The sequence below is a fragment of the Neovison vison genome, chromosome 3 (genome assembly GCF_020171115.1).
Source record: "Neovison vison isolate M4711 chromosome 3, ASM_NN_V1, whole genome shotgun sequence".
Taxonomy (NCBI): Eukaryota; Metazoa; Chordata; class Mammalia; order Carnivora; family Mustelidae; genus Neogale; species Neogale vison.
Genome location: NC_058093.1, coordinates 112,057,687 through 112,303,748, shown reverse-complemented (window position 1 = coordinate 112,303,748; position 246,062 = coordinate 112,057,687). Strand labels below are relative to the sequence as shown.

General features: G+C 45.7%; 5 protein-coding genes, 1 long non-coding RNA gene and 1 pseudogene across 14 annotated transcripts; 4 read left to right on the top strand and 3 right to left on the bottom strand.

Annotated features, from left to right (window-relative positions):
* The first annotated feature begins 7,631 nt into the window (after positions 1-7,631).
* Positions 7,632-13,863, top strand: LOC122902767. Its single transcript, XR_006383862.1, has 3 exons — positions 7,632-7,861; positions 11,813-12,000; positions 13,604-13,863. It is a non-coding gene; the product is annotated as an uncharacterized LOC122902767 (long non-coding RNA).
* Positions 13,864-31,043: 17,180 nt separating this feature from the next.
* On the top strand, positions 31,044-68,445 carry LIMS2 (LIM zinc finger domain containing 2). 2 transcript variants are annotated; one of them, XM_044242707.1, is made up of 10 exons: positions 31,044-31,148; positions 51,304-51,463; positions 53,544-53,610; positions 53,859-53,979; positions 63,934-64,083; positions 64,742-64,892; positions 65,839-65,931; positions 66,478-66,526; positions 66,666-66,741; positions 67,331-68,445. In XM_044242707.1, exons 1-10 carry the CDS (start codon positions 31,138-31,140, stop codon positions 67,476-67,478), a joined length of 1,026 nt encoding a protein of 341 aa, XP_044098642.1. In that variant the 5' UTR covers positions 31,044-31,137; the 3' UTR covers positions 67,479-68,445. The 2 variants fall into 2 exon arrangements, with proteins under 2 accessions (XP_044098642.1, XP_044098643.1); XM_044242708.1 differs by lacking the exon at positions 31,044-31,148 and adding an exon at positions 43,880-43,929.
* GPR17 (G protein-coupled receptor 17) lies at positions 56,219-60,597 on the bottom strand. Its single transcript, XM_044242709.1, has 2 exons — positions 60,512-60,597; positions 56,219-57,753 (listed from the first exon to the last, which is right to left on the bottom strand). Exon 2 carries the CDS (start codon positions 57,681-57,683, stop codon positions 56,664-56,666), a length of 1,020 nt encoding a protein of 339 aa, XP_044098644.1. The 5' UTR covers positions 57,684-57,753; positions 60,512-60,597; the 3' UTR covers positions 56,219-56,663.
* A 642-nt stretch (positions 68,446-69,087) lies between the features above and the next one.
* Positions 69,088-171,143, bottom strand: MYO7B (myosin VIIB). Of its 4 annotated transcripts, XM_044242702.1 has the most exons (48): positions 171,008-171,143; positions 145,454-145,495; positions 137,200-137,313; positions 135,952-136,104; positions 134,251-134,435; positions 131,040-131,161; positions 127,097-127,239; positions 126,287-126,400; positions 124,559-124,712; positions 121,868-121,944; positions 120,563-120,682; positions 120,116-120,258; positions 117,665-117,875; positions 116,847-116,982; positions 112,194-112,357; positions 109,805-109,942; positions 107,736-107,888; positions 106,940-107,038; positions 104,987-105,081; positions 99,724-99,808; positions 97,970-98,188; positions 96,659-96,829; positions 95,610-95,819; positions 95,319-95,486; positions 92,419-92,496; positions 92,137-92,264; positions 87,241-87,367; positions 85,874-85,993; positions 84,842-85,015; positions 83,973-84,200; positions 82,488-82,655; positions 79,662-79,779; positions 79,448-79,574; positions 78,255-78,421; positions 77,161-77,342; positions 76,216-76,346; positions 75,797-75,954; positions 75,456-75,609; positions 74,848-75,003; positions 73,814-73,919; positions 72,586-72,699; positions 72,205-72,292; positions 71,520-71,626; positions 70,839-71,024; positions 70,433-70,549; positions 70,175-70,258; positions 69,846-69,965; positions 69,088-69,466 (listed from the first exon to the last, which is right to left on the bottom strand). In XM_044242702.1, the coding sequence occupies exons 2-48, from the start codon at positions 145,469-145,471 to the stop codon at positions 69,365-69,367; spliced, it is 6,432 nt and encodes a 2,143-aa protein (XP_044098637.1). In that variant the 5' UTR covers positions 145,472-145,495; positions 171,008-171,143; the 3' UTR covers positions 69,088-69,364. The 4 variants fall into 4 exon arrangements, with proteins under 4 accessions (XP_044098637.1, XP_044098638.1, XP_044098639.1 ...); XM_044242703.1 differs by lacking the exon at positions 137,200-137,313; XM_044242704.1 differs by lacking the exons at positions 145,454-145,495; positions 171,008-171,143 and adding an exon at positions 144,412-144,643.
* LOC122902761 (uncharacterized protein C4orf19-like) lies at positions 161,626-162,665 on the top strand. The gene has a single exon (XM_044242706.1). It carries the CDS (start codon positions 161,718-161,720, stop codon positions 162,663-162,665), a length of 948 nt encoding a protein of 315 aa, XP_044098641.1. The 5' UTR covers positions 161,626-161,717.
* Positions 171,144-186,113: 14,970 nt separating the features above from the next.
* IWS1 (interacts with SUPT6H, CTD assembly factor 1) lies at positions 186,114-236,770 on the top strand. Of its 5 annotated transcripts, XM_044242700.1 has the most exons (15): positions 186,114-186,238; positions 188,271-188,389; positions 203,220-204,366; positions 205,631-205,823; positions 206,368-206,425; positions 211,174-211,271; positions 212,484-212,634; positions 213,192-213,274; positions 214,368-214,497; positions 215,375-215,492; positions 217,430-217,541; positions 218,112-218,168; positions 221,137-221,248; positions 233,930-233,997; positions 236,144-236,770. In XM_044242700.1, the coding sequence occupies exons 1-14, from the start codon at positions 186,205-186,207 to the stop codon at positions 233,966-233,968; spliced, it is 2,451 nt and encodes an 816-aa protein (XP_044098635.1). In that variant the 5' UTR covers positions 186,114-186,204; the 3' UTR covers positions 233,969-233,997; positions 236,144-236,770. The 5 variants fall into 5 exon arrangements, with proteins under 5 accessions (XP_044098635.1, XP_044098632.1, XP_044098633.1 ...); XM_044242697.1 differs by lacking the exons at positions 233,930-233,997; positions 236,144-236,770 and adding an exon at positions 225,852-226,818 and having other exon boundaries at positions 188,274-188,389; XM_044242698.1 differs by lacking the exons at positions 233,930-233,997; positions 236,144-236,770 and adding an exon at positions 225,852-226,818 and having other exon boundaries at positions 205,634-205,823.
* On the bottom strand, positions 229,860-230,242 carry LOC122902759 (annotated as a pseudogene).
* Positions 236,771-246,062: the final 9,292 nt, after the last annotated feature.

Sequence of the window (246,062 nt, the reverse complement as noted above, 5' to 3'; positions counted from 1 at the left end):
GTGGATTGAGATAGGAAGCAGCAAGAGACTCTGACAAGCACAAGAGATCCCTGGAAATTGTTACTTTGTTTTTAAACCAAATCCTTGTTCTGAAGCCCTAATCTGTGTTCTCTGTGGTGGCAGATAACCTTGCTTCACATGGTCAGAGGCCAGACAGGGACTGACGTCAACCTCTTGGAGGTATCAGACCCAGAAGTACTGGGAAGGGACCTATTGTCCAGTGTTGGTCAGGTGCCTGTCACACATCCAGTAGGTGGGCGGTCTCTCTTTTTTAAAAGATTTTATGTATGTATGTATGTTTGTGAGAGAGAGAGCAGGGGAAGGGGCAGAGGGGGAGGGTAAGGGAGAGGGAGAGAATCCCAAGCAGACTCTGCACTGAGTGGTGGAGCCTGATGACACAGGCCTAGATCTCATGTCTGTGAGACCATGACCCAAGCCAAAACCAACAATCTGATGCTTAACTGCTGAAATTATTGAGCTACCCAGGCAACCCTCGGGGTGTGGGGGAGGGGTCCCTCAATGGCTGCTCTTCCCTTCCCACTGTAGTTGATCTTAGTACAATATCAGGTGGTTCCCAGCTCCCACCACCCAGAGGGGGAAGGGGATAGAGCAAGCCTTTTGCTTTGTTTTATTTTATTTTATTATTTTTTGTGGAGACGTGGGGGATGGAAAGCCCAGCATGGAGCCCATTGAGGGGCTTGATCTCATGACTCCGAGATCATGACCTGAGCCAAAATCAAGAGTCAGGTGCCTGTCTGAGCCATGCAAGTACCTTTTCCTCCAGAACCAGGCAGTTGCAAGTGTTAATCCATGGCTCCTTCTAGGTGTTTTCAAGGTGGCATCTCCCTTCCTTCTCTGTTTTGGCCATCCCTGCTCAGCAAGGTCTTGCTTGACATGGAACTTGATCCCATAACCCTGAGATCATGACCAGAGCTGAAATCAAGGTTGGATGCTCAGCCAACTGGGCCATCTAGGCACCCCTAAAAATTAAATTTCAAATTCCTTATCTGGCATTCTAGGCCTGCCCCTAGGCCCCAGCAGCTCTCACCCTGCCCTGTGGAGCTCTCTTTGGGGCCACTGGGCCCTAGCAACAGAGTGACTCTGCTCTTCTGTGGCTTTGCTAATGTAGGCCCTTCCCTTAGGCTGACCTCCTCCCCCACCTGCACACATCCGCCCTTCTCTTCCCTCCTGAGTTCCCCCTGTTTCGGGGTCACCCCTTCACAGTCCATATAGCACAGTGGTCCCTTGTGCACCAACTGTGACACTTCCAAGGCCTTGAGTTTCCTTTTTCATTTATTAAAAGTAATACTGTCTAGATGCTTATCTTCTCAAGTCTTATTTCTTCACATCCTGCTCCTTGGCCCCCAATACTCTGTCTAGCTTGTGTTGGATTTTCTGGGGACCTTGCGTTGGTTAGACACAAGGCTGTGTGACACAAGAGGTGCGTTGCACATCGTCACTGGGCCATACCACCATCTGCAGGTCACTGTTCAGAGCCGAGGGCCTGGCCCTGCTCACATCCCCCAGGCAGCGGGGCAGGGGACTTGCTGATCCATCCTGGTGACCCGCAGCTGGGGGCAGCAGAGCCTCTAGGGGCATAGACCTCATGCTGTAATTGTGGAAATGCTCCAGACCTGTGCTGTCCAGTTCAGAGCTGCTGAAACACCACGTGTAGCTCTGAGTGCCTGGAAATCTGCTGGTGAGACTGGGAAACTGAATTTTTAATCTTAATTCATTATTCATAATATGTTATGATTTACACATATTTTTGTGGTAATACATAAAATATAGTATTACTTCATAATATACTTTAATTTCTATCTCCTTACATAAATATGATCATACTATATTTATAGTAGCTGCAAGTGGCCGACAGCTGCTGTTTTGGATGGGGCAGCTTGGGCGTGCTGGAAACACTTGGGGGCATTTTGGTTGTCATGACCTGGTAAGGCTACAGACATTGGTGGGTATTGGGGAAAGGCTGAATGTCTGGCTTGCGGCTTGCTCCCCCCACAAGGGGGCTCTAGCTGAGCATCCCATCTGAGGGTGCTGTGCACTTAGCTCTGCAGACGCTGCTGCCTGCCCCCAGCGCAGGGGCTGTTTTAATAGGGACCTTGCCTTTGGTTTGTCTCCTTAAGCTTCTTCGGGGAAGCCAAGGAAATAGGCCATCTCACACAGGCATTCCCTTGGTCAGGGCATAACTGAAGGACCTCACATGGGATTTCTCACTGTTGAGCAAGGCCTTGTGGTGTTTGGCCTCCTTAACCTAAGGGTGTCTGCGCTGTTGCCTGTGGGGTCGGGGCGGGGGTGGGGGTTGCCTGGGGCACTGACACCCTTGTGGGGGGACCTGGGAGCAGTGAGGTGGGCACTGGCTGAGTGGAAACACACAAGCTAAACTGGGGAGGCCTTTCTATTGGCCAGACAGTGAACATAGCAGATCTTATGTATTGAACTTGCTGTTTTTAGAAGTATACATTGTCTGGATGCCTGGATGGCTCAGTCGATTAAGTGTCTGCCTTCAGCTTAGGGTCTTGGGATCCAGTCCTGGGATCAAATCCCATGTCAGGCTCCTTGCTCAGTGCGGAGCCTGCATCTGTCTCTCTCTCTCTCTCTCTCTCTCTGACAAATAAGTAAATTAAAAAAAAAAAGTATACATTGTCTTCTTATTTGGCAATATTATTATTTTTTTCAGAAACTTATACATTTTACATTTTTTATATACAACAAATCTGTCCAGCAGAAAATTCATCAGTTCATCTACAAAATGGTTTATGACACTGTCCATCTCTCTAAAACCTCAGCAACACAAGGTAGTATCATTCTATTAAGTTTTGACAGTCTGATACTCAGTCAAAAAATATTTACCGAGGCGCGCCTGGGTGACTCAGTGGGTTAAAGCCCCTGCCTTCGGCTCAGGTCATGATCCCAGGGTCTGGGATTGAGCCCCACATGGGGCTCTCTGTTCAGTGGGGAGCCTGCTTCCCCCCCTCCACTGCCTGCCTCTCTGCTTACTTGTGATCTCTGTCTGTCAAATAAATATGTTTTTAAAAATGTCAAATAAAAATTTTTTAAAAAAATTTACTGAGAGTCTACTGTAGTGCAGTGTCAGTCTAAGTTCTGAGAATTATCAGTCATCATAATCTCTGCCTTCAAGGAATTTACATTCTAGTAGAGAGAAGCTCATAATAAACAAATAGAAACTAGAAAATTTATAATATGTTAAATAATACATATAGTATATTGGAAGTTGGTTTCACTATGAAGAAAAATGAAATGAAATAGACAGTAGGGAGTGCGGTCTTAGTGGTGGGACTTTTCCGTAAAAATGATATCCCAGGGACGCCTGGGCGGCTCAGTTGGTTAAGCAGCTGCCTCCGGCTCAGGTCATGATCCCAGCGTCCTGGGATTGAGTCCCACATCGGGCTCCTTGCTTGGCGGAAAGCCTGCTTCTCCCTCTGCCTCTGCTGCTACTCTGCCTGCCTGTGCTCGCTTGCTCTCTCTCTCTCTCTCTGGCAAATAAATAAATAAAATCTTTTAAAAAAAATGGTATCTCACACACTTCTTTTTTTTCCCTAGTGATTTATTTATTTTATAGAGAGAAGAGAGAGTGCATGAGCTGGGGGAGGGGCAGAAGGAGAGAGGGGAACCAAATTCCCCGCTGAGCATGGGGCCTGATCCAGGACTTGATTCCAGGATCTTGAGATCATGACCTGAGCAGAAATCAAGAGTTGGATGCTTAACCCACTGAGCCACCCCGACACCCTCCCCCCGCACACTTATTTATATACATTCCTTTTATTGCTTATTAGGTCTATATTCCCTATGTTGTACTTTTCATCTCCACAACTTCGTTATTTTATAACTTGAAAGTTTATACCTTTTAATCCCCTTTATCTATTTCATCAGTTCTCTCATCCACCTCCCGTCTGGCAACCATCAGTTTGTTCTCTGTATTTTAAGAGTGTGTGTGTTGGTTGGTTTTCTTTTCTAGATTACATATACAAGTGAAATCATATATTTGTCTTTCTCTGATTTATTTTACTTACCATAATACCCTCTGGGTCCATCCATGTGTTGCAAAAGGCAAGATTTCATTCTTTTGATGTCTGAGTAATGTTCCATTGTCTATATACCACATCTTTTTTTTTTTAAAGATTTTATTTATTTATTTGTCAGAGAGAGAGATCACAAGCAGGCAGAGAGGCAGGCAGAGGCAGAGAGAGAAGTAGGCTCCCCACTGAGCAAGGAGCCTGATGCAGGACTCCATCCAAGACCCTGGGATCATGACCTGGGCTGAAGGCAGCAGCTTAACCAACTGAGCCACCCAGGCGTCCCTATATATTACATCTTCTTTATCCATTCATCTGTTGGTAGACACTTGGGTTGCTTCCATATTCTGGCTATTGTACATGATCCTGAAGTAAACATAGGGGTGCATATTGCTTTTCAAGTTAGTGTTTTTGTTTTCTTTGGATAAATACTTGTTAGTGGCATTACTGGATCACATGGTATTTCTATTCTTAATTTTTTGAGGAACCTCCATACTGTTTTCCACAGCAGCTGCAACTCTACATTCCTAACAACAGTGCGCAAAAGTTCCCTTTTTCCACATCCTTGCCAACATTTGTTATTTCCTGGGTTTGTTTGTTTGTTTGTTTTAATATTAGCCATTCTGGCAGGTGTGAGGTAGTATCTCATTGTGGTTTCCCGGCTGCTTAGAGACATTGTGCATCTCTTTATGTGTCTGTTGGCCAGCTGTGTGTCGTCTTTGGAATATGGCTATTCAGGTCCTCTGCCTATTTTTTTTTAAAGATTTATTTAAGAGAGAGTGAACAGTGGGAACAGGAGAGGAAGAAAGAGAAAGAGTCTCAAGCAGATTCTGTGCTGAGTGGGGAACCGATGTGGAGCTTGATCTCAGGACCCTAAGACCAGACCCGAACAGAGATCAAGAGTCAGACGCTTAACTGACTGCACCACCCAGGTGCCCCCTCTGCTTCTTTTTAAATGAGATTGTTTGTGTTTATGGTGTTGAGTCATATAAATTCTTTATATATTAAATATTTTGGATATTAGCCACTCACCAACGTATGATTTGCAAATGCCTTCTCCCATTCAGTAGTTTTGCCTTTTCATTTTGTTCGTGGTTTCCTTCACTGTGCAAAAGCTTTTTATTTTGTTGTAGTTTGAATAGTTTATTTTTTCTTTTATTTCCCTTGCTTGAGGACACATATCCATAAATATGTTGCTAAGGTTGATGTCCAAGAGATTACTGCCTATGTTTTCTTCTAGGAGTTTTATGGTCTCACATTTCAGTCTTTTTTTTTTTTTTAGATCACATTTCAGTCTTTAATCCAGTTTGGGTTTACTTTTGTGCATGGTGTAGGGAAATGGTCTGGGTTCATTTTTTTGCTTGTAGCTGTCCAGTTTTCCCAACACCATTTATTGAAAAGACTGACATCACCCCATTGTATATTCTTGCCTCCTTTGTTATAGAGTAATTGACCATATAAACATGGGTTTATTTCTGGACACTGTTTGGTTCCATTGATTTATGTGTGTGTATTTTTGTGCCAGTACCATGCTTGTTTGATTATTGTAACTTTGTAGTATCTCTTGAAGTCTGGGATTGTGATACCTCTAGTTTTATCTTTCTCAAGATTGCTTTCACTATTTGGGGTCTTTTGTGGTTCCATATCAATTTTAGGATTTTTTGTTCTATTTCTGTTAAAAATGCTATTGATATTTTGGTAGGGATTACACTGGATCTGTAGATTGCTTTGGGCAGTATGGACATTTTAACAACATTTGTTCTTCCAGTCCATGAACATGGAATGTCTTTCCATTTATTTATGTCATCTTCAATTTCTTTCATCGATGTCTTACAAATTTTCAAAGGAGAGGTCTTTCACATTCTTGGTTAAATTTATTCCTGGTGTGGGGAGGTGCCTGGGTGGCTCAGTGGGTTAAGCCTCTGCTTCGGCTCAGGTCATGATCCCAGGGTCCTGCTATTGAGCCCCAAGTCGGGCTCTCTGCTTGGTGGGGGGCCTGCTTCTCTCTTTCCCTCTGTTTGCCACTCTTCCTGCTTGTGCGCTCTCTCTGTCTTTCAAATAAATAAATAAATAAAATCTTAAAAAAAATTATTCCCTCGTGCTCGCTTCGGCAGCACATATACTAAAAAAAAATTATTCCCAGGTATTTTATTTATTTTTTTAGGTGTTTTATTCTTTTGGGTACAATTGTAAATGTGATTGTTTTCTTAATTTCTCTTTCTGCTACTTCATTATGAGTGTATAGAAATGCAATAGATTTCTATATATATTACTTTTGTATCCTGCAACCTTATTGAATTCATTTGTCAGTTCTAATAGTTTTTTTTTGGTGGAGTCTTTAGAGTTTTCTATATACAGTATCATGTTATCTACAAATAGTGATAGTTTTGGTTCCTTCTTGCCAATTTTGATGCCTTTGATATGTTTTTCTTCTCTGATCACTGCAACTAGGTCTACATCTACTTTTTTTTAAAATCTCAAACTGTTACTATTTTAGCATTTAACATTTTATTCTAAGGTAAATAAAATTTATTTATATTAATTTTTATTTATTTATTTTAAAGATTTATTTATTTATTTATTTGACAGAGATCACAAGTAGGCAGAGAGGCAGACAGAGAGAGGAGGAAGCAGGTTCCCTGCTGAGCAGAGAGCCCAATTCGGGGCTCAATCCCAGGACCCTGAGATCATGACCTGAGCCGAAGGCAGAGGCTTTAACCCACTGAGCCATCCAGGTGCCCCTCTTATTTTTAATATATATATGTTTGTTTTTAAAGATTTTATTTATTTGATAGAGAGCGCATGCACCCATGCGAGTGCACAAGTTGGGGAGTGGCAGAGAGAGAGGGAGAAGTGGGACTCCATCCCAGGATCCTCAAATCATGACCTGAGCCCAAGGCAGATGTTCAACCAACTGAGCCACCCAGGCACCTATGTTTTTTAATATTTTAAGATGGATTTTCGGCTTAAAAATAGATTAGAAGACTTGCTTCCTCAACCCACAGTTATACCATCTACATTTAAAGAGGCTGAAAAAGAGGAAACTGACATGTCACAGAGTTTTTGGACTCGTGAAAGTGAGGGATTGCTCCATAGAACTGGGCAAAACTATAACTTAGCAATGAAAATATGACAAGAGTGGAAGATATGAAACTGACCTAGATACATACCACACTGAACTTGATCTGTGCCCTGTGCTCCCGGAAAGCAGTGACAGTTGAGAAATTCCCCTGACTTCATGTTCTGGTAAGAGACCACGCTATCTTCACATACTCTGAGATAGGGCTCACCTCCACCTTCATCCCTCATGACCCTTTGTCTGCCTGCCTGTATAAAATGCCAGACTCCTTCCTTTTTGAGATATTCTTCATTAATGAGCATTCTCCCTACTGCAATATTCTGTGTAACACCATTTCCTTAATTGTTGGTGCATTTTATCTTTTTTTTTTTTTTTAGATTTGTATTTATTTGTTGGAGAGAGAGCATAAGCAGGGAAGCTGCAAGCAGAGGCAGAGGGAGAAGCAGGCTCCCCGCTGAACAAGGAGCTCATTGTGGGACTCCATCCCAGGATGCTGGGATCATGACCTGAGCTGAAGGCAGACACTTAACCAAGTGAGCCACTCAGATGTCCCTTGTGCATTTTATCTTTGATAGTTTTGATGCTGTGACTTGTATAGGAGCAAAGCTTGTGGTGGGATCCCTAATTACCTCACCCATGTGATGAGCCTCTCTGTTCCTGGCTGGTGATCTGAAATCAATGCTATGTCCGACTTCTGATCCTGCGCCCTGAAGTTGTATAACTCAATAGCATGGTAAGGATTCCGTTTTGATTCTTTTTGAGTGCTCACTTGATTTCTGGAGCTGGCTTCTTTTGGTTTCATGGTCTGACCATTTATGTTATAGAGATGTTATCTTTGTTGTGTAAAAGATGACTGAATCTTGTTTGTTACTGTTTTCTGTTTGTCTGCTTTGAGCTGAAATCAGTTAAGGATTCAAAGCCACTGGGAAGAGAACAGTTCTTGACATGGAGCAGTAAATTCCATAACCTGTATTTACTGTTGACCAGGGCTGAAATGTTATTTAATTTATTTATTTTTAAAGATTTTATTTATTTGGCAGAGAGAGACAGCAAGAGAAGGAACACAAGCAAGGGGAGTGGGAGTGGGAGAAGCAGCTAAGCAGGGAGCCTGACACGGGGCTCGATCCTAGGACCCTGAGATCATGACCTGAGCTGAAGGCAGATGTTTAACCAACTGAGCCACCCGGGTGCCCCCAGGGCTGAAATTTTAGAAATGGAGCTATGAGAAATCTGTCTGTGTCTGTCTGCCTATTGATATATGTCTCTGCAATTCAGAAAGGCCTTTACTTCTCACTGTGTGAATGTGTGATATTTTTCTATCTCTGGATGGTATTGCCAATTGAGATTATAAAATCACCTAAATTAAAGGAGCTCTGTTCTGATTGGTTTAGATATTGACAGGCACCTTATATGAATGGAATATTGTTAAAGATTCCAAGAAATTAAGGAAACTGAATTCTTAGTACTTTAAAACAGCAAAAAGTGAGAAAAAAATTATAGAAATTAACTCAGAAATATTTTAAGAACAAGTTCACACTATTTATGCAAATGAGACTAATATTTTCAAACTAATTTAGTATTTTTGGTTTAATAAAGACATTTGTGTCTTCTCTGAGCATTAAGTGTTATACAAGCTTATATTTTTATCTATTTGGCTATATTCTTCCAAAGTTTATGCATATTTGGTGATCAAATAAGCTAGCATTATTTATACTACCTGTTTAAGATTATGAGACATATATATTTGTATTTAACCAAGTCATATTATCATTCTGACAAACTTGATTTTAGCAGTAATTATGTTTCCTGGTCGGTCCACTTGAAGATAATTGCTGAGATGTTTGTGTAATTTAAACCCCTGGAATTATACTACACTGGGTTAATTAATGGCCATTCACTAGATAGAACCTGGATCATTTCCCAAGTCAGAGAATGCTGAATCATTGGCTACTGAGCATAATTTAAAATTTACATTCTTTTGGTTCTTACTTGTATTTGCTCCAGAGGGCTGTGTCTGTGGGCCTGTAACAAACATGCTCATTTTGGTGGCTTTGAGAAGTGTGTAAGGGACGGGTGAGGCTGGACAGAGCTGCACTGCCTGTGTTTGTGAGTTCTGCTAGTCTGTCTGTGGCAAAGTGCTGGTGTGTAACAGTGCAGTGATCCCCCCTCGACTATCTCTGCGAATCGGAAGTTAGCCACTTTGGTTAAAATGACCACTAGTATGTGGTTTTCATTACACATGAGAGAAAGAGTTTTGGAGAAACACAACTGACTGTGAATTTCTGTTTCTCAAGGAGAACAGTAGTTTTGTCCCAAAGAAGAGGTGTGGTTCCCTTTCTTCACTCTTCAGGTTACTGAGGACCCCAAAAGCTTTCTCTGAGGTTCTAACTATTGATATTTACTATATTGGCAATTTAAACCAAGAAAACCTTTAAGTGCTTACTTACTGATTCATCTGGCAATGGCAACCACGAACACACTTCATGTTAAGAACGTCTCAGAAGGGGCACCTGGGTGGCTCAGTGGGTTAAGCTTCTGCTTTTGGCTTGAGTCATGATTTCAGGGTCCTGAGATCCAGCCCTACATCGGGCTCTCTGCTCGGTGGGGAACCTGCTTTCCTTCCTCTCTCTCTACCTGCCTCTCTGCCTACTTGTGATCTCTGTCTGTCAAATAAATAAATAAAGTCTTTAAAAAACAACAACAACAACAAACCAAAAACATCTCAGTAATACCATGAGATTAATTCTGACCACATGGACCCACTGTGGTCTGGTCTGTGTCCCCCCAACCCCCAACATTCTTACACTGAAATCCTAAAATCCTTCAAAAATGGTCAGGACATTAGGATGTAGGGCTTTGGGAGGTGCTTAAGTCATGAATGGGGTTAGTGCTCTTATAAGAGACTCCAGTTTTTTATTCTCTTTTAAAATTTATTTATTTCTTAGAAAGAGAGAGAGAGCAGGGGAAGGGGTAGAGGGAGAGGGAGAGAATCCTCAGGGAGACTCCCCACTGAGTGTGGCGCCTGACGCTGGGCTCCATCCCAGGGCCCTGAGATCATGACCTGAGCTGAAACCAAGAGCCGGACCCTGGACTAACAAGCCACCCAGGTGCCCCTTCCTTCCTTTCTTAAACTTAGAGTATTATATATTAGTTTCAGGTGTCCCATATGTGATTCAACAATTCTGTATATTACAGTGCTGATCATGGTATGTGTACTCTTAGTCCCCTTCCCCTGTTTTACACATCCCTCCCATCATATTCACATATATACATATGTAGTTGAGGACTGAAAAGACACTAAAATAAAAGTTTCCTCTTAGTGTCATGACTTTAAAAAATAAACAAAATAAAATAGGCTCCGGGGAGATTCCTAGCCACTGGCACCCTGTGAGGATAGGAGAATTCTGACCCAGTGGGGGTCCCCCACCATACTGTGCTGGCACCCTGATCTCAGACTTCCCGTCTCCAGAACTGTGAAAAATAGATGTCTGTTGCTTATAAGTCACTCAGCCCATGGGATTTTGTTATAGCACCCTGAACAGATAGCCTGAGGTTCGTCTAAAACATCTGTTTGTCCCAGAATATAGAAGAATGAAATGAAAGGCAAAATTTGGAAATGAATTGTACCTATTTTTATAATACTCAAGTTTGAAAAATTAAAATCTTAACAAAGTTTTTTCACTCTGATGGGCTTGTTGCCTTGGTTTACTGCTGATGCCCTCACCTATAAGATACAAGATTACTTATTCTGCTATTTAATGTACCTAGGCAACAAAAAGGATTTATCTCACCAGGATAGCCTTCTCTGGTTTATATTGATTAATATATCTTTGATTATTTAGGAAAAAAAAGTTTCTCATTTGGGAATGTGGGCCAAGGTTCTCTGCAATCATATTATCTTTTTTTTTTTTTAAGATTTTATTTATTTATTTGACAGAGAGAGAGATCACAAGTAGGCAGAGAGGCAGGCAGAGAGAGACAGAGAGAGAGAGAGGAGGGTAAGCAGGCTCCCTGCTGAGCAGAGAGCCCGATGCGGGGTTCGATCCCAGGACTGTGGGCTCATGACCTGAGCCGAAGGCAGAGGCTTAACCCACTGAGCCACCCAGGTGCCCCTGCAATCATATTATCTTGAAGGTTTATTTCTAAAAATGCTTTAATGTTTTATCATCACTTTAAAATGAATAGCAAAATATTGTTTCTCAGGCACCCCATGATTTGATTCCTATCTTAAGTATTTAGATCTGGTAACTCTGATTTTTGCCTTCCCAAGATTGAATCCTAAGGATAAAAATAAATAAGATAAAATTTCCAAGAGCTAACCTGGAATGTTCTGTCTGAGAATGTTGCTCCATCAGGGTATCTTCTGTGCCTGAACTTGTCTTTGAATTTTCCAGAGGATACCTAGAAAACCACAAAACATTTGTTCTTTGAAAATAGGGTTAATTATGTATAGAATTATTTTGTCTGTATAATGAGCTCATTTCTCTTTTCTTTTAAGTTATCTGCTACTTGAAACAATTTAGTAGACTATGATTTTACAAACAGAAATCTTCCATTTATAAATGACATCCTTTTATTTTCCTACCTAACCCCTCCAGATTCAGAACTCTTACTGAGCACTCTAATTTTCTTAGCAATGTAAGTTATTGTCATAAAGTCAGTAAGAATCTGTCCTCATTAACAGGATGTAATTGGAAATAGCGGCTATGGATCCGAAGTGTTGTCTGGAATGCCATATTTGAAAACGATGAGCATCTAATCAGACATGACAAGACACTTTTAAGAAGCTAAGGTTGACATCGTGGAGCCAGTGCTGACAAAACTCTGGAACACTGGTCTGGTTCCCGGCTTACAGGTCTCCTGGCTTTGCAGGTGAGTAGGGAAGGTCACCTCTTGGCAGGCCCAAGAGCTTTAGGATATTTTGCAAGCCTTGAAAAGAGAAGATTCCTCCAAGTCTGTAGGTACTGTAGATGAAATCTGGTGGCAGGTTCTTTTCTTGGTTTCTTAGCTCCTAGAAGCTCTTTTTTTTTTTTTTTTTAAGATTTTATTCATTTATTTGACAGAGATCACAAGTAGGCAGAGAGGCAGACAGAGAGAAAGGGGGAAGCAGGCTCACCACTGAGCAGAGAGCCCGATGTGGGGCTCGATCCCAGGACCCTGGGATCATGACCTGAGCCGAAGGCAGAGGCTTTAACCCACTGAGCCACCCAGGCGCCCCACTTCTAGAAGCTTTTATTTTATTTTAAAATTTTTATTCTTTTTTTTTTTTTTAAGTAGGTGCCCCATCCAGCATGGAGCCCACGTAGGGCTTGAACTCATGACTCAGTTCAAGACCTGAGCTGAGATCAAGAGTCGGTCACTTAACTGACTGAAACACCCAGGCAATCTCTTTATTTTTATTTTTTTTTAAATATTTTATTTACTTATTTGAGAGATAGTGACAGAGTTATTGAGAGAGAGCACAAGTAAGGGGGAGAGGGAGAAGCAGGGAACCCAAAATGGGGCTCAATCCCAGGACCCTGGGATCATGACTGAGCTGAAGGCCCACACTTAACCAACTGTGCCACCCAGGCTTCCACCTCTATTTTTATTCTTTTTTTTGTTTTTTTTTTTAAAGTTTATTTAAACAAGACACTTGGGGCACCTGGGTGGCTCAGTGGTTAAGCCTCTGCCTTTGGCTCAGGGTCCTGGGATTGAGCCCCACATCGGGCTCTCTGCTCAGTGGGGAGCCTGCTTCCTCCTCTCTCTCTGCCTGCTTCTCTGCCTACTTGTGATCTCACTCTCTGTCAAATAAATAAATAAAATCTTTAAAAAAAAAAAATGGATGTCATTTAACCAGTTATGGTTAACTCTGTCTTGTCTGGTAGACATTGAGTTGACTTCCCAGACAGGGTAGAAGAATCGATTTTGATACCTACTTGCACTTTGGCCTGGATCCTGCTACCTATCCCAAATTGTCAGTCCTTACTAAATTTTTAATTCCTCCAGTTTCCATCAATATGTGACCCCAACTCCCCGATGAATGTTTCCAGTTTCTCTCTCTCCCACCTGACTTGGGATCACCAAGAGCAAAGCTTGACACCCAGATCTGTTTTGGGTTTATAGGTCATCTGGCCATTTCCCAAGGCTCCGGAGAACCCCTGTGAGCTGAAGTCTGGTGGCTTGTTATAAACCTGGAAGGACTCCCCACTACAGCAGACCCTTTGTGAGCTATATTTGCCTGGACAAGTGGGCAGAAGGCTTGGGTCACACATGCCTGCTTTGGGTGGCAACCAAGGCTAGGAGCAACATCACTAGGAGCATTGAGATGTAGTGTGGGAGTTCTCAGAAACTCAGTAAGCAGTGCTGCTGCATAACTGAAAGATTTCCCTCCACCAGCTTCTTGGAGTTTATTGGATTGGATGTTTTTAGGGTTCAACTCTTGGTATGTTACTTACAAAAAGCTTTTATATTAATATTTCCCTTTCCTATTTAGGCATCCCTCTTTTAAGATGTCTGATCTCCAGAATCCTGCCACCAGACCTTTGCTACCACCTTCCAAGAGATGGTTCAACTGGTTTTATAAGAACCACACCAACAAGGATCCATGGGATACAAGTTTTCTTTTTCATTATCTTTTTTTTAATTGGAGTATAATTGGCAAATGATATAATATTAGTTCCATTTTTCAAAATATTTATTTATTTATTTGAGAGAGAGAGAGAGAGAGAGAGAGAGAGAGAGACAGTGAGTGCGCAAGCCTGGGCAGGGGCAGAGGGAGTCTCCAGCAGACTGTCTGCTGAGTGTGGAGCCTGACAGGGCGCTCTGTCTCATGACCCATGAGATCACAACCTGAGCTGAAACCAAGAGTCGGATGCTTAACTGACTCTACCACCCAGGCGCCCCTGTTGCATTATCACTTTAAGACTATTAGTCCAGAATTTAAAGAAAAAGGAATTGAATGATTTAAATAATTTAAGAATTTAAATAATTTGAAAGACAAAATTTGTTTCTCAGTGCTTTAATATTAGATATGAAAAAACTGTTAGACCATCTGTAAAGGGTAAGTTATCAGCAACCTTAATGAAAGAGGTGCATCTAATGGCTGAGGAATCAGTAAAACTTATGCATTTGACACTGCTAGATGAAAAGTCAGTAAAAGGTATCACAGAGGTGGCTCTATTTCTGGAATATTGGAGTAAAAGGCAAGGTGGATTCAATCCACAACAAAACAACCATTTAATGGGAGAAAATTATTAAAAACAATAATTTAAAGTCCTGGAAATTATACTAAGTGCATATAGCAAGCGGGGAAACAGTTATTCAGGAAAATCTCTAAATATCAATAAGAAATCTGTAGCAACTGAGTCATAGCCTATTCTTCCCCTGCCAGTTCCAGCTTATAGAAACAGTATTCCAGGTACTCTATTTGGGACACCCAAGAAAAGGAGAGCTTCCCTTTTCCAGACTTGACCTGTAGAGTAGAAGTTCTACTGCAGGTAGAAGTTCTACTACAGCTGAGTGAGCCTGGGACCTCAGTCCCTACCTTGCTGGATTGTAGGGGGAGGCTCTACAGCAGGAGGGGCAAGCCAAGAAGACAGGAACACCATCACCCTAGAGATCGCTTTTATAGAAGTGTTATTCTGAGATAAGTGGTTTGCTGTCCACATGTCTAGATCCTGTGCAGGGTACAGAGAGTCTCTCCAAGGGAGAGTCAGGCTATAAGGATTAAGAACTCCCAGCTCTTGGAGAAAGAACAAGAAAGAAACCCTAAGCCCAGCAGGAGAAGAGAAATCATAAAGATCAGAGCAGAAATCAATGAAATAGAAACCAAAAAAACAATAGAACAAATCAACGAAACTAGGAGCTGGTTCTTTGAAAGAATTAATAAAATTGATAAACCCCTGGCCAGACTTATCAAAAAGAAAAGAGAAAGGACCCAAATAAATAAAATCATGAATGAAAGAGGAGAGATCACAACTAACACCAAAGAAATACAAACTATTATAAGAACATACTATGAGCAACTCTACACCAACAAATTTGACAATCTGGAAGAAATGGATGCATTCCTAGAAACATATAAACTACCAAAATTGAACCAGGAAGAAATAGAAAGCCTGAACAGACCCATAACCAGTAAGGAGATTGAAACAGTCATTAAAAATCTCCAAACAAACAAAAGCCCAGGGCCAGACGGCTTCCCCGGTGAATTCTACCAAACATTTAAAGAAGAACTAATTCCTATTATCCTGAAACTGTTCCAAAAAATAGAAATGGAAGGAAAACTTCCAAACTCATTTTATGAGGCCAACATCACCTTGATCCCAAAACCAGACAAGGATCCCATCAAAAAAGAGAGCTATAGACCAATATCCTTGATGAACACAGATGCGAAAATTCTCACCAAAATACTAGCCAATAGGATTCAACAGTACATTAAAAGGATTATTCACCACGACCAAGTGGGATTTATCCCAGGGCTGCAAGGTTGGTTCAACATCCGCAAATCAATCAATGTGATACAACACATCAATAAAAGAAAGAACAAGAACCATATGATACTCTCAATAGATGCTGAAAAAGCATTTGACAAAGTACAGCATCCCTTCCTGATCAAAACCCTTCAAAGTGTAGGGATAGAGGGCACATACCTCAATATCATCAAAGCCATCTATGAAAAACCCACCGCAAATATCATTCTCAATGGAGAAAAACTGAAAGCTTTTCCACTAAGGTCAGGAACACGGCAGGGATGTCCATTATCATCACTGCTATTCAACATAGTACTAGAAGTCCTAGCCTCAGCAATCAGACAACAAAAGGAAATTAAAGGCATCCAAATCGGCAAAGAAGAAGTCAAATTATCACTCTTCACAGATGATATGATACTCTATGTGGAAAACCCGAAAGACTCCACTCCAAAACTGCTAGAACTTGTACAGGAATTCAGTAAAGTGTCAGGATATAAGATCAATGCACAGAAATCAGTTGCATTTCTCTACACTAACAACAAGACAGAAGAAAGAGAAATTAAGGAGTCAATCCCATTTGCAATTGCACCCCAAACCATAAGATACCTAGGAATAAACCTAACCAAAGAGGCACAGAATCTATACTCAGAAAACTATAAAGTACTCATGAAAGAAATTGAGGAAGACACAAAGAAATGGAAAAATGTTCCATGCTCCTGGATTGGAAGAATAAATATCGTGAAAATGTCTATGCTACCTAAAGCAATCTACACATTTAATGCAATTCCTATCAAAGTACCATCCATCTTTTTCAAAGAAATGGAACAAATAATTTAAAAATTTATATGGAACCAGAAAAGACCTCGAATAGCCAAAGGGATATTGACAAAGAAAGCCAAAGTTGGTGGCATCACAATTCCGGACTTCAAGCTCTATTACAAAGCTGACATCATCAAGACAGCATGGTACTGGCACAAAAACAGACATATAGATCAATGGAACAGAATAGAGAGCCCAGAAATAGACCCTCAACTCTATGGTCAACTAATCTTTGACAAAGCAGGAAAGAATGTCCAATGGAATAAAGACAGCCTCTTCAATAAATGGTGTTGGAAAAATTGGACAGCCACGTGCAGAAAAATGAAACTGGACCATTTCCTTACACCACACACAAAAATAAACTCAAAATGGATTAAGGACCTCAATGTGAGAAAGGAATCCATCAAAATCCTTGAGGAGAACACAGGCAGCAACCTCTTCGACCTCAGCCGCAGCAACATCTTCCTAGGAACATCGCCAAAAGCAAGGGAAGCAAAGGCAAAAATGAACTGTTGGGATTTCATCAAGATCAAAAGCTTTTGCACAGCAAAGGAAACAGTTAACAAAATCAAAAGACAATTGACAGAATGGGAGAAGATATTTGCAAACGACATATCAGATAAAGGACTAGTGTCCAAAATCTATAAAGAACTTAACAAACTCAACACCCAAAGAACAAATAATCCAATCAAGAAATGGGCAGAGGACATGAACAGACATTTCTGCAAAGAAGACATCCAGATGGCCAACAGACACATGAAAAAGTGCTCCATATCACTCGGCATCAGGGAAATACAAATCAAAACCACAATGAGATATCACCTCACACCAGTCAGAATGGCTAAAATCAACAAGTCAGGAAATGATAGATGCTAGCGAGGATGCGGAGAAGGGGGAACCCTCCTACACTGTTGGTGGGAATGCAAACTGGTGCAACCACTCTGGAAAACAGCATGGAGGTTCCTCAAAATGTTGAAAATAGAACTGCCCTATGACCCAGCAATTGCACTACTGGGTATTTACCCTAAAGATACAAACGTAGTGATCCGAAGGGGCACGTGCACCCGAATGTTTATAGCAGCAATGTCCACGATAGCCAAACTATGGAAAGAACCTAGATGTCCATCAACAGATGAATGGATAAAGAAGATGTGGTATATATACACAATGGAATATTATGCTGCCATCAAAAGAAACGAAATCTTGCCATTTGCGACAACATGGATGGAACTAGAGCGTATCATGCTTAGCGAAATAAGTCAAGCGGAGAAAGACAACTATCATATGATCTCCCTGATATGAGGAAGTAGTGATGCAACATGGGGGCTTAAGTGGGTAGGAGAAGAATCCATGAAACAGATGGGATAGGGAGGGAGACAAACCATAAGTGACTCTTAATCTCACGAAACAAACTGGGTTGCTGGGGGGAGGGGGGTTGGGAGAAGGGGGGTAGGGATATGGACATTGGGGAGGGTATGTGCTTTTGGGTAAATTGGAAGGGGTGGTGAACCATGAGAGACTATGGACTCTGAAAAACAATCTGAGGGGAGTGAAGTGGCGGGGGGGTGGGAGGTTGGGGTACCAGGTGGTGGGTATTATAGAGGGCACGGCTTGCATGGAGCACTGGGTGTGGTGAAAAAATAATGAATACTGTTTTTCTGAAAATAAATAAATTGGAAAAAAAATTAAAAAAAAAAAAAAAAAAAAAAAGAACTCCCAGCTCTGAGGGAGACTGACTATTTTGAAATACACGGTGGGAAATTCTGGTTAAGGGTGTTGTTGAGAACTGTGGAGATTTTGGTGAAGAGCAATTAAGACAGTGCCTATAGCTCCATTATAATAGTGGCAACAAGCAAAATGACAGCAACCAGAAGTTTAACAGAGAGAACCAGAGAAGGAGATACCAAGATGATTGCTCCTCAGATTGCTGTCAGGAAGTGACTGGGTGTCAGGAAGTTTGTATAGAGAACATTCACCCACTGAGAAGAAATCACAGCAGGACATGGAGTCGACTTGGAAACATTCCCCAGGCTGCACAAAGACCCATCAACACAGGGAAGAAGCCTTGCTGATACAAGGGCCTTAAGTGCAACCTCTGACCAAACGCTGGTTGAACGATAAGCTACTCTGATGCAGGAAGCTGGGCTTTAACATAAAATCACAAAAATCCTTTGGAGTCTGGAAGACTGTGTGCCTGGCCAAGGTTGACCATTTTGGGGAATAATTGGAGGGGGAAAATCCAAGCCCCTGGTCTCTGGCTGAACATGGGCAAAAACCAATTAGCCAAGCAACCAACCTACAAATAAAACAATTCCTTTAACTGTGATAGCAGAATCTAAGACACACACACACACACACACACACACACTTTTCTTTGACCAAAATGGCTTACATTAACTACATTAATTTGGGGATGACCAGTAGGAAGCTAGGCTAAGAGATCAAAGCAAGACAAAATCTACCAGTAGGGAGCCAGGCTAAGAGATCAAAGCAAGACAAAATCTACCAGTAGGGAGCCAGGCTAAGAGATCAAAGCAAGACAAAATCTATCAGAAGGGGAAATTGGCTTTACAGAGTTAGTTCAGCAAGTCACTAAAGAAATAAATAAATGACCAAGCAAGCAACAGCATCAAACTCTGGGGGATGTAGGGAATTTGTATCCAGAGTTTCTATAGTATAATATCTAAAATGTCAGTTTTCAACCAAAACAAATTTTTTAAAAAGATTTTATTTATTTGAGAGAGAGAGAGCGCGTGCACCAGATAGTGACAGAGATAGTGAAAGAGAGCACAAGCATGGAGGAGAGAGGGAGAAGCAAGCTCCCACTGAGGAGGGAGCCTGATGCAGGGCTCAAGCCTAGGACCCTGGGATCATGAACTGAGCTGAAGGCAGCTGCTTAACTGACTGAGCCAACCAGGTGCCCCTCAACCCAAACAATTTTGAGACATGCAATAAAAGAGGAAATTGTGATACGTACACAAGAAAACAACCAAACCAAACTGCTTTTAAAGGAGCTCAGATGTTGGACTTAGTAGACACATACTTCAAAGCAGCCATTGTAACTATTCTTGAAGAACTAATGGAAACCATACTTAAAGGAAGAATTGATGACAATATCTTGTGAGATAGAGAATATCAACAAAGAGATAGAAATTATAAAGAAAAACCAAATAAAAATTCTGGAGATGAGAAGTACAATAATTAAAATGAAAAAGTTATTGGGAGTTTCAACAGATTTGAGTTGGCAGAAGAAAGAATCTGTGAGTTTGAAGGCAGAGTAATGATGTAATCTGTAAAATGGTGGGGGGAAAGAAGAAAAATGATCAGAGCTTCAGAGAAATCAGAAACACCATTAAATGTATCAACATATGCATAATGGATAGAAGAGAGAGGGGGCATAACAATTATTAGAAGTTGTGGCTAAAAATTTCCCAAATTTGATGAAAAGCACTAATCTCTACATCCAAGAAGAATGAACTTCAACTAGGACAAACACAAAGAGATCCTTGCCCAGGCATATCATAGTCACAAGGTTTGGAACCCAAAGATAAAATCAGCGGAGATAAAAGTAGCAAGAAAAAAACAATGCATCACATATCAGGAAAGTGCATTAAGAGTGAGAGCTGATGCTCATCAGAAACAATGGAGGTCAGGGGCACCTGGGTGGTTCAGTGGGTTAAATGTCTGATTCTTGATTTCAGCTCCTGTCAAGATCTCAGGGTTGTGAGATCAAGCCCTGCATCAGGCTCCATGCTGGGCATGCAGCCTGCTTAAGATTCTCTCTCCCTCTGCCCCTGTCCCCACTCCCCTCTCTCACTCCCTCTCTAAAAATAACTAACTAACTAACTAACTAACTAACTAAATGCTTTAGAAACAATGGAGGCCCAAAAGACAGTGGTATGACATATTCAAAGTGCTTAAACTAAAAACCTATCAACCAATCATTCTATATCCAGCAAAACTATCTTTTAAGAAATAAAGAGAAAATTAAGGGAAGCTGAAAGAACTTATTGCTGGCAGGTCTGACTTATAAGAAACACTAAAACTTCCTCAGACTGAAAGCAGATGACACCAGATAATAACTCAAATCCACATGAAGAACAATGTCAGTTAATTACAAAAGACAGTAAAATTGCTTATTTTTTCTCCTCTTAACAGATTTAAAAAGTAATTACCTAAGAAATATGAATATACTTATATAGCTAGGCTTTTTACATATAGAAACATACTATGTGTCAACATTTTATGCAAATGTTATTTGACAATAATAGCACAAAGGATACCTCCTTTGGGAACACAGCAGTTTTTGGAGTAAAGTAATGACACCAAGTGGTAACTCAAATCTATAGGAAATAGAATCAGAAATGCCAAATAAGAAGGTTAATATAATAAACTCTGTAAATGTATAATTGATTCAGTTTCATCTCAGATATTTAAAAAGACATAAGTAATGTATATGTATATGTATAGTAATAATTAAAACAATGTATTTTGGGGTTTACAATGTAGATGGATATAGTACATATCAAAATAACACAGGAAAGGGAAGGAGACCTTTCTAGACCAATCCACCCAACAAGTGCAGAATGTGCAATCCTTCTCATGCACACATGAAACATTGTCCAGGATAGATCATATGCTAGACCATTAAAACAGACCTCAATAAACTGAAGATGATTGATATTACACAAAGTTCTCTGATCAATAATTAGAAATCAGAAACTCTTGATTACAGAAATCAGAAACTCTGAAATCAATAACGAAGTAAATTTGGGAAATTTGTAAAATATGTAGAAATTAAGTAACACATTCCCAAAGAACAAATGGGTCAAAAAGTAAAAAAAAAATTAGAAAATATGTTGAAATGAATGAAAATTAAGACAAACATACAGGAGCTTACAGGATGCAGCAAAAGCAGTGCTGAGAGGGCAATTTATACCTATGAAAGTCTACACTGAAGAAGAAGAAAGATCTCAAATCAGTAACCTAACTTTTTACCTTAGGAAATTAGAAACAGATAAACTAAGTCTAAAGCAAGCAGAAGAAAGCAAACAATATAGGTTAGAGTAGAAATGAATAGAGAAGAGGAAAAAAATAGAAAAATATCAATGAAACCAAAGGTTGGTTCTTTGAAAAATCCACAAAACTAACAAATCTTTAGCTGAACTGACAAAAAAAGAGAACACTCAAATAAATAAAATCAGAAATGAAAGAAAGGACATTCCTTTCAATCTTATAGAAGGAAAACAAGACTGTAAGAGAATGCTATGAACAATTCTATACTGGCAAACTAGATAATCTAGACAAAATGGACAAATTCATAGAAACAATAAACTACCCAAACAAATTCAAGAACAAACAGAAAACCTGAACAGACCTGTTACAAATAAAGAGATTAAATTCGTAATGGAAAAACTACCCACAAAGGGAAAACCAGGACCAGAGGCTTCAGTAGATAATTCTGCCAAATTTTTAAAGAACTGACACCAGTCCTTCACAAACTTTTCCAAAAATGGAAGAAGAGGAAACACCTCATACTATGAGATCAAGGACTTGATTCTAAAACAAAAGAAGAACATCACAAAGAAGAAAACTACAGACCAACATCTCTAGTGAATATACACAAAAATCCTCAACTAAATATTAGCAAACCAAATCCAGCAACAGACACAAAAGTTTATATACATCATGACCAAGTGGGGTTTATTGCAGAAATGCAAGGTTGGAATAATATATAAACATCAATCATTAAAGAAATTGACAAAGGTGATATGATCTTTCGATCTTTCTGATTTAGGGAAAGCATTTGACAAAATCTAACACCCTTTCACAGTAAAACATGTGAACAACCAAGAATGGAAGGGAAATTCCTCAACATGGTAAAGGGACTTATGAAAAACCCTCAGCTAGTATACTTAATGAAGAAAGACTACTTTCAGCCTAAGATTAGGAACAAGACTTCTATTTAGCAGTGAATTGGCTGTTCTAGTCAGAAAAAATAGACTGAAAAATAAATAGAAGTCCTCAAGATTGGAAGGGAAGAAGTAAAACTCTATTTGTAGGTGACATCTGGTATGTAGGAAAATTTAAGAAATCCCTTATGAAACTGCTAGAAACAATAAACAAGTTCAACAGAGTTGTAGGACACAAGATTAATATATAAACTTTCAATATATTTCTGTACATTAACTATGAGAAATCTCAAAAGGAAATTAAGAAAACAACTCCTCTTAGAATCACATAAAAAATACTAAAATACTTAGGAATAAACTGTCTAAAGGAGTGTAAGTATAAGACTTGTATGCTTAAAACTACAAACATTTATTCGATGAAATTAAAATCTAAATAAATGGAAAGAAAGCCCACGTTCTTGAATCAGAAAACTCTTTTATAGTCACACTTACTATCTGTCCCAGTCATTCCAGTTCCTGGCAACAACTCACCTGTTTTCATTCTCTGTACTTTTGTTCTTTCAAGGATATTGTATGAATGGAATCTGTTACAGTATATAATCTTTTAAGATTGGCTTTTTTCAGTAGACATAATGACCTTGAGTTATGTCCAGGTTGTGTGTATTGATAGATCATTTGTTTTTATCCTGCCTCCTTATGTAATTCTCGAACACTTTTAGAATTCCAGTTTGGTTTATCTGTAGTATTTTTTTTTTGTATACCTCTTTACATAGATTTTTTTTTTTAGTGGTTGCTCTAAAAAATCATATTATACATAGCATAAACAATTGCTACCGTTGACATTTTACTCTTTTGAGATATTGTTACAGGTCCCTGAGATTTTCTTCACTTTTTTCAGTCTCTTGCTCTGTATTCAATTTGGGTAGTTCATAATCTATGCTGGTATTTCTGAATATAGTGGAAATAGGCATTATTCTTTGCCTTATGTGAGTGCCAGGCACTATTCCCCTGGATTCTTCCAGGTGTCTCTTTCCGTCCAGGAGCACACGCATGTGCTTATCAGTACTCAGTTGAAGACTGGAGGGGGATCCCCTAGAGATCTTTGGAGACCTCTCTTTGTGTAGCCTTCTCCTTTCCAGTACCAGTCCTGCAAAGTCTAGCTGCTCTGGTCCCCTGGACTCTCAGCTTCATTTCTTTGACTAAGGGAGTCCACTCACCTCCACCTGGCTTCCTCTTCTGTGGACGAAGGCCTGGAAGTGCCCTTGAAGCACTGAGCTGGGACAATCGCAGGTTCAGTTGCTTGTTTCCTGTATCTTATGATCATTGTCCTTGGCTGCCTGATGTTCAGTATCTTGAACACATTAGTTTTATGTATTTTTGTTTCATATATTTTGTCTGGTTCCTGTTGCTTTATTGTGGTTGGGTACAGATGTCTCCATAATTATTTTTTGTTTTGGAAAATTGTTTCTCTAAAGATACATCATTATGTTAATATGTCATAATTTTCTTACTGATTTTTAAATGAATTATAGCTAATTAAAAAAAATGTTTCATTTTCACTTCCAGTGTGGTAAATATTGATAGATGTAAATAAAATCTCTTTGGTATCCTCAGTACTTTTTATGAATGTAAAACAAAGTCCAACATGTTTTGAGAACTGCTTGCAGAGATGAGTTCATTTAGTCCCCACAAATCTTTATGAAGGAGGTACCATTATTATCTACTCTAATTTATAGATAAGGAGACTGAGGCCCAGAGCAGTGAGGCAACTGCCCAAGATGATACGGTTAGTAAATGGGAGACTGTCTTTGAACCTGAGTGGTTGATGCCACGGTGTGTGCTCTTCAAACCCGCATGCCACCCTGCCTTTAACTGTGGGGTTTTCAACTTCTTTCATGTCTAAGATTCTCAGACTAATGTTAACCAGAGGCCCCTGTTCTCCCACGAGTCTCTTCCACCTGTTTCCTACCCAGCAGAATGCTTGGGCTCCGAGTATGTTCATGTTGCCAATTTGGAGTGTCCCCAGGGAAAAAGACGTGTGGTTGATCTCTACTGTGCCCGCAGGCTTGGACTTCACACTAACGGACCAGAGCCTGATAGATGTGACAGAGGAGCTGTGGCTTATCTGGGTAGGGCTTGTCAGAGGCCCCCAGCCTCCCTTTGCACATTTATTTATTTATTTTTAACGATTTTGTTTATTTATTTGACAGACAGAGATCACAAGTAGGCAGAGAGGCAGGCAGAGAGAAAGAAGGAAGCAGGCTCCCCGCTGAGCAGAGAGCCCGATGCGATGCAATGTGGGCCTCAATCCCAGGACTCTGGGATCATGACCTGAGCCGAAGGCAGAGGCTTTAACCCACTGAGCACCCAGGTGCCCCTGCACATGCACATTTAATGGAACAATGTCTATGCTGCTCAAAGTCACTCTGCCTCTGGGGCCCCCAGACCTGTCCCTCCGGGGGCCAGCCGTGGACTAGCGTACAACTACAAAAGTCTGGAAATGTAAGATGAGTTTGAGCACTAGTTGCCTTTTCCAACAGATTCTCTTGTTGTTTTTTAAAGATTTTATTAGTTTCTGAGAGAGAGAGCGCGCACATGAAGGGGGAAGGGGCAGAGGGGGAAGGAGAAGCAGACTCCTCAGTGAGCAGGGAGTCCAATGCAGGACCCGATACCAGGACCCCGGGATCATGACCTGAGCTGAAGGCGGCAGCTTAACTGACTGAGCCACCCAGGTACTCCCATCTTCTGTTTTTAAAATAATTCTTTCCATCAAGATTTCTTCATATTATAGATTTCTTAGGTGTAAATAAACTTTTTTATTTATACCAGTTCAGTTCAGAACTAGCTGTGATGAACAAAAAGATATCTGAGATGCTTGAGCAACAGAAGTGATATGCACTGTACATTCAGGCAGCTCATAGGAGTATGAAACTTAGAAGAAAATGACGTTCATCGAACAAACATTTACTGAGCTCTGTGTAGAGCCCTGTTCTTGGTCCAGCAGATAGAGCAGTGACCAAGGCAAGAGTCTGTCTCAGAGAGTTTACATTCTGGTGTATAGCATATTTATAACATGGAAGCAGGTTATTTTAAACAACATGGCAATCTAGCATAACATCACTGGTTCCAACAAAGAGTTGAGTGCTTTTGTACATCTAGCCAGGCTTCTGTCGGGAGCTGTGTTGCATCAAGTAAACAGTTTCAACCCTAAGGGGTATAAAATTTGACTGAAAAACAAAACCAGGGATGCCTCGGTGGCTCAGGCAGTTGAGTGTTCCCCTTTGGCTCAGGTCATGATCCTGGGGTCCTGGGATGGAGCCCCAAGACTCCCCCTCTCTGACAAATGACTAAATAAAAATATTTTAAAAAATAAATAAAAAGAAAGAAAAACATAGCCAGTTATCCTCAAAAGTTGAATCTACACCCTGTGAATGCCAGCACCCTCCTCGCCAAGTAGCACAGGTTGGAGGAGACCTAGGGATAGTGTTTATGTCCAGCACAGTGTGAGTGATGCCCCGGAGCTGGACGGGCAGGCAGCTCTGGTAGTAGCAGCAGGGGCATCTACTGTGAAGAAACAATGTGAAATTGCCAACACAAAAGGACCACAACTGTGTACACAGTAACTGCGCACAACAACAACAGGTGTTGTTGGCACCTGTCTTCGGTGGTGAAATTCAAAGCAATTTTCTTAATTCCTTCCTCCCTCCCTCCTATTCTTCCTCCCTCCCTTCTCCCTCTCTCTCTTTTTTAAAGATTTTATTTATTTGAGAGGGCATGCACAGCAGGGGGAGCAGCAGGCAGAGGGAGAAGCAGGCTCCCCACTGAGCAAGGACCATCATGATGGTGGGTCTCAATCCCGGGAACCTGAGTTCATGACCTGAGCCAAAGGCAGATGCTTAACCGACTGAGCCACCTAGGTGCCCAAGTTTCTTCTTTCTATTTTTGGGTATTTCTCAGTACAATGAAATTTTTATAGCAAAAGATTAGAAAATAACTTAAAATTGTATCAATAATCCTGAGATTTCTCTCCTCTCAGGGAAAATAACTGGCAAAAAGGTGTCTTAGTAACTATTCTTGGTCCTTCAAAGTAAATGCGAGTTTTCTTTTCTCTGTGCCCTTGTAGGGCTCAGTTTTGGCCCGTGTACATGCTGTAAACATCAGGTTTCCCCAGGGGCTTATGAGCTTAGGAGTTTAGTAAATGCTCATTTTAGCTGCTGCCAAATGGGCTCCCTCCCCCCAACCCACAGCGGCTCCCCCTTTGCTGGTCTCTCTGGATGCATGGGGCAGCTGTCGCTCCTTTGTTCTGTTCTCCTGGCTCCCTGGCCCGCAGGGGAATGGGCTTTCAGTGGTCCGCCCCACAGGCACCTCCCCAGGGAGGCCAGCCTTTCCTTCCTGGCTTCCTCCACCCTCTCCTGACCCCAAGGTGCCTCTGGCCCACCCTCCAGCTCCAGCCAAACCTCCTGCCCAGGGAGAGGTGAGGCTGGAATATCTGGGACCCGTGGCAGCTGGAGACTCCCAGCCGCTGCCCAGTCCTTCTTCAAGCGGCTGTGCCAAGCAGGCCCGGCAGTTGCTATTTCCCCCAGAGAAGTTGCTGGCAGCGCTCAGGGAAGGAAGCAGCAGAAGGAGGTGGAGTGGCGACTCAGCCCCCTGAGGTAGAGACTCTGTGTGGCATTGGAGTGCTGCTGCTTTTGCTCTCAAAATGTGCAGGGGGCCCAGTCCCTGGTTCTCCTTGCCATTCGCTTTATGTCCTCTAAGTGGTCATGCTAATGTTGGGGCAACGGAACAGCCGCAGGGTGGTCTGCCTCCCAGTTTAGCCTCACATATCTTTAGCTGGTCTGTGGGTGGGAGAAGCCCGCTCACCTTGCTAGGCCCTCTGCAGGTGAGGCCACAGTTGGACAGTTTGGGGTTGGGGAGCATGGTAGGGGGGCACAGCTGGTCTTTATTCTGCATAGAGGTTGGAGATGCTCTGATGGGAAGACTGGTGGGTTGGCTATTCTAGTGGGAAAGAGGAAGCAAAATAAACCCCAGCATGTGGAAGAGAAGTGTACCTAGGAGCAGAGAAGCTGGTGGCCCTGCAGGTAAAGAACTCTGTGGTCATGGTGCTCAGGTAATTCTTGTTGGATGACCCACATTGGGACGCTTTAAGGTGCAAGAATGTGGCATCCCTGAATACTCTCTGGGGTGCTCTAGGCTGCTGTTGTTCCAGACCCATGAGTTGCATCAAGGCTGTCCCAGAGCTAAGGTAAAAGAGAAATGGCATTTTCCTTTTCAAAGTCCAAGGCTAGGCAGCCTTTGTAAAACAGGTGTAAGCTCCGTGGCCCTGTTCTAACCCAGGGTAAACCAGACTCTCAAGAAGGGTTCTGTGTTCTCCACAGACTAAGAAAACCTCTGAGCCTCTTGTTGTTTGTTCTGCAAATGCTAAAAGAATTAGTGGATTATGATTCCACCATAATCGTAATCAGACTTCTTTCATCGAGCTCTGCTTAGGCCAGGAAGAAATAAGGTCATTTTGGGCTGGTCAGATGATGTGTATGGGTAGATCTCCATTCTGAGGACATGCTCACATTTTACAGTAGAAACATTTAGTTGTTAAAGTAGCAAATGCTCTGCTGTCTGGGATTATATAGAGGTGGGTGTGTTGTCCACCATTTATTTTTGGCCAGGCTCCAGCTAGAATGGTCCAGCTTCTCCTCTGGGTGGTCCAAGTGCTTCCCTGCCCTCCCTGGGGATTCTCACAAACCACTTCCAGAATTAAGTTTGGAGTTGAAGGAACTGGTTAATTCCAGTTATGCACTACTGCTTAACAGTGGCCCAGTTGGGCCATTTCCAGTGCCCTGAGAGGGAGGTGCCCAAGCATCTCTGGGGGAAGAGACCCTTTGGGAAGAACTGTGGGGGAGCCTTCGTGTCACATGGACCATCATTAAACAGGCATGACACTAGTCCTGCATACTGGAGAGGCACTCTGGCTTCTGCTGGGGGCTAGGCCATGGTGAGAGACCCTGAGATTTTCTCAGGGCTGCAAGGCCTTCTTGGTCCCCACTGTCACAATGAGGAGGGGATTTAGCTCTAGACACAAGAGTTGGCCACTTTAGGTAGTCTTCATGCTACTAATTAGGCCAGTCTGATCAAGGGAAGCCCAGACCCTCCCTTGGCCCCTATGAACCATCACCCCTGCCTTAGCACCCCAGGTCACTGGGCTGGTTCAGGTGTGGGTGTCAGCTGGAGGGGGTGGTGAGAGGTGGTGTGGGGTGACTATGCAAACACGCTGTGAATGGGGTGCTCATAGCTCCCTGAGCCCCAGGGGGTGTTGTGTCTTTTGTTGTTGTTGTTGTTGTTGTTGTTTTAATTTGAGAGAGAGCACGAGAGAGGGGAGGGTCTGAGTGAGAGGCAGACTCCCTGCTGGGCAGGGAGCCCCATGCTGACTCCATCCTGGGACTCCAGGATCATGACCTGAGCCAAAGGCAGCCACTTAATCAACCGAGCCACCCAGGTGTCCCCATCTCCCACCTTTCTAAGGGTGGAATCCAAATGCTAGTGTGGCCCTCATCCTCTGGCCCCCTGGCCCCTCTTCCTTACTTCCCATGCCCTCTGCCTACCTGTTCTCCGGATACACTGCCACCTTTCTGATCCTTGAGCTACCCAAGCCCATTCCCACCTCATGGCCAACTGCCCTTGCTGTTCCCCTTGCTGCTCTTTTCCTCATTCTCGTTTTAGCTCAGATGACACTCCTCAGAAGCCTTCCTTGCCCCTCTAATCAGCCCCTCATATTGTCCTTTTCCTTGCAGCACTGTCCCTGCCTAAAGTCACGTCTATGTTTTATTTCCTGTCCGTCCCCCACCCCGTGTCCTCTGGCTCACTGCTCTGCCCCTGTGCCCCAAATAGCATAATCTCCATTAAATGAATGGGTCTGGGTGAGTGAGTGTGTGAATGACCACTGCTGGGTAACTGCTGCTCTTTCCTGCTGATCTGACCTCTGGCTGCACTGTTGGAGGGTGGCCCATGGCTCCTTGGATCCTCCGTACCTCCAGGAGAGCTGAGCGATGCCCACAGACACCAGCGAGCTCTTGCTGAGCGTGTCCATGGCCCAAGGATGAGGCTTGCTGAGTGGTCAGGTGAGTGGCAGAAGGCTCTGGGACTTTCAGCCTTTCAGGTAGACATGGGGTCCCTTTGAGGCAGGGAACAGGTCCCTTTGGTATTCTCATTTCTACTTTTCATCCTTTTTGGTTCCTTTTGATCCTTTGTTTCCGTCCACCAGTATTTAGTGAACCATCCAACTGGGCAGTCTGTTTCTGGGGGCACAGTCTTGTACACCTGCTCCCTCTGCATCAGCAATTGGGAAAAGCATTTCTCCTTAAAGAGGCAGATGAACCAAGAAATCTTCCATATTTTAAGCTTAATCAGCCATTGAATTACAGTTAAACACTATCAGCTATGACACAGCTGCAAAAGAACAAGTGCAAACTGCACAGGTTTCAAGACACCAGCCTCTTAGGAACAGATGCCTTTTCCCAGCTCAGTTCTGCAGATGTAAGTGTGCATGGTGCTATCAACTCATTATTCTGAATTCCACTGCTTATCTGTGGGTTGCTACTTCGCACTGTCATTTCTAGATAGTCTTTATCTGTTGCCAAGCTAGAGGTAATATGATGTTCGGTAGGGTTAACGTATGAGGCTGCTCGGTCCTGGCCTCACAATGTGATATTTGGGCTGCTTGCAATCACAAGCTAAGCTCCACAGCCCAGCTCTAGAAATACCTGCCTGTAGGCAGAAAGGGTGAAGGGTTTTTGTTTGTTTGTTTTGTTTGCTTGTGTAATGATTTCCCCAGAAGAGATTCCCTAAATGGTTTTGTATCACACAGTCCCTTTAAACAGCTCTTCTCTAACTTGTCCATAGTCCTTCATTATAGAGAGGAGTACTTAGTTCTCCTCCCCAACTTGGGGGGTTGATTTTTTCATTGTAAAGTACCTTTTGCTAGGTGAGGGGTTGCTCACAAACCGTTATTTGCCCTCCCCGATCTGGCACCTCAGTATGCTGTTGGGCTCATGACTTGGAGGGGCGCTGACTTGGAGGGGCGCTGATTTGGAGGGGCGTCGTCGTTAGACCTTGGCCTCCCTAGGGGCAGGACTTCGCGGACTGGGGGTTCCCAGGCCCCTCCGCCCCACCCCCACCCCCCCACCCCCTGCTCAGGAGGGAGTCGGCGCCCAGAAACGTCACTTTGAGGAATGAAAGCGTGAAGGTGATCCCCTCTCTGGCCCGGGCCGCAGTGGGAATTCAGGGCTTGGAGCCAGCAGGGAGGTGGTCTCAGGATCTTCCCTCTATGTCCTCCAGTTCCTCGTCCCCCGCCGGTGTTCGCGTTCCTGGGCAGCCCGGGACAGCGGAGGAGAAGCGCCAGGCAGGGCGTCCCGGCGGGACTGGGGGGCTTGTTCGCGGTTATTATAACTTCACTCCCTTTAAAAGGAAAACTATGCCCGGAATCCGGGGAGGTGGCGAGCGAAGCCCTGGAAGGGAGGACGTGACCAGTGTTCGCCGCAGGCCAAGCTTGGGTATCCCCAGAGCTAGGACCGCGCGAGTGGCGGGGCCCACCCCTCCGCCCCCTCTTCACCCCCACAACCTCGCGGGCGGGGCGGATTCCACCCCCGCCTCCCCTCCGCCCACACCTCGCGGCCTGGGCTGGGCTGGGGCTGGGCGGCGGGCGGAGCCGCTCTTGGCCTTTTTTGGGCGTCTCCCTGCTCCTCGCCCCGGACCTGCTGGCTGGTGCTCGTCTGGTTGCTGAGGCGGCGGAGGGGGGTCCCGAGGCGACCTCGGGCTCAGCGTGCGCGGCTACCATGACGGGAAGGTAACAGCCCCCCACCCACGCCAAGGGCCGGGAGGGCTCCTGTCTGGGCGGGACTGCGGGACCGGACCCCCGCCCCGACCCCTACCCTCTGCTCCGGGGAAGGCGGCCCATCCACCTGCCGCGCCTCCGGCCTGGCCCTCGACCTCCGCTGGGTGTCAGGGTAGCCGCGCCTGTCAGTATCGGGATGCCCCTAACCCCTGCTGGTGACCGGCCGGCCGCCCCACCGCCTACCCCTCCAAGATGGACTCAGTTAACCCCTCACTAACGGAGAACCAGGGCTCAGAGGGGCCGGGACTCGCCCAAGGTCACACCAACTAAGCAAGGCTTTAAAAACCGGACTGTTAGCTTCTATCAGCTTCTTTGACTCCCAGCTGTGTGATCCTGCAGAGATCTCACCTTTGGAGCCTGGGTTTCCTCCTCTGTAAGCCAGGAATGGTAAACATTTAAAAATAGTAAAAGGTCTATGTGGGGGCCTGGCTGGAACTCTGTCCAAGCACAGGCTGTTTGGGGTGGGGTGGGGGCAGGGCCACGTGGCCCAGCCTGGGCTCTCCGGCCCTGTTGCCATTTCACAGATGAGGTAACTGAGGCCACAGAGGCTGAGTGACTCAGAAGGCTAGTCACATGTGCACTAGTGTCTGGCGAGTGTTGGCCTCTGCAGTCCTTTCTGGAACATGGCTGGGTACAAGTGCATGACTCACGACTAGGTGGGAGGGAATGGTCTCTGAGGCCCAGCAGCCCCCTTCCAGCCAAGTCCTGGCAGGAGGATGCTCTTCGACTTGTGTCTTGTGGACTAAGAAAATCCTGTGGTTTTGCTAGGGAAAAGGGCTCGGAGAGGCCGTGCCCAGGAATAGGGAGCAGCTACGGAGGGCAGGGTGGTGTCCCCAAACCTGGGTGGCATGTAAAGTGGTCACCAGGAGGGCAGAGGCACACTGGCCTGGAGCAGGAGGACAGCTAGGACACCCAAAATGGCACGTATCCTGTGATCCAGCAAGAACTGTGCCTCCGATGCACTAGGCTGCCTGCTCCCATTGTGGCCAGAATCTGCAGACACCATTGGCCTTCCAGAGCTCACCCTTTTTGTGTGCTTGGTAGCCCCCGGCTTTCCAGTCACCTGCAGGGCTTGACTGTCAGCGGCCTGGTTGCCCACCCAGAGAAGGGAGGGAGTGAAACTGGGACAGTGTCAGGAGTAGCACAGACCAGGGTCGAGGTGGGATGTGTGCTAGGCGGAGTCTCAGGCACAGCCAACACCCTAATAAGGCAGAGCCACATGCTGCCCGCTTTGGCAGCAGCTTCCACCCCTATAGCCTGCAGGATGTGAGGCAGAGCAGACACCTTGGCAGGGGTCCTGTTGCCCCTGAGTCTTCCAGGCAGATGGAGGCCATCAGGTCAAGCTGCCCGACAGCCCAGCAAGAGAAACGGGGAAGGCAGGCTGGTGGTGGGAGCCTTGGGACCAGAGTGCACCTTGCAAAACACTGGGCAGAGTTTTTCCTTGTGAAAGTAGCATTGCTCATCTCAGAGAGTTAGAAAAAACCCAGAAACAGAAAAGATGATGGGAACAGAAAAAGAAGGAAAGAAAGAAAACACCCACAGTTCCACTCCTTAGAGATGCCTTTGGGAATATTTTGGTGGCTTGCTTCTTTTCTCATGATGTCTTTTCCTGCTCATTTGCTTTTCGCAGCTGTGAGCTGTCTGGAAGCATTGTTTGACACCCTCCCTTGAAGTCTGCTCGCCACATGCAGCGCTCAGGCCAGGACTGGCTTGCCTCCCCCTCTGCCACAGGCGTGGGGCCAGGCCAGCTGAGAAATGGGTATCTAACCCAACCATTGGGGTGGGTGAGGGTTTTCCTGTCCCAGAAGCTATGGAGTTTCATTTTTGCTCTGTTGCGTGCCACCTTGACCTCTGCATGTCTGCTGCCCCCATGGGACGTCAGGATAGTGCTCACACCTGGATCCTGGTTCTCTCCACACCCACCCACACTGCCTAGAACCAGGCCGACCTTCGGAAACAACCCTCTCATCATACACCTCACATACCCCTGGGGCTCTCCCTGCCATCTGTGTAAAGTGCTAGCCCCTCACAGGACCAGAGTGGGCAAGGCCAGAGGGAGGGCAGTGGAGAGCCAGTGAGGAGACCTAGAGGGATGTACACAGCAGTGCACTTTGGAAACACCCCTCTGGGCGCTGCTGAGGTAGAGATGGGTTAGGAGGCCCCCAACAAGGGGGCTCCTCTTCAGCAGCCATGGGGATGGGGAAAAGGAGCCGGACTCAGGGGGTCTGGGAGGTGGAATTGGAGGACCTGACCAAGAGAATGGAATCCGGGGGGCGCCTGGGTGGCTCAGTGGGTTAAAGCCTCTGCCTTCGGCTCAGGTCATGATCCCAGCGTCCTGGGATCAAGTCCCGCATTGGGCTCTCTGCTCAGCAGGGAGCCTGCTTCCTCCTCTCTCTCTCTGCCTGCCTCTCTGCCTACTTGTGATCTCTGTCTGTCAAATAAATAAATAAAATCTTAAAAAAAAAAAGAGAGAGAGAATGGAATCCAGGAGGATGCCCAGTTGTGGTGGCGGGTGTGGGTGCCGTGCTAGTTTAGGCCATGAAGGACTTGAAGAGCTGTGACAAGTCTAAGAGGAAGCATGGGAGGCGACTGGACAAGAGGGTCCAACGCCTGGAAGAGGACTGAGCTGGGGCAGAAGGGTCAGTGAGGTCTTGAGCATGCGTGTAGTTAGGGAGGGGCCATGCTGTGGGATGGAAGCTCAGCCCTGGCCTGTGGCCAGAAGACTCTGGATCTTAAAAACACCCTAGTCTTTGTCCCAACTGAAGGGACATTTGATATCACCACTGATGTACAGGGAGGATGTTAGGACCCAGACAGGACACACCCCTGCTTGGGGATCCAGCCGGTTGGAGGCCCTCCTCCAAGTGCATCCTGGGACATTGCGCCCACAGTGGGTGAGCTCAGCAGCTTGGCCTGCTGTAGAGTGTGGTCCCACCCACCACGTGACCTGTTGTCCTCTGAGGCTTCCCTCTGCGGGACCCAAGCTGGGCCTGTGCCGGCTATGGTGCAGAGTGGGGCTGCTGGATCCCTGTCCCCACATCCACCTGCACCCCCGCCGTCCACAGTGCTCTCTGCTGCTCCCCAACTTCCCCAGGAGCATGCCCTGTGGCCCCCTTGACAGAAGGGTGGCAACCAGGATTCTCTGCACAGCACATGGAGCTGTGTGAAGCAGATGACAAGGGCCACACAGCTGGCCTCTGAACCCCAGGCCAGGCCTGGTACCACCCATGGCCCCTTAGCTCCTCCCTTTCCCTCTGCTTCCAAGGTTGACTCTGACCCTGCGAGGTCAGTGCCATGGGTACAGAGGGCCTGATTTGTAGTGTGTCTAATCCAAGGCTGAAAATACTCCCACCTCAGCTCACTTTGCACTATCAACATGACACTAACTGGTTCACAAACTCCTGAAAATTTAGCAGTCAGCACTTGGGACCCCCCTAGGGAGAGGGGCTGGGCTTTCCACGCACAGTGGCTGCCCTGCCTCTGGAAATACACTGCTTTGCTCTGCTCCATCTGCCATGTATGGACTCATACTTAAATGTTCCTCAGGTCTTCATCTCTGAATAGGGCGGACAGAGGGAGACACCTTAACTCTCCTTGTTCTGGTTATTCAAATCTTTTAAATTTCTGATGATGAATATTTGCTCAAGATGACATAATAAGGCGAATGTGTTAATGAGATACACAAGAGGACAATGGGTGACTAAGATGCCATGACTCATGTATGTTTGTATGTATGTAGCACCAAAGATGTGTCCACACTGATGCTGGGGTTTTATTTTATTTTATTTTTTAAAAGATTTTTTATTTATTTATGAGAGAGAGAGAGACAGACAGATAGACACATAGCATGAGCAGAGGGGAAGGGCAGAGGCAGAGAGAGAAGCAGACTCCCTGCTGAGCAGGGAACCCCATGTGGAACTTAATCCCAGGACCCCCTGAGATCATGACCTGAGCTAAAGGTAGTTGCTTAACCGACTGAGCCACCCTGGTGCCCCTGATGCTGGAGTTTTAAATGAAGAAAATAAAATTGTTCGAAATCAGATTTCACGTGGGTAAGAAGGTTGGAAAAGGCTATCCATCTGAGGCATATGGAAGGCCCTGGCCTCCCAGGGAGTCGAGGCGGGCAGTGTGGGTTGGCTGTGGTGAAGGGGTTGTTTGCGGTGGTGATGCTGGCTGCTCTAGGGATGGCACTCATGGCTTAGCCACAGGGTGTGACAGCCCTCCCTCACAACTTGCTGGTGGCCCTGGCCTCTGTCCCTGCCTCTAGTAAGCTATGTAGTATTCTTGTATTCTTCACTACACGTGTGCTTTTTAGACATTTGTGATATAATCCATACGTTGGATTACACCAATGACTTACACTTATGACTATATGACTTATACAATGACTATACTTATGACTTACCACCTACTATATCAGTGACATACCATAAAATACACTATTTCAGGGTGTATAAATAGTGGGTTTTTAATACAGCCACCAGTTGTGCAACCATCACCACTAATTCTAGAACATTTTCCTAACCCCCACAAGACACCCTATACCCACGTGCAGTCAATCCCCAGCTCCTGGCAGCCATTAATCCACTGTCTCTATAGATGTATCTGTTCTGGATATTTCCTATAAATGGAACTATATATATTGTGTGGCTTTTTTTTTTTGGCCTGGCTTTTTTCATTTAGCATAATATTTTCAAGGTGCATTTATGTTGTCGTATGAGTCAGTACTTCATTCCTCTTTTTGGGGTGTGTACAAATAATATTCCATTGCATGGCTATACTACATTTTGTCTATGTGTTCATTTGTGGTGGACATTTTAATTGCGTCTGCTTTTTGGCTTTTATGAATAATGCTGTGGTGAAAATTTCTATATATATTTTCTAGTCTCTTGAGCATATACTTTGGAGTGGACTGGCTGGATAACACGGTAATTCTATGTGAAAAAAAATTTTTTTTTAAAGATTTTATTTATTTATTTGACAGAGATCACAAGTAGGCAGAAAGGCAGGCCGAGAGAGAGGAGGAAGCAGGCTCCCTGCTGAGCAGAGAGCCTGATGCGGGGCTTGATCCCAGGACCCTGGGATCATGACCTGAGCCGAAGGCAGAGCCTTTAACCCACTGAGCCACCCAGGCGCCCCTCTATGTGAAATTTTTTGAGGAATTGCCAAGTTGTTTTCTGAATAACTGCGTACCTTATATTCCCACCAGGGAATGTATGAGGGTTCTAATTTTCTCCACACCCTCACTAACACTTATTGTTTGTTTCAGTGAGTGTGAAATGGTATCACATTGTGATGTGGTTTTTTTTAGATTTTATTTATTTATTTGAGAGAGAGGGAGACAGAAATAGCTACAGAGAAAGTGAGAGAGAGAGCACGAGTGGGGAGGAGAGGGAGAAGCAGGGTCCATGCTGAGCAGGGAGCTGGACTCAGAGCTTGAACCCAGGACCCTGGGATCATGGCCTGAACCAAAGACAGACTCTTAAGTGACTCTTTTTTTTTTTTTTTTTTTAGATTTTATTTATTTACTTGACAGAGAGAGATCACAAGTAGGCAGAGAGGCAAGCAGAGAGAGAGATGAGGAAGCAGGCTCCAGGCGAGCAGAGAGCCCGATGTGGGACTCGATCCCAGGACCCTGAGATCATGACCTGAGCCGAAGGCAGCGGCTTAACCCACTGAGCCACCCAGGCACCCTCTTAAGTGACTCTTAAGAGCCACCCTGGTGCCCCACATTGTGGTTTTGATTTTCATTTCCCTAACAACTTGTCGTGTTGGCCATCTTTTCATGTGCTTATTGGTTGCTGATATATCTTCTTTGGAGAAATGTTTATTCAGATTGGGTGCCCATTTTTAAATTGGGTTGTCTTTTTACTGTTGGATTTTAAGAGTTTTTTATGTGTTCTGGATACAAGACACTTATATGACTTGCAAATATTTTCTCCTATTCTGTGGGTCATCTTCTAATTTTCTTTTTTTTTTTTTAAAGATTTTATTTATTTATTTGATAGAGATCACAAGTAGGCAGAGAGGCAGGCAGAGGAGAGGAGGAAGCAAGCTCCCCGCTGAGCAGAGAGCCAGATGTGGGGCTTGATCCCAGGGCCCCAAGATCATGACCTGAGCCAAAGGCAGAGGCTCAACCCACTGTCTTCTAATTTTCTTGATAGTGTTCTTTAATGCACAAAAGTTTCAAATTTTGATGAAATCCAATTTATCTATTCTTTGATTGCTTGAATTTTTGGTGTCATACCTAGGGAAGTGTTACCTAATCCAAGGTCATGGAGATTTATACCTATGTTTTCTTCTAAGAGTTCATACTTTCAACTTAAATTTTGGATTTCGACCCATTGTGAGTCAGTTTTATACATGGCCTGAGGTAGGGGTTTAAAACCATTCTTTTGCATGTGGCCATCCAGAGGTCCTAGCATCATTTGTCAACAAAACTATTTTTCCTCATTGAATTGTCTTAGCAGTCTCATTGAAAATCAGTTGATTATGGATTATGGAATTATTTCTGGACTCTCAGTCCTATTCCATTTATATATGTGTCTGTCCTTGTGCCAGTACCAGACTCTTTGATTATTACTACTGTAAATCTGTAGTAAATTTTGAAATTGGGAAATATGGCTCTTCTGACTTTATTCTTTTTCAAGTTGTTTTGGTTATTCTGGGTCTTTTGCACTTCCATATGAATTTTAGAATCAGCTTGCCCATTTCTGTAAAAAAGGCAGTTAGAATTTTGATAGGCTTTGTATTGTATCTATAGGTCAGTTTTATGGGGGGAAGGAACTGTCTTTTAACAATATCAAGTTTTCCAATCCATGAACATGGATTGTCTTTCCATTTATTTAGGTCTTCTTTAGTTTCTTTCAACAATGTTGTATAGTTTTCAGTGTATAAGTCTTACCCTTTGCTGGTTAAATTTATTCCTAGGTATTGTATTTGTTATGATGCTAGTGTAAATGGAATTGTTTTATTAATTTCATATTCATATTGCTTATTGGTTGTGAGTTTTTTATATTGATTTTTTTCTATCCTGCAAACTTGCTGAACTTATTTACTAGCTGTAGTGGTTTTTCTTGGCGTTTAGGCTTTCTCTTTTTTTTTTTTTTTAAGATCTTATATATTTATTTGATAGAGAGAAATACAGTGACAGAGGGAACACAAGCAGGGGGAGTGGGAGAGGGAAAAGCAGGCTTCCCAATGAGCAGGGAGCCTGATGTGGGGCTTGATCCCAGGACCCTGAGATCATGACCTGAGCTGAAGGCAGACGCTTAATGACTGAGCCACCCTGGTGCTCTGGGTTTAGGCTTTTCTGTATATAAGAATATGTGGTATGGAAATGGAGATAGTTTTACTTCTTTTCCAAGCTGGATACGTTTTCTTTCCTTTATTTACTTTTATTTCTAATTGTCCTTGCTAGAACCTCCACTACTATGTTGAAAAGAAATGGCAATACTGGACATCTTGTCTTGTTCCTGACCTTAGGGGGAAAGCCCTCAGTCTTTTACCATTAAGTATGATGTTAGCTCTGGGTTTTTATCCGGCTTAGGAGTTACTCTTCTATTCCTCATTTGTTAAAGGTATTTTGTTATTGTTTCTAATCATGAGAGTGTGTTGGGCTTTGTCAAGTGCATTCTCAGCATTCATATAATGTAATCAATTACATTGATTTTTGGATGTTAAACCAACTTTATATCCTGGTTTAAATCTCATTTGGTCATGATATGTAATACTTTTTATAGGCTGCTAGATTCAGTTTTGTTGAGGACATTTGCATCTATATTCATAAACAATATTCATCTGCAGTTTTCTTGTGATATATTTTTCTGATTCAGGGCGGGGTAATGTTGATCTCATTGAGTGAGTTGGAAGCATTCCCTTCTGGTAGGTTTTTTGAGAGTTTGTGAAGGATTGGTGTTAATGCTACTTAAACATTTGGTAAAAATCACCAATAAAACCATTTGGTCCTGGGCTCATCTTTGCAGGAAGATTTTTTCTAAAGATTTATTATTTTTTTAAGAGTAATCTCTAGACCCAATGTGGGGTTCAACCTCCCAACCTCAAGATCAAGAGTTGCATGCTCCATTGACCTTGCTATCCAGGTGCCCTGGAAGATTTTGATTATGGATCCAGTCTCTTGTTGTTGGCCTATTTGGATCTTACATTTCTTGTTGATTCAGTTTTGGTAGTTTATGTCTTTCTAGGTATTTGTCCATTTCAGCTAGGTTATTTGGTTTGCTGTAATGTAGTTTGAATATAACTGTTCACAGCATTCCCTTACAGTCCTTTAGGTTTCTCTAACTTCAGTCCCTTCTTTCATTCCTCATTTTGGTCATTTGTGTGTTCTTTTTTTTTTCTTGGTCAGTCTAGCTAAAGGTTTCTTAGTTTTGTTGATCTTATCACAGAATCACTTTTGGTTTTGTTGGTTTTCTCTATCTTTTTTTTTCTAAACTCTTTTTCACTTACTTCTGCTCTGATCCTTATTATTTCCTTCCCTATGCTTACTTTGAGTTTAGTTTATTTTTCTGTTTCTGGTTTTTTAAAGTGAAAGGTTAAGTTATTGATTTGAGATCTTTTAAAACATATGACTATAAGGCTATTTTATACTATACAACTATTTAACTATTATACAACTATTTTTTTTAAATAGGCTCCGTGCCCAACATGGGCCTTAATCATGACCTCAAGATCCGGAGTCACGTGCTCTACTGACAGAGCCAGCCTGGCACCCCTATGATACAACTAGAAATAACTATAGTTAAAACCATACAACTATTTAGAAATATAAATTTCCCTCAAACACCACTTGAGCTACATCTCATAAATTTTGGTATGTTGTGTTTTCATTTCAAGGTCTTTTCCATATTCCCTTGTTTTTTTCTTTAACTCAGCAGTTCCTTAGGAGTGTGTTGTTTAATTTCCACATATTTGTGAATTTCCTAAGTTTCCTTCTCTTATTGATTTGCGATTTTATTCCATTATGATCTAAGACTGTGCTTCCTATGGTCTCAGTCCTTTTAAGTTTCCTGAGGCTCTTTTCATTGCCCGTCATATGGTCTATTCTGGAGAATGTTCCATGTACCCTTGAGAACACATGTTCTGCTATTAATGGGTAGAGTGTCTCATGGATGCCTTTTAGGTATAGTTGGTTTATAGTGTTGTTTATGTCTTCTATATCCTTGTTTAGCTTTTGTGTAATTTAGTCTGTCCATTAAGAAAGTTGAGTTTTGGGGCATCTGGGTGGCTTAGCATCAGCTGGCTTAAACATCTGCCTTTGGGTCAGGTCATGATCTCAGGGTCCTGTGATCTCAGGACACTGGGATCAAGCCCCACATTGGGCTCCCCGCTCAGCAAGGAGTCTGCATCTCCCTCTCCCTTTGTCCCTCTGCCCCTCCCCCTGCTTGTGCGTGCTCTCTCTTTCTCTTTCTCAAATAAATAAATAAAAATCTTTTAAAAAAGTGGAGTATTAGAGTATCTAGCTATTATTGCTAAATTATCTATTTTTCTCTCATTCTACCAATTTTTCTCTAAGTATTTTGAGTCTATTGTTAGGGTGCATATATATTTATACTTGTTATTTATTTTTGATGGATTGGTGCTTTTATCAGTATAAAAGATCCTTTATTGCTCTTGTAACAATTTTTGTCTTAAAATCTATTTTGTCTGATGTTAGTATAGATAGCCACTCCAGTTCTTTTTTAGTTGCTGTTGGCATGGTATATATTTTCCATACTTTTACTTTACAAATTTTACAAATTATTTGTGTTTTTGTCTGAAGTGAATATCTTATAGAAATCATATAAGTAGATCATGTTTTTTTAAAAAAATTCCATTTGCTAATTTCTGACTTTTAATTGGAAAGTTTAATCCATTTACATTTAATGTTATTATTTTACATTTACCATTTACTGTTTTTTACAATATAACTCTTACGTATTTTTTGTTTCTCAATTCCTACACTATTATTGCCTTCTTTTGTGTTATTTCATTATGCTGTTGTTTTAAAATCAGATGGGAAAAATAGGTTGATAAACAAAAGTACATTTATATATTGTCTTCTATTTTATATATAGTTACCTTTACTATGTTAAGGTTAAATATACTTTGCTGCCTTTTATTTCTTTGTGTAGATTAAAATTGTTGCCTAATGTCCTTTAATTTCATCCTGAAGGACTCTTTTTAGTATTTATTTTCAACTGCAGAATTTCTATTTTGTCTCATTTAATAATTTCTATCTCTTTATCAATATTCTCCACTTGGTGAGATATCATTCTCATACTTTCCTTTATTTTTTTTTAGACATGGTTTCCTTTAGTTTTTGAACATATTTAAAGTCTGTCTAGTAAATCTAATATTTGGGCTTCCTCAGGGACAGTTTCTGTTGATTGCTCTTTTTTTTCTGTGGAGGGGTCATACTTTTTGATTTCTTTGTGTGTCTCATAATTTTTTGCTGAGAACTGGACATTTCAAATAAAATGTGGCAATTCTGAGATCAGATTCTCCCTCACTCTTCAGAGTTCATTGTTGCTACTTGTTTAGTGACTTTTCTTTTTTTTTTACTTTAAAAACTTCTTAATTTCTATTTTTTTAAAAAATATTTTATTTATTTGAGAGAGTGAATAGGAGAGAGCACAGAGGGAGAGGGAGAAGTAGACTTGCTGCTGAGCAAGAGCCTGATGTGGGGCTTGATCCCAGGACCTTGAGATCATCACCTTAGCCAAAGGAGATACTTACCTGACTGAGCCACCCAGGTGCCCCTTTAATGATTTTTCTGATCTAATTCTCTAAAGTCTGTATCTCTCTCCTTTGTGACCACTGAAGTCTCTGCTTGGTTGGTTTAGTGGCCAGCTAATGACTGGACAAGGTTTTCCCTCAATGCCTGAAACCAGTAAGTCTTTCAGTCTTTGCTGAGAGCACATAATCCTATGTTGGGTCCCACCTTCAGCATTCAACTGGGCAGTTTACAACTCTGCCTTAGCCTTCACTCCTGCCTTACACAAGCCTGAAGGTCAGTCAGAAGTGAGAGCTTCGGACCTTAGTTCTTCCCTGAGCATACAAGCAGTCCTGGGCTTTTGCGTGAACTTCTAGAATCCCAGGAATATGTTGGTCCTTTTTGAAGCCCCTGAGGACATCCCATTCCTCAGTTTTTCCTTTTAAGCTTTTTGATTAGTTTATTGGCGCCCCTACAGTTATCCATTGCCTATGGCAATGACAGCTATGCTACCAGAGGCAGTTAAAATAGTAGTACGTTTGATAAATACCCCCCAAGAGAGGCTTTTAGCATTGGGTATGTATGAGTGAGGTCACATAAAGACAAGACTTTCACATGGAGTCTTCCAGGAAATGAAGGTTTAAAGGAGTCCCAGTCCTGTCTGCTTCTTAATAATTGGAAATGTGGGATGTTATTTTTCAAGGCAGCCATGGAATTAGGGTATAGGGGTCATGGGCTAGGATAAGTTGAAACACGATAAAGCTCACTGTTCTTACCAAAATTCTTGACCAAATGCCCCTGGGTTACTGCAAAACTGTGGTTAATTTACAGAGTTCTGAAAAAGTAGATTCTGACATTTTTTGCTAGTTTTTTCATTTTTTTTATGGAGGGACAAAATTTCAAAGGTTCTTACTCTGCCATTTATGCAGATATCATTCTTACTATGTTTTTGCAACTTTGTCCTCTAGGACCAGAGTGCTGGCTGGGGACACCCGCAATGCTCTGACACACATTTCTGCCAGACAGGTTGCAGAATTGGAGGGCTGGGGCACAAGGCTGTGTAGAGATTTGGGATTTGGGCTTAATCAGACTCTAATTTCTGTTCTCAATTTCTAGCCCCTGGTGCTTCCTTTTACAGAAAATATTTGTTGAATTGATTAGTGCTTGGTAACCTTGGACTTGAACTTCATTTACAAATTATGAGGCACAAAACACTTGTGGTTATGTCCTCCCTCTCTGGTCTATCTGTAATTGCAGAAACCCTAAATAAATGTTCCCTCCTTAAACGAAACAAACTGTGGCTCCGGGTGAATTCTGGTTTCCAGAGCTCAGAATATCCCCATGGGAAGGGTTTACTGGGGCTGGTAGGAGGGACCCAGGCCCCAGGGCATGGACTTCAAGGCGCTTTAACAGAACTTTCTAATAAGCTTTCTTAAGCTTTCAGCTATCCACATCAGAGAGGGGGAGGTCATCTTTGTACTCATTGGCTCCTGCAACCTCAGTCTTTCTATGCTCTTTTGCCTGTACAGCCACCTTTAAAAAAATATTTGTTGAATTGATCAGTGCTTGGTACTTTTGGCATCAAATGGCATTTACAAGTTATACTGCACCCAGTGCTTGTGATCATCTGCCTGTGTTTTGGAGCTGACCCCCAGGGTGGTTAATGAGTTGAGATTTGATGGATGAGGTATGCTTCTTGGTATGTGGGCTCGGCATCTGAGTGCCAATGGATCCTCTCCAAAGTTTCCCTCCACCCTAGCGTAGGAGGACCAGCACCCCGCTGTTCAGGAGAGCTACTGTTTTTTTTCTTTTGAAACGCAGAGGCAGATACTGCTCGTGCTTTCGAACTTTACTAGAAAGGTTCTTCAAGGAAATGGAATCAGTGTTAAAGATCTCCATGAGTGCTCTGGATCCTTATTTTATTGCTGACCATAGTGCTTGCTTAGCCAGCAATGGCCACTATTCAGAAGCTGACTGTGGGTGTTTGCACTTGGATCACAATAACCCTGCTGGTCTCTTAAGGTAAAAATGCATGGAAATAGTGCCTTCCTGGAGGTCTTCTCTCAGACTCTGCTCCTTCTGCTTTTCCTGACATGTTGAGGGATAACCTGTTCTCTGAGCTTTGACAGCATGGACTTCTTTTGGGTGCTTGGTCAATTTGTTGGTTGGATCCAAGGGACCAAGGCTGCCCTGGTCTGGGTCTCCAGGTGGCATTTGCAGCGTAGGCTCTCAGGGAAGGGAACAAGGCAGAAGGTGGGCATGTGTGGGACTTCCTCACTAGCTTCTTAACTGTTTTTTAGGATTCCTAAATTAGGTCAGTACCATACTGCCCTCCCCAGCCAAGAGTCTATCATCAGCATGTCAGGTGGCTTAGGGTTCTCTGTTAGGCTCCTCTCAGCCTGGGACCCCCAGACATCCTGTCCTGACACTATGGACCTTACCTCAGTGCTGTTTGGGACCTTCCCAGCGAGTCCTCCCCCCAGCCTGGACCCAGCCCCGCCAGCCTCTGCTTTCACTGTGCTGCCCCCGCCAAGTGAACAATATCCTTTCTATTTGGAGTTGACTCTGCTGCCCTTTGGAGATCGCAGTGTGTAACGTGAGCTCCTGTCCAGAGGGGGTGGGGGGAGAGGCGCCCCCTGCACGCTGGTCTGTCCCGTCGCCGCCGTCGCGGCGCTTGTCCGGAGGTGGCTGCCGGGCGGCCCTGCGGCTCTCGCCACCGCCTCTGACCCCCGAGGCCGGGGCTGTCGCGGTACGTCAGAGCAGGGCCGCCCCGCCACGCCAGGAAGAGGCCCGCACCATGGCAGCCCGGCTGGGCGCGCTCGCCGCGTCGGGGCTCTACCGGCGGCGCCAGCACCGGCAGAGCCCGCCGCCCGCCGCGCTGGGGTAGGTGGCCAGGGCTGGGAGGGGTCGGCAGGGACAATGGCCGGAAAGCCGTGGCTGCCGGCCTTTCCTCGGACACCCGGCTTGGCCCTTCCGATGGCAGGAGCCTGTCCGCCCAGGGCGTGGGGATAGCGCCTGGGCTGGGGATATGGTTGGGGGTAGGGCGGGATTCATGTAGTGGGTTTGATGTCATCCTGGATCAACGTTCTTGGGCGGTCCGCTGAGAATGGGGTGTTGGAGTTAGGTTGTCCTACGGAACTCCCATTACTGCTTTCAGACTGGGATCACTGTGTTGCCACTCTGAGATGAACAAACAGTGGCGGAGGAACCTGCTGGACATCACCCATCCAAAAATGACTAGGCTGTGATCTGAAGCCAGTTTGGACAGACCCTAAAATCTGAACTGCTTTATCCCATGGAGAATTGCCAGTGTAGGCAACTGATGAAAGCCTCTCTTGGGGCAGGAAGGGGAGCCTGTGGGGCTCAGGATGCAGCTCAGTGCATGGGAGGAGATGAGTTAACTGGGTGTGAGGCGATCCGAGGGGAGGGTCTGAAGGGGCATGGAGATGGTGGTAGCCACTGGTGTGGGTCTCAGGGGCTGGGGACTGGGCCTCAGGAGCCATCAGGGTGGAAACTTGTAGCAGAAAGTTGGGGAGAGATTGATGAGGGCTGTGAATGTGGAGTCATTAGCATGACAGTGCCAGTTACAGCCCCCAGAGGAGAAGGTGAGTGAGGAACAGTGGCAGAGGCCACTGAGGTTGGGAGGAAGGACTGGGGAGTCAGAGAAGAGACAGGGAGTCACAGAGACAGAGGTGAGGGGGATCTGGAGGACCCAGGGATTAAAGGAAGTTGGGGGAGGCGCTAATGCTATGCTGGGAAAATCCAGCCTGCTCTGAGCTCACTGTGTCTCTATGATCAGAACAGCCTTCCGGAGAGGTAATGAGGACTGAGCTACCAGAGACATCTGGGGTAAATGACAGAGCAAGGAGCAGAGCATTGGGTGGGAGCGGGGGGGGGGGGTGGTGGTGCAATACAGGCTGTAGAGCTGCCCCTGTTGCGCACCTGGGATGGCAATCTCCTTAGGCACCAGGACGGGGACTGGACAAGCCCATTGCTCAGGTGGGGAACGTGAAGCCAGGATGCCACGAAACTCACCTGAGTGTGACAGTGCTAGAAGGGGAACCCTTACCGGTAGGCCTCTGGATGTCCTCAGACATGCATGGAGTGAGGTGTGGTGCGGGGAATGGCTCCCAGGGTATTGAGAGGCCAGAGACCATGCTGGAGAGAGATTTCACGGTATAGACAAGGCCAAGATGCAAGGAGGGCACATGGGCGTGGTCATAAAAACCAGGCCTCAGGAAAGTCCTCTGCATGCAGGCACATACATTTATATGTACTTGTCTTTATTTTTCTGTGAGTTTCTGCCTCGTGCCCTCCCTCAGCCCTCTGTTATCAGTGGGACGGTTTTAAAGTGCACCTGCTTCTGAGTCAGAGAAGGCGCTGGAGTGAAGAGGTATGGCTAGGGCTGCAGGAAAAGCCATATAATCTCCCACAGGCTCCAACCAGCCTGGGAAAATGTTCCTGGTGGGGTCAGTGCATCGTTTGGAGCAGCCCAAGGCGGCATTTCATTTTCCAGCGTTCCCCAGGCTAAGGCTGGGACTGGCTTGGTGGAAATTCTTGCAGCCAGGTACCCTCATGAGGGAGGAGGCCTGGGTCCACTCGAGCTTCACAGGTCGTGCTGCCGTGAGATCCCCCTTTGCTCCCTGCGCCAGGAACAGTGCCTGAGCACAGAGGAGGTGCTCAGTAAAGAGGTGTCACCTGAAGGAGGGAAGGAATGGGACTGGCTGCTGTGATAGAGCCATTCTGGGCTATGCTTGCAGATGTCACCTCACTGAATCCTCCCAGCTACCTGTGAAGGTAGCTGTGGCTTCCTAGATGAGGAAGCCCTGGCTCAGGGCTCACTTTGAGCAGACAGCACAGCCAGGGAACACCTGAGCCACCTTGGCAGCCTAGTTTGCCTGACCGTACAGCACATACCTTGGACTTGTTGCCACTCAGCCCAATGTGGCCTCAGTAATACTGACTCATTCTCAAGTGTGAACGGACCCCTGTGGCCAGCCTCTGCTTATTCCCAGCCCTCATCTTGTCTTTCTAGGCTCAGATGGGTGGGAGGCTCATGTGGGGCGGGGTCTAGGGTTGTTATTCTCTTCTTTCTATTTTTTTTTTTTAAAGGTCTTATTTTTTCACTTGAGAAAGAGAGAGAAAGTGAGAGAGCGCACATAAGCAGGGGGAAGGACAGGGAGAGGGAGAAGGAGGCTCCTTGCTGCGCAGGAGCCTGGCACAGGACTTTATCCCAGGATCCCAGGATCATAACCTGAGCCGAAGGCAGGTGGCTTAACCCACTGAGCCACCCAGGTGCCCCAGGGTCTAGGGTTGTTATAAAACAAAATAAAACAAAATATAAAACAGAGTCTTGAATGGCTGTGCCTGTATAATGCTACCAGTCCAGTCCCGTGAGACCCTTAGCAGGTTACTGACCCTCTCTGTACTTCAGTTTCCTTATCTGGAACCAGCAACCTTTCCTCACAAGAAGTGGGCACAGAGAGGGCTCCCCCCACCCCAGCCATTGTAATGTTCAGTGCCATCTCATCATCCAGTGACATCTTTCACAAGCTTACAAACTGGCTTGTGTCAGGCTTTCAGGATTGAGAGCGTTTTGGGGTTGTTGGGAAGGGTTGGCGAAGAGCCACAGATGGTGTGCTCTTGTACATTCTCTGGGCACCAGCTCTGCCTTGGGCAGCATTGAGTGTCGTCCAACCGGGGCAGGATGGTGATGTCTCCTTGGGGGACACACTAGGCTGACTTGGTGCTCCCCGTTCTTGGTTGGAATGTGTGAAGGAGGACGTGGAATGTCCATGTCTCCCACCCTTTGCTCTCTGGCAGGGAGTGCAGGCAGGCTGCAGGCCTTCTCCAGCACTGGGCTGGGGAGGAGGTGCTCTGAAGGCTCCCAGAGTTGCAGGGAAACAACAGCTCTCTTCACACAGTGCTTAGCATGCCTGGCCCTGGGCTTAATGCCCTGTATGCTGTGAGCTCTTCACCTTGGCTCCGTGAGGAGGTAATTGCTACTCTGGCACAGCTCTTTGCAGGTGAGGCGCAGAGAAGCTGGTATCCTTTTCCAGGTCCCTCAGCTGATGGCGGGGGCTATTAAGATTCAAACACAGAAGGGTGAGCCTGGAACCCCCTCTTGTGTCATTGCCTCCTGCAGGAGATGGCTGGCCTTTCTCTCATGGTGACATGGTTTATTTGCTACGCACATTGGCCTCTCTGTCCATCCCTCTGTCTTAGGCCAGTGGGTTGGAGTGTTGTCTGTGGTCCTGAATAGGATGGCATGGGGATGCGGTCCCAGGAGTCCTTTTGGGGTGCTGCTGCCCCCCAGGACTTGGGCTGGAGCAGCCAGTGGGTGTGAAAGGTAGCTGGTCCCCTCCACACCCCACCTTCCACTGCCAGGGCTTGTGCAAGGCATGCAGGAGACAGACAGCAAAATCTTCAACCCGAGGCACCAGGGACCCAGCCAGGGAACTAGACTCAGACCAGTTAAGGATCAGCTGCTCTGGCTAGGGGACCAGGTGAAGATGAACAGGAAGGTAAGGTGTGGCCAGCTTCTGTGGGGGTGCTATCTGTTAGGGTCCTGGCCAGGAACACAGTCACCATGAGGTGGAATCACAGAGGAGAGTTTAACAGAGGGTCTACTTAACAAGGGTCGAATGTTGACGTTTGGTCAAGTGCCTGGGCTAGCAGCAAGCAAGTGACAGTGGCTGCCAGGTGGGTCACCTCTCAGGTGTGGCTTTGGCTGAGAAGGCAGCTTCTGGAAGTAGTGGCTGGAGGTGGGAGTTGGGTCTGCCCCACTGGAGGCTAGAGGGCAAGGGGCCTTGGGAGGCACTGGGGCTTTAAGCAATCCAAAAGCCTGGGGGCTGGACTTGAATCCTTGTTTTGGCTTCATTTTCTGGGTCCTTTGGGGAATTCCAAATCCAGGGTCACAGGATTTCCTGTTGATTTCTCACTTCTCCAAGACCAGTAAGGTCTTGTGCACAGCCGGGAGTTGGAACTTCCTCCCACCACTGTGGGTGTGTGCTGTAGGAGGGCAAGGCTACGAGGCTCCCAGTGTTCCCCAGTGGGAAACCATGCCTGTGGTGATGAGTCCAGCCCAGCCCTCCATGGCGGCTTAGGTTGTCACTCCTCTGCGTGTCTGGCTCACCTTGTGGAGACCTGCAGGGGGGTGCGGGTGTGTATTGGGTTGGGGGCTGGTTGCCACACACAGACGGTGCCTTGCATCTTGGGCTCTGCCTGACCCTGCCACCATCCTGCGTCCTTGCACTGGTGACGAATACGAGGACAAAGAAAGTGTCTTTGGTCCCCAAAACACAGCTGAGGGCAGGCTGAGACATGTAGAAGTGCCTGGCAAGACTTCTGAAGAGCCCCTTTCTGCCACACGGTTTCTAGGCTGAACAGAGAGGGAGTCCTGCCTGGGGCCCCCAGTCCAGCTTCAGCCTGTCTAGGTGCCAGCAGCTCCCCGTTAGTCCCACTGCCCCTAACCCACCCCCAGACCCCTGACCAGCAGAGCCCTCTCCCACCTCCTGCACTCATCCTGTTTAGGTAACCTTCCCTGTGATGGACACTTGAACACCCCAGCCAGAGCTTCACTCACTCAAGAATTCTTCTCATAATGCTGCATCAGCAAGGCAGGGATGGGATTCATACCCTAGAAGGCAGAACAGGCTGGAAAGATTCTCGGGAGCAGGCAGCTTGTGTCTAGTCACTCTGTATGTCTACCTGACGTTGCCGGCTTTTTGAATGTCTCCTTGCTGAACATGACTGTCCTGCTTTGCCCAGATATCCAGGCACTACCCCAGCCCCCTGCCCCACCCATCTTTCAGAGCTGACAATTGAGACAAAACCTATTTTCTGTCCTTATTGCAGAAGGCCTGGGCGTCAGTATTTTGGAAGGTCATAGAGGCTGTCAGTCTGAGACAGCTCTTCCAGGCCACATCTCAGGGCCTTTCAGCATGGGCTTGGCTCATTGTGGGCATTTCCCCCTTGTTTGGACTTTACTCCTCCCAGAAGGAAGTCTACCACTTACCCCAGGGGTGGTGTTGCCCACCCTGGATGAGGACATTTGCTCCCAGCCTGCTCCTATCCCAAAGATTCCCACTCTCACCTTCTCCATGGTAAGGTGGTTACATGTTTTTTGAGGCAGGTGGTTTGCAACTAGCTCCTGGTGCAGAGGAAAGCGCCACTGAAGTCTGAGCAATCTGGATTCAAATCTGGACTCTGTCATCTGCTGTGTGAGCTTGGGCAAGTTACTTAACCTCTCTGAGCCTTAGGTCTCTCATCTGGAGGGCAGGGTTGCCTCAGGGATTAAATGAGTGGATTACAGAGCTACCGATTTATGCCTGGGTGAAGCTCTATATCTGGGAGACTCTGGTTCCCTGAGAAGAGGCGATAGGAGGCATAAGAGGGAGCTGAGGTGACCACAGATACCCCAACACATGGGCCAGCATGATGAAGACCGAGCCTAGGAACCAAGCACAGATGTTGGCAACTACTGCACTGTCCTTTTGGGGGCTTACTGTGGGCCAGACATGCTGCTGAGTGCTGGCACATGGCCCTCATCTAACTGGCCTATAACCCATCTTCTGGTCTTTCCATGGCTGGGAGTCTAGACCCAGAGAGTGAGGTCAGCCAAGGCCACTGTGAGGGTGCTGGTCTTGAGCCCTTGCTGCTCTGACCGGAGTGTGCCTGGCTATGTCCTGGCCATGTCTGATGCTCCATAGATGTGTATGGGGACTCTAGGGCATCCAGAAAGATGGGGGCTTTAGAGTCTGGAGGGGTGCCGGTTTCTAATCCAGGCTTTGCCTCCACCCACTGTGGCCCTCAGGAAGAACACTAACTCTCTGCAGACCTTGGCTGGTCCATGTATAAAATGGGGATGCTGCATTGGCCTGGTAGGGTTGTGGTCTGGGAATACATACTATAGACTGGTGTGTGCTGGCACTTAGGATGCCCAGAGGACACAGAAGCTTCGATGCAAGCGTAGGCCAAGCCGCTGCCAGGCAGCTCAGCCCTGACTGCATGTTGCCGAGGCCCCACAGTGCCAAGACTGTCATCAGGGGGAGGACAGCGAGTTCCCTTACTCTGGAGAGCATTTTAACTTTTTTTTTTTTTTGGTAAGATTTTATTTATTTATTTGACAGACAGAGATCACAAGTAGGCAGAGAGGCAGGCAGAGAGGGGGAAGCAGGCTCCCTGCTGAGCAGAGAGCCCAATGTGGGGCTTGATCCCAGGACCCTGGGATCATGACCTGAGCCGAAGGCAGAGGCTTTAATCCACTGAGTCACCCAGGTGCCCAAGCATTTTAACTTTTTAAGGAGGGAGGTGTGCCCCTTGAGTGAAGCTCCCCAGGCTTGCTTGTCTTTGCCCCTCCCCAGGCCTGACCTGTCCACCCCTTTTCCCCCCCAGCAACATGTCCAACGCCTTGGCCAATGCAGTGTGCCAGCGCTGCCAGGCACGCTTCGCCCCTGCTGAGCGGATCGTCAACAGCAACGGAGAGCTGTACCATGAACACTGCTTCGTGTGTGCCCAGTGCTTCCGGCCATTCCCTGAGGGGCTCTTCTACGAGGTGAGCACCTGGCCGGGACCCTCGGCCGGACTACCGTATTGGAGCCTGAGCCCCCACCAGCTCAGAGCCTGCTTCCTAGGAGCTAACGGGCTGTGCCAGCCATGGTCCCAACCAGTGGCTGATGAACAGTCAGGCCAGGTCTGCCCTTTGTGGGCGTGTCTTCACTTGTGAAGCTGTGAAGGAGAGTCACTATCCATCCAGCCTCCTCTGGGTAGACTCTGGGAGGCCGTGGGACGCAAACACCCAGCTCTGGCAGCTCATACCCTCCTTTGAGAGCAGACGGTGAACACAATAAATATATGGTATATGAGATGGTGCTCAGTGCTCTGGGTACAGGGAATCGGGGTGCGGAGGGAGGTCAGGGAAGGTGATGTTTGAGAAGACCTGAAGGAGGTGAGGGAGCCAGCCTACATCTCCAAGAAGAGCATTCATCAGAGAGCACAATCAGGTGCAAAGGCCCTGAGGTCAGTGCATGCAGGATATTTGAGGGTTGCCAGAGGAAGTCTGTCTGACAGCTTGAAAAGGACCACTCTCCTTGCTGTGCTGGGGAGAGACAAATATGGGCAGGCACAGAAGCTGGAGAACAGGTGGGACCAGAAGCTGGATTACCAAAAAAACCCTGGTCAAGTGAACTGGATCACACTGGCTCATAAGAGCAGATTATTTAAGTTTTCAATAATCTTGCCAACTAGTGGTTAAACACAACTCTTACTAAAAATTAAGTACAGTGAGATAAAATTTTATTGGAAAGAAGGGTAACACATACTCAAAACTCACCACTTCCTAATTATTTTATTACATTTTCCTATCATCTGTGCCTTCGAAGTTATTTGTCTCTTATACATGGGTGGTGGAAATGTACCCTGATGGCTGCCACACGTATCTTAACTCCATGCTGATGTTGTGTTGGGAGCCTGACATTGTCCATGTCAGGAATTATCACACCATAGAAACTGGTAAATGCTACAGAGCAGACCCTGTTTTCCAAAGGGCTGGTTGGTCATCATTTACCAGTATGCCACTGGTGGTTGCAGTGGAGGTGGTGACCAGGTCTCAGAGACCAGAGAGGCTTCGAAGGTACAGCTGACAGGATGGACAGATGGACGGACGGCCATGCAGTGTGTGAGCTCCTATTGACAGCATTGGAGACTTCCAGCTTCTTGGGAAATGCTGGCCCACTGTAGAGGCAGGGGGAGGGGAGGCTGAGCTCTGTTTGTGGTGGCCACGTGCCTAAAACAAAGCCTGGCACACAGTAGGTGCTCAGGAAAGAGTCATTGCTGAATGAAGTTCATGCCCTGCTTCCTCTACAGGCCACTGTGTAGGGCCATATTCAGTTGCAGACTAATAAGATGCTCATTTCAGAGAAGAGGACAAACCAAACTTTTTTAAAAAGAAAATTGTCAAGGGAGAAGAAATCAGGGGCAGGGCTTGGCCACACTTGGGACCATGGCAAGGCCATCATTGTCCAGGCAGATGGGGACAGTGGCTGGTACCTGGAGTGGCTCCTGCTAGCTGCAGGACTTGGGGTTCTCCCTCAGGCCCCCATGTTTTTCCTGTGTCCCTCTTTCCTTCTCCCTCTCCGGGTATCTTGTGGCCTCTGAGGGAAATGGACTTCTCACACAGAGAAAATACACAGGAAATAGGGCCAAGCGACATTTATAAATCAGACTTGGTTCCAGCCCTCGGCTCGCTCCCAGGACCCGCAGAGCCAAGGTCTTGTGCAAACAGCAGTGGCTTTTGAGGGCTGGCCTTGCCCTGTTCCCGGCTTCTTGGAGACCCCTTACTTTGCACGCCCGCCCTGTGGTTAAGGCCCATTCCTGCGGATTCCCTCCCCTCGCCGGCCTTGGCCCTGCTGCTCTGGATTGCCCTCCTCTCAGCACTCAACCCCCTGTGGTCTTCCAGCTCCTCACCCCCTCCTCTAGGTTGGGTGCCGCACCCGGTTTCCTGTCACGGTAGCAATTGCACAAATTGGGGTGCCTTTCTAGCTTTCCTGAGGGTGGGTCCTGATCCAACAAAGACCAGCCAGCTGGAGGGGAATGATGGAGGTTTGCTTGAACATTCTCTGCTGGTCCATTTGCAGTTTGAAGGCCGGAAGTACTGCGAACATGACTTCCAAATGCTGTTTGCTCCATGCTGTGGATCCTGCGGTAAGGGCTGAATGTAGCACACTCCTCTGCATGCCTAGGGGGTTGGGCAGGTAGGCGGGAGCACAGGTGCTCTTCCCTGATCCCCTCTCTGAGCACCAGCTCTCTGGAGGCATCACCTCCCCAAGCTCTGGGAGGGGAGCCCTGGGATCAGGCTGAGCTCAGGCAAGTGCCAGTGTTGGCAGGGCTTCGGAGGGGGCTGGGAGGGGGGCACATGCCTGCCTCAGTGAGCTGGGACCCATGTCTTCCAGGTGAGTTCATCATTGGCCGTGTCATCAAGGCCATGAATAACAACTGGCACCCGGGGTGCTTCCGCTGTGAGCTATGTGACGTGGAGCTGGCTGACCTGGGCTTCGTGAAGAACGCAGGCAGGTGAGGTGGGCCGGATCCTGTCTAGGAGGTGGACCCCCAGCAAATGCACTGCTTAGTGCCTTAGTGCCAGGCCCTGCCAGGCCTGGGCCCATCTGCAAGGCAGCTGAGAGACCCTTGGTTTATAGGTGAGGGCTGGGGCCAGAGAGAGTATGGGGTGACTGCCTCAGGCCTGGGCTTGCTCCCAGAAGCAGGCTGACAGCAGGCAGTGAGGAGGTAGCTGGCCGGGGCAGGGGCCATCAGAGGCAGTGGATGGATAAAGAGCTTTGGGTCATCACTATTGTCTGGCCAGCCCTTGCTGCTGAGCGGAGCTGTCTGCCTCCTTCCCTGTGTCCCTGGCTTAATGCTCCTGGAAAGAAATCACTCAGCCAGGGGGCCCGAACTGACTCTGGCACTCTACAAAGTTTCCTTTGTAGACTGTGTTCCCTTCTTCCTGGAGGACTGGCTCTTTTCTCCCTGCACTGTCTCTTTCCCCTCCACCCTCCTAGAGTGAGGACCTCCCCACCACTTTCCCGAGGACAAGGCTCTCCTGCTCCCTGCCCTGGTGCTGCCCAGGCCTCAGTCACAGTGCCCCATGGAGGCCCTGTCCCTGCTCCTCCTTCTCCAGTGAGCTCTCCGCTGCAGTCTGCGCTGTTTCTCCCATAGCTGTCCTCCCATTGTGGCTGTCTGCGGCATGTTCCAGTGCCCTTGCTGGCTCCTCTCATGTGCCCCCCACTGCCAGTCAGGTCCATCCCCATGACTTCCCTCCTCATTGCCAGACCCACGGGTCACCATGGTCCTCTCTTGACCTCTCAGCAGGGTTCACGGCAGCTTTTTCTTCTTGTTGAAATGCCTCCTCTCCAGGCACCCAGGACCCTGTGTTCTCGTGGTTTCCTCCTGCTTTGTGGCTGTGCTCGGTCCTCTCCTCTTCTGACCTCCCTCCACCTGTCTCTCCATGTTTGCTTGCTGGGGGCTCAGCACCTGGGCCTCGTCTTGTCCAAAGTCCCAGAACCCCAACTGGCATGCATGTGCTGGATGACTCAGATGTCCACCTCCACTCCAGACCTTTCCCTCGGGTTCTCAACCACTTGGTGCCCTCTGGGCATCCCAAAGGCAACAGGCCCCAACCAAACCCTGGTCTCTCCTCTGCTGACCAGCAGGTCTCCTCACGCAGTGAAGGTGGCCGCCCACCCTAGCTGAGAGTCCCCCTCCCTCTCCTACCTGTCACCTCTCTGTTCTCTGCCACTGCACCATCTGCTCTGGGTGCAGCCTGCAGTGATCTCTCCCATTCTCCTGCTGTGTGTTGGCTGGTGTCGGTCTTGGTGTCTGTGGGCCACCGGGCAGGGTCCCCTGTCATTGTCTACAGGAGGGGCTGTAGAGGGCAGGTGGTGTCCTGGCGGTCCTGCGCCGATCGGGGGTTGCCCGCCAGGTGTGGGCCTGAGCGAGTCCTCTCTCCTGAGCTCCAGCTCACATGGAGCTGCCTGTGGCAGGAGAGGCTGGGAAAACCCGGGAGAGGCTGGAGGCACTCCGAAGTAAGGTGCTGCTATGAAGAAAGTGTGGCCACCCCACAGAGACCCTCCTTGCCCGGGGTCGCCCTCTGAGGCCTGTGGTGCAGAGTGTGAGTGTGCATGTGGGGCAGGCTGCGGGGGCTGTCTGATCCAGAGGCAAAAGCACGTGCTGCCTGGCCTCTCCAGTCTTCACCTCGGCTTTGCCACTCTTGGGTGGGAGGGAGGAGAAGTTCTGGGAAGGGAGTTATGTCAACTGAACACAATAACCTTCAGAATCTAAAAGTACAGTTACGTTTACAATCAGTGTGATCAGGTACAAAAGGGGACCTGGGCCCCGCCGTGGCAGGGAGAGCCTCTCAGGAGCCAAAGGACACCGCTGCTGGTCTTGGTTAGTGGGACACAGGGTCCCATGCCAGGCGTGGGCTTCCTGCTGGAGGTGTCCTGAGACGAGGACAAAGCCCGGCTCCCCAGTCTGTCCACCCCTGCCGGCTGCTCGGCTGACTCAGGAGGGATCAGGCTGCCGAGAAGCTGTGGGGATTGTCAGGCCTTGCGCAGTGAGCAAGGACCCAGCGCTGAGATGAGGAGCCCAAAGGCCGTGCTTGTTGGATGTCATTTGCGGGCCAACCTGAAATGTACGTACAACACTCAGTTACAAGTTACTGTCCATGTCCCCTGAACTCAGGGGTCATCTGGCAAAGGTGCCAGATGATGGGAAACCCATACTCCTTCCCCTCCATCAGGATTCCCACACTCCCCTTCTCTCAAGTCATTTGCAGCTGCCGTCTGGAGTTCTTTCTGCAGAGCTCTGCTGCTGTGTGTTTTTCGTGGTGGGAAGGAGGTTGGGAGTCTAGCAAGCAGCCCTTGGGGAAGAAAGACACTCATTGTTTGGGAACTGTTCCTCTGGCCCCCTTGCCCCCCCTGCCATGGGGTGAAGTCACTGAGTATCCAGTAACTGTAAGTGAGCAGGGCCGGCACAGTCTCTGCAGGGGGTGGGTGGCTGATTGGTCCCGTGGAGGGGTGTCCTCTTTTAGGGATTTGCACATGAGATAAGACAGAACCAGTTACTGGATGCTGAGTTCCGCCCTTGGAGAGACTGGGCTTCTCCATCATGAGTCTGGTGGCGTGCACCCTGGGGTGGGGTGGGGAGGTCCTTCTGAAGACAGTCTGTGGCACTGGGGGCCAGGGCTGGCGTCCGGGGGCTCACAGCTCTGACCTGGCGCTCAGTGAGCTCTCGTTGGTTTTCCCTTCAAAGCTGGGGGGCGGGCCGGAGAGCCTTTTGCCACAGACCAGGTTGCACAGGGCATCGCGGAACTTCTCGGCCACAAAGAAGTACATGACTGGGTCCAGCGCCCCATTGAGGCTGGTGAGGCAGGAGGTGACGCGGTTTCCCAGGGCCAGGACGCGCTGGGTGGCACATGAGGTCCCGCCGCCGTGGTAGCGCAGCACGTAGACGGAGCGGTGCACGTGGTAGGGCACGAAGCAGACCAGGAATATGGCGAGCACCACGGCGATCATGCGGACCGCCTTGTTCTTGAGGCGCTTCTCCACACGAGGGCCCTGCCGCAGGCTGCGGATGATCAGCAGGTAGCAGGTGACCGTGGTGACAAACGGGAAGGTGAAGGCCACGGCCAGGGACACGAGGGCGTGCTGGGAGGCCTTCTCCCGGTACAGCTGCAGGCAGATGACTGTGTGGTTGGTCTGCACGGTCTGCGGGCTCACCAGCAGCGGGGCCATGGCTACGGCCACCACTACCCAGAGGAAGGCGCAGGCCAGGTGTGCGTACAGGGGCCTGCGGAGCTTGAGGGACTTGACGGGGTGCACGATGGCCAGGAAGCGGTCAGCGCTGATACAAGTGAGGAAGTAGATGCTGGCGTACATGTTGAGGTAGAAGAGGAAGCCGGTGAGTCGGCACGGGATTTCCCCAAACGGCCAGTGGTTCCCAGAGAAGTGGTAGACGAGGCGGGTGGGCAGGACCAGCACACAGGACAAGTCGGCCACAGCCAGATGCATCAAGAATACGTTGGCGGGGGTGCCTGACTTGTGGTCCCTGACGAAAAGCCACAGGGCCAGGGCATTGCCAACAAAAGCCAGGATGAAATCCAGGAGGTAGAAGGAGGCGAAGAGGACGTTCTCCAGTGGCGTCTCCTGGCCACATTGCTCTGAGATGACCAGGGAGGAGTTGGCGGTCAGACCTGGGGAAGCCACCTCCAGGCCGTTCATGCTTCGGCCGGAAGCAGAGCCAGGGGACAAGCCTGGAGGGAACAAGCAGACAGGTTCCAGAGCCTGGGACCTGTGAAGCGTCTTAGTTTGTCATCGCTTTGGAGACTACTGACAGCAGTCTCTGTGTTCATCTGGGGTGGGTAAGTATCAGAGGCTTTCTGAAGCTCAGCAAAAAGCAAAAACAAAGCCAGGGCCTAGAGCTTGCTAGCCTGCTGCTGGGGCCGGCTTCCCACTGGCCACTGCATCCCTGTCAGATGCACAGGAGCCTGGGTCCCCCTGGGTGTTGTCCCATAAGTCCACTCTCTCAGACCATGGGGACAGTGGGGAGTGAATCCCATCTGTCTGGGCTCTGAGGTGGAGGGAAGGCCCCACATTTTTTGCCATGCTCCCCAGGTATGCCTTCTTTGAATGCTAGGGGGTGGTGCGAGGGGCCTTGGAGCTCCAGTCCCGATGGGCATGGGTAGATCGCCCCTTCCATCCCTTCCTCCCTCCCTCCCTTACTTCCTTCCAGATTGATTTACTATTTGAGAGAGGATAGAGAGCCCAAGTGGGGGGAGGGGCAGAGGAAGAAAGCCCTCAAGCACCTGCCCTGCTGAGCTCAGAGCCCAATGCAGGACTTGATCCCGGGACCCTGAGATCATGACTTGCCTGGGCAGTGTCTGCAGAGGGGGTGGATGCCTGGCAGACCCTCTCTTGCAGGGCAGCTTCTGGGGCTCCTCTGGAAGGCCCACCTGTGTGACTGCCATGCAGAGGGGCAGGAGAGGGGCTTGTGGGAGGGAAGCTGCAACCCAGCTGCTGGAGGAGGAGCACTGGCTGTGGCCATGGCTTGGTCAGGGCTGTTGTCCTGGCTGAGCCTGGCTCTATACTGAGCGCTCGGGGAGCCAGAGCAAGTTCTCTGCAAGCGTCCCCTGGCTTCTCTTCCCTCCGGAGGCCTGGTGGCAGCTCTGTCAGCAGAGCAGCCCCTCGAGGAGGAGGAGGCTAGGCATGGCTGAAGAGCAGACGCGTGTGGGAAGGGCCCGGCACACCCGCCTTTAGTGGACAGAGCAGGGCAGGTGGTTGAGACTGTGGGTGTGCTGGGCTGTCAGGCTGGGCAGCGGCTTGACCCTCCCCATCAGGCTTCATCAACCACCACTTGGGTCCTGCAGGGACCCCACCACCCCCGGCAGCATATACATGGAAGGGAGAGGGTGGTTGCCTGAGCAGGAGAGAGCCAGGGACAATGTGGGGGAGTGGCAGAGAGCCTCTGGCCTATAACCATCCTCAAGTAAAGGGGGTTACTTTCCTAGTATTGAAGGGACCCAGGAACTTCCCAAATGATCTCCCCTGCTCCAGAGTGGGTCAGGATGCCCGAGATCCAATACAGAGAAATTATTTTCCTGCGGTTTCGAAGTGGATGTGATCTGAGGGGTTGTTGCCAGGGAAGCCCTGGCTGCTGGGAGAGGGGATGGGGCCAAGCAAGGAAAGGGTGGTATGGAACCCGGGGCTGGGTTTGCTCTGCTCTGGGCTGCCCCTCACACCTGGACTCTGCCCCTCAGGGCAGTTGTCACCCAACCCCTCCCTGAGGGCTGCTCATGGGTATTGGCTATCCACTCCACCACTCCTAGGAGGCAGGCATTGGTAGCCTCCTTTTATAGATTAGGGATTAAGAAGTCAAGGCTTAAAGTCAGCTGACTTGACCCAAGTCATTTGGCCAGAGACAGTGGCCCTTGATTTGGAAGTAAGCTCAGGGACACCTAGCAGGGACACCCAGCACCTTCCAGAACACTGCCTTGCCTCTGTGGGTGGCTGGGTACCGGGTGCCAGAGCCGGGACTGTGGCTCGGCCTCAGGGCTCATGCTGGAATTGTCCCCCAGGCTCAGGGGCACCTCCTTGGAGTCTGGCCCCAGGACTGGTAATGTAATTTCTGGCACCCAGTGCAAAATGAAAACGTGGGGCCCCTTGTTTAAAAAGTAGGAGTTTCAAGATGGAGATAGCAGAGCATTACATCAATTGTGGGGCCTGCCTGGCTGCACTTGTTGGTGGCCGTGCCAGCCCCTGGCTGTTGGCCCCCTGCCCTCTGCCCTCAGCTTCCCACTAGCGCCGAACGCCACATGCATGGTGCTCTATCTGGGATTTAGACTCAATTTTAGAATGCTTTTAGGCTTGTTTCTGGTTTGTTGAGGTTTCTGTAGCTCTCCCATTTTGGGATTCTTGATACTGATTTTTGCAGCGTGGTCTGAAATGGGCCCCTCTCTGCATACCCCAGACCTGCAAGCTTCTGCCTGCCGCCGCTGGCTCCTCCTGTGGCGCTGCTCAAAACAGGGTGGTGTGGGCACGTGGAGCGTGCCTGGGCCTGGACATCGGGGGCTCTGGGGCTCTGGGACTATGGGAAAGCCAAGCTTCAGGGGACAGGTCTTGGGCCTCTATGAAGGGGAGGAGTGGGCAGGCGTGGCTTTAGGAAGGGGCCCAAGGTGGCTGTGGTAGGTGGGCATGGCTGTTTCCTCGCGTGGCCTGAGACCTCTTCTTCCCTACTTCTCCTTCCCCTGCTCCCTGTGCTATGGTAGGCTAGTGGAGGAGAGCATGGGTGCTGATTCCAGCTGACTGTCATCGCAGTTGCAATGCTGTGCACGAAGCACTTGCCCTCTCTGTGTACCTGACAGTGCAATGGGAGTACCACACAGAGGGACCACTGTGATTCAGACCAGGGCAGCCTTTGATAAATAGGTCATGCTATTATCCCAGAGAGTGTCTCAGGGACAGAGATACTGCCCATCCCTGCCCGCGCTCTGAGTTTGCCACTGCTTGGCTCCTGAACCCCCTGCCTGCCCGTACCAGACTCTGGTCCTTACCTCTCACAGCCGGGTCCAGGTGCAAAGGCAGGAGGGCTACGGGGTGGCAGGTGGGCTGCGGCCAGTGGCTGGGGGGTGCTGGCGGTGGGCTCCGTGCCGCTGTGGTGGAAGGCTGGCTATTTAAGGAGAGGAGGGGAGACTGCAGCCCCTCTTGGCCCTGAAAGGCCGCTTCATTCCGAGAGGTTCCTTGTGTGGTGGGCCACTCCTACGGCTATCTCTGCTGCCACTGGGTCGTGAATATTCCAGTGTGTCCCAGCCTGCAGTCACCCCGCCCCCCTCCGCCGACCAGCTTGGCCACTAAGCATCACAGAGGCTGAGTGTGTGACTATGTTCGAAGCTGTGGAGTGGGCGCGGGCTGGGCGGGGTGGGGGGGGACTGGCTGGGATGGACAGAGACAAGAGGACGTTTCAGCACAGGATAATTTCCTACCAGTGGGGGCCAGGGAGGGGCTGGCCGCCATGGCAACGGGCCTGGGCTCCCAAGCCTGCTGGGGGACAGTAGAAGGGGTCTTGTGAATGGGGAGGGTGGGAGGCTGAGGGGATTCTTTCAGGACACTTGCTGTAGGGTCCTTGTGTCTTGCCCTGTATAATTAGGCTCCGTTCGGACGTGGGGAATAAATCATGGCCTTTATCTTGAGCAGGGCACAGCTGCGATCCGCCTCATAATGGGGCGCTGTCTGTGCCCGTGGGACGCGGCTCAGCCTGTGAGGCCTGGCCCTTACCTGTGCGGGCTCCTCCTCTGTAGAGGAGGCCTGTGAGGAGGGCCACGGTGGCCCACTACCTAGGAATCCCCAGGTCTCCTCCTGGGGGTGGCTTGAGGCTGGGGGGGGCGGGTCGGGGTGTGGGCAGTGGCTACTCCTGACACCGAACAAGCAAAGCTCGTTTGTCTCCGTCTTCCCCCAAGTGATGTATCCGGTAACACGGGGAACCAAATCAGTATGCCTAACCTCAAAAGACCTGTACATTTTTTAGTTAAAAAAAATGTACTTAGCTATCATTGGGGAGTAACTATCATGTGTACTATCTTAAATTGGTTTTTCACACAGTCCCATGCAGTCGGGATTGCTGCCCATTTTACAGATGGGAAAATGGGCTCAGAGAGGTGAAGTCACTTGCCAGGAAGTGGCAGAGCCGGGATTTGAATCAAGTACATGCCACTCCAAAACTTACGATTTGTGCGGGTTAATGTTTTGGTTCATTCTGGTTTTCCTTTTGCACCTTGATGCTTGAATTCTTAGGTTCTGTCTTCATTCTACCTAGAAAAAAATTCTGCAGATTGTCCTTAGATCTGGTACGGGGATCTAGTCTGTTGGAAAGATGTTTCCCTGTGTGCCTGGGTGGCTCAGTCAGTTAAGCGTCTGGCTTTGGCTCAGGTCATGATCTCGAGGTCCTGGGATTGAGCCCCGCATTAGGCTCCCTGCTTAGCGGGGAGCCTACTTCTCCCTCTCCTCCCTCTCTCAAATAAATAAATAAAATCTTAAAAAAAAAAAAAAGATGTTTCCCAGCTAGGGTTCCTTGTGGCGCCCTGGGCTCCTCAGTTTGGTCTCGGCTGGGAGTCAATGACCAGGGCCTGGCCCCTCCCCTGCACTGCCTCACGTGGAGGTCCGGAAGGACTAGCTCACATCGATTTGACACGAGAGTGTCTGGCTTCTTCTGTTGTTGGGTGATTGCTGATGGTAGCTGTGAGGGCATCGATTGTTGCAGCAGAATTGTGGGGGGTTGGGCTAATTTCTATAGCTTTGGAACAGAAGTTATTCTGTATGGCTTGAGTGATGTCATAACGCTAATACTAGTTACCAAAATTGGGAGTGGGGTCGTAGGGCATAAATGCTGTCTGTGATAGAGGCACAAGCTGGTGGCAGGTGTGTGGAGAGCGTGAGCCACGGTAGTCTGGTGGCTGGAGGAGCATCTCTGCTCAGACCTGCTGTGGCAGCGTGTCAGGGGGTCTGGGGGAGGAGGTGGGGACAGGGATCTGGGGACCGAGGGGGCAAAACCTTAGGAAGATGAAGACTGCAGCGACAGGCCACATTTGTATCCCATGGGTAGGTGGAATCGGGCCCCTGGTGAGGGGGCCGGCTTCCAGTACTGGTCTGGCTGTACTGTCATGGGACATGGTACCCAATGACTGTCTCTCCCTTCCTCTCTTCTACAGTCATTCATTCACTCATGTACTGGAGACTCAGCCTGAGCTGCTAACCTGATTGGGCACAGCCTGGAGCCTGTCAGCAGTTTAACAAGTGGCTACCGGGCACTCATTTGGGCCCCTTGGCCTTCCCACCCACTAGGGAGATAAAACACAAACAAGGCAAGCAGGTAGCAGTGTTGTGCTGCAGGGAGTCCAGACCCCAGTGAGGTGGCAGACATTGGGGTCAAGGCCATGGGTAGTCAGTTGGCCTTCCTGGCATCTAGGATCTGCCCATCACACCTGGTTGGAGGATCCTGAGTCTGAGAGTTAGTCTCTTAACTAGAGTCCTTGATCTGCCCGTAAAAGAGGTTGACTGTGGGTGTCAGGTCCCTGTTGAGGCTGCTGAGGGATGGAAAACCTCCCTGTGGATGGATGCCTGCGAAGACAGGAAGGGAGGGCCCGGATGCATCAAGAAGGCTTACAGACTGGGGCGGCAGGTGGGGGAGGGGAGTAATGGATTGGGGCCTTTGTACATCTTTGCTTGGGGACCCTGAATCTAAATTCCCGCCACCTTTGAGGCACAAGGAAACAGAAACCATGTTGATTTCTCTCTCAGTAGAGATCACAGCTGTTGCCCAATGCAAGGAGTAGCATCAGAAATTACTCTGAGTTCTTTACAAAAAAGACTCTGTAATGATAGTTCCTGGATTTGGGGGCCTCTGTCTGACACAGCTGTGCTTGTCTTTGGAGACAGAAAGCCTGTAGAAGTACGGGTCCCTCTTTGTCTGACAGACCCCAAAGGAAGGGGTTGTGCAGGCCAGATGGACCTGGTCCTCCGTGTTCTTCTGCTGAGCACAGCAGGGTTTTCAAGCTAACAGTCACAATTCAGTTACACACCCACGTTCAAAGATATTCAAAAATAAAATTATATCTGCAGCAAATGGCAATGAAATGTCTACTCTATTCCATACAATGTCCTAGGCTCAGAAAAAGTGGGGAGAAGAAAACTATCACATTTGCTCTACCATCCAAAGTCAGCAAACACCAACATTCTGGTGTATTTTTGTTTTCTAGTGCCAGAGTCCTTTTTGGTGAGGGCACGGCTGTAGCCTTCATGGCTGCAGGATAAGATAGCTTGACTTTCTGGACCATTGGCTGAGCCTCTTGAGGCTTATGGGTACTGCTAAAGCCGCAGGCGGGAGCCCAGGGGCCTCTTCTCCCAGGAGGTGAACCATGCTATGTGGGGAGGAGAGGAGGAGTGGGCAGTCGGCCCCTAACACTTGCTTCACTTCCCACAGGCACCTGTGCCGGCCTTGCCACAACCGGGAGAAGGCCAAGGGTCTGGGAAAGTATGTCTGTCAGCGGTGCCATCTGGTCATAGATGAGCAGCCCCTTATGTTCAAGAATGATGCCTACCACCCAGACCACTTCAGCTGCACCCACTGCGGGTACGTCCACAGTGGAGTTCCTGTGCCAGGGACAGGTGGTGAGGTGGGCGGGACCCCCACCCAGGGCAGTGAGGGGACAAGAGGGGTGGACCAATCGGAGAGGAAGGTGAGGGGTAGACATAGAGGGCATCGCTGCAGGAAACGGCTCCCTCCGGGCCCCCATTCAGGGAGCCCCTTGCATGAAGTACTGCTGGACACAGGGTGAGGGAGGGCTGGGCCCCTGGAAGCTGGGAGGAAGGAATCAAAGGCTTAGAGGGCCAGGGCAAGGATGAGGGGTTGGTGCTGGTGCTGGAGAGGGGAGGAGAAAGGAAAGAAGCTGCGGAGGATTCCCTCGTTCCTGCCCCAGACACACAGTCTGGTGCGGAGGGGCCGAGAACAGATCTGCTTCTCAGAGGGCCCGACAATGCACAACACAGACTGCCTTCTGCGAGGCCCGTGCGGGAATCTTGTGCCCTGGGGCCTGTCTGGGGCACAGGAAGTCCCTGAAGAGACCAGAGATCAAAGAGCTTCCTGCCCTGGGCACTGTTTTGGACCAGAGTGGGTCCTCTTCGGAAGCTGCTCCCTGGGGCTGGAGGGGCTAGTGGGACCCCCCCCCAGTGCCAGGGCGGGCCCTGCAGCGGGGCGGCGATGTCACCTGCGGCTCTGCTCGGTCTCCCAGGAAGGAGCTGACTGCAGAAGCACGAGAGCTGAAGGGCGAGCTCTACTGCCTGCCGTGCCATGACAAGATGGGTGTCCCCATCTGCGGAGCCTGCCGTCGGCCCATCGAGGGCCGTGTGGTCAACGCGCTGGGCAAGCAGTGGCACGTGGAGGTGAGCAAGGCCAGGAGGTTGGGGGGTGCCCCAGGCTCACTGTTATAAGTGGAGTCTGGCCCTGCAGCCCTTCCACGCTCCCACCCGGGACCCTCCTCCTTGATGCTGCCCCTCCTCATGCCTGGCCCACCCTGGGACACAGGAGACCTGAGTGCCCAGACCACGGTCAGGCAGCTGCGCCCACCTACTTTCCTCCCCCTCTTGGTCTTCTAGAGGATTCCAAAGGCCAGAGAGAACCTCAGGGACAGTCTGCTCAAGACACCCTGTGGGGTTATGGTTGGCAAAACTGGCTGTGTCTGGCCGCATAGAGACATGGAAGCTGGGTACACCTGCTGGCTTAGCTCCTCGGGTGTTCTGCCTGGGTCACCTGGATCATTCACCTCTACCCTGCGGGCTCTCACGGTCTTACAGAATCTAGCTGGAAGGGAGGCTTCTGTTCCCTGATGCCCTGGCTAGGTCTGTGTCCCAGTAGCTGTCTTGGGTGGCCTCTTTGGAAAGGTTCTGATGCAGGCCCTGCCCTGGTCCCCAGCCCCCTGTGAGGAGGGCGAATCCCCACACACCACAGGAACTGGAAGATGCTGCTCAATGACCCGGGGCCTGCAGGGGATGCCCACGGGAGGCAGACACATGCGGTCTTCCGGGGAAGCACCCTGCGTATAACAGAGGAGCCCCCGTGGGGAGGTCCCACCACACCCCAGGCACCTCACCAATGCCTGACAACCTGGGCGGAGTTTGGTGGCCTGGGGGGCAGCCCTGGAGAGGATGACAATGCGTGTCACTGTGCACTGGGGAAAGAGTGGGGCCTGCTCTCTCATGGGAGGTCCATGGTGATATCAATCCCACTGCCCAGTGGGGAGCCCACTGAGACACTCCATCCCATGGGCCGCTGTCTCCCAGGGTGGCTGCTCCAACCTTAAGCTGCCCTGACTTCCCCCTGTCCTCTCAGCACTTCGTCTGCGCCAAGTGTGAGAAGCCGTTCCTAGGGCACCGGCACTATGAGAAGAAGGGTCTGGCCTACTGTGAGACCCACTACAACCAGGTAGGGCCCGGGAGCAGAGGGTGGATGGGTGGGGCCTGCGGAGGCCCAGGTGTGGACAGCAGCTGTGGGGCTGTGGGGAGCCCTCAGGGAGGTGATGTGGTGTGAGCGCCCGGAACACTGCATGCACCCATCTGGGCAGGAGAGGACCAGGGCAGCCCCTCCAGAGCCCATGGTGGGTGTGGAGGCTGGGCTGTGTGCTCGGTGTCATTTGAGACGCGGACCCAGACCTGCCATGGGAAGTGAATGAGAGGGCTCTGTGAGGTCCTGGGCTCATGGGGGTGACCTGTGCTGCCATCCTACTCCCTCTTGCCAGTCTGGCAGAGCTGCCCAGTGGCTGTGGTCCAGAAGTTGGGGGTACGGCCCTGGCCCAGCCTTCCCATGGACACCAGCAGGAGCAACGGGGCCACCCTGGCAGGAAGGGCCCAGGAGTCTTGGGAGGATGCCTGAGAGCAGCTGTTTGGGGTGGGATGGGGGCCAGGTGTCAGCCTTGGCCCCGAGCTGGGGCATGACTGCCTGCCACAAGTTTGACACCTGCTCTCTTCACAGCTCTTTGGGGACGTCTGCTATAACTGCAGCCATGTGATTGAGGGTGATGGTAAGGCTCCTCTGTCCCTGTGCCCCCTCCCCCCTGCACGTGCCTGCTCTCCCTCTGGCATGTTGGTCCTGCAGCTGCAGGCCCAGCTGGTCCTGGGCCAGCCTGGGCCTGCTCAGCCTGCTCGCCCCTGCCCCCACAGTGGTGTCGGCCCTCAACAAGGCATGGTGCGTGAATTGCTTCTCCTGTTCCACCTGCAACAGCAAGCTAACCCTGAAGTAAGTGGTGCCGGCCTCCTGGGAGTGCCAGGGCATGGTTGGCGGAGTGGGACCTGCCCAGCATCGGCCTCCTCCTGGAGCCTGTCATGGGGGCTCTGATTTGAGAGCACTTCCCCTAGTTTCTTCATCAGGCTTTCCCTGGATGCCTGCTGTGGTCAGGCCCTGGGGGTGCAGTGCCAGCAAGGGGCAACCCTAGCCTATGGAGGCAGATTGAGGGGCCCCTTGGGCAGGGTGGGAGGGGGAGCGATATGAGTCTCCAACACACCAGCAAAGACACAGGGAAGGGCATTCCAACTCAGGGAACAGCATGTTCAAAGGCAAAGGAGTCAGACCGCTGGCTCCTCCATGAACCACAGGAGGTACAGAAGGGCTGGAGCTGTGAGGTGAAGGGGAGTCCACGTTGCTGAGGACAGTAGGGAGTCGTGGACGGTTCCGGAGTATCAGAATCTCCTGAGAGGGAAAGGAGGCCTATAGGCCTGTTTCCTTGTCTACTGTGACCCCTGGCCAGAAGCTCACCCAGGGAGCTGGACTGCTGTGGGCTGAGTTGGTGGGGCCTGGGGCTCTCCTGACTGCTGGACCTCTTCCCCAGGAACAAGTTTGTGGAGTTTGACATGAAGCCTGTGTGTAAGAGATGCTATGAGAAGTTCCCACTGGAGCTGAAGAAGCGGCTGAAGAAGCTGTCGGAGCTGGCCGCCCGCAAGGCCCACCCCAAGTCCGTGGGCCTCAACTCCGCCTGAGCGGCCTCCTGCCTGCCCTCCGCCTTCACCTCCCCCTTCCTGCTGGTGCCCCCTTCCCTTTGCTGCCTCCAGTCCTCATCTCTGCTCCTTGTCTGTGGCCTCCCCCTCCTTCCTTCCCTCCTCCCCTCCTTCCCTCCAGTACGCTTCTCATCCCCTTCTTTCCCTCCCCCATCTCCTTCCCCTGCTCTCTTGGCTCACCACCCACTCTTTTTGCCCCTAGTCCCTCATCTCCGCCTCCTCCCCAGGCCTCTCTTTTCTCTCTTGCTGTGGGCTCCTCACTTTCCTTTTATGCAGGCATGGGGCAGAGCAGGGCCCTGGAGCCTGTGACACATGTGCCCACAGCGTTAGGTCAGGTCCTGCAGGGATATGAGCAAATCAGGGCCTGGGGTCACCTGGCTGTGGGGCCCTCCTCATCCTGACCTGTCCCATTCCTGCAGGGGCACCTGGCAGCTCACATCCTTCTGTGGGAGCTTGGCCAGCCTCCGCCCAGAGTGGTCCTACTGTGCACACATGGCTCTGGGGAGGCCACAGCCAGGCAGCTGCTCCAGCCCCGTGACCCTGGCCATGAAGATGGGGGCCTCTGGGAACCACCTTTAACCCTTGGACACGCACTCACTCAACCATGTAGGATCCTTGTGCATAAACTGCCACCACACCCCACAAATCATCAGGGGGGATACGGACCCCCTCCCATCATCACTCAGGAGGCCTCCTTCCTGAAATCCAGTCTGGGCCACGGGCCACTATGGTCCCCCAAGCTCCTCTGTGGTCCCCGTAGCAGCTCGGCCTCCCTGTGCCATCCTCCCCCCACAAGGGCACATGCTGATCCTCTGGGTGCAGCCAGCCAGGGGCTAGAAGGTAGTGGGGTTGGGTGGGTGGCTCACTCCGAACCTCCAGGGACCACACTTCCTCCGTGGCCAGCACAGGACCTGGTGCTTGCATAACAAATGAAGGCTTATTTACACGACCGCTTGGCCTGTGTGGTTTCTGTTGTGTGAGTGAGGAGGTAAGGCAGCCCCCGTGGGCAGACTGCTTTGGGGTTGTGGAATGCTTAGAGAGATGGACACCAAATAGGAAAGGTGAGAGAAATGTCCAATTAGGACCCAGTTCTTGTTGCCCTCAGGCTTTGGAGACCAGTCCAGCCGGAAACCCTCAGTCCATGAAGCCTGGCCAGTTGGGGAAGATGGGTAGGATGGCGCCTGCCAGCACGGTGGGGATGAACCCAGGCCACTAAGGCCCTGCGTCCAGCTCTGCTCCCACCTGGGCACAGGCTGGCCTTTGTGGGAAGCCAGCAGCCAGAGAGGGAGGCCTGGCTTGCACCCCCACCAGGCCCTCCCACAGCAGTTATATGCCCCAAGGCCCTGTGCGGGAAGGAGAAAGGTGTGCCAAGGGGCCTGAGGGCAGAGGCAGGAGGGAGGAGGAAAGCAGACAAAGGGAGGGGGAGAGATCAATGAAGCATTCCCAGAGAATGGAGTTGTCCTCCAGGCAGCCCTCAGAGGAGTTACCATGCCTTTTGCTTTCTCTGGGAGAGATCTTTTGCCTGCCAGTGCCTCCTAGGCCTCCTGCCCACCTGCCCACCCCTGTCCCCGCTTCTCTAGCACATTGCACAGTGCTTTAGGAATTTTTATTGAACATTCTAGAGGAAGTCCTTTCAAGCATCCACCCATCAGCCTGGAGGCCTGACATTCCAGGCTCCACACTTTGTCCTCCATGGTCAGCCCCTCAGGAAAGGAGGCCTGCCTGGCATGCTGAGGGTTGTGGGAGTGTGTTCTGGGAGAGGGCAGCATGAAAAGCTGCCTGCAGAGGGCAGGCCCTGGGCCAAGAAAGGGCATTTGGGAAGTGCCACCAGGGTAAGGGTAAGTGAGTGGACACACCAGTTCCCGGTGCTAAAGATCGGCCTGGGCTGGGGCCTGGGAGCCCTGCTGCTTGTTCATGGTGCTCAGGAGCTGCTGCACATACGAGGTCAGAAGGTCATCCATTTTGTAGCCCTGGATAGGGAAGGGTGGGGTTGGAGGCTGTGAGGGGACATGGTGGTGCCTTGCTTCTGCCTCAAGGACACACTGCTGAGAACATAGTCCTCCTTCTTCCTCAGAGCGGCCCAGGACCACAGGGGGCCTACACCAGGCCTTGCCACCACGGTCCCTGGATGACAGTCCCAGGCTTTTTCTTGCTGGTCCTCCTTCCTGGCTCTGCTGGCCCAGCCTGGCCTAGCCCACCCTGGGCACAGGAAGTCAGGCCCTCAGTGTAAGCCACTTGCCTGGTGGCAGTCTGGGGCCAGGGTTGGGGAAATGTACTCCCTGGTGCCTCTGTGTCCTGTGTGTCTGGGTTGGGGGAAGGGACCGGACGGCACCCAGGGCTGGGACTCACCAGAGAGGTCTCACACAGTAAGCGGCTACCCCGGGCCAGGCTCCCCAGTGCCATGTGGAAATAGGTGCTGCCACTGCTCCAGCTGGAGATCTTGGTGAAGGGGTAGGTGGTGAGCAGTTCCTGGGGGCAGAGTGGGCAGGGTGGGTAGGACCCAGCTCCAGCCTGGGGGCCTGGGGACCCTGAGCCTGAGCTGCTGCTCTGGGGTCCTCCAGAGTCCATGGGTCATGGGAGTGGGCATAGAAGGGCAGGGGGGTACCACCTGTGCAGGGGTGTGGGACCCTGGCAGCTTCCCCAGCCCTGCTGAAGCCCTGCTGGGGCCCTGCTGCTACCTTGGTCTTGGGGTGGATAAGTAGAACCCCGTGCCGGTTGATGGCGATGAGGATGATGTCCGGGTACGAGGTCTCCGAGGTTTGCTGGGGAGGAGGGCACAGTGGTCACAGTCACAGTCACAGGAGGCCAGGGGGCCACTTCCCTGAGGCACAACATGTGCACACATGCTCCTTCCAAACCAGCTGGCCAGGCCTGCCCCCAGCTGTGTGTTTAAGGAGGAGCTCAGGCTGCTGGGGCCAGAGCTGGGTGAGGCTTACCTTCACCTCAAAGAAGGCAGATCCAAACGTGGGCCACCGGCAGATCCGCTGGAGGAAGGCCACTTTGGCCTCCTCTACTGTCTTGTCCTTGTGTTTGTCATAGGCCAGAAGGATGTTCTAGGGGAGGTAAGGGCCAGTGAGGGCCTGAGCAGGCTGTCCACATAGGGTCCCCAAGGCCCCTGTCCAGAGCAGCACCTGTGTGCTTGCAGCCAGCCTGGAGGGCACTTAGAGTCAAATGTGTCCTCTGCTCACAGGGAACCCATCTCTGGGGTGCTGTGGACAGCATGGGGAAGGGGTGACAATCATAGACCCAGCCTATCCTCCATGCCCAGAAGGTGCTCATCTTGCCCAAGCGGGGCCCGGCGCCCGTGTACCCCAGGGTCCCCTCCCCAGCCCCATCAAGGACCTTTCTCCATTCCTCGGATGACATGAGGCGTGTGAGGTTCTCAGGCACAAGATCTCGCAGGATCTTGGGTATACTAGCCAGCTGGGACCGGTCGTTATTAAACTGGGCCTTATAGATGAGGCCGGCCAGGTGGATGGCATCCTCCCGCGAACACTTGTGGAACCCACGAAGGTACTTGGGCAGCTCCTGAGTGATGGACATGTTGGCTTTAGGCTGCTGCCCCAACCCTTCATGCTCAGGTGGCAGAAGTATTAGCTCTGGGGACAGCCAGGAGACAGAGTCAGCAAACCCCTAAGCCCTCAGGGAGGGTTTCTGGCAGGGGCAATGGCCATCAAGTCAGGGCACGGCTCCCTGACCTCTCACCATGGAGGTGGTGGCCTGCCCTACCCTTATGTAGTTGGGACCCTCTGTCCCTCCCCCTCCCAACAATTACTCTGCAGGGGCTGGTACAGTCAGTATCCCCAAAGGCTGCTGTCCCTCTGCTCCTGGCTGTGGAACCCTCAGGAGCTCAGCCCGCCCACCACATGGGGCCTCAAGGGCCTCCAGAAGCCCCTGGAAAGGCTAGGTGACCCAGAGCAAAGCCACAGCTGGCCTGCTGTCTCCTCTACCATCTCTCAAGGCAGGTGTGGGTGAAGTGATGGTGTGCCCAAACACCCACCAGGAGGGAGCCTGCCTGGGTACCTGGTGGTAATGAAGTATAGTGTCTGCATTTGTGTCCTTTCCTGGGGTCACGCTGAGCCACAGTTTCCGCATGAAGTACACCTGGTAGGGGAGCGTCACGGGGGCCCCTGGGCAGGGTGGGCAGTGAGTGCCAAGGCTGTCCGGTGGCCCAGCAGATGCCTGGACCTGTGCTTCCCACCCCCTCTAGTGGCCAGGGCATTGCCGCCCACCTCCTGGGAGCACATGGCCTACAGCACATGCACCCAGAGGCTCCCCCACCACCCCTGCCATCGCTGCTGTGGTTGCTCCTGACGCCTCTTCTGCTGAAAAGCCTCATCCCCTCTTCCTCCCTGACCCCCGACTCTTTCTTATCCCTCAGGAGTAGGGCAGAAGCTACCCTCTCCAGGGATCTTCCTGGACCTCTCTGTGGCGGTCAGGCCCCCACAAAGCCTTCACCACATTGCAGCCAGCCATCTGTTCTAGGCCTGACGCCATGTCTTTCCCCTGCACACCTGGCCCCAGCTGTAGCCATACCCATGACCCAGGGGATTTAAGGGAGAATGAATGAATGAATGAATGGGCAGGGGCCATGCAAGAAGTGCCAGGGGAATATTCTGTCCCTGGCCCCGGGAGGCAGACCGTCCCTTCCCCCGGACCCCTCCATCCCAAGCACATCCCTCCTTTGTCCCCACCCTGCTCCCCTTACCTTCTTTCTGGGGCTTGTTTTTCTTCACCCAATCAGACACTTGCCGCAAGGAGTCAAAGAAGAAGTCTCCCTCCTTCTGGCTGATGACCTGGGGTGGGTGGGGAGGAAGGGAGAGGGTAGAAGGGCTTCCAGGGGAGAGCCCACCCCGGGAGGCACTAAGGGCCTGGGTCTGGTCAGCCCATCCATGGCTGGGGAGGCTAGGCGCTGCTCAGAGCTGGCTCCCACTTGCTCCCACACTGTGCTGCTCCATAAGTCCACCTCCCTTCATCCTGACAGCCTGTGTGTAGTGAGGGACCTGGCCCAGTACGCAGGGGAGAATGCCACATACATCAGAGATCCACCCACCCTTCCCGCCACCCTGGCCTGGCCAGCTGAGCGCACCTTGTCTGCGATCTTGATGAAGAGGCTGCAGCCTTCCCAGGAGGCCAGCTGGAGCCTGGTGGCGATGCTCTGGCATACGTCCCGCACCCGGGTGTTGGTGCCCACCTCCAGCATCTGGGCACAGAAGCAGTGTGTGCACGTCTCAGGACAAGTCTCAGCCTGGGACCACCACGCACAGACTGGTACTCTTCTTCTTAAGACTGGTGGGAGGGCGCCTCAGTGGCTTACTCGCTGAGCGTCCACCTTGTGATGGCCGCTCAGGTCATGATCTCAGGGTCCTGAGATTGAGCCCCATGTGGACTCTGTGCTCAGCAGGGAGTCTGCTTGACATTCTCTCTCCCTCTCCCTGTTTCTCTGCCCCACGGCTGCTCCTGTGTGCTAACACATGAGCTCTCTCTCTCTAAAATAAGTAATTAAGTCTTAAAAAAAAAAAAGAAAGATTGGCTAGACGTGCTGTAGCCTGAGAAGGAGAAGCCTTCCCTTGTAGAAAACTAACCGGATGCTTACGTTGTTCGGTCAGAGGTCACAGTTTTGGGGGCCCAGGAGGCCTGGCCTTTGGAATTTGCTTTGAGAGCCCTGTGGACAGACTGTGGGAACTTCCCCTGTGGGACCCATAGTCTCCCAGACTGCAAAAGCCGCACTGCCCTGGGAAACACTGCAAGGCAGCATGATCCTTCGCCCCTCTGCTCCTCACTGCTGCCACTTGGCTGGGGGCCTCTCTGCAGGCTGGGGCCTCATGTTTTCCCTCCCACCTGTACTTAACCATCCCCAGCAGCCAACAAGGGCTCTGCCCACAGGTGCCCCTAGTGGCAGCACCTTTGCTCCCACGCCCCAGGGCAGGGTCAGAAGCCCGTAGGGGTCCCATGTTCTGGGACTCAGCTTAATTGACCACCCTCGTGGCTTCCTCGTGGCCACCCCCCCCCAGGTCTAGTGTGGTGGGAAGTCCTGAGGTGCAGGACTTCCCACCACACTAGACCTGGGGGGGGGGGGTGGCCACTCCCTGAGCTGGCCTTGAGCCCCTGAGAGTGGGGGTGGGGCACTCAGTTAACCTCTGATGGTCCAGGTAGGAGACTGAGAGGGTGAGAGGCTCCCTCTAACTCTGAAAACAGTGTCAGTCTGCTTGTTTTGGCTCTCCGTGGGTAACCATGCTGCAGAGGAGCTTTGTGGGGGTGGGGGGCTGCAGGCGAGGAGCCTGGGAGGCCAGTCCCTCAGGCGGGGTGGGGCTCACCTCACTTGTGTCGTTGGGGAAGTAGATCTTGTGGCAGATGCGGGAGATGTTCTGCTCCATGGCCTCTACCTCCACTGGGTGTGGGGGCTGCTTCCGGGGCCCCGTCCTAGAGCAGGACAGGGCTGAGCATGCCCCCCCTGCTACCCCCAGACCAGCCCAGGCCCCAGCTACCCCCTCCAAGCTAAACCTCGTGACAGACACAAACAAGTAACTCTGCACCCCCAGTGGAAGGTGTAGTACTCAGGGGCTGCCCCTGCCTGGGAAGCTCAGCACCAGGCCCAGAACCAGCCTGGACTCACCTCCCAGGTGCCCCCCTATTCTGAGGAGGTGGCAAAGGGAAGGGGCCCCGGGCTAACCAGAGCCTCCTGGGTGGGACACTGGTGGCCAGCAAGAGTTGGGTTCTCATTCTCACACAGCAGGGGCATTAGGTGGGAGTCAAGGACCCCCGCACCTTCTCTGAGGACCTTCTCTGAGGGCACCCACCTCCCCCTCCATGATCACGGCCAACCCACACTCTTCCACAGCCACAGGAGGCCGAGCCAGATAGGGCAGATGGTGCGGATGAGAATCAAGGCAGAGCCAAGGGAGAATTCCCCTACAGTGGGAGGGCTGGCTACAAGAATTGGCAGGGACTGGCCTCAGATCTTGGACACTCTTGCCTGGCTGGGTGGGACGATGGTGGCTTGAGGCACCAAGGTCATATTGTGGCCTCCAGCCATAGGGGCCAGGCTGTTGTTCCCTCTGTCCCTGGACAGGCAGCCATTGAGGTAGGGATACGACTAAGACCGAGTCTGCCAGCCGCCCTTACTGACCATCCAGGCCTGTCTGAGACCTTCAGAGCCTCCCTTTCCAGCCTCTGCCCAGCTTGCTGGGAGCCTGATCCTGCTTCCTTAAACAGACACCAGCTTCTGGAGAGGACACAGAATCTGGCTCCACTGACAGGTGTCCCCGCTGGACCATGAGCTCCGGAAGGGCGAGATGGGTCAGCACCCACATGCAGACACTTCTGGGGGTGTGGGAACAGGCAGGCTCACCTCAGGATCCTCTGGAGGCGGCGGCTGCAGTCAGGGGCCAACAGCTTCTTCCTCCGCGTGTCGATGAACTTCTGAGTGTGGGGCAGCAGTGCCTTGCCAGGTGGGAAGAGGCCAGAGCAGAGCCACAGCAGCTGCCAGCCCCTCTCCTCGCTGTATCTGGGGGTGGCAGCACCCATCAGCCCAGAAAGGGCCCCGTTAGAGGCTCGGGCCAGCTAGGCACCTTGGGGAGATGGGGACAAGGAAGCCTGCTGCCCAGTGTCCTGATGCCTCAAAAAGGTTTTACACACATAAAATGGGGGAGGGGTACCATTGTGCCCATTTCAGGGAGGAGTGCACTGGAGTTGGGAGAGTCCATGAACATAGGAAAAAGGGTGTGAGAAGGTAGGGGCCAGGGCAGGTCCATTTCCCTCCCTGCTCTCACCACCCCCAAGAGGTCGGCGGGACAGATGACGGTCCCTGCCTTCCCACAGCCGCTGTCAGCACCTGAGCAGGGTGGGGAGCCCCCATGTGCTGAACACTGGGCACAAGCCCTGGAGGCTAGGGTGAAGACCGAAGGGGCCTAGGCAGGGAGCCTGGTGCCCTCTGGCCCTGCCCCGTCCCCAGCAGACCTCTTGGTGTTGTGTGTCAGCTGCTTCAGGATCTGGCAGTAGACCTCATCCTGCAGGGCTGAGTCCTGGAGGGCCGGCGAGAAGATCTGGTCGGTGAGCTCCACAGAGGTCCAGGCCTGTCGTGAAGGATAGTCCCCCATGTACCTGAGGATAGGTGCTGCTGTCAAGGACAACGTGCCAGCGTGGCTGCCTGTCACTGCCAGCCCTGACCCCACATGGGCTCTTGACCCGCCCCGCGAGTTGCACGCTGCCTCGGCCCTGCCCTCCATGGGGCTGGTGCCCTTCATAGGGCAGCCATGGGGCCAGCACAGAGCTGGGCCAAGCTGGCTGGGGAAGGATATCGATGAAGATCTGACAGGCGAGGTCCCGGAGCTCGGCATTGGCATGGACACGCTTGAGCAGAGGCTGCCGCAGTGGCTCAGATGAGTGGGCCCAGAGGTGGCCCCGGGTCCGGGCCAGGGGGAACATGGCCCTGCTGACTGTCTCCTTTTCTGGAGCCCTGTCCGGGGATGGAGGCTTCTGTGAGGCCCTTCTCAAGCCCTCTTTGCCCATGCTTCTCCTTCCTCTCCCCACCCGCCTACCGTGTGTGCACTGTCGGGGGAGAGACCCAGGCTTACTCACCTTGCCCTCCAGGGGTAGCTGTGAGAGGGTCAAAGGGTTCCCTTTCCCCGTGGACATAGCACCTCCCTTCACGGCCTCCCTATAACCCTCAGGGATCACAGAAGGGTTGGCAGGGCCTTCTGGGGGCCTGAGTGGGCACCTAAAAAACTCGTAGGAGAAGTCCTCCAGGGTGTGTGGCTTATCCTTGGGCTGCTCCTCAGGCAGTGGCTCTGTGGGCCGCCCCTCCTGGGCTGCCAGCTTCCGCTTTTCTGGTGACATGGCCAGCAAGCTCTGTGGAGACACAGACCCATGGGTCCCACTGCCCACACGGCTCTCCCCACGGGCTCCTTCCTGACCCGGTTGCTTCAGGACCATGGGAGGGGCTGACCACAGGGCCTCCCGTGTCACCTTCTGTGTGACCCATGACCAGCGACTCAATGTCTCTGACCCGTTCCTTTTCCTTAGGAGGGCTTCTCAGACCCATGAGGGTCCTCTTGCCCAGGGCACCCCTCAGGGCCACCTCTCAGGGGACGCTGCCTGCTTCGTTCCCTACCTCCCTCAGGCCCCAGCACAATGTCGCTTCCTCAGGGATGCTTTCCGGACAGTGCATGCCCCTAGCCTACCATTGGCTCCTAGAATGACCAGTGCTTCTTCCTGGTGACACTCTGTGATTGGCAGTGTGCCACATGCTCCTTGAGGGGTGAGTGGCTGTTGTGCTCAGTGCTGTCCTGCACGGGGCACACAGCTGGCACTCAGTATGCGAATCCTAGAATGCCTGTCTGTCCTGCCTCTCTGTGGGGCTGGTTTTGGGGGCCAGGGTGGGTGGAGACCTGGGCCCCCTTGGGTCAGGTTTAAATGAAGCTGACAGCAGGGAAGGACAGGTTTGGTCCCAGGATGTGTTGAGGCGGGAGCATCTATAAGCACTGGGCAAGGCTGGGTACAGACGCTGTGTCAGCTTTGTGGTCAGCCCAGAGGGATGACAGGGCCGGCAGGGCATGCCTCCTGGCTCTCTGCAAGGTGGCGCATGGGCCCCTGAGCTAGCAGCTGGGCTGTTTCCTCCTGTGCCCATGGGCACCCGGGCTGAGGACAGACAAACGTGTGTTACCAGCAGCTGTGCTGAGGGCTTGGTGACCACTGGGATGGCATAGAGGCAGGTCGTGGGCACCAGCCCCGTCTTGCCCGTCCTGTCGTTCTGGCCCAAGGTCCAGTTCTCAGAAGCCAACAGCCCCTGCTTCTTTGTCAGGATCAGCAGGTCCCCCTTCTTGAAGGGCAGGAGGGTGGTGTCATCTGCAATTCCAAGTCACACAGAGGGGCAGAAAAGCCACCATTTATCAAGGGCCGGGCAGAGGCCAGAGACTGTGCTAGCACCGTGGTTTGGCTCCTTCGGCATGTGAGGAAAGCAAGAGACACGAGAGTGGTGGGCCCAAGGCCACAGCAAGGCTGAGTGGTGGCCCGATTCCCAGGCACACAGCTCCCGCAGGCAAGGCCGGGAAGCTATGGCTGCAGGCTGAGCCTCAGGGGATCTGCCCTCTGTGCTGTGAGGCCTCCTGAGCCTGTATCCTCCTCTGTGAGTAGACAATAATCCCTCCCTCTTGGGCAGTTTGCGGAGTGGAATGGGCAACAGGGATGACATTTCTTCCTGCTGTAAGACCGCACACATAGCCTCTCCTCTCGGTCCCTGGGAGCGCCCCCCACCCCCAGGCCCCTGCAGTAACTACACTGCCTGATACCCAGGAGTGCTCAGCTCATGCTGGAGTGCTGACCTGCAGGGACAGTGTGGCCAGCAGCTAGACCATCCTAGTGGTCCCCCATCCCTGAGATGTGTGACCCTAGACAAGCAGCTCCCTTTCTCAGGATCCCGGTTCCTTGTCTGTAAATGGGAGACAGGGTGGCTGTAGGGATGGCATTCCAAGCTCAGGCTGGCGGCCTGGCTGTTCTCTGCAGGGGTAGGGAGGGGTGCCCCAGAGCTTCCTCAACTAGCTTCACCTTGGGGGCTTTGAGACCATCTCCTTTAACCCCTCATTTTGTAGAAGGGAAGGCTTTGCCCAAAGCTGCCCCCCATGGTGCTTCATGGCCCTCTTTCCCTCTCTCTGCTCAGGTCCCTCCTGGAGTCCTGCTGCATGGCCACTGAGACATGGGGATGAGCCAGCCAACCTCCCACTGACCACACAATCTGCCCCTCCCCGCCTGGCTGGGCACCTGTGGCTTTCCTGTCCTGCAGGGCCATGGCGAACACAGACCTCTCCTTCAAGCCCTCCAGAAACATGGCTACCAGCTCAGCGATGGCCACACTGCTGGGTGACATGAATTCGTACTCCTCTGCGTGCAGCGTGGAGAGTACCAGCCTCTGCCCTCCCTGGGCCTCCCTGAGGGGACAAAAGATGCTATGTGACCAACGCCCTTTCCCCCCCTCCCTGTCCAGCCCCTTGACAGCCTCAGAAGGGGTGGTCCTCCTGAGTTACGGACAACTTGACTATGGGCACTGGTAGGCCAAGGTCTGAGCTTAGGTCAGCCCACCTCCCAGGCACTACTGTGTATGGTGGGCAAATGACAGCCAGAGCTCAGGGTTCCTTGGGCTTCAAAGGCAGTGGGTGGTGCCGAGCCCCAGGGTGTGGGCTCAGCTCTGGGTGGGTCATGAGGTGGTTGGTGTGCAGGGCCACCTCAGGGACATGGCAAAGAATGTTGGGAGTTGAGAGGAGGCACTGGTCTTGGCAAGCTTGGGTGAGCTACCTCCTGTCTTAGTTTGTTCCCCCCCATGCCGTGAGGACAAGTGCCCAGCATGGTCAGCCTGAGGAAATGGTGGCCACTGTGCAACCCCCCACCCATGCAATGGTAATGATTATCATGTCATGGCACCCTGAGGTCTGCTTTAACCAAGGGGGGCTCTGGCAGGGCACAGGTGGGCCTTCCCAAAGGGCTGGGAGGCACTCTCCGAAGACAAGAGGCCTGCAGAGCTATGGCGGTGGGGGTGTCCGAGACCCAGACTGGCCTGCAAGGCCACTCTGCCACACACCCAGCCTCCATCCCTTACGTCCTCTCTCAGATGGCCCACAATTTCCACATGACCACTTCTCACCCACGAGAAGGGAAGGGGCCTGTACCTGAATGCACACCCAAAAGGTGGCAAGCTTTCGTGGCCCCTTCCAGGTCGATTTGGGTTTCAAAGTGAAACCCGAGAGAAGGATGCCTCAAGCGTAGATGTAGTACTTAATGGGAAGTGCCAACTTAGTGGCCAGAGAGGGTAGGGTGCCAAGTTCAGCAGCCGTCACACCCCAGCCAAGGGCCAGGCACAATATGCCTCCCTCTTTCCCTGTTCCTCCCAGAGCCCCCAAGGACTAAGGTTGAGTGCAAAGCGAGATTCCCTTTGGGACATCTTCCCTTGGGACACCCACCTGTTGGTAATCAGACTCATGACCTCTGGGAAAGAGAGTTCTAGGAGCATCTTCTCCTTCTGGTCCAGGAAGTATATCCCCTTCCAGTTAACAGCCAAAATCAGCTGAGTCTTGGGCAGTCGGGGGCCTGGCCGGGGGAGACAGAGGTGTGAAGCTTAGGTTGGCCCCACAGGGAACCCTGCCTACACCCCCTCACCTCCATCAGATCCATTACCGGAGAGTGTGGTGACCTCAAAGAGCTGAGAGAAGAGCAGCGGCCACTGCAGGCGGGCAGCATCCACCACCTGCTCCTGCACGGCCAGCGGCTTTGCCTGCTTCTGGGTGTAATGTGCCTGTAGGGGAGGCACAGCGGGTCACTTCCATCACTCATCTCTCACTAGACCCCAGCTTCCCCATTAGCCCAATGCCCACGGTGCTCATTTGCTGGATCATTCTGTGAAGCTTCTACCTGAAGAGAGGTCTGTGCCAGTGAGGGCTAGGGGGGTAAGCTCTGGGGAGCTGGGCAGGCCTTTTTTACCCACCCTGGTGGGGGACCATGCATGGATGGTTTTGAGAGGGGAGGAAGGCTGGCCCCCTCTTTAGCATCAGGGGGCGAAAGGCTGTAGATCAGGCTGCGACTCACTGCCTCATGGAAAGCTACGGAAAGGTATGAGGTGGGCTTATCCATGTGGGCTTGGGGCTGCTCCTGCCAACACGTGTGTGCCTTATGGGCCTGTGTCTTGCTCTGATAGGATGCCTATCTTGCTGTGCGTTTGTGTCCTTGGTACCTCGGTCTGTCTTCTCTGGAGTTCTTCTGCCTATCTGCGGGCCACTCTCAGGGACCTTCATCTCAACCTGCCCCAGTCGACTTTCCTTCCTCCCTCTTTCTTGGCTTCTTCTCCACCTCCCCACCTCCTCCCCGTCTCCACTGCTCTAGGCCCATAGCTGGCTATAGTGTCCAACTGAACTTTCTTTTTACTGTTTGTTGAATAAAATGTTATTTCTCTTGCTGCCAGTTTAAAAAGTGGTTGGGAAACACTCATAGCCAGGATCCTGCAACGTAAAGTGATGCCTCCTCTCTGAGGGGTGATCTGGCAATGGGTATCACGTACCAGGAACTGTGGAAAGTTCTCATACTCTGAAATCTCCTTTCTAGGACTCTATCCTGGAGATATACTGCAGAGCATATAAAAGTTGGCATCTACTAAGGGGTTCACCTGTTGTCTTAATAGTGAAAAATGGAGAATGGCCTTACTGTTCATCGATAAGAAGCAGTAAATTATAATTCATTACTGCAGTACTATGCAGCCATTAAAAACGAACATAAAAAAAGAAGAAAAGAGGAAGAAAGGAAAGAGGGAAAAAATGAACACAAAGATTTGTATTTAGTGACATGGAAATACGGCCCCATGCTATGTGATTAAGTGAAGAAACAGGCTGGAAGTTGCAATATGATACAATCCTGTGTTTATTTTTTAGAAGGTGTATGATTTATCTCTATCCAGTCATATCTCAGTTGTGTAAGCATGAGTTTGGTCTTCTATATCACAATGTTAAGAACAGTGATCTCATTGATAGGAGATTATTGGTGATTTCACTTTTCTCTGTTTATATGTTCTGATGCAGTTGGTAATGTACATGTTTTAAGTGATTTAATTAAAAAATCTGTGTAACTATGTTCACTTTGGAAAAAAGTGGTTGAGTAACATTTCCTAGTTCTTTTACCCTCACCCCAACTCTCCCTTCCCAAATTACAAAGCCTCCTCTTACCCATGCTCATTTGGGTTCATGTGTGCCTCTGGTTCCTCCCTCCTATGAGCCCTAAAATCCCATGGTCTCTCTCCTGGGAGAGAGGAACACCCAAAATGACCAAGTGGGGTTTCCTTTCCCAAATTCCAATCACCAAGAGCTGTTTCCAAGAGATGCCAATGAGCATCTTGTGGAACAAAGCTTTGTTAGTCACTCTATCTGGGAAATGTTGGGTAAGACAATCAGGCTTCTCTACTGCAGGACTTGTCAGAACCTTTCACTAGCAGTTAGGCACTGTGACTCCCTAAGAGCAGGACATGGAAAGCTGCATTTTCCAAACAACAAGTGCACAGAACCCTTGTCCATGGCCCCTTTGGGGCATCCCCTTCTTGTGAGGCAGAATGGAGACTGTGTTGGTTGGCCGTCCTCACCACCTTTCTCTGAATTTGGATGGCCCCTGCTGCCTGAACCACTCACCTGGGGTTCATCTCCCCACCACTGGATTGTCAGCCCCTAACAAGTAGGCACAGTGCTACTTCTTCCCTGCTCCCCGTCCTGCCCTTTCTCAGTCCATGGTGTCACGGAGATAACTGAGGTGGGCGCAAGTATTAACCAAAGGGAAACCCCCATGCACAGCTCTCCTGCAGCAGTAGCAGCAGTGAACAGTGAGCTATGCCTAGAACCTCAGGCCATGCCGCTGAGCTCAGCACCCTGGGAGAAAGGAGGCTCTGTTGGGCAGCAGGTCTAGGGATGGCTGCCCCTGTGGCAGGGGAAGGGAGGCAGGAGGACTGTGACTCAGATGGTGCATCTTTGGAATCCCCTTGTGGGGTGACGTTCAGGGAGCAGTGGAAACCCCCACTAGTCTGGGTGTTCTTGAGGACATGGGTGTGTGCTGGTGGGGAGATGGAGGCAAAAGCCCCTGGGAGGACCATGCTCACATGGTACAGGCTGACCAAGCAGGAGCAGAGGATGGGCAGCCATCCCTGCTGTGCAGAGCCTGTGCTGAGGGCACAGTCGTGGTGTGCAGTTGGCAGCTGTGGATGCCCACTCCTGCCAAAAGGCTGAAGCCCAGACATGAGGTAGAGATGAGCACGGGGATGATGTGCCCTAACTCGCCTGAGATGCCAGCTGGAAGGGAGGAGGCATAGTAGAGTGGGCCTGTGATAGGGAGCTGGACTGAACGAGACTGTTTAAATCTCAAGAGATAGAGCTACGCTAACTGGCAAGTCAAAATCTCCCATTCCCCAGTGGGAGACCCCCTGCCCCAAAGGAGGCTGCAGAGCCCAAGTGCCCAGGCTCTGTGAAGGCTGACCTTGGTGTGGGCAGCAGTGACGAGGCTAGCCCACTGCTCTGGCGGCTTGGTCCTGTACAGCTTGGAGGGGATGCAGCTGGGCAGCAGTTCCTGGACAGCCTTGCTCCCCACCGAGGCGCCGAGCTGCACGTAGCAGTGCTGGGCCAGCAGCTGTACCAGCTCTTCCTCCTGTACAACCCGGAAACAAACATGGGGGTGAGGGGGGGCCCACCTCCTGAACGATGTCCTTGCCACATCCTAGCACAGTAGAGATGACCAGCCCTCAGACAAGAACCAGGAATATGAGCGGCAGCCACCTGTCCCGTCACCTCTGTTAGGCTGGATATGCCCCTTCCCCAACACCCTGGAACCACAGCGTGCCCAATGGGCCCCCTCGGCTGCTGTCCTGCTGAAAGGCTGGAACTTCCCAGCAGCCTTGGCTTGAGCCCTGCAGGTCTTCTGCCCAAAGCCAAGAGGTGATCCCCCATGCCACTCTCCCAACTCTCAGGGAGACAGTGAGTGTGGAGGAGGCAGCTCTGAGGCCTGGGTGGAACCCTAACATTGCTGTCTGAGTAGGGTAAGGCCTTTAAATAAAGTAAGGCCTTTACCCTGTCTTCCCTAGCACTCACTTGTCAAGGGTGACAGTGGTTACCCCTGTGCAGCTTCTGCAAGGATTCATTTGGGCAGGATCCTGTGTAAGGCACCAGCCTGGCCCAGCATGGGGCAGGGCTCCCTGCTCTAGGGGCCCCGTGGGTGCTGGGCAACCCTCTTCTCTCTGGAAGACCAAAGCCTGCAGAGTTACCTAGCTGCCTGCCTCTCTGGGGCCCGTCTCCTGCCTCCCCTTGCCCACTGCCCCATTTCAGGCAGGCCTCCAGGCTTGCTGCAGCTTGCTCCAAGCCTGAGAGCCATGTCCTGACTCAGGCCCGGGAAGTTCTGCAAACACAGGTGCAGTGCTGCTCCAAGGACCAGGAGCACGACGCCCTCCCTGGATGCTTGCAACCTTCCACAGAGCTCTGGCTCCTCTCTGTGCTTTCCAGGGGTCTGAGCCTCAGGGGTGACATAATGTTCCCAGGTCCCACTGCCAGGAAGAGACACAGGTAGGACTGGAAAGTGAGCACTAGGGCTCTAAGGCCACCTTACTGCTACCCCAAGAACAGCTGCCATGGTGAAGCCAGGTGGGCCTGGGGCTGATGGGAGGCTTCCCCTGCCTGCTGCTGGAGTGTCGGACCCTAGAGGCCTGAGCAAACCTGTAGTCCAAGGGAGGAAGAAATGGGGGCCAGGCTGGGAGGGGACAGCTTCACATCCAGCAGAGGGGGCTGGGGACCTGCACTCTGAGAACATGTTCCTGGCCTTTGACTCCTACCTCTCCCTTCTCCACATTCCTCACACCCCGTTCCGTGGGGTACTCCCTGATGGCCACAGCCCCGACCTGCCCTGAAACACGGTGCTCCCCCAGGTTGTCTGACGGGTCATCTTGGGGCCCTGGTGGCAATGGGGTCCCCTCACCTTCTCAAAGCTATACTCGCCAGACCAGACCCCGTGCAGCACTTGGCGGTAGATGAGCTGGGTACTGACGGAGTCCTCCTGGGAGTCATGCCAGGGCGTGAAGAACTCCTTCCGGAAGTAGATGCGCCAGGGTGCCTGGCGCTCATTCTCGCCCCTCGCCCGGGCCAGCTGCTCACACTGGGCGACTGCATCCATCACATGGTCGCGCCCGCTGCCCAGGGACCAGAACTGAGGCCAGAGTCAGGGGCAGCAGGGGTTAGTGACTGCTGTGTGCTGGACTCCACAGGGACACCCACCCTCAGAATGCACGGGTGGAAGGGTGTGCTCAGCCGGTCCTCTGCGAGCCTGACGGCTTTCCCCACATGATGGCATGGCCTGCCTATCATTCTAAACATGCTTCCCTGCAGACCCCTCCCCAAAGGGGCAGGTTGATGTCCAAGGCCGGCATGCGGGGATTGTGATACTTGGATGGGTTGGCCAGCATGAGCGTGTCTGGGTCGGAGGCTGTGGACATGGGGGTAAGAGCATCTGGCTGTGCTAGCGTGACCCTCTGATCTGGGCACAGGAGTCTGCAGCTCCCTGGCACAAGGGGGCTTTTAGCGAGATGTGTGAGTGCCTGGTCTACGTGTGGGCAGCTTAGGTGTGGCAAGGGACCTACAAGTTGTGTATGACACTGGGGCCAAGGTGTAGCCACCGGGCTGAGTATGTGGGGGTTCGGGCAGGAGGACAGGTTACCTTTGTGTGTGTGTGTGTGTGTGTGTGTGTGGTGTGGTGTCTGACAGGGGCAGTAGTGGCCAGGTTGGTAGGAGGGCTCGAGTTGGCCTGGGATTATGAGGGAGATGGGAGATGGACAGGCCACCTGGCGGTACCTTGTCATACACGGCCACCTGCAGAGAAAAGCCCAGGTAGTCGCTGAGGCCCTGCTTGTGGGCAATGTGCAGGCAGACTTCCCGAGATGTCGATGCAGAGTCAACCATGACAGTCAGGCTCTCTCCAGTCACCAAGATGACATGGATCGGGATGTGCTTCTTGGACTTGACGGCCTGGGGACAGATGAAGACTCAGGCCCTCTGTCCTGGAGGCCTACCCATCACCCACCACCAAGCTGATGGACCCAGTGGGGGTGAAGGCAATATTGCCTGCGGTGTGTGTTTGGTAGTTTTGTGCCTTTCCAAGTCGGCCTCTGTGGTCTGTGGACTGCAGGCCTGAGCTGTGGTGACGCTAAGTGTGTCAGAATCACAGGAGGTCAGAAGAGCTCTTGGAAATCTCCAAGTCCTGAACCCAGAGACAAGCTGGGTCCACGGAAACTACTGAGCACACCCACACAGCTGTGCAAAGTTCACATGCAACTCCAGGGCCCAGGTGCAGAGCAGGTAGAAAAGGGAGAAGGGGGGCCTGGACTTGGGTGGCAGGGCGAGAATGGGAAGAGGTGCAGCAGGAGGTGAGCCGCAGCATAGGGCACCATGGGGCACAGGAAGTGAGTGACTTCCAGGAGCTGTGGGTCCCCTCAACCCTGACTGTGTCTGAATGACCCTTCCCGAGAACACAGATGACACAAACAGCAAAGACACCAAGGATGTTCACTTTGGAATGGTCACTGCCTTCTTAATAAGAAGCAAATGTCCTTGGGGGAGTTAGCACTTTACCCAGTTAGCAGTCATTCACACCATAAGGCTAAGATTTATTGTTCCCTTTAGCCAGTAGGCCCTTAAAGATGTGGGGAGGGCACTTCTGAAGCCTGGGCCATGCACAGGGTGACCCATATGGAACACAGGCACAGAAGGCCCCAAGAGAGGTGGAGGGGCCCAGAGCACACGCTTCCTGCTGGCAGGTGCTGGAGGAGAGCCATGGGGGCTGGCAGCATCCCACACCATTTGTCTCCCAACCCTACTGGCCCCTACCTGCAGCTCCAGCCAGGTGGGGGGCTCCATGCGCACCCCGTTGGCATAGGTGCGTCTCAGGCGCTCTGCACAGAAGGGGCCATAGCCAGCCGGCCCTTGACCAATGAAGTTCATCAGATACTGGTGGGCGAAGGAGGGGAGAGAAGGGGAGGAAGACACTTAGAATGGAGGCCACTTTCCACTTCCTGCCCCAATTCTAAAAATCATAATAATCATGGTAATTAAGCAAGGTGATGAGTGTGTTAACTGACTTTATTGTGGTAATAATTTGGCAATATATACCTATAGAAAACCACTACAGTGTACACTTTAAATCTGGAAAAAATAAAAATAAAATAATAATATTCAGTGATGGCAAAAGTCTATTGAGATGGGCACTGTCTCACCAGCATTTCTGAGGACCAATTTGTCACTATGTTTTAAATAGTGCATAGTTGAAAAATGTGCACACTTTTGACCCAGTAATTCAGACCTGTCTTTACATATGGTGTTTAAGGTGGTGAACAACTGGAAGATGGGCCCTAAATGTCCATCAGCAAGTTAAATATTCCCTGGGATAATTATATATAGATGGCATTTGGGAAAAGTTTATACCTCAAGAAGACACTTACAGAGGTAAGTGAAACATGCAGGAGAGTCAATATTTAAAACATGCTTGACAAAATCTGTTGAAAATCTTTTTGTCTCACAGAGAGACTTTGTGAGGAGATGCAGCCTAGAAGAGTTTGCTGGTGTCAGAAGTGGCCTCTGGGGCCCAGGGCAGATGGCCCCATGACCACACCTCCCGCAGTCCCTCCTGCGGTCCCTGAAGGGACACAAGAGGAAGTGAGATTGTTTCTTGTCTGATCACAAGTGCGAACCAGAAAGGCCCGGAACAATAGAAGGTCCCTCTGGGTGTGGGGATGACTTTTGTTTTCTTTATAAACTGGCTGCATTTCCCACATATTACTCCTACAATCAGAACCAAAGCTCTATTCAAGGAGGGAGGCCTGGGGCTACTTGGGAGCACCTGTCAACACCCCACCTCCAGTTTTAGTTCTGAGGACTAGAGAGAGACATGGCAGGTAGTCCCCAGTAGGTGCCCACCCCTGGGACACTTCTGTCTTTTCAAAGCATATTTCACCAGCCACCTCACTGTCTCCTCAGAAGAGCTGTCTTGGGGCCTGAGCCCAGACCTGAATGGGGGTCGGAAGGAGCCAGGTCCAGAGTCTTCTTTTAAAGACAGGAAAACTGAGGCCTAGAAGGCACAGTTGCCACCCTGGCCTGCAGAAGAAGGGCTGGGATTTCTGGACCTGCTCCAGAGCCCTGAGCCAAGCTATGCTTGCTGTAACCCAACCCCTTCAGCCCCTGCCCTCGTTCCTCCCCACCTTCAAGAACCTCTCGGAGGGTGGGAAGCAGCCCAGGCAAAGGCTGAGCAGGATCCAGCCCCGGGCCAAGCTGCTTGTTTTGAAGTTCTCCGACAGCTGCTTGCAGATCTGGCAGTAAATCTCGTCCCTGAAAGACACACACCCCTGGAAGGCCAGGCTGGGGACTGGCTCCCAGTATGGAGACAGAGGTGCCTAGGCACACAGCTCCTTCAGTGCCCCTGGGTGGGGTCATGGACACATGGCGACCTCCAGTCTCCTCAACTCCAGCTGCCTTTGCTGGGCTCCACTGAAACATCCCCAGCCCACCCTGGACCCTGTCATCTCCTAGGACTGTGCCACCTCCAATGTTTTTCCTGGGCTCTATGCACCCACTCTCATTGGACCTCATTTTTTACCTCACCCCTCAGGCCTTTGCTCCCTCCCTCACCCACCCTGCTCACAACACCCTAGCCCTTGGAGGGGGGGTGGGGCGTGTCTGCATGGAGTGCCCAGGGGTCTCCAGTTATGCTCTGCCCCCAGTGGCCCCACCCAGCCAAATCTGCTCCTTTCCCCAACTTCCCTGTCATTTCCAACCTTCTCCTTCACCCTGAGACTCAGTCCCTCCCCCACCCCCAATGCAGCTATCCCTCCAATTTACAGAGAGAAGTGGAAATCCCATGGATAATCCCTTGACTCCTCCCCTCCTGACCAGTTCCCATTCGCACTGGCTCATGAGCCTCTCTACCTTCTCTTGCAGAGGGGGCTTTCCTGGTTCCTTCCTGCTGAACCAAGCTCTATCATCTCATACAAAGGTCCTGTTAGCCCCTTCAACCTCGACATATCCAGAGGCCATCTTTTTCCTAATTACTCAGTGATGTGATGATGGTAAATGTTTAACAACAAACTCTCCTAGGGAAAAAGCTCTGATTTATTGCACTTGCCAATTTCTATGGTGTAAATATTCCCACCAATGCCAATTTCAAGCCACTAACATGATGTCATTGAACACAGAGTTGAGAAAAGACGTTTACCGTCTGTTCTCATGGACCAGTATAGTCAGCTCTAGCCATCTCCTCTTTCTACAGTCACTACAGGTACCACCAGCAAAACACTTCACTCAAACTGGAAGTCTAGGAGGCCTCGTGACTCCTCCCATCAGCCAGCCACCTACCATCTGTCTCCTGGATATTTTCTCTGTCCCTGTTTCTCCACTCCTACTCCCTGGGCCATCCCTCATCAGCTTTCTTGGGACTTCTGCAGCAGTCCTCTCCTGGCCTCCCACTACCAGGCTCTATCCCTCCATGTCATTGCCAGGGAGACCTTTCTGGAATTCAGATATGATCATGGTCTTCTCTTTCTTAAAACTTTTCCTAGAATTGAATTCAAACTCCATACCCCAGCAGTGACAAATCACTTGGAATTCCAGACCCACAGTCTGTTTCAGGATTCTGTGACCCTGTTCACCTTCTCCCTTTGTCTGGTGAACCACTTCCTCCTTCCCACCCCTGCCTAGAAGGGCATTATGACTAGTCCTTGGTGTTCTCACTGGACCCCCATCTCAGCACAAGCAGCTATTGTGGGGCTCTGTCTTCTCCCATGCTCTCCACTAAAGAGTGAGCTCCCAGAGGACAGAGATCTGTTGCCCTCATCTCTGCATCCTCATCTCTCAGGCTAAGGCCTGGCCCTGAGCAGGTACGTAATAAATGCTTATTGCCATTTGTAACAACATGAATGGACCCAGAGAGTACTATGCTGAGCAAAATAAACTAGTCAAAGACAAATATCATATGATTTTACTCATATGTGGAATTTAAGAAACAAAACAGATGAAAAGAAGAAAAAGAAAGGCAAGCCAGAAAACAGACTCTTAACTAGAGAGAACAAATGGAATGTTGGTAGAGGGAAGGTGGTTGGGAGGAAGGGCTAAATGGGTGATAGGTATTAAAGAGGGTAGTTCTTGTGATGAGTACCTGGTGTTGTATACACATGAGGAATTGCTAAACTCTACCCCTGAAATTAATATTCCACTGTATGTTAACTAAAGGAATTTAAGTAAAAACTTGAAGAAAAAAAATTTATTGAATGCGCGGCTAGATGTGGAGTGGGCATTTGCTTTGTCTTGGAATTTGATTAAGAGCCCAGAGCCAAGGACAAACAGATGATAATACCCAACACCCTGAAGAAATACATTGTTGTAGAATTTATCAAAGATGGCAGAACCAGTCTAGCTACTGCCATCTCCTGCGTAAGAAAAGATGAAAAATTTGAAAGGTGTAGAAGTAGAGAGATCTTTGGCCTATGTCTATTCCCTCCGCAGGATGAGGTACTGGGAGGACCCCAGGAAAACAGTTACTAGAAATGGGGCTGTCTGCCAGAGAGGAGATTCATTTTGCTCCCTATCTGAGGCATGCTGAACCCCAGAATCCCATTGGTCTACCCCAGGGTACCGGAATGGGGCACAATGGCAGAGTTCTTAAGAGTACTTGACTTATGTATGCCACAGAGACACAAGCTGGGGGCCTCCATGAACAAGAACCTAGCATCTGCTTCTTTCTGGAGAATTCTAAGCTACCCCTGATGGGAGAGAGAACAGACAGGAGCTGGGAGTTATGTTTGGTGCAGGAAGCACGGACGGGCTTCCTATTAATAAGAAGGGCTTCCTTCTTATTTGAATAAGAGGATGCCATAGAAGAAGTTGGGGCTCAAGCATCTTGGTGGGATTCCACACAAGCAGGCAGCCCATCATTCTAGAAGATCCAAGCACTAAGAGGCTGTGGTATGTTCAATTAGGGGCTAGATTTGAGAGCAAGTGTCAATGATTCACTGAGAGTGTCAGCCCCAGCTAGAGGACAGCATGGTGTGGAAGTGCCTCTAGAGGTATCTTAAGAACCCACAGTGCATCACATTTGCACATAAGCACACAGTTTATACATGCCTGCCATCTTGGAGGGTATGGTTGCCAGTGAGGATTAACTATGAGAGAACTACCAATAGGACTAAGTTAGAAGGGTTGCTGAGTTGGTTTAGTTAGTTGCAGCTAAAATTGAGGTAGGAGCCCTATAACATTATTGGCTTGAACAACCAGAGGACAGAGTTTGGGGTACCCAAACCCAGCAGTTGAAAGTGAGAAGGGAAATCCTGGAATGAAGAAAACCAAAGAAGAAGAGTTCTCAATTTTGCATATAAAAATCTTCCTAAATCTCTGTCTGGCCCCTGATCTACACATATGTAGGGCAGGCTCCAGGAATCTCAGCAAAGACAAAAATAACTGACTAAGGATTCCATCTGCTACTCACTACGGGAGACAAAATTTGAATCCAGCCAAATTAATTGGCTGCCAAAACAAAAGTCAACACTCTTTGAAAGAATATAACAGATTCTGGAGTCTCTAAACATATCACCCTCAGTGTCTACGATACAACCTAAAAGTAATATGATAGGGAATAATAGTCCAGTACTAGATGTGTGAGGAAACAGAAAAATATGACCATTCCCAAGAGAAAAGGCAGTCAATGGAAACTGACCCCAAGATGACCCAGATATTGGATTTAGCAGAAGAGGTTTCAAAACTATTGTCACTCCTTGAGGACACAAAGGGTACTATGCTTATAGTGAATGAATGAACAGGAAATCTTGGCAGAGAAACAGAAACTATGTAAAGAACCAAGTGCAAACTCTAGAACTTAAAAAATATATAACATCTGAAATTTAAAAAATTTTTTTTTACCTGGGTATAACAACAGATGAGGTTAGATAATAGAAATATCAGTTAATCTGAAGATAGATCAGTAGAAATTATTCAATCTAAAGAACAAAGAGGAAAGAAAAGAAAAAGGAAAAGACCCCTAGGGACCTGAGGGATGATATCAAAGAGTCTTACATATGTTTAATTGGAATTCAAAAGAAAAGAGAGAGAGAGAGAGAGAGAATAAAACAGAAAAAAGTACCTGAAAAAATTTGGCTAAAATTTCCCAAATTTGGTAAAAAAAAAAAAACCAAAACCCAAAATATATAACCCCCTAAAATATAAGTCTGTATCTGAAAGCAGTATATGTATTTCTTAAAATTTATATGAAAAGACATTCTTATAGAGCAATATATATATATATATAGAGAGAGAGAGAGAGAGTGCAATATATATATATAGAGAGAGAGTGCAATATATATATATAGATAGATATATATATATCTATATATATAATATAAATGGGCAACTTATTTATTTACAGGGCCCTGCATTAAAGTCCATTATAAAATGAATCAGGGGCACCTGGGTGGCTCAGTGGGTTAAAGTCTCTGCCTTCAGCTCAGATTGTGATCTCAGGGTCCTGGGGTAGAGCCCCACACTGGGCTTTCTGCTTGGCGGGGAGCCTGCTTCCCCCTATCTCTCTCTCTCTGCCTGCCTCTGCCTACTTGTGATCTCTGTCAAATAAATAAATAAAATCTTAAAAAAAAAAAAATGAATCACTGGGCACCTGGGTGACTCAGTGGGTTAAAGCCTCTGCCTTCGATTCGGGTCATGATCCCAGGGTTCTGGAATCGAGCCCCGCATCAGGCTCTCTGTTCAGCATGGAGCCTGCTTCCTTCTCTCTCTGCCTGCCTCTCTGCCTACTTGTGATCTCTGCCTGTCAAGTGAATAAATAAAATATTTAAACATAAATAAATAAATAAATAAAATGAATCACTACCCCATGATAATTCTGTCCTCCTAAAATTTGCTTTTACTCATGAGTTTTAACACAGAGCAAGTAGAGAACCCTTAATGGTTATAATATCTATTGCACTCAGACCTAGGGTGCAGGCCCCAGGCCAGGGAGCAGGGAGAGGACAGGTGTCTTAGAAGGCAGGCAGAGGAGGAAGCTGCGGCCATGTGGGGTCTGGTGTTCTAAATGGGATGAGGTGGGAATGGGGACTGACCTGAGGTTGGGCCGCAGGATAGCATAGCCCACGATGAAGTGCACCTTCTCCAGGTTGGACATGGGTCTGTCTGAGATGGGGCCATCAGGCTCAAATGCCTCCTCTCCAATATTCAGCTGGCTGGTTACCTTGAAACCCAAAGGAGGCTGTCAGGAGAGCTGTGATGCTCCCCATTTGCAAAAGAGGAAACCAGGCACAAGGAGGGAATCCAAAGCTTGGGATCCTGTGGCAGGCCAACAGCAGGGCTGGAAGCAGACTAAGGCCCCATTACCCTGAACTCACCTGGCCTGTGATCCTGGAGGATCGTTTTAGCTTCATGGAGGAGATGTCCTTGCTCCCTCTGTCCCTGCGGCTGGGTCTCTGTGGAAGGAGACAGTTCCTGAGGGAAGGTGTGCCAGGCCAGCACTTTGATGCTGCTGCTAACCCCACCGTCACCTAGACAGAGTTAGTGTCCACCTTCCCAGCCATTTCCTGGTGCAGTTTACAAAACTGCATGCAGTCCTCTACATCTTGACTGAGCTTTGTAACACTTACAAAGATGCCCACCCTCTTCTTCATGTCTGGGTCAGGAAACAGAGGCAAGGGGAGGTGAGAGGCTACACAAACCTACTCACATAACTGGCCCTCAGGGAGGGCTCCGCACCATTCTGATTCCAAAGCTCATACCTCTTGCCAGTGAAGCCCTCCAAGGTAGGGCTGGGTTTGAGCCCAGGTGTCCAGGATGGCCCTAGGGCATGGTCATGCTCAGTGAAAATTTCATGGATGATTTGGAATATCCTCTGCCCATTGCAAGGTGGGGGCTCTGCCAGAGGATCAGGAGTCCCACCTTGTCCTGAGGGCATCATGGGAAGTTGCTGCCAAAATTAGAGCTCAGTGTGGGACTGGGCTTGGGTTGAGATCAGTGGGGGTTGGGGTAGAACTGCTTTGCTACACAGGGATGGGCAGCGAAACACACTAGCTGTCAGGTGAGGGTGGGCAAGGCTGGCTTGGCTCACTGCTCCTGTGGGAGGCACAGAACAGGTGCTTAATAAATGTGCATAGGAAGAAAAACTTGGTATGTCACTCCTGGGAGGTCCATTCTGCTTCCCACTGTGCTCATTGTCCAGAGGTGCAGAGTGGATGGACTACCACCCAGGGTCCCTTTCCTGAATGGCCCCCAGTGATTAACACCCCCTTGTAGTCCCACCTACCACAGTATGTGAATTATGAGATTAGGCACTGCAGTTTCCTCTCTTAGATCTCTTAGGCTGGGAAAGTCCTATCGTGAGAACACTGGGGCAGCCCTGTGGGCAGGCCCGTGTGACAAGGACCTGAGGCCTCCTGCCAGCAGTTGTGTTAGGAAGCCATCTTGGAAGTGGATGCTGGAGCTCCGGTCCAGCCTTGAATGACAGCAGTCCTGTCTGTGGCCTGATTGCAATCTCATGGCAGACCACTAGCTAAGATGAACCAGCTAAACTGCTCTTGACCCTCAGAAACTGTGTGAGATAATACATGTGTACTGTTTTAAGCTGCTAAATTTGGGGGGAGTTATTTGTTACCCAGCAATAGATAATTAACATGCTCTGCAAAGCCAATGCTTGTAGAGATCAGGGCTTAACTTGGGCAACTTCCCGTGTAACTCCTGGACCAGGTTTGGCCACGTGATCTCAAGCTGCAGACTCCCCTAGATTTCTGTGCACTTAGTCTGCACACAAGACCCTGCAGATGTCTGAGCAGAATCCCAGGCACTGGATGTATGGAGAGCTGTGATATCATGATTTACAGTAAGAAATAGGTATTTGGTCATCATCCCCATTCCTGGGTGGAGCTCCTGAAACCCTTGGTATTTCCTGCAACAAAGGCGTCTTTGTTATGTTAATGGACCAACTTTCCTAAACACCAAAGGATGGGGGTTGGTGGTCAGTTGAACCAACACTGTGATTGGGGGACTGGAACTTTCTGTCCCCTCCCTCCCACCTCCACCTTAGGGGAGTGCCGAGGAGCTGGTGATTGAGTTTGATCACCAGGAACCAATGATTTATTCTTCATGCCTCTTAGTAATAAAGCCTCCTTAAAAACCCAAAGGATGAATTCAGAGAGCTTTGGGTTGGTAAACGCGTGGGAATTTGGGGAGAGTGGAAAGCTGGGAGAGAGCATGCAAGCTCCACCCTCTGCCCAATCCTTGCCCTATTCATCTCTTCCATCTCGTTGTTCTTGGGTTATGTCCTTCTATAATAAACTGGTAATCTAGTAATTAAAGTATTTCCTTGAATTCTGTGAGTTGCTCTAACAGATTAATCAAACCCAAAAAGGGGGTCATGGGAACCCCTGACTTGTAGCGTGTGGGTCAGAAGCACAGATGGCAACCCAGACTTGCGACTGGTATCTGAAGATGGGGGTGGTCTTGCAGGACTGAACCCTTAATCCAGGATCTGACACTGCCTCAGGTCGATAGCATCCCAGTTGAGTGAAATTGGGGCACACCCAGCTGGGGCTGGAGAATTGCTTGGTGTGGGGAAAACCCACACACACTGGAACTGGTGTCAGAATTATAGGCCGTCCTGGGGCTCTTGCTGCTGGCGGGTCCCAGTGCTGTCACTGCTGTGTAATTCCTTTGAACTATTCTTGGTAAGTTCCATTAAGATTACATCATGCAACTGAGGCCTTGGGAAGGACTTCTGACCAAAAGTGGATGTGAATGACCCTTCCATCAGAGGGCAAGATAGACCACAGGTCAAGAACTTGGTCTTTGAATTCACTAAAATGGATTCAAAGCCCACTTCTGTCACACATACTCACTGTGATCTGGGCACAAGTCTCTTCACTTCTTTGTTTCTTTCGCTGTAATAAACACACTAATCCCTACATCATAGGGTTGGCTCCCCTGGGGATTAACTGAAGAGGAACAACTGGCAGACAGCACGCTGTCCATCAGTAACACCACCAGTTGTTACCACTGCTCTGTGTGTTTGAACTCTGTTCACATCAAACCCAAGACCCAGAGCCTGGATGGCCCTTTTCAGTACAGACTGTATCACTCAGGACTCCTGGGCGTCATGCTCAAGGTGGTCCTGAGCTCAAGTCAAGGGTTCAGTGGATGACGCTCACTCCATGTCTTGCCCACTTCCAGAGCAGCTTCCACGGGGCCTGGGGCCAGGGGGTCACCTGGGCTCTGCCCTGCCCCGCCCCCTTGCACCTCGCACCTGTGTGGATACGTGGAGCTGTGGAGACTGGGAGCTGTTCTCTTTGCCCAGGGTGTCATGGATCTGCCGCATCACTGAGCCCCCACGCAGGCTGTTCCTGGCGAAAAGCACTGGCTCCGGAAGGTCCCCCATGAACCTCAGGATGATGCTCCACACGGCCAGGGCGGCCTGCAGGAAGGGAGACCGAGGGCTCGGCTAGAATGAAGGGCCCACAGTGCCCCGTCCCCTTCCTCATTGCCTCCAAAGCAGGGGGTGGCCTGAGCCACTAGAAACTAGAGAGCCACTGGGTACCGAGCAGTCGGCATCATCCTCGTGGTAGAGCAGCGGGTATCGGAGGAGCCGCCGGATGTGTGTGTGGCTGGCTGATTTCTGGAAATAGGTTGCAGCAAACTTGGGAAAGGTGTATTCGGCCAGGCCGTCCGTATCGTCCTCCGGTTCCTCTACCATGGGGACTGCGTCCAGGTCAACCTCGGGCAGCTTCTGGGTCTCTGTCTCCAAGTCCTGTGTGCCAGTGAGAGGGAAGGCCAGAGGTCAGCTGTCCTTTCAGATGCTAGCTGGCAGGGTGTGCCTCTCTGGGGGCCAGGGAGCCCCAAGCTAGTTCTGTCTGAGTATAGGCTGGGTACAGCAGGAACCACTCCTCCCTTGTGTCTGAGACCTTTTCTACCACCTCATATCGTCAGTGGGCCCCTAGTGGGCTTCTCCTCCTGCAGAAGCGGTCTCAGCTGCCCCGACTGTGCAGCCTGGTCTATGTGTGTGTGTGTGTGTGTGTGTGTGTGTGTGTGTGTGTGTGTACATGCTTAGGGGAGGGGCACCTGGAGGGGCAGTGGTGGGGGTACCTAGTTCACTGGGTCTCAGAGCCCAGAGCTGAGTATGGCAAGAGCTCTGGGGACCTGCTCCCCTCCTGCCCTCCCCTCTCCCCTCCGCCCCTACCCTGCCCCACACACCGCTGTCAGTGCTCATTAGTTTTCAGTGTTCATCAGCCCCCAGATCACAGTCTGCAGAGTAGCAGCTGCTGGGTGCTCTGAGAGAGGGGGTCGAATACAGGGTGGGAGATGCTGCCTGGTTGAAAGCCCCAAAGCATTTGCATGTTAAAGGTTCTAGGAAGTCTCCTAGGTAAGAAACTTGCTTAGTTTGGAAGGGTCTTCACACAGAAACTCATGCTCCCCTTTTCTTTGCTTGGTCACCAGGCCTGCAGAACACACTTCACTGTGTCTTCTGCCAGTTCCCCTAGCTGAGTCTTGGCTTCTCCGTGAGCCTGAAGGCTGACCACAGTCAGGGACTGAGCAGCATCCTCGTATCCCCTGCCAGGCCGGACACCTGAATGACAGGGCCCATCTTACCTCAAAGCGCTGTGGGGCTGGGCCCTCCTGCCCACCAATCATGGAAGGGAGGAAACCGAACACTTGCTCCACCATCTCCGTGTCTGTGATGGTGTCATAGATTGACTTCCGCTTCCTGGTGGGGAGAGCACTTGGGCTCTTCTGCTCTTCAGCTGGGATGACCAGAGGCCCCTGTGCATACACCCCATGGAGCAAGGTCACCATAGGGCCAGCAGATGCAAGCACCTCACTGACCTCCTCCTGATGTCATTTGTTCAAATTAGTAAGTTTTCCTCTAAAATCCTAGAATTTAATAGCTAGTATGACTAGAGATGAACCACCCTGGACTTTTTGTTTCCCATGAGAATCAGAGGTCCAGAGAAGGAAGGCTACCTGAAATGGTCCCTGAGCTATTGCCTCAAGCCCTAGGGGCCCCTAGAACCTACCTTCCCACCTGGTCCCTTCATTCAAGGCTCCACTAGGACAGATCCCTGGGCCTGTACTAACTAACGCACAGGTGAGGCTGATCTGTGGTGTGTCTGGCACTACATGGGAGCAGAAGCCTGCTGTGCACACGTCTGAGGGTCTGCTGTCTTACTTGTCCTGACCACTGCATGCACTAGTAATGTGCTCAGCAGACCCAACTTTCATCTCTAGAGCAGGCGTAGACTTCATCCTAGCCTTTTCCTTATCACAGTTTCCAAATGAGCAAGTACTGAGGAAAGAGATTGACTCTCAGGTGCCCGTTGGAGGAAAGGGTATCTCAAGGGTGAAATTTCAAAAGGCAGGGATGTGTACCTTGTGCCGCTCCCCAGCTCCCTGCCCGTCAACCTCTCCTGCCCAGACACTCCAAGACCCCTCTTGGAATTTCTCTAACCAGACGTGTCATGCCATGGCCCAGTCACCCAGGGGCCTTTGCCCCCCTCCACGGAGCTGTGGTCACCTATAGCTCATCTGGCCTTGGTTTCCTGTGTCATTCAGGGAGGGACCAGTCCTGCTGAGAAACCGTCCCCAGGGCTAAAAGGAGGAGACCAAGGGTCTCAATTTCCAGGTTCCAGGTATATTATTATATGTGCTGCCGAAGCGAGCACCAGGTTCCAGGTATAAGACCATCCTGCTGACATGATGCCTTTCCTACGCCAATCCTACATGCTTCTGGGGATGACCTAGGTGTCCCAAATGGCGTGAGGACCTGCTGCGGCAATAACTCTAGACATGGAGGGGATAGGAGTGTCTGGTGAGTGCTCGATGTTGCTGTTCATCCCTCCTGACTGCCTCCTGCTATGGGCCCCAGTCAGCCCTCACCGGCCTAAGAGTGCCCCGATTACCTACATTGGCTTTCTGCTGCCGGAAGTTCCGCCGGGCAGCCATACCCCTGGCATGCGCCTGTATGATCACTACTGCCCTCCTCTTGGCCTGGACTTGCTGACGCACAAGGTAGCCCCTGCACAGTGCCTGCAGCTGGACCATCCTCTGCCGCATGGTCTGGTACTGCTTTGCCAGCAGCTGGCTCCGGGCAATGGCCTGCAGGCGCTCAAAACCCAGGAGGATCTGTGGACACAAGAGGGACAGATGCTCAAAAGGAGTCCTGGACCCAGCAGGGCAAAGAGCAGGGAGAAGGCCTTCCCAAAGGGACAGAGAGAAAGAGAGGCAAGTCATATGCCCCCGGAGACCTTACAAATAAACTTCACAGGTATCTGCTTTTTGGCAAAAGGCTAGTGCTAAAATTTTATGCACCTACAAGCATAAGCGTATTAAGTAAGTTATTACTTGCAAAGCACTTAGAACAGTCCTTGGCATGCAAATAAGTGTTAAATAAGTATTGTTAAACGGCATAGACAATAAAGTGCTCTTCTGGTGGTTAGTGATTACAGAATTGGTTTGGAGGTCACATGAGTAATGGGATTCCAAGGGGACTTGCTTATCACACCTAAAGCTAAGTCCAGCCAAATTGTCAGAAGCTAGGGTACCTGTGTGGAAGCCTATGGCTGGCTTCATTAAGCTAATCTCTGGGATCTTTAAAATTAAGAGGAAATAATAAATTGATAAACACCCATTTCTATGCTGCAAACATGCTTTGGTGCACAGTAGTCCCTGAGCCCCTGGAAGAGTCTTGCTGGCTTCTCAAAGACCAACCCAGTGGGTGCCGGGTGTGTGGGGTCATGCTTCATGCTCCAAGCTTGGAAGTTCTACAGACCTGCATCCAAACCCCAGCTCTACTGTTTACTAGCTGTGTGCTCCTGGGAAAATTATTTAATCTCTCTATGCCTCAGTTTCTTGACATATGGGGTTGGTTTAAAAATAAATAAAACGATGCATGCAAAGCAATGGTTCTAAGTAGCTTTTCCATCCATGTCAGCTGCCATTACTTGCTTTGTGAGCACAGTACATGGGCAGGCCTGGGGTCAAATTTCAAAATGCAAAGATGTGCATCTTGTTGCTGTTCCCCTGTTCCCTGTCCTCCAGCCTCTCCTGTCTGGACCCTCAGAGGCTCCTCTTGGTATTTCTCTGCCCCCAAAGCATCATTCCACAGTCCAGTGGGGTCTTCACTTTCCTCCACAGAATTCTAGCTTCTCATAGCTCATCTGGTCCTGGTTCCTTGAGCCTGGTTTCCTGGCCCTGGTTTGTTGATGTGACCACTGCATGTCCCAACCACAGTCATATCCTTGACAAAGTCACGCGGTCAGGTGAGGCCCAGTAGGGTGTGGTTAAGGTTGCTCTGGTTCTTTTGCTGAGCAGACACTCATTAGCAGTGACTGTGGCTAAGAAATTAGAAGAGCTCGAAACTAAGAATAATCCATCAACCTACTTTGCTGCCGGCAAATTGAGAAAAGACAATCATGATGTGATTTTAGAACAGGCTACCTCATTCTAGCTCTAGAGACACCCAAAATTCTTCAAGAGAACACACTGAAGCCCACAAACCATGTGACCTGAAATGATGCTGAACAGGGAGTGTGTGGAGCGCTGAGGAAACAATCTGAAGTCTGTTGTAATGAGTCAGTGATCGGATCCTCCCTGCCTGAGCTCTCATAGTCACATGAACAAACTTTCAGTGGAGCAGCCTCTCCAGTGAGTTCTCTCACCTGCTTGAAGTTCCGCCTGTTGTAGTGGGCTCTCCATCCAGCCTGGAGGGTCACAGCTGCCCGCCTCTGCCTCAGGAACTCCTTCCTAGAGGGAAAAATGCAGGAATATGTGTGCAACAACCTCGGACATTTCAAAGCCTTTAGGGGAAAAATGATTTGAAGGGAAGAGGGATAATGAAATGCCAAGGAAAATGAATACTTACATTATTTCTTTCCCAGAAGCCTTTATAAGCCAAAGACACACATGTTAAGAACTTAAAATATTGCCAACTACTCAAATTTGTGACTTAGGACAGTCTAGTTTTTTAGAGCAATCAGGAAATTTTTCCTCATTTTTTGCAAAGGTCTACGAAAGGATAAAACTCATTTCTAACTTTTTACTCATTGCCAGACTTCTCCTGATACTCTGGCCAGTAGCCCAGGTGTCTGCTGGGAACCAGGTCAGAATCCCAGGCCAGAACTCCTCTCTGGAGGCAGGTCAAAGCAGGAGGGCAACCCCGCGAGGCCCTGGTAGCCTGGGTACTCTTCTGTAGGGTGGAAAGTGGGCTGAATATGGAGAGAGTAACCTGAAACCTGACCTCTGGGGAAGTGAGCTTGGTGCATATAGATGTATCCTTTATCTCATACTTATCTGAGTTTCCTTAGCATTTTAATAATTTCTCAGGATATTTTCTTAGGCTTAAGACAGTAGATCTCAACCATATTAAAAGCCTTCTGGGAACTTCAATATTTATTGATGTCTAGGTCCTACCCAGTTTAATCAAGTCAGAATCTTTGCTGATGGGTCTGGAGAAGATCTATCTGTCTATCTATCTAATATATTTTGGTATACAGGCACATAGAGTATAACTATCTCCCTAGGTGATTCTAATATGAGGCTGAAGTAAATAATTATCTAAAATAAAGATAATCTGGGGGCGCCTGGGTGGATCAGTGGGTTAAGCCGCTGCCTTCAGCTCGGGTCATGATCTCAGGATCCTGGGATCGAGCCCCGCATCGGGCTTTCTGCTCAGCAGGGAGCCTGCTTCCTCCTCTCTCTCTCTGCCTGCCTCTATGCCTACTTGTGATTTCTGTCTGTCAAATAAATAAATAAAATCTTTAAAAAAAAATAAAATAAAATAAAGATAATCTGTTTCCTTTGTAATACTTATACTAGTGGTTCTCAAATGGGGGTGATTTTGGCCCCCCCCCCAGCTCATTTGGCAATGTCTAGAGATATTTTGGGTTGCTATGACTGGGGCTTGGGGGAGGAGGGTGCCCCTGGCATCTCCTGAGTAGAGGCCAGGAATGCTAAACATCCCATAATGCCCAGGACAGCCCTACAACAAAGATTTATCGAATCCAAAATGTCAACAGAGTTGAAGTTGAAAAACCCAAATTTTTTATCTTTTCTTTACTACTCTTATCTGATTGTATTGTCCAGAAGAACAAGAACACTATCAATTATCAATGATGATCACTTCTGGGAAGATGGAGTAGACATACTTTTTCCTATTTCTCCTGCTGACTACAACTAAAAACACTGTACATTTATATAAAACAAATATAAGAAGACTGAAATGTGGAGAGAAGAAGGCAGACCAGTTAAGGATCTTAGATCCCAGGAGTGACACAATGGTAACTTCTCTGGGTTTTCTTTTTACCTCATATTCCCCAGATCAGGAGCTGATGAAGTCAGTAATTCAGAAATGACAATGGAGACAGATCAAAAAACCCCAAGGAAAGCCTTCTCTTTCTACCAGAAGGATCAGGGAAGGGGCAACTTAGCAAAACAGAAAACTTTTAAATAAAAACCATTCTACTCCAGTGAAAAGCCACAAAACAACTGTGGTCCCAGCCCCACTTACGCCAAAAAATACCAAGTAGGGAGCCTAGATTTCTGCCCTTGCCAGGGTCATGTCATAGAACGCTGAGTGGGAAGCCACCCTTGATGAGTAGTAATGAGCACTGTGTCAGTGGAGACCCCTGAGGAATCCTGGATTTCCATCACCACTTGGCAGTAATGGGCTGTTCTATGAGAAACTCAATTGAAATACAGGTTGAAAGTAAAAGGATGAAAAATATATATCAACTCTGTTGACATTTTGTAAATAGTAACCAAAATAAAAGAGGAGTGGCTGTATTATTATCAGAGAAAGTGGACTTCAGAGCGAAGAAAATAACCAGAGACAAAGGGGGACATAGCATGATGATAAAAGGATAAATCCACTAAGAAGATATAGCAATCCTAAATGTTTATGTACTAAACAACACAGCTGAAAAATATATGAAGCAAAACATGATAGAACTAAAATGAAAAATGGGAAAATCTGGGGTGCCTGGGTGGCTCAGTGGGTTAAGCCTCTGCCTTGGGCTCAGGTCACGATCCCAGGGCCTGGGATCAGCTCTCTGCTCCGCAGGGAGCCTGCTTCCCCCTGCCCTCTCCCTGCCACTCTGCCTATTTGTGATCTCTCTCTGTGAAATAAATAAATAAAATCTTTTTTTTTTAAGGGAAAATCCATAATTATGCTTAGAGACTTCAATACCTTTCTCAATGATTGGTAGAACAACTAGGAAACAAATTAGCAAGAATATAAAATTCAATATCACTATCAACAAAGATCTAACTGACACTTTTAGAACATTCCACCAAAGAGCAGAATATGTATCGTTTTCAAGCGCTCTTAGAATATATAACACCACAGTTCATATCCTGAGCCATAAGGGAGATATCAACATTAAAATAATTAAGCTCATACAGAGTGTTTCTCTAACCACAGTGAAATCAAACTAGCTATCAATAATAGTATGATAACAGGAAAATCTCCAAACACTTAGAAACTAAACAACATACTTTTAAGTGTGAACACATGGGCCAAAAAGAAAGTCTCAAAGGAAATTGTTTTAAAAATGAACTGAATAAAAATGAAAGAACAATATATCAAAATGAATGAGACATAACTAAAGCAGTGCTGAGATTTGTAGCATTTTACACTAGAATAGAGGGAAGGTTTTGAATCAATTATCTATGTTCCCACCTTAATAATCTAAAAAAAAAGAGTAAAATACACCCGAAGGTAGAAGAAGAAAAGAGACAATATAAAGAGCAGAAATCATCGTAATTGAAAACAGAAAGAAAGAAAAGCAATAGAGGAAATCAATAAATCAGAAGCTCGTTCTTTGAAAAGATCAATAAAATTGACAAACGTCTAGCAAAACAAAGAAAAAAATACACAAATTGTCAATATCAGGAATGAAACACGGGTTATCATCATAGATTCTGCAGACATTGAAATTATAATTATAGAATACTACAAATAACTCTATACATATAAATTTGACAACTAAGATAAAATGGACTAATTTCTCAAAAAGCACAAATTACCACAAATCATTCAGTATGAAATAGATACTTTTGATTGCCCTTTAACTATTAAGGAATTGATAATGAAAAACTCCCCAGAAAGAAGTCTCCAAGCCTAGATGGTTCCACTGGAGAATTCTAGCAAACATTCAAAGAAGAATTCACATCAATTCCCCACAATCTCTTCCAGGAAATACAAGAGGAGGAAACACTACTAATTGATTTTATGAAGTTAATGTTACTCTGATATCAAAACCGGACAGAGACATTACACAAGAATAAAAGGAAAACTATAGATCTCATAAATATAGATGTAAAAATTCATAACAAAATGTTAACAAATAGCATTCAGGAATATATAAAAAGAACTATATACTATGACCATGTAGGGCTTACTCTAGGGATGAAAAGCTGGTCCAAGATTCAAAAATTGATCAATGTAAACCACCATATTAAAAGGCTAAACAAGAAAAAAATCACATGATAATATCAAATAATACAAACTTTTTAAAAAATAAAATTCAATACCCATTTCTGAGAAAAACTCTCCAAAACAGGAAACTTCCTCAAGTTGAAAAAGGACATTTACCAAAAAACCTACAACTAACATTATACTTAGTGGTTAAAGACTGAGTGCTTTCCCCCAAGATCTGAAACGAAGCAAAGTTGTCTGCTCTTACCACTCTTATGATACTGGAAGTTCAGGCCAGAGCAATAAAGCAGAAAAATAAATAAAAGACATAAGATTGGAAAGGAGGAAGTAAGATTGTCCCTATTCACAGATAATGTAATTATCTACATAGAAAATTTCAAGAAATCCATAAAAAGTAAGTGGTTGTAGGAAACAAAGTTAACACATGCAGATCAATAATATTTTTAGACTAGCCATGAACATATCAATGCCAAAATTAAAAATACAATACCATTTATAATGTCTCAAAAAAACCGCAATCTATAATGTCTCAAAAAAACAAAACACATACAGAACATGTATACCAGAAACTAAAAAACATTGGTGAAAGACATCAAAGAAGATCTAAATAAACGGAATTCACGGGTTAGGGAACTTAACATAGGAGATGTCAATTCTCCTCAAATTGATATATAACATTAATTACAACCAAATTCCAGCAAGAATTTTTTGTAGGTATAGATAAGGTCTTTTTAAGATGTATATGGAAAGGCAAAGGACCCAGAACAGCTAAAACAATTTTGAAAAAGAAGGTACTAGGAATCAGTCTATACAATTTGAAGACTTACTATGTAACTACAGTCAACAAGACAGTGTGGCACCGCCAGAGGAACAGATACATGTATCAGTGGAACCTAACAGAGAATGCAGAAACAGACCTGCATATATGCCCAACTGGTTTTGGACACAAGTGTAAAATCAATTCACTGAAAAAAGGATGGGATTTCCAATGAATGATGCTGGAGCAACATCCACTGGGGAAAATTTTTTAAAAGAACCATAGCCTAAGTCTCACATGCTAGACAAGATTTAACTCAAAATGAAAATAGACCTAAATGCAAACTGAAAAACATAGAACCTTCTAGAAAAAAGACTGGAGAAAACCTTCAGGCAAAGATCTTAGATGTGACACCAAAAGCATGCTCCCTGAAGGGAAATTGGATAAACTGGACTCCATCAAAACTAAAAATTTTGCCCTACAAAAACCCTCTTAAGAGAACTTAAGGAAAAACTATAGACTGGGAGGAGATATTTGCAAACCACACATCTAAGAAGGACTAGTATCTGGAATACATAAATAATTCTCAAAACTCAATAAAGAATCCAATCAGAAACTGGGCAAACAGCAAGCACAGATGTTTCACCAAAGAGGATATATATATGTGGCAGACAAGCCCACGAATAGATGTGGGTGTGTGGGTGGGAGGGGGGTTGGGGAGAGCCAGCACCTCCATTTGTAGCCTCGTACGACTCTCTGGATGTTGACTGCTGCCTTGTTCAGGGCCTGGCTCCTTTGTACCTCCAGCAGAGTGTCCTGGTTATCCTGGAACAGAGGAGATCCCAGCATGTAGGTGCCTCCACTCATCTGCACACCCTACCCGGGGCCAGGACCCTATCTCCAGAAGGAGCATATGTGCTCCCAGGAGGGCAAGAAGGGGAAGGGGGCCCTCAGATTGATCCTGATGTGGCTCAGACATAGGAGCTGTAACAACACCCCTATTTCTCAATACAAGAACTTCCCATTTTAGTTCTTTCTTCTTGTTTATTCAATCTGGCAAATTTATTTCTACTCTGGAGTAGAAATAACTTCCTCTTGCTAATTCTACTTGGTACTTCTTGGGTAACAAGGGGGCAAATTTTCCCTGAAGGTGTGTTTCATTTTCAAAAATTCATGTGAAATATCACTCAACTTGTAGTACAGATTCATGCTTGTTTCAATAGAAATATATTTCCCCCAAGCTTTGAGTAAGATTCAAAGTGAGCTGATGAGCCGCATTTGCCCCTGAGCTGTGACTTTCTCTGGCCTCCCTTGTACTTCACCTGGATCACTGTTTCCTTGGGATTGCCATGCTAGTCCCTGTAGGAGAAGGACCATCTTTGTAGAAAAGAAAGCAGCTTGGTCCTTTGGTGAGTGGTGAGGAGAGGCAGGAGCTTGGTGGCCTCTCCTACCTCCATCAGTTGCATTAGGCAAGCACTAAGCCTCTTCCCAGGGGGGCACAGGGGACATAGAACTACACATCAGACCTCTGATGGTAGCCTCCAGGAGCATCCAGGGAGGGAGAGAAGTGAAGCAATGGGCACTCTCCTCCTGCCCTCCTTGACCACCTACCCACACTGATCTCCCCCCTGTGCCCCTCAACGTCTGTCCCAGCTTCCTGGACAGCACCCTGGGAGAATTCCATGTCTTCCCTCTGCCAGCCTCACTTCCCCAGGGGAATCTGAAGCCCTTCTGCCTTTTCCTTCTTGTCTAAGTCCAGAGCCCCAGCACAGGCCTGGCTGATGCATGGACAGATGAACAGATGGACTGACTAGAGGGTCAGGGCAGGGAGGTCCCTCTGGGAACAGAGAGGATGGGTAAGCAGACTCTGTGTGGAAGTAGAGGGAGTGGAGGACTTAGGAAGGGGTGGTAGGGATGGGGTGGGGCTTGGGTGGCTGGCAGAGCGTGCTTCCGGCATTGACCTTCTCTTCTCCCTCCTCTTTCTCTCTTTGCTCACCCACCCACAGCTTACAAGGCTAGCAAATGTGGAGTTTCTCTCCTCAGTCGCTCTTGACCCAACCTGTGGTCCTGGAGGGCCCAAAGGCCAGGTTCAGGGGCTACAGCCTGTCAGCCACAAGCTGTTTCTGTGTGACTTGGGCCTTCCTGTAAGTTGTGAGAGATGGAGGTAGGAAGTGGGTGGTGCTGCCTGGATGCGTCTGGCCAAGGACAAGCTCTTCTGGGGTGAGGGGGAATCAGCAAATGGATTCCCTCTACTGAAGCACTAGATCCCCAGGGCTCTAAAGAGGTGGAGCTTCCCCCAGCCTGACTTCCCTGGTCCGGCTCCTAGCACAGAGAAGGAGGCCTATTCTCAGGGACTGTGGGAACCTACCCTGAGCTCCTTCTTGGTTCTGCTTGGTGGCTTGGAGCAGCTCCTCCTTATCCTCAGGTCTGGCCCCACTCTGAGAAACCTCCTGGACTTCTGCAGGCTGGACTGAGCCCTCCCCATACTCCCCCTGCCTTCCTTCCTGCCTGCCCCCTGCATGGCTCCAGCATGGCTTTCTACAACGGGGATGCCTCAGGGTGGGGGTCAACCCTGGAGCAGTCTCCCATGGCATTGGCTCAGGGTGGGTGAGGGGATGCTACCTGGTGGGCATGGGAACAGCCCCAAGGAGGAGACTGAGGACCAGCACATTCAGAAGCTCACCTTCAGGAAGATTTTGGTCTTTCCCACTTTCCACTCTTTGTCTGTTCCCAGCCACATTTCAGCAATGTGCAGAGTCATCTGGCGAGCTTTGTCTCGAAGCTGCCAAAGAGAAGACAGGAGTGACTCAGGGGAGTTGGAGCAGCCCCCCAACCCCACCCCAAGATGAGGGGTGGAGGGTCCCTTCTCAAAGACTTTCTGGGATTCAAGTCTTCCTCCTATCTTGGGTTTCACCGTCAGTGTTGCTTAGCAAGGACACAGGCTCAGGCACTTCCAAAGAAGGATGGGGCCCAAGGGAGCACCCAGGACCTGGAACATCAAGGCCACCATGCTTTACAGGCCTGGAGACTCGGTGTGGCTGTTGGGTACTTGGGCAGTCCAAAATTCAGGATGTTGTTATTTGAGGAAGGATGGGAAGGACCTCCTGTCCCAAATAGCAATCCAGCCACACATCATCTCCCCAGCTTGCTACCATGTGCTTTAAATCGCAGACACCTCCTAGAACCAACATATCCAGCCACTGGCCTCATCCAGTGAGTGTGACCATGTGAGCCTCTAGAGGCTCCCTCACTTCCAGGACACCCAGAGAGTGAGACCTGGGACAGGAGGAGATAAGAAGAAGGGAGGAGCAAGGGTCATTGCAAAGCTTGGAGTCTGGGAAGGGACCCTTAGCCTCAGGAGGGCAGCTCGAGGACACCCCTGGGACTGGAGGTTGGGGTACCTGGAGGTGGCAGGGGTTCTGAGGATTACCACTACTGCCTCTTAGGGCCAGTCTGCTGAGGCGGAGGGCAACAGGCACCTGCAAGCGCACAGCGCTGGGCAGCACCACGCCGAACCTCTGCGAGAACTCCTGGAATGTGTACCGGAGGGGGAAGCCCGACTTGCGGATGTGCACAGTCTCCATCATGCCAGAGTAGCGCAGCTGCCGGATGCACAGCTCCCGGTCGAAGAGCTGTGGGGGCAAAAGTGGGAGGCCCGCTCTCTGAGCCCGGGCACGCGGTGGCCATGTCTGCGAGGCTCTGCGAGGCAACCCCAGCCCTGCAGCCATCCCCAGATGCGAGACAACTCAACAATGCTTGGTTTGACCAAAAGTCTCTTTTGAAGAGAGAGGTATTTGGTCTGAAGTCACTGAAAAGTCCTGAAAGTGTTTCTGAGGAGGTAAAAGTCGGTAACATACAAACTGTGACACCAGGAGAACACTAAATACTTCCCTCATTCTCAGGATAAGCAAAGTGCTATGAATATCAAAGTCATTTGCATTTGTCATGTTAAATGTTTCCTCCTGGCCTTGCCAGTGTTGGAGTGGGCACCCCTGCAGCACTTCCGGCACCATTCTGCTTCCCACACTGTAGCAGAATGGAGGAATACATTTCCCACCTGGAGTCAGAAACTATTCTAGCTTAGTCTCTCTCCCCCTCCCCCTCCCCCTCAAAGACAGGCGTGGCCAACAGGACTATGGGCCTGATGCTTTTCCCAGGGGTGTGGGGACTCAGCCACCACCCCAGACTCTACATAGTTTAGCCTCTAGTGAACCTCCTCTAAACCTCCAAGCCAGGAATGTCTGGGGTCTAGGGGCACACCTTCAAATCTGGAACTCCACCAGGAGCCAGTTACCCACCTGGAAACACTGAGAGCCCCAGAAACAACTGCTTATGGCATTTAGTCTTTGGCAACTAATTGATTCCGATTTATTGAGCATTTCCTGTGGGCTCAGTGTTTCTCATTTAATCTTTACCACAGCCCTACCTGGTGGAGTACTTAGCTCCAGTTAAAAAACAGATCCCTGAGGCTCAGGGCCAACACTCCCAAGTGACCGAGCCAGGTTTAAACACTGAGCCTGCCTGCCTACCCCCGCTTCCCTCCTCCATCGCCTTCCCTCTGCCCCCTCCCTCCCCCCCCCCCCCCCCCCCCCCTTTCTGCCCCCTCCCCCCCTGCCCCCTTCCCACCCCTGGCTCCTCCCCTCCCTCTTATAGCAGCCTTGGTCTCTGAAAGACTTGTGGAAACCGGAACATCAGCCTCAGGCCCCGCCCTCCATCTCACAGCTCCGCAAGAGGGAGATGTGGGTGTGGGCAGAGAGCCCCCGGGAGCACAGTTATTATCTAAATATAGGTATTGCGCCTCTAAGGAAGACACATTCTAGATTTCCTAGTCCAGTCCCAATTTTCTATAGTTTCATTCTATTCAAAAATATAATTAATGTAATATTAATTTTTCCCCTTATAAAATATTTTGAGTCATTTTATCTCCCTTGAGATGACATCTCCCAGTTTGGGAGTCTTGAATTTCAGCCTCTGGGTGGGATCCCCAAGCCCACAGATCTGGGACTCCTGGGCAGGCACCTGGCTCCCACTCCACACTATATATATGCGGATAAAACCACTCTTCAAAGATCTGATTGGCCAAGAGCCGCTTGGCCTCAGGTCTTGGTGACCATCAGCTTGCCAGCCTCTGACATTCTAGTACCAGTTGCGGGGCCCCTTAGCGCCTTACTGAGTGGGGTTTACACATGCAGATTTGCCAAAACATCACGTACAGTTCTTGCTGCTTCCGCCCCCTCCCCCAGGCAGGCACAATTCTGACTTTACAGAAAACAGACTCAAAGAAGTAAATCACCTGGCCAAGTGCACACAGCCTGAATGGTGGACTGAGACAGCAGAGCTCTGGGTTATCGAAAGCCCAGCCAGTCACTGATCTTTCAATGGTCTAGACTGGTCACCTTACTTCAGTGTCCCCATCTCTAGAATGGGGGCAGAGAGCTCTCATGCTGACCAGGCCCGCTGAAGGGAGAGATGTGACCCTAGATACCATCAGACTCATCTAATAGATGCCCCCTCCCTCCCCCGCATGCCCCTAGCCTCCCCTCATTACCAGCGGCTTTTTGTACTCGTTGGGTTTGATGCAGCGGATGAAGTAGGGCTGGCAGCTGGTCAGGATTTTCATCAGCTGGTCCAGGGACTTTCTGAACTGGCTGGCCAACGTGGAGGGCCGCTTGCCGGGGTCTGTGGACTGCAGGCAGAAAAACAGGCTTAAGTCAGGGGCTGGGCAGCTCGGCCTGGGGCACAGCTGACCCAGGTGAAGGCTTCTGACAAGGTCCCAGATAGGCAGGGCTGCATTCTTTCAGCCCCTCATACACTGGCCCATCATAGGTTCTGGTGGGTAAGATGGGGCAAGGTATCCTGTTCAGGGGTGGGGGTTACCCAAGTGGGGTGTGCAAGATGATACAACAGAATGGGAAAGAATGTGAAAACTGGCAACATTCACTTTTTACCTCTACCCTTCTATGTATTTAGTTTTTGTATTGGTTTTGTCTGTTTTTAAAAAAATGTTTTATAGTGCACATTTTAAGATTGTAGTACATGTATATTGTTTTATTTTTTTTTTAAAAAGGTTTTATATATTTATTTTTGACAGAGAGAGAGACAGTGAGAGAGGGAATACAAGTAGGGGGAGTGGAGGAGGGAAAAGCAGGCTTCCCACTGAGCAGGGAGCCCTGAGAAGGGGCTTGCTCTGATACCAGGACCCTGGGATCATGATCTGAGATGAAGTCAGATGCTTAACGACTGAGCCACCCAGGCACACCCATGTGTATTGTTTTAAAGTAGATGTGACAAAATTATGGATGCAAGAGGAAGCCAGCGCCAAGTCCCCAGGTGGCTCAGTGTGTGCTTTGTGCAATGCTGATCTTGGGTGATGCACTCTGATCAAACTCTTCCCAAGTCAAATGCACCCTAGCAAAGGTATGTAGTGCCAAATTGCATTAATTGGTGACACAAGTCTTAACACTTCTGAAAAGAGGATGCAATCATCAGCACCTTGTAATATCAATGGGCAGCATTTTCTTGTTGTCCTGGTTTGTAAAATAATGTGCATTTCCCTTGCTGTCCTCTTGTTCCCTGAAATCTCCAGGACATGCTCTGCCCCCTGCCCCCCCACCCCCTCCCTGCAGAGCCAGGACAAGCCTGTACTCTGACCTCAGGTGGGGAGAGTTTAGCCTGGCTCAGTGAGACACAGGGTCCAGCCTGGCTCCACCTAGGTCCAGACTGGGGCAATTCCTGCCCAGCCTCATGGCTCCTTGGTGCCTCCCCAGGCCTGCTCTGCACATGGTGGGTCCTGAGGTCTCTGGAGAGGCCTCCTCCAGAGGTCAGGTGGAGCATAATGAAAGGTCAAGGGCACCTCATTGTGGCCAGTGCTGAATGCAAGGCACAGAGTGCAGTTTCCTCAGTCTATACTCCAATTCCCGAACCACTCAGCTAGCCCCGCTTCACTGGCCGGGGATGTAGGAGCTCCTCACTAGACGATGCATGAGGCTTTTCTGGAATAGTCATTCTTAAGGGGTGGAAGCAAGGCAAGGAGTGGGTGGGCAGACCCTCACCCTCCCAGGAAATCCTAGGCTGCCCTGAGGAGAACTAAGGGCTCTCTGCTGCCCACTTTCCTGGTCAGCAGCCCTTAGTGCTTCTGCTGCCACAGCACACACCCCATACCCGCCCACACACACCACACATAACACACACATCACACATACATATCATAAACACCATAGCACACACACCCTCATACACACCACACACCCCATACACATAAAACATACATACTGTACCACAGACACACACGTCACCGCATGTCACATATCACATATACATGTCACGCATGCCATAGCATACATGTGCGCACACCACAAATCCCATACCATACACACATCTCGCACACCCCACATATACTACCCTCCACCCCCACACCATATACATACATACCATCTGTACTATAGTACACTCCCCCACATACCACACATATCTCATACCACAAACATATACCCATACACACATCACACACACCACATACATCACACAAAATACACCCCCAACCCCAATCCCCACACACACCAAATACCACATACACCACACATACTCCCCACAGACACTGCACAAAACACACGCACTGTACACACATACCATACAATACACACACACATACAACATATGCACAGAGATCACTATAGAAAAATACAATTAACGAAAGCAGATGTGCCCCCACCGGACCACCACACACTCAGAAGCAGGCACATCCCCAGGTACCTGTCCCTTTACCGCCATCCACACAGCAGTAGCAGCACCCCACTCCTGTTTTATACTCCCTTCTGGCCCCTGGATAAACAACTGAGACCCCAGGTGATAGGTCTCTGTGCATGCACGTCTGACCCCCGAGGCCCTAAGGGCTGAGAGACCCAGAAGGCCCTGGCAGGGCACCCATGGGAGCCCACCTTGAAGAGCTGGCTCCCTGCCTTTGCCCGGATGATGGTACCATGGCCCAGTTTGGTCTCTGCTGACTCCAGCTTGAATATCTCCCTCAGGAACTTGTTTTTGGAGGAGTAGACCAGGGTGAGGATGTCTGTGCTCAGTACATCTCGATTCTTCTCTAGGAAGCCTGTGGGAGAAGTAGAGCCCACCTGCAAGCCCAGTTCAGCATCCCCTCTGACCCACAGGGGAACGGAAAGCAATAAGGTGGGGACTCTGGTTACCTCGAGATGCCCGGAGGAGCCCCCAGCGAAGCTGCCCTCTCCATCCCTCCCTTGATCTCCCTGTCCAGTCCGCAGAGCTCCTTGCACCTGGGGCCTGAACTCAGCTCTTCCCAGCACCAGTGTGTCACACCCACATTTAAACTCTCCAGCCCCTGCACCCACCATCCACACCACAACCCCCTGCCTGAACCCATTTTCTGCTATTCCGCCATCAGAGCATGGTGGCGCCTCATCCCCTCCCTCATCTCCTGGGGCCCCCGTGGCCCTGTACCCCACTGGGGCCAAAGCACCCCAGAGGCTCCAGCTCTCCCACACCTCCAGCCCCCACCAGGTGCTGCTGGACACTCTTCCCTGCTTATCCAGCTGAGCCAGCTCCGGCTCATTCTCAAGACCAGCTCAAGCATTGTCTATTCCAGGAGGCTCCTCAGGGCCCTCCTGGGGATCCCCTGGTTTCTGTGGGACCTTTCTCATGGGCCCTACTACTCAAGTCAGGGGGTGGCCAGAGGACTTTTCCTCCTCTTTGCCAGCCAGAGCCCTCCCTGAGTGCACCATGGACAGGAGTGGCTCAGGTCCGACACCTCCAGCCATAGCCGTCACAGTAACTGCCAAGTACACAGCGACCAGCTCCAGAGCCGACCAGTGGCCATGGCAGATGGTGCATCCCTTCATGATACAGTTTAGATCTCCCTGCAGTGAGATGCCTGGGGGCTCTCAGGAGGGCTCTGGCCCACTAAATTTCTGGGTGACCTTGAGCAGATCTGATTGGGGCAACTACTTATTCATATAAAGGAGCTACAAAGAAAAGGAGTTAAAGGACAGAGTGAAGAAGCCTCCCGCCCCCACCAGTAAGCCCTGAAAATCTGGCAGCCTGGTAATGTCCAGAGAGCTTGTAGTCTGGAGAGGGAGGCGTGGCCACTCCTGCCCTTGCCCCTGAGCCCAGACAGCTCTGGGAGTATCTGCATACAGCCCCAGCCAGCCAGTCTATGTGAGTGTGTTGTTGTCGTTGTTGGGGGGGGGGGTGTTACTTCCAATGTCCTGCAAAACCTGCGTAGGGGGGAAGCTACTCTGCTCTTTCTGGGAGCCCAAAATGGAAAGAGGGAAGGCATTCACACCACTTGTCTTTCTGGGTGAAGGATAGGTTTGTGGCTCTGATCAGGAGGTCCTTAGGGCACATTTCCCTTCTTATTATGAGTTCAAACTGCACAGGTCTTGGGACAGAATGTATCCCTTTAGGCAGTGTTTGAATGTGTGTGTGAGTGCATGTGTGCTCTCTAACAGAATGGGTTTAGGAACCAAACATATCTGTGCTTGCTAAGGAGGATCTGTGGGCCTGGTAGCCCCGGCCCCTCCACCAGCCCTGCTCTGCAGTCCTAGAAGGTCCTACTAGGGCCAGGGGTCCCTCCAGCAAGAAGACTGAGAATCCAGAAATTGGGGGGGGGGCATTGTTATGGGGCTGAGTTGCATCCCTCCCAAATCCATATGTTTTTATTCTAATTTACAGTATCGCAGACTATGACTATATGTAGAGATGGGACCTTTACAGGGGAGATTAAGTTAAAATGAGGCTATTTGGGTGGCTGTAATCCACTGGTGTCCTATATGAAGAGATTAGGACACAGATGCATAGAGACACTAAAGATGCCAGAAACATCAGAAGGAGCCAACCACACCTTAATCTTGGACTTCTGGCCTCTAGAACCATGAAGAAGTGCATCTCTGTTCCTACCTGGGAAGATTTGATATGGCAGTCCTAGCCAATTATTAACAGAGGCATGATTCTGGGCATGGGTAAGAATGGACATGCCCTAAAGTGGGACACAGGATCACCGAGAAGGTGATGAAGAAGAGCTGTTTCTCAAAACCAGGCTGGTGAGGGTTTGGGTCTGCTGTAGGGCTACACTCCTGGGACATCTAGAGTTGACCCCACAAGGGCATGACCCTGAGTTTCCTCTCCCACTGTGCCCCTTTAAGTCACCTCATCTTTTACGGGGGTGCTCTGTGCAAACCTGCACAGCCTGGTTGGGGGTTAGGGAGACTGAGTCAGGGGGAAGGAAGCCGATTTTCCCCGCCTCTGCCCCCAGTGCCTGTGGGGGGAAGGCACTGTACCAGGAGCTCCAGGGCACCACGAGGACTCACAGAACTGGGGGTGACAAGAGCGAGCATGTGCTGTGCACACAAACGCTTTTCCCAGCTGCATGCTGGGGAGGCTGCCCTCTGCAGATGGAGGATGAGCAGACACTTGGTGGCACTCTGTGCCTCTCTAGGCTTAGGCAGAGCATCCCCAACTTGTGGTGTTCTCAAAGGGAGGGGTGTACTGAGGCACCCCAAGCTCAATCCCCCAGTAGGCAGAGTAAGTGGGGCTTAGTTCATCAGCACAGCATGGCACCCAAAGAAAAACTAGCAGTCTCAGCTTTAATGAACATTAATAGAATTTTCCATTCAGAAAGTCTACAAAGAAGCTGTCTTGATCATAGCATACACAACAATAGTTTTATGTCACTTCAAATAATAAAAATTGGCCTTGAATCGTCAATGGAGGTTGGGATGGGACTCAGTGTATTATGTTCTGGGACTTTGCAGGTCCCGCTAGCTCTGGTCTCTCCCTTTCTGAAGAGCCCCAAAGCCAGGGCCAGGTGGGGACAATGAAGGAGCCACCACCTTCTCATTCTGCAATAGAAATGATCCCTGATCTCCCAACACCTCACCTCTTCTAATGTGAAGGTGTCAGTCCCTCCTACTGCCTTGTTTCTCCAACTGAAAAGTATGCACAGATCATCCCTGACTTTGAGTTTCCAGTTATACAGACCAGAGCTCCTCCTCATTTCTCCATATGAGCCACAGAGATGCTGCTATGGCTTCCTGATCCATTATCCTGACCACAGCTGCACACTGACTACCTTTCTCATTTTTCGAAGAACACCAATAGATTTAATCACCCCAGGCCTCCAGTCAAAACTCCAGTCAAAACCATGCCTGAGCCTATCTTAGCACAAATAAAAATTAACTCAAAATGAATCAAAGACCTAAATAAAAAGTTAAAACTAAAGAACTCTTGGAAGAAAACACAGAGGTAGATCTTGGGTCAGACAGTGGTTTTTTAGTCATGACACCAAAAGTATGAACAACAAAAGAAAAAATAGATAATTGGACTTTATCAAATTGAAAAACTTTTGTGCTTCAAAGACGCTATCAAGAAGTGAAAAGATGACTCAGAGAGCAGGAGAAAATATTTGCAGATTACATATCTGATAAGGTACTTATATCCAGAATAAATAAAGAACTCTTACAACTCAATAATAAAAAGACAACTAATTAAAACATGGGCTAAGGGTTTGAACAAGACATTTCTCCAAAGATGATATACAAATGAACAATAAGCACATGAAGAGATACCCAAGGCATCAGGGAAACACAAACCAACACTACACTGAGATACCACTTCAAATCCCCTGGGGTGATAACATTAAAAAAGACAGGCAATAGCAAGTGTTGGTAAGGATTTGGAAAAATTAGAGCCTTCATACATTGCTGGTGGGAATGTGAGCTGGTACAGACACTTTAAAAAACAGTTGGGTCATTACTCAGAAAGATAAATATAGAATTACCTATATCAGTATATATACTGATATATTCTATATATCAGTATATATATCAGTATATATATATATCTATATATCAGTATATATACTATATCAGTATATATACCTATGTATACTGATATACCACAAAGAAGTAGAAACATTTGCCTACATAAAAACTTGCATGTGAGTATTCATGGCAGCAATATTCATAATAGCCAAAAGGTGGAAACAATGCAAATGTTTATCAATTGACAAAGAGATAAATGAAATGTGCTATATTCACACAATGGAATATGATCATACTGCAATAGAAGGAAATAATTTTCTGATACATGCGAGTTCATGGACAAACCTTAAAAACATTATGCTAAATGAAAGAAGCCAGCCACAAAGACCACACATTGCACTGGGTCCATTTCTATAAACGTCTAGAACAGGTAAATCCATAGGGATGGAAATTATCAGTTGCCCAGGATTGGGGGAAAATGCAGACTGATGATTAATTGGAGGTTCCATTTTGGAGTGATGAAAATGTTCTAAACTTATGGCAATGGTTACCCACCTCTGTGAATACACTAACGACCATTGAGTTGAGGCTAAAATGGGTGAATTACATGGTATGTGAATTATATCTCAATAGAGCTATCACTGATAGCTATCACTGCTATCACAAACCATGCATGGTCCATCCCATTCCCTCTATCACATCGCTTGCTCTGCAAAATGACCATGTTCTCTCAAGCTTTCTTCCCATGGCCTTTTTGGAATGATCCAGATTTGGAAGGAAGGGGAAGTAGAGAGGAGCTGCACGTACCTTCTGTCTGGTAGTACACCTCACCCGCAAAGTGGGTGATGCCAAATCTGGCATCATGGATGTTCCTGGGCTGCAGGTAGGCCTTGTTGTTGGCATGGACGTTGTTGAGTTTTTGCAGCATGGTGGTATCTGTCCCCTGGAAGAACACAGACACCCTATGGGCTGACATCCCAGAGTCCAGCCATGGGGAGGTCAGCTGGCACATCCACAGGGCTCAGGGTCTTCCTCACAGGGGCAAAGCAACCGGGCTCAGAATGACTGAGGACCCTTCTACAGATGGGAAACTGCTGCCCAGGGATAAGTGACTGCTCGCAGTGAATGGGGACCAAGCTGGAAGCAGAGAATGGGTCTGCCAACTTCCAGTGCACGCTCTCCCCATCCAGCCTTCCTTATAATTATCTAGGTACCCTAACCCTGGTTTCACCCTTCTCTGGACTCTGAACTCTTACTATTTTGAAAATTTACTGCCCTAAGGATAGGCAGAGTTCCTCGAGGGCGAGCAGGCAAGCATTTCCCTCTCTTGCACCCCTGCAGCCCTTGGCCCATGGGTGCTTAGCAATCCCCTCATGGGGTGAGTTCTTAGAGTAAATAATCAGTGACCGCAATGTCATGCTGCTGGGGAGAGGGGGTGAGGGTGGGGTTGGTGAGCCTCCAGGCGGGGAGGTTGCTTAGGCTGGGGCTGGTCTGCTAATCTCTGGTAGAGTTTTCAGCAACCTAGGGACCCATGGGCCACCCCAGGGGAGTTACCCAACCTTGAGGGCAAGAGCCAGGAGCAGGGGTCTCCACCCTCATGAGGGTCCGCAGGCTCAGGGGCTTACCTGTGGAAAGTGGCTCTCTTCGTCCAGGAGGGAGATGATGCTCATGGGCTTGAGGGCCAGCAGGTCCAGTGTGGGCCGATTGTCATTGTAGTGGATGTAGTCCCAGGTGATGTTCTCCGAGAGGTATTCCTCCTGCTCCATGGTGAACACGTGCTGCACAAAGAACTGCTGCAGGTGCTCGTTGGCAAAGTTGATGCAGAGCTGCTCAAAGCTATGGAGGGAATGCACACCCAGACGTGGAGCAAGGTCAGCTCGCTCCCTGTTGGAGCTGGCTGGAAGCGCCGACCACCAGCCACTTGCATCCGGCCATGCATGCATGGGCACAGACACACATCCGCATACATGTGTACTCCTTCTTCGCTCTGTCTCTGCCACCATCACCTCCTCCAGCCCACGGCAGACAGACTAGGAGAATGTCATCATGAGATCATCCTTAGGGGACTAGGTGTCCTGTAGCAGCCCCAGCCCCAGGGGCTGAGATGAGATTTTGGAGACCAGGTAACGGTAATGATTGCTGGGCTGCTTTGCATCAGTCAGACTCCTTGCTCCCGCCCCATCCTCCAGCTGCTCTTCCTCCTGGGCACCCCACCTCCAGAAATGATCCTTCCACTCACCACCCCTGGCTCAAGTCACCAACCAAGGAGTCACGCTTGACACCTCTCCCTGCCTCCTCCCCAGTTCCAGTCAGCTGCCGAAGTCTGGTCCCCGCTTTCTCCATCACAGTACCCTTACCTGTGTACTCTCTTCTACTCCCATGGGCAGAGGCCTGTGTCCAGGCCCCCTTATTCACTGGGAAAAACCCAGGGGAGGCTCCCTGCTGGCTCCCTCTATCTCCCCATCTCCGCATGCTGCTAGGGGGAGCTCTTTGGAGAGCAGGCCCCACTTGTCCCCTGGCTTCCAATCCTCCCAGGTTTCCCGCTGTTTTCACATTCTCCTCAGACAGAGACACAGTACAAAGCCTCCCCGCAGCTCCCAGGAAGTGGCCTGGGTCACCATGGCCTCCTTCCCATGGCACTGTGAAGGTACCCATTTCTTCCATGCCTTGGAGTGGTCTCACGTTTGCTACCACCCTCCTCTCCTTCCTCATTGCCCAGCTCATTCTGTTCAACCCTTGGCTCTCACTTTCTTCCTCAGGATGGGTTGCTCATATATGCAAATCCTCATCATACCTGAGCCTGGTCGTTTAACACCTGTTAGCCCAAGAGGTGAGGGGACAGGTCCACTGTGTCCCCCACTCCTAGCACACTGCCTGGAGAGTGCTCAGTGGCCACCTGCAGGAGGTGACTGCTGCCCTGTAGCAAAGCCAGCTTGTGGCTCCTTCAAGGAAGGGCCCTGTATAAATGACCGGATCCCCTGCAACCAGTTATTCGTCCACCTCCAAGCTGTCTAATGTGTGTGGTCTGCTCAGCTGTCCCTCTTGGGAACAGAAACCAATGATCTGAATCACACTTGAATTTCTGTGCCTTAGAGCTGCCCTTGCACTGGGCTGAGTTCTGCCAGCCCTGCCCATCCCCCAGCATCCAGTGAGCAGGCCTTCGCCCTGCCCCCCGCCCCCCCCCTGGCTGGGGATTCTGCAATCCCAGAGTGCTCCTGTTCACTTGTCCCAAGGTCCTTATTTTCCTGATCTGTCATCCTCCTGCCACTTGATAATGCCCCAGGGCATCACTCGTCCTCATTCAGCTCCACTGCCTGACTCTCTTCAGCACCCTGTCCCCTCCTCTCCCCAGCCTTCATCACAGTCCCAGCTAGGCATCACTTTTCTGACCTGCCTCCTGCCTCTGGCTCTTGGGCTTCCCTCCTGGGGTGCTGGGACACTGGGATGCAGGATCAGAGGTATCCTGCCTTGTCTTACCCTGGCCAAACTCCAAAGTCAGGGATGGGCACACATCCCCTGCTTTCTGCCGCTGCCCAGTATGACAGTTCGTCTAAAGATGCAGTTCACCCCAGCCTCACGTGATCATTCACTTTAGTTCATTAGGAGAGCAGATGGCTCAAAAGAGGTGATAAATGCTGGGGCTTCAGCCTCGCGCTTGGGGATGCTGGTAGCTCGCTGTGGAGGGTGGGGTGTCAGAGGGGTGCGCACTGTAGGGGGGTGTCAGAGGGGTGCACGCTGTGGGAGGGTGTCAGAAGGGTGCACGCTGTGGGGGGTGGGGTGTCAGAGGGGTGCACGCTGTGGGGGGGTGTCAGAAGGGTGCACGCTGTGGGGGGTGAGGTGTCAGAGGGGTGCACGCTGTGGGGGGGTGTCAGAGGGGTGCACAGACTGTCTCACTGCAGGCACATTCAGGCCTGCAGAGCACACTCACATCTGTGAGAAGGTGGGAGGGGTCCCTGCTCCTGGTCTCATGGCGGGGGCAGAGGGGGGCAGAATGTTTACCCTCCAGCCTGTTCAGTTAGAGAGGAGCTAAGCTGATCTCCCATTCTCTGAAAGCAGGTGATCTGAGATCTTCATACCTATTTTTCTGGAAATTTTCAAAGCCAAATATGTCCAGGAGGCCAATGGATCTTTGTACATTTTTGGGGTCCTGGGCAGATGGAGTGAAAATCGCAGTGTTGATCTTCTTGACAATCCACAGGAAGAGGTGCCCATAGATGCCCTGAGGAGACATGGGGTAAAGCCCACGGGTTTTGAGCGTAAGCGGAATGCAGCCCCTCGTTGCTAAGCTCACCTACAAAGGCTGCACGCACGCGGATCTCATGGACGGACTGAGGACACTATCCCTACTTTAAAGGCAAGAAACTGAAGGCCAGAGAGACCAGGAAGCCCACCATCACCAGACAGGTGACTGGCAGTGTCAGGACTCACTCAGCCATCTCTGCTCTTTCCTACTCTTCCCCAGCAGGGCAAGAAGCCGTGTTCAACAGAGAGATATGTGAGCCCCTTCTCCCACAACTCTGTACCTTGACAAAGGCATCCCTCCTGTCTGCAGCCTGGGTGATGTTCAGGGGCCTGGTGACAGACTCCCCTCGGATGATGATGGAATGCTTGATCAGACAGTCCCGGAGCACCTGGTACTCCACCTGGAAAGGTAGGTGGGAACTCGCATCACAGTTAACAAGGCAGGGTCTGGCTCCGTGCCTAGGACTTACTTAGGTCACGTCTTGTTCTCTCTTGTGATTGGACACTCTATGCCCGAGGCCTGAGAGGGTGGGGGACGCCTGTGGGGCCATCCAGCAGGGTCAGGCCAGATGACGGTTTGGGTCAGCCTCTGTCTGCCCTGGCCCAGCATCTGTCTAAGCACCAGGGTGTCAGAATGTTCAGGAAGGATGCACAAGCTGAGTGGGTCCTGGGCATGCTGGCTGCTTGGTTTACTAGCTCTGTGCTGGTCTTCTGGGGCCTGGGGAAGGGGCTGGTGCCATAAGCAGACCTGGGAAAACAATGGGCAGGGAAGGCTCTGAGGCCAGGCCATTGACCTCTGGATATGCCCCAATTGAAGCCACTCCCGCTTGGAGACTGATGGCCTAAGGGAGCAAGAGGACTCTGGATGGGCCAGTCCTTCTCACCATGCAGGAAACACTGAGCCAGCAAGAACCCAAAGAACCGTGAACCAAATAAAGAACACCTGCAGCAAACTGTGATTGCTTTGCTTGTTTGCTTCTGATGCTATCAATTCCCCACCAGAACTGTCAATGGGGTGTGATAGGGAGGATATTATAATGTCCCCAGGGCAAAGATATTTCTCTATCCAGTGCTGCCATTCTTCCTCCAAGTCCAGACTCCGTTTGGTCTTTGTAATAACCTGGAGGGCACATTCCACTTTCCCAGAACAGCACAACTCAGGTGGAGGCTTGCTGAAGGGAGGTAGAGAAGGGCCACGTACAAGGGCCCCAGGCTATGTGGCCTTTGGTGGTGGTGGTGGGGGGAGCTTGGGAACTAGGTGGGTTGGGGAGTGAGGATGCTGAGTGAAGGCCACTGGAGAGCAGCAGGGGCACAGGAATTGGGAAGAAATGGGTGTTAAAGCCAGGCTCATCATTTTGTTGCTTTGTTAAAGAGTAGCTCACACTGCTTCCCACCCTCTTTGCGGCCCTCGGAGCCTGCAGTGCCCAGATGGGTGCAGGGATTGAGTTGAGAGCTAGGAGAGGGGTGGGGGGCAGGAGTAGGAACCTGGGAAGGGTTAATGACAATCAAGTGTTGGGGGGCTGTGAGCCCAGGCCTCTGGGACCCCTCACAGAAATGGAAGCTGGAAGTCACAATGGCCGGGCTACCTCCAGTAACTTCAGCACAGTGGGAAAGGCAGGTGTGTCCATCACATCAGAGGAATCCAGGTTCTCGAAGACCGCAGCTGGGGAGAGAAGCAGTGACCCTGAGTGGGAAACCGGCCTGAAGTGATGGGACAGGGGCCCCAGGAGGGCCTGAGCCTGGGGGAGCCCCAGATTCAGCTATCACGGGCACTTGTCCCTGGGTGGGAGGCACTGCCTCTCCCAGACATTCTCTTGGGCAGGCAATGTCCCTGGGGGTTACCAGCCCCTTGGTAGTGAAGGAATGTAGCAGACTGCTTCCCCTCTGCTCAGCGAGATCATGGTGTTCCTTCAGTCAGTCAAGTAAGCGGGCATCAATGGAGCACAACTATAAGCCAGGCCCAGCCCTACTGCAAGAGTCTCCTGACTGATCTCCCCATTTCAGTCCCCATCTTCCAGGATCCTCCACCTCAGGTCTGCCAGGCCTCGGGAGAGAGAAAGTGTTGTTTCTGTATATATAGTTTTTCTTTTTCAAACTTGGAAAAATGATAAAATAAAGCATATAGATAAAACAAGTATATAGAATCCAAAGGCATGTTATAATAAAACAATGATTCCATGAGTATGTAATAGTGAAAACACTATTACAGTCAAGATATGGAGCCTGGCCCACACCGAAGCCCTCACGGTCCTTTCCTGCTAAGACCGTGTTCCTCCCTACTCACTCATGGAAACCACTTCCTTGGTTTCCATTTTTCTTTCACTACCAAATACTGATCCTGAAACAGCATTTAATTTCAGCTGTTTCTAAATTTTGTGTTAAGGGAGATCTAATTGAATGTCTGATCTACAAGATCTGCATTCTTTGGTGCCTGGTTTTACTCTCAACATCACATTCCTAATACTCTTCCATGTCCCGATGCCCCTGTGTGCGTGTCAGTGCCCACCTGTCACCCACAGAAGTGCCCGGTTCAGTTGATAGGTGCTGTGGGTACAGCAACAACTCATCTGGAGATTTCCTGATGTGATGTGAGAGAGGGGTCCAAATTTATGGACCAGTTTACTGAAAAATCTGTCCTTTCCTCACTGCTCCGTGAACTGGTGTCCTTCATGAATTCTAGAATCAGCCATAGTTCCTTCCAGTATTGCCTTTGCCCCATCCTTCCTCTCTTTTCCTTTAGTATGTCAATTAAAGGTATGTTGCTGCTTCTCAGTTGTCCTCCACATCTCCTACCCTCTTACACATTTTCCACCCTTCTGTGTCTCCATGCTGTGTCCTGACTTTTCCTCCATTTACACATTCCCTCTCCATGTGTATAAAACTGGCTGTTTGGGGCGCCTGGGTGGCTCAGTCGGTTAAGCATCTGCCTTTGGCTCAGGTCATGATCTCAGGGTCCTGGGATCCAGCCCCACATCAGGCTCCCTCCTCAGTGGGGAGTCTGCTTCTCCTTCTCCCCCAGTTTGTGCTCACTCTTTCTCTATCTTTAATAAATAAATAAAAATTTTAAAAAATTTGGGGCACCTGGGTGGCTCAGTGGGTTAAGCCTCTGCCTTCAGCTCAGGTCATGATCCCAAGGTGCTGGGATCGAGTCCCACATCGGGCTCTCTGCTCTGCAGGGAGCCTGCTCCCCCCCCCCACCTCTCTGCCTACTTGTGACCTCTGTCTGTCAAATAAATTTTTTAAAAAATCTTTAAAATTTTTTTTAAAAACTGGCTGTTAAAATCATCCATTGAGTTCTTCATTTTTTTTTTAATTTTAGAATTTCTATGTGGCTCCTTAAAAAATCTATAATGTCATGTTTTCTGTTTCCAGTTTCCTGTCTAAATCGTCAAGCTTAGCTTTTTATTTCCTTGAACATAGTCAAGTGTAGATGCTTTGTCATTTGTGTCCAATAATAACAATTTGTAACAATAATAATAACAACAACATCTGAAATCTTTGTGGCGTTATTTCGATTGTCTATTATTTCTGATGGCTCTTGCTCAGGATGTCTTATTTCTTTGTTACTACTTATCTTTGGCTGCATGTTGGATGTTGAATTTAAAAAACTGTCCAAAGGAATAATGTATAATCTAGATTGATGCTATTTTCCTCCAGAGAGGAACTTCCATCGGATGCTTGGAGGCACTAATAGGCCAGAATACCCTGATGCCCAGACCACCTGGATGCTTACAAGTGGGTTTGCAACTTCATGCATGGCTTTGTTTACTCTGGTTCACCTTATCCTAAGCGGGTAGCCCTTTAGGGTCCTAACTAAACCTGGGGGATGATCAGAGTTTTCATCTCTGGAGGGCCTTAAGCTTTTTTTTTTTTTTTTAAGATTTTATTTATTTGCCAGAGATAGAGAGAGAGAGTACACACAAGCAGGCAGAGAGGCAGGCAAAGGCAGCGGGAGAAGCAGGCTCCCTGCTGAGCAAGGAGCCCGATGCGGGACTTGATCCGAGAACCTTGGAATCATGACCTGAGCCAAAGGCAGCGGCTTAACCAACTGAGCCACCCAGGTGTCCCGGGCCTTAAGCTTTGACATCTTCCCTCTAACCCTGTGAGAACTCAAAAATCATAACTATAATTTTCAGTGCATTTTCCAGGACAGAGTTAGACCATGTGATCTAGGCAGGCTCTTGGGCTGAGAACTCCCAGAGATTTCTTCCTCCTCCTGTCACAGTCCCCCCACTCTTCCTCCCCAGGGGGTTCAGTTCGGGTGGAAACAGCATTACCCATAAACTCCACGTTGCCTAGGTGGAGGATGGCTGCCAGCAACTTGCTGAGGTCCCAGTTCTCAGAGTCTGAGAACATGAGGATCTTCATGGCAGAACGGACGTGGGCGTAGTCCTTGGCGTCATCGAGGCCCTCACAGGAGGTACAGTTTCCCTGCAAGACCCGGCACTTCAGCATTCTGGCCACCCCCGACCCCACCTCCTCCATCGTAGGGCTAGCAGGGCAGAGACATGTCAGGGACTCAGCCAAGGGTGCCTAATAACTTCATAGGCTCCAGGTAGACTCTGAGAGGCCTCCTGGAGGCTCCAGCTCCAAAAAATACACGAAAGTACTTCCACAGGTGGAATCATGCTGACATAGCCACAGTATACCTGGGCTTTGCAGCCGGCACTGGCATCATTCAGCTTCTCTCGGCCTCCATTTGTCACCCATCCCCAGTAATGCCTGCCTTACCCTCTCCGTGAGTTCTTTTTTCATGAGCACCCTCCAAGGCTCCTGGGAGCCAGGCCCTGTGCTACTTGCTGGGAATTCCATACACGGAGAGACCTGACCCTGCTTGGGGTGCTGTGCATCCAAGAAGGGAGGCAGGAAGCAAAGGATGGTGTCATATGCTCTGACAGGTGCTGAGACCAAAGGTGGCCAGGACCAGCCCTACTGGGAAGTGGGGAAAAGCTTCATGGAGGTGACACCTGAACTGGCTCCACAGCAGCACAGGGAGAGGGTGATCTAGGCAATGGACAGCTGGAGCTGGGCTGTGAGGTGGAGATATGCATAGGGCTTGCGAGGAAGCTGGTGTTACAGTGGAAGCAGAGAGGCGGAGGGATGATGGGATCTGGAGGCACTTCAAAATCATGCCACAGAGCCACAGGGAGCTCCTGCAAACTGTACTCCAAGGCATGACCTATCAGACTTGAGCTGTGGAAGGCCGGCCGAATGGGTGCTGGGTTAGGAGTCAAGTTTGATGACAGGGAGGATGCAGGAGGAAACTACCACCATGATCTGGGCAAGAAACGAGGAAGGCCTCCATTCGGGGTAGGCAGGAGAGATTCCATCCCCTTTTCCACAACCTTGAGCTGGATGGTCTCTCGCATCACACTGTTCCAGGCATGGGTATGCAGCCCAGAGGAAGAGCAAGGTCCCTGCTTTGCTAGAGCTCAAGTTGTACAGGCACCTACAAGGATGGGCAACTAGAATGAAACCGAGGAAAAAGAAGCATGGCTAAGACTCTCCATCACCTACTGGAACGTCTGTCTGCTGCAACCAGAGAAAGCTGAGGTTTGTCGGGAGGGATTCTGCGTTCAGAAGAAAATAAGGAAGCACATGGACAAGGGTAAGTCTCTTAAAGTTATACGAACAGAAGGGTGGAGTGGAAGACGGAAAAGGGGAACCCTCAATTCCTGCCTCAGGGCTTTTCTGGGGCAGTAACCCACAGCTGCAGCAGGAACCAGCCTTCCTCTCCTTTCTCCTTTTGCTATTGAGAGATGCAGCGTGGGAGCAGGTGGAGGATGAGGAGGCCGGTGCAGCGCCGCGAGCTGGAGGGAGGAGGCGGCACCGGAAGGGTAAGGGCGGGGGGCGGAGCGAGGCAGTGAGGGGCAGACAAGGCGGGACGAGGAAGGCGGGGGCGGGGCGAAGAGAGGTGGACGGGAGGGAGACGGGGTGGGGCGGGGAGAGGTGGAGCTGAAAGAGGAAGGGCGGGGAGGACAGGGGCGGGGCGGCGAGGGCCTCACCATGGTAAGGTAGTGGTACTCGGAGGGCGTCCCCAGGCTCAGCAGCTGCTTCTCCTCTGCGCTCATACCCATGAGCATGGAGTAGAAGATGTGGTAGTTCCGCTCCTCTGGGGCCTGGTGGGAAGGTGTTCCAGAAAGCCTGGTAAACACTCCCCTAAGGCTGCCAGGCTTCAGAAATGCCTCCCGCCTCCAGCCTTGTCCCAGCTTCTGCTCCAGGGTCTGTCAACCAGATGTGGCTCTGGCATTGACCCAACGGTCCTTCGGTTCTGTCGATGTCCTCATTCTGGTCCTCCAAGGCCAGCTTATGCCCACAGCCCTGTGCTATAGGCCATCCACCATGAGCAGCAAACACATGGCGCCCAGGATTTTCCCTGCAGCTCCACTGCTCTTCCCAACTCTGAGGACATCTTGCCTAAAGTTGTAAGCTGGGAGTGAAGCCAGGATCCATTTCCTTAGCTGGTGACTGGCCTGGGCTTAAAATTAATTCTGGTAAAGGTGGGTAGTAAGCACCAAATGATGTAAAACATGATATGGATGGAAAATCCAAAACAGAAAATGCTATCATTTCTTTTTCTTGAATACTGGGAAAGGACCATCATTATCCCATTCTAGGGGTCCTTGGCCCATCTCAGGGTAAGGCCAGAGTTCAGTGGCAGCAAACTAAGACCAATGAAGGTGTGGGGGAGGTCCTTGGGGAGGCATGAGAGTGATGGAAGGGAACCTCTGTTGGAAGCCTTCTCATTCCCTGACTCCTGGTCCTGGGGTGGGTGGAGGTTTCCCCAGGACCAGTGCAGCAGAAGGAGGCCTTACCTGCCGGCAGACCCGGGACTTCTCCAGGAGAAATTGCTCAATGCGTGCACCCTTGATCACTCCACTGGAGTTGAAGTGGATGTCAATATACTTCCCAAAGCGGCTTGAGTTATCATTTCGGATTGTCTTGGCATTTCCGAAGGCTGAGGGTCAGAGGGTGATGCCCATGATGGAAGCAGAGAGGAGAGAATTTACTTTAAGTGGGATCATCTGGGAAGGCTTCTGAGAGGAGGTGGCTGAGCCCAGAGTTGAAGGATGGGTAGCATTGCACTAGAAAATGGTGGCAGCCAAGAGTATGCTGAGAGGAAAACAAAGTACAAGTAAAGGCATAGATGCCAGTAAGCATGGGGTATATTTGCAGAGGGGCAAGTTTGGTTGGAGCATAAAATGCAGGAGGAAAGCAGTGGAAGATACATAGAACTAGTTAATAGCACAGCACCTTGAATGCCAGGCTAAGAAGTTTGGAATTAGTCTGTGGGTGATGGGGGAGTCAGGAAAGCTTCTGAGGGAGTGTGGGAACAGATTTGTATTTTAGAAAGGTTGCTTAGGCTGAAGCGGGGGCTGGGTTGGATAGGGGAAGCTTACAGGGAGAGTAGCAACAGCTGGCAGGGACCAGGCTCAGAGGAGGAGGTCAGACAAGAAGAATCTTGGATTGCAGCATGATCCAAAGTGCATTTCATAGAGCTGTTTCTGCAAGCTTCTCTGATCCGACCCACAATAAGAAAGATCCTTTGCGTTGTGTCTTAGTGCACACCCTCCCCACCTGTACACATTAATAAAAGGAAATATTCAGTACTGGTTCTGACCAAGAGCAATGCCCTGGGGTGTTTTCTATTCTATGCAATTTAATTTGTCCTAAAAGACTGATTTCATGACCCTTTGGTGGGTTGGGATGCAGGTTGACAATACCACCATACAACATACCGCATACATAGTCCTATGAGAAAAGGAAAAGGGTTCTTTGGTCTCTGCCTTGAGGAATCTCAACAGACAGCAGAGGCTCCTACAGAGGCTACCTATGCTTGGGAAACCTACTTCACGTTGTTGAACCCAGTGGCAGATCTCTCGTCAAGAAAGAGTCTGAGGTAGGTTCCTTTTGGTAGAAATTGGCAACGTGATTCTAAAATGTATATGAGAAGGTAAAACACCTACAATGGCCAAGTTTGAAAAGGAAAAGCAAAATTGGAGGTTGTGGGCTGCCTGACTGAAAAACTGACTAAGCTATGGAACTAAGCTACAGAAATCAAGACAGTGTGGCACTGGCAAAAGGGTAAGAGAGAAACAGAATGGAATAGAGAATCCAGAAACGGACCCACACATATATGGTCAACTGATTTTAGACAAAGGTGAAAAGGCCACTTAATGGAGAAAGAATAGTCTTTTTGACAATAGGGGATGAAATTATTATGAAAGAAAAGAAGAAAAGAAAGGGAAGGAAAAAAAATTGGAAAAAAAGCAGAAACTCGACTTACACCTTGTACCATAAAAAAGAAAAAAAAAAAAACCCAACAACACAAAATAGATCATGAACCTAAATGTAAAAGCTAAAACTGTATCACATCTAGAAGAAAACATGAAATCTCTGGATTAGGCAAAGATTTCTTTCTTTTTCTTTTTCTTTCTTTTTTTTTTTTTTGTGGGGGGGAGAGGGCAAAGAGTAAGGGGAGAATTTAGCAGAGCTGGACACAGGGCTCGATCTCATGACCCTGAGATCATGACCTGAGTCAAAATCAAGAGTAAAACACTTAACCAAGTGAACCACCCAGGTGCCACAAAGATTTCTTAAATATGACCCCAAAAGCGTGATTGATAAGAGAAACAAAGATAAGTTGAACTATATGGAAATAAAAAACTTCTGGTCTATAAAAGACACTGTTAGAAGAATGAAGGGGCAAACTACAGACTGGGATAAAATATTTGCAAAACACATCTTATAAGAGGCTTGTATCCAGAAGATATAAAGAACTCATAAGTCATTAATAAGGAAACAACTCAATTTAAAAATGGGTAGGGGCGCCTGGGTGGCTCAGTGGGTTGAGCCGCTGCCTTCGGCTCAGGTCATGATCTCAGGGTCCTGGGATCGAGTCCCATGTCGGGCTCTCTGCTCGGCGGGGAGCCTGCTTCCCTTCCTCTCTCTTTCTGCCTGCCTCGCTGCCTACTTGTGATATCTTTCTCTCTCTCTCTGTCAAATAAATAAATCTTAAAAAAAAAAATAAAAAATAAAAAAATAAAAATGGGTAAAAGGTCTGAATAGATAAAGAGAAGATACAGAGATAGGAAATAAGCTCATGAAAGATGCCATTAGCCATTAAGGAAATTTGAATTAAAATTATAGTGAGACACCAGTCGGTGCCTACTGGAGTAGCAAGCAACCACCGTCACAGGCCCACATGCTGGTGACAATGTGGAACAACCAGGACTCTCGTATTTTGCTGCTGGGAGTGCAAGATGGTACAGCCACTTCAATAGACACTCTGGCAGTTTGTGACAAAGGTAAATGGCTCACCATCTGACCCAACAGTTTCACACCTACGTGTTTATTCAGAAGAACAACGTATGTTCACACCATAACCTGTATGCAACTGTCTGTAAAGCTTCATTCATAATCACTAAAACCTATAAACAACCTGGGTGCCCTTCAGCTATTATTGATGCACAAAACAACATGAAAAATCCCAGGTGCATTATGCTAACAAAAGTAGCCAGACCCAAAAGAGGACAAACCATATGATTTCATTTATATAACCTCTGGAAAAGATAAAACTACAAGTGACCCTTGAACAATGGGGGGGGTAGGGATGCTAACTCCTCATATAGTCTAAAATCTGTATATAACTTTTGACTTCCCAGAACTTAACTACCAATAGACTACCGTTGACCAGAAGCCTTACTGTTAACACAGCCAATTCACACATTTTGTATGTTATATGTATCATATACTGTATTCTCACAATAAAGTAAGCTAGAGAAAAGAAAATATTATTAATAAAATCACAAGGAAGAGAGAAAATGTATTTATAATACTGTGTCCACATGTAAGTGGACCTGCACAATTCAAACCCTCATTGTTCAGGGGTTGGCTGTATTAGGGAAAAGAAAGACAAATTGGTGGTTGCCAAAGGTTGGGGTTGGGAAGAGAGTTGACTACAAAGAGGCATGATGGAAGTTTGGGGGTGATAGAACACTCCATACATGACTAAGATGGACTAAAACTATGACCATGAGTTTGTCAAAATTCATACTGTACATTGAAAAATGTGAACTTTCACTGTACATAAAACAAACCTGTGTTATAAAGAAACAGAGAAAATGCATTGACAGTGGCTGGTCACTGGGGAATCCAAGTCACTCATTTCTGGTCTGCCCCCATCAGAGACTGAGAGAGGAGGCTTAGGGCCTGCCATTGCACCCAGTGCAGGCCTCCTCTAATGGGCACTTTGCTCTGAGCTCCCCCTCAGACCCTGGCAGATCTGCACACAGCTTGAAACCTCATCCTGCCCATTCCACTCTCCCCTTTCCTGTGTGTCCCACAGGTATCCTAGTCAGGATGCTTTTCCTGCCTGTTCCTGCTACTTCCCCCTTGGTGTCGCTCAAGGGTACCCCTCAGCCAACCTCTTGCAGTCTTAACACCAGCTTCACAATGGCCCCGCAGGTGACCCAAGTGGACACACCCAGCATTTCCCAAACCAGCTTCATCTCAGAGTCCTTATTTAAAAGGAATACTTGTTTTGATCCTATGGAAAACACACTTAGTGAAAGCTTGTGATTCCCGGGTGCCCCCACACTACCATTCGCCACGTGCTCATTTTTCCTGTCCTGAGGGATCCTGTGAAGTCACAGCAAGGGTACTATCCTGTCCCTCCCCATGGGCACCTCCTGGCAGGAAGTGCCAGGAAGCCCGCAGGGCTGGGGAGGAAAGCCCGTCCTAAGGGTGACCACTCACCTTCCAGGATGGGATTGGCCTCCAGGACCTGCTGCTCAATCCATGAATGCTGGCCGCTGACGGTGGCCAGGAACTGCAGGATGAGCTTGGTGGTCTCTGTCTTCCCTGCCCCAGACTCACCACTGCAAAGAGGGCACTCAAGATGTCAGTCAATAAAGCAGCCATTTCTTCAATACCCTCAACTCTGCAAATCCACCACAGGCCCACTTTCAGGTCTGGACAGGGATACCCCCTCCCTGTGCCACATTTCCCCTGTGGGTCTCAGCTGTCTACTTTGTATCAGTTATTGGTGTGTTCATCTTTTCTGCCCTGCCTTGGATGCGAGATCCTGGAGCATGGTTGTATCTGGTTTATTCCAGTGTCACGGGCTCAGTGCTCAGTAACAACAGATGAATGAACAGGACCAGATGATGCAATATTTTGATGTAACATCCTCTCTGTGAGCTGGCCAGAGGAGAGACTGCATCTTTCACAATTACCCCGCCTTTAGCCTCCACAAAGCTTTGTGCTCATTAAAACATTTTTTATTGATCATTACAATTGCAGGTATCAGGGGCACCTGGCTGGCTCTGTTGGTGGAGCGTGCCACTCAGGGTATAGGTTTGAGCCCCACGTTGGGTGTAGAGATTATGTTAAAAAAAAGTCTTAAAAACAACCAACAGCTGTGGAAAATCAGAAGTAACACAAAGGGGGAGATTTGTTATGTTCCCTTGGGTCAGAGAACATTATGCAACCATTAGAACGAAACCTATACAGAGCCTTCAATGAGGTGGACAATGTTTATTAGGTACATAAAGTGACAAAAGTCCCTACTATTTAGTATAATTTTAACTAAGTGGATAGGGGAATCCTTTTCTTCCCAAAGTATCTAGAAATTTTTTTCTGAGAATATTTTCCTGAAATTTTGTAAAATTTTCATAGTGGAGCTATATTAATTTCATAATGGTAATATATAAAAACTAGTTTTTTAAAAGTTTCTTAGGGAGTTTAACAAAATTAAAAATATACTTGTGTCTGGCATATTGCACACACTCAGGTTTGTAGTGATTACTATTACTATTACTATTATTGAGGTTTGCATGTCACTTCTGGGTAAATTATTTTTCATTATGGAAAATGTCAAACATTACAAATGGAGACTCAGTAGTGTCTTGCTAATAAAAGCAATTCTTTAAAAATAAATAAATAAATAAAATAAAAGCAATTCTTGTCACCTGGTTGGGAATGCAGAGTCCTAGGACCACCCAGCTCTGCTCAGTCAGAATATGCATTTTCATAAGATCCCCAGGAGATTTCTGCACCTTACAGTTTGCATTACGAACTCCCACAGTCCCATCCCAGCTTCGACTGCTGGCCCATTTTGTTTCCCATCTTGTGCTATTTTGAAGCAAATCCAGAACAAATATTGTTTCATCTGAAAGTATTCTTTGAAAGAAAAGTTTTGATCAAATATGTTCACAATTACTATGCCAGCCAAGACAACCCAGTCAACAAAACTCTGCCACCTACCATGAACATGAATTCCCCAAACAACCCTCCAAGGTAGAGACAGGATATGCGGGCAGAGCAGGGGTAACTTGCTTGTGGCCTTTTTTTTTTTTTTTAAATTTATTTATTTGACACAGAGAGACAGCCAGAGAGGGAACACAAGCAGGGGGAGTGGGAGAGGGAGAAGCAGGCTTCCCGCTGAGCAGGGAGCCTGATGCAGGGCTCCATCCCAGCACCCTGGGATCACGACCTGAGCCGAAGACAGACGCTTAGTGACTGAGCCACCCAGGCACCCAACTTGTGGCCTTTCTTATGGCCTTGAGGGAGGCAAGGGCAGAAAGAGAAGGCAGTTTGACTCAGAATGATCTTCTGCTCATGCAAAAAGCCACAGATCAGGGTGCTCTGCCCTCTTCTTGAGGCACTGATGTCATGGAGGTGAAAGCTGGCCCAGTGAACTTCCAGGCCAGCCTAGGGGCCAGCTCTGCTCAGGAGGCCTCCTGTGGTGAGGCTGGTCCTCCCAGTCCTGGGAGGCATGGGAGTGGGAACACATGGAGTAGGCAGGGAGAGCCTGGGAGGAAGATAGAGCATCAGCCCTCCTTGGCACATTATTCTGTTCACTTCCTGAGAAGTCACCCCAGGACACCTCTCTGTCTTCTTTCCAGTGCCCTGCGTGTGTCTCTGGGAAAGGATCTCAGCCTCCCTGGTGCTAAATACCCCCTCCTGCTCCAACAGTGGAAAAGGAATACGAATATCTACTTCAGAGGGTTGCTGAGAACAGTGATCATCAATGCTACAGGACTTCATTTTGGTCTCTGTGCCAACATCACATTCAAAGAGGCCATGCTTCATCTGCCCTCCACCTAGAGCAGTAGCCCCATCACCGTCTTTTCTCTTTCCCTATAGTGCTTTTCTTCAAAGCTTTCATTACCTGCCTTTAAAAATTGGCTTATTTATTGGCTGTGTGTCTCCCCTTTTAGAATGTAAGCTCCATAAGGCAGGAATTTTAGTCCCTTTCATTTGCTGCTGACTCCACACAGTAGTACAATGTGGGGCATACAACTGGAGCACAGTGAAGTCTTGAATGAATGAATGAATGAATGAAGTCTCCTATATCTCCAAGCAATGTGCCCTGTAGGCAAATTCTCCCTCCTCCTTCCTTTCTCTTTCTCCCTCCCTTCCTTCCACACCAGGAGGGCCTGTGCAGGAAGCAGGGAGGCCAGGCCAAGCAGAGGGTCTTTGAAGCAGGGTCAGGACCTGGATTGGGAGACATATCCCTCCTGAGCCTCAGCAACTTGGGAGCTGACCACTGGAGCTGTTGCTACTGTCCTCATCTGAGGCGTGCCCAGAGATTTTTTTTTTTTTGAGTGAGACCTCATTTCTTTGACCTTTGAGCCCCCAAGCCTCTGTCCCATTAAATGTGCCCATCACATTTTTTCTTCCTTGTCTCAGGAAATATTCACTGAAAGCTGGGCAATCAGGCTCTGTTCATACAGTGGAAGAACAGGTTCTGCAGGATGGAAGACTTGGAGGGACTGGTCAGGGTGGAGAGGAAGTAGGGGCCAGGTGCAGGTGACCTAGGGTGTTTGCAGTTGAATGGGAGCCCCTAAATCAAATGGGCTTTGTAGGCATGCTGGATGGGAGGGGTTTAGGGAGAGGAGGGGCCCCGTGCTTTACTGGACGGTCAGAGATCCCCACCAGGAATTCTGGGAGCCCTCAGCCCCACCTGATGATGCAGCACTGGTCTCTTTTGTTCCTCTTCAGGTTGAAGTAGCAGTTGTTGGCAATGGCAAAGACGTGTGGCGGGAGTTCGCCCATGTGGTGGCTGTAATAGAGCTGCACCTGCTCCAGGGTGTAGAGGGGCAGCACCTGGAATGGGTTCACGGCTACCAGGATGGAGCCTGTGTAGGTCTGGGGAAGGGAGCAGATGGTTAGTGCCCTCTGCTCTGAAGGCCAACACTGCCCGGTCCTGACCTTGGCCTTGGGTCCCACCACTGAGGTTTACCAGGCCTGACGGAGTCTAGCAGAGAAGTGGGGTCTGATTCTGGGCCAGGGGGACAAGATATGCAGCTGCTCAGATCCCCCCTTCGGGAAGACAGGGGCGTTCACTATGAATGGAGCTGGGGGGGGGCTGCGAATGCTTTTACAGAAAGATTAAGTGCAGTACTCTATGTTAAATGTTCAGCGTTCTGTCCGGTATTTAGAATAATAAAATGCTCAATAAAAATTGGCTGAATTTATGACATGAGTTTTCACCTGCCTCCCACAGGGGCCTCCTCTGTGGGGTTGGCCAGCAATGGTAGCCTCCACTGATCCCTCCTAGGATCCCCCCCACCCCGACCCCTGGTCAGGACCACCTGCTCACCCAGAGCCCCCAGGATCTCTGACTGTCCCTCTGGGAGTGGGACAGGGATAGCCACATCATCAAGTCACCTGATTACCCACTCCTAGCTTTCATTTTAGGAACAGAGAGTTCAATCTCTCTGACTCCAAGGACTGTGACAACCAGATAAAAGAATGCAAGCATAAGCTCTTTGGAAAGGATAAAGGATAAGCTCATTTTAGCTTATTGGCGTTATCAGTTCCAGGAGCTCTGACTCACATTCAGCTGGAGTGGACTCAGCATGCTCTGTCCCCTCTCTCCTGCAGGGCCTCCTCAGTCTCAGTCTAAAGGACCCCTTTATTTGGGGTCCACTGCTCATTCTCCCACTCCTCTTAGCATTCTAGAAAGTCTCCTCAGAGCCATCCCAGCCCCCTCTCACCAGGAGAGGGCCAGGCAGTGACTTCCTAGGCCATATCCTATTAGGGCAGGGCTGGTGTCAGTTCTGAATGTTGGCTCTACTGGGAAAATCTGCATTGGAACAAGGATACACGGCTTAGGGCTGGGGTGAGCCTCCCATCCACTGCCAGGCTTTGGGAGAAGGATCCACATCTACCCACATGGCTCTCCTGGCCATCCCAGGACTCGTTTCATAGGGGACAGAGGTCTTCTGCATGGTGACTCTGTCTCTGCCACATGCGTAGGAAGTGTCCAGGCAGACGATGTCTAATCCCATGGCCTCTGGTCCATTTGGCCATCAGAGCAGGCCTTCCACTGAGCCACAGCACTAACTGAGCACCTACTGTGTACCAGGCACTGTGCTGGCATGCTACATGTCAGTTTTCCAAGACCTCAAAGGTGGTCTTTGAGGTAGTATCACCCTACTTGTTTTGGATTGGGGAGCAGAGATGGAGAAGCATTAAATTCCTTGACCTCAGGCAGTGAGGGCACAGGGAGTGGGGACTGAACCACGTATGCCTGGCTCCAAACCCACAGTTCTTGGGTTTTTTTTGTTGTTGTTGTTTTTGTTTTTGTTTTTTACACAGCCAAGAGGTCAGTGCCTATGGACTGAGTCCCCTGGGTAGGAGGTGGAATTGGGGGACTCACGTAGATCTTGTGCTGCTGATAGCGGATCAGGAGGTTGTGCACCATGCCTGCCTCATTCAGGTCCCCCAGGCGGATCATGTCATCCACACCTTGCACAGAGATGGGGTGCATGGGGCTGAGGGTGTCAAGGTCCTCTGCTCGGATCCAGTGTTCCTGGAACAAAGGACACAGACTCCCCTGAGGCGCAGCCAACCCACAGCTCCTCTTCTCCAAGTTCCCAGCAGATCTGCTGACCTGGTGGCTTCACTAGTCTCTGGCTGAGGTCCAGGGAAACCTAAGGCAGGATCAGGGTAGATTGTAGTCGGAGAAAGAATGTGTGTAAAGTCAGAAGTTAATGTGTAGCTGGTACTAATTTCAGACCAGGGTCAGAGGAGCTGACTTCAGAAGTCAGATTTCACTGTGATTAGGATCAGGAACAGTTTGCAGCTGGGGGCCTCACAGATTGTTGGAATGAATAAGATCATGCAAGTAAAAGTGCTTTTTAAACTATAAAAGATAGAAATTTTACAAATAGAAAATATTATTGTTCATCTTTTACTATCTCCCCTAATATGGAGCTCACAGATCACAGATTAGAATCTTCTCCCTGAAGGCCAAGTTTCCACATGCCCCGTGCTGTAGCACCTCAGCAAAGAGGTCCCCTCAATGAGACTGAAGGGACCAGCTGGACCCCTCACCCTGCATGGCCTTCCCCAGGGCACCATGCTTGGCCAAGCTTGCTCCCCCAACCCCCAATTGGCTGAGCTGCAACCCTGCAGGTCACCCGAGCTTCCCACTTTTCTCTCACTTGGGCTATTTTGTTCAGGATAAACTGAATCTCATCCCCTTCCTCCTCACATTGGGGGCCCTCTTCTCCATGTTCCTTTCTCAAATACCTTTCTATCTCTCTTTTTTATCCTTCCAGCTCACCCTTCTTTACTTTGCAAACCAGCTTTCTGCTGCCTTCTCCTCTCTGCCACAGCCCCTTCCCCACTTCACTCCTTCCTGCTCCCCTAATTGGCCTAAATTTTCAACTATCAACTTGCTCCCTGCTGTTTGACTATAGAAACACTCCCCAAGACAGACATGTGATGTTTACCATGACAGGACCCCACTGTGGTCTCTTCTGCCAGGTAGGTTCCCCCCACTTGGGCTCTGGAAACCCTAATGTTGGAGAGCAGCACCAGAAGAGGAGAGCGGCTCAGGGCCCTGGACGGCTGGGGATGTGAGGGTGGGCCCTGAGCTCCTGGACAGCTTGGTCACACTGACCTTGCCCTCATCATCTTCAAGCAAGATCTTGCCAGGCTTTGTTTCTTTGACAATGCACCCGATGGCCACGCTGCTCTTATTGGCAGAAAGTGGGTTCAGCCACACATGGTCACCCTGGAGAGCAGAGAGAAGACAGTGGTCAGATACTTGTCCCTCATTCTCCTTCCTGCTGAAGGCATACACTCTCCAGGGGGCTGTCCCTTCCAACCAGGAACCCCCAAGGTGGCTGGGGTGCACTCTCCTGCCCCTTCCTTCTGCTCCTCCTCCTCTTTCCCTCTCCTTCTTCTCCCTTCCCTGCCCTCGCTTGTCAGGATGGTAGTGGGAGGTGGGAGGTAGCTGAGGAAGATTCCCTGGCCTAGCTTGGTTCTAGGAAACAGACAGGCCATATTTGCAGGAAAAAAGTTGCACTGTGAGGTGGAAAAAGTCTTTGCCCTATGAATAGCCCTATACCACCCAAACCCTTTAGGTGGAGAGAAGCAAAGACTAAACCCTCACTAGGTTTCTGCTAGCCTGTGGCATTGCATTGACCCACATGAACTTCCTTCTGACCCGAGAAAGCTCACCCCATTCAAAGAGGAGTAATCTGAAAGGAATCAGTGCAGGTCTACGTACAAAGATACTGAAATCCAAAAGGAGGAAAGGAGAAGGTGAATTATACTCACCAGGGAAAAACCAACCAACCAACCAACCAACCAACCAACAAAACTGTCATAAAACAGTAGAAAGTTGTGACCAAGTATTTCCCCATGGTTTCCAAAATCTTCTTGAAGGGTAGAGCAGGAGAAATATAAAGGATGCCTGGGTGGCTCAGTTGTTTAAGCAACCGCCTTCGACTCAGGTCATAATCCTGGAGTCCTGGAATTAAGTCCCGAATTGGGCTCCCAGCTCCATGGGGAGTCTGCTTCTCCCTCTAACCTTCTCCCCTCTCATGCTTTCTCTCTCACTCTCTCTCTTTCAAATAAATAAATAAAATCTTCAAAAAAAAAAAAAAAGAGTAGAGTGGAGCAAGGGCCCAGAAATTAGATGCTGAGACAACTGAAAAGGATGAGACATGAATTGACAAAGCTGGAGAAAGAAATGGAAGAAAAGAGATAAACATGGACCAGAAACAAAAGCAGAATCAGAAACAGCAGGCAAACAAGCACTGCTGAAAGCACAGGGAAGATCTCTGATGATAGGAGGAGAGAGTGAGCAGAATGACACAGAAATGTTTAAAGCAGGTATTAGGAATAGAAAGATAGATATGGAAGACTGACAAAAATACACATAAGTGCACAAAGAAGGTAACTAGAAATGAAAACCAGGAAGATTAGTTAAAGATATAATTCAAAATAACTTTCCAGAAATTAAGGAAGCCTTGCATCTGTGGATTGAAATCACACTGGGTCCCAGGAAATAATGACAAAGAAAAATCAACTCTAGAACATAGACTTAGTAAAGGTTATTGAACTAAAAAATTTAAAAAAAATTTTTTTTGGGGGGGTGTAGGCAGACAAAAAGACTAAGTTCACTTATAAGGAGAAAATTCAGGACAAAGTCAAATCCTGTACGAGGGCTGAACCACTCCTACAAAGAACTCAAGAAAAGAACAACCCACCTATTAGGATGACCACTATCAAAACAGCAGAAAACAACAAGTGTTAGGGAGGATGCAGAACAATGGAACTGTTATATGTTATTGGTAGGATTGTAAACCGGTGTAGCCACTGGGGAAAACAATAGAGTTTCCTCAAAAAATTAAAACTCTAACTACCTTATGACCCAGCAATCCCACTTCTGAGTATATATCCAAAGAAATTCAAAGAAAGATCTTGAAGACATATTTGTAGTCCCATGGACTGCAGCATTATTCACAAAAGCCACATGTGAAAGTAACCCAAGGGTCTATTGATAGATGAGCAAATAAACAAAATGTGATATATACATACAATGGAATATCGTGCAGCCTTAAAAAGGAAAGAAATCCTGCTGTATGGTACAATGTGGATAGAGCTCTAGAACATTAAGCTAAATGAGATAAGCCAGTCACGAAAGGACAAATGCTGCATTATTCTTCATAAGTATCTTAAGTAGTTAAAATCATAGAAACAGAAAGTAGAAACATGGTTGCCAAAGGCTGGAGGAGAAGGGAGGGAAAACAGAGTTTAATAAGCACTGAATTGAACTTTGCAAGATAAAAACTTTTCAGATCTGTTGCACAAGAATGTGAATATACTTAATACTGAACTATATGCTTAAAAATTGTTAACATGGTAAATTTAATGTTATGTGTTTTTTGCCAGAAAGAAAAAAAAAATCAAAAAATTTTTTTACCCAGCCAAATTGTCATTCCAGTATAAAGGTAACAAACATTTTTGAAGATGCAGTATTATTCCCATAAGCTTTCTGGGAAAAAAATTGGGGAAAAAACTTCAGCTGATAGTACAAGAAATGAAAATAGATACACACCAACACATATGATCATGAAGTTTCAAAATACTTGAGACAAAGAAAATCACAATCGTTTTCAGAAAGAAAAAATAAGCTTTATACAAAGGCTCAAAAGTTAAAATGGTATCCAATTTCTCAACAGCAATGCTGGAAGCCAGAAAACAACGTGGAGTAAACATCTTCACAATTCTCAGGGAAAATTCTATCTAGTATGGAATCCTATGCCAGCTGACATTCACACTTGACTAAACATAATTTAGACATGCAAGTTGTTAAAAAAACATTTACCTCCTATGTACCCTTTCTCAGAGAGGTATTACAGGATCTGTTAGATCAAAATGACAGTATAAACCAAGAGAAAGACCTCAGTTGCAGGCAAAGTGATTTAGTACAAAGGAGAGGTGAAAAGCATATTCAAGCATCATCCCACGATGATGTCAAGATGTATGCCTCAGAAATAGAAGATACAGTTGATCTATCACAAGTCAGAAACTCTGGGAGAGATTTCCTTCTGAGGATGAGACCGGCTGAACTCCATATGAATCAGAACATTTTGAGAGTAGACTGACAGATGTTGGAGAAAGCTGGGGTTAAAGGCATAATAAATACACAAAAAAACTGAACAGGTGGAAAAAAGACAATGATAAAATCTAGCAAAGGAAAGTATAGTGCTAGGGGTACACCACAGGCTCAACTGGGAGTAGCATTTACTTAGATATAAAAAGTAAACTGTGTATGCATTTCCGATCGAAGCTAGGTTTAACAATTTGGGGAGGACAAAGACACTGGTAGTGTACATGTGAGTGCCAGGATGAGGGCAGGCTCAAGGAGCTAAGGTCTTCTTTCATGGTGGGAAGTCAATAACAGATGATGCCTTAAATAAAAAACTCAAGTAGCACAGCGGGCATGTTCTTTCCAAACACAGAGGGAAATATCAAAGAACCAACTAGAAGGTCCGATAGCAGTCACCTCTGAGGAAGAGGAAGTGGGGGACTGATTCTTTAAATGGTATGTCTATATGACTTTATAAAAATTAAAACTAAATTAAAGCAAGGAACAGTTGCTGTAGGATACAGAAAACCAGCATGAGCAACATACAGAGCTAAAGTGAACTAAGCAAATCACACCAGAGCCCTCAGAGTCCCAGGAGAAGCTTTCTTACAATGAGGATGGAATTGCAGTATGCTGCTAAAACAGCTGGCAGCTCACCGCAGCGAGAAGATTACAAGTCAAAGGTAGAAGATGGACATCTGACAGCAAACTTGACATTAACCAGAGATGAAAAGGAGAGACACCATTTCTGATCCGGACTGGGTGAGGAGGTGTCAGCCCGACGTGGGCTGGAAGAAGATATCAAAGAATGCGATTTCTTTTCCCTCTCTTCAACCAAAGCTCTCCTAGGAAACAAATGAGAAACGAGGTAGCAGAAAACAGCTTCCTTGTGACCTCTGTCAGTAGGGAAACCTGTACAAGAGGGGCCAAATCAGGAAAAGAATGAAGAAGAGAAATAGCAGCAGCTGTTAGCTGCAAAGAAAGTAGGAGCCTCTACTGAGATGTAAGGGAACAGAGGAGTTCCAGGGAGCAGGGAGATCTGCAGGAGTTCTTGGAGTCCTCACGCTCTTCGTGGTGAGAGATACCGGACAGCTAGTGGCCGGAAGAGCTCTTGCTGAAGGTGGGAGTGCCCCAGCCTGAGACCGAAAATACTACAAGGAAGCTCAAAGAGCCAAAACCACAAACAATCTGGTTCCTGGTCCTTCACACTAATGTCTTTAAAGAGGGTGGACTGTTGGCCTACTCATCGAAACAGTCATGGTGCCCTGATACCATGTGCCCACCTGCCACGTCTTTCTCTTCTCATAGTGGAAGAGGCGGGCCTAGAAATGGTCTGCGTCTGCATGCACTTAGATAAATGGAAAGTCATATGGGTCATCGAGGGATCTCAAGCAGCAGGTCTCTGATCTAAGTTCCAGTACAGGCCCATCAGTAGACCCCCCGAAGCCAGTCCCTTCTATGGGGACAGATGGCATGGTTGCTGCTGGTGCCAAAGACCCTGTTTTACCCAGGAATGTCTCCTGGTGCCTCGTCATTGTGCCACCTCCCCATCTGATAAAGCATGGTTGAGGATAAGTTATGATCGATTTACATATCATCAAGCAAACAAATGTTTATGGCTTCCTGCATTGGGACTGAGCCAATCTAACAGAGAGGTGCTTTGAATTTCAAAATATTTCCAGCCAGTCTTGTATATTGAAGGGTCTCCAGCCCCTCTGCCCACAGGTAGGTAAACATAGTCCTTATTTGGAAGGAAGATGGAGTTTTTGTTAATGTGACTGAAGACCATGGTCTGCCCAGGGCCTTAGGGAGGCTCAGAATGTGTGGCAGAATCAGGCTCTGGGTTTTTTCACTTGTCTGTAGGATAGGGGGTAGAGAACTGGTGATCATGGCAAAGAGAAAGGTTATCTGCCTGTTCCTCCTTAAGTCAACTACCTTATGTGTACATGCATTGTGATGAAATCCCCAAAGCCAAAATCAGGGAAAATCTAATGGTTGAAACAATACACTAGCAATGCAAGATCTAATCACCTTCTTCAAAAGACTTCCATTTTTGTTTGAGGTCTCCTCTCTCCCCAGTTCATGGAGTTCTTGGGGAATACCATCCCTTCCACCTCAGAGTGGCAAGTGATCCGGGCCATTCCCCTCATCCTATCCTCTCAGCTGTCAGAAAGGAATGCTGTACACAACGCACAATTTATAAATCCTTAGTGTGTGGTCCAGGCCAGGGCCTCCAATAGTAACTAAATTCAAACCACACATGAAATTGAATATGTTCAAGTGGTCACATTTACATTAAAATGTAAAGAGAAACGGGTGAAATTAATTTTATGAGTGTTGTTATTTAACCCCAAAGATTCAAAATATCATCATTTATATGGGTAAGCAATGTAAAAATTGTTAGTGAGATGTTTTTCATTTTTTTTCATGCTAAGTCCTTGGATCAGGCAGCACATCCCAGTTTGGAGCAGGTACATTTGCAAAACTCTGTACAACTTGGGGCTCATGACACCACTGTATACAGAGCAGATTTAGCCCTGACACTTGCCACCTACTCCTGGTGCTTTCCCAGATGCACCATGGCCTGATTCCCTCTGGGTCTTCGCATGTTCTGTTTCCTTTGCCCAGTCCATTCTCCCCCACTGTACACATTCAGAACATCTAGTGGTCCTAAAGTTTTTTTCAAAGTTTGGGATTATATGTGACTTCCAATGACCCAGTGTAACCCTCACAACAATGGCATCATTATTCTTATCTCAACACAAAGATGGGAGTGGTAGTGTGGGATTTGAACCATGGCTGGTCTGACTCGGAAAGGTAGCCTGAGAGGGCAGGAAGAGGAGGTTGAAGCAGATTGGAGGAAGACTGGGGGAGTGGATGTCAAGTGACAGGGGCAGCAAGTGTGGTCTTTGTATCTCAGAATCTGTAGCTGTATCTCCCCACTCTTGGGAAGGATCATCAGGTCACAAAGGGCACTACCGCTGATGTTCTGAGACGTCTCGGACAGCCCCACGTTCATCTGGCAGATGATAAAACTAAGGTATAGAGAATGGAAAGCTTGGCCAAGGTCACACAGCAAGCAGTTGGCAGAACTTCCCAGAGCAGCAAGTTTGGCATTTTCTTTGAAAAAGGAAACCTGAGCTGCTCCTGGAGAAACCCCCACCTCACTCCTGGCCTGGGTGTACTTCTAAAGTGTGAAAATCAGATTTCTCCAACTCAAATCCCACTTTAATTCTATTAGAAGACTTTACAAACCTGGGGCCAGTTGGCAGGAGGTAGAGGACGTGGGGAGCAGCGGGGAGGGGATCTGCTGCTAATTGCTTTAAAAAAAAATAAAGACTTTTTCCATGATGTAGTTATTCAACATGTTTGGAGTTTCTTAATAGAGATTAAACATTAAAGCCTATTATAGATTGAATTGTGTCCTTCCCAAATTCATCTGTCAAAGCTCTCTCCCCCAATGTAACTGTATTTGGAGACAGGGCCTTTAAGAAGGTAATTAAGGTTAAATGAGGTCGTCAAAGAGGTACAGCTGCAACCTGGTAGGACTGGTGTCTTTATAAGGGGAAGAGACACCAGCACACACTCTCTCCCTTCCTCCTGTGTGTGTGTGTGTGTGTGTGTGTGTGCGCGCGCGCGCGCGCGCGCGCGCACGCAATGAAGGAAGACCATGAGAGAAGGTGCCTGTGTGCAAGCCAGAGAGGTCTCACCAGACACTAACCCTACTGGGACCTTGTTATTGGACTTCTAGTCTCTAAGACTGTGAGGGAATAAATTTCTGTTGTTTAAGCCGCCCAGTCGGTATGTGTTATGGGATTTTGTTATGGTCTAGTTTTGCAGAGCAGACTAAGAGCCCCTTTGAAGTCAGACAGACCTGGGTTCTCATTCCTACTCTCCATTCCAGAGCTACATGGGCGTGGGCAAGTCACTTAACCTCTCTGAGCATCGTTTTCTTCATCTGTTGAACAGGGCAGCGTCAGCGAGCTGTTGTGAAGATGGAATGTAACACAGGTCAGGAGCCTGCATAGGGCCCAGCACAGAGCAGCCCAGATGGATGATACATCAGAAATAAGCACAGTATGGTTCCACACCTTATTCAAGAATCACTAGGACCCACTGAAGGGATCACCAATGAATCAGATTTTCACCCTCTTTCCAAGGAACCTGCCATCTTAGAAGACAGAACAGGCCCACAATTGCAACTGAGAATAATATGCCTCCAGGAGTTACCTTTCTAAACTCTACTTGAAGTTAGTCATGTTCCCAGTGGGAGCCTTGGGACTAGTGCATCCCAGGAGTGTATTCCTTTGTGAAATAAGACTGGCTTTGCCTTACAGCTTGGGCTCCTCATGCTCCAAAATGGTGCCAAATTCTCATGTTTTTGATGACTAAAAGTCCTTGCAATTTGGATTTTGAGACTGTATGTCCTCTCTCCAGTCTAAAACAGCCTGTCTCTTCTCTGGAAAAAAAAAAAAAAAACACAAAACCAATGCTAGCCACACTTCTGTGACTCAGATAGTTGGGAGGCTTGGTTTCAGGAGCCCTTGGTGGCTGGGGGATGCTGCCCCATTCAGTAGTGTAGATCCAACCAGAAGGAAACAATGGCTACTTTCTGGCTTTGTAGGCAGAACATTTGGGGCATCTTCTTACCAAAATGGAATTTCTGCCATCTGGATTTCCCAGGTTTGGGCTGGAATTCAGGGTGGGTTGGGCTACTCCAGCTCCCAAGGTTCACTTGTCGTGCATGCACCACACCAGCTGCCTGGAGGTGCCCTGCATCCCAACCCCAGGGCAGGGCAGGGTCTCAGCATTTGCTTCCTTCCCCCATGGAGTCATCTCTTGGCTATTGCTATGTAGCAGGCACTTGTATGTCTGTTGAGCTGAGGGAAGATGGTGCAGAGCCCGAAGTGGAGATCAGACCCAGTATTTGATTTCCATTCCCTCTGAGTAAGCTCCCTGCAACAGTTGCAATGAGACTACAAAAGACACATCACTTTGTCAAGGCATTTAAGCATGAGATATAAGTGAGGGATTACTGTGCCAGTGTGGTCACCTGCTCAGGCCCAGAGGTTGGCCAAACTCTTTTTCTTTAGGTAATATAATTATATTTCTTTAGGTAATATAATTTCTTTAGGTAATATAATCTTGTTCCTCGTATTCCCTTGTCTCTGATGTTTTCCTTGTGGGCCCTCATTGTTTCTCACTGGGTGACTTGAGTTAGGCTTTAGTAACTCCCCACATAAACCCTAGGTGGAATAGATGCAATTCTTACCAGCCTGAAGGCCGACATCCTGAGGCAGCAGCTCCTCCCAGCCTGCATGCAGATAGAAAGCAGAACGTTAGTCCACATGGCACTGCCTTGGAGCTCCAGGAGAACAGGGGCCATGTGTGTACATAAGAATGTCCCTGAGCACCGGGCATCGGCTCTGGCTCAAGAAGTGACTCTTGACGTCATGGACGAGTAAGTCACAGTCCCATCCAGGTGTGAGAAGATGCTTTCTTGGTTTCTTCTGTCTTATCTCATCTTTATTGGTCATCTATTTTGCACTCAGTACTGGGCTGGACATAGAGAGTGTGAGTGGTTTTGAACAAGCTTCAGACACCGTCCCTGTCCTCCATAAGCAGAAATTTTGTCTGCTCAGACATACGTGAAAACCAATCATCACCCACACACCATGGACACTGCTGAGGTAAGCAGCCAACATAGCTAGAGGCCTGTGATGTACTTTATCCAAACTTCATAGCACCCCCAAAACATAGGTGTTCCCCTATTTCTTACAAGGGACCCCACAGAGGGAAGGTGACCCAGTTAGTTAGGAACTCAGCTGGGAATCCAACCCTGAACTGCTTCCTTTCAAATGGGCCCCTAGGACCCTGCTGCTCCCACACCGTCCTGGGGGACTTTGGGAGCACTCTATTAGGCCTGATTAGCTGCAGCAGACCAGGAAGGGAGACTGGGAGGCCCTGCCTGCTGCTATCCTGACATGGAGAACAAGCACTTCACCATCCTCTGCAGTGAGCAGCATGAGGTGAGCTGGATCTATTTTGTTCATCACTGTTCTCACTGCATCTGGCACATGCCTCCCCCCAGGAAATACTTGTTCAATGAAACTGTGAATGAAGCCCTTGGAGAGGCTTTGACACTGACTTTAAAAGATGAATAAGAACTCAGAGTAGAAGGAAGGGAAGACCTTCCCCAAGGGTGGTGCAACTTTTGCAAAGGCAGAGGGAAAAGTGCAAATGATGTTGGGGTCAGCATGTTTGGGCTGAGCAGAGTAAGACGGGAGGTAAGAGAAAAGTGGTGGTGTAGGCAGCAGGTGAATGTGACAAAGAACCTTTTGCTACTCTGTCCTGGTGGACAAGGAATTTTCTTATTTCAATTTGAATTTAGTGTATGGGCATTTATATATTTAACGATAATCTAAACCTTCCTCATTTGTTGAGTACCTACCGGGCAAAAGGGGAAATCAGATTATAGATTCCTTTTTAAGGTCTGAGCTTACATTTTTCTCTCTAACCCTAGAGGAGCATGGTACCTCCTGTCCTTGTCTTGTCCCCATTCTCCTGGGCTGGGATGTTTGTGGGTAGACAGAGGCTGAGAATCTAGGAAAGGGTCCTTGGGGGCACTGCAGCCCAACCGTCCCACTGATGCTCAGGGCCCTGAGCCGCATGCCCCCTCCCCTGCCCCTCAGGGACTTGGGGAGGTGGTGGGCGGTGGGGGTGGGTGGGGAGGGCAGAGAGTTTGGCTCTGCCATCTACCAGCTGTGTGAGCTGGAGCAGGTCCTGCAAGTGATTTAGCATGCTCCTCCCCGAAAAAGAAACCGAAAAAGAAACCGGCTTGACTTTTTGCAGGGTCTCTGCAGGTCAGAGACACACAGGGAGCACTCACGAAATGTTTGTTTGTGCCTCCAGCCCTTCTCTGGGATTCCCTTCCCTGGGATGCCCTTTCCCCCTTCCCTGGGAAGCACTCCTGAGGCTCTTGAGGGATTTTCGTGCCCAGGCATGAGTCTGCTGACACTTGGGCCACATTTCCACTCCTTTCTCTTGTAGAGGTAGGCCCAGGTGACCATCCACCCCTGGGACACCTGCAGCTAAGGCGGAGACAGCCAGGCACACTTTGGAATCTGTTTATTCCCATTTAGGTGACAGAAACCTTGACATTCCAACAGGTAACAGCTGCCCTCAGGGAGGACTTCCCACTGAGCAGACACTGTTCTAGGAGGAGATGCTGCTATCCCCATTTAATGGGTAGAACAACAGAGGCCAAGAAATAGAAACTTTGCCCAAACTATTCAACTGGTCAGAGGAGAAAGGGGTTCTGTCCAGCTCCAAAATCCATGCACTTTGCCCTACTGGCTCTGCTTTGGGAAAGTTTAGGGGTCTGTATAAAAGTGCAAAGCAACTCTCATCTGAATCCTGGCTTCCAGCAGTTCTCCCAAGAGAGGCTGGTCCATCTCCCAGCCTCACATAACCAGTGAGAGATGGGTGGGAAAGGTGCAGAGGGGCACTGTCCTCTTCTGGCTCCCCACTGCTGCTCTGACTCCTTGCTTCCCCACCCCAGGTAGAAATTTTAGGCTCACCCATGGTCTCTGGCTCTGTCATCCTCTGCCCCCTCACTCATGGCATCTGACCTCCATGTACATTACAGCATCCCCCTCCAAACACCAGGATGTGTCTCCCCCTGTATTCCCCCTGCCACTCCTCTAACTCCTAGACTCCAGTGATGTCCACTCCCCCGCCACTGCCTGGTCTTCCCATGTCCCAGAATTGCTCTGCCTCAGAAACCATGTCACACCCCAGCCTAGCACCATGCCTCCCCCTGCCCCCCACCCCCACCCCGTGAGGAACTATTCCTTTGTTTCATTTTGACTCCTCAGCCCCTTTGTTTCTCCAGGTCTGTCAGCCTACATCCTAGCTTCATTCCCTTCCCAGCCAGCCCGGACAGTGCCCTACCTCTTCTTTGGGAACAAAGCGGTTTTATAATACCCATAAACATAACACAAATATAAAGTACAATAAACTTCATGACATGTGTACCCCTCTGGTCTATCATACTCCTGCTCTCACCTTGCAAAGTCCCAGCCCCGAGCCAAGCACACCAGTGACGTGTCATACCACCTTGAAGACAGGTCAGGGTAGTTTCATGGCCTGCGCCTCTTCTAGGACTCTAGAAATGCCTGAGACCCTCCCAAGGACCCTGGTCAGCTCTTTCTACCAAAAAAAAAAAAAAAAAAAAAAAAAAGCAAACCCAAACCAAAACAAAACAAAAACAAAAAACCCTATTTCAAAGCTCCCTCCCACTACTCACTCTGCAGAAAACCTTGATCTGCATCACTGAAAAAAGAGAAATGACCCTCAGCCTCCAGCTCTTCTTACTCCTTGCCAGCTCCTGCTTACTCCTTTCCTTCTACCTGTGAGCACTTAAGGGACTGCCCAGGGGAAGGGATGTCCTGATGGCCCCCATTAACCCTTCCAGCCCTGCATTCTCTGGCCTCCTCCACTGGAGCTTTTGCTTTATCAGTTACTGTAGTGGTTCATATACGTCCACAAATTCTTTGTCACTCTTTACTTCAAAAGATGGAGACTCGGGATGCCAGGGTGTCTCAGTCAGTTAAGCATCTGCCTTCAGCTCAGATCATGATCCCAGAGTCCTGGGACTGAGTTCCATACCAGGCTCCTTATTCAGCAGGGAGCCTGTTTCTCCCTCTGCCTGCTGCTCCGCCTGCTTATGTGCGCTCGCTCTCTCTCTCTCTCTCTCTCTCTGACAAATAAATAAATACAAATGTTTAAAAAAAAAAAGATGGAGACTCATTCTCTTATCCTTGAGTATGGACTTAGTGATTCACTTCTTTTTTTTTTAATTTTTAATTTTTTATAAACATACAATATATTTTTATCCCCAGGGGTACAGGTCTGTGAATTGCCAGGTTTATACACTTCACAGCACTCACCATAGCACATACCCTCCCCTATGTCCATAAGCCCACCCCCCTTCTCCCAACCCCCCTCCCCCCAGCAACCCTCAGTTTATTTTGTGAGATTAAGAGTCACTTATGGTTTGTCTCCCTCCCAATCCCATCTTGTTTCATTGATTCTTCTCCTATCCACTTAAGCCCCCATGTTGCATCACCACTTTCCTCATATCAGGGAGATCATATGATAGTTGTCTTTCTCTGCTTGACTTATTTCGCTAAGCATGATACGCTCTAGTTCCATACACGTTGTCGCAAATGGCAAGATTTCATTTCTTTTGGTGACTGCATAGTATTTCATTGTGTATATATACCACATCTTCTTTATCCATTCATCTGTTGATGGACATCTAGGTTCTTTCCATAGTTTGGCTATCGTGGACATTGCTGCTATAAACATTCGGGTGCACGTGCCCCTTCGGATCACTACGTTTGTATCTTTAGGGTAAATACCCAGTAGTGCAATTGCTGGGTCATAGGGCAGTTCTATTTTCAACATTTTGAGGAACCTCCATGCTGTTTTCCAGAGTGGTTGCACCAGCTTGCATTCCCACCAACAGTGTAGGAGGGTTCCCCTTTCTCCGCATCCTCGCCAGCATCTGTCATTTCCTGACTTGTTGATTTTAGCCATTCTGACTGGTGTGAGGTGATATCTCATTGTGGTTTTGATTTGTATTTCCCTGATGCCGAGTGATATGGAGCACTTTTTCATGCGTCTGTTGGCCATCTGGATGTCTTCTTTGCAGAAATGTCTGTTCATGTTCTCTGCCCATTTCTTGATTGGATTATTTGTTCTTTGGGTGTCGAGTTTGCTAAGTTTTTTATAGATTTTGGACACTAGTCCTTTATCTGATATGTCGTTTGCAAATATCTTCTCCCATTCTGTCAGTTGTCTTTTGGTTTTGTTAACTGGTTCCTTTGCTGTGCAAAAGCTTTTGATCTTGATGAAATCCCAATAGTTCATTTTTGCCCTTGCTTCTGTTGTCTTTGGTGATGTTCCTAGGAAGAAGTTGCTGCAGTTGAGGTCAAAGAGGTTGCTGCCTGTGTTCTCCTCAAGGATTTTGATGGATTCCTTTCTCACATTGAGGACCTTCATCCATTTTGAGTCTATTTTTGTGTGTGGTGTAAGGAAATGGTCCAATTTCATTTTTCTGCATGTGGCTGTCCAATTTTCCCAACACCATTTATTGAAGATGCTGTCTTTTTTCCATCGGACATTCTTTCCTGCTTTGTTGAAGATTAGTTGACCATAGAGTTGAGGGTTTATTTCTGGGCTCTCTATTCTGTTCCATTGATCTACGTGTCTCTTTTTGTGCCAGTACCATGCTGTCTTGATGACAGCTTTGTAATAGAGCTTGAAGTCTGGAATTGTGATGCCACCAACTTTGACTTTCTTTGTCAATATCCCTTTGGCTATTCGAGGTCTTTTCTGGTTCCATATAAATTTTAAAATTATTTGTTCCATTTCTTTGAAAAAGATGGATGGTACTTTGATAGGAATTGCATTAAATGTGTAGATTGCTTTAGGTAGCATAGACATTTATTATATTTATTCTTCCAATCCAGGAGCATGGAACGTTTTTCCATTTCTTTGTGTCTTCCTCAATTTCTTTCATGAGTACTTTATAGTTTTCTGAGTATAGATTCTTAGTCTCTTTGGTTAGGTTTATTCCTAGGTAACTTATGGTTTTGGGTGCAATTGTAAATGGGATTGACTCCTTAATTTCTCTTTCTTCTGTCTTGTTGTTGGTGTAGAGAAATGCAACTGATTTCTGTGTATTGCTTTTATATCCTAACACTTTACTGAATTCCTGTACAAGTTCTAGCAGTTTTGGAGTGGAGTCTTTTGGGTTTTCCACATATAGTACCATATCATCTGCAAAGAGTGATAGTTTACTTCTTCTTTGCCGATTTGGATGCCTTTAATTTCCTTTTGTTGTCTGATTGCTGAGGCTAGAACTTCTAGTACTATGTTGAATAGCAGTGGTGATAATGGACATCCCTGCCGTGTTCCTGACCTTAGTGGAAAAGCTTTCAGTTTTTCTCCATTGAGAATGACATTTGCGGTGGGTTTTTCATAAATGGCTTTGATAATATTGAGGTATGTGCCCTCTATCCCTACACTTTGAAGAGTTTTGATCAGGAAGGGATGCTGTACTTTGTCAAATGCTTTTTCAGCATCTATTGAGAGTATCATATGGTTCTTGTTCTTTCTTTTATTGATGTGTTGTATCACACTGATTGATTTGCGAATGTTGAACCAACCTTGCAGCCCTGGAATAAATCCCACTTGGTCGTGGTGAATAATCCTTTTAATGTATTGCTGAATCCTATTGGCTAGTATTTTGGTGAGAATTTTCGCATCTGTGTTCATCAAGGTTATCGGTCTATAGCTCTCTTTTTTGATGGGATCCTTGTCTGGTTTGGGGATCAAGGTGATGCTGGCCTCATAAAATGAGTTTGGAAGTTTTCCTTCCATTTCTATTTTTTGGAACAGTTTCAGGATAATAGGAATTAGTTCTTCTTTAAATGTTTCATAGAATTCCCCCTGGAAGCTGTCTGGCCTTGGACTTTTGTTTGTTTGGAGATTTTTAATGACTGTTTCAATCTCCTTACTAGTTATGGGTCTGTTCAGGCTTTCTATATCTTCCTGGTTCAGTTGTGGTAGTTTATATTTTTCTAGGAATGCATCCATTTCTTCCAGATTGTCAAATTTGTTGGCGTAGAGTTGCTCATAGTATGTTCTTATAATTGTTTGTATTTCTTTGGTGTTGGTTGTGATCTCTCCTCTTTCATTCATGATTTTATTTATTTGGGTCCTTTCTCTTTTCTTTTTGATAAGTCTGGCCAGGGGCTTATCAATTTTATTAATTCTTTCAAAGAACCATCTCCTGGTTTCGTTGATTTGTTCTATTATGGTTTTTTGGTTTCTATTTCATTGATTTCTGCTCTGATCTTTATGATTTCTCTTCTCCTGCTGGGTTTAGGGTTTCTTTTTTGTTCTTTCTCCAGCTCCTTTAGGTGTAGGGTTAGGTTGTATACCTGAGACCTTTCTTGTTTCTTGAAAGGCTTGTACCGCTATATATTTTCCTCTCAGGACTGCCTTTGTTGTGTCCCACAGATTTTGAACCGTTGTATTTTCATTATCATTTGTTTCCATGATTTTTTTCAATTCTTCTTTAATTTCCTGGTTGACCCATTCATGCTGTTTAGTCTCCATGTATTTAGGTTCTTTCCATAGTGATTCACTTCTAAAAATAGAATAAGGTGATGGGATGGGGTATAGCTTCCAAAGGTTTTGCAGCTTCTCCCTTGCTCTCTCTGAGGTTACTCAGCTTAGCTTGGGGAACCTTGCTGCCATGTCATGAGGACAAGAAGCCCTAGGGAATGGGCCCGTGGTGGGGGAAGTGGGTCTGCAGTCAATAGCCAGTAATCTTAGAAGCAGATCTTCCAGCCCTGGTCAAGGTTGGAGATGCCCACAGCTCCATCCAACATTCTGACTGTTACAGGCTAAATTGCGCATATCAAATCCTAACCCCTAGTCCCTCAGAATGGAACTGAATTTGAAGAGGAGGCCTTTAAAGAGGCCATGAAGGTAAATCAAAGCTATTAACATGAGGCCTAATCCAACAAGACTGAAGTCCTTGTAGAAAGAGGGAGAGATGCTAGAGGTGTGCGTGAGTAGAGTGATGACCATATGAGGACAAAGCAGCGAGAGGATGGCTGTCTGTAAGCCAAGGAGAGAGGCCTTGGAAAAAAACCAACCTTGCCATAAATATCTGTTGTTTAAGCTGCTTGCTATGTGGCATTTTATTATGGCAGCCCTAGAAAATGAATGCAAACCTCAAAACAGTCCTTGGTGAAGAACTGCCCAGCTAAGCTGCTCTTGGATTTCTGACACTTGGAAAGTGTATGAGATAATAAACACCTGTCATTTTAAGCTGCGGGATTTTGGAATCATTAGCTATGCAACAATAGATAACTCATACAGTTACCCCTCATGCTTACATTTACACCCATTCTCACTGTTCTGGCCTTTCCTCTCTGCATAGAGATAAACTTAGGTCTCGCCTAAAAATGAATTTTCTTGGCCTCATGACCCCCTCCAGCTGTTGCCCTCCTCCTGCTTTTGCTCCTCCGCAGAGCTCTTTGAAGGAGTTGTCTCTCCACACCCATGCTTTCCGTACTCTCTCACCCTCATGCCCTTCCCCACCTTCCCTTTGGCTCTGGGGCACCCTTGATCTCCTGCCAAGGCCCTTTTCTTCACCTTGAGCTCTTCCTGTCTGAGGGAGATGCTGATTGTTTTTGTCTGCTTGAAATGCCTTCCTCTGTTCCCCTTTGGGGTAATTCTCCTTCCTTTGTTCAAACTGTGTTTCTAATAAGGACTGTAAAAGACATAAATCACAGTAACCCAGAGTCAGCCTATGACCCAAGCAGGGACCAACCACAGGCTTCCCCTGAGATGTTTTCATTGGAACTGAGGATTGGTTTTCCTCTCTAGCCATAACGTTTTGAAATGTGATTCCAGAACTGACAGGAGCTTTTGTTCTAGTGTCCTGAAAATAGATGACTTGAGAGAATAAAGTTAGTAACTGGGAAGGAAGGAGACAAAAGACAGAAATTCTGTCTCTGTCTTTTTGCACTTTAATTATTTGAGCTAAAGCATTTGGATTCTATCATTGAAACCAAAGAATTCTCACTGATCTGGTGGCCCTAATTCTGTTCTCTTTCAGCTGTATGTTTCCCTTGTGCATTCCCACCCTCTCCCAGGGCCACTATCAGGATAGAAATGCTTCCAAGTCCAAAATCAATGTCTCCAACCCCCATCTCCATCCTGAACTCCAGGTCCATCAAGCCTCTATTTTTCTGGCGGTGTCTAGCACACAGGTGGACTCATTAAACTCAGTATGACCATAGTAATTCATCTCCTCTGTTCCCACACCCGCTTTTTCCCATGCATTCTTTATCTCGGTGAATGAAACTAGCAACTGTGAAGAAAACGCTTGAGTCATCCTATTATCCCCATCTCTAAATGATCACTAGGATCTGAAGATTTCATTTGTTAAAACTTAAGCCTCCCAACTATATGCTGTCTACAAGAAAGCCACTTTAAAAATAAAGACACGTGGGGTGCCTGGGTGGCTCAGTGGGTTAAGCCTCTGCCTTCGGCTCAGGTCATGATCTCAGGGTCCTGGGATCAAGTCCTGCATCAGGCTCTCTGCTCATCAGGGAGCCTGCTTCCTCCTCTCTCTCTCTTTCTCTGCCTACTTGTGATCTCTCTCTGTCAAGTAAATAAATAAAATCTTAAAAAAAAAATAAATACACATATTAAAAGTAAAGAAATAAAGATGTATCATGAAAACAAAAGAAAGTTGGAAAGAGGAGGAGCAAGATGGCAGAGGAGTAGGAGACCTAAATATCACTGGGTCCCAGGAGTTCAGCTAGATAGTTTTCAAACCATTCTGAACATCTACAAACTCAAAGGGAGACCAAAGAGAAGAAGAGCACCAATTCTAGGAATAGAAAATTGACCACTTTCTGGAAGGCAGGACGTTCGGAGAAGTGAATCTGAAGTGATAATATGGGAAGATAGACTGGAGGGGGAGGTGTTGCTCCCAGCAAGGGGTGGAGCAGCAGAGAACAAAACAGAACGTTCAGAAGTCCACTCCACTGAGAGACATCGCTCCAGAGGCTAAGTTGGGGGGGGGGTAGAGCCCTCATGGGGACACTGTGGTCTCAGGACCTGCAGGATCACAGTAAGACCAGGGGTACCTGAATGTGGCCCAGTCCCAGGTATTGGAGCTGGAAAGCCAGCTACAGAGTTGGAGCTGAGGAGAAGGCTATCAGCTCAGGGTTATCTTAAACCATGATTCAAGCAGGGACCCCACAAGCAGCAGATCCAGGAAGACTCCCTCCTTCCTCCTCTGGGAGGAATGGTGAGGGAGCATGCTGCAGGAATCTGCTGGGTTTGGAGACTCCAAACAGGGCCATACACCAGAGATAGAAACGCTTGGTCACAGACCAGGTGAGCACAGAGTGTGGCCAGAGACCAGGGAGATGGGGGTGATTGATTGCTTTTCTCTGAGGGTGCACTGAGGAGTGCCCTCAGCACTCAGCTTCTACCGGCTGGAGATTTGGAGGCTGCCATATTCATTTTTCTTCTCCAAAGCTGTGTGGAAAGCATTCTGGGAACAAAAACTACTGAGAGCAAAACAGAGCAGATTACTTAGCCTGGCCCCTGGGAAGGGTGGTGCAATTCTGCTTTGGGCAAAGACATTTGAGAATCACTGCAACAGGCCACTCCCCCAGAAGATCAGCAAGAACATCCAGCCAAGACCAAGTACGCCAATCCATGAGAACTGCAAAACTTCAGAGCTACTGGAACACAGCACATAGACTTCATGGCTTTTTTCACATGATCCTTTAGTCTTCCAAAGTTAAATTTTTTAAATTTTATTTCTTTCTTAATCTATTTAAATTTTTTTCCTTTTTCCTATTTTAACTATTTTATCTTATTAATACCTTTTTAAAAATATTTTAAATTTTTCATTTTTATAGTCATATTCTATCTCTTCATTGTATTTAACCTTGTTTTTTGTATACATATAGGTTTTTCTTTCTTTAAAATTTTGGGATACAGTTTCTTCTTTTTTTTTTTTTTAATTTTTTAATTTATTTATTTGACAGAGAGATCACAAGTAGGCAGAGAGGCAGGCAGAGAGAGAGAGAGGAGGAAGCAGGCTCCCTGCTGAGCAGAGAGCCTGATGCGGGACTCGATCCCAGGACCCTGAGATCATGACCTGAGCCGAAGGCAGCGGCTTAACCCACTGAGCCACCCAGGCGCCCCTCTTCTAATAGATCAAAATATACCTCAAATCTAGTCTCTAGCCTGACCACATTCTTTTCTCTCTTTTTTTTCTTTCTTAAACCAACTTCTTATCTTATCAATTCCTTTCTTAGAATCTTTTCTTAATTTTCATTTTTACAGTCATATTCCATACCTTCATCACCTTTATATATTCTTGTATATATAAAATTTTTTTCTTTCTTTAAAATTTTGTGAGGCAGTTACTCATAACAGACCAAAATATATCCAAAACCAAGAGTGTGGCTCTCTTCTAGCCACCAGGCCAGTGTGTGTGTGTGTATACATACACATACACATATATATGTGTATGTGTATGTATATGTATATGTGTGTATATGTACACACACACACATATATATATGTATTTCTTCTCTCCCTGGTTTTGGGACACTTCTGATTTAGTTAGTGTATATTTTTCTGGGTTTGTTGCTACCCTTTTAGTATATTATTCTCTCATTCACCTATTATTATCACCTATAATATTCACCTATTATTATCTCATTCACCTATTACTATATAAAATCACAAGGTGGAAAAACTCACCAAAAAAAAAAAAAAGAATAAGAGGCAGTAACGATGGCTAGGGATCTAATCAGTATGGACATTAGTAATATGTCAGAACTAGAGTTCAGAATGATGGTTATCAACGTGCCAGCTAGGCTCAAAAAAGCATAGAAGATACTAGGGAATCCCTTTCTGGAGAAATAAAATAACTAAAATCTAACCAAGTTGAAATTTTAAAAAGCTATTAATGAGGTGCAATAAAAAATGGATTCTTTTACTACTAGGATAAATGAAGCAGAAGAGAGAATTAGTGATATAGAAGACCAAATGATGGAGAACAAAGAAGCTGAGAAAAGAGACACAAAAAACTACAGGACCACAAGGGGAGAATTTGAGAGATAAGTGATACCATAAGATGAAACAATATTAGAATAAATGGGATCCCAGAAGAAGAAGAAAGAGAGAAAGGGGCAGAAGGCATATTGTAGCAAATTATAGCAGAGAATTTCCCTAATTTGGCAAATGGAACAAGTATCAAAATCCAGGAGGCACAGAGAACACCCTCAAAATCAATAAAAATAGGCCCACACCCCATCATTTAATAGTAAAGCTTACAAGTCTCAGTGACAAAGAGAAAATCCTGGAAGCAGCTTGGGACAAGAGGTGTGTAACATACAATGGTAAAAATATTAGATTGGCACAGAGACCTGGCAGGCCAGAAAGGACTGGCATAGTATATTCAGAACACTAAATGAGAAAAACATGAAGCCAAGAATACTATATCCAGCTAGGCTCTCACTGAGCATAGGAGAGATAAAAATCTTCCAAGACAAACAAAAGCTAATAGAATTTGAAAACACCAAACCAGCCTTACAGAAAATATGGAAAGGGGTCCTTTAAGCAAAGAGAGAACTTAAAATTAACAGGCCAGAAAGGAATTTATTGCCTGTAGGGCAATACAATGGCACTAAATTCATATCTTTCAATAGTTACCATGAATGTAAATGGGATAAATGTCCCTATCAAAAGAAACAGGGTATCTGGGTGGATAAAAAAACAAGACCCATCATATTCTGTCTACAAGAAACCCCTTTTAGACCCACGGTTATCTCCAGATTTAAAGAGAAGGGATGGGAAACATTTAACCATGCTAATGGACATTAAAAAAAAAAAGCTGGATGGCAATCCTTGTATCAGATAAATTAGATTTTATTTTTATTTTTTTTTAAGATTTTATTTATTTATTTGACAGAGAGAGATCACAAATAGGCAGAGAGGCAGGCAGAGAGAGAGGAGGAAGCAGGCTCCCTGCTGAGCAGAGAGCCCGATGCGGGACTCGATCCCAGGACCCTGAGATCATGACCTGAGCCGAAGGCAGTGGCTTAACCCACTGAGCCACCCAGGCGCCCCGATAAATTAGATTTTAAACCAAAGCCTATAATAAGAGATGAGGAAGGATACTATATCATAATTAAAGGGTCTGTCCAACAAGAAGATCTAACAATTTTAAATATCTAGGCCCCTAACATGGGAGCAGCCAACTATATAAACCAATTAATAAGAATATCAAAGAAACACAACAACAATAATACAATAATAGTAGGGTACTTTAACACCCCCCTCACCGAAATGGACAGATCACCTAAGCAAAGATCAACATGGAAATAAAGGCTTTAAATGACACACTGGACCAGATGGACATCACAGATATATTTAGGACATTCCAACCCAAAGCAACAGAAATTTTTCTCTAGTGCATATGGAACATTCTCCAGAATGGATTATATCCTGGATCACAAATCAAGTCTCAAACAGTACCAAAAGATTGGGATCATTCCCTGCATATTTTCATATCACAATGCTTTGAAACGAGAACTCAACCGTAAGAGGAAAGTTGGAAAGAACTCAAATATGTGGAGGCTTAAGAGCATCTTACTAAAGAATGAATGGGTCAACCATGAAATTAAAGAAGAATTTAAAAAATTCATGGAAACAAGTGAAAATGAAAACACAACGGTTCACAATCTTTGGAACACAGTAAAGGAGGTCTTGAAAGGAAAATATATGGTGATACAAGCCTTTCTCAAGAAACAAGAAAGGTCTCAAGTACACAACCTAACCCTACACCTAAAGGAGCTGGAGAAAGAACAGCAAAGAAAGCCTAAACCCAGCAGAAGAAAAGAAATCATAAAGATCAGAGCAGAGATCAACGAAATAGAAACCAAAAGAAAAGTAGAACAAATCAACAAAACTAGGAGCTGGTTCTTTGAAAGAATTAATAAGGTTAACACCCCCCTAGCCAGACTTATCAAAAAGAAAAGAGAAAGGACTCAAGTTAATAAAATCATGAATGAAAGTGGAGAAATTACAACCAACACCAAAGAAATACAAAAAATTATAAGAACATATTATGAGCAACTCTACACCAGCAAATTTGACAATCTGGAAAAAATGGATGCATTCCTGGAGACACATAAACTACCAAACTGAACCAGGAAGAAATAGAAAACCTGAACAGACTCATAACTAATAAGGAGATTGAAGCAATCATCAAAAATCTCCTAACAAACAAGAGCCCAGGGCCAGACAGCTTCCCAGGGGAATTCTACCAAACATCTAAAGAATCAATACCTATTCTTCTGAAACTGTTCCAAAAAATAGAAATGGAAGGAAAACTTCCAAACTCATTTTATGAGGTCAGCATTACCTTGATCGCAAAACCAAGACCCCAACAAAAAAGAGAATTACAGACCAATATCCTTGATGAACACAGATGCAAAAATTCTCACCAAATACTAGCCAATAGGATCCAAAATAATCCTTAAAAGGATTATTTATCAAGACCAAGTGAGATTTATTCCTGGGCTGCAAGTTTGGTTCAACATCTGTAAATTGATCAATGTGATACACTACCTTAATAGAAGAAAGAACAAGAACCATATGATACTCTCAATAGATGTTGAAAAAGCATTTGACAGGGGCACCTGGGTGGCTCATCGGGTTAAAGCTTCTGCCTTCAGCTCAGGTCATGATCCCAGGGTTCTGGGATCAAGCCCTGCATGGGGCTCTCTGCTCAGCAGGGAGCCTGCTTCCTCCTCTCTCTCTGTCTGCCTCTCTGCCTACTTTTGATCTCTGTCAAATAAATAAAATCTTTAAAAAAAAGCATTTGACAAAGTACATCATTCTTTCTTGATCAAAACTCTTCATAGAGTAAGGATAGAGGGTACATACCTCAACATCATAAAAGCCATCTATGGAAAACCCACCACGAATATCATTCTCAATGGGGGAAAAGTGAGATCTTTCCTCCCAAGGTCAGGAACATGGCAGGGCTGTCCACTATCATCACCGCTACTCAATATAGTACCAGAAGTCCTAGCCTCAGCAATCAGACAACAGAAAGAAATAAAAGATATCCAAATTAACAAAGAAGAAGTCAAACTCTCATTCTTTGTAGATGATATGAAACTTTATGTGAAAAATCCAAAAGACTCCAGTCCAAACCTGCTAGAACTTATACAGGGATTCAGTAAATATAGAGCAGGATATAAAATCAATGCACAGAAATCAGCTGCATTTCTATACACCAACAAACAAGACAGAAGAAAGAGAAATTAAGGAGTTGATACCACTTACAATTGCACCCAAAACCATAAGATACCTAGGAATAAACCTAAGCAAAGAGGCAAAGATTCTGTACTCAGAAAACTATAAAGTACTCACGGAAGAAATTGAGGAAGACACAAAGAAATAGAAAAACATTCCATGCTCATGGATTGAAAGAAAAAATATTATGAAAATGTCTATGCTACCTAAAGCAATCTACACATTTAATGCACTCCTTATCAAAATATCATCAATTTTTTCAAAGAAATGGAACAAATTATCCTAAAATTTATATGGAACCAGAAAAGACCCCGAATAGCCAAAGGAATGTTGAAAAAGAAAACCAAAGTTGGCAGCATCACAATGCCAGACTTCAAGCTCTGTGACAAAGCTGGCATCATCAAAACAGTATGGTATTGGCACAAAAACAGACATATAGATCAATGGAACAGAATAGAGAGCCCCAGAAATAGACCCTCAACTCTATGGTCAACTAATCTTTGACAAAGCAAGAAGGAATGTCTAATGGAAAAAACAGTCCCTTCAACAAATGGTGTTGGGAAAATTGGACAGCCAAATGCAGAAGAATGAAACTGGACCGTTTCCTTACAACATACAAAAATAGACTCAAAATGGATCAGTGGTTTAAAGACCTCAATGTGAGACAGAAATCCATCAAAATGCTTGAGGAGAACACAGGCAGCAACCTTTTTGACCTCAGCCACAGCAACTTTTTCCTAAAAACATCACCAAGGACAAGGGAAGCAAGGGCAAAAATGAACTACTAGGACTTCATCAAGATAAAAAGCTTTTGCACAGCAAAGGAAACAGTCAACAAAACCAAAAGACAACCAACAGAATGGGAGAAGATATTTGCAGATGACATATCAGATAAAGGGCTGGTATCCAAAATCTAAAGTGAGCTTATCAAACTCAACACCCAAAGAACAAATAATCAAATCAAGAAATGGGCAGAAGACATGAACAGACATTTCTGCAAAGAAGACATCCATCCAAATGGCCAAAAGACACATGAAAAAGTGCTCCACATCACTCCGCACCAGGGAAATACAAATCAAAACCACAGTGAGATACCCCCTCACGCCAGTCAGAATGGCTCAAACTAACAAGTCAGGAAACAACAGATGTTGGCAAGGATGCAGAGAAAGGGCAACCCTCCTATACTGTTGGTGGGAATGCAAGATAGCGCAACCACTTTGGAAAACAGTATGGAGGTTCCTCAAAAAGTTGAAAATAGAGCTATCCTAGGACCCAGCAATCACACTACTGGTTATTTACCCTAAATATACAACAGTAGTGATCCAAAAGAGCACATGCACCCTAATGTTTATAGCAGCAACGTCCACAATAGCCAAACTATGGAAAGAACCTAGATGTCCATCAACAGATGAATGTATAAAGAAGATGTAGGTTTTTTCGGCGCGGCCGCCCGAGGCCGGCGAAGCCATGGGCGCCGCGACCCTGTCGCCGCCACCGCCGCCGCCCGGCCCCAGGAAGAGAAGTTAAACTTTAAGAGAAACCTAATAGACAATCTCCACAACAGATGGTAACACAAAATAATCCAGATGGGGTGCAGGTGCTGTAAAATGATACAAAGCTATCTCTTTGATCCGGTTCAAGTGCCCTCCCCTGGCTATGTCAATGAGTTGAACAGCTGCAAGGTGGATGAAGGTGACACTGTTAAACTGAAAGGCAAGCAGAGCAGCCAAGTCGTCGTGCACAAAAATGAGCTGCAGATCGAGGGCCTGAAGAGGACGGCCAGCAGAGGCCGAGCCTGCAGCGGGCAGGAGCCCCACTGGTCTCTTCCAGGACAGCCCCCTCAGGGGGATACGGCAGGGGGACACTATGCCGGCAAGGCCGGTTGTGCCATCAATGGCATCAGCCCTGCCCTCTCCCCGCTGAAGCCCACTGGGGATCATGGGCCCCACCAGGGTGACAGGGGCTTACTGCCTGCAAACAGTGTCGCCCCAACTCACCCCTTCCCAGAAAGAGGGGGCCTGGGACAACAGGACAGTGCGCTGCTGGCCTCTCAAGAGACACCGGCCGTCCAAAATGGGGACTCCAGAGCTGCTTCCAGGGCGGAGGGTCCTACCGTGGAAGTACTAGACCATGACCTCCAGATCCCGGCCCCAGATTACCCTCCCCTTTGGGGCTCTGTTGTAGACAAAGATGATGGGGAAGAAAAGGACTGTCTTTCCAAGAGCCAGACTGAGGAGGACCCTCTGGCGGGAACCCACCCCAGGGCGGGGGAGCACGGTTTGAACATGCCCTTCCCCTTGAAAAGAAGTTGGGATTCCTTGAACGAGGCCGTGACGACAGAAGGCCTAAGCGTCTGCTTTAAAGAGGAGGCTGTTGCTCAGGCCAATTCGAGAACCGAGCGGGAGGATTCACGTGGCTCCCCCCACGAGCCGGGCGGGGACGCGGACGATGAGGATGCGGCCGTGGCCGAAGCCCCTGCGGCCTTAGAAGCAGCAACCGCCGGAGAAGACGTGGACATGGACGAGGCAGATTAGGGCCCTGAGCAGGGGGCGCAGTGCGCACGTCGGGCGCGCGTGCTCTGTTGACAGACTGGCGCCCTCGCCCCCCCGCCCCGCACCCCAGCGGCCTTATGGGTTATTTGCTCGGCTTCGGGGGCCTGCGCCCTGGCGCTTGTTGTTCAGAACGGACCGCCCCGCGGTGCGGACTGGCAGTCACTCAGGGCTCTAGAATAAAAATCAGAGTGCGCGGTGCGGGACTGCCCACCTGCATGCAGGAATTAAACGGCCTGCTCGTCCACCCACGGATCGATGTTCTTCAGAATGCTCTGAAATCCCAGCGCTTAATCCTCTCCCTCCTCCCCACCCACCAAGGGTGCAGAATCACAGACCATTCTGTCTGTAAATTCTTCGTCTTGCTTTTGCGAGCCAGACATTGTACCCAACCTGGAAAAGGTAGCTCCGCCCACTGAAAGTGCCTAGTGTGTCCCCAGAGCATGGCTTGCCTGCAGGGACAGTCACCCAGGGAACTAATCACTAACCACTTGTTTGACATCGAGTTGAGCTCAGCAGCCCTCAGGATGAAGAAGAAGCCACTAGTAAGCAAATGGTTAGTCATTAGCTGCGATATTAAGACACCTTGACCTTAACTTTTTTACGTTATTACTTTTTAATGTCCTCTGGGACTCGGGGAAGCCGGCCGAAAGAATTCTGCAAACCGCTTGTGTTGTATTTGAGTTTTAAGTTGGTGAGGTTGGGAAGAGCCAAGAGATAGACATTTTATGCCACTTAATGTCTGATTCTGATTAAAATATAACAACATATACATCTGTCTGTTGTAACTCAAAGGTAGTTCTGATTTCCCCAGACAGAGTGTCAGTAAATCTTGATGTTTCTTTCCATTTGGAGAGCCACACTGCCGAGTGGCAAGTGAGGATAACAAGTCCGTTTGCTGAGGATGGCTTCAGCTGTCTGTCCCTACCATTCAGACTCATGATACCACATGCTCTGATCTTACTGAAGGATGAACCACAGCCCTCTCTGGGTGCCAGTCTTCTAATTTATAAAAACAAGAACTGCCTTTCTGACATGGCTCAGTGGAGAATTTAGAGGATGGTCCAGTCTCTCTAGAAAGATTCGAACACGGAAGATGCCAGCATATGGCATTTCATAACACAGGCTCTGAAATGTGGCTGACCTCGGTTTGCTTTCCAGCTTTGCCACACGACCTTGGGCAAATAACTTATCCCTTCTATTTGCCCATCCATGATGTGAGAATAATAGTATATATTTGAAAGGATTAAATGAGATTTTACAAGTATTTATCACGGTGCCTGGCACATGGTAGGCACTCAATAAAAAGCTGATCTTACCAGTGAGATACAAAAAAAAAAAAAGATGTAGTATATGTATAAACAATGGAATACTACGCAGCCATCAAAAGAAATGAAATCTTGTCATTTGCAGCAACATGAATGGAACTAGAGAGTATTATGCTAAGTGAAATAAGTCAGAGAAAAACAATTATCATATGATCTCTCTGATATGAGGTATTTGAGAGGTAGGGCGGGAGTTGCGGGGAGATAGAGAGGGAAAAAAATGAAACAAGATGGGATCAGGAGGGAGACAAACCATAAGAGACTCTTAATCTCAGGAAACAAACTAAGTTGCTGAGGGGAAGGATGGTGTGGCTGGGTTGTGGATATTGGGGAGGGTATGTGCCATGGTGAGTGCTGTGAATACTGTGATTCACAGACCTATACCCCTGAAGCAAATAACACATTATATGTTAAAGGAAGGAAGGAAGGAAGAAAGAAAGAAAGAAGGAAAGAAAACTGGAGTAGCTAAAGTTATTTCAGATAGAGCAGACTCCAGTGTAGGGAGAATTAAGAGGGCAAGGTGGAATAAAAACAGGCATTACATAATAATAAATAATCAATAAAACTGATAAACCTCTAGCCAAGTTAACCAAGAAAAAAAGAGAGAAAATGCAAATTTGTAATACCAGAAATGAGAGAGGAACATCTCAAGAATAATTAACTTGATCTCATGGACATTAAAATGATTAAAAAAAGGGATATTATGAGCAACTAGATCCCTACAAATTTGGTAGCTTAGATGAAATAGACCAATTCCCTGAAAGACAAAAACTGCAAGAAGAAATAGACAATCTGAATAAACCTATATCTATTAAAGAAATTGAATCAATAATTAATAACCTGTCAAAAAAAAAAAAAGGCACCAGCCCTAGATAGTTTCACCAAATGAATTCCACCAAACATCTAAGGAAGAAATGAGACTCATTTTCTATAATATCTCCCAGGAAACAGAAGCAGAGAAAACACTTCCTAGCTCATACTATGAGACCAGCATTACCCTACTACCAAAGCCAGATGAAAGACATTGAAAGAAAGGAAAAACTAGAGGCTCTCTCCTGTCCTGCCCATCCCTTGATCCCCTGTCATGCTTCCCCTGGGAAACTAGAAGCCTCGCAGGTAGACTTGCTGCTTCTGGTCTCTCTAAAAATTATTGTTCATTCCACCAACTGAGTGATCTTTACAAAGATGCAAATAATTGGCACATCATGCCTCTCCACAACTAGGAGTGTGTCATATCTTTTTTTGGCTTGTTTTTAAGTAGGCTCCACACTGTTTCAGGCTGCAGTGTGGGGCTTGAACCCAGGGCCCTGAGATCAAGACCTGAGCTGAAAAGAGTCAGATGCTTAACTGACTGAGCCACCAGGGACCCCAGGGTGTGCCATTTCTCTATCACAGTCAGGTCCTTCAGGATCATGGCCCGTCTGGCGTTTTGCCTCATATCGCACCTCTTCTCCCACAGGTGCCCTAAATTTCATGCAGTTCCCAAAATAGCCCACATTCTCTCTCACTTGGGTGTCTGTGCACTTGATCTGATGTGAGTTTAGCAGGAACGCATACGCACGCATGTCTATATCCACACACAGGCACCCTCTCATGGTGCAGCTGTAATTTCCTCTCTCAGCACTTATTCCTGTTTTTATGGTCAGTGTGTGTATCTCTCCAACATTGATGAGAATCTTAAGACCAGAACTGTGCCCTACTCATTCCAGTAGGGGCTCACAATATTCTTGCTGAAAGAATGGGAGCAAGGATGAGTAGGTTGGTGGGTAGATAGATGGTTGGCCACCGGGAAGATGAAAACATCTTCCTATTCCAGGAAAGCAGTATGGCATTGCCACTGAGGGAAAACCCTGGGTGTTCACAAGTTCCTGCCTCTTGTTAGTGAGATGATCTCTTCTTAGCTCAGATGCCCTTGCCCAGCCCTGAGGCAGGTCAGTGTGCTGCTGAGCCCACTGGGCCAGTGTCATGCACTGGCCTCAGGGTCTACCGAACTTCAGGTACCAGAATGGGGGTGACAATCATCTGATGGGAGAAGGTTGAGGTACTGGCTCCCAAAGTCTTTCTCAGAGCTGCAGGATGTCTAAAGCTACACATACCACTGTCATGGCCTTCTGGGCATCATTAAAGTGGAGCATGGAAGAAGCGTTAAGAAAATGCTGAAAGCTGAGTGAGGGAAGAATCCAAATGTTGCTGGGACTAGAAGGGGCTGTGTGCCATGTGGTGTATGGGGCATACAGGAGGAGACTGGAGTCTGAGAAGCAAAACCCACACTGAGTCTCTGGTCTATGGGAAGCTAGTCTAGAGGGGGATGCTACCCTGGAGGGCTGAGAAAGCATTGCCCAAGGAAGTGGTGCAGAAAGGTGTCTGGGGCACGGGCTGGGGGAGGGACTGAGATCCTCCAGAGCTGAGGGCTCCTGATGAGGAATCTGTCATCCCAAGGGGAACAGATAGTGGGCACAGGTAAGAAGGGCTACCACCACTCAGTGAAAGACAGCCCAGTCTAGCAGGTGACAGGGGCCCTGGCTAGACCAATATTGGTGGTTTCAGATGGCTTGATCTAATATATGTGCTGATATATGAATATGTAAAAAAAAGTTATATTTTATAGTATTATGCAATTTTTGTGTAAACACATATATATAAAGATGGATATATATCTTTTTAAGAGGTAATTATATTGAACTGTTACCAGGGGTTTTTTGGGGGGAGGTGAGGACTGGGGTGAGGAGTAGAGGGATGGAAGTGGGGGAAGACTTTTCCTTCACAAGTTTCTCCTTCCAGTCATGTTTGGCATTTCAATATCCATATATTTTTATTACTTATTTTGTTGTCTATGGCCTTTCCTGGCTGCCTGAAATCCTACCCTTTTCTCATAGGTACAACCATCTGCAAGAATCAGCTACCAAGTTCATGACAGGGAGGAATGGGAGGGGCTGACCCCTGCACTACTGAGGTGGGAGCTCTCCCTGGTGCTGGGTTTAGCAGCCCGGGCAGGGATAGGCCCTGTCAACCCAGATTCTGACCCTCTCCATGTGTCCTGATCCAGCTAGGACGGCTCAGCCCCTCTCTGCAGCCCAGGGCCCAGAGGGACACACCCTCCATTGAAAGGAGTCCCACCCCACACAGCATTGCCTTGCATTTAGGATGATGTGGGTGGGGTCACAGTCGTGTGGCGTCATGGGTATTCCCATGAATACCATGTGACTGGTAATTCAGAAGATAGATGTCCCTGAGAGGTACCCCTGGCCCTGAAACATGATGCTCTTGGGTCCTCACCAGGGATCCCTTCTCTTTTGCCCAGGTAAATCCAGGTTGAGGATGTGAAACTATAGTCCTCCATCCCATCCTCCCCTATTGGGCACAGGGCCTGGCTACCCCCACTGTCCAAAACCGTGTGCTGATGTAGTACCAAGAGACCCTGCTTCCTTAGAGCCTCGTTCCTAGAGCCTCCTGGGGAAGTCAGTGATGGCAGGATGGCCTCGTTGAAGAGGCTCTAGTGGGAGAATTTTTCCTTCCAGTAGGGCTCTGCTCCCCTTCCAGAGGGGCAGTGCAGCTGCAGGGAATTCAGCTGGGGTCCTGTTCCTCCACAATGTGGTATGATGAGTCTCTTAAACTAAGTTTATCCCTCCCCCACTCACACCTAACACACACACCTGGATTCAGGTGCTTTAGGGCTCCCTGCTGGTACAGGTGAAGTGTCTGCTCACTTCTCCAACCTCATTTCTGGCCCACTCAGACCTGGCTTAAGTGTCCCCTTGCAGTCCTCCTGACTTTGTCTTCACCCATCCTAGCTAATGCCTGCCTTCTCTGGTCTCAGAAGACCCTGGCCAGTCCTCGGGAAGGGCATTCATGTTCTGTACTGAACTCATGGTTTACCTTCACTCAGAGACTGGCTTCTCCCAAGCTTTGGTTTGGCAGAGTGCCTTCAGCCTGCCCAGGGACAGCTTGGAAGACAGGGCCCTTGAGAAGCCTTCTTGACTTTACTGTTTTTACCAATGGTATTTCCTTGCTTGGTATTCCCTTTATGGCATTCCATCAGGAAAGATGGGCTCCTTCTCAGAAACTGGTTTGTTCTTAACAAGGACATGTTTGAACTTGTCCCTGCTTATATTTTGTTTTTGCATTGCCCACCAGGAATCTCAGAGTAAACTTGGTGGCTACATTTAACAAATACACTGAGCCTTCCTTTACTAACCTTTCTCTAGCCAAATTGTACTTTCCTACTTTATCTTGCTTTCTCATTTCTTTTTTTTTATTCTTTTGCATTGTAGGTATCTCTGAAATTTGCCTCAAATGACTGTCTTTTGTTTATTTTTTGTATAAGGCAGGTGATCTGTGAGAGAGATTTGCAGATACATGTGCCTTGGGTATCAGTCTATTCCACAGCGCTATGGTTCCTTTGCCTACCATGAACATTCTGTCCATAGGCCCCAGAACAAAGCAGGGCCTCAGACTGTACTCAGGCTCCATGCAGAGAGTTTTCCAATAGCAGTTTATTAATTTAATCTGTACAACAATGCTACAAGGTGAGTGATATGGTCTCATTTGACAGATGAAGAAACTGAGGCTTCAGGTCCCACACCTGGTAGGTAATTGAGTTAGGATTTGAACCCATGCTTGTCTGGCTGGGAAATTCTTGTTTATTTCACTTTACCCCTCTCCTTGGTCTGACATGCTGTACTCTCTAGGACTGGATTGTCCAATGTGGCAGCAACTAGATATATGTAGCTACTTACATTTAAATTCATTTTAGTTAAAATTAAAAATCCAGAGGTGCCTGGGTGGCTCAGTCCGTTATGCATCTGCCTTTGGCTCAGGCCATGATCCCAGAGTCCTGGGATCAAGCCCTGCGTCAGGCTCCCTGCTCAGCAGGAGTCTGCTTCTCTCTCTCCTCCCTGCTCCTGCTCTCTCTTGGTCACCCCAGCCACACTTCAAGTGCTCAGTAGCCACATGTGTGGCTAGTGGCTACTGTGTTGGACAATGCAGAAGAGAATATCTCTATCAACATGGAAGAAGAATCTACTATTTCCCTAGTCCCGCACTCAGTTTCTGCTAGGAGGCAGCAGTGCCCAAGCTGGACTTGTACTTTCTTTCCTCTGCAACTACGTGATGTCCTTTCCTTAGCCTGGAACATCCCAACTCTCCACCTTGTCATCGAGCCATCCTTTCCTACGCCACGCATTTGTCCCTCTGCCTCCTTCTCTGTCACCCTTCCCCCTTCCCACCCTGTCCTCCACCCCAGCAATATCCTCCTCTAACTCTTGATACCTATGAGGCCTGCATTTCTGGATGGATCACTTTTCTTTTGCATAGACTTACCTTACCCGCCCAGTGGTGAAGGAACATGGTACACACTGCTTGATTAATTGAGGAGATAGACAAGAGAGTCTAAATGGCATTGGATAGAAAACTTGACTTCACTCCTAGCTTAACCTATTCCATTCCTTCATTCAACATATCTTCCCCCAATGCCTCTTCTTTGCCATGACCTGGATGAATGTGGGGGGCAGAGAAATCTTGAGGAGATCCAGCCTGTGCTCTTAAGCTGTTCATAGCCAACGGCCTGAGGCAAATTTTACCCTCCTCTATCTCCATGAGCTCTTTAATGAAAAGCACAATTCTTGCTCTTCTTCCCTGCAGCTTGTCATGTGCCCTGAGTGACAACGTAGAAGCGAGAGCCTTTGTGGAAGACATGAACAACACACAGTGATACAAATGCATCTAGGTAACTGGGAATGTTTGTCCTGCCGAGTCACCTCCCCACAGAGCTGCACACTCATAGTACCTGGCTCCATGCCCAAGTGAGGATGCAGCAGTGCCCAAGACACACTTCTGGACAGGTCTTCTGGGAAGAGGCACCCGAAAGCTTGGGCAACGGGGAAGGTCTCCTACTGGGAGTGCAATTGAGCTGAATGCTTCTTAAATTTACTGGGGCTTGTGCTCCAGGCCGCATGTAGAGGTTTGTTTTGTTTTGTTTTGTTTTTTAACTAAAGTCTTGAACAGAGTTCAGGGATTTTATGGATTAGAACAAAATTCAAGCCCAGAGTTACAGAGTATGGCTTCAAGGGAGGCCAGGTCATGGGGAAATAAACACACACAATTTAGGAGATTTAGGATGGGGCCCCACACCCGCCAGCTGCCAGAGCCCCCCAGTTCTGTATCTGAAATGTCCTTATCTGTGAAATGGGGATGGATGCCCACCATGCCGGCAGCCCAAGTGAGGCAGCTTATGGAAACCAACAGTGGAGTCCTTCCCCCAGACACCCTGTTCCCACAACTGAACACCTCCACTCTGGAGGCTTTGAGGCTGGGGTCCTGCCTCACCAGGGGCCCCGGTCTTTCAGAGGTGAGTAACACCATTGTCTGCAGTTGGCCCCTAAGGTACACAGAGACAGAGGAGCCTGGGCTTTGGAGTCCCATCTCAACTCTGCTTCTTTCTGTGGCACCCCAGCTGTCCATACATACTTGTCCATACATGTTTGTCCACACTGGTAATATCACCAGTGTGCTGTGAGGACGCAGAGTGGTGGCACATATAGTGCACCTGACATCTGCCAGGTGCCACAGCATTGGCACCCAGGCTCTCCCTCATGCCTCATGATTCCTTGGTGAGTCCTTATGCTATGAGAAGCCTGCTGGCTAGAGTAGCCCCGGCCCTCCATCCCCCCCCGTCAGTGAGTCTGCCTTCCTATGGCAGAGGGCCAGGGCAGCTTTTCCTTCCCTTCCTCGGCCCCCCAGTCCAGCCCTGTGCTGATAGAACAGGTTTCTGGGCTGGGGTTCCTGGTTTCCCAGCTCCTGAAAGCAATCTCTGGCTCTCTACTTCACAGGCCTGCCCTACCTGGTTTCCAGATGAGCCCTGCAGTGCTTCTTCCCCAGATCTGTGCCTCCCACCTTCTATCCAGCCATCTCCCTCCTGAGAGGTGGCTCCCTCACCGCCCTCTCGTCCTATCCCAAAGGCCCCGGTGCATCCAGCGGGCAGAGAAGCCTCTGGTTCTCCCTTACCTTCTCAGGTGTCTTGCTGACTCCCTTCTTCTCCACCCCAGGCACTCTGAAAGAGCAGGGAAAGGAGGCAGAGCCAGGGCTCTGGGCCTGTCAGAGAGTAAGGGAGAGGAGGAAGAGGCAGAAGGGCCCCAAGAGGAAATGGCCCAGCAGTCTGGGCCCACGTAATTTATTATAGGACTTTGTCCTTGGGCTCCAGGCATATCCACTCCCACATGGCTGCCACGGCCCTACCTAGCAGAGCCTCACAGCGGCCTGATCTTTAACCCTGGCCTCTTCAGCAGACAGTCTCCACAGGCCATCAGAGTCTGCTCTCCATGCACCTATTGCTGGCCACCAGCCAAGCCCCATGGTGACAATCAGCTGATCATCCAGGGAGTTCAACCTATTCCCAGGCATCACGCAGGTTCCAAGGAAGCCCATGCAGGACCTCTGCTCTCAAACACCCCATGTCCTAATTGGGGCACACACAGAGGAGATGCTAGGAAGCCTATATCAGAGCTAAAGGCCATCAGGGCATCTAGATTTTCAGTAGGGTCCCTGGAAGCAGAGGCAGCTGGCTCGGGCTGGGGCTCAAATGAAAGGGAATTTTTGCAATGAGGCAAGTACAGACATTTCAGGTGGTGCACCCTGGGAGATACCCTGCTGGAAGGGACGGACAGTCCCTGGAGGTATGAGGGTGATGGCTCTGAAGGCAGGTGGAATATAAGTCCACAGTGGGTAGCTGTTCAGCAGTAGCCCTATCCTTGGGTGAAGAGACCTTGCTTGGTGGTGCTCACGGCTGGCCCAACTAGAGTCAGTTAGATTTCTTCCTGGGCCAGGGCTTGGAAGGGACATGGGAAATGCAGACTGAGGTGTGGGAAGCAGCTTTTAGATAGAATCGAGGCTCCAGCAGGGCAGCAGCCCTGACCTTGGCCTCTTTTGGGGACAGGAACCAAGTACTGGTAGGAGAGAAAAGGGTAAAGTAGGTTCTTCCCTGTCACACCTGTGACCAAACTTGGCTTTCCTGCAGCCTAACGTGACTGCCACAACTCTCCTCAAGATGCAAATATTCTGTTAATCTTTAAAAATGTGTTTCAGAGGGGCACCTGGGTAGCTTAGTAGGTTAAGTATCTTACTTTGGCTCAGGTTATGATCTCAGGGTGCTGGGATCAAGCCCTGCCATTGGTCTCTGTGCTTGGAGGGGAGCCTGCTTCTCCCTCTTTGTGTGCCCCTCCCCCCAGCTTGTGTGTGCTTTCTCTCTCTCTCTCTCTCAAATAAATAAATAAAAATCTTAGAAAAAAAAATGTTTCTGAGCTGAGCCAAATGCCTCCATAGGACAACTTTTTATCATTCCATTTCTGACCAACCATCCAGAGCCCACTGTAGTATCACCACAGCAAAGAAAACAGAGGCTAGAAAGCTCTTCATTCCACCTCTACCAACACAACCTAGAGCAGGCTGAAGTTGCTTGTTTCCTGGTGGCCCTAATTTTCCCCTCTGGCCTACAGCACCCAAGTTATCCATTAACACTGTAAAATGGCACAGCTGGCAGCAAAGGGCTCTTCAGAGAGTTTCAGAATTCCCAGGCTCAGAGAACTAGCATTTAACTAGTGTTTGTAGGCACTGGGCTCTTTGTGGGTACCATCTCATATCTTCATAAAAACCCACAAATTAGAGATGCTTATCCTCATCTCATAGTGAGGAAGTTCAAACTGAAGAGGTTAAGAAACTTGCTTATGTCACACAGAAGTGGCAGGGACAAGATTTGAATGGAGGTTGACCTGACTCCAAGGCCTGGGCCTATCCTACTTGATACCACATCTGCCCTTGTACAAATCTGGACTCCCTCCTCCCTTATCCCCAAGGGATGGATGAGACATCATGTTTTTAGTAATTTTCAGGGAAGGTGCTTCCCCAACTTGCTTGCCCTTGCCCAGGATCAGAAGAGCCTTTCACTTCCAAAGTCAGAAGTCTCTGAGATTCCTAGGGCAGAGGATTATCTAGGAAGGGGCGGAGCTTAAATGCCTTCTTGCAAACACAGTTACCCACAGGACAGGAATGTATATCACAAGACACATTTTATTGGTGCAGTCCAGGGTTTCTCAGTCTTGGTATTACTGACATTTTGGGCTGGCTTATTCTTTGATGGGAGTTTGGGAAGAGCTGTCCTATGCACTGTAAGATGTTGAGCAGTAACCCTGGCCTTTACCCATTAGATTCACTCCACCAGCAGTGCAATCAAAATGTGTCCAAATACTTCCAAATGTCTCCTAGGAGACAAAACCATTCCCAGTTAAGAACCAATGTATAGTTCATTGGTCCAGGTGCAGCTGAGGCCGAAAGAGAACATAAAAGTCCAGAAGTGGACATACTCTTGGAAGAGATGACACTGCGCTTGACCTCCTTGAATGACAGGAAGATGTGCTTAGAAGATATGGAGAGTGCAGAGAAGGGGCTATTGGACTGGTGCCCCCAGGGGACATGCCAAGGAAATGAATATCTTCAGGCTAGCCCAAGTACTTCATCCTCCTTGGATCAGCAACTATGAGATAGACATTGCTAGAGTGGGCAGAGCTCGGATCCAAAGTCCTAATGAGCCAGGAAGGTATCCACCATCTCCGTCCTGGAGGAAATGACTCATTTCTGATTGTGCTTTATCATCATTACCTATCTGAGGGATCCACCCAGATGTTTAGCCAAGGCAGCAGGAGGGGCAAAGCACAGACACAAAATGGAAGAGTCCCTTCCTCCCCTCTGGAGAGCTGTGGGAAATCCAAGGGATAAATCTCAGTGTTGGGTCCTGGCATTTAAACCTGGAGCACTGGTCATAAACAGGGGGCCTCTGTCCCATGACCAGGGTCAATAGCATCCTGGTGACTAATTTGATTGCCCTGGGGAGGTTGAGGTAATGGGAGGAGAAAGCAAAACTCGATTGTGTGGCAGTTCAATAAACCAGGGAACCAGGGAAATTATGTTGATGATGCTAATTATGGTGATGGTAATGGTATCTTGTCTAACTCTTGGAAGAGGATGGAGGACCTTGTGAAGGTCTTGTTAAGGCCTCGTGAAGGGCTTCCTTTCTGAGAAAAGAAACATCAGGATAGAGCTCTTACCCTTGACTGGAATGCTCTGTGTGCAGCAAGACCAGTTTCTTTTCCTTCTGGCCCCATAGCTGAGATACTCTTTCCAATCTCACTCACAGGAGTGGCCAAAGACTGAAGGTAAGTACTATGCTGCACTTCCAGGTCCTGTGACATCCTGTGCTCTCTTCTTCCCTCTGCTGGTGACATGAAGAGCATCCAACTTTGGATTCCGAGGCCCTAAGGAATGAAGATAAAATATGGAAAGAGCCTGGGTTCCTGGACGACCCCTGGGAGCAAAGTACCATCTCCAGCCCACCACCAACCTCACTGACGCCATTTACAAGAGCAAGAAATAAATTTTTGTGTCAAGCCGCTGAAAGTTGTTGTTATAATAGTTTTGTTTTGTTTTTTTAAATTTTATTCATTTGAGAGAGAGAGAGAGTGAGAGAGAGAGCATAAGCAGGGGGAAAGGCACAGGGAGAGGGAGAAGGTGACTCCCTGCTGAACTGGGAGCCTGATGGGGCTTGATCTCAGGACCTGGAGATCACGACCCAAGCCAAAGACAGACACTTAGCCATCTGAGCCACCCAAAGACAGACACTTAGCCATCTGAGCCACCCAGCTGCCCCTGTTGTTGTAATAGTTAACCTACAACGATTAAAACATGATCCCTCGGGGCACCTGGGTGGCTCAGTGGTTAAAGCCTCTGGCTTCGGTTCATGATCTCAGAGTCCTGGGATCGAGCCCCTCATCGGGCTCCCTGCTCGGCAAGGATCCTGATCCCCCCCACTCCCCCACCTGCCTCTCTGCCTACTTGTGATCTTTGTCTGTCAAATAAATAAATAAAATCTTAAAAAAAAATGATCCCTCTCCCACCCAAATCTGGTGTTGTGTTTTAAATACCAGCTCAAATACTCTTCTCCCAGGAAGGTGACCCCGAGAGTCACTCTAAGTCACACTTAGTTCACTCTAGCTTTTAATACCTATGGCACCTGTCACTCAAATCATACAATTTACCTCTTAGCATGTATTTTTTTTTAAGTAGGACTTTATGATGGACTATAAGCTTCTCAAGACAAGGATCATATGTTAGATTTCTTTGCATCTTCAAAGTTCTTAATAAAAATAGTAACTATCATATATATTATTTCCCTGGAACCATTATTTATATATAATTTAATTATATTAACATTTAATAATTAAATTAACATTAACATTAATTATTAACATTTATTATTAAATTAACATTAACATTAACATTTAATAATTAATTAACATTAATTAAATTAACATTTAATCCTTGTAACAACACTATGAGATAAATACTACTGTTTCCCCCAACTCCTAGATGGGGACATTGAAGCACAGAGAGGTTAAGTAATTTGTCCAAGGTCACACAGCTAGAAAGGGATGGAGCCAGGACTCAAACCCATAAACTGGGGGAACCTGGGTGGCTCAGTCAGTTAAGCATCTGCCTTCAGCTCAGGTCATGATCCTGAGATCCTGGGATTGAGTCCTGCTTCAGGTTTCATTGCCCAGCGGGAAGCCTGCTTCTTCCTCTCCCCTTTCCCCTCCCGCCTGCTTGTGTGCTCTCTCTCTCTCTCTCTCATGCTCTCTCTCAAATAAATTAATAAAATCTTTAAAAAACAACAACAACCCATAAACCCGAGTAATGAATGAGCTTCCAGTAGTTATACCATCTTAACAATAATTGTTCCAGGGATGTTACCTTGTACGTCCAGTTGAAACTGCTGCCTCATTTGGGCAGGGACCAGCAGTGCCAATCCCATCTGTTCTAGTACCTGAAGCTGTCTGGATGCAGAGGAGCTGTCACCCACACCTGCTGACTGAGAGAACTGCAGGCCAGCTGGAAACAAATTGTGCAGGTAGGGCAGGGCAAGATTTGCTCTTATTGCTGGTATGTGTTCACTACCCAGAGCCCTGGAAAAAGTGTCTAACGGTCCAATTTTTTTTTTTTTTTTTGCCTAGTCCCTAAAACTAGAGATTACAACCCCTAGTAACAAAATTTCTCCTGAATTTTCTCTTGATACAATCCTCTTTCCAGGAGACCCTGGGTGGTTCTGTTGGTTAAATGTCTGACTTTGGCTCAGGTCATGACCTTGCAGTCCTGGGCTTGAGCCCGACATAGGGCTCCATGCTCGGTGAGGAGTCTGCTTCTCCCTCTCCCTTCATCCCTCTCCCCACTCATGCTCTCTCTATCTCAAATAAATAAATAAAATCTTTAAAAAAATATTTTTCCAGCTTTTTATTTCCTGTTAAACCTAGGCCCAAGAATATCAACTATCTTCAAACGGAATTTGGGGTCAAAAGGAAGGCCAGGGTCTCGAGGTGGTCTGTTGTGCAGCTATCTCCCTGATACAGTCACTCAGTCACTTGCTTAGTGGGTGTTTACTGAGGCCCTACTCCGCAGCAAATCATTCTGGGTTTTAGGATATGGGGGACTCACACAACCCCCATGCCACAGACACAGGACAGATGGAGGGACAGGGTATCTTCTGTTTGCTTGTTTGTTTTTAATAAAAGAATTCCACACATCTCCCCTGCCGGCTGGACTTAGTGACTTGAAAAAGGAAAAAGAGAGAAATAGTAACTTAACATTAAAGATACCTAGAAGATACAACCCTAACTAACCCCAAGTGTCATGGGCTGAAAGGTGCGTCAAATTTCCTATGTTGAAGTTCCATCCTCCCAGTACCTATGCACTGTATTTGGAGATATGACCTTTAAAGAGGTAATTAAGAGGTAATTTGGGTGGTTCCTAATCCAATCTGACCAATGTCCTTATCAGAAAAGGTCAGGTCAGGGCGCCTAGGTGGCTTAGTACTTTGAGCTTCTGCATTCCGCTCAGCTCATGATCCCAGGGTCATGGTATCAAGCCCTGCATCCGGCTCCCTGCTTAGTGAGAAACCTGCTTCTCCCTCTCCCACTCTCTCTACTTGTGTTCCTTCTCTCGCTGTCTCTCTCTCTCCGTCAAATAAATAAAATCTTTAAAGAATAAAAAAGAAAGAAAAGGTGAGTGTGGAGGCCGAGAAAAATTAAGGTCATCCCACCTCAGGTTTAGCCTTAGCATAAGTACAGCCATCTCAGACCCCTGTGCCCAAGGGCTGAACTTTCCCCTACTTTACTTTAGTTCTAAGGACTCCCACCCTGCTTTAGTAACAGGAATCCCCACCCTGCTTTAGTAACAGGAACCCATAAATACCCCTGCCTTAACAAAGCTCGGGGTCCAAGTCCCTACTCTGCTGTGTCGGGTATACTTGGGCCCAAGCTTAAGCTTCTCGAATAAACCCTCATGGGTTTGCATCGGTGTTGGCTCCTTGGTGGTCTCTCGGACGCGAAAACTTGTGTACAACAGTGAGGTCACAGATCTGCACAAAGGAAAGACCATGTGAAGAGGGAGAGAGAAGGTGGCCATCTACAAGCTAGGGAGAAACCACTCCTTAGGAGAAACCACCTGTGGCCACATTGATCATGGACTTCCAATACAGACATGACAGTTAAATGCAGTGTGGCATCCAAGATGTGGTCCTGGGACAGAGAAGGGGCATTTGTAGAAAGACAGTTGAAATCTAAATAAAGTCCACAGTTTTGTTAATAGTATGTGCCAGTGTTGTTTTTTTTATTTTGACAAATGTGATGACAACTGGCAATATAAGATGTTAATATCAGGGACACTGGGCGAGGAATATATGAAACTACATTATCTTTGCAAATTTTCTATAATTCTAAAATTGTTCCAAAACTAAAGGTGTTTTAAAAAACAAAGACTCCATTGAGCCCCTATTTTCAGTTCTTTGGGATGTATATCAAAGAGTGGAATTGTTGGGTCATATGGTAATCCTATGTTTAACTTTTTGAGGAACGGCCAAACTTTTCACAGTGTGTGCACAATTTTACATACCCACCAGCAACTGTATGATTTCAATTTCACTGGGTCCTCGACACTTGTTAGTTTCCATTATTTTGATTATGGGCATTCTAGTTGGTGTGAAGTGGTATCCCATTGTGGTTTTGATTTGCACTTTTTAAAAATGACTGATGATGGTGAGCATCTTTTTGTATGCTTAGTAGTCACTTGTAGACCTTCTCTGATAAAATGTCTATTCATGCCTTTTGCCCATGTTTAAATTTGGGTTGTTTGCCCTCTTGTTACCACTGAGTTGTAAAAGTCCTTCATGTATTCAAGAAGCCCTTATCAGATATGTGATTTGCAAAAAATGTTCTTCCATTCTGTGGGTTGTCTTTTCACATTTTTTCCCCAATTTATTTATTTTCAGAAAAACAGTATTCATTATTTTTTCACCACACCCAGTGCTCCATGCAAGCTGTGCCCTCTATAATACCCACCACCTGGTACCCCAACCTCCCACCCCCCCACCACTTCAAACCCCTCAGATTGTTTTTCAGAGTCCATAGTCTCTCATGGTTCATCTCCCCTTCCAATTTACCCAAAAGCACATACCCTCCCCAATGTCCATAACCCTACCCCCCTTCTCCCAACCCCCTCCCCCCAGCAACTCACAGTTTGTTTCGTGAGATTAAGAGTCACTTATGGTTTGTCTCCCTCCCTATCCCATCTTGTTTCATGGATTCTTCTCCTACCCACTTAAGCCCCCTCTTTTCACATTTTTTGAAAAGATTTATTTTAGGGAAAGAGAGCATGATCAGATTGTTGAGCAAAGGGAGGAGAGAAACAGACTCTCCACTAAGCGCAGAGCCATGCTGGGCTTGACATGGGGGTCTCCATCTCAGGACCATAAGATCATGACCTGAGTTGAAATCAAGAAATGGATGCTTAAGCAACTGAGCCACCCTGAAGCCCCTCTTTTCACTCTTCATAGTGATCCTTTGATCACAAAATGTTTTAGTTTGGAGGAAGTCCACTTTATCTATTTTTTCTTTTGTTACCTATATTTTTGGTGTCATATTCAAGAAACCATTGCTAAATACAAGATCATGTAGAGTTGTTTCTATGTTTTCTTTTGAAAGTTTTATGGCTTTATAGCTGACATTTAGGCCTCTAATCCTTTTTAAATTCGTTTTTGGTAATGTAAGATAAGGAATCAGCTTCTTCTTCTTTTTTTTTTTTTTTTTGGTATGTGGATATCCAGTTTTCCCAGCACCATTTATTATTTTTAAAGGTTTTTTTTTTAATTTATTTATTTGACAGACAAAAATCACAAGTAGGCAGAGAGGCAGGCAGGGCGGGGGCGGGGGAGGCAAGAGAGCTTGATGCAGGGCTCAATCCCAGGACCCTGAGATCATGACTTGAGCTGAAGACAGAGGCTTTAACCCACTGAGCCACCCAGGCGCCCCTCCCAGCACCATTTATTAAAGAGACTGTTCTTTTCCCATTGAATGGTCTTGGCACACTTGTCAAAAAATCTATGGACCATAGATGTGAACTTTTATTTCTGGACTCTCAAGTCTGTTCTATTGGTCTCTGTGTCTATCCTTATGCCGATGCTGCATTGTTTTGATTAATGTAGTTTTGCAGTAAATTTTGAAATTAAGAAGTGTGAGTCCTCCATCTTTGCTCCTATTCAAAATTACTTTAACTCTTCAGGAAATCCTTGAAATGCCATATGAATTTTTGGATGGGTATTACTGCAAAATAAAAATGCCATTGTGATTCTGATAGAATTGCATTGAGTCTGAAGATCATCTTGGGTTTTATTACCCATCTTAACAATATTAAGTCTTCTGATCCATGAACATGAGATATCTTTTCATTTATTTGTATCTTCTTTAATTGCTTTTAGCAACATTTTATAGTTTTCAGTGTACAAGTCTTGCACTTCTTTGGTTAAATTTGTTCTTAAGTACTTAATTTACTGTAGTAGTATATTCATTTATTAATTTTGATGCTATTATAAATGAGATTGTTATCTTAATTTTCTTTTCAGATTGTTCATTACTAGTTTACATAAATAAAATTAATATTTGTGTGTTGATTTTATCTCCTGCAACTTTGCTATCCATAGCAGTATTATTCACAGTATCCAAATGGTGGAAACTTTTCAAGTGTCTGTCAACAGAAGAATGGATTTTTTAAATGTGGTATAGACATACAACAGAATATTATTTAGCTGTAAAAGAAATAAAGTCCTAACACATGCTACAAAGCTGAAAATATGCTAGGTGAAATAAATCAGTTACAAAAAGAAAAATATTACATGATTCCATGTATATGGAATATCTAGAATAACCAGATTCACTGAGAAGAAAGTTTAGAAGCTACCAGGGCCTGTGGGAGAAGGGAAATGGGGAATTATTGCTTAACGGATACAGACTTTCTGTTTCGGGTGATGAAAAATTTGGGATTGATAGGGGTGATGGTTGAATAAGATTCTGAATGTAATTATTACCACCGAATCATGCACTTAAAAATGACTAGAAAGGCAAGTTTTGCTTTTTTTTTTAGAAAGGCAAGTTTTATGTTATATGTATTTTGTCATACTTTTTAAAAAATAGTTTAAAAAATCTGTGAAAAAATAGTATTAAAAAATCTGTGAAAGTTTAAAAAAAACTCGGTGCAACCATGGTTCCAAAGCAGAATTCTTTTCTGACACACAGGCAGTCTCTGCTTACACATTTTCGCTGTGGCGCTCACCACAAAAAAACCTAGACCCCAAACCAAAACCAAACCAAACTAAGAATTCTTTTGTAAGAATTGGAATAATTATTGAGAATAATTGAGAATTGAATAATTATTCAACCACACACACACAATTACATATTGAAGTGGGACTTTGCTCAGGGCAGGCCACACATCTATGGTTTCTATACACAGTGAGACCAGAGTGAGTCCACAAAACATCTTTGCTTGGATCATTGGGTGGAGATGAAGCCTGATCATAGCAAATTGACCTAGGTGGCTTCCACACCATGGGCAAGCGAAGACTGGCACTTCCAGTTTTCAAATTGTGGGCTACCGGGACGCCTGGGTGGCTCAGTTGGTTAAGCAGCTGCCTTCGGCTCAGGTCATGATCCCAGCGTCCTGGGATGGAGTCCCACATCAGGCTCCTTGCTCCACAGGGAGCTTGCTTCTCCCTCTGACTCTGTCTGCCACTCTGCCTATGCTCGCTCTGGCTCTCTCTCTCTCTGACAAATAAATAAATAAAATCTTTAAATTAAAAAAAAATTGTGGGCTACCTATTAGTGGGCTGTATCATTTGATATAACATGATAATATTAAATAGAATCAGATCGATGTTATCATGTGGATCAAGAGCAAGGACTATGTGTTATGGAAAAACCTAATGGCTTGTTCTCATCCTCTCCCTCCCTCCCCCAACAGACAACAAATATGTTTTTTATACTACTTTTCAAATTTTAAAAATATAGTTACAAGCAACAACAAATGAATGTTATCCTCTCCTTGTCATAAAACATGGGATACTCTAACACTGTTCTGCATTTTGCATTTTTTTACTGAATCCAGCTTAGATATCTTTTTGTATCAGTACATAAGAGAGTTTCCTCATTTTTTTGTTGTAGCTACGTAACATTCCATTGTACAAATGTATCATAATTTTGTGATTCTTCCTGTTTGGATATTTTGTTTATTTCCAATATTTTGCAAGCAGTGCAGCAATGAATAATTTTACAGATATGTAATTTGTACACGGCCACGTATATTTGTAGGATACATTTGCTGAAGTGAAATTGGCCCACGTGCTGGGCCAAAGAGCATATGCATTTGTAATTTTTATAAATATTTCCAAACTGCATTCTGTAGAGAACTATACCAGTATACCCCCATAGCACCTTATGAGAGGGCCTCTTTCTCTATGGCCTTACCTGTAGAATGTTAAAGGATTTTTGCAATCTGAGCAGTGAAAATAATATCTCAATATGATTTTAATTTTCTTTTAGGGTGAATACCTTTTCATGTGTCTTAGAACAATTAGTATTCTCTTTTCTGTGAATTGTCATATTAGTTACCCATTTTTTCTGTTATTAGTTTCCTTTTTTTTTTTTTTGAGATTTTATTTATTTATTTATTTGACAGAGAGTGAAAGAGTGAAGATGCAAGCCAAGGACAGGAGTTGGGGCATGGGGGGTACAGAGGGAGAAGGAGAAGCAGGCTTCCCAAGGAGCAGGGAACCCTACACAGGGTTCAGTCCCAGGACCCTGAAATCATGACCTGAGCTGAAGGCAGCTGTTTAACCAACTGAGCCACCCAGGCACGAGTTATTAATCTTCTTATTGATATCTTCTATAGTCTTCTCTAGGGAGATTAGTCCTTGGTCTCTAATAGGAGTTGAAAAAAATTTTTCTTTTTCTAATCATTTATATTTTGGTTGGGCTAATAATGTATTGATTTTGCCATACACACATTCAAGTTTTCATTTCATTGTTTTTTTAAGTTTTTATTTTAATGTCAAATGTTTCCGTTTTTTATGGCTTTTGGCTTTTCAACCTTTGTTAGAAAGTCCTTTTCTCACCATATTTACTAAGGAATTGTTAGTTTGGGTTTTGTATGCTCTTTTAGTTGTTCACATAAATAAAGTTATACCATTTATAGTACTCTGTAAAGTACTATTTTCCACTTAATCTGGATATCCATGTGAGAGCTAAAGATTCACTTCAGTTATATTAGTGTTCTATGCCATGATACTGTGGTTCAGTGATTGATTATCCACTATTAATGGCTTTCAAGTGAGTTTCAGTTTTCAGTGTTACAAACAACCAGTCAGGACAAATCTTTCATGTGTCCCAGTGACTTGTGAGGCTGGTATGTGTGAGGAAGAGCCAGGGGTGCAGCCTTAGGACATACTTGTTCCATTTGTTTTTTTCACTAGCAGGGCCCCCTAGTGGCTCAAGCATAAGAAGGAGGGACAGACTTGGGAACCTGGGCTTCTCTGATACAGAATAATGAAACTAAGGAGGCTTCAAATCTTCTGATTCAACAATCTCATTTGACATACAAGGAAACTGAGTCTCATATAGGAGGCTGGTAGCTCGCCCTGCTCAGCAAGCCCAATAAGCCCAGAGACTGGCCCAGAACCCAGATCTCTGAGCCTCAGGTTGCAGCTCTGCCAGTGCCAGGTTTTTCCTGATATGCTGTGACCTCTCATTCCTGACACATTTTTTGGCAAGGTACAGTCTCTCAAAAGACTGGCTGAATAAATCTTGTATTCACTTAGGGAACCGTCTTTGGGTTATCAGTTAAGGGGAAAAGTGAACGGCTGCAAGCCCTCCCTCCCTTCATCTCTTCTCTGTCCTCAGTATCTTTTGCGGGTAAAAAAAAAAACAAAAAAAACTTCCCTTTTGGATGCCTTTCCACTACCACTGGCATGGACCAACTGTGCTGGGGCTGGAGTGAGGCATGGAGATTGGAGAGATGCCAGTCCTTAAAATGCAAGGTAGCTAATGGGGTGCCTGGGTGGCTCGGTTGGTAAAGCAACTGCCTCTGTCTCAGACCATGATCCTGGAGTCCCAGGATTGAGTCCTGCATTGGGCTCCCTGATCAGTGGAACATCTGCTTCTTCTTCTGACCTCCCTGCTGCCACCAACCTCGTGCTCTCTCTCTCTCTTTCAAATAAAAAATAAAATCTTTTTCAAAAAGTAAGGCAGCTGAGACTCAGAAAGACACACCAGTGCTGCTCTAGCATTTCTCTATTGCAGGTCTAAGGGACAGCCAGTTGGTGAAAAGGCTCTGGGGAACTCTCTGGGACCTGTATTTGCATTGACAAGCATACTGCTTTAACTAAGACTCTGTTTAATTCAAAAAGTGTGTCCTGTTTTTCTAAATACATTGTTGGCTTCCTGAGTACAAAAACTAGATCTGATGCTTCTTTACAGCCTTCAGGATCTGAGCACATTGCTGCATGTTCAGTTGCCTTCTCTCACTCCATTCTTTAAACCACTGGAACAGTTAGAATCTTTATGTTAAAATTCAGTAATTATCTTCTTGCAATTGCATTGTTTAGCCCAATCACATTCATGGCTATTGGCCCTGTACCTCCTGTGAAATTACAACCTCTTTATGGCAGGATTTCCACTGGGTTCCCATCCACTGAACCTCTTCATGGACTTCTCCTCTATTCATCTTGCCTAACTTACACAGGTATACTCTCACTCACTCTCTTTGGAAGAAAGCTTAGATCCTAGGGTCTCCTTTCTCAAGTGAAAGGAAGTTAATACTTTATTTTTATATCTTTGGTTTCAGGCACTGTTAATTCCTTGTTCTTAGGATTCTTGTAATATTCCCATAGTAGGGTCAGGCTTAGATTTCAAAACTGTTTCTATTACTGGGAAAAGGAGTGAACTGTCTTACAAGAAAATGAGAGTTTCTAGAGAGAAACCACCCCTCTCTCTTCCTTCCCTTCCCATGTCGATTTCTGGAACCCAGAACTGGGTTCTGCCAGCATATTCTGACTGGCTAAGAAAGGGTTCAAGGAATACCAAAGCAGGGATGTGTCTTGACTAAGGGCACTTTGAGAATCTACAGCAGAGATGGTATCAGAGAATCCACGTCTCTCAAGCCCAAGGTAGGAGGTGAACTTTCCAGGGCATTAAATTAGGCCTTACAACAGGCTAGACATACCTAGAAATCCAGTCTATGTTTTGCTAACAAAAGGCCTAATGTATGCAGGTCTATACATGCTGGGGTATCTTTGTTTACTTCTACTGGCCCTCCTCTAATCAAAAGGCAAGAACATTTTCCACTCTGAGACAAAAGCAAACAAGTAAGGAAATGGATTTTACTTAGATTGTAATAGGGATTGTAATAGGGAGGGCACTCCAGATATGAAGATCAGAGTGCCTACCGGGATTGTTTTTTGCCTTAGACTTTCATAGGGAGAAAAGTGGGAGATTTGCAATCAGAAGTTTCAGCAAGGTGAACAGAAAATGTTTATCTGTGTCTAGCTTCTCAGGGTGGAAGGCAGACTTTTAATCTCAGCCAATAATTCATGAAACAAAGAACAGGAAGTTGCAGGGTCTGAGTGGCCTTTAGAAGCAGGCTTAGACACAAGGGAAAGATTTTCTTTGCCTGGTCTTGTTACAGGCTAACAAAAGGGCTAAGAAAGATGGAGAGTGAGTTTTATTTAGGTGGGAGGGTGGTTCTTTACAGAGATCCCTTCAAAGATACCTGATAGGTCAGGAGGTTTCTTAACCATTGCTCTTCACCAAGGGCATGGGGCTCAAGTAAAGTTTAATAATGTTTTTCATCAGGGGGCCCCTTTGGAAGCAGAAACTGTACTTCGTGTGGCTTCTTAAGATGGGAATTAAGTCATCATTATTTTTAAGCAGGCTCCATGCTGGGGATTGAACTCACCTTTCAAGACCTGAGGCGACACAGTATAACACTTAACCCACTATTCACCCAGGCGCTTCAAGTTGTTATTTTTAGACGGTAAAAAAAAAGGAAGAAAAATGCCTTGAAAGGAAGCTCTTTCAATCAAATCACACCAGTTAGAAGCGCGCCACAGTCGCTGAAACTTCGAACTACAAGTCCCAGAGAGAAGTGCACCACTTCCGTCCCGTACTAAGGGCGGGAATCAAGCGCCTCGCTGCATGACGGGAAGCATACTTAATTTGTCCTATAATGAAAATGTAGTTGTAGCGCGTCTTCATTTTCCAGAAGCATAACTCAAGAAGATTCTCAAACAAGGAGCAGGGGCAGAGAACCAATAAATTAACGTCATCATCTCCACGGGGAACATAACTGGCTCCCCCAAAGGAAAGTATTTAACTGAAGCTGGAGCTCCCGCTCAATTTACCCAGTAGTCTCTTTCCGGCCACGCTCTGCGTCATTACCGTTGCATCTTCTGATTGGCCAAATGATAGGAGACAGCGCCTGCGCGCTGCATTCCTTTGAGGGTCGTGGGCAGACGCCATTTTGGCCCCAGAGGTGCTTCTGGGAAGTAGAGCGCGGATCTACACGCCTGTCCACCTACCCGGTACAGCTTCTTGTGCCGGGGCTTTTAGGTCGAAGTGTTTGTGCCCGCCGCTGCTGCCGTTTGATGCTACGCATCCCCGAAACCCTCTAGTCGAGCGGGAGCCCCTGAGCATCGGGCCGCGCCATCGGGGGTCACATCGCCAGGAAGGAGGTGACAGGGGCGGCGCGGGGCGCGGACCCTCCCCGCCGAGAGCCCGCCTGCCATGGATTCGGAATATTTCAGTGGCGACCAGTCAGGTGGGGCAGGGACTTGGGGGACAGGGCTTGGGGGGCGGAGCAGTTATTCAGTGGGGCTTGGCTTCTCACCCTCGCGGGGTAGGGGAAGGAGGCCCCGGAGACGTTCCCTCCCCCGACTTGGTCCGCCGTGGACTGTGAAGCGGCGCGCCAAGAGCCCCCCGACCCGCTGCGGCCCGGAAGTTAGAACCTTGGAGAGGGGATTCTAGACCGAGAGCGGTCTTCTGAATTGGCAAGTTTTTGGCTGAAACTGGGAAACCACTTCATATATTAAGTGCTTCTATGTGCAAAGTCCTAGGGAAGGTCTCTCCTGTTACGGATTTTTTTTTTTTTTCTTCATGTAGTTGCGAGTCTTGCGAGAATTCAAGGGAGCGGTTCAGTAGGGGGTGCAGGATATTTCCTAGACCTTTCACACGGAGTTGGGGATGGTTTAATCTCGCCTGCAACCGTGGTTTCCTAGTAAAATGTAGGACCCTCGTTTGAGTTGTATAAATATGTTAGAATAAGGCGTGTACTTCTGGTACTTGTGATTTTGTACTTTTCCTTCACCTTGAGACCTTTCCTCTTTCTCCTCACTGAAGTTTGATCTTCTTTGTTCCCTGTTTATTCAGTAAACACTGAGCGCCCCCTCCTAACACTGTACTAGGCACCGGAGATACAAGGACGAATAAGTCATGTCCTAGTGGGGAAGAACTTGACCGTTTCCTTTCACTTTGTGTCCTAGTCCCGTGAAGTGTTACCTGTCAGGAGTGCCTAAATGTCTGAATGTTAAGCTCTTTTCTGTTTTGAGTTCACTTCGATTCGCTATATGATAGCGAATAGTGATAACTACAGAACGCGTTTCCAGGCATGCCCTGCTGTTTTCGCCTAGAATGTTTGCTTGATATTTTCAACATAGTTTTCAGTTCTTTCTAAATTATTAAATTATTTTTCAAATAAATAATTGTATGTAATACATGTCTATGGGTTAAGTGCTGGAAGACTTGAAAAAATAACAGTTCCCTGACTTTTCATTCTTTTTGCCGTTTTTTGATATTTAAGTTCATATTAATTTATACTCTTTCTTGTTGCATATTTTTAGGCATTCCGTAATGATTCCCTTTGTGTTAGGACAGGATTTTAGCCTCTTATGTGCCCTTTTCCCCCCATACTCTTACTGTTGCAGCATAATTATTTGTTACATTTCAAAATTACTTGTAATTTGACTGTATAAATATTCTTTACTTCTCAGCTGAGTAGAGTAGCTCCTTACTATGATAGTGATTTCATTCTTAAACTTTTTGGTTTTCCTGTAGTTGACTGCTTCATTTTTAAAATTTAGTTTATTTTTATAAAACTTCTAACCAAGTCTTCCCATATCCTCCAACAGCCCTAAATCCCTCTCACAGTACAATTTTACTTTATATTTTTAAAGTTTTGGTTAAAGGTAGGTAGCAATTCAATTTTACCATTTTGTAACAGTGCAGTGTATGCTTTACTTTAAGGAATTTATACTATTTCTGTACTGGAGTTCTTGTGCTCTGCATTCATAAACAAATATTTACTGTGCTGTACCAGGCACTGTTCTGGGCTTCAGGGAATCAGCAGTGAACCAAAATCCTTGCTCTTTTGGCCCTTTGATTCAAGTGAGGAAAGACCCATATTAAACAAATAACTTGGTAAGTCATGTAGTACATTAGAAGGTGGTAAGTAAATTCTGTGGAGAGAATAGACTCCGGTTTTAACATAAGGTTGAAGTAGTTAAAGAGCACACTATTATTTAGAGGTTGTTGATTTGGTCCTTAGTGATGTTTCTTAAGCTTCACATTTCTTTTATGACGTATTTTTTGCTGCCACATATGTCATAATATGTGTTCTGATTGTTGGTATTTATATATAAGCGTTATAGTGTTGTTTTATTCATGACATAGCATCATTAGTCATGCTTCATCAGTGGTAACCTTTGCTCTTACATTATTCTTGATTCATTGTGTTCATTTCAGTTGTAGATGTCATCCATCTTACACCTTAAGTGGGTTTTTGTTTTATTTTTAAGCAGATGATGGTGGCGCTACCCCAGTACAGGATGAACGGGATTCAGGGTCAGACGTTGAGGATGATGTAAATGAGCAACACTCTGGATCAGACACTGGAAGTGTAGAACGTCATTCAGAGGTATTGGCTAAACAACATCTTTGGGGAGGCTTTTCCCTTGCATTCTGTGAGACATGTTTTTATTTAGGAGTTGTAGAGATCCTGTCACATGTTATAGGCTTCAAACCCTGGGAGTAAAGGATTTTAAATTAATAGAGAACTGCTTTAAAAAATAAACAGGGATGGCCTGGTTTCTTAGGAAATCACAGGGAAAGAATTTCAGGTTGGGGCCTTCTTCAGATAGTAGACAGTTCTCATATGTTCATATTGATTCACAAAATGGGCCAGGCCTTTTGGTATTTGAGTAGACCTCCCCATTCCCAAAATAATGTCTGAAAGAGGCAATGAGCATTTGCAAGCTGAAGAAATATCAATTAGGATAGAAAGTTACGGGATTTATCACCTGTCAGAATTCTTATCAGGATTTGACTTTCTCAGCATGAACTGTCCAGTGTATATAATGTATGTAATGACAGCAAACAGAATTTTAAAAGCTGTTTTTAATTAATAATACAGAGTAGTGTTGGATCTTGTGTACAGCATTTCAACATATTTGGCCTAATAAACATTTTAAAAACTATTTAATTTGCTTCCCTGGTTACACAGTCTGTACTACACAGTGTTAACAAAATAAAATTGGGAGATATTTGAATAATTCAGGTATACGTTTTTGTTAAACAAACTGAAACCCATAGGAATGATAAAGATGATGAGATTTTCTTTTAAGAAATTCATGTGCCATATATTTTGTTTGATTACACAAGAACAGAAAATTGTCTGATTTTAAGTAGTAGATACAGTTATTAGAGATTGTGTTACTGATTTTGTCCTTAGATATGTCATGAGTGTTCTTAGACATCCAGGAAATATTTACTGAGCATCCACTATGTGTCAGGTTCTTTTGAAGTATCCAGGACTAAATGAGGTCTCACCATCACCAAAATGCTTCTCTTCTTGGATTTATTTTTCATAAGGGGGAGAAAGACATTAAACAGTATTTTTTAAAAATTCTGTAATGTGTTAGGAGATAATTGCTGTGTCGAAAGAAGAAAGTTAGAAAGGATGGAGGGTGACAGAGTAGAGGGCAGGCTCTTTAAATTGGGAGGTACACATAGACTTTATTAAGAAAGTGACTTTTTTGATCAAGACGTGAAGGGAGGCAAAGGAATAGCCATGTGGATGTGTAGAGGAACACACACACACACACACACACACTATCCCAGGCAAAGACCCTAAGGTGTGCTTGTGCTTAGTTTGTTCAAGGAACACCAAGGAGTGTGGTAGAGGGCACATGAGATTGGAGGCTAAATGAACTGGGAGAAAGGCTTATCTTTTAGTTATTTTGATGCCACTCAGTTTTTGGTATGCTCTTAAGTATTTAGACTAAATCCTAATAATAACCAATAGATAGAAATTATCTCATAGTGTAAACCTTATTACAGTTTATTAGTGTGTAGGGCTTTATTAAAATTCCTACTTTGGAAAGTAGGATAAGATGATTGACTCAGGGCTTCATTATTCAATTGTAAATGTAATGTAGGCTTACCTTTAGGCATCTTCAACTACTTTTTTGTAATGAGGTGGATTCTAAATAAATAAATGTGCATGCTGAAAATTTGGAAACTATTAAAAACTTAAAGAAGAAAATTAAAATCAGCATACTGTTATCACAGAAATGACTGTTAAATTTTTATATTATTTGTCCTGCATTTTTATTTTCTCATATATGTAATGTGTGTACATTTTAAGTTACTTGAGGTTTTACTGTATATATTTTGTATTTATATAATATTTTTTATCTGTTCACTTAAGATTGTACCTAAGAATTTCCCTGTGTCATTAAGGATTCTCATTAAGCATAATTTTTAAGGCTTAATATGATATTTTTTTAAATGGATGCACCATTAATTGTTCAACACATTCCTGACTTTTGACCTTTAGAGTGTATAGGAATTAAAAATGAAGTCTGCCGTGAACGTATTTTTGTTCTTTCCATAGATAATCCCTTTCAGGAGGATTATCCCAATTTTTTAAACTACTAGGTTATAGTTTGAGAGTGCCAATTTTACCCTTATTAATTGTTGAGTTCTGCATTTATGCTCCTTTGGCTCTTTAAAGTGGCTTCTTTGGAAGTGGCTTCTTTTGGATCGTTTTCATATGAAAAATATTTTCTAGAAGACAGTGGGATGTTAGAAGAGTACCATTGTATTAAACTGAACAGTGGAGATGACAGGCCCAAAACCTAAAAAAAAATGTGTTAGTTTCCTATTGCTGCCATAACAATTTGACACGGATCTGGTGGCTTAAAAGAGATTTATAATTCTGGAGACCAGAAGGCTAAAATGGGTCTCAGGGGGTTAATGGGCTAAAATCAAGGTATTACCAGGGCCATGTTTCTTCTCTAAGGGAGAATCCATTTCTTTGCCTTCTCCAGCTCTGTAGATCAGTTGCATTCGTTGGCTCATGGTTCCTTCATCATCAGTGTCTGCACTATAACATCTTCAAATCTCTCTGACCTCTGCGGTCACATCTACATCTCTCTCTGACCCTCCTGCCTCCCTTTTCTAAGGACCTTTGTAGTTATATTGGGCCTACTCAGATAATCGAGGAAAATCTCCTTATCTCAGGTTCCTTAATTACATCTGTACAGCCCCTTTTGCATGTAAAGTTAACAAGCACAAGTTTGTGGATTGGGATATAGACATCTTTTGGAGAGCTATTATTTTGCCTGCCACAAGATGGAACTCAAAACATGGTTCTCCAATAGTACAAAAAGGTTTTTCCCATTTGCATTTTAGATTTTAGGCTGGTTTTTGAAAAAATTCATTTCACTTATGGTATTCACTCTATGTTTATTTGTTTAGAGCTCTAAGGAAAGTTTTGAAAAAACTCAAGGTAATATTTTTAAAATTAAAATTAATTTAAAAGTTTAAGATAATGAACGTCAAGATAAGTAACAGTGCTTTGCTGGTCCATATTGAAGCCTGAGACAAAATGAAAAATAATACCATATTTTTAAAATCTTGATATTTTGTTCATTATGGATTTTTCTCCTTCATCTGATCTTGAAAATCGTCACGTCTTTTTTTTAAAACCGCTTTATTGAGATAAATTTGCATGCCCTACGATTTGCCCATTTAAAATGTGCACTTCTGTTGTCTTTAGTATATTCACAGTAGTCACCATTGTCAATTTTAGAATATTTTCGTCACTTCAAAAAGAGACCTTTTAGCTATTACCTGCTTATCACTCACACCCTCCTCCCTTCCCATCCTTCTGCACATTCCATATGAATGGAATTATATAATATGTGGTCACTTGTGACTGGTTCTTTCACTTAATGTTTTTTTTAAGGTTTATTCATTGTAAACCGTGTATTTTGGATATATGTCTACACCATACCCATGTATGTTGTAGCATATATCGGAACTTATTTCTTTTTTGTGGTAATATTCCATTGTATGGGTAGTTTATCCATTTGTCCGTTGATGAACATTTAAGTTTTTACCTTTTGGCTGTTGTAAGAAATTCTATAAACATTTACATAGAAGTTTTTGTGTGTTACTTCTCTTGGGTATGTGCCTAGGAGTGGAGTTACTGGCTCATATGGTAACATTGTTCTTTTTTTTTTTTTTTTCTTTTTTTTTTTTAAGATTTCTCTTTATTTGACAGACAGAGATCACAGGTTGGCAGAGAGGCAGGTGGGGGCGGGGGGAGCTGGCTCTCTGCTAAGCAGAGAGTCCAATGGGGGACTTGATCCCAGGACCCTGAGATCATGATCTGAGCTGAAGGCAGAGACTTAACCCACTGAGCCACCCAGGCGTCCCGGTAACATTATTAAATGTTTGAGGAACTCTCAGGCTGTTTTCCACAGTGGCCGTATCATTTTACATTCCCACTAGTAGTATATGAAGGTTCTGATTTCTCTATATTCTTACCAACTTTTGTTATTACTTGACTCTGATCATAAACATCTTAGTGGGTATGCAGTAGTATCTCGTTATGGTTTTGATTTGCATTTCCCTGATGAGTAATGATGTTTGTTACACTTATGTTGGTATTGGCCATTTGTATAACTTATTGGGAGAAATGTCCATTCAGAGTCCTTGTTCATTTTTTAATTGGACAATTTGTCTTATAGACTTTAAAGAGTGCTTTAAATAGTACGGCTACAAGTCCCTTATTAGATGACTGATTTGCAAATATTTTCTCCTATTACATGAGTTATCTTTTGACTTTAATGACTTTTTGACACAAAAAAGTTTCTAATTTTAATGAAGTTCAATTTATCTATTTTTTCTTTTGTTGTTTGTACTTTTAGTGGCATATCTAAGAATTCTTCACCAAATCCAAGGTCATGAAGATTTATTTCTTTGTTTTAAGAGTTTCATTATTTTAGCTCTTATATTTAGATTTTTTGGGGCTCATTTTGGGTTAATTTTTGTATATACTGTGAGGTAATAAAACTGGTAAGGGTCCAGTTCCATTCTTTCGTTTGTGGATATTTAGTTGTGTCAGCATCATTTGTTGAAGAGATTTTTCTTTCCTCATTGAATGGTCTTGGCCCCTTGTCAGAAATCAGTTGGACATAGATGTAATGGTTTATTTCTGTATCCTCTGTTCTAATTGATTCCTGTTTGTGTCTGTATTTACACTAGTGCCATAGTACCTTGAGTAAGTTTTGATATTAAGGAGTGTGAGTGCTGCTTTGTTCTTTTCCAACATTGTTTTACCTCTTCTGAGTCCCTTGCAACTACATACATATTTTATAATCACCTTGTCCATTCCTGCAAGGAAGTTAGCTGGGGTCCTTGTAGGGATTGCAGTGAATCTATAGATGAGTTTGGGTAGTGTCATCATCTTAAGAATGCAAAGCTACTGATTCATGAATGTAGGGTATTTGTTCATTTATTTAGGTCTTCAGTTTCTTTCAACCATGCATTGTAATTTTCAGCGTACAAATGCTGCATTTGTATTTTAAATTTATTCCTGCTTTTCTCTTTGATGCTTTGTTGCCATTTTTCCTATTCTAATTAATTGCATTATGGTCTGAGAATATGCTTTGTACAATATCTGTTGTTTTAAATTTATTGAGGTTTATTTTACGGCTTAGTGTATGGTCTGTCTTGAAGAATGTTTCATGTGCAGTTGAGAAGAATATATAATTTGCCTTTGAAGCCACAGTGTGTCTCCTGTAGTCAACGTATCATTGGATATATATTTTTTTAATCTGATTTCTATCTCTTTTTGAGTGGGGACAGGCAGAGGGAGAAGGAGAGAGAGAATCTTGAGCAGGCTTCAGGCACAGTGCAGAGCCCAAAGCAGGGCTTAGTCTTACAACCTTGAGATCATGACCTGGAGTCGGCAGGCACAGTGCAGAGCCCAAAGCAGGGCTCAGTCTTACAACCTTGAGATCATGACCTGGAGTTGGATGTTTAACCGACTGAGCTACTCAAGAGCCCCTCTCGTTTCTGTCTCTTGATTGACTTGTTTAATCCATTCACAATCCAATGTTTTTGATAAGAGTTGCAGTCTGCCATTTTATTGTGTGTTTTCTATAGTCTTATCTCTTATTCCAGTCTTTGGTTTAAAATCTAATTTGTCTAACATAAGGATTGCCACTCCAGCTTTCTTTTGATGACCATTGGCATGATAAATTGTTTTCCATTACCTCACTTTAAGTCTGGATCTAAAATGAGTTTCTTGCAGATAGCATATAAATGGGTCTTACTTTTTTTATTGAATCTGATACCCTGTGTCTTTTGATTGGGAAATTTAGTCCATTTACATTCAGAGTAACCATTGAAAGGTATGAATTTAGGGCCATTATATTACTACCTGTAAAGTCACTGTTTCTGTATGTTGTTTCTGTTTCTTTCTGGCCTATGTTGCCTTTGGGTGCTTTCTCCCCTTAAAGGATCCCTTTTTACTTTTTAAAGATTTATTTATTTATTTATTTATTTATTTATTTATTTGATAGAGATCACAAGTAGAGAGACAGGCAGAGAGAGGGGGGAAGCAGGCTCCCTGCTGAGCAGAGAACCTGATGCGGGGTTCAATCCCAGGACCCTGAGACCATGACCTGAGCTGAGGGCAGAGGCTTAACCCACTGAGCCACCCAGGCTCCCCAAAGGATCCCTTTTAATATTACTTGCATGGCTGGCTTAGTGATCACAAATTTCTTTAGTTTCTGTTTGACCTGGAAGCTTTTTATCTCTCCTATTTTGTTTTTTGTGTTTTTTTTAAAGATTTTATTTATTTATTTGACAGAGAGAGATCACAAGTAGACAGAGAGGCAGGCAGAGAGAGAGATAGAGGGAAGCAGGCTCCCTGCTGAGCAGAAAGCCCGATGCGGGACTCAATCCCAGGACCCTGAGATCATGACCTGAGCCGAAGGCAGCAGCTCAACCCACTGAGCTACCCAGGTGCCCCTCTCCTATTTTGAATGAAATCCTTCCTTGCTGGATAAAGTAGTCTTGGCTGCATATTTTTCTTATTTAGTACCCTGAATCATGCCAGTCCTTTTTAGCCTGCCAGGTCTCTGGCCTATGTCTGCTGCCAGTGTAATGTTTCTACCCTTGTTGGTTATGGACCTCTTGTCCTGAGCTGCTTTCAGGATTTTCTCTTTGTCTCTGAGGTTTGCAAGTTTCACTTTTTGTTATGTCAATTTATTATGTCAGTTTATTATTATATGTCAAGGTACTGACCAATTTTTGTTGATGGGGGGGGTGGAAGGTTCTCTGTGTCTCCTGGACTTGAATGCCTATTTCCTTCACCAGATTAGGGAAGTTCTCTGCTATAATTTGTTCCAATACATCATCTGCCCCTCTGTTTCTTTCCTCTTCTGGGATCCCAATTATTCTAATATTGTTTAGCTTTATGGCATGGCTTATCTCTTGAATTCTGTCCTTTTTGTGATCCAGTAGTTTATCTCTCTTTTTCTCAGCTGCTTTATTCTCCATCATTTGGACGTCTTTATCATTAATTGTCTCATCTGCCTTATTTATCTTAGCAGCACGAGCCTCCATTTTTATTAAATCTCATTAATAGCCTTTATTTAGACTTGATTAGATTTTTGTTTTTATTTCTCCAGAAAGGGATTCCCTAGTGTCTTTTGTGCCTTTTTCAAGCCCAGCTAGTATCTTTGTAATCATTCTGAACTCTAGTTCCAACATCTTAATTTTATCTAGACTGATTACATCCCTAGTAGTCAGTACTGCCTATTCTCTTTTTTGAGGTGAGTTTTTCTGTCTTGTCATTCTGTCCAGAGAAGATTAGATGAGCAAGAGAACAAAGTCCTAAAATGGCAACAACAACCCCAGAGACATATACCCTAAACAAATCAGAAGAGACCTGAAACTGGAAATGAATGAATAAATGAATGAATGAATAAAAAATAAATAAAAGAAAGAATATAATCAGGCATGTGAACAGAATAGAGCAATACACTGGATCCTGGATACTTTGGTCTGTTTGTTGGAAAACTAGATCCCGGGGTGCCTGGGTGGCTCAGTTGTTAAGTGTCTGCCTTCGGCTCAGGTCATGATCCCAGGGTCCTGCTTGCGGGGAGTCTGCTTCTCTCTCTCCCACTCTCCTGCTTGTGTTCCCTTTATCGCTGTGTCTCTCCCTGTCAAAATAAATAAATAAAAATCTTTGGAAGAAAGAAAGAAAGAAAACTAGATCCTGAAATTGTAAAGAAAAGCTTACATATGTATAAAAATAAACTTAAATATAATAAAAGGATAGACTAATGGTAATCTTTGCCACCTGAATAGCTTTCAGGCAGGGAAGTCCCTTACCAGAGCAGACTTACGAAAGTTCTGATTTTGCGCACCAGTGATATATCACTTTTGGGTAGCCACTTACAGGGGCCCCCATCCGCATAATTTATCTTCCCATATATTGCTTAGGATTCACTTTTCCGTACCTCCTACCTTGCAGAACCCCCATCCACATAATTTATCTTCCCATATATCACTTAGGATTCACTTTTCCGTACCTCCTACCTTGCAGAAAGTGGTTGCTTTTCTATTTGTAGAGTTTCAGCTATTCTTTTCTTAGCTCTCCAGTTGAGTTCACAGGTGTTCATAATGCTTTGCTAGCTATCTAACTGAATTCCTGGGACCAGATGAAACTAAGGTCTCCTATTCTTATGCCATCTTGGACTAGTTGTCTTTTACCTCCTTGATTAAGTTTATTCTTAGGTATTTTATTCTTTTTTATATTAATGAGATTATTTTCTTTTTTTAAAGTTTTGTTGTTAGTGTATAAAAATGCAACAGATTTTTGTATATTGATTTTGTGTCCTGAAAGTATTGAATTCATTGATTAGTTCTTACAGTTTTTGGTGGTCTTCTGTGTATGACATGACATCTACAAATAATGACGGTTTTACCTCTTCCTCCCTGATTTGGATGCCTTTTGTTTATTTTTTCTTGCCTAATTGCTGTGGCTGGGACTGCCACCACTGTGTTGAAAAAAAGTGTTGAGAATGGACATCCTTGTCTTGTTCCTGATCTTAGAGGAAATGCTTTCACCTCTCCCCATTGACTATGATGTCATCTATGGGCTTGTCACATATGGCCTTTATTATGCCAAGATATGTTCCCTCTTTACCAGTTTGTTGAGAGGTTTTTTTTTTTTTTTTATCATAAATGGATGTTGTATTGTGTCAGGTACTTTTTCTGAATCTGTTGAGATGATCATATTTTTAGCTTTCATTTTGTTAATGTGGTATAAAGCGTTGGTTGATTTGTTGAGCTTACCTTTCATTACTGGAATAAATACCATTTAGTCATGGTGTACTGCTGAATTTGGTTTAATAATGTTTGCTCAGGATTTTTGACCTTTGTTCATCAGAAATATTGCCCAATAATTTTCTTTTCTTGTTGTATCTTTGTCTGGTTTTGTTATCTGGGTAATGATGGCTTCATAAAATGAGTTGGGAAGTGTTCCCTCAGCCTCCTCTTCTGCTTTTTAGAAGAGTTTGAGAAGGATTAGTATTAATTCTTCTTCAGATGTTTGATAGAATTAAACTATGACTTACATCTTTTTGACTAGGTTTCTAAAAGAGATATACATATAAACATCAGCGGGATTTTCATGAAATGTATTTGTTCTTTGTAGAGCGTGTTGAAAAATCAGAATCATCACCTAACTTTTGTGATCAGGCAGATAATGAAACGGGGAAAATTTTAAAAAAAAAATCTTTTTCAGTAGTTATCACCAAAGCCACACATTTTTAATAAAGCAGTTTGAGTACAGATGTGATCTGGTTATTACTAGTTGCCAGTTCTAATTTTTGTTGCTTTACTTGAATATTTTCTTAGACAATATGAAATTGACCTTGTGAATGGTCAGCTGGTTTTTGTTCCATGGAAAATATATTGAAGGAAATGTGTATTTTAAAATCCAGAAGCATGTAGATTTCATCTGCGTAGAAGGTAGAAGAGGGTCTCACACAAGAAATAGTATGTGGGACTATTGATGTAGAGGTTGTTTGTAAATGGAGCCTGGCTTCTCATTGTTTTCTAACTGTAGGCAAAGCATAATGGGCACATCTATCTGCTCTTGAAGTTGGGGGACAGTCCCATTAACCCAGCCTCATTTTGAATTTCATAAGGGTGGCAGGCTACTCTTGTTTGGATCTTTCTACAGAGGTTGTCCTAATACAAGGAAAGTATTTTTAAGGAGAGTACATCAGAGCAGCTAGACTATTCTTTTTGGTACTGCTGTCCTTGTTTATCCTATTTCTTACCAGTTCTTTGGTTCCATCTACATTCTCTTTCTTTGTGTTAGGTCTCAGGCTTTGTCATTGAGCCTGCAAGTTGAGGAGAAAAACATTATTTTGTGTTCTTTTTTGTTAAGCATTGTCTTATGGCATTCTATTTCATTTTGGTGAATTTAAGTGTCTTCTGTATACTAAAGGTAAAAGATACATTTTTTAAAAAGTGGTCTCTGATTTCAACATCAGTGTATTTCACATCACCTTTCAGTAAGGTAGAGGTACAGGATGTTATGGGGTATGAAGAAAGGAATGATTAATCAGCCCAGCCTTTTCAGATGATGTGTTTAAGCTGAGTCTTGAAGGGTTAATGTTTTGTAATTAATAGTAAGGTGTTTTGTTTTGAATGGCTAATAGCATCTTACTGAGTGATCACAGGCATTGTGCTAACTACTTTTCATTCATTTGATCCTCAAAACATTCCTCTAAGGTATTATTACTATCCCTAACTCCGTGAAATTGAGAACACTGAGGCTTTTTTTTTTTTTTTTTAAGATTTTTTTATTTATCTGTCAGAGAGAGTGAGCATAGGCAGGCAGAGAGGCAGGCAGAGGGAGAAAAGCAGGCTCCTGGCTGAGCAAGGAGCCCGATTCAGGACTCAATCCCAGGACCCTGGGATCATGGCCTGAGCCGAAGGCAGCTGCTTAACCAACTGAGCCACCCAGGTGTCCCGAGAACACTGAGGCTTAAGAGAAGTTAAGAGAATTTTCCTAGATGACAGAATAGGAAGTGGCTCAGCTAGGGTTTGGACCCAAGAGCTTTCTGATTCTAGAGTCTATGTTGTTAACTCAAAGTTAAGTTGTACACAATCCAGTCTATCTAGAGAGGAAAATGGAAGAGCCTTTAGGAAGAAGCTATTTTTGCCCAGTTTTGAGGTTTGAAAAGGACAAGGTGGGGGGAAGATACTTGAGGCAAAAGAAACATTTGTAAAGGCATGGAGGTAATAAAGTAAGTCGTTGCATGTGTCTGCGGTAGAATTTTAATGTGTGGTTAGAATCACTTGGATTAGATGTCAAAATGCAGATTCTGTGACCTCTTCTTCAGATTTACTGGATTAATATCTGGTGCTTTTTCACCAGTAGCACCCCGGATGATTCTAATGCACATAGGAAGTTTGGGAACTGCTAGTGCAGTACATAGGGTTGATATTGGAGAGAGGGCAGAAATGAATCTGGAGAGGTAGTAGGCAGGAGTAGGAGTTTGCTTCATTATTATGAACTCTTATGAACTCTTTTTTTTTTTTTTGACAGAAACAGACAGATCATAAGTAGGCAGAGAGGCAAGCAGAGGGAGAGGCAATCTGAGCAGAGAGCCTGATGCGGGGCTCAATCCCAGAACCCTGAGATCATGACCTGAGCAGAAGGCAGAGGCTTAACCCACTGAGCCACCCAGGCGCACCCTCATTATTATGAACTTTTAGCTTTGTGTGCAGTTTGCTCTTTTTTCTACTCATCAGAAGTGCTTTTGTTTTTAACTATCTGATCCTAAGATTAGCCATCTTTTGACTATGGATACTTATATATAGCTTCATTTTATTATGTGTATGCTTGCTGTAAAATTGGAGTTTCTCAAAGTCCGCTCCAGGAGCTACACTGGATAAGCAGCTTTATCTATAATAGCATTGTGTAATTCTGTTGCTGGATTTCTCAGATTCTTTCATATGCTAGTAAAGATGGTATGTATTGACAACTCCCAAGATGAGGTTTTCAGATACATCTTTTAGAGCTAAGGTCCGGTGAAACATGTTTTTGAAAAATATCCTGTAGAAATTTCTTCATGGCATTTAACTTTGTGACTTAGTATTCAATGTTCTGCCAATTTATAATGGTGGGTTAGTATGCAAGTTCAACAGTTTTGTTCGACTCTTCTAATGGTTAAGGAAGAAACAAGTATCCTGAGTTTGGTTCTGTATGTTTTTTTTTTTTTTTTAAGATTTTATTTATTTATTTGACAGACAGAGATCACAAGTAGGCAGAGAGGCAGGCAGAGAGAGAGGAAGGGAACCAGTCTCCCCGCTGAGCAGAGAGCCTGATTCGGGGCTCGATCCCAGGACCCTGGGATCACGATCTGAGCCGAAGGCAGAGGCCTTAACCCACTGAGCCACCCAGGTGCCCCCTGAGTTTGGTTCTTTACAAGGATTTCTATTTGACATTTATTGCTTTCTGTCAGTTTTATTATTTACTTTGTAATTTTTAGTTGTTAATCCTCTCTGTGCTTGGGTATTGTGACCCTGGTCCATATGGAGTGTGGTTTCTGTTTGTATGCTGAGCCAAATGACCAAATGATTCATTATGGGTAATAATATTTATTTGTATCTACAAGGTGAATGATTATAAGAGGGAGGTATGAGGTATTATAGACATTTTTAAAAATTCTAAGAAACCTCAGTGGTCAGTTTCTCTGACAGTTAACAATTAGGGGATTTTTTAAAAATTATTAAAAACATAACATTTAAATAAATGGCAGTTTCTATACTTGATTTGTTGTGCTCATATCTGACTTTTTTAAAAACTGCATTTTGGATTTTTTAAGTTTGCAACTTAAACCAATTGTTGAAACCAGCCTAAAAATTTTGAATGTTGTTTTGATAACTTTTAAGCATAACTGTATGATTTTTAATATATTCCTTTCCTAAATTCTGTGATGTCACTACCTAAGTGCATTCTCCAACTTGAGTCTCTTGACTAGCACTTTCTTACTACAGTGATTTCTTACCGTTTCGTCTTCGCCATATTACACATAATGAATACACACACAGTTTTAATGAAACTCAAAAATTGATGAGAATTCCCAAGTTTCACAGTCCTGACCATATGTAATGTCTTTGTCATGGTTGCTTATTTTATTCACTTATTTATTTATTTTTAAAGATTTATTTATTTATTTGAGAGAGAGATTGAGAGCAGGAGCCGGGATGGGGGGAGAGAAGAGAGGGAAAGGAAGAGGCAGAAGCAGACTCCCTGCTGAGCGGGGAGCCTGACAAGGGACTTGATCCTAGGACTCTGGGATCATGACCTGAGCTTAAGGCAGAGCTTAACCTACTAAGCTACTCAGATGCCCCATGGTTGCTTGTTTTGGGATGTATACACGATGTGTCTAGAAATCCAGGGTAGAGTGTAGCAGATAAGTTTTGGAATGGCTGTCTAGTTCATGATTCTCTTCCTCTGTGGCAGTGGGTCCCACTGCTTTGTCCATGCTCTGGAGGTATAACCCAGTGAATACTGAGTCATGACATCTGATACTGCTGTGGCCAATTAGATCATCTGTCCTGGGAGTTTAAAATTTTTGATCCTAGACACAGAAGTTTAGCATGTTTAGAGTGAGTCATGGTATTGATATTGCTCTAGTAGGAAGATCCTTGAGTTCCCTTTTCTAAGCTCTCTGAGCTGACTTGGTTCCTACCTTTTCTGAGTCTTTAGTCATTCATTCCACTTTGATTTTGGGAATATTGTTCTTTTTTCTGAAGATAGCCAGAGATGGTTTCTGTTCTTTGCAGTGAAAATAAATTGAGCCACACACGAACATGCTCTTAGAATTACATTATGGCTGTGTTGTGGAAAGCATTTCAGAAGCCAATTATTTTGATTTTCCCTTTTGCCTCCTGCTTCAGTTCCCCTGCTGGTGTTTGTATATCCCACCTTCCCTCCTCAGTAATCTTGTTAATTTTTTTTCTGACTCTGTTATCACAGACTAGTTACAAAAACCTGTTGTCTGCACACCTTTTATAGCTCTGTCTCATATAGATCACTTCCTGTAGGCTTTCAAAATAACATGCATACTTTCATGACAGTGCATATTAGTTTATGTTGTTAGGATATGTTTGGCTGGCTTACTAGAAAGCAGCTTCTTAGGATCAGGCATTGAAACGTGTTCAGCCTTGACTCCCAGCACTTGCACATACTTTGTTGAGTTAATTATTATTCCTCACTTTCATTTATAGTCGGCCCTTGAACTGTCTGGTTTTGAATTGTGCAGGCCTAGTTATATTTGGATTTTCTTTTTCAATAAATACAGTACTATAAATGTATTTTCTCTTCTTAATGACTTTCTTAAAACACTTTTTTCTAGCTTAATTTATTGTTAGAATATAGTATTGTAAGAATATACTATAGTGTATATATATTAAGAGTATCTTACTATATTGTAAGAATATAGTAAAGTATAATTTTAAGAAAATTGTGTATAAGAATATAGTATAACATAAAAAATATATGTTAATTGACATTTTATGTTATTGGTAAGGTTTCTAGTCAACAGGAGGCTAATTAAGTTTTTGGAAGTTAGTAGTTATACATGACTTTCAACTCTGTGTGTGGGGAGGTGGTCATTTCTCCTAGAGATCCTCCACCAAGTTGTTGAAGGGTCAACTGTAGTTTCTCTAAAACTTAAACTCTTGTCTCGGTGTTATTAGATGTATGACTGAGACTGCTCCAAGCCTCAATTTTGTTACCATGTAAAGTACTGTTATGAGGAGTAAATGAACTAACAGGAGAGAGTCTGACAAGACATTAGGCTCATAATAGGTACTTAGTATGTGTGAGCTATCCCTCTCCTTGTTTGTTTAGATTTGCCCAGGAGAATGTGTCCTGTATATCATTTGGTCTTATAGTTTCATAGTTCTTTTCCTTAAAATAATTTTAACTTTATAAAACCCAAGAATGTTTCTTTTAAAAAGAGCTTGGGTACCTGTTTGCTTATATTTCTTTGAAAAATATATTTAGGAGCTAAAATTATGTGAGAACATCAGAGTTTTATTTTTTTGTTTGTATTTTTAAAGTCTAGCTCTTCAAGATGTAAATCTCCTATATAATTATCTGGGGGTATACTTTACAGATTTGTTTTGGTCAAGTTTGGTTATCTTTTCCCATTTTGGAATCCAAACATGTTAGCCATTTTACAGGTGTATGATCTTCTTTAAGGTGGGGTGTTTCCATATAAGTATAGAACAACAATTTTATATTGAAGTGTGCATATTCCTTTGTTTTAAAAAAATTGTTGAAAAATTTCAGCATTTCACTACCAAACATATTTTTGCACTCTCCTAATTTTTCACCCTTAATTTTTCAGAATGAACCTAGTGATCGAGAGGATGGCCTCAACAAAAGACACCATGTGACAGATTCTGAGAATGATGACCCCTCAAATCTTAATGCCAGTGACTCTGAGAGTGAGGAGCTTCAAAGGCAAAAGGACAGTGACTCTGAATCTGAAGAACACGCAGAGCCTCCTGCAAGTGATTCTGAAAATGAGGACACTAATCAGCATGGGAGCGACTCTGAGAGTGAGGAGACCAGGAAGTTACCTGTCAGTGACTCTGAAAATGAGGAACTTCTTAATGGGCATGCAAGTGACTCAGAAAATGAAGACGTTAGGAAGCATCCTGCCAGTGATTCAGAAATGGAAGAGCTCCCCAAAAGTCCTGCCAGTGACTCTGAAACAGAGGATGCTTTAAAACCTCAAATCAGTGACTCTGAAAGTGAGGAACCTCCACAGCACCAAGCCAGTGATTCTGAAAACGAGGAGCTTCCCAAACCTCGAATTAGTGATTCGGAAAGTGAGGAGCTTCCTAAGCCTCGGGTCAGTGACTCTGAAAGTGAGGAGCCTCATAGGATTCAGGCCAGTGACTCAGAAAATGAGGAGCTTCCCAAACCCCGTATCAGTGACTCAGAAAGTGAGGACCCACCAAGGCACCAAGCCAGTGACTCAGAAAATGAGGAGCTTCCCAAACCCCGTATCAGTGACTCAGAAAGTGAGGACCCACCAAGACATCAAGCCAGTGACTCAGAAAATGAGGAGCTTCCCAAACCTCGGATTAGCGATTCGGAAAGTGAGGACCCCCCAAGGAACCAGGCCACTGATTCAGAAAATGAGCTTCCCAAGCCCCGAGTCAGTGACTCTGAGAGTGAGGAACCTCAGAGGGGACCTGCCAGTGATTCTGAAACTGAGGATGCCTCCAGACACAAACAAAAGCCAGAGTCAGATGACGATAGTGATGGGGAGAATAAGAGAGAGGATACAGAAATGCAGAATGACTCCTTTCATTCAGATAGCCATGTAGACAGAAAAAGGATCCAGAGTTCTGACAGCGAGGAGGAAGAACCCAAAAGGCCAAAAATTGACAGCGATGAAGATGAAGAAAAAGTCGGGGAGGAGGAGAAAGTAGCGAAGCGAAAGGCTGCTGTGCTTTCTGATAGTGAAGATGAAGAGAAAGCATGTAAGGAATTGTTTTGGACTGTTTGTGCATAGTTTTAATTATTGTCTAAGCTTGTAACTGTGAAGCACTGTATTTCTACACTTGATCTTAGCCAAAAGGCTGAGAAGCGATGAAGCACTGTATTTCTGAAATGTCAGGTCTATATTCTCTCATTCAACTTGATCTTCTAAAATATTACTAGGATACCAGTTTTGTTTGGTTTTCAGTGGCTGATCTTAGTATTAAATTTACTTTGAGTTCTAGGAGTATTAAGATCTAACTAGTTCAAAATAGTAAACTAATGGGAGTTTCATGGGAATGTGAAATACTTAGTTTTTTGTGGGGGAAGGGTAATATTTCCAAGAAATATGTTAACTTGAAAACCCAGTTGTACCCAGAGTTAGCTGCAAGTGTGATAGTCAGTGCACTAGTTTCCATCTAGCTATTGACTGAGTTCCCAAGTCTTTTTGGTACCTGTCTTTTGTGAAATGTGGTTGAATACCCAAATATGAGGAAGTGTGTGAGGGAGACTGCGTTTAGAGACTCTGTGTCTCTGTAGCATATTCTAATCTTTGTTACCTGGGATCCTGTTTTCATGGATAATAATTTTTACTTGATTGCTTTTTTTAATTTTATTACTTTTTTATGAAACTTCCTTGATAAGGTGGGGAGGCCTATTCCCTTATAAGCTGACAGTTGTTACAGGAGAAGGAAAAAGACCATCACACATGTGCCATCCAGTTTACTAAGGGAGATGAGAAATTCCAAACTGACCAGCAGTGACGGGGGAGTATGGGAATTCCACAAAAGAATATCTGAGCCTTTTCAGTTCTGCTAATATTTGGCAGAATAGAAGGGACTCTAATTCTGTACATCATTCTAGGCTTCTTTTCTCTATTCCCCCAAAGGAAAGGTAGCTATTGGTGTCCATTCTTATATTGATTGTTTTGTTCTTCATCTTCCAGTTACTGTTTCCTAAAGAGTATCATAATTGTGAGTTAACTCTGAACCTTTTAGTCACTATTTTTTTTAATAGTTTTTACTTAATCTCTATACCTGATGTGGGGCTCAAACTCAAGACCTGGAGATCAAGAGTTACATGGTCTGACAGAGACAGCCAGGTGCCCCTGGTCTTTTTTTTTTTTTCTTAATAATTATTCTAAGCTGTGTGTTAGGAGCCCTTTGATTTTTGCCGAGTGTTGCCATTTTAAATCACCTGTTCCTTTTAGTAATACCATGACCATGATGAATAAGATTAATGATATTTTTGCACCTTTTTTGACAGCAGCAAAGAAGAGTCGTGTTGTCTCTGATGCAGATGACTCTGACAGTGATGTTATATCAGACAAATCAGGCAAAAGAGAGAAGACTCTAGCATCTGACAGTGAAGAAGAAGTAGGGAAAGAAGAGTTGTCTGATAAGAAAAATGAAGAGAAGGATCTGTTTGGGAGTGATAGTGAGTCTGGGAATGAAGAAGAGTAAGTGACAGTATAACATGAGTTTTCAAGGGTTCATAGAGGTGGTAGAGAGGGGTTTGTCTTTTAAGTTTTTTTAAACTTGTATTAAAATTTGGGGATGAGAAGTAAAATACAATATATCCTGCCTGACTGCATGCCTTTGGGGGATTCAGGAATCCTGAACTATTGCTACACACTATAACGTGGATGAGTCTCAATAGTATTAAGTGAAAGAAGTGAAGAAGACATGTCTGATTCCACTATGTGAAGTTCAGGAGCAGGCAAAATTAATCTGCGGTGATGGAAATCAGAATGGTGGTTGGCTCTAGGATGTTCATGTAGGGACTGGCTAGAAAGGGCCACAACTGAACTCTCTGGAGAGATCAAATTGTTCTATATTTTGATGAGGGTAATGGTTATATGAATGTGTACTTTTCTCAAAATCCACCAAAATGGACACTTAAGATCTGCACATTTTACTGTACATAAAATATACTTTATTAGAAAAAGATTTCATGGTTCCTGTGCAAATGAGAAGAAAGCAAATGATTTCCTTCTCTTCTAGAAATCTTATTGCAGACATATTTGGAGAATCTGGCGATGAAGAGGAAGAAGAATTTACAGTAAGTATAAGGGAGATATTTCCTCTTAGACTATCGTTTTTGTTTCTGTGGCAGTGGTTCCCAAATAGGTAACTACAATAAGTAGAAATAAACAATTATAATGTGTGCAGTAGAAAAGTCTAAAATAGAGGATTCAGAAAAGTGAATTAAAAGTAGGTACAGAAGCATAAAAGGCAAAATTGAATTAATTGGTGGGGGACATTTTAAGAGATGGTGGAAGGTACCTTATAGTGCTAAAGGGAAATAATACTTAACAAAACTTGTGATTCTAGCAGTGGCAGGCTAGGTAGTTTGGACCAACCCTTCCACTAAGGATGACTAGAAAAGCCAGACAAATGTTTAAAAATCTCATAGCAGAGGAACAAAATAGCAAAAAATTACTAAGTCAACCCCAGAAAGACAGATACCTAAAGAGGTAAGCTCAGCATTTAAAACTGCTTTTTCTGGGATGGTTGCCTGATTAGGCTGAGAGGCTGGTCATATTTTTGACAGCCTCAGGGGTCAAAATTTGGAGGTCATATTTTGCTGAGCTTAGGAGACTCTGAAAACTGCATGCTCAGAATTGGGACTCCTTGGATTAAGAGTGATGTGGAAGTGGTAAGAGTCTGCTTGGATTTTAGGCCAGCTTTGAGTCTTCTAACAACCTAGAGAACCTCAGTCCCAGAGATTCGATCACAGTGCGCCTTAATTCATTGGCTAGTGCTCTGAGACACCTGGCATATTCAGACAAATCCCTTTAGGACAAAGGTAGCATCATCACAGGCCTCAGATTATTTCTGTAGTTTATCAGGTACATAGTGTGGTACGCAATCATAGATAACGTTAAAAAGAAGCAATAGTGACAACAGATAATAGAAATAGAGGGTCTAAATACCGGAATCTTGGCTATTTCCTTAAAAAAAAAAAAAACAAAAACTGTTCAGGGAGATAAAAGATTAGAAATTTTGTCAGAGCAAACAACTTTTTCTTTTTTTTTTTTTTTTTAATTTAAAAAAATTTTAAGATTATATTTTTGAGTAATCGCTATACCCAGCATGGGGCTTGAACTCACAACCCTGAGATCAGGAGTTGCATGTTCCACCAGCTGGGCCAGATAGGCGCCCCAGACCAAACAATATTTTTAAAAAGGTAGATTTGGAAGAAGAGAACTGAATAGAAATTCTGGAGTGGTAAAATTATAGTAAGAAATTAAAAATTTGGTGGATGAGTTTAGCAACAGAATAGAGTTATTTGAAAAGAAAATGAGGTTAGAAGGAGCTATTTAGAATGAAGAATTGAGATATATAAAAAATTATAAATTATACAAGAGAAGGCTTAACATAGTGAATTGGAATCTTGGAAAAATATAGCAGAAGCATTTAAGGAAATGTAAAGCAAGAGTTTCTAGAAGTTGTACAAATTATAAGCAGGATAAATACAATGATACAGTAAAATCTGTATCTAAATACATCATAGTAAAATTGCAAGAAGTCCAAGAAGACAGGGAAATTAAAAAGAAGCCAGAGGGGGAAAATATTACATTCAGAGAGGCAAAAATCAGATTAATAGCTGACTTCTTAACAGAAACTAACTGCAAACTTAGTGTTCTGTTACATTCAGCAAAAATACTTGTCAGGAATGAAGATTTCCTCCTAATTCATCTTACCAATATACCAATTGATGGAGATACTAAAGGCAGAAAGAAAATCTCAGGTGGAAAATCAGGGATTTAGGAAGAAAAAGCAACAAAAGTGTGTGGGTAAGTCTAAATGAGTATTGATGCTACAAAAAAAAGTCATGTGTGGTGTGGGTTGAAATATCTATAAAATTAGAATATGATAGCGGTGACAAATTGGGAGTATACATGGTCTTTGCAAATGTGTATAAAAGGACATCAGTAGACTTTGCTATGTGATCTCTAAAAGTGGCCACTAAAAAGACTAATGGAATATGTAACTTCCAATTAATAGAGGGGAAAAACAATAATAAAAGCTATCAGTCCAAAAAGAAGGCAAGAGAAAAAGAGGTATAGAACAGGGAATAATTAGAGTAGGATATAGTAAGATAGCAGATTTAAGCTTTCATAACATCTCAGATTATATTAAACTGAAATATATCAAGTGCTCTAATTAAAGGACAGAGGTGGTCAGACTGGATTTTAAAACATAGCTGTTTACTCATTTCATGAGTCATCTGAAAGAAGGTAAAGAAAAGTTGAAAATAAAAGGATGGAAAAAGATACTGTGTGTGAACGCTAGTAAAAAAAACTGGCACAGCTATATGAATATGAGACTTTGAGGCAGAAAAACATTTGAGATAAAGGGTCACTTTAGGGGTGCCTGGGTAGCACAGTTGGTTAAGCATGTGATCCTTGGTTTCGGCTCAGGTCGTGATCTCAGGATCTTGGAATCGGGCCCTCCCTCAGGCTTTGTGTCCAGTGCGGAGTCGCCCAGGATTCTCTCTCTCAAATAAATAGATCTTCCAAAAAAAAAAAAAAAAAAAAAAAAGAAAGAGGGTCACTTTATATTGATGAAAAAGGTTTTCAAATTGTATATATATACTAATGTGGCCGAAATACATATACACAAAACAAAAATTGACAGAATGGCAGAGAGAAATGGACAAATCTATTATCTGAGTGGAATGTAACCAATAAAGCAAGCAGACCAAAAAGCCACTGAAGAGTCTCTTTTTATGTAATCTGGAAATAAATGCAAATAAGAATACAAAAGAAAAGTTTGGGGATTATAAAAGTTAACATTATTTTCTGTTCTTTGGCTTTCCTTTTCACTTTCTTAATGGAGTCTTGAGGAGCAAAAGTTTTTAATTTTAATATAAATCAACTTTATCCATCTTTTCCTTTATAGTGAAACTTTGAATTCCCACAAATTTTTGCTTATTCCTAAGATCATAGAGATACTCTCATGAGTTATATTCTAGAAGCTTATTTTAATCTTTCACATTTAGTTATACAATCCACCTGTAATGGGTATGTATGAGATAGAAGTTAGGGGGTTCCTGGCTGGCTCAGTTGGTAGAGCATATGACTCTTTATCTTGGGATTGTAAAGAAGCCCCACATTGGGTATATAGAGTTACTTTAAATTTAAAATGTTTAAAAAAATTTTTCCTCCCATTTGGAATATCTGGTTGACGCAGGCCATCCTTTCCTGCTTCTCCCTAGTGCCATCTTTGTCATAAACATAGTGTCTGTAGATGATTTCCTATCTCAGCAGTTTCTTGTCTGTTCTGTGGGTCTCTTTATCCTTGCAGTGTTAATACAGAACTATGGATATTTGGTTGTTTATGCCCTCTAAGCTTGTTATTTTTCAAGATTGCCTTGATTTTCTTTTAGCACATTCCCATATAAATTTTAAACCAAGCTTTTGCCAAAATTACAAAGTATAAACATTTTCTGAATGCAGAGCAGTGAAATTAGAAATTCAATTAGAAATTGAATTAGAAATTCAAAATGCACAAACAAAATATCCTTGCCACCCAGAAATTTAAGACTTTCTTGTCAGACAATTCTTGCATTGAAAAAAAAAAAATCAGTACTTTAATTCCTAAAAGAGTGAAATTTAGATGAATTTAGAGTCTGATTCAAGAGGGTAGAAAAATAAAGTGAACCTAAGGAAAATAGGAATAATAGGAATAATTCATTCAACAGATATTTGGGAGCCTGTATGCCAGAGATTGGATATTGCACTCATGGTGCATATACTCAGTTAAGCAGCTTTTTTACAAGAGTAAGATGTGTTTCTCTAGTTTAGAGAATTAGCATCAACTTGATTTTGGGTTTAGTTCATGGAGAGAAACAACATACTCAGTGAAATAGTGGAAAGATCTAAGTACAACATAAAAGAAGCTATAAAGAAAAGACTGACCATTTTAATTGCATAAAAGTAAAAAATTATGCTTGGAAAACATTACCATAAACAAAATGCAGCTGTACCAATTGAGGATTGTGCAGGCCCTGTCACTTAAAAAATGCTATTTTAAAGAGACTAAGTTTTAAACCATACCAATAAGCCAAAGATCCAGCAGGAAAATGGACATAGGAAATTGGGAGTTCCATAGAGAAAAAATTAAAAATGACCTTTAAACATGAACAAAATGCCCACCGTTACTCATAAGAGAATATAAAGTAAGATGCCTTTTAGTTTTTGGTTCAGAGATTGGCGCATATCAATGTTTGATAACTTGTAGTAGTGAAAAGCTGGAGAAACAGGTGTACTTAATGCTTTGCTGGAAAGAATTAATAAGTATAGCCTCTATGAAGAGTTTGGTAAATATTTCACAGAATTTCAAATACATATACCTAAATGTCAGTGGCAAAATACATAAACAAATTATGGTTACAGTCATAGTATGAAATAATCCAAATGAATCCTTATAATGAATCCAATAATCCTTAAAATGAATGAGGACACTTTATGCCAATATGAATTGATCTCCATATTCTGTTGTTAAATGTGGAAAGCGCAGACCAGTATATACTGTACCCAGTGTGTGGAGTATGCTACCATTTGTATAATAAAAGGGGATAAGAAATAGATATGTTTAGAAGTATGTATGTGTAAATATAGGCTATTTCTGGAAGAAGACATAAGAAAAGTAATACTAGCAGCTGGGGTGGAGGAAGCTTTTTTGCTCTTTACCTTTTTATGAATGTATTACTTTAAAATGCAAAAAAAAATTAAGAGTAGTTATACTAAAGGAAATCTATAAGGAAATTGCAATAACCCTGGCAAATTTACCTGGCCTTAGGGTTTTAACCAAGAAGATTTGGAGGAAGAAAAAAGTGAAACACAGGTAAAAGAAGCAGAAGATTCAGATTCTGATGATAACATAAAGAGAGGAAAACAGTAAGTTTGTTTCATTTTTTAAAAAGGAATTTGTTAAAAACTAAGGATTGCTGGAGGGGAGTGGGTAGAGGAATGGGGTAACTGGGTGAAGGGCCTTAAGGAGGGCATGTGATGTAATGAGCACTGGGTATTATATAAGACTGATGAATCACTGAACTTTACCTCTGAAACTAATAATATACTATATGTTAATTTAAATTAAAAATCATAAAGGTATTTGTTAAAGAGTACTTTAAAAATGAAGATAGAGACTATCAAACTTTGTTTTTTCTTATTTTGGTTCCTTACTAAGTGTAGCAAAGAATCTGTTCCATTTTTCTCCATTCTTTTTCTCTATATACAGTGCTGTCTGAAAATACATTTACGCTTACTATTTTTCTTTTCATTTGCCCTGTGCTCAGCTTCTTAATTTGTGTCATCCTCACTGTGTAAGCTCTTCTTGAGTTACTGAAACATAACATAAAAATACATTTTTTTTTAAAGATTTTATTTATTTATTTGACAGCCAGAGATCACTAGTAGGCAGAGAGGCAGGCAGAGAGAGAGAGAGGGAAGCAGGCTCCCTGCTGAGCAGAGAGCCCGATGCGGGGCTCGATCCCAGGACCCTGAGATCATGACCTGAGCCGAAGGCAGCGGCTTAACCCACTGGTGCCCCAAAAATACATTTTTTTAGAGAAAAGCTGACTTTGGGGTTCCAGGGGCAATGAGGTAAAGTCCTAACTACAAAATATTACTTGGTTGAATTTCACTTTCTTTTGTTGAGATGATTGTAATCTCTGTTCAGAGAAGTCTGGTATCTTGAAAGGTGCCAGGTTGTAAGTATTTGCACTTTAGAAGAAAGTAGCATTTTACTGTTACACTGAAAAGAAATTAAAAAAAAAAAAGAAGAAGAAAGTAGCATCTTGTGGAGTTAGAATTAAGAAAGTTGGTGGTTCTTAACTGTGACAAAAGGAGATTTGTATTTAAAAGGGAATTTGTGGGTGTCTGGGTGGCTCAGTGGGTTAAGCCTCTGCCTTCGGCTCAGGTCATGATCTCAGGGTCCTGCAATAGAGTCCCACATTGGGCTCTCTGTTCAGTGGGGAGCCTGCTTCCTCCTCTCTCTGCCTGCCTCTCTGCCTACTTACGATCTCTCTCTGTCAAATAAATAAATAAAGTCTTTTAAATAAAATAAAAGGGAATTTGTATTTCACTTGATTTTGTGTTGCTCCTTAGTATGGACTTCCTATCGGATTTCGAGATGATGTTGCAGCGGAAAAAGAGCATGAGCGGCAAGCGCAGGCGTAACCGAGATGGTGGTACTTTTATTAGTGACGCTGACGACGTAGTGAGTGCTATGATTGTCAAGATGAATGAGGCTGCGGAGGTAAGATGGGTCACTGGTGGCTTCCTCTTTTCTTTCCTCACTTAAGGAAGAGAAAAGTATGTGGAGACATGTAGCTGAAATAAGACTGGTCATGGGTGTTTAATTGTGGACATAATATGTGATAGTGTGTTAGTTTGTTTTCTATCTTGGTAGAATTTGAAATTTTCTATAATTAAAATAGGAAAAAGCATCAAAGTAAATACTGAAACTCTTCTTTAATAACAATAACATTATTCCTCTAAATTTATAATTGTTTAAGCTATCTAATGGTTTTGTAGGTTTGATTAATACAGATGTAGAGGTGGTGGGTATTAAGGAGAGCATGGAGCACTGGATGTGGTGCATAAACAGTGAATCTTGGAACACTGAAAAAAATAAAAAAAATACAGACATAGAATTTGGGCTTCTATTAAAAAGTTCATTTTTTAGTTTTCTTGTAGAAAAAATTGTTACTAGGAGATACTGCTGCTTTATTTTAAAGTTTAGAATTATAGTGGTTACAATTTATTATTAACAATAAGTGTTGCTTTTTAAAAAATCTTTTTCTTCCTGGATAGGAAGACAGACAGTTGAACAATCAAAAAAAGCCAGCACTAAAAAAATTAACATTATTACCTACTGTGGTCATGCACCTTAAGAAGTAAGTATTCTGTTTTCTTGAAAAAGTTGTTTCCTCTTAATGGAATAATATTCAAATTATGTACTGGTGTTCTAGAGATATTATTTAATGACTGCTATCTGTCAGTTCATAGAAAAATAATAATAAATAGAATTTCCTAAATTATGTTACTTCCTCCCAAATTTTATTTTATTTTATTTTTTAAGAGGTGCGTGAGGGGCAGAGGGAGGGAGAAAATCTTAAACAGACTCCATGCCCGGCTCAGAGCCTGATGCAAGGCTTGGTCTCATAATCCTGAGATTATGCCTTGAGCTGAAATCAGGAGTTGGATGTTTATCTGACTGAGCCACCCAGGTGTCCCCTCATAAATTTTTCTTAAGTCTTGATCCTGTTACAAACAGAACAGAACAAATAGCAAACTGACATTAGGGAAAGAAAAGCATGTAAACCACTACTTTTGTTCTTTATCGACTCTCTTATTTTAAGTCTAGTAAAATTACCTCTCTTTTCCCAGTGTAATTGAGCACAGAGAAAATTCTGGGGGACTGGTTAAAGCCTGTATTGTAGGGGGCTTATATGACCAGTTATATCATGAAGTATGTCACTGGTCTTCTAGAATAAGGACCCTCTTTTGATAGATCTTGATACTAGGCTGTTTCACTGGTTTACTTATATTCTTAAGCAACTGATTTCTCCTTGAATCTAACTAAGTTAGGTGTCCTGCCGAGACTAACAGAATTTTGGGTTCTCTATCATCTAAACCAGTTTGAGAATCTCTATTCTGATAAAGATTTTTTTTTTTTAAGTTGTAATTATTGGAGCTCTTTATTCTTATTGTCTGTATCATTCATATAGCATTAACCTGTCTTATATAATTCAGGTTTTTAACAAATGATCTTTGCGTGTCAAATCTGGTTTTTTGTTTTTTGTTTTTTGTTTTTTTTTAAGTAGGAACTAAATTTTATATTGCTTTTCAAACAAGAATAGGTACTCAGTAAGGTGGTTGAGTAACTTTAAAAGCAGTCTTTGGAAATGCCACTAAATATATAAGAAAATCCAGAGCAAGCTATGGTAGAACCAAGGTTCAGAGACTTGACTTTTTTTTTAATTGCAGGCAGGACCTTAAAGAAACATTTATTGACAGTGGTGTGATGTCTGCCATCAAAGAATGGCTCTCCCCTCTACCAGATAGGAGTTTGCCAGCATTGAAGATTCGAGAGGAGCTATTGAAGATTCTGCAAGAGGTTAGAGGCAAATAATCTAAGTATATGTTCTTCGTTAATTATCTGATGTGGTTTGTATTTTTACAACCTCTGTGTCAGCATGTACTTAACATATTCTGCCTTAGTCTGCCAGAAGAGGGGTTTCAATAGGTATGTCTTTTAGAAACATGAGCATAAAAATGAGCATAAAAAGGAAGATCCTATAACATTTCATGTAACTATGGTATTGAAGGATAAAGATCTTGGAGTTGCTATTATTTATCTAAGAGGAATTGTGTAGCAGTGGACATGTTTTAGGGAGGCACTTGAAGTAGAAAAGGCACCTATTTCAGATTCAGATAAATTTGCTCATGAAATCTTGAGCTGGGCCACCTGTATGTGGCTGTGACACCTTGGGCAGGCTACTTAACTTCTGAAAGAATTCCCAAGGAACTTACCGTGTGCTAGGGGTTCATACATGTATTGGTTCATTTATTCCTCACAACAAATGTGTTAAGTAGGTGTATTGTTTTCATTCTACAGATGAGGAAATGAAGACTCAAGAGAAGTTAAATGACTTGTCCAAGGTCACATAACTAGCAGATTGGCTATGCTTGGGTTCAGACTGAGGTCTGTTTGATTCAGAGGCCTGTACTGATGCTTGTTATTAAACTGCTAACTTCTGAGTAGGGTTAGTTTACACTTTCCACATTAAGTTTTACTTTGACTCAGTGTAATACTGAAATCTCAACTCTTGATAGGAACACAGAGTATCTTTGTGTTCAGTGTCTGCAGATTCTGAAAATGGAATTTTCCTTATTTTGTGAAAGAACCAGGTGTTGGAGGTTCTCTAGAATAGATTGGCAGGACTCCCAGTTTTTGAGTGATTAATGTATTTGTATGTGTTTGTGTTCGCCAGCTACCTAGTGTGAGCCAGGAGACCCTGAAGCATAGTGGGATTGGACGAGCAGTGATGTATCTCTATAAACACCCCAAGGAATCAAGGTCCAACAAGGATATGGCAGGGAAATTAATCAGTATGTACATTTTGCTTTTTGTTGTGTTGTGTTTATGTATGTCAGAAAGACGTGTATGTATAAAAGCAAACTATATTTTTACCAATATTCATTTAAAATGGGTTCATGAAGTAGAATAGAAATTCTTTTGGTAATTTCTTGTGGGTACCAGTTTTTTACCCTTAGACTTAAAGTATTCCTTAGCATATTTAAGTATTCTATGAATATTAAGGATAGCAAGTGAAAAGTTTTCTAATCCTGGCTCAAGAGCATATATAGAGAGGGGGTTAGTATACAGGCCCTAGAGTCCATCATATCTGGGTTCAAATCCTGGATTCACCATCTACCTTATTGCATTCTTTAGGCAAGTGATTTAAGCTCTAAGCCTTGGTTTCCTCCTCTGTAAAATAATGATATATTCACTTTGAATTATAAAGATTAAATTAGAGGATATATGTACTGTATTATATATTATATACAATTATATATAGTTGTATATATTACATATTATATATATAAGCACAGTGCCTAGCACATAGTAAGACCTCAAGAAATGTTAGCCGCTGGTGCTGTTGTTACTTTTTTAAGGGTCTTCAAAGTGTTTTGCATGTTCTTACTTAATGATAACTGAGAAATCCAGGAGTCTAACTGGAATTAATCTAATCAATTACTCTATCTTTCAGTTTTAAGAATGAAAACCATATGTGTTTTCATCATTCTTCAAATTCTTCTATGCTCCATGTTGCAAAGAAATTTTTTAAACTTCAAGAATATATCAAAAATATTCCTGGGGCACCTGGGTGTCTCAGTGGGTTAAGCCTCTGCCGTCGGCTCAGGTCGTGATCCCAGGGTCCTGGGATCGAGCCCCACATCAGGCTCTCTGCCCAGCAGGGAGCCTGCTTCTCCCTCTCTATCTGCCTGCCTCTCTGCCTACTTCTGCCTACTTGTGATTTCTCTCTCTCTCTCTCCCTATCAAATAAATAAATAAATCTTATAAAAAATATTCCTATATGTGAATATAATAATTACTTTTCTACTCAGTTTTTGAGATTATCAAAGGTTTTTAGAGAAATTTATTTTTTTTGTGAACTAGAGAAGTATTACATTTTTGATCTTGTTAATAAACTGCAGTGCACTATTATGTGATAAACTTCTATGCAGTAGTTCTCAGCTCTCATTTTGCCCTAAGCTGAGAGAAGCAGAATATTCCCATGACGTACTATAACAGTGATTCTGAAGCTAATAGTGGGGTTGGTAGGCAAAATATATAAAGATACATAGACTCCCTGAGACTCCCTGCTCCCTTATTTGATAACACCTAATCTTCTTTCTGAATGTTCTTGCTTGTTTTGGTGGTGTAGTAAATGTAGCAGTAAGCTATATTTTGTTTGAGAACAAAAACATCACCCCTGGACTTTTACTGACTAAATGGTGGGCATGTTGTACTTTGGTTCATGGTCACATCACTGTAGCAGCTTTCTTAGACTTAATGAAGTCTAGACTCTGTGCTGCACTGTTAAAATGCAATTTTTGAAGATTTAGACATTTGACAAGTAATAAGGGAGCTTGTTTTTGGTTATACTAGGAAGCTAGAAGAATTTCAAGATCTGTTTTCAGTAGAGTCAACTTACAAAATAGGCTGCCTTTGAAATGTCAATACAGCTAATTGATGACTGTCAAAGTGAGTCAGTTACTACTTTCTTTAAACCTCTGTGGTAGTTAAAGGCATAAATGACTTTTTGACACTCAATTTTCTGAATCAGCGGAAGCTGGTTATAGTACTGGTATCATTACCTGCTGTTTATCCTGAAATGGTCCTGAAATAATGATATCTTTAGGGAAAGAATATTCTAAAGCCTGGAATATTACATCATACTAGGATGTAATATTATTATTACAGGGAATGGTAGCAGATATGCTACTTTCTAGTCTAAATAATTGATTTTTCCTTGTTACAGATGAATGGTCTCGGCCTATATTCGGTCTTACCTCAAACTACAAAGGTATGACAAGAGAAGAAAGAGAGCAGAGAGATCTAGAACAAATGCCTCAACGACGGAGAATGAACAGGTATGAAGAGTAAATATTGTTCCAGCAACTCAGGTTTTGTAATCAGGTCGTTAAGAATCCTGCAGAGTGATAGGATTTTGACTTTTCTCTCAGCTTCGTAGGTCTGTATAGTTTATACCCTTTTAGCTTAAATGTGGTACTGTACAGTGAAGGCCCACACTCGCTGCTTTTTTGGTTTGATTTGGTGGAATGTGGCCTCTGCCAAATTTAGAGGTTGCTTGTGTTTTTCCCGCCTGTTGCAGGAAAAACTCTTTCTCAGGCCATTTTCAGATTCTTAGGAAAAAAAAAATTGTTCCTGTTCCAGTTTGTATCAGCAAACCGGATGCAATTGCATTCAGGATGACAGAGTTATAAGTTACAAAAATGGCAGTTATTCCTCACCCATGATGAAACCTGGTATGCAAACAATCATTAAAAGAAGTTATAATTTTAAAAGATTTGGAATAATTTTTCCCAGATCCAGTGTAAAGGACCAAATTGTGGCCCAAGTTTGATATTTCGCTTTTCTGGGTTTTTTTTAGTTATAAGATTCTAACATTCCTGGTATCTCATTGATAATTTTTTTCACAGCACTGGTGGTCAGACACCCCGAAGAGACCTGGAAAAGGTGCTGACAGGAGAAGAAAAGTAAGATTTTTTTTATTAATTGTTGTTCTTAGACTTCATATAGAAAGTCTTCTGCTTGTTGCTTTAAAAAAAACGGCAAATGAAATGTTATCTTTACCTTGGTGGGGGGATGGCTTTCAGATTAACATTTATTGAATATCCACAAACGTGGTGGTGGTCTAGAGGATGTAACATTGAGAAGTAGTTCATTTCAGTAAAAATTTTGTTGCTGCTTGCTATGTGCTAGACTGTGTTGAGTTCTGGGAATATAAAAACCAAAAGTGGCCCGTGCTCTTAAAATGTCTATAAAGAGTTTTTAAGTAAAGGGGAGAGTTTAAGTAATAGTATGGGTTATCATGCAAAGTCTGCTTCAGGAATAGCAAGTAGACTGAAGTGGTTGGGCAGTAGTGTGGTACCTGAGATGGTACAAGATGATTTTGAGAGTATAGATGTGAGCCAGATTTTGAAGGGGTTTAAATCAAGTTGTGGAATTGTCATTTCTCTTTGTGATTCTATAGAAAGTGGACATAGATAGGAAGTTGCCAGATTTGATTTGGAATGCTGGTGCTGGTGGTATTGTGGTGCAAGGTGGGTTAGAGTGTAGAGGAGCTGAAGGCCGTGAAACTGAGGTACAAAATTGCCAAGAATTGGTGACTCTGTGGGTGAGGAGTTTGGCTAATGTTGAAGACACCAGTTTATCCCAAGTAACTCAGGCAGTGGTATTACCATTTGCTTAAATAGAGAGGAAGAGTAGATTTGGAGGACATAGGTGCCTTCTGCTTTGGGCATAGTAAATGTGAGATGCCTAGTGAAATACTCTTACAAATATTATGTATGATATTTATAATGTAAATATCATGGGTCTAAAACCTGGATTTGGGGCCAGAGACAATAGATTTGACACTTATTTTCACAGAAATGATTGTGGAACCAAGAAAGTATAGAGTAAGAAATAAACCACACCACTTTGAAAAGGGTGTAGCCAGTGAAAGTGAGTGAGTAGGTGTTGTTCTGCATGTTGGAGGAAACGCTAGAGGAGAATGAAGATGCCATGCTGGGGAGGGGTAGCTGCAAAGGGCATGGGCCATTGCAGAGGCTACAGAGGAGTTTGTTCAGTGAGTGCTGGCAATCAGGTGGCACCCAGATTGCAAGAGAGGGGAGAAGAAGAGCTAGAGAGCACTGGTGTTGTTGATTTGTGGATAGATTTGATGATGGGACAGATGGCAGCTTTAGGGGAGAATAGGTTATGAAAATTTTCTTTGGCTAGCCACTTAATTTATTCCTGTATTTGAAACTTATAGAAGCTTGATATTAAGAATAGATGAAACTTGGGGTGCCTGGATGGCTCAGTTAGTTAAACTTCTGACTCTTGATTTTGGCTCAGGTCATGATCTCAAGGTTGAGAGATCAGGTTCTGCACTGGGCATGAAGCCTGCTTAAGAGTCCTTCTCCCACTCTCTCTGCCCTCCCCACCCCTGCTCTCTCTGCCCTCCCCACCCCCTCACTCTCACACTTTCTCTCTCTTTAAAAAAAAAAAAAAGATTACACTCCATACAAGGAAATAGAAATGAATTTTTTATCCTCTTCTCCCACTCCCAACCTCCCCCCACACAGACACACATATATCCACTCCCCATTTACCAATAGAGTGAATAGTTACCTAAAAGTTGAGTGATTTGAATGCCCAGATGTTTATAAATAGGCTTTACTTTTGAGGGGTGCTAGTCTTAATTTAGTCTTAAATTTATACATAATAGGAACTATGTCACACCATCAAATGCTGGCAAGGATGTTGAGAAACCAGCTCACTCATACCTTAATGTGAATAAAATGATACAGCTCCTCTGGATAACAGTTTGGCAGTGCATGTAAACTTAAGCATGTAACCACCATACAACCCAGCACTTGCAGTCCTGGACACTTTTCCCAGAAAAATGAACACTTAAATTTGTGCCAAAACCTGTAAATGAGTATACAGCTATATTCATAATAGTCCGGAACTGGAAACAATCCAGATGTCCTTCAGCAGGTGAATAGTCAAACTGTGGCACATTTGTACTGTAGAATACTGCTCAGCAATTAAAAGGAACAAATACTGATAGATGTAACAACTTGGATGGATCCTCATGGGCATTATGTTTAGTGGATAAAGCCAATTTCTAAAGATTATGTAGTGTATTCCATTTATATAACATTCTTGAAATGCTAAAATTAGAGAAGTGAACAGGTTCATGGTCACCAGGGCTGGGGGCCAGGCAGATGGAGTAAAAGGGTGGACATGTTTTTTAAGAGGGCAATAGGAAGGACCCTTGTGGTAAATACACGAACCTACACTTGTGATAAAATTGCATAGAACTAATAAACACAGAAACACACAATGAATGTAAGTAAAACTGGGGAAATGTAAATAAAAACTGATGGACCTATATCAACATTAGTATTGTAGTTCTTGGATAGTTTGCATCTTTTACCATTGGGAGAGACACTGGATCTCTCTGTATTATTTCTTAAAACTACTTGTGAATCTGTGATTATCCAAACTTTTCAAAACAAGAAGCAGAAATTATTGTATTAATTGCGTATATAATACCACAAAAACTACTTTGAGGGCATACTCAGTTTTGGGGGATCATTTTGGCTACCAGATGTTTCATCTCACAAGTGAGACTGTGAGGAGCTCCACCAGACCAGAGAAATTGGAATTTGAGGTTCTGATGTGGGAGCCAGCCTTGGAAAGGAGAGAGGCTTGATTATATCTGAAGCCGAAGGGAGGCTAAGAGAACTCCTGAAAATGCAGAGGAAGTTGGCTTTGAGAGGGAAGTAGAAGAACTTCTAGAGTAATGTGAGTGATGGTGAGGTCAGCTGAGATAGCAAGAGGGCAGATAGGGTGACCTGGGGAAGGAGGAAGTTTGAAATACCTGTGCAGCTGAATCAGCTGGACCTAGCTGTGATTGGCTACATAATAGTATGGTCTTCTTCCTATTCTCAGGGCCCTCAGACCTGGAGATCCTGGATTCTGTGCCCGAGCAAGGGTCCCCATGCCCTCAAACAAGGACTACGTTGTCAGACCTAAGTGGAATGTGGAAATGGAGTCATCCAGGGTAAGTGAGGAGGGAAATAGCGAGGTGGATCTCAAGTGGAAGTTACTATTTTGTCTTTTACTTTACGTGTTATAACTTTTAACAGCTCTTGAGGTTTATCTGATTTATTAAAGAGAGCTGTTTTTTGGTCTCTTAGCTAGCCAGATCATTGCTTGTGAGCTTTACTTCAGACTTAAAGCAACATTATCAATCCTTTTATTTCAACTGAATCTTGAAGTCTAGAGTGTTCTCATGCAGTCATTTTTTTAGAACCATGAGAAACAGAACTCTCTACTTCTGCAGTCTACCCCTTCCTTTCTCTTCAACTGTTTTAAGTAATTCTGTTGTGAAATATTGAGGGTAAACACTTCCTCTGTCATCATTGTAAATACTACTCCGTGATCTTCATTGCTCCTCAGTAATCTTTTTTTATTCTCCATTCAAACTACTCTTTCTAGCCTGGTATTCTTAAAAAGGGCCTAAGCCGATTGGAAAAGCATAAGAGGCGATTTGCAGAACAGAAACGACTCAGCAAAGTGCACCGTGCTGTCAAGTTCAGCATTGAAGGCAACAGGATGCCCCTGTAGTCCTGGCCCAACCAGAGAGTATCCGGGAGGTATCCCCAAGGAAGCATGCTCTGTGCATGAGCTTGAATTGTCAGCAGCTAGAGTGAAAACAAGTGTGCGTGTGCTTTCCTAACCAGAAAAGGCCCAGCCCACTTCTAGTTACTGAAATAATGACCTTAACAAACACTTCATGACTTTCAAGTTCTGTTGAATATTTAGAAATCGAAATGGAAGTCCCTTCCTTTATTAGTACCCCAGAAACTCATGGATAATTAATTCCCTGATAAGCATTTTGATCTTCCTATTACCCATTTTTATTAAAAAGTCTTTTTTAGGGTCCAGAATCATAGTGTTCTGCATTATAAGCATGTAAAGTGATGAGTAGCTTCTTGATGGAAGGGAGGTGACTTTTCCTCCCATTGTCAGTGGCTCATCAGTGTGCATTTGAGGGGACCCATTGCGTAAAGGCTTCCACTAAATAAATTTGATTAATACTTATTTAATACATGGTTAGAAATGAAAATGTTGGAACCCTTCCTTAAAGTCACACTCACTCCCTGCTGTGCTCTGAGATGAATAGTGCTACTAGCAGTGTGCTCTTGAGAGTCTGAGTGTGTTGCCTTCCTTTTGTGACTTCTCCATGACCCCTGCTTGGGCAGCTATTTTCATGGACTACACTCACCTTTGTGCCAGTTCATTTTTTATATTAAGCTGCAATTAAAACAAAGCACACTTTCCACCTACTGAGAATAAATGCAGGTAGAAGAGCACTACTTCAGTGCCAAGAACTTTTTCATACTTCCTTCCCCTTTTTTATACTTTTACCCATATCCACATCCCTTGATATCCCTTATCTTCCTCAGCCGCTTCTCTTTCTTTTTACCTTTTCTTTTTCCACTGTCTTTTCCCCTCTTGCTGTCCCTCTTAGTAGTATTTTTTCTTCCCCAGTACGCTTAGGTTTGAGAATTGAGAATGGTAAGACAGAGAAAATGTAATAAAAAATCTCAGTGGCCATTCTTCTTTGGAAACCTAGCTGTGTCCTGAAAGGCATGTGCCTGTCTGCCAGTATTGCTGGTTCTGATCCCATTCTCCCAGTAGGTGATGGGCAAGTGGGAAGAAGTGGCCCAGTCTCCTGTTAGAGGAGAGCGGTGACTAGCAGGCAGAGAGGCAAGTTCAAGCTGCTTTCCTTTCCTTCATCCCAGCACTCCCGAGATCATAATGTGCCAGTACTATCTAGGTCCAAGTCTAGGCATGTTTGGGGGCCTAGTGGTTTCATGTTACATTTTAGGGCATTGTCCTTAAACCACCTGACACTCTTTACCTGTTCAGGAAGAGTCCTTACGAATTCACTCAGGGCTTCCACATTGCAGACACTAATGAGTATTATTAGAAAACATATTTTCCAGAAGAAAATTGGAGTGAGTAAATGGCTTTCAAATGAAACTCTTTGTTTTAAATGTCATTTTTATTTTTAAAAGTACATAAGTAAATATAAAACACTATAGAATAACCCCATCTCAAAGCCCTGCTCTTCTCAAAGTCCCCAGTGTTCACAGTTTGTTGTGTTAAATGTATTCCCAGTAATGCTTCAAATTTGTTTTTTTGTGGTTATAATTACAGAAAATTATGAGATTAGAAAGAGAAATCAGCCACCATTCTAAAGCAGTTTGTTATATTTTTTGCCCTTTTTTTCTATTGATACTTTCATAAAATTACACTGTATATAATTTTGGTAATTTCCCCTCATTAAACCACCTTATCATTTGTCTTTTATATTGGCTGCATAATAGTCTATCATGTGAATATATAATTTGTTTATTTATTCCTCTGTGGTTTCTGATATTTCACTCCTAAATAATGCAGTAACCTACACTACGTTGTATATTGAAATGTTTATTCCATGGAGTGCTTTTAAGATAACAGTAAAATGACAAACGCAATGTATGTTTTTATATAAACTTTTAAATGCAGAAAGCACAAATAAAGTTAATGTCACTTGTAATTCTACCACACCTTAATAACATTTTGGGCTATTTCCTTTTTGTCCTTTTTATATTGTATATACACATTACTGGTTTTGTGGTTTGGTGTTTTTGTTTCAACTTTTATGCAAAATTGTTGTTTTATACTTCGTTGGGTTTTTGTTTTACTAAATATGGTAAAAATTAATTTAAGTAAACATTCTTCAGTGACTTAATATTGTGTCATAATACAGTGGTGCCATAGTTTTTTGTTGTTGTTGTTGTTGTTTTAAGCAAACCCATCTTGCTAATATTTTAAGCTACTTTTGGTTTTTCACTGATAAAACAGTGCAGTATACACTCTCAGTGTTCTAAGGAGGTGTGGTACAGAGTTGAATTAGGAGAGAGGTCATTGAATTTGGCATGTTAGGTACTAAATCTTTTGTGTTCTCTGACTTGGGGAAACTAGGCATGTGCCAGCTATAAGTCTTAATATAAATAGGAATGGATCAGTGTGACCTGGGTGTGTCCCTTTTGGGAAGGCTAGAGGGCTCAGATTGTTAGAGAGGTGCTGGGAGATGTTTCTAATGGCTTGTAAAGCTGCTGGGAGTTAGGTAATTGGTGGAGATCTGAGTGGGTAAGGCTTCTGATATGGACTGACTATAAGTACTAAGAATCAGGGCGCATCTGAAAGGAGGTCACATGTTTCGGATTATCCAGAAAATCTGGGGATTTGATAGGGTGATAGAAGCATAGCTCCTTCTCCTCTGATAAGGAATGTTTTTGCTAACTCGGAGTACTAGTGCCAACTGTTAAATTGACATAAATATTTGGACTTGGGATTGTTTTAGAAAATATAGGGTGGATGATCACTCTTGTTCAAGACTGACTGAGGGTTCCTTGCTTCTGTCTGAGGGGTATGCTGAGTCTAGAGGTGGGATAAGACTTGGGAGGCTCCTCAACTCAACATCATCACACTGATAACTGACCCAGAGTGTCTCCTTCTGGGCCTTACCTTCTTTTAGCAGTCTTGGAATTGAGCTTCACAGGTGATTCAGTAATAAACATCTGGGGAGAAATAGAAGAACTTGTCCCTTTTTATGCCATTCAACATTCTTAAGGATCGGAATTGTCAGTAACACTATAGTCAACCAGAAGAGTTTCCCCTGGTCTTTGACTTAAGTGGCAGACCTCCTCAGCATTTCTAAAGGTCAGTTTCTTAGAGATGGCATCCTTTTAAGACCCATAGTCGTTAAAAATTAAAAAAGAAATAATCTAACAACCAAACCTTTAAACATATACGGCAAGCAGGAAGAGATGTAAAAAGTAGTAACACCCTTGGATCAAAAGATTTCATTTGCTTTTTTTTGTTGTTACCAAGTGTACTTATTTAATATAAATCTAATTGGTTCCAAAGTAGTAGTAATAATAGTAATAGCTGATACATATTTTGAGCACTGACTAATGTGCTAGTATTTGACACAATTATCTCATTTACTTCTCCTAGCAGTCTTGAAAGGAGGGGCCTGATTTGCATAGGGCTCTAGAACTTGCTGAGGCAAAGTGGGTATTCACCCCAAGTCTGAAACTAGAGCTTCAGCACTTAATTGGGTTCGCTTTACTCATCCTCTCACCTCATTGGTTATGCTTAAGGCTTTTTCTCAGATGACTTTCCTTGCCTTAGAAAATCACTATTCTTCATGCCAGCACTGCTGGGAGGTGAATATCTGAAGTGGCCAGCTCCATGTTTGACCTTTGAAAGGGAAAAGCATATAGTCAAAATGTAAGTGAATGGAATTGGGGGGAATCATAGTTTAAATTTTCCCCCTTTCATCTAGGAGGTTTCTGTGGACTGAGGCAGAATTTTAAAATAAGACACAGATAACTGATAATCTTCATTGAGAGAGTTTAATATGTGCACATTGCTAACACTGATGTGTACACTTGATCTTGTTCCTGAGGTCACCAAAGCATATTGTGATTATTACAGAGATTGGAGCTCTTCTGACTGTTAACTTGCAGATAAAAGAAGATGAAAGACAAAACTAGATTTGTGTATTTCAATAATTTGCTCTTTAATTTTTACCCCACTCTTAGTTTCAGGGAACCTCCAAGAAGGGTATCAGTCGACTGGATAAGCAGATGAGAAAGTTCACAGATATCAGAAAAAAAAGCAGATCTGCACACGCAGTGAAAATCAGCATCGAGGGCAATAAAATGCCATTGTGACCTTGCCTGGGATGTGTCCCCATCTCTAAGAAATGCGCAATGGACTCTTTGGAGAAAGAAGATGATATTTTAAAAATTTTTTTAGTGTATCTGTAAATGGTTCTGCTTGTATCAGATGTTGTCATAGGACTCACATTTCTCTCACTTGTATTTAAAACTGTTTGTTGTGTACTTTGTACAGAAGAATACTAGTCATACTTCTATAAACTTTACACAATAAAGTTCCATTCTGGTTTTGGGGGGTTGTCTCTTCATTGTCTTAGAGGATGTATTCTCAGTGGGGGTGAAAATTGGCTTTTGGTGAGAGAAAAAGATCTTAGCTATTACAGTGGTTTGTGACCCTTCCATCTTCCATGTTCATCCTTCCTGGCCATAGTAATAGTAAGGAATTTGATCTCTGTCTTGGATTCCTGATAAGGAACTTCTAAAAACCTTTGCATTTTCTGGGTGATAGGAATGTTTTGTGATTCTCATGAGGTGACTTGTTAGTCCCTGAGGTAGCTTTAGGATGGAGGATGTCACCAAAAAGATCTACCATGTAATTCAAGGGTTGGGATTTGGGGCAGGCCTGATGGGTTGGAGTGAGGGGATTGAGTTCAGTCATGTGCCCAATGATGTAATTGGTCATGTTTGAGTAGTGAGATCCCAATTAAAAACTCTGGACATTCACGTTCACTGGGGCTTCCTGAATGGTGAGCACACTGATAAGCTGAGATGGTGATGTGCCTTCATTCCACAAAGAGAGGGTGTGGAAGCTCTGTTTACTGCCCTATGTCTCTTCATTTGGCTGGTCCTCCTACTTTGAGTCCTTTATAATAAATCATAAACATAGTGCTTTCCTGAGTTCTGTCAGTCATTTTAGCAAATTCTTGAACCTAAGGGGATCATGGGAACCCCCAGATTTGTAACCAGTCAGTAAAAGTGGTCATGGACCCACTTGAAACTGGCATTCAAAATGGGAGCAGTCTTAGGGAGGACTGAGCCCTTAAACCTGTTGAGTCGGATGCTAACTCAGGTGGTTAGTGTCGGAATGAATTGCAATATTCTAGTTGGGGTTGAAAGAAAATACAAAATCTTACTATTTCTCGTCTTAGGGAAATTTTAATTACTTGATTTTAATTAAATTACATTGATGTTTTCTCATGGAAAGGCTGTTGTAATGAAAAAAAAAAGTTGTGAAATACTTCCTTAGAGGAAATGTGGATGTAACTGAAAATCACTGTACACTTACTGATAGCAGTTTGGCAGTTGGGTTAGAGGTAACTATAGTTTATGGCTATATTCTATTTTTGTGATACTTTAAACTTAATAGTCTCTGCAGATTTAATTATGAAAAACCTCTGTTTAGTCAAAATGACTAAATTCAAGAACCAGTAATTCATTTTAATTATGAAAATTCTGATACAAATTGGAACAGGGTTTTTGACAACACTGATTTTCAAAAAATTTTGAAAGTAGTACTTGCCATAAAAGCTTTTGAATAGCCAAAATGGCTTCAAGTGTATGCACTTACTCAAAAGGTCCTTTCAGGATCTCTGCATTTACTTTTTTTTTTTTTAGATTTTATTTATTTATTTGAGACACAGAAGGAGAAAGAGCATGAAGTGGGGAGAGCAAAGGGAGAGGGAGAAGCAAACTCCCTGCTGAGTGGAGTTGGTGGGGGAACTCCAACCTGGGACTCTGGGATCATGATCTGAGCCAAAGGTGGATGCTTAACCAGCTGAGCCACCTGGGCAACCCTGCATTTACTTTCAACAAGCTTAGCACAGATGGGGCAGTGAACTGTAAAAGGCAGGTGCATAAAAATGTTATCAGGTGATTGCTAACTGCTAGGTGGAGGTGGAAACAGTACTTTTTTTTTTTTTAAAGATTTTATTTGTTTATTTGACAGAGATCACAAGTAGACAGAGAGGCAGGCAGAGAGAGAGGGAAGCAGGCTCCCTGCTGAAGCAGAGAGCCCGATGTGGGACTCGATTCCAGGACCCTGGCATCATGACCTGAACTGAAGGCAGCGGCTTAACCCACTGAGCCACCCAGGCGCCCCGAAACAGTACTTTCTACAGTCATTTTGCTTTATATAGATAGCCTTAAAATAAAAAAACTTGTGAGAGCAATAAAAATATAGCCATCTATTGAAGCAAATGTAGAACCTGGTCATTAAAAATTCTAAACAAGAAAGGTAAGAGTAAAAAAAGATTTAAACTTACTAATACAGTATTTTGCCATTTGATGGGGTAAGCTCCAATTATATGATGATTTCACTGATACGGGCTAAAACATGGTGCCAGACAGTAAAGAAATAATCATAAGTGAATTCAAAATGATTTAGGAGGTTCTCTTAATACTATGTTGAAGAAAAGACTGTTTCTGTATAAATGATCCTTGGTCCATGGGTTAAAAACTCAAACCTCAAAACAGGATGGCTTTTTTTTTTTTTTTTTTTTAATTTTGGAAATTTTTCTAACTTAAAATTATGTTGCAAGAATGGTAAAATAAACTCCCATATACCTGTCTTCACCTATTTTAACCAGTTGTTCACATTCGTAGCATTTACTTTATACATGTGAGTAACTTGTTTGACAGCTTGCCTCTTGGTCCCCAAATGTTTAAGCAGATTTCTCTCCATAGAGACTTTTAGTTTGTTCAATTGTCGGTGGTGGTAACTTTGACCCCTTGAATGGAGTGATGCAGAATCATTTTTTCCCAGTTAAAAAATTTAAATGTTGACTAAATTATTTTACATTAATTATGTATAAATGTAAAGTATGCATAGAATTTAACATCTTTAAGGGCAGTTTTTAAGTGTACAGTTAGTAGCATTAAGTCCCTTCACTTTTGTTTGCAACCATCAACTGCCTTTCATCTCCAGAAATCTTTTCCTCTTAAAAAATGAAACTTCCATTGAATAGTAACTCCACATTCTCTTCCTCTGGCCTACCCCTGGCAGTCACCATACTGCTTTGTCTCTGGTTTTGACTACTCCCATCTCATATAAATGGAATCATACATTGTTTATCCTTTGTGAGTGGTGTACTCACTTAGCATAATGTCCTCAAGGTTCATTCATGCTGAAGCATGGGTCGGAATTTCCTTCCAAACATTTTAAGACTGAATAATACTGTATTACATGTGTATACCATGGTTGGTTTGTCCATTCATCATCTGTTGATGTATATTTGGGTTGCTTTTACCTTTTGACTTGTGAAGAATGCTGCCATGAATATGGGTGTGCAAATATTTCTTTGAGACCCTGCTGTGAGTTCTTTGAAGTATATACCCAGAGGTAGAATTATTGGGTCATAATGGTAATTCTGATTTATGGAACTGCCATGCTGTTTTCCAAAATGGCTGCCCCATTTTACATTCCTACCAATAATCCAAAGCGTTCTAATTTGTCCATAGCCACATCAACACTTATATATGTTTAGTTTTTTGGGGGGTTATTTTTGGTTTTGTTCTTGTTTTTTTTTATAGTAATCATCCTACTGGGTGCAAGATGGTATGTCATTGTGGTTTTAATTTGTATTTTTCTGATTAGTGACATTGAGTATCTTTTCATATTCTTAATAATGCTTTTGATACCTTCTTTGGAGAAATACCTAGTCAGATATTTGGCCTGTTTTTAAAGTAAGTTTTGAGTTGTTGGAGTTCTGTATATATTCTGGATAATAACTTACCAGATGAATGATTTGCAGATATTTTTCTAATTTTGTGGATTGCCTTTTCACTCTTTATTCCCACTTGGCACCCTTGTAAAAAATCATTTGACCATATATATAAGGGTTTATTTCCGGCCTCACTTCCATCAGTCTGTATGGCTGTCCTAGCATCAGCATGACACTTGTTTTAGGAACAAGAACCAAATTTTTCACTTGTTTATTTCTTGATTTTGAAGAATTCCTGGATGACATGCTTGGCCTGAGACTCTTTGCCATAGTTTTTAACCATCGCAGAACTGCAACCAACTATGTGGGATTTCCCTCTCTGTTCATAGAGGCCTACCCATTTGCCTAATTTCTTATTGTCATTAATCTTAATTAGATTGATTTTGGTGTTCAGCACAAAGGGCCTCAACCAACTTGATATACATAAGCTTATCACAGTTGGGTGCAAGCACACGAAGATCGGCTTGGCACTTGTCTAAGGCTTTGGTGGCTTTGTGAATTTCATATGCTAGGCCCTTGTGGATGAGGGTGGTTTTCAGCACCTCTTGTATTAACATCCATTACACCTCCAGCAGCAATGCCTTCCTAGGCCATGGTGGTGGGCCAGTGTAGAGCCCAATCTTAGGTGTACCTGAAGCCCCACCTCTGAGCAAGTTGGTGGCGGCAGGGAAAGAGCATGATCTTGTTTTGACTACTACGGCTTTGTAAATTTTGAAATCCAGAAATGTGAGTCTTCCAACTTTGTTCTTGAAATTTCAAGATTGTTTTGTCTATTTGGGGTCCTTGGAAACTTCATAGGAATTTTAGGAGGGATTATACTGTTTCTTCAAGAAACATCATTGGGGTATTGACAAGGACTGCATTGGTTCTACAGATCACTTTGGGTAGTATTGACATTTTAACAGTATGAAGTCTTCCTGTCTATGAACACAGGATGTCTTCCTGTGTAATCTCCTTGATTTCTTTGAGCAACATTTCAGTGTATATTATATAGACATTTTCTTTGTAGTTATGGCAGTTAATTTTGACATCTTAAGTTGTATTTATCACAAAAACTTTGTAGTCTACCTGCCTTTATATTATTGATGTCACAAATCACTATATATGTATATACACACACATTCACAACATATTGTATATCTACTAACAGATTTATAATTATTTTTTACACTTTTCTATTTTAAATCTTGTAAAAGAAGTTATAATACTGGGCTTTATATTTGTCCGTGTATTTACCTGTGCTGGAAAAATTTACATTTTTGTATGGCTTTGAGTTACTAGTGTCCTTTCAACCTGGAGGACCGCCTTTAGCATTTCTTGTAGAGCTTGTCTCTGTGGCGTTTGTTTATCTGGGAATGGCTTATTTTCTCCCTCATTTTTGAAGGATAGGTTTGCCAGATAGAGAATTCTTGGTTGATGGGTTTTTTTCTTAAATCAGTTTTATTATATCATCTGATTGACTTCTGGCCTGCAGAGATTGTGCCCTGGGAGCCAGAGAGGGACCCCTTTACTAGTAAAATACAATTTTGGGGGAGGGCATCAGATTAACCATTGTTTCCAAATTGCCTTCTCCCTACCTACCTGTATACTACTGTTCCTCAGGCAGAGATTGTCAGGCCAAGCTCCATACTGTTGTTGTGATCTTCCCTCTCGTGGTAGCAGAAGTCTTACAGCCTCAGATGCACAGGTAGAATGTGGTGTGGAGTGAAGTGAGTATAGATTACATGTATATAAAAGTTGTGCTGAGATGTTAGAGTAGTCCTGAGAGGTGGAATTGTGTAGTGTTGACATGGGCTGGAAATGTTGCAAAAATGCTTATGATTCTATAGCATAGAAGTTGGCTGATTTTGGTACCATTGAGCTCTACATGTGCATTTCATATGTTTATTGTTTGTTTGTTTAAAGAAAGTGGTGAGCTGTGTCACAGCATTACCTGTATGCCTCATTTTAAGCAAGCTGAGTACATAAATGTAAAGATCTGACAAAAGCTTGGGGATCATAGTTTGGAAAAGGCTTTACTTACAAGATTTTTAGAAAACATTCTTGGGGCGCCTGGGTGGCTCAGTGGGTTAAGCCTCTGCCTTCGGCTCAGGTCATGATCCCAAGGTCCTCGGGATCGAGCCCCACATCGGGCTCTCTGCTTCGCAGGGAGCCTGCTTCCTCCTCTCTCTCTGCCTGCCTCTCTGCCTATTTGTGAGCTATGTCTGTCAAATAAATAAAATCTTTTAAAAAAACAAAAAAAGAAAAGAAAAGAAAACATTCTTATTGCTTTGGGGCACCCAGGTGACACAGTTAGTTAAGTGTTCCGCTCTTGGTTTTGGCTCAGGTCATGATCTCAGGGTCATGAGATCGAGGCCCTCATCTGGCTCCAAGTCCAGTGTGGAGTCTGTTTGAGACTCTCCCTCTCCCTCTGCCGCTCTTCTCTTAATAATAATAATAATAATATAAAAATATTCTTGCTGCTTTAAAGCAGGATTTGAAGGAGCAACTTGTGAGAACAAGCCTCACTCTAGGAGATGAGGGTTTCGGTCTGTGCTCCCCAGGACTAGCTCAGTTCTTAAAAAGCCTGGGGCCCTGGACCTTTGTGTTCTTTCCATAGTGGAGCTGCAGTTATGGATGCATCAAGGGAGGCTCAAAGTGTGTCAGGCCCTAAGATAACTAGTTACTCCTTGGGTTTATTTGACTAGAGAGCAATGGGTTAGGCTTTTAACAAAATACTTTGTAAATGTTTTATGATGCTGACATGTTTAAAAGACAGTGGATTGAAAGTAAAGAGTCAGAGTTTGGTCTCCCAAAATGTGTGGATCTCTTTGGGTTGGGGAAATCGTGCTCATGGTTTTGAGAGGAGAAAAAAGGAGAGAGTTTATGCTTTCCTGTCCTTTGAATTTAGAGAAGGAGTGATTTTTTAAAAAAAATTCTTTTCTTGTGATTTGAGAAAGAAGTTACTTTTTTGGCTAGAGATAGTACAGAAATAGAGTTCTGCACACTAGTTCTATGTGAGACCAGCAGAGGTCAGTTAAGTGCTGGCCTTTTTTTTTTTTTTTTTTTTAAAGATTTTATCCATTTGACACAGAGAGATCACAAGCAGGCAGAGAGGCAGGCAGAGAGAGAGAGAGAGAGAGAGAGAGAGGGAAGCAGGCTCCCCACCAAGCAGAGAGCCCGATGCGGGGCTCGATCCCAGGACCCTGAGATCATGACCCGAGCCAAAGGCAGAGGCTTTAACCCACGGAGCCACCCAGGCGCCCCAAGTGCTGGTCTTTTGAAAAACTTACCCTGGTAGTTGACCAGTGTAGTTATGGACAGCCATTCCAAGCTGGTCTCTTCTGAAACCCATGTCAGGAGGAAGTAGGACCAAATCAGAGTCCATGGGCTCAAGGGGTCAAGGACCACATCCATCTGGTTGTCACCATTCAGTTTGTTGAGCTGAACTAACATGGCTCTTCATATTTTGACATTGATTATACTTAATTCTATGAGATGTTATTGTCCCTGCTTTATAGATAAAGGTAATGGTGCACAGAGATCAAGGTGCCACCCAGCTGGTGAGTGGCAGAGCCAGAATTCAAGGTCAGGGCTGAATGCAGATCCCTGGCCACCTTAGCAGCTGGATTTTTTTTTTTTTTTCCCACATGAAGTATTTGGTAGTTTTTAATTGTCAGACTTGTAGTTCTTGGCTTTTATCTTCTGGACATTCCTAAGTGTTGCTATTCTGTTTTTATTGAGGAAGTCCGAGAATCTTGTGGAAAAAGTCATTCAGGGGTTTCCTAAGAAATAGTGTTGTTTAGTATTATATTTTAAAAAGGATCAAATTTGGTAGACTTTCAGCATCACCAGGTTATCCTTAGAGCAGAATTTGGAATGAAATTGATTCATATCAACCAATTTCCTTTTTAAAAAATTTTAAAGCAAAACTGTGTAAGTCCTATGCATGTCTCTGCTGAAAGGGAGAGAAACTACAGCTGGGCCTCATGCCTTCATGGTGACCAGTTAATCACCCTACTTAGGTTTCACATAAAGGCACTGTTATCTTTCCATAAGTGAGAAAAATGTGTTCAAAGTGAAATGACTGCCCAAAGTCATACTGTAAATAGCAAACCATCCATGGATCCGGAGTCCATTCTTTCTGCCTTCAAAGCTTTCAGTTATGCTGCAGTGTTTTCTGGGTGAAATACTAGGATTTATACAGGTGCTTAGAGTTTTTGTGTTGAGCCTGTAGTTGTTCTTGGATCTTGTTTAAACTAGTACTATCTAAAGTGAATACCTGTGTCCATTCTTTTCCAGGTTTTGCTGTTACCACTCAAGATACCATACCTTGAATAACACATGGGAGACCTCAGGACACTGATAAGGTTAATAGCCTAATGGCTGGGGAAGGGCTGAGATTCAGCCACTGCTAAATAGTTCGGTGATAACCTCCTTCAAATGTTATACTATGGATGTCTGTTAGGGCTGAGGATCCTGGGGAAAAGTCTTGAATTCTGTCTGTTATTGGGTTTGATTATGGATAGGACTTATGGGCTGAAGTGGCCCAGGCAGAGGCCCACCTGCAGAGATCTGGGAGCCCCAAGAGAAAATTCACTGTAAGAGAAGGAGCAATCTGACAGGGCAAGCCCCCTCTTTGCAAGAGGATAGAATGTTGGAGGCAAGCTGAATGTCCCAGTATATCCTGAGTCTGTGGGTGTGAACTGAGCTGTGTTGATGGATGCTATAATGCTGGAGTTCAGAAAGTTGTGCTGGTCATCCGTATGCAAAAGGAACACTCTAGCCTCATAGCCCTTCGGAATCCTGCAATGGCAGCTCCTCTGGCCAGCCAATTTAGGGCACAATGACAGGAGTGGTCCTCCCTCCTGGGGTACATCTGTGGGATCATCAGGCCCAAAGCTGCAAAAGCTTGACCTGAGAGGCCATAGCAACCCACTTAGGATCATGTGCGCCCTTAGGATTCCTAGATATTTGTGAAGGAAGGATTTTCCTTGAGGTAGGACTCCCTACATTTGCATAGATGAGCACACAAAGCCATTGAGATTCAGAAATTAACATGAAACAACTTCATTTGTACTCATGGCTGATTAAGGCTAAGAAAGTTTTCCTTTCTGCTACATTTTTTTTAATTTTTTATTTTTTATAAACATATATTTTTATCCCTAGGGGTACAGGTCTGTGAATTGCCAGGTTTACACACTTCACAGCACTCACCAAAGCACATACCCTCCCCAATGTTCATAACCCCACCCCCCTTCTCGTAGCCCCCCTCCCCCCAGCAACCCTCAGTTTGTTTTGTGAGATTAAGAGTCACTTATGGTTTGTCTCCCTCCCAATCCCATCTTGTTTCATTTATTCTTCTCCTACCCCCTTAACCTCTATGTTGCATCACCACTTCCTCATATCAGGGAGATCAAATGATAGTTGTCTTTCTCTGCTTGACTTATTTCGCTAAGCATGATACGCTCTAGTTCCATCAGCTACATTTTTAAATGGGTAAGTGAACAGGATCCATTAGTATAGCTTGTATCTTCATTAAAGACTGGGCGGCACATAGCCCGTGGTCTGGACTCCACAGCCCCACAGCCGCTCTGCTCTCGTCATATCACTCTTCCATTCACTCACTGCTCTCCAGCACCCACTGGCCAGCTTCTCTTTCTGCATGTGCACCCAGCTATTCTGAGTCTGGATCGCATTTTCCCGCCCTGTCTCCTCAAATATCCACCGACCTTGCTCTCTTCATTTGGTCTCTGTTCAAATGTCACCTTGTTGGTGACACCTTGCCTAACTTTCTTATATGAGAAAGCAACACCTGCCCCTCACTTTACTTTTCCCTGAGGCACTTTGCACTAACTTTCTATATATTTACTTGTTTGTTATTGAGTGTACCTTTCTCATTAGAGTGGCCGCTCCATGAGGGCAGGAACTCCATTAGTTTTATCTATTGATGTATCCCCAACAACCGGAACAATGTCTGTGACATAGTATATACTCTGTAAACTTGATTCATGAATGGACCCTACTGCCTGCCTGCCTTCATTCATTAATCAATTCATTCAACAAACACTGAGCCCTGTAGATGCTACATATCCAACACCTTGTAGGTGTAGTTGGATATACTGGATAGCAGAGGACCAAAGGTGAACAAGTTAGCTTCTGTCCTCAATTAGGTCACAGTATGAGGAGGGACACAGAAAGGCAAACTTAACTAGAGATGCATTGTACTGAGTTTACAGGGGGTGCAACAGGAAAGGATCAAGAAAAAGAGGGCAGTGTTGAGTTGATTCCTGTGGGTGAGGATGATTACGATGGTAAACATTTATTGAGTGTTTCCTGTGTGCCATCTCTCCGTTAAACAATGAATACAGTATCATTTAAGGCTGTTAACAGTTTTCTGACATAACTGCTAATATTACCTTTATCTTAGGGATGCAGAAATAGGCTCAGAAAGCACCAAGGTCATAGAGCTAGTACTTGGAACTGAGATTCAAACTTGGCTTTTTCTGGTTCCAGATCTCAAGCTGTAACTATGTGCTGGGCAGACAAACAGGGAAGACAATGTGAGCCGAAGAAACACTATATCCCAAGGATTGAAACCTTACCATGTGTATTCAGGTAACAGCAGAGATTCCAGGAAGTGTGAAAAGAGATGAGGTAGTAGGAGTGTATGACACTTAGAAGGTGGCCTTAGAGGACCTAGGTTTGCATACCTGTTCCTGATTCCTTTCTCTTTCCTTCTTCCAGAGTAGCTTGCTTTTGCTACTGTATTAGTTAGGCTTCTAAATATGCTTCGATCTGAAAGAAAAATTTCATGGCCGAAGCAGGGGGTAGTGGGGGCGGGGGTTGACTATGTGGTTGTAGTGTCCCTGATGGGAGATGGAGTTCTTGAGTAGGATAGTAACTTTGCGAATGAAGTGGAGACAACAGGAAGATCTTCGGAGAGAGAACTGCTGGAGCTTGCTCTGCATTGGCTGTCGGAGTCAGAGAAAGAAGGTGCTGCACCTGGGTGAATGAGGTGAGAAAGAAGGTGCTGCACCTGGGTGAATGAGGTGAGAAAGAAGGTGCTACACCTGGATACCATTAATGAGGCCAGAGCATCTAGGGGAAAGCTGCATGGAAGTGGTGAAGATGAAGGACGAGGGTGATCTGCTGTACCTGTGGCTCCCTGAGGAAGGGAGATGCCCCGTGCTGGTCTGGGTGCATAAGGCCAGAGCTCCAAGTGGAGTCACAGAGCTGACAGACATCAGCTACTAAGTAGGTGTTCAAATTGCTGCCAAGAAAGATAAGCACTAGACTTGGGGTGGAATCTTTGGGAATGCCAGATGTGAATGCTAGGAATCTTCTCAGTATGGACATCTTTGGATGGGTATTATGTTGTTTTCAGATCATTTGTTCTGACATATCATACACATATGTCTAAACCAACCAGGGAATTTTTTGACATTTTCTTGGTTTAAAAAAAAGTATTCAAGGGCATGAGAGGTCTTGCACCATTTTCTTCTGTAAATGTCTGAGTAAAATGGCAGGTTGGAAGTCCCTTCAGCCTACTCGGCTGCTTTTTTTCCCAGTGGCTTCCACAAACCCCATCTGGAATCACAGCCACAGTGATCACCCTTATCCATGAAATGTGATCAGAAACTTGATATAGACCCATTTCAGCCCAGCCTTTTGCCCAGCTCACAGTACTCACTAAGTGTCCAGGTGAAACCCAGTCAGGGCTCCCGGCCATTACCCCTGCAGGAGCCCTTCACTTCAGAGTGGTAGCTAGCACAGAGCACACTGGTGGTGAGGATCTTGGTTGCAGACCTTTGCCAAGTGCCTGTGTGCACAAAGGGCAAATCTGCATACAGGAGGATGCAGGGAATAGGGCCAGGGTAAGATGGAGAGCCCCAGCTACTCACAATCTTTGTTCTCCCCTCCTTGGTCAGCAGTGTCCCAGGAGAAGGCAGAGGGAAAGAATGAATTTGCCTCACACAACACCCCAGCCCAGGTAGCACAGGGCCACGGTGGTATTGATGTGGGGAAGGGAGTGGGACTCTTCATGATGGTCTTCTTTTCATCTGCTCACTCAGGGACATATTGAGATCACTTACGGTGGCAGGATGGGAATGAGAATGAAAGTGGCAAGAAAGGGTACTTTGCAGTCACATGACCCCAAGTCCTGTTCCCCTTCTGCCACCTGTGGGCTATGGGGTCTAGGGCAAAATTCACTTCAACTCGTTAAGCCTTGGTTTCCTCCTCCTCGAAGGCATTGATGCCCACTGCAAAGAGAGGTCATGGAGATGAAAGTGCTCAGGATGTCCAGCACACGGTAAGTAGCTTAATAGGTGAGCCTACCTCATTGTGATTATTTTTCAGTTTCCTATATGTTTTCAGTCCCACTGCTTAATTGAGCATTGGGTTTGGTGATATGTGGCTTTATATTTCCTTTACCTCAGCTAGGAACAGTATAAGGACTACATGCTCAGGCTCTGGAGTTTGCCCAGACCTAGCCTTGAATCCTGGCAGAGCCAATTACTGATGGAGTGAGAGTCTTCTTATGCTCTGGATAATGGAAAAAAGATCTCTGTAAAATTGAAGCTGCAGCTGGATGAAGATGGAAATGCTATCTACAGGCTCAAGCCTGTGGAGTGTCATAACTTCAGAAGGAAAGGGCCACATACCTTGCAGCTATGTTAACTTGCCAAAGTCCCCAGCAGGTCTCATTCCTTTCTCAGTGGGGTTAGAGGTAAGGTGGCCAGCACTCACAAAATGAAAAAATCAAAGGTCTCTTTATGAATGGAGTGGGCACAGGGCTTAAAGGAGCCAAACAGTGGGCAGTCTCAGTCTATGGCCCATATTCACATACTCCAGTTTCTGTATGGGGAGAGCCCAAAGCACCCAATGGGCTGAGCTGAGTACACTACTTCCAGAAATAGCATATGCCCTTGACAAACATTTTCCTAAGATTTATATTTTTACCAACTCCTGGTTGTGGGTTAATGGGCTCACCAAAAAGTTCCATTTGACCAGAACTTCAGCAAAATGTGGGATGAGGACTGGACATGAACCAACTCTGTGATTGTGTCCACTCATCATCCAGCATTTAGCTTAGCAGACTGCCTACCACCCTCTGGAGAGAAAGGCACTGTCGTCTGCCATCCAAGTACTTTGCTCCACTGATGACACTGAGGAACAAGTCTGAATCTGCAATGGATACCTGTGGGATTGAACTCATCATCCCAGACTGGCCAACACAATTTGGACAATGCCCAGAAGACATTCCTCTACTGCTGGGTGCAGATGACTCGGACTTCAACCCCTACTCTGTTGCTATATGTTTTCCTTACCCAAGTTCCTGTCCTTGCCGGTGTCAATTCCACAGCCACTGGTGTATGTATCATCACTTAGTCCTAGATCACTTATTGGCTGCTGCAGGAAGTGGGTTCTGCACACTTAACACATGTTGCTACATGTTTTAAAGCTAGCCAGGGACATGTATTAAAGGGGCATGTCCCTTTAATAACAGTTTATAGATTAAGCAAATTGAACAAATCGATTTTCTAAGTCTTCTGACAGACTGGCTGCAAATGGGCTTTGAAATCCTTGTTTTTATTTTCATTGGATTCTGGGACTTCAAAATGCTTTTCCATGGGCTCAAAACTAAAGCATAATGCATTTACATATAACTAAAATTATAAAGCAACGTGGGCCCAAGGGATGGATTATTATTATGAGCCAAAGATAACTTCTTGTATATTGGCCTTCTGTTGTTTAACTTAGTAATACCAGCCTGGGACCCATAAGCACAAAAGCCTGCGGATGCCAAACTCAAATTTTACCTCTACAAGAGTTTGAAACATAGCTCAAATAAGCAGATTTTTAGCCATTTGCAGGCTATCTGGTATGTGTACCCCAGGAAACCACACCTAACCTCTTCTAGCCATAGATAAACCCAGCAGCTATAAAGCTGTTCATGTTCCATGTTCCAGAGACTCTAAGTGTTGCTACTGAGTGATATCACCTAAACACACAAGCACTCTCTCTCTCTGCTTTTCCTCTTCTCCCTTTGGATGGACAGTTTTATTCTATGAAGGACTTCCCTCATCATGACACCCTGTCCAGGTGTTAGTCAAATACAGTTCACTATATGCTACTGCCACCTGGTGGTCATATCTTTTTCGTGCTCAACCCCCAAATCCTCCAACTTGCTTTAGCCTGTCTAGACATTTATCAGTTTTATGCATCTTTTCAAAAACTAGTTTGGGGTTTTGCTATTTTTCTCTGTTGCTTTTCTGTTTTCTTTTTTAGTTGGCTTCTGCTGTAATCTTTATTATTTCCTTATTCTTCTTAATTTGTATTTCATTTGTCCTTCTTTAGTTTCCTAAGGTAGAACAGCAATTACAGATTTGAGATCTTTCTTCTTTTCCAAGAAGAGATGTTTAGTGTTATAAATTTCCCTCTAAACAGTGTTTTCAGGGGCGCCTGGGTGGTTCAGTTGTTAAGCATCTGCCTTCAGCTCAGGTCATGATCCCAGTGTCCTGGAATCAAGCCCCACATCGGGCTCCCTACTCGGTGGGCAAGAAGCCTGCTTTCTTCTGCTTGTGCTCCCACACTCGCTGTCTCTCCGTCAAATAAATAAATAAAATATTTAAAAAACAAAAACAAAAAACACTTTCAGCTGTACCCCACAAATTTTGATACATTGTGTTTTCATTTTCATTCAGGTCAAAGTACTTTCTCATTTCCCTCTGAATTCATTTTTTGACTTAAGTATTATTTAGAAGTGTGTTATTTAGTTTCTGATATTTGGGAATTTTCCACATTTCTGTCATTGAGTTAAATGTAATGCCATTATAATCAGAGAACATACTTTGTATTGTATGAATAACTTTAGAGTTTTGAGTTGTGTTATGGGCATAGAATAGGACCTATTATGGTAAGCAGTTTGTGTGTACTTCAATACAATGTGTATTTTGCTGTAGTTGGAAGAGTATTCCACAATTGTCAGGTCAAGTAGGTTGGTAGTATTGTTCTAGTTTTGTGTATTTACTGATTTTTATTCTATGTGTTCTATCAAATATTGAAAGGGGTTTTGAAATCTCTGACTATAATTGTGGGTGTGTTTATTTCTCCTTTCTATTCCATAAATTTTTGCTTCATGTATTTTGAAGCTCTATTATTAGGTGCATTAATGTTTAGGATTATTATGTCCTCTTGACAGATTGGCTTTTCTCTTTATCTTTTGAAGTGGTCCTTTTTTTTTTTTTTTTTAAGATTTTATTTCTTTTTTTGACAGAGAGAGATCACAAGTAGGCAGAGAGCTAGGCAGAGAGAAAGAGGGGAAGCAGGCTCCCTGCTGAGCAGAGAGCCCAATGCCAGGCTTGATCCCAGGACCCTGAGATCATGACCTGAGCCGAAGGCAGAGGCTTAACCCACTGAGCTACCCAGGCGCCCCGAAGTGGTCCTTTTTATCCTATTATATTCTTTGGTTTGAAATCTACTCTATCTGTTATTAATATAGTTACCTAATTTTCTTTTGATAATATTAGCATGGTGTGTATTTTTCCATTCTTTTACTCTTACCCGATTTGTTTCTTTATGTTTATTTTTTATTTTTATTTTTTTATTTATTTGAGAGAGAGTGAAAGTGAGAGATCACAGAAGGAGAGGGAGAAGCAGACTCCCTGCTGAGTGGAGAGCCATGACCTGAGCCAAAGGCAGACGCTTAACCTACTGAGCTACCCAGGTGCCCCAATTTCTTTGTGTTTAAAGTAGGCCTCTTGTAGGCAACTTGAGCCTTACTTTTCATCCAAAATGACAATCTATGCCCTTTTCATTTGAATATTTAGATCTTCACATTTAATGTGTTGGTTGATGTGACGGGATTTAAATCTACCATATTGCTATTTATTTTCTAGCTGTTTATCTCATCTACTCTTTTTCCTCTTTTGTGGGGAGAACACTTATTTTGGATTAATTGAATATAGTTTTATAATTGCACATTATCTCCTTTGTTGATTTATTAGCTATAACCTTTTTAAGGCATTTCTTTAGGGTTTAGAGTATGCATCCCTAACTTAGGTCAGTCTGCTGACACATGGCAGTCTAACAGTGTATGTCTTTTTCTCTTCCCTCAGCCTTTGTGCTATTGTTACATATTTTATTTTTACATGTTCTTAACTCACTGTATTAGTTTGGTACAACTGCCACAACAAATTACTTCAAACGGAGTGGCTTAAATCACAGAGATTTATCATCTCACAGTTCTGAAAGCTGGAAGTCCAAGATCAAAGTGTGGACAGCACCATAAACCTTCTGAAGGTTCTAGGGAAGGATCTGGTGCACAACGACTCTTTCCTGGTCGTGAACTCTTTTATGGTAGTTCCTTTGCTGTGGCAGCATAACTTAGTCTTCACATGTCATTTTCCCTGTGTGCGTGTCTGTGTCTAAATTTCCCCTTTTTATGGGGATGCCAGTTAGATTAGATTAGAGACCAACCCTACTCCATCCAGGTAAGACCTCATCCTAACTTAACTAATTTCATCAGCAATGATCCTGTTTCCAGCTAAGATTACATCTGGAGGTACTGGGGGTTAGTACTTCAACATATGAATTTTAAGGAACATAATTCTAAACCCATAACAGCACACAACATATTATTATTATATTGCTTTAAACAATTCATTATTTTTTAAAGAAACTTAAAAATAAGAAATAAAATCTTTTATACACTTGCAAGTATCAGCACTTCACTTTTTAAATTGCCAAATAAATATTAAATGGCTATATTACATTTTATTTATTCAAGAGTGTATGGATACTTGGGTTGTTTCTACTTTTGAGCTATTATGAATAATGTTATTATAAACATTTGTGTGCAAGTTCTTATGTAGACATGTATTTTTATGTCTCTTGGATAGATATATAGGAGTAGAATTGTTGGCTCATGTAACTTAACTATTGAGGAACTGCTAAAATTTTTTCTACAGTGGCTGTATAATTTCAGATTCCCACCAACAATGTATGAGGGCTTCAATTTTACCATATACTTGCCAACAGTTATTATCTTTTTAATGCTCTTGATTTGCATTTTCCTGATAGCTAATAATATTTGAGACTCATTGACCATTTGTATATCTTCTTCAGAGAAATGTCTCTTCAGATAATTTGCACATTTTTAATTGGGTTATTTGTCTTTCTATGAAGCTATAATAGTTCTTTATATACTCTAGATATCAGTCGCTTATTAGATATATGATTTGCAAAAATATTCCCCCATTATGCATAAAAGTTTTTAATTTAAATGGAATTCAGTTTATTTTTTCTTTTGTTTCTTGTGCTTTTGGTGTCATTTTGCTTCATGTGCAGCACAATATTGGGTTTTACTTTGTGATCTAATTAGAATTTTTTTCTCAGTTAATGAATTAAATTCACTTTATTGATTTGACAGATATTTTTCTCTTCTGTATCGTAATTTTTTTGATACTAATAAGAGTTTGTGTTATCATTCTGTTTGCTTTCTTTATATGAAAGCTTTATATAATACCCTTGTTTCTTCCCTTGAAAGTTGCAGTGTATCTTGGATCCCACATTTTTCTTGTTATAGGATTATTTCTTGTTCTTAAGGGTTATTTTGCCAGAGTATAGTAACTTCTTTGAGAAAAAGGTCATGGAAAGAAAACTGAGACCTGCACATCTGAAAATAACTTTAGTTTGCCTTCAAGTTTGATTCACTGTTTGGCAGGTTTTAGAATTCAAGATACAAAATAGTTTTCCCCCCAATTTTTGCAGATCTTGTCAATCTTGTCTAGTATATAATGGTGCTAAAAAGAATTTTGCTTTTCCTTTAAAAGTGGCCTTAAAAAAAAGTTCTCTCTAGGGGCACCTGGGTGTCTCAGTTGGTTAAGCATCTGCCTTCAGCTCAGGTCATGAGCTCAGGGTCCTGGGATCGAAGCCCACAGCCACCTCCCGGCTCACTGGGAAGTCTGTTTCTCCTTCTCTCTTTGTTCTTGCTCCTGGCTCATTCTCTTTCTCTCTCTCAAATAAATAAAATCTTTTTAAAAAATATCTCTGGAACTTTTCTGGGTTATTTGCCTCTGATCTGAAAGTTTACAAGAGTGTGTATAAGTGTGTGTCTTTTTTTTCTTTCCAGATTTTATTTATTTATTTTACAGAGAGAGACACAGCAAAAGAGGGAGCACAAGCAAGGTGAGTGGGAGAGAGGGAAGCAGGCTTCCCACAGAGCATGGAGCCCAATGTGGGGCTTCATCCCAGGACCCTGGGATCATGCCCAGAGCCACAAGCAGATGCTGAACCAACTGAGCCCACCCAGGTGCCTTAGTTTGGATCCTTTTCTATTCATTTGCTTGGCGCTTGAAGGGCTCTTTCAGTTTGAAGACATCTCGGTTCTGGGACATTTTCTTCTATTATTTCTTCAGTGACTTCCACTCTCATTTTTTTTCCCCGTGTTCTCTCTTTCTGGTATAGCTATTAGTCAGATCCTGAACATTTGTAAAAAACAAACCAAAAAAACCTGTTTTTACATTTTCCTTCTTTTGCACATTGATATTTCCTCAGCTTTATTTTTCAACTCTTTACTCATGGTAATGATTTTCTTACTTCTAAGTTCTCTTTGTTGTCCTCTGTTTCATTTTTTACAAGCAGACTTTATTTTCAAAAACCATTTTAGATTTACGGAAAAACTGATTTTTCAGTATGGTACAGTACTGAAGATAGTACAGATAGTTCCTGCATATTCCACACCCAGTTTATTGACTTCTTTCTTTAGTGTGGTAAATTTGTTACATTTAATGAACCAATTTTGATACATTATTGTTAATGTTACGTTACGTTATTATAGTTACGTTATTGTAGTCCATACTTTATTCAGATTTCCTTAGTTTTTTATCTAATGTCCTTTTCTGCTTCCGGATCCTATCCAGGATTCATTACCATTTAGTCATCATGTCTTCCTAGATTCCTCTTGACTGTGATAGTTTCTCAAACTTTCTTTGTTTTTTATGATCTTGACAGTTTTGAGGAGTGTTGGTCAGGTGTTTGTAGACTGTTCCTGTACTGGAATTTTTTTTTTTTTTAAAGATTTTATTGTCTGGTGTTTTCTTCATGGTTAGACTGCTGTTACTGGATTTGGGGAGGAAGACCATGGAGCTAAGATACCATTTTCCTTCTTTCTTTTTTTTTTTTTTTAAGATTTTATTTATTTATTTGACAGAGATCACAAGTAGGCAGAGAGGCAGGCAGAGAGAGAGAGGAGGAAACAGGCTCCCGAGCCCGATGTGGGGCTCGATCCCAGGACCCTGAGATCATGACCTGAGCTGAAGGCAAAGGCTTTAACCCACTGAGCCACCCAGGCGCCCCTAAGACACTATTTTCATCACATCATATCAAGGCAACATATCTTAATCACTGTGTATGTCACATCATTTTCTGCTATAAAACTATTCTTTTCTCAGTTTTCTACAGTGTATTTTTGGGCAGGAAATCACTATCTCCAGCTCACACTTAAGGAGTTGGGGAATTATGCTCCATTTCCTGAGGGCAGAGTATCTACAGAAATTATTTGAAAATTTTCCACATAGGAAATTTGTATCCCCCATTTTAAAATTAACGTATAATGTATTATTTGCTTCAGGGGTACAAGTCTGTAAATCATCAGTCTTACACAATTCACAGCACCCACCATAGCACACATCCTCCCAATGTCCATAACCTAGCCACCCTATCCCTCCCCCCATGCCCCCCATAACCATCAGTTTGTTTCCTGAGATAGTCTTTTATGGTTTGTCTCCCTCCTGATCCCATCTTGTTTCATTTTTTCCCTCCCTACCCTCCATGACCTCTCCACCCTGTCTCTCAAATTCCTCAAATCAGAGAGATCATATGATAATTGTCTTTCTCTGATTGACTTATTTTGGTTAGCATAATACCCTCTAGTTCCATCTACGTCATTGCAAAAGGTAAGATTTCATTTTTGCTGGCTGCATAATATTCCATTGTATATAAAGCCTGCATCTTCTTTATCCATTCATCTGTTGATGGACATCTAGGTTCTTTCTGTAGTTTGGCTGTTGTGGACATTGCTATTATAACATTAGGGTGCATGTGCCCTTTCAGATCACTACAGTTCTATCTTTAGGGTAAATACCCAGTAGTGTGATTGATGGGTTGTAGGGTAGCTCTATTTTCAATTTTTGAGGAACCTCCATACTGTTTTCCAGAGTGGCTGCACCAGCTTGCATTCCCACCAGCAGTGTAGGAGGGTTCCCCTTTCTCTGCATCCTTGCCAACATCTTCGTTTCCTGACTTGTTAATTTTAGCCATTCTAGGACTGATGTCAGGTAGTATCTCATTGTGCTTTTGATTTGTATTTCCCTGATGCCAAGTGATATGGAGCACTTTTTCATGTGTCTGTTGGCCATCTGGATGTCTT

Excerpts from the sequence above, each read along its gene's own strand:
- LOC122902761 (XM_044242706.1), top strand. The coding sequence starts at position 161,718 with ATGGGGTGCAGGTGCTGTAAAATGATACAAAGCTATCTCTTTGATCCG.
- LIMS2 (XM_044242707.1), top strand. Across the intron at positions 64,084-64,741 it reads TTCAGCTGCACCCACTGCGG|GAAGGAGCTGACTGCAGAAG; the intron begins GTACGTCCACAG and ends TCGGTCTCCCAG. Across the intron at positions 66,527-66,665 it reads CCATGTGATTGAGGGTGATG|TGGTGTCGGCCCTCAACAAG; the intron begins GTAAGGCTCCTC and ends CTGCCCCCACAG.
- IWS1 (XM_044242696.1), top strand. The coding sequence starts at position 186,205 with ATGGATTCGGAATATTTCAGTGGCGACCAGTCAG. Across the intron at positions 186,239-188,270 it reads TTTCAGTGGCGACCAGTCAG|CAGATGATGGTGGCGCTACC; the intron begins GTGGGGCAGGGA and ends TTTATTTTTAAG. Across the intron at positions 221,249-225,851 it reads TGGAAATGGAGTCATCCAGG|TTTCAGGGAACCTCCAAGAA; the intron begins GTAAGTGAGGAG and ends CCCCACTCTTAG.
- MYO7B (XM_044242702.1), bottom strand. Across the intron at positions 131,162-134,250 it reads GACCAGTGCTGCATCATCAG|TGGTGAGTCTGGGGCAGGGA; the intron begins GTGGGGCTGAGG and ends CCCTCTTTGCAG. Across the intron at positions 109,943-112,193 it reads CAGGGAGCCAGCTCTTCAAG|TCCACAGACCCCGGCAAGCG; the intron begins GTGGGCTCCCAT and ends TTCTGCCTGCAG.
- GPR17 (XM_044242709.1), bottom strand. The coding sequence starts at position 57,683 with ATGAACGGCCTGGAGGTGGCTTCCCCAGGTCTGACCGCCAACTCCTCC.